Source organism: Salvelinus fontinalis, chromosome 16 (genome assembly GCF_029448725.1).
Source record: "Salvelinus fontinalis isolate EN_2023a chromosome 16, ASM2944872v1, whole genome shotgun sequence".
In the NCBI taxonomy this organism is placed as follows: Eukaryota; Metazoa; Chordata; class Actinopteri; order Salmoniformes; family Salmonidae; genus Salvelinus; species Salvelinus fontinalis.
In genome coordinates, this window is record NC_074680.1 from 48,691,693 (window position 1) to 48,966,579 (window position 274,887).

Sequence of the window (274,887 nt, forward strand, 5' to 3'; positions counted from 1 at the left end):
GAAGAAGTGTCTGCTCTCACTGTAAAGACTGGAGAAGAAGTGTCTGCTCTCACTGTAAAGACTGGAGAAAAAGTGTCTGCTCTCACTGTAAAGACCGGAGAAGAAGTGTCTGCTCTCACTGTAAAGACTGGAGAAGAAGTGTCTGCTCTGCTTCACTGTAAAGACTGGAGAAGAAGTGACTGCTCTCACTGTAAAGACTGGATAGAAGGGCTATGTTATGATTAAAGACCAGCCATCTTGTAATCTCAGGCTGTTTAGGTAAAATCACTGCAGTCCTCTTCAGTGGTGGAAAAAGTACCCAATAGTCAAACTTGAGGAAAAGTAAAGATACTTTAATAGAAAATCACTCAAGTAACAGTCACCCAGTAAAATACTACTTTAGACTAAAGTCTAAAAGTATTTGGTTTTAAATATACTTAAGTATCAAAAGTAAATGTAAAAGTGTTAACCATTTCAAATTCCTTATATTAAGCAAACCAGACAGCACAATTATTATAATATTTTGGGAGGGATAGCCAGGGGCACACTCCAACACTCAAACATCATTTACAAACTAAGCATTTGTGTTTAGTGAGTCCGCCAGATCAGAGGAAGTAAAGATGACCAGCGATGTTCTCTTGATAAGTGTGTGAATTGGACCATTTTCCTGTCAAAATGTAACAAGTACTTTTGGGTTTCAGGGGAAAATGTATGGAGTAAAAAGTACATTCTTTTCATTAGCAATGTAGTAAAGTAAAAGTTGCCAGAAATATAAATAATAAAGTAAAGTATAGATACCACCAAAAAAACTACTTAAGGAGTACTTGAAAGTATGTTTAACTTAAGTACTTTACACCACTGGTTCTCTTGCACAGACAGAAACAGACACTCAGCTGTTGTAACGGCGATAAGAACGTGCCGTAAGCTAAGCTCACTCCACAGCTAGCTTAAAATGTCACCAGTGCTGCTATCGAATCGAATCCTTGGCTATATAGGAGGACTACTGGTTGGCACGTTGTCAAGCCCCACTAGTCCTGTAAAGAGACAGGGACAGTGGAGGAAGCGAAGCTGTTAGCGGACACACTGATGTCAGGTTCACCGAGGAGCAATAAACACTTCTATATACTGTATGTTTACTCTGTTGTAGCGCAGAAATGTTTCATGAATTTAATCTATTGTTAATGATATATATTAATATATATATTATATATTATTATATATAGTACAATCATGTACTGTACGTTTTCTGTATATAATTCTGCTCCGCCACTATGAATGATTATTACTGTGGCTAGGCAATCATTTATTTCTGATGATCTAATCAATTTCAATTTAAAATTAAAAAACGTTTATTTTAAACTCTCCAAGTGTTAATAACTTCTGTTTATGTAACTTTTAGTTTTAGTTAATTTTTCTCATCACTTCAAGTTGCTCTCATCCGGTCAGTCACCAAGTACGACCGTATTTAGCTTATTTGACTAGATTTGTGCAAGTCTTAATCTTGACAACACAGAACCAAAAAATATCCCGCAAACTACATCGACAAGAGATTAGTACAAACCAGGACTGAAATTTTATTTGACCTTTATTTGACTAGGCAAGTCAGTTAATAACAAATTCTTATTTTCAATGACGGCCTCCCGGGGAACAGTGGGTTAACTTCCTTGTTCAGGAGCAGAAAGACAGAGTTGTACCTTGTCAGCTCGTTGATTTGAATTTGCAACTTTTCGGTTACAAGTCCAACGCTCTAAACCACTAGGCTACCCTGCTGCCCCAATGCACCAGAAACAACAGCATTGTGATGAAACAAGGCAGTGACAAGTCCTACGCCCAGGACAGGTGGTTTCACCACAGGACCACGGATGACAGGCCAGGTCCTACTCTGCTCTTCTAGCTATCCAACAGACCCTTTTCTGAGGTGTCATCATACCCAACCTGTGCCAATGTACTGCATCACAACTAACGCTGAAACGTTCCAGTAACTCCCCCCCCCCCCCCCCAGGTTTCCCAGAAATCTTAGTTGGAAGATTTTGAAATCCCAATCTGAAGTAAAACAACATTGGATATACAGTATATGAGTTGTGGTATTCTGTCTGGTATGTTATGTGTTTTAAACAGTATGAAGAGATTAAAAAATAGATTTATCTGAACTTGTAATGTAAAGAAAATGCTACGTTTTTTTGTACTAGTTACAGTACATGGGTACAATCAGAGTAACAGTACATGGGTACAATCAGAGTAACAGTACATGGGTTCAATCAGAGTTATAGTACACGGGTACAATCAGAGTTACAGTACATGGGTACAATCAGAGGTAGCCAACAAATGCTTTTTTGCCTTGGTCACATTATTCCACCCATTCATTTTTTTATTTACCTTGTTGCTTTTAATCTTACCTGGTACCCAGGCTATTGTGGGCAGAGGTGGCTGTGAACCAGATTACCATAGCAGGCATACAGTACAGTAGGGACCAGTTTAAGCTTCCATAGGGCTCTGGTCAAAAGTAGTGCACTATATAAGGCATAGGGAGCCATTTTGGGAAGCACCCTTGACCAAAAACAGCATCAGAAGGATGACCCATTCAACAAATCCCTGTATTGCCTCCCTGTGAAGAGAGCATCTGCTGTTTTCTGCTGACAGAAATAGTCTCCCTGGGAAGGTCAGAGATGACATGACATCATCACAGGAAGTCTTCTACTCATCACTGCCTTGACCATATTAGGACAGTCTATTCTTTTGCTGATTGTAAGAGTATTACAGTACATTGGGAAAGGATTTTGATCCCTTGACTTTTTCCACATTTTGTTGCGTTACAGCCATATTTAAAAATTGATTAAATTGTTTTTTCCCCTCGTCAATCTACACATAATACCCCATAATGACAAAGCAAAAACAGGTTTTTGGATAACATATATTTGGAGAGTTTCTCCCATTCTTCTCTGCAGATCCTCTCAAGCTCTGTCAGGTTGGATGGGGAGCGTTGCTGCACAGCTATTTTCAGATCTCTCCAGAGATGTTTGATCGGGTTCAAGTCCGGGCTCTGGCTGGGACACTCAAGGACATTCAGAGACTTGTCATGAAGCCACTCCTGCGTTGTCTTGGCTGTGTGCTTCGGGTCGTTGTCCTGTTGGAAGGTGAACCTTCACCCCAGTCTGAGGTCCTGAGCGCTCTGGAGCAGGTTTTCATCAAGGATCTCTCTGTACTTTGCTCCGTTCATCTTTCGCTTAATCCTGACTAGTCTCCCAGAACCTGCCGCTGAAAAACATCCCCACAGCATGATGCTGCCACCACCATGCTTCCCCGTTGAGACGGTGCCACCACCATGCTTCACCGTAGTGATGTTGCCACCACCATGCTTCACCGTAGTGATGTTGCCACCACCATGCTTCACCGTAGGGACGGTGCCAGGTTTCCTCCAGACGTGACGTTTGGCATTCAGGCCAAAAAGTTCAATCTTGGTTTCATCAGACTAGAGAATCTTGTTTTTCATGGTCTGAGAGTCCTTTAGGTGCCTTTTGCCAAACTCCAAGTGGGCTTCCATATGCCTTTTACTGAGAAGTGACTTCCGTCTGGTCACTGTACCAATGGAGGCTGGTGACCAGAAAAGGAGGATGGGGGACCCATGAGGAGGAGGATGGGGGACCCATGAGGAGGAGGATGGGGGACCCATGAGGAGGAGGATGGGGGACCCATGAGGAGGAGGATGGGGGACCCATGAGATCGGCATGGCAACGTCAAAGTGTGTTTCAAAAAATCGTCAGAGTAATTATTTTATTTATAGTACAATATTATGGGGAATGGGAATGAGAGGGCTAACTCACACAACGTTGGGAAGGGATCACAGCAGTGATTGACTGAGGGTATGAGGTATGAGTTTGAGGTGTTCAGAGGCTTGACTTCAGTGCAGGACAGGACTTGACTGGGAAGACAAAAAACAATAACACAACACACTACATAGATAGGCCAAAGAGCAAAGAATGAGTTAGTCCAAGCAACGAGTAATTTCATGGATGTGTAATAATGTGGTTGTGTATGTGATTGTGTATGTGACACATGTGTATGTGACCACATACAGTCAATTGATAAGTGTACTCACAGTGCTTGGATAAGGAAACATTCAATGAGCACATGAGACATGGCTTCAGTTCATGTCGGGACAGAGATGACAATGGTAGTGGAGTGGTCATCACCTCTTAAATCAGGGAACAGGAGTTATGGGATATGGAAATTAAGACGCAGCAAGAAATGGAATTGATCGACGTGTTGGAACTGAAATCCCAAATCTGCTCAGATCAATCAAACCCTCCTTCTCATAGCTCTCCGCCTCCACGTGCTTCTGCTGTCTCAGCTGCTTGGCTACGGACTTGGGCAGCATCTGGTGCAGGAGGTCCTCGGCCAGCTGTCTCTGGCGCTTCAGGTCCTCGGTCCTCTCCTGCAGGCTGCATGCATAGTTTTGGATCCACTCTGTCATCTGCTTGAAGGACACCAGCACCAGCGGATAGATCAGGCAGGCCAATGTCAACAGGGAGATCCGCATGCTGAGCCCTGAGAACACGGTTAGCTGGAAATACAAAGAGCAGATACAATCCATTTCAGCTGCGCCATCGTAGGTTTGAACAACAAGTTTCTCCATGAAGTCAAACACTTGACTGCGCATCTCGAACCACTTGACAGATCAAAGTAGGCCCAAGAAACGTTCCTGAATAAAAGTCCTGATCATCCACATACCTGGCGATAACTGACAACTGCAAGCAGACTGGCGGCACCAAAGAATGTCTGCAGTAGTGAAGGTCCCCAAGAACACGGTGGAGCCACCGAGACTCTTCCTAGAGTCACCCAGCCAAACGGAGCAATCGGGGGAGTAGGGCCTTTTTCACCTTTCACCTTTATTTAACCAGGTTGGCCAGTTGAGAACAAGCTCTCATTTACAACTGCGACCTGGCCAAGATAAAGCAAAGCAGTGTGACACATACAGCAACACAGAGTTACACATGGAATAAACAAGAGTACAGTCAATAACACAATAGAACAAAAGAAAACAAAAACTCTATATACAGTGAGTGCAAATGAGGTAGGATAAGGGAGTTAAGGCAATAAATAGGCCATGGTGGCGAAGTAATTACAATATAGCAATTAAACACTGGAATGGTAGATGTGCAGAAGATGAATGTGCAAGTAGAGATACTGGGGTGCAAAGGAGCAAGATAAATAAATAAATATACTATGGGGATGAGGTAGTTGGATGGGCTGTTTATAGATGGGCTATGTACAGGTGCAGTGATCTGTGAGCTGCTCTGACAGCTGGTACTTAAAGCTAGTGAGCTAGATATGAGTCTCCAGCTTCAGTGATTTTTGTAGTTCGTTCCAGTCATTGGCAGCAGAGAACTGGACTGAAAAAAGGCGGCCAAACGAGGAATTGGCTTTGGGGGTGACCAGTGATGCTGCTATGGTGACCAGTGAGCTGAGATAAGGCGGGGCTTTACCTAGCAGGGTCTTGTAGATGACCTGGAGCCAGTGGGTTTGGCGACGAGTATGAAGCGAAGGCCAGTCAACGAGAGCGTACAGGTCGCAGTGGTGGGTAGTTTATGGGGCTTTGGTGACAAAACGGATGGCACCAATTTGTTGAGTAGAGTGTTGGAGGCTATTTTGTAAATTACATCGCCGAAGTCGAGGATCGGTAGGATAGGTCAGTTTTACGAGGGTATGTTTGGCAGCATGAGTGAAGGAGGCTTTGTTGTGAAATAGGAAGCCGATTCTAGATTTAATTTTGGATTGGAGATGTTTAATGTGAGTCTGGAAGGAAAGTTTACAGTCTAACCAGACACCTAGGTATTTGTAGATGTCCACATATTCTAAGTCAGAACCGTCCAGAGTAGTGATGCTGGATGGGCTGGCAGGTGCGGGCAATCGGTTGAAGAGCATGCATTTAGTTTTACTTGCATTTAAGAGCAGTTGGAGGCCACGGAAGGAGAGTTATATGGCATTGAAGCTCGTCTGGAGGTTAGTTAACACAGTGTCCAAAGAAGGGCCAGATGTATACAGAATGGTGTCTGCGTAGAGGAGGATCAAGGAATCACCCGCAGCAAGAGCAACATAATTGATGTATACAGAGAAGAGAGTCAGCCCGAGAATTGAACCCTGTGGCACCCCCATAGAGACTGCCAGAGGTCCGGACAACAGGCCCTCCGATTTGACATACTGAACTCTATCAGAGAAGTAGTTGGTGAACCAGGCGAGGCAATCATTTGAGAAACCAAGGCTGTTGAGTCTGCCGATAAGAATGTGGTGATTGACAGAGTCGAAAGCCTTGGCCAGGTCGATGAATACGGCTGCACAGTATTGTCTCTTATCGATGGCGGTTATGATGTCGTTTAGGACATTGAGCGTGGCTGAGGTGCACCCATGACCAGCTCTGAAATCAGATTGCATAGCAGAGAAGGTACGGTGGGATTCGAAATGGTCGGTAATCTGTTTGTTGACTTGGCTTTCGAAGACCTTAGAAAGGCAGGGTAGGATAGACATAGGTCTGTAGCAGTTTGGGTCTAGGGTGTCTCCCCCTTTGAAGAGGGGGATGACCTGCTTTCCAATCTTTAGGGAATCTCAGACGATACGAAAGAGAGGTTGAACAGGCTAGTAATAGGGGTTGCAACAATTTCGGCAGGTAATTTTAGAAAGAGAGGGTCCAGATTGTCTAACCCGGCTGATTTGTAGGGGTCCAGATTTTGCAGCTCTTTCAGAACATCAGCTATTTGGATTTGGGTGAAGGAGAAGTGGGGAGGCTTGGGCGAGTTGCTGTGGGTGGTACAGGGCTGTTGACCGGGGTAGGGGTAGCCAGGTGGAAAGCATGACTAGCCGTAGAAAAATGCTTATTGAAATTCTCAATTATAGTGGATTTATCGGTGGTGACAGTGTTTCCTATCCTCAGTGCAGTGGGCAGCTGGAAGGAGGTGCTCTTATTCTTCATGGACTTTACAGTGTCCCAGAACCTTTCGAGAATTAGTACTACAGGATGCACATTTCTGTTTGAAAAAGCTAGCCTTAGCTTTCCTAACTGACTGAGTATATTGGTTCCTAACTTCCCTGAAAAGTTGCATATCACGGGGGGTTATTCGATGCTAATGCAGAACGCCACAGGATGAGGTATGACAGTGATTAATCAGTTGTAAAAAGGTTTTTATTAAAGGGCCTTTTCCCTAAATCAGGTCACATGGTTTAAAAAAGAACTGGGGCGAAAACCCTGTCAAACTGCAGCTACAATACCTTATATTGTGTCAGAGCTTCTAGGAGTACTGGGTGGATGAGTCAAGCGCAGAGAGCAGGTTAGTTCAGGACGTGGATTTTTATTCCTGTCAACAGTAACAACGGTCATGCCCAACACAACGGGCGCATGAAAAAATCCTAGTCCAAACACACAGGACTAAACTGTCCGGAAAATAGCTTCCACCTAAATACCAACACCAAATAACAGAAAACAAAAAGACGGGAATCGATGGCAGCTAGTAGGCCGGTGACGACTACCGCCGAGCGCCGCCCGAACAGGAAGAGGCACCATCTCCGGTGGGATTCGTGACATATTGGTTCATATAAATTATATTTAGACTAGATTAGGAGGGGTATTTCTTCTACCCAGACACACAGACAACAACTGATAGACAATATAACTCACAGGGCTGAGCGTTATGCATGTTTGCATCATGCAGGCCTATGCAACTGTTGGACTTATACAACATTATAAACTGGGTGGTTCAAGGCCTGAATGCTGATTGGATGACAGCCGTAGTATATCAGACCTTATACCACGGGTATGACAAAACACATCTTTATAATGCTCTAATTAAGTTGGTAACCAGTTTATAATAGCAATAAGGCACCTCACGTGTTTGTGGTATATGGCCAATATACCACAGGCTAAGGGCTGTACCCAGGCACTCCGCATTGCCTCGTGTCTAAGAACAACCCTTAGCCGTTGTATATTGGCCATATACCACACCCCCTCGGGCCTTATTGCTTAATTAACTCACATCTGTCATCACTATTATGTGGACTGATACATTCCAGTTCATATTTTTGAATTGAAAAGGCATAGGCAGCCGAGCCAGCCCAATTTAGAATATAAACAAAATTTGATCACATTCATATTTTCTCCTGACACACAGATGGGTCGACCTCTACCTGAGATCAAATACATAACGTTTACCAATGAGATACTCAAGACCAAATGGACAGCGCACATCGTCTGTTTCCAGCAGCTCTTATTTGTAGCCTACAGTCGATCAGACTGAAACGTTGTCTCGTGTTTCATTCTGTACAGCATGTCGGAGATCTAAAGTTTAGGTGTGACCTAGGCAGCTACAACATTTATGTAATTCGTTTTTTTTTTGTTGTTGCTTGTGTTTTGTCCGGTAGTGATTATGTGTTACCATCTTTTCTAAATACAAAAAGTGGAAAGCCTACTTGAGCGCGCGTGATTTTTTTTTATATTTTGAAATTTTTAATTTAATTAAAGTAATTTAATGGATGATGCGATGGAAGCTATTGAATTGATTACGAAAAAAGACAGTAGAACGTAGTTCCATATGTCCAGGAAGTAAAGCGCCGTAACGTGCTATTACCGCTACAAGTTCCTTGTAGTTGCCCTTGTTAGAGGAACTTTCCCTCTCCTTGTGTCCTCTAAAAGACAATTATTTCAGCCCCCCCCCCCCCAAAAACGCAGTGGTGTTGATAAACCGCTTGAGACAATCCCCTGTTTCTTTGTACTTTCTCGTTGTGTTGCGCAGTTTGAATAAGCAGATCTTAGTCATGATTGATGAGGCTTTTTACCCCAAGAAGCTTGTATCTGATGTGGGCGTTTATATGTAATGAAACAGCATGGAGCAGGTCTCGAACCTTCGACCTTCGAGCCCGAGGTCCGGCGCGCTATCGACTGTGCCGCAAACGCAAGCTCCTGCGGAAGAGTCGATTTCCGCGCATATAAACCCCAGGGTCGTTACAATATGCTCCCTGCTTTTGTTTTGGCGTTTAGCTGAACAATCGATGTTCTTTAGGTCACTGTACCCCTCTTTAGCCCCAAGCCTGACTTTCCAAAAAACAGGCAAGGCCAGCAATACAAGCGGCTTGATGTAAGACTCCCTGTCAACCAGCTAACGTTATACTTTTGATACCAGTTGGTATTGAAATCCCTCACCTTTTCATCCTTCATCATGAAACTGATCTCAGGTAGAGGTCGACCCTCGGTTTTATTCCCGTGTTCCCCAGAGAATGAAAGGCGGTTTTCAACAAAAAGTCAACAAAATTTTTCAGTAACGTAGGGGGCGAAAACTGCACACTGAAGATGGCTGGTAGCTAGCTACTGCACACTGAAGATGGCTGGTAGCTAGCAACTGCATGCTGAAGATGGCTGGTAGCTAGCTACTGCACACTGAAGATGGCTGGTAGCTAGCAACTGCACACTGAAGATGGCTGGTAGCTAGCTACTGCACACTGAAGATGGCTGGTAGCTAGCAACTGCACACTGAAGATGGCTGGTAGCTAGCTACTGCACACTGAAGATGGCTGGTAGCTAGCTACTGCACACTGAAGATGGCTGGTAGCTAGCTACTGCATGCTGAAGATGGCTGGTAGCTAGCAACTGCACACTGAAGATGGCTGGTAGCTAGCTACTGCTACTTGCTATTGATGTTAGCAAGGCAAAATGAACTGGATGTAAAAAATACAGTTTTAAAACCAAGAAAACATGATGTAAAGGAAATGTCAAAGCTTTTTTGTACTAGTTCCAGTACATGGGTACAATCAGAGTTCCAGTACATGGGTACAATCAAAATTACAGTACATGGGTACAATCAGAGGTACAGTACATGGGTACAATCAGAGTAACAGTACATGGGTACAATCAGAGGTACAGTACATGGTTACAATCAGAGTTACAGTACATGGATACAATCAGAGTTACAGTACATGGGTACAATCAGAGTTACAGTACATGGGTACAATCAGAGGTACAGTACAGAGTTACAGTACATGGATACAATCAGAGTTACAGTACAGAGTTACAGTACATGGGTACAATCAGAGGTACAGTACATGGGTACAATCAGAGTTACAGTACATGGGTACAATCAGAGTTACAGTACATGGGTACAATCAGAGGTACAGTACATGGGTACAATCAGAGGTACAGTACATGGGTACAATCAGAGGTACAGTACAGAGTTACAGTACATGGATACAATCAGAGTTACAGTACAGAGTTACAGTACATGGGTACAATCAGAGGTACAGTACATGGGTACAATCAGAGTTACAGTACATGGGTACAATCAGAGTTACAGTACATGGGTACAATCAGAGGTACAGTACATGGGTACAATCAGAGGTACAGTACATGGTTACAATCAGAGGTACAGTACATGGGTACAATCAGAGGTACAGTACATGGTTACAATCAGAGGTACAGTACATGGGTACAATCAGAGGTACAGTACATGGGTACAATCAGAGGTACAGTACATGGGTACAATCAGAGGTACAGTACATGGTTACAATCAGAGTTACAGTACATGGATACAATCAGAGTTACAGTACATGGGTACAATCAGAGGTACAGTACATGGGTACAATCAGAGGTACAGTACATGGGTACAATCAGAGGTACAGTACATGGGTACAATCAGAGGTACAGTACATGGTTACAATCAGAGTTACAGTACATGGGTACAATCAGAGTTACAGTACATGGGTACAATCAGAGGTACAGTACATGGGTACAATCAGAGGTACAGTACATGGGTACAATCAGAGGTACAGTACATGGGTACAATCAGAGGTACAGTACATGGGTACAATCAGAGGTACAGTACATGGGTACAATCAGAGGTACAGTACATGGATACAATCAGAGTTACAGTACATATTTTCAACAAGCAATTATTTTGTCATTCCTTGTTGCTTATAGTCTTACCTGATACCCAGGCTATTGTGATTACTATAGCAGGCATACGGTACAGTAGTGACCAGTTTAGGTTTTGCCTGGTAATCAGGTTTGCTTGCCATCTCAACATCAAGCCAAATAGAGAGAGTTGGCTGTGTGCCCTACACTCTGCCTTCAGCCATTAGACCAATGGTGCAGTCCCAAACGGCAACCTTATTCTCTATATAGTGCACTTATTTTGACCCGGGCCCATAGGCTTCCATAAGGGTTCTGGTCAAAAACTAGTTGTACTATAGAGGGCATAGGGTGCCATTCTCTGGTCAAAAGTAGCTTGGGAAGCACTACTGCACAAAACAGCAACAGACGGAGGATCCATTTGACAAATCCCTGTATTGCCTCCCTATGAAGAGAGCATCTGCTGTTTTCTGCTTGGCCACAGACTTTGGTATTCATGTCAAAGACAGAAATAGTTTCACTGGGATGGTCAGAGATGACATTACATCACCGTAGGAAGTCTTCTAATCATCACTTCCTTGACCATATTAGGACAGTCTATTGTGGGCAGAGGTGACTGTGAACCAGATTACCATAGCAGGCATACAGTACAGTAGTGACCATCTGCAGTTTTCTGCTGACAGAAAGATTTTCAATGGGATGGTCAGAGATGACATTACATCATCACAGGAAGTCTTCTAATCATCACTGCCTTGACCATATTAGGTATTTTTTTTTTTTGCTGCTTGTATTAAAGAGTATAAATACAATGTATATGCAGTGGTGGGAAAAAGTAACCTGTCGTCATACTTTAGTAAAAGTAAAGATACTTTAATAGAAAATGACTCCAGTTAAAGTGAAAGTCGCCCAGTAAAATACTACTTGAGTAAAAGTCTAAAAGTATTTGGTTTTAAATATATTTAAGTATCAAAAGTAAAAGTACACATCATTTCAAATGTTATTTTTTTAACGTAAAGCCAGGGGCACACTCCAACACTCAGATATAATTTACAAACAAAGCATGTGTGTTTAGTGAGTCCTCCAGATCTGAGGCAGTAGGGATGACCAGGGATGTTCTCTTGATAAGCGTGTGCATTAGACCATTTTCCTGTCCTACTCAGCAGTCAAAACGAGTACTTTTGGATGTCAGGGAATATGAATTGAGTATAAGGTACACTATTTTCTTTAGGAATGTAGTGAAGTAAAAGTTGTAAAAAAAAAATAGAAATAGTAAAGTAAAGTACAGATACCTCCCAAAAAACGATTTAAGTAGTACTTTAAAGTATTTTTACTTAAGTACTTTACACCACTGTGTATATGTATAATTATTGTGTACAAATAATGTTATAATAACAACCTGATATTCTTCCAACTTCAGCACCTTCAATGGTCCATTCATAAAATTCAGGACCCAGGAACTCGTCCTTTATTCAATTCAGGACCCAGGAACTAGTCCTATATTCAATTCAGGACCCAGGAACTAGTCCTATATTCAATTCAGGACCCAGGAACTAGTCCTGTATATCTGACGTCATCATAGAACAGCCCCTTCACTGACAAGTTCAATAAGACAAAAAAAATCTCTGGTTCAATGTCCATCTGAGCCGTTTGAAAAGTAAAGATGTACTTTAAAGACGTGTTAACGAGTGCGTTCACAGAGAATAAGAAAGCCCTGCTGTTGGCTGGAGGTGCTGGTCTTACTGTTGTCGGACTGGGACTTGGCTATAAGTATTTTCTCAAACCGGAGAAAGTTGTCCGTGTGGGAGTTGTGTCACAGCTGCTCATTCACCCACTGAAATCGGGGAAAGCCGTGTCCGTGGCCCTTGCAGAATGTCAACAGATTGGTTTGAAGTACGGTGAACTACAAGATCGGTCAGTAGCATTTATTTTCATAACGATAAATTCATGTTCATGGAGTTTAGGCTAATGTTGGCCGACTCCGCTTGAATTGGCGACACATGTTGACACAAGTGATTATCAATGATTTATAGGCGTCAGTACTACTTTTACCCACTGTTACGACCACATAGATAAGAAACGAGGGAATGGCCACATTGCAGTTCTCGAGTTGACGGTTTATTGACTCCAAACTCACGGGCCACAGTCTGGCCGTAGTTTACGCCAGATAACTCTGATAAAAACAATCCCAGCTACTTACTCACTGTCAGGACATGAAAAGAGAGCGAACAATGCCAGCATGGCAATATAACAGATACGCAGTGTCCAGCGCCCTGTTAAATACATGCCATTTTGTCCTTGAAACATTTAATTGATACTGTACAATTCTATTAATTCTTATGGCGGAGTGCCAATATGGCCGACCATAGAGGCTTCAAAGCCTCTCAAAGTCCAATACATGTAGCATCAGCAATCCAGGGTTTGTATCATGTTGAACTAATTGCATGTTGAACCACAACAACAAGTTTGTCCGTTTTTGAATCAGGAGGCCCCCTACGTGTCGTCATCCAAACGTGTCAGGAAGGTTGTGGTTGGTTGTAACCCCCCCCCCCCCCCCCCCTCAATGTGTTTCTATTGGCTAATAGCAGTAAGGACTGTCTGTTATTCAATGTGTTTCTATTGGTTAATAGCAGTAAGGACTATCTGTTATTCAATGTGTTTCTATTGGCTAATAGCAGTAAGGACTGTTATTCAATGTGTTTCTATTGGCTAATAGCAGTAAGGACTGTCTGTTATTCAATGTGTTTCTATTGGCTAATAGCAGTAAGGACTGTCTGTTATTCAATGTGTTTCTATTGGCTAATAGCAGTAAGGACTGTTATTCAATGTGTTTCTATTGGCTAATAGCAGTAAGGACTATCTGTTATTCAATGTGTTTCTATTGGTTAATAGCAGTAAGGACTATCTGTTATTCAATGTGTTTCTATTGGCTAATAGCAGTAAGGACTGTCTGTTATTCAATGTGTTTCTATTGGTTAATAGCAGTAAGGACTATCTGTTATTCAATGTGTTTCTATTGGCTAATAGCAGTAAGGACTATCTGTTGTTCAATGTGTTTCTATTGGCTAATAGCAGTAAGGACTATCTGTTGTTCAATGTGTTTCTATTGGCTAATAGCAGTAAGGACTGTTATTCAATGTGTTTCTATTGGCTAATAGCAGTAAGGACTGTTATTCAATGTGTTTCTATTGGCTAATAGCAGTAAGGACTGTCTGTTATTCAATGTGTTTCTATTGGCTAATAGCAGTAAGGACTGTCTGTTATTCAATGTGTTTCTATTGGCTAATAGCAGTAAGGACTGTTATTCAATGTGTTTCTATTGGCTAATAGCAGTAAGGACTGTCTGTTATTCAATGTGTTTCTATTGGTTAATAGCAGTAAGGACTATCTGTTATTCAATGTGTTTCTGTTGGCTAATAGCAGTAAGGACTGTTATTCAATGTGTTTCTATTGGCTAATAGCAGTAAGGACTATCTGTTATTCAATATGTTTCTATTGGCTAATAGCAGTAAGGACTGTTATTCAATGTGTTTCTATTGGCTAATAGCAGTAAGGACTGTTATTCAATGTGTTTCTATTGGCTAATAGCAGTAAGGACTGTTATTCAATGTGTTTCTATTGGCTAATAGCAGTAAGGACTGTTATTCAATGTGTTTCTGTTGGCTAATAGCAGTAAGGACTGTTATTCAATGTGTTTCTATTGGCTAATAGCAGTAAGGACTGTTATTCAATGTGTTTCTATTGGCTAATAGCAGTAAGGACTGTTATTCAATGTGTTTCTATTGGCTAATAGCAGTAAGGACTGTTATTCAATGTGTTTCTATTGGCTAATAGCAGTAAGGACTATCTGTTATTCAATGTGTTTCTATTGGCTAATAGCAGTAAGGACTGTCTGTTATTCAATGTGTTTCTATTGGTTAATAGCAGTAAAGACTATCTGTTATTCAATGTGTTTCTATTGGTTAATAGCAGTAAGGACTATCTGTTATTCAATGTGTTGCTATTGGCTAATAGCAGTAAGGACTGTCTGTTATTCAATGTGTTTCTATTGGCTAATAGCAGTAAGGACTGTCTGTTATTCAATGTGTTTCTATTGGCTAATAGCAGTAAGGACTATCTGTTATTCAATGTGTTTCTATTGGCTAATAGCAGTAAGGACTGTCTGTTATTCAATGTGTTTCTATTGGCTCATAGCAGTAATGCCAAATTCAATGTTTCATCTAATAAGGTTATGTATTCATTAACACCTTAAGGGGTCTTAAAATTCAAAGTCAAATAGTCATACCAAGGATCATTATAGCTAACTTAAGACAATTACATATGTTAGCTTAGAACCCCCCCCCCCCCCCTTGCTTAGACTCTAGGGTTAAAGGACTATCCCAAAAATAAAAATTTCTCAGATTCCTCCCCAGACCTCATGGCGTGGTTTATGCGTTGTTGTGGACTTAAAACATCAAATTTGGTTGTTTTTGTTTTTCTAGAAAAGTGTGATTATTTTTTTAGAGAGCCGAAAACCTGAAAAAAGAGAAAATCCAAAACCTTGAAAAATGAAACCTACATTTATTTTTGAAGATAACTATTTCCTTCATTTTTGTTTTTAATAAAATACATAATTTTAAGAACAAACATCATTGTGGCAATTCGTATCTTGTAGTAAAACTGTACATGACACTCATCTCGAGAACAGACTAAATATTAAAGGATAAATCTTCTCTTACTTAGAAAATAGTCTTAGTTATATAGGTCCAGACAATATCCAAAACTAACAATACATATAATTTATACAATTTCAGTCATTTTAAATTGTAACGTTGTGTCTTTCTTTCTACACAACATCACAACAAATGTTTCCAATCTGGCTAGGTGAACTCGATAAAGTTTTCAATCATTTCACTGTGTATTTCAGATAAAATCAAGGCATTAGAATGTTCCAGAATAAAGCTTTACACTGTAAACATATTGGATCTGTATTATGTAACAGACTGCAGCTTTACACTGTAAACATATTGGATCTGTATTAAGTAGCAGTCTGTAGCTTTACACTGTAACATATTGGATCTGTATTTTGTAACAGACTGCTGCTTTACACTGTAAACATATTGGATCTGTATTATGTAACAGACTGCTGCTTTACACTGTAAACACATTGGATCTGTATTAAATAACAGACTGTAGCTTTACACTGTAAACATATTGGATCTGTATTATGTAACAGACTGTAGCTTTACACTGTAAACATATTGGATCTGTATTAAATAACATACTGCTGCTTTACACTGTAAACATATTGGATCTGTATTAAGAGACTGCAGCTTTACACTGTAAACATATTGGATCTGTATTAAGTAACATACTGCAGCTTTACACTGTAAACACACTGGATCTGTATTATGTAACAGACTGCTGCTTTACACTGTAAACATATTGGATCTGTATTATGTAACAGACTGCTGCTTTACACTGTAAACATATTGGATCTGTATTAAGTAACAGACTGCTGCTTTACACTGTAAACATATTGGATCTGTATTATGTAACAGACTGCTGCTTTACACTGTAAACATATTGGATCTGTATTATGTAACAGACTGCTGCTTTACACTGTAAACATATTGGATCTGTATTAAGTAACATACTGCTGCTTTACACTGTAAACATATTGGATCCGTATTAAGTAACAGACTGCAGCTTTACTCTTCAGCGTGGCGTGTTTCTGTGACATCAGCGCTGCGTAGGACTGGGCAATACTCAGAAAGTATTCAGACCCCTTGACTTTTCCCCGATTTTGTTACATTACAGCTTAATTCTAGAATGGATGAAATAGTTTCTTTCCCCCCTCGTCAATCTACACACAATACCCCATAATGACATCACAATATTCCATAATGACATCACAATACTCCATAATGACATCACAATACTCCATAATGACATCACAATACCCCATAATGGGAGGTGAGGGCACTCGGATTCTGGCGTCAGGAGAACAACCTCTCACTCAACGTCAACAAAACAAAGGAGATGATCTTAGACTTCAGGAAACAGCAGAGGGAGCACCCCCCCCCCCCCCCGATCCACATCAAACAGGACAGTAGTGGAGAAGATGGAAAGTTAACTTCCTCGACGTACAGTAGACATCACGAACAAACTGAAATGGTCCACCCACACAGACAGTGTCGGGAAGGTGGCGCAACAGCGCTTCTTCAACCTCAGGAGGCTGAAGACATTTGGCTTGTCACTCAAAACACTCACAAACTTCTACAGAAGCACAATTGAGAGCATCCTTTTACTGAGGAGTGGTTTCCCGTCTGACCACTCTACCATAAAGGCCTGATTGGTGGAGTGCTGCAGAGATGGTTGTCCTTCTGGAAGGTTCTACCATCTCCACAGAGGAACTCTGGAGCTCTTTCAGAGTGACCATCGGGTTCATGGTCACCTCCCTGACCAAGGCCCTTTCCCCCCCGATTGCTCACTTTGGCCTGGCGGCCAGCTCTAGGAAAAGTCTTGGTGGTTACAAACTTCTTCCATTTAAGAATGATGGAGGCCACTGTGTTCTTGGGGACCTTCAGTGCTGCAGAAATGTTTTGGTACCCTTCCCCAGATCTGTGCCTTGACACAATCCTGTCTCTGAGCTCTACGGACAATTCCGTCGACCTCATGGCTTTTTTGCTCTGACATGCACTGTCAACTGTGGGACCTTATATAGACAGGTGTGTGCCTTTCCAAAGCATGTCCAATCAATTGAATTTACCACAGGTGGACTCCAATCAAGTTGTAGAAACATCTCAAGGACGATCAATGGAAACAGGATGCACCTGAGCTCAATTTCTAGTCTCATAGCGAAGGGTCTGAATACTTATGTAAATAAGGTATTATTATTATTTATTTTTTATACATTTGTAAAAATGTATAAAAAACTGTTTTCGCTTTATCATTATGGGGTATTGTGTCCATTTTATTCAATTTTAGAATAAGGCTGTAAAATAACAAAATGTAGAAAAAGTCAAAGGGTCTGAATACTTTCTGAATGCATTGTATATCGGAATTCATTCAAATGTATGTTTTTGTACGATATTACAAATGCCTGTATCGCAAGAATCAAGATTTTGTTCTTTTTAGTTTTTCTGAGTGTTTACGTCCGCTTGTTCTCATGCTGTCTTTTTTGGTCTCGTCTCCTTCACTCCTCAGTGCACCTTCACATTTACACCAGAGATCTGAATATAATGACAAGATGCTCATGTCTCCTTCGCTCCTCAGTGCACCTTCACAGTTACACCATAGATCTGAATATAATGACAAGATGCTCATGTCTCCTTCGCTCCTCAGTGCACCTTCACATTTACACCAGCGATCTGAATATAATGACAAGATGCTCATGTCTCCTTCGCTCCTCAGTGCACCTTCACAGTTACACCATAGATCTGAATATAATGACAAGATGCTCATGTCTCCTTCACTCCTCAGTGCACCTTCACATTTACACCAGAGATCTGAATATAATGACAAGATGCTCATGTCTCCTTCGCTCCTCAGTGCACCTTCACATTTACACCAGAGATCTGAATATAATGACAAGATGGTCTCGTCTCCTTCGCTCCTCAGTGCACCTTCACATTTACACCAGAGATCTGAATATAATGACAAGATGCTCATGTCTCCTTCGCTCCTCAGTGCACCTTCACATTTACACCAGAGATCTGAATATAATGACAATATGGTCTTCTTTATTTTTACTATTTTCTACATTGTAGAATAATAGTGAAGACATCAAAACTATGAAATAACATGTATGGAATCATGTAGTAACCAACAAAGTGTTAAATCAAAATATATTTGAGATTCTTCAAAGTAGCCACGCTCTGCCTTGACGACAGCGTTAACCAATCGGGAGGCCCAGTGGGTAGTTATTCTAACATCTTCAAACTTGCGTGTTTTGATTAATTACCATATTCTGAATGTGATTTCTGTCATTCTGAGCACCGTGGGTGGACGCCCTAACCAGGTTACTCTGAGCACCGTGGGTGGACGCCCTAATCAGGTTACTCTGAGCACCGTGGGTGGACGCCCTAACCAGGTTACTCTGAGCACCGTGGGTGGACGCCCTAACCAGGTTACTCTGAGCACCGTGGGTGGACGCCCTAACCAGGTTACTCTGAGCACCGTGGGTGGACGCCCTAATCAGGTTACTCTGAGCAGCGTGGGTGGACGCCCTAACCAGGCTACTCTGAGCACCGTGGGTGGACGCCCTAATCAGGTTACTCTGAGCACCGTGGGTGGACGCCCTAACCAGGTTACTCTGAGCACCGTGGGTGGACGCCCTAACCAGGTTACCCTGAGCACCGTGGGTGGACGCCCTAACCAGGTTACTCTGAGCACCGTGGGTGGACGCCCTAACCAGGTTACTCTGAGCACCGTGGGTGGACGCCCTAACCAGGTTACTCTGAGCACCGTGGGTGGACGCCCTAACCAGGTTACTCTGAGCACCGTGGGTGGACGCCCTAACCAGGTTACTCTGAGCACCGTGGGTGGACGCCCTAACCAGGTTACTCTGAGCACCGTGGGTGGACGCCCTAACCAGGTTACTCTGAGCACCGTGGGTGGACGCCCTAACCAGGTTACTCTGAGCACCGTGGGTGGACGCCCTAACCAGGTTACTCTGAGCACCGTGGGTGGACGCCCTAACCAGGTTACTCTGAGCACCGTGGGTGGACGCCCTAACCAGGTTACTCTGAGCACCCGTGGGTGGACGCCCTAACCAGGTTACTCTGAGCACCGTGGGTGGACGCCCTAACCAGGTTACTCTGAGCACCGTGGGTGGACGCCCTAACCAGGTTACTCTGAGCACCGTGGGTGGACGCCCTAACCAGGTTACTCTGAGCACCGTGGGTGGACGCCCTAACCAGGTTACTCTGAGCACCGTGGGTGGACGCCCTAACCAGGTTACTCTGAGCACCGTGGGTGGACGCCCTAACCAGGTTACTCTGAGCACCGTGGGTGGACGCCCTAACCAGGTTACTCTGAGCACCGTGGGTGGACGCCCTAACCAGGTTACTCTGAGCACCGTGGGTGGACGCCCTAACCAGGTTACTCTGAGCACCGTGGGTGGATGCCCTAACCAGGTTACTCTGAGCACCGTGGGTGGACGCCCTAACCAGGTTACTCTGAGCACCGTGGGTGGATGCCCTAACCAGGTTACCCTGAGCACCGTGGGTGGACGCGCTAACCAGGTTACTCTGAACACCGTGGGTGGACGCCCTAACCAGGTTACTCTGAACACCGTGGGTGGACGCCCTAACCAGGTTACTCTGAGCACCGTGGGTGGACGCCCTAACCAGGTTACACACCCAGTGGGATATGGGTCCTGTTACACTTCCTCAAATGTAAATTATAATGCTGCCGATCGAGACAGCGTAGTGGAGGACGCTGTGCTGTGCCTGTCCTACACAGCTACTGTGAGATGAATTCACTAACCTGACTGTACGTCACCCTGGATAATGCTGTGTTTTCTGCTGCAGGCACTGGCTGGTGATCACTGAGGATGGTCATTTCGTGACGGGCAGACAGGAGCCTCGTCTCGTTCTGGTATCTCTGACCAGCGAGGGGGGGCAGACGTGTCTGAACGGACCAGACATGGAGGAGCTCAGGTTCCCCTTACTGCAGCCCGACAACCCTGTCATCGACTGCAGGTACGTGTTACTAATGACATGCCACTGACTTTGAGTGAAACCCGAGTGTCTATGTATGCTGATGACTCAACACTATACACGTCAGCTACTACAGAGTGTCTATGTATGTGGGTGACTCAACACTATACACGTCAGCTACTACAGAGTGTCTATGTATGTGGATGACTCAACACTATACACGTCAGCTACTACAGAGTGTCTATGTATGTGGATGACTCAACACTATACACGTCAGCTACTACAGAGTGTCTATGTATGTGGGTGACTCAACACTATACACGTCAGCTACTACAGAGTGTCTATGTATGTGGATGACTCAACACTATACACGTCAGCTACTACAGAGTGTCTATGTATGTGGATGACTCAACACTATACACGTCAGTTACTACAGCGACTGAAAGGATTGCAACACTTAACAAAGAGCTGCAGTTAGTTTCAGAGTGGCTGGCAAGGAATAAGATAGTCCTAAATATTTAAAAAACTAAAAGCATTGTATTTGGGACAAATCATTCACTAAAACCTAAACTTCAACTAAATCTTGTAATTAACAATGTAGAAATTGAGCAAGTTGAGGTGACTAAACTGCTTGGGGGTAACCCTGGATTGTAAACTGTCATGGTCAAAACATATTGATACAACAGTAGCTAAGATGGGGAGAAGTCTGTCCATAATAAAGCGCTGCTCTACCTTCTTAACAGCACTATCAACAAGGCAGGTCCTACAGGCCCTAGTTTCTACCTTCTTAACAGCACTATCAACAAGGCAGGTCCTACAGGCTCTAGTTTCTACCTTCTTAACAGCACTATCAACAAGGCAGGTCCTACAGGCCCTAGTTTCTACCTTCTTAACAGCACTATCAACAAGGCAGGTCCTACAGGCTCTAGTTTCTACCTTCTTAACAGCACTATCAACAAGGCAGGTCCTACAGGCCCTAGTTTCTACCTTCTTAACAGCACTATCAACAAGGCAGGTCCTACAGGCCTTAGTTTTGTTGCACCTTATGGAACAGTGGGGACTGTGAAGCAACACAAACATTGGTACAGACACACACACACACACACACAATAACATACACACACGTACACATGGATTACAAACGTGTACACACACATATATGATATATGATAACATACACACATGGATTTTGTGTTGTAGAGTTAGGGGCCTGTCGGCACACGTAATGTGTTGTGAAGTCGGTTGTGACATGTCTTGTAGTTAGGGTTGTCCGACACTAAAATAACATCTTGGTCCAACAAGAGTCGTCTATTCTATCCGAAATGTTCAAACGTGTATTTTTCTATATAGTGTCTAACTCGTCTGTCTGTACCAGCAGGAAGTGTCTAAACTCTTCTGTCTGTGTCAACAGGAAGTGTCTAAACTCTTCTGTCTGTGTCAACAGGAAGTGTCTAAACTCTTCTGTCTGTGTCAACAGGAAGTGTCTAAACTCTTCTGTCTGTGTCAACAGGAAGTGTCTAAACTCTTCTGTCTGTTTCAGCAGGAAGTGTCTAAACTCTTCTGTCTGTGTCAACAGGAAGTGTCTAAACTCTTCTGTCTGTTTCAGCAGGAAGTGTCTAAACTCTTCTGTCTGTGTTAACAGGAAGTGTCTAAACTCTTCTGTCTGTGTTAACAGGAAGTGTCTAAACTCTTCTGTCTGTGTCAGCAGGAAGTGTCTAAACTCTTCTGTCTGTGTCCCAGAGTGTTTAGCACTGACATCCAGGGCAGGGACTGTGGAGACGAGGCGTCTAGCTGGCTGACCCGCTACCTGGGGGCAGGTAAAACCTATCGCCTGGTGCACTTTGAACCCCACATGACACACAGGAGATCAGCGGATAGCGAGCCTCTCTTTCCTCGCAATGAAAAGGTAACAGCTCAGTTGGTGGATAGATTTGAATATATTTGATAATTCAAAGTAGAAGGCTGCTCCAGCCAGAGAGAAAATTGTATTCTATCCTTGATCACTTTAATGTTTGCAAAGGTTTGTTTCCATTGTGGTCCTCTTATTACCTTATCACCTTATGACTTAGTTGATGGGTTTGATTAACATAGTAAAGTTATGCTTATTCCATACTTGCATTTCCTCACTTTAAAAAAAAGAGGACTTCTGACCTCAGTGGGACTTCAATACAGGACTAAGTTCAATACTACATCGGGTCTGATGCTCGTCGGATGTGACAGGGCTTTGAAACTATCACGGATTACAAATGGAAACCCAGCCGCGAGCTGCCAAGTCACGCGAGCCTATCAGACGAGCTAAATTCCTTTTGTACTCGCTTCGAAGCAAGAAACACTGGAACCATGCATGAGAGCACCAGCTGTTCCGGACGACTGTGTGATCTTGCTCTCTGTAGCCGATGTGAGTGAAACCTTTAAACAGATTAACATTCACAAGACCGCGGGGCCAGATGGATTAGCAGGTGGCATACTCAGAACATACGCTGACCAGATGTCAAGTGTCTTCACTGACATTTTCAACCTCTACCTGTCTGAGTCTGTAATACCAACATGTTTCAAGCAGACCACCATAGTCCCTGTGTCCAAGAACACGAAGGTAACCTGCCTAAATGACTATCGCCCCGTAGCGCTCACGTCTGTAGCCATGAAGTGCTTTGAAAGGCTGGTCACGGATCACATCAACACCATTATCCCAGAAACCCTAGACCCACTCCAATTTTCATACCGCCCCAACAGATCCACAGATGACGGGATCTCAATTGCACTCCACACTGCCCTCCCCCACCTGGACAAAAGGAACACCTATGTGAGAATGCTATTCATTGACTACAGCTCAGCGTTCAACACCATAGTGCCCTCAAAGCTCATCACTAAGCTACGGACCCTGGGACTAAACACCTCCCTCTGCAACTGGATCCTGGACTTCCTGACGGGCCGCCCCCAGGTGGTGAGGGTAGGCAACAACACATCTGCCACGCTGACCCTCAACACGGGAACCTCATGGGTGTGTGCTTAGTCCCCTCCTCTACTCCCTGTTCACTCACGACTGAGTGACCACATCACTAAGGAATTAACATGGTCCACATGTAACAGTATAACTTTAGTACGTCCCCTCGCCCCGACCTCGGGCGCGAACCAGGGACCCTTTGCACACATCAACAACAGTCACTCACGAAGCGTCGTTACCCATCGCTCCACAAAAGCCGCGGCCCTTGCAGAGCAAGGGGAAACCCTACTTCAGGTCTCAGAGCAAGTGACGTAACTGATTGAAACGCTAGTAGCGCGTACCCGCTAACTAGCTAGCCATTTCACATCCGTTACACACACACACCAACACAGCCGTGAAGAAGACACAAAAACACCTTTCCCCCACAGTATTGCGGATGTTACTACTTTACAGGAGAGGCATTTGAACGTAAAAAAATTAACATTTGATCAAAATGTGCCTTAATAACAAACCTGTATGTAATCTGTACATATAAATACAATGTGAAATCACTAAGCTGTTTAGACACAGAGAAAATACAGAATCTTGCCTAGCTGTGATTGGTTGAGATAATAAGGGGGCTGGGACATTCAGGAGAAAGAGTGTCCATTCTGTCACTCAAAGCTTCTCTGTCAAATGGCACTTCCTGGTCTCTGTTACCGTGGATATTTGAAAGATCCATCTGATTTACTGAACCAAAGGTTCTCAAAGCATCTTATGATACAGGCCTAGATCTAGACAGTATTTTTACCTTTGTGTTTGTTTACTTCTTTTTTAAATATAGTTGTAGGCTACTACCTTTTTAGCGCTTGAAGTTAATAAAGTATTTTATTATTGAAATCTTTTTTTTTTTTTTTGCACTACCTCACATCTTTAGCACTTCCCTTTCCCACTTCCCATTCCCACTTCCCTTTCCCACTTCCATTTCCCACTTCCCTTTCCCACTTCCCTTTCCCACTTCCCATTCCCACTTCCCTTTCCCACTTCCCTTTCCCACTTCCCTTTCCCACTTCCCTTTCCCACTTCCATTTCCCACTTCCCTTTCCCACTTCCCTTTCCCACTTCCCTTTCCCACTTCCATTTCCCACTTCCCTTTCCCACTTCCCTTTCCCACTTCCATTTCCCACTTCCCTTTCCCACTTCCCTTTCCCACTTCCCTTTCCCACTTCCCTTTCCCACTTCCATTTCCCACTTCCCATTCCCACTTCCCATTCCCACTTCCCTTTCCCACTTTCCCACCTTGGCCCTGTCATGTTGTTGTCTAGATAGTGTACCCTGACCTTGGCCCTGTTGTTGTCTAGATAGTGTACCCTGACCTTGGCCCTGTTGTTGTCTAGATAGTGTACCCTGACCTTGGTCCTGTCATGTTGTTGTCTAGATAGTGTACCCTGACCTTGGTCCTGTCGTGTTGTTGTCTAGATAGTGTACCCTGACCTTGGTCCTGTCATGTTGTTGTCTAGATAGTGTACCCTGACCTTGGTCCTGTCATGTTGTTGTCTAGATAGTGTACCCTGACCTTGGTCCTGTCGTGTTGTTGTCTAGATAGTGTACCCTGACCTTGGTCCTGTCATGTTGTTGTCTAGATAGTGTACCCTGACCTTGGCCCTGTTGTTGTCTAGATAGTGTACCCTGACCTTGGTCATGTTGTTGTCTAGATAGTGTACCCTGACCTTGGTCCTGTCATGTTGTTGTCTAGATAGTGTACCCTGACCTTGGTCCTGTTGTTGTCTAGATAGTGTACCCTGACCTTGGCCCTGTCGTGTTGTTGTCTAGATAGTGTACCCTGACCTTGGCCCTGTTGTTGTCTAGATAGTGTACCCTGACCTTGGCCCTGTCATGTTGTTGTCTAGATAGTGTACCCTGACCTTGGTCCTGTCGTGTTGTTGTCTAGATAGTGTACCCTGACCTTGGCCCTGTCATGTTGTTGTCTAGATAGTGTACCCTGACCTTGGCCCTGTTGTTGTCTAGATAGTGTACCCTGACCTTGGTCCTGTCGTGTTGTTGTCTAGATAGTGTACCCTGACCTTGGTCCTGTCGTGTTGTTGTCTAGATAGTGTACCCTGACCTTGGCCCTGTTGTTGTCTAGATAGTGTACCCTGACCTTGGTCCTGTCATGTTGTTGTCTAGATAGTGTACCCTGACCTTGGTCCTGTCGTGTTGTTGTCTAGATAGTGTACCCTGACCTTGGTCCTGTCATGTTGTTGTCTAGATAGTGTACCCTGACCTTGGCCCTGTTGTTGTCTAGATAGTGTACCCTGACCTTGGCCCTGTCATGTTGTTGTCTAGATAGTGTACCCTGACCTTGGTCCTGTTGTTGTCTAGATAGTGTACCCTGACCTTGGTCCTGTTGTTGTCTAGATAGTGTACCCTGACCTTGGTCCTGTTGTTGTCTAGATAGTGTACCCTGACCTTGGTCCTGTCATGTTGTTGTCTAGATAGTGTACCCTGACCTTGGTCCTGAATGCACCAATTTGTAAGTCGCTCTGGATAAGAGCGTCTGCTAAATGACTTAAATGTAAATGTAAATGTAGATAGTGTACCCTGACCTTGGTCCTGTCATGTTGTTGTCTAGATAGTGTACCCTGACCTTGGTCCTGTTGTTGTCTAGATAGTGTACCCTGACCTTGGCCCTGTCGTGTTGTTGTCTAGATAGTGTACCCTGACCTTGGTCCTGTCATGTTGTTGTCTAGATAGTGTACCCTGACCTTGGCCCTGTTGTTGTCTAGATAGTGTACCCTGACCTTGGCCCTGTCATGTTGTCTAGATAGTGTACCCTGACCTTGGCCCTGTTGTTGTCTAGATAGTGTACCCTGACCTTGGTCCTGTCATGTTGTCTAGATAGTGTACCCTGACCTTGGCCCTGTCATGTTGTTGTCTAGATAGTGTACCCTGACCTTGGCCCTGTTGTTGTCTAGATAGTGTACCCTGACCTTGGCCCTGTCGTGTTGTTGTCTAGATAGTGTACCCTGACCTTGGCCCTGTCATGTTGTTGTCTAGATAGTGTACCCTGACCTTGGTCCTGTCGTGTTGTTGTCTAGATAGTGTACCCTGACCTTGGCCCTGTCATGTTGTTGTCTAGATAGTGTACCCTGACCTTGGCCCTGTTGTTGTCTAGATAGTGTACCCTGACCTTGTTCATGTTGTTGTCTAGATAGTGTACCCTGACCTTGTTCATGTTGTTGTCTAGATAGTGTACCCTGACCTTGGTCCTGTTGTTGTCTAGATAGTGTACCCTGACCTTGGCCCTGTTGTTGTCTAGATAGTGTACCCTGACCTTGGCCCTGTCATGTTGTTGTCTAGATAGTGTACCCTGACCTTGGCCCTGTTGTTGTCTAGATAGTGTACCCTGACCTTGGCCCTGTTGTTGTCTAGATAGTGTACCCTGACCTTGGCCCTGTTGTTGTCTAGATAGTGTACCCTGACCTTGGCCCTGTTGTTGTCTAGATAGTGTACCCTGACCTTGGCCCTGTTGTTGTCTAGATAGTGTACCCTGACCTTGTTCATGTTGTTGTCTAGATAGTGTACCCTGACCTTGGTCCTGTCATGTTGTTGTCTAGATAGTGTACCCTGACCTTGGCCCTGTTGTTGTCTAGATAGTGTACCCTGACCTTGGTCCTGTCGTGTTGTTGTCTAGATAGTGTACCCTGACCTTGGCCCTGTTGTTGTCTAGATAGTGTACCCTGACCTTGGTCCTGTCGTGTTGTTGTCTAGATAGTGTACCCTGACCTTGGTCCTGTCATGTTGTTGTCTAGATAGTGTACCCTGACCTTGGCCCTGTCGTGTTGTTGTCTAGATAGTGTACCCTGACCGTGGTCCTGTCATGTTGTTGTCTAGATAGTGTACCCTGACCTTGGCCCTGTCGTGTTGTTGTCTAGATAGTGTACCCTGACCTTGGCCCTGTTGTTGTCTAGATAGTGTACCCTGACCTTGGCCCTGTTGTTGTCTAGATAGTGTACCCTGACCTTGGCCCTGTCATGTTGTTGTCTAGATAGTGTACCCTGACCTTGGCCCTGTTGTTGTCTAGATAGTGTACCCTGACCTTGGTCCTGTCATGTTGTTGTCTAGATAGTGTACCCTGACCTTGGTCCTGTCATGTTGTTGTCTAGATAGTGTACCCTGACCTTGGTCCTGTTGTTGTCTAGATAGTGTACCCTGACCTTGGTCCTGTTGTTGTCTAGATAGTGTACCCTGACCTTGGTCCTGTTGTTGTCTAGATAGTGTACCCTGACCTTGGTCCTGTCATGTTGTTGTCTAGATAGTGTACCCTGACCTTGGTCCTGAATGCACCAATTTGTAAGTCGCTCTGGATAAGAGCGTCTGCTAAATGACTTAAATGTAAATGTAAATGTAGATAGTGTACCCTGACCTTGGTCCTGTCATGTTGTTGTCTAGATAGTGTACCCTGACCTTGGTCCTGTTGTTGTCTAGATAGTGTACCCTGACCTTGGCCCTGTCGTGTTGTTGTCTAGATAGTGTACCCTGACCTTGGTCCTGTCATGTTGTTGTCTAGATAGTGTACCCTGACCTTGGCCCTGTTGTTGTCTAGATAGTGTACCCTGACCTTGGCCCTGTCATGTTGTCTAGATAGTGTACCCTGACCTTGGCCCTGTTGTTGTCTAGATAGTGTACCCTGACCTTGGTCCTGTCATGTTGTCTAGATAGTGTACCCTGACCTTGGCCCTGTCATGTTGTTGTCTAGATAGTGTACCCTGACCTTGGCCCTGTTGTTGTCTAGATAGTGTACCCTGACCTTGGCCCTGTCGTGTTGTTGTCTAGATAGTGTACCCTGACCTTGGCCCTGTCATGTTGTTGTCTAGATAGTGTACCCTGACCTTGGCCCTGTTGTTGTCTAGATAGTGTACCCTGACCTTGGCCCTGTCATGTTGTTGTCTAGATAGTGTACCCTGACCTTGGCCCTGTCCTGTTGTTGTCTAGATAGTGTACCCTGACCTTGGTCCTGTTGTTATCTAGATAGTGTACCCTGACCTTGGTCCTGTTGTTATCTAGATAGTGTACCCTGACCTTGTTCATGTTGTTGTCTAGATAGTGTACCCTGACCTTGTTCATGTTGTTGTCTAGATAGTGTACCCTGACCTTGGTCCTGTTGTTGTCTAGATAGTGTACCCTGACCTTGGCCCTGTTGTTGTCTAGATAGTGTACCCTGACCTTGGTCCTGTCATGTTGTTGTCTAGATAGTGTACCCTGACCTTGGCCCTGTTGTTGTCTAGATAGTGTACCCTGACCTTGGTCCTGTCATGTTGTTGTCTAGATAGTGTACCCTGACCTTGGCCCTGTTGTTGTCTAGATAGTGTACCCTGACCTTGGCCCTGTCATGTTGTTGTCTAGATAGTGTACCCTGACCTTGGCCCTGTCGTGTTGTTGTCTAGATAGTGTACCCTGACCTTGGCCCTGTTGTTGTCTAGATAGTGTACCCTGACCTTGGTCCTGTCATGTTGTTGTCTAGATAGTGTACCCTGACCTTGGCCCTGTTGTTGTCTAGATAGTGTACCCTGACCTTGGCCCTGTTGTTGTCTAGATAGTGTACCCTGACCTTGGCCCTGTTGTTGTCTAGATAGTGTACCCTGACCTTGGCCCTGTTGTTGTCTAGATAGTGTACCCTGACCTTGGCCCTGTTGTTGTCTAGATAGTGTACCCTGACCTTGTTCATGTTGTTGTCTAGATAGTGTACCCTGACCTTGGCCCTGTTGTTGTCTAGATAGTGTACCCTGACCTTGGTCCTGTCATGTTGTTGTCTAGATAGTGTACCCTGACCTTGGCCCTGTTGTTGTCTAGATAGTGTACCCTGACCTTGGTCCTGTCGTGTTGTTGTCTAGATAGTGTACCCTGACCTTGGCCCTGTTGTTGTCTAGATAGTGTACCCTGACCTTGGTCCTGTCGTGTTGTTGTCTAGATAGTGTACCCTGACCTTGGCCCTGTCGTGTTGTTGTCTAGATAGTGTACCCTGACCTTGGCCCTGTCGTGTTGTTGTCTAGATAGTGTACCCTGACCTTGGCCCTGTCGTGTTGTTGTCTAGATAGTGTACCCTGACCTTGGTCCTGTCGTGTTGTTGTCTAGATAGTGTACCCTGACCTTGGCCCTGTCATGTTGTCTAGATAGTGTACCCTGACCTTGGTCCTGTCGTGTTGTTGTCTAGATAGTGTACCCTGACCTTGGCCCTGTTGTTGTCTAGATAGTGTACCCTGACCTTGGCCCTGTCGTGTTGTTGTCTAGATAGTGTACCCTGACCTTGGCCCTGTCGTGTTGTTGTCTAGATAGTGTACCCTGACCTTGGCCCTGTCGTGTTGTTGTCTAGATAGTGTACCCTGACCTTGGCCCTGTCGTGTTGTTGTCTAGATAGTGTACCCTGACCTTGGCCCTGTCATGTTGTTGTCTGATAGTGTACCCTGACCTTGGCCCTGTTGTTGTCTAGATAGTGTACCCTGACCTTGGCCCTGTTGTTGTCTAGATAGTGTACCCTGACCTTGGCCCTGTTGTTGTCTAGATAGTGTACCCTGACCTTGGCCCTGTTGTTGTCTAGATAGTGTACCCTGACCTTGGCCCTGTCATGCTGCTGTCTGAAGCCTCTGTGAAGGACCTGAGCAGTAGACTGGAGAAGGAGGTCACCGTGGCACGGTTCCGACCCAGCATCGTTGTCAGTGATTGTGATGCTTTTGACGAGGTACAGTTTTATTGCTTTCAGCTTTATCAACACGCACACAACATCACACAGCATCAAACCACACAACATCAAACAACATCACACAACATCACACAACATCAGCACACCACACAACATCACAAAACATCAGCACACCACACACACATCACACACATCAGCACACCACACAACATCACACAACATCAACACATCACACAACATCATACTACATCACACAACATCCACACCAATCACACAACATCATACATCAACCAACATCCAACAACATCACATATATCGTTTTAGTAAATCATGTTAATTCTATAATTGAGGAAGTTTAATTGGTCTATCCAGAGATCCTATGTTATTCTACATGTCATTTCATGGGGTATATCCTGGTCTTTTGAGGCTTAAAAGTGGACTCCTGTAATTCCACTTCGTCATAACTTTGTTCCAGTGTGTTGGGGTTTTAGGATACTATTTCTATTCTCATAACTTCATCTTCCTCTTGGTTAGGATTCTTGGGAAGATATCCAGATTGGCAATGTGCGCCTGCACCGTGTGATGGCGTGCGGAAGGTAACGTGGTCTTGACCACTGATCATCATTTATCATCACAAACAAACTTCCTCCCGTTGCTACGGGCACTAGCAAGGTTTGCTATTGTCGTGACCCTGTGTTTATGTAGTATAGTGACCCTTTGTTTATGTAGTATAGTGACCCTGTGTTTATGTAGTATAGTGACCCTGTGTTTATATAATATAGTGACCCTGTATTTATGTAGTATAGTGACCCTGTGTTTATGTAGAATAGTGACCCTGTGTTTATATAATATAGTGACCCTGTGTTTATGTAGTATAGTGACCCTGTGTTTATATAATATAGTGACCCTGTATTTATGTAGTATAGTGACCCTGTGTTTATATAATATAGTGACCCTGTATTTATGTAGTATAGTGACCCTGTGTTTGTATAATATAGTGACCCTGTATTTATATAATATCACACACGCAATGATATTTAACCCTTCCTCCTAAGCTGAGTCTCCTCCTACACATCTGTACAAACATTGTATCTTTACTGCCAGGCAGGGCACTAGTGATACGGGCCATAAACTTTTATTTCTCCCTTAAGATGACCTGACCTCCACCCCCCCCCCCCCCCCCCCCTCCATCACTAATTCATGGCTCTCTCCCCTTATCAATGCCTGACCTAACCTCAACCCCCCTCCATCACTAATCCATGGCTCTCTCCCCTTATCAATGCCTGACCTAACCTCAACCCCCCTCCATCACTAATCCATGGCTCTCTCTCCTTATCAATGCCTGACCTGACCTCAACCCCCCCTCCATCACTAATCCATGGCTCTCTCACCTTATCAATGCCTGACCTAACCTCAACCCCCCCCCCCCCCCCACCTCCATCACTAATCCATGGCTCTCTCCCCTTATCAATGCCTGACCTAACCTCAACGCCCCCCCCTCCATCACTAATCCATGGCTCTCTCCCCTTATCAATGCCTGACCTAACCTCAACCCCCCCCCGCCTCCTCCATCACTAATCCATGGCTCTCTCCCCTTATCAATGCCTGACCTCAACCCCCCTCCATCACTAATCCATGGCTCTCTCCCCTTATCAATGCCTGACCTAACCTCAACCCCCCCCCCTCCTCCATCACTAATCCATGGCTCTCTCCCCTTATCAATGCCTGACCTCAACCCTCCTCCATCACTAATCCTTGGCTCTCTCCCCTTATCAATGCCTGCCCTAACCTCAACCCCCCTCCATCTCTAATACATGGCTCTCTCCCCTTATCAATGCCTGCCACATGTAATCGCTTCCCTGCACTCAACACAGTCCAATCTTAGTTGCACACACTATATACCTTCCTCCTATAACCATTCGCTTCTGGTTTAGACCCTCCACTATATACCTTCCTCCTATAACCATTAACTTCTGGTGTAGACCCTCCACTATATACCTTCCTCCTATAACCATTAACTTCTGGTGCAGACCCTCCACTATATACCTTCCTCCTATAACCATTACCTTCTGGTGCAGACCCTCTAAACCTCAGCACTCCCTCAGTGACATGAATAAGTATATTTTCATATTCTCAGAACCTCAGAACCCAACATTATATAACACTACTGTTAAGGTGTTAAGTGAAGGATGTCATCCTCATTTTGTTATCCTCATTTTGTTATCCTCATTTTGTTATCCTCCTTTTGTCATCCTCCTTTTGTCATCCTCATTTTGTCATCCTCATTTTGTCATCCTCATTTTGTCATCCTCATTTTGTCATCCTCATTTTGTTATCCTCTTTTGTCCTCCTCATTTTGTCCTCCTCATTTTGTCCTCCTCATTTTGTCCTCCTCATTTTGTCCTCCTCATTTTGTCCTCCTCATTTTGTCCTCCTCATTTTGTCCTCCTCATTTGTCCTCCTCATTTTGTCCTCCTCATTTTGTCCTCCTCATTTTGTCCTCCTCATCAGATGCATCTCGACCACGGTTGACCCTGAAACAGGAGTCATCAGCAGGAAACAGCCACTGGACACACTCAAAAGGTAACAAGAGTAGCTGGCACTATTTATACACTGAACAACAATATAAAACGCAACATGTAAAGTGTTGGTCCCATGTTTCCCATGAGCTGACATTAAAATATCCCAGAAATTTTCCATAATCACCGAAAGCTTATTAATCTCAACTTTTGTGCACAAATTTCGTTGTATCCCTGTTAGTGAGCATTTCTCCTTCACCAAGATAATCCATCCAGCTGACCAGGTGTGGCATATCAAGAAGCTGATTTAAACATCATGATCATTACACAGGTGCACCTTGTGCTGGGTACAATAAAAGGCCATTATAAAAATGTACCGTTTTGTCACACAACACAATGCCACAGATGTCAAATTCACAAGAGTAGTGCAATTGGCATGCTGGCTGCAGGAATTTCCACCAGAGCTGTTTCCAGATTATTGAATGTTCATTTCTCAACCATAAGCCGCCTCCAACTTCGTTTTTATAGAATTTGGTCGTACGTCCAACCGTTCAGCATCGTAACTGACTTCATTGGGCAAATGCTCACGTTCGATGGCCACTGGCACGCTGGAGAAGTGGGCTCTTCACTGATGAATCCTGGTTTCAACTGTATGGCAGACATGGCGTCGTGTGGGCGACAAATTTGCTGATGTCAACGTTGTGAACAGAGTGCCCCATGGTGGCGGTGGGGTTATGGTATGGGCAGGCATAAGCTATGGACAAGAAACACAATTGCATTTTATCGATGGCAATTTGAATGCACAGAGATACCGTGACGAGATCCTGAGCAGCCCATTGTCGTGCCATTCATCCGCCACCATCACCTCATGTTTCAGCATGATAATACACGGCCCCGTGTTGTAAGGATCTGGACACAATTCCTGGAAGCTGAAAATGTCCCAGTTCTTCCATGGTCTGCATACTCACCAGACATGTCACCCATTGAGCATGTTTGGGATGCTCTGGATCGACAGCGTGTTCCCGCCAATATCCAGCGACTTCACACAGCCATTGAAGAGGAGTGGAACAACATTCCACAGGCCACAATCAACAGCCTGATCAACTCTATGTGAAGGAGATGTGTCCCGCTGCATGAGGCAAATGGTCACACCAGATACTGACTGGTTTTCTGATCTACGCCCCTCCCTTTTTTAAAGGTATCTGTGACCAACGGATGCATATCTGTATTCCTAGTCATGTGAAATCCGATAGATTAGGACCTAATGACTTTTTTGTTGTTTGATATTGTTATATCAGTGCGTTTTATATTTTTGTGTGGGTTCAGTGTGGGATTTGTCTATGATAGAAAGACTATCTGTCATTGGGCTTATTCGATATATTGCAGCTTGATAGTGCAAGTAACTGCCGACTGACTGATCTACAAATCACCTTGCATCATAAATAACTACTCCATTTATTATTTGTAGATCAGTCAGGCACCATTTGCCCACAATGCATTACAAATTTGATTCTCTTGAAAACTGCTATCTGTGATCAAGCACAATGTGACTTCTGTTTATAGAACAACTACAACAAGCAATATACACTGCTCAAAAAAATAAAGGGAACACTTAAACAACACAATGTAACTCCAAGTCAATCACACTTCTGTGAAATCAAACTGTCCACTTAGGAAGCAACACTGATTGACAATAAATGTCACATGCTGTTGTGCAAATGGAATAGACAAAAGGTGGAAATTATAGGCAATTAGCAAGACACCCCCAATAAAGGAGTGGTTCTGCAGGTGGTGACCACAGACCACTTCTCAGTTCCTATGCTTCCTGGCTGATGTTTTGGTCACTTTTGAATGCTGGCGGTGCTTTCACTCTAGTGGTTGCATGAGACGGAGTCTACAACCCACACAAGTGGCTCAGGTAGTGCAGCTCATCCAGCATGGCACATCAATGCGAGCTGTGGCAAGAAGGTTTGCTGTGTCTGTCAGCGTAGTGTCCAGAGCATGGAGGCGCTACCAGGAGACAGGCCAGTACATCAGGAGACGTGGAGGAGGCCGTAGGAGGGCAACAACCCAGCAGCAGGACCGCTACCTCCGCCTTTGTGCAAGAAGGATTAGGAGGAGCACTGCCAGAGCCCTGCAAAATGACCTCCAGCAGGCCACAAATGTGCATGTGTCTGCTCAAACGGTCAGAAACAGACTCCATGAGGGTGGTATGAGGGCCCGACGTCCACAGGTGGGGGTTGTGCTTACAGCCCAACACCGTGCAGGACGTTTGGCATTTGCCAGAGAACACCAAGATTGGCAAATTCGCCACTGGCGCCCTGTGCTCTTCACAGATGAAAGCAGGTTCACACGCACATGTGACAGACGTGACAGAGTCTGGAGACGCCGTGGAGAACGTTCTGCTGCCTGCAACATCCTCCAGCATGACCGGTTTGGCGGTGGGTCAGTCATGGTGTGGGGTGGCATTTCTTTGGGGGGCCGCACAGCCCTCCATGTGCTCGCCAGAGGTAGCCTGACTGGCATTTGGTACCGAGATGAGATCCTCAGACCCCTTGTGAGACCATATGCTGGTGCGGTTGGCCCTGGGTTCTTTCTAATGCAAGACAATGCTAGACCTCATGTGGCTGGAGTGTGTCAGCAGTTCCTGCAAGAGGAAGGCATTGATGCTATGGACTGGCCCACCCGTTCCCCAGACCTGAATCCAATTGAGCACATCTGGGATAACATGTCTCGCTCCATCCACCAACGCCATGTTGCACCACAGACTGTCCAGGAGTTGGCGGATGCTTTAGTCCAGGTCTGGGAGGAGATCCCTCAGGAGACCATCCGCCACCTCATCAGGAGCATGCCCAGGCGTTGTAGGGAGGTCATACAGGCACGTGGAGGCCACACACACTACTGAGCCTCATTTTGACTTGTTTTAAGGACATTACATCAAAGTTGGATCAGCCTGTAGTGTGGTTTTCCACTTTAATTTTGAGTGTGACTCCAAATCCAGAACTCCATGGGTTGATAAATTTGATTTCCATTGATAATTTTTGTGTGATTTTGTAGTCAGCACATTCAACTATGTAAAGAAAAAAATATTTAATAAGAATATTTCATTCATTCAGATCTAGGATGTGTTATTTTAGTGTTCCCTTTATTTTTTTGAGCAGTGTATATAAAATATAATATATAAGTTAAAGTATAAGGTAATATATATAAAATATAATATTATAGAAGGTATTAAACTCCTACGGTTTTATTTGCTTCCCAGCTATCGAATGTGTGACCCATCCCAGAAGAACATCTATAAGTCATCTCCACTGTTTGGACAGATGTATATCGTCAGCAAGACAGGAGTGCTCCAGGTTGGAGATGTGGTGTACAAGACCAGCCGCTGAGATGGATGGAAGACTAGCTACTATAATAATATATGTTTTACATGTAGTAGTGTGATGGCATAGATTTATTAGAAAGTCACAGAATAACAAATAGAACAGAATATGCGCTTTTCATATTTTTGCAGTTAAGACATTCTTTCGAAGTAGGCTGAAGATTATGAGATTTATATGATCAGATTATATGGGGGGGGGGGGGGGAATAGGAATTTGTTAAAAAACACAAATGTCATTTTTATGATTGAGAGCATTTGTAGTTGGTTTTAATGTGTGTTTGTATTTGGTTTTAATGTGCGTTCTGTATGAGCTCGAAAAACTCAACGTTTATCATGCAAAGGAAAGCAACCAATCAAACAGAGCTGAGAGGGCGTGTCTTACCGGGGTGCGTTCAGTTCATTAAACGTTTTGCTACATTCAGTGATTGTTTTTTTCCCCGCGCACCATTTTTCAACAGCCTTAAAGGTATTTTTTCTCCCATTTGGTGTGTGTGTGTGGAGGGGTGTGGCCTGATCAAAACACCCCCCCCTCTAGGGCCACCGTGGCTGCGTTTACACAGGCAGCCCAATTCTCATCTTTTTTACACTAATTGTTCTTTTGATTAATAACAAAATATTTTGGCCAAAATATGAAGAAAAAAAAGAACATAATTGGGCTGCCTGTGTAAACGCTGCCCATGATTACAACATTCTTCAACTGGTTGTTTAGAACAGCACAGTATCTGTTGAATTAAAAGTTGCACGCCATTGAGTCCTGTTGAACGAGACCTTGGCCTTATAGCCTAAGGGGCAACTCCTCCCCTCAAACTCTCTCCGGCACTCCCACGTAAACATCAACCTCCCCTTATGCTGCGTTCGTATCCAAGTGAGAGGTGAGAATTTACCAGTTGTGAAGTCATAAGCCATAAACAAAAATGTTGTGTTCAAAAACCATATTAATAGATTGGTTTTTTTTTTATAAATGTTTTGTTGCGTTTAACTGCCTTAAAATCCTGTGGAGGTAATTTCCTTAGTAGGTGATGTCAGAGGTCACCATGTGGGAGAAGTGGGAGCTGTGGATGACTAGTTTCCCACTGGGAATGCTGCATTCAAAACAACTGGGAAAACAGCTCCTACTGGGATTATTTACATTTTTTTAATGGTCATCCAACTGGGGGAATTACAACAACAAAACATTCATTTATAAAAAAAAAATATATATATAGAATACTATGGTTTTTGAACACTATATAATTTGTTTGCGAGCATAATAGCTGTACTTTTAGTTAAATGGTTGACGCAGCTTGTTTGCCAATCGGAAAGCGATTCAATTTATCCAACTCATATTTACGACTTCACAACAGGTAATTACCACCTTCCCACTTGATTATGAACACAGCATGAGGGCACATAGGTGTCTGTCTGCAGGTTTTCGCTCCTCCCTTGTACTTGACTGATCAATTAAGATAACTGATTAGTAAAGACTTCCCCTCACCTGGTTGTCTAGGTCTTAATTGGACACAGATTGAAAGGAAATAATGCTAGGTTCGTAACCAAGTGGGAATTAACCACAAGACTGGGAAAAATCCACTTCAACTGCTTTTCAACTGGTAATTACTAGTGGGAAACTGGTCTATCATCCTGATGCCGTGTTCAAGATAACTGGGAAATCTCGGACTTCCGACTTTAGTGCGTTTAAGACATCTGGGAACTCTTAAAAAAACTAAACTAGCTCTAACTGGGAATTATTATTTTTGGCCACATCCAAGTCAGAAACTCTGGCATCTTGCTAGGGCTCCGACTTTCCGACCTGGAGGTAACTGACGTCATGATTTTACACATTTTCTTTTCTTGTGAATTCCCAGTTGTCTTGAAAGCACCACGAGCTCCCACTTCTCCCACATGCTGACCTCTGATGTCACCTTCTCATTTTCGTCAGTTAAATGCAACAAAACATTATTTCTAAAAAGCAATGTATTAATGGCTTTTGAACACTATAATTTGTTTACAAGCAGGATAGCTGTACTTTTAGTTAATGGTTTACGAAGTTTGTTGGCCATTAGCCAATCAGCCTTTCTCAACGAGTTCAAATCGTGCCTCCTTGGCCGCAGCAGAGTCTGGGAGAGGAGCCTCCTTGGCCGCAGCAGAGTCTGGGAGAGGAGCCTCCTTGGCCGCAGCAGAGTCTGGGAGAGGAGCCTCCTTGGCCGCAGCAGAGTCTGGGAGAGGAGCCTCCTTGGCCGCAGCAGAGTCTGGGAGAGGAGCCTCCTTGGCCGCAGCAGAGTCTGGTCAGATGGGGTTGAAGTTCTGTGACCTCCGGGACCAGTGAGTGACCGGGCCACACAGACCTAAATCAGTGTTTCCCAATCTTGGTCCCGGGGACCCTAAGGGGGCACATTTTTGCACTAACACTTGATTCAACTCATCATGCTTCAGCAAATGTCCCATTTAAATGTTGTTCATCTTTACCACTCTTCTCTTCTACCACCATTTCAGATAGAAACGCCAGGTCCTCCCGAGTGGCGCAGCGGTCTAAGATCAAATCAAATGTATTCATATAGCCCTTCGTACATCAGCTGATATCTCAAAGTGCTGTACAGAAACCCAGCCTAAAACCCCAAACAGCAAGCAATGCAGGTGTAGAAGCACGGTGGCTAGGAAAAACTCCCTAGAAAGGCCAAAACCTAGGAAGAAACCTAGAGAGGAACCAGGCTATGAGGGGTGACCAGTCCTCTTCTGGCTGTGCCGGGTGCAGATTATAACAGAACATGGCCAAGATGTTCAAATGTTCATAGATGACCAGCAGGGTCAGATAATAATAATCACAGTGGTTGTCGAGGGTGCAACAGGTCAGCACCTCAGGAGGAAATGTCAGTTGGCTTTTTATAGCCGAGCAGTCAGAGGTTGAGACAGCAGGTGTGAGAGAGAGAGAGAGAGAGAGAGAGAGAGAGAGAGAGATAGAGAGAGAGAGAGAGAGAGAGAGAGAGAGAGAGAGAGAGAGAGAGAGAGAGAGAGAGAGAGAGAGAGAGAGAGAGAGAGAGAGAGAGAGAGAGAGAGAGAGAGAGGTAGAGTTGAAAACAGCAGGTCCGGGACAAGGTAGCATGTCTGGTGAATAGGTCAGGGTTCTATAGCCGCAGGCAGAACAGTTGAAACTGGAGCAGCAGCACGACCAGGTGGACTGGGGACAGCAAGGAGTCATCAGGCCAGGAAGTAATGAGGCATGGTCCTAGGAATTGATATAACAGACTTGTAGAGCATAGATACTGGAGGCTGAGACAAAGGGGGTCTCAGCCTCCAGTAACTTTTTCACTTCATTTAAGGGGGAAATTCGCCTTAAAATGTTTTGTGCAACTGAGTTAAGGGAAAAAATGACTTAAGATTATTTTATGCACTGGGCCGTGGTGTACATGATAATCCACTTAGAGGAATGGAAGAAGACTGGCTGGAATGGGAGATTCATTCCTACCTTAAGTGTTTCCTGTCGGTAACCCTTTCCGGCAATCGAATGACCTAATGACCTCATGGAGCGATTTCAGTTCCAACTGAAATTGTATTAGAATTTGATAATTTATCATTTGTGTTTGGATATTGAATTTTAATGCACACATTCTGTACCACCACTGTCACGGGTAAATTCTTATGGTCTGTCATACTTTGATCACTCGCAACGCTAAGTGGAATGCAGGATACAGGGTAATGTTAGCTAGCTAGAATAAGGGGATAAAAAATGTCATGTTAACTGCAATGTAAACTCTTGGTGTAATTAAAAGAGAAACTATAACACATTGATGTTTAATTTCATCAACCAAAACGGGACAAAACAGGCTTCTAATGAAACCAGCTAGCAACAGTTTACCCCAATGCCATGGTGCTGAATAGCCACATCCAGATGTTGAGATGGGTTAACAGCTAGCAACAGTTTAACCCCCCCCCCCCCCCCCCCCCCCCACAGTCTCAAACAGTAACATGTGGACAGTTTGCTGAGTTAACATGCAGCCATGGTTTACCCCCCCCCCCCCCCACAGTCTCAAACAGTAACATGTGGACAGTTTGCAGGGTCAACATGCAGCCATGGTTTACCCCCCCCCCACAGTCTCAAACAGTAACATGTGGACAGTTTGCTGGGTTAACATGCAGCCATGGTTTACCCCCCCCCCCCCCCCCACAGTCTCAAACAGTAACATGTGGACAGTTTGCTGGGTTAACACGCAGCCATGGTTTCCCCCCCCCCCCACAGTCTCAAACAGTAACATGTGGACAGTTTGCAGGGTCAACATGCAGCCATGGTTACCCCCCCCCCACAGTCTCAAACAGTAACATGTGGACAGTTTGCTGGGTTAACATGCAGCCATGGTTTACCCCCCCCCCCCCCCCACAGTCTCAAACAGTAACATGTGGACAGTTTGCAGGGTCAACACGCAGCCATGGTTTACCCCCCCCCCCCCCCACAGTCTCAAACAGTAACATGTGGACAGTTTGCTGGGTTAACATGCAGCCATGGTTTACCCCCCCCCCCCCCCCCCACAGTCTCAAACAGTAACATGTGGACAGTTTGCTGGGTTAACATGCAGCCATGGTTTACCCCCCCCCCCCCCCCACAGTCTCAAACAGTAACATGTGGACAGTTTGCTGGGTTAACACGCAGCCATGGTTTACCCCCCCCCACAGTCTCAAACAGTAACATGTGGACAGTTTGCTGGGTTAACATGCAGCCATGGTTTACCCCCCCCCCCCCCCCCCCCCCCCACCACAGTCTCAAACAGTAACATGTGGACAGTTTGCTGGGTTAACACGCAGCCATGGTTTACCCCCCCCCCCCCCCCCCACAGTCTCAAACAGTAACATGTGGACAGTTTGCTGGGTTAACACGCAGCCATGGTTTACCCCCCCCCCCCCCCACAGTCTCAAACAGTAACATGTGGACAGTTTGCTTGCAACCAGGCTGCCTCCTAGAGTTTGTTTAGCAGACAGAAAGAGGCCAGACACTCCAACTCCAGTTTAAAGTAGTGACATTGTTGGACATCCTCCAACATCTACATCATTTGATGTGAAGACCAAATCAGCTTGAGAACTTGCTGAAGCTTATTAAATAATAACCAGATTCAACCAAGCCAACCCCATATGCATGTTCATTTGGCTGCTGATCCAGCCTCTCCAACTAGTGTGTGTGTGTGTGTGTGTGTGTGTGTGTGTGTGTGTGTGTGTGTGTGTGTGTGTGTGTGTGTGTGTGTGTGTGTGTGTGTGTGTGTGTGTGTGTGTGTGTGTGTATGTAGGTGTGTGTGTGTGTGTGTGTGTGTGTGTGTGTGTGTGTGTGTGTGTGTGTGTGTGCGCATTTCTGTCATGTCTGGATAATATAGTGTTATAAAGATATAGTTGTATTCTTCAACAGCTGCAGATATAAAGGACAAATTCTGGATCATAGGATTAATCTACAGGCAGGTCAAGAAGGTGGAGGTCTGCCGGCGGTCAGGGGCAGAGGCAGGTCAAGAAGGTGGAGGTCTGCTGGAGGTCAGGGTCAGAGGCTTATGGTGCTTACACCCGTAGATGGGTACACTTCACCGGGCTGGATTTCCTGTGTCTCTCAATCCAATCCCCAAAGTCCCAACGCAGTAGTCAACAAATAATCAAACAGCTGAACAGTCAGTCATTCCTTATCCTCTGCGACCACCTTGTGGCGCTTTCATGTATTTACATTGCTTAACAATAAGATTGACAAGCTAAAATGGAGGCTTTGAAATATGTTCATTTAAAGCTAGGATGTGCGAAAGGTGAAACTGCATCACTGTTCACCACAGGCGCATTTGTTAGTTTTGTGTTATTGTTTTGTCAATGTTGTGTTATTGTTTTGTTAATGTTGTGTTATTGTTTTGTTAATGTTGTGTTATTGTTTTGTTAATCAAACAGAGGAGATGAGCTTCCAGCATTGTAGTAATTATTATTCTTTTTTTTAAATTTAACCTTTGTTTAACTTGGCAAATCTGTTAAGAACAAGTGAAGTCACTAAGTGAGAAGAGAAAGGCCCAGAGCAGTGTTCCTTACTGTTGATGAGGACACCAATTACAACATACTTACTGTTGATGAGGACACCAATTACAACATACTTACTGTTGATGAGGACACCAATTATAACATACTTACTGTTGATGAGGACACCAATTATAACATACTTACTGTTGATGAGGACACCAATTATAACATACTTACTGTTGATGAGGACACCAATTATAACATACTTACTGTTGATGAGGACACCAATTACAACATACTTACTGTTGATGAGGACACCAATTATAACATACTTACTGTTGATGAGGACACCAATTATAACATACTTACTGTTGATGAGGACACCAATTATAACATACTTACTGTTGATGAGGACACCAATTACAACATACTTACTGTTGATGAGGACACCAATTACAACATACTTAGTGTTGATGAGGACACCAATTATAACATACTTACTGTTGATGAGGACACCAATTATAACATACTTACTGTTGATGAGGACACCAATTATAACATACGTACTGTTGATGAGGACACCAATTATAACACACTTACTGTTGATGAGGACACCAATTATAACATACTTAGTGTTGATGAGGACACCAATTATAACATACTTACTGTTGATGAGGACACCAATTATAACATACTTACTGTTGATGAGGACACCAATTATAACATACTTACTGTTGATGAGGACACCAATTACAACATACTTACTGTTGATGAGGACACCAATTATAACATACTTACTGTTGATGAGGACACCAATTATAACATACTTACTGTTGATGAGGACACCAATTATAACATACTTACTGTTGATGAGGACACCAATTACAACATACTTACTGTTGATGAGGACACCAATTACAACATACTTAGTGTTGATGAGGACACCAATTATAACATACTTACTGTTGATGAGGACACCAATTATAACATACTTACTGTTGATGAGGACACCAATTATAACATACGTACTGTTGATGAGGACACCAATTATAACACACTTACTGTTGATGAGGACACCAATTATAACATACTTAGTGTTGATGAGGACACCAATTATAACATACTTACTGTTGATGAGGACACCAATTATAACATACTTACTGTTGATGAGGACACCAATTATAACATACTTACTGTTGATGAGGACACCAATTATAACATACTTACTGTTGATGAGGACACCAATTATAACATACGTACTGTTGATGAGGACACCAATTATAACATACTTAGTGTTGATGAGGACACCAATTATAACATACGTACTGTTGATGAGGACACCAATTATAACATACTTACTGTTGATGAGGACACCAATTATAACATACTTAGTGTTGATGAGGACACCAATTATAACATACTTACTGTTGATGAGGACACCAATTATAACATACTTACTGTTGATGAGGACACCAATTATAACATACGTACTGTTGATGAGGACACCAATTATAACACACTTACTGTTGATGAGGACACCAATTATAACATACTTAGTGTTGATGAGGACACCAATTATAACATACTTACTGTTGATGAGGACACCAATTATAACATACTTACTGTTGATGAGGACACCAATTATAACATACTTACTGTTGATGAGGACACCAATTATAACATACTTACTGTTGATGAGGACACCAATTATAACATACTTAGTGTTGATGAGGACACCAATTATAACATACTTAGTGTTGATGAGGACACCAATTATAACATACTTAGTGTTGATGAGGACACCAATTATAACATACTTACTGTTGATGAGGACACCAATTATAACATACTTAGTGTTGATGAGGACACCAATTATAACATACTTAGTGTTGATGAGGACACCAATTATAACATACTTAGTGTTGATGAGGACACCAATTATAACATACTTACTGTTGATGAGGACACCAATTATAACATACTTACTGTTGATGAGGACACCAATTATAACATACTTAGTGTTGATGAGGACACCAATTATAACATACTTAGTGTTGATGAGGACACCAATTATAACATACTTAGTGTTGATGAGGACACCAATTATAACATACTTACTGTTGATGAGGACACCAATTATAACATACTTAGTGTTGATGAGGACACCAATTATAACATACTTAGTGTTGATGAGGACACCAATTATAACATACTTAGTGTTGATGAGGACACCAATTATAACATACTTACTGTTGATGAGGACACCAATTATAACATACTTACTGTTGATGAGGACACCAATTATAACATACTTACTGTTGATGAGGACACCAATTATAACATACTTACTGTTGATGAGGACACCAATTATAACATACTTAGTGTTGATGAGGACACCAACTACAAACATACAGTGAATTCAGAAAGTATTCAGACCCCTTGACTTTTCCCACATTTTGTTACGTTACAGCCGTATTCTAAAATGGATTAAATAAAATGTCCTCATCAATCTACACAAGTTTTTAAAAACAAGTTTTTAGATTTCTTTGCAAAAAAGAAAGAAAAAAATAAATTCCTTATTTACATAAGTATTCAGACCCTTTGCTATGAGACTCGAAATTGAGCTCAGGTGCGTCCTGTTTCCATTGATCATCCTTGATGTCACGTCCTGACCATAGAGTCCTTATTTTCTATGGTAGAGTAGGTCAGGGTGTGACTGGGGGGTTAGTCTAGTTTATTGTTTCTATGTGGGGTTCTAGGTTTGTTTTTCTATGTTGGTGATTGTGTATGATTCCCAATTAGAGGTAGCTGGTAATCGTTGTCTCTAATTGGGGATCATATTTAGGTAGCTTTTTTCCACCTGTGTTTTATAGGATATTGTTTTGAGTTAGTGCATGTAGCATCTCTGTAGTCACGGTTCGTTGTTAGTTTATTGTTTATTTGTTTTTGTCTTTGCTAAGTTTCACTTTATCATTAAATTATGTGGAACTCAACATCCGCTGGGCCTTGGTCTGATCATTATTACAGCGAACGTGACACTTGAAATGTTTCTACAACTTGATTGGAGTCCACCTGTGGTAAATTTAATTGATTGGACAAGATTTGCAAAGGCACACAGCTGTCTATATAAAGGTCCCACAAGTTGACAGTGCATTTCAGAGCAAAAACCAAGCCATGAGGTCGAAGGAATTGTCCGTAGAGCTCAGAGACAGGATTGTGTCGAGCTACAGATCTGGGGAAGGGTACCAAAACCATTTCTGCAGAATTAAAAACACTATGAAGTCTTTAAACTAAATGAGTGTCATAGACAACTGCTTGACAACACCTTTTACCAGAAACTCAGAAGTGACCCCACTTCCCAAATTCAGAACACAATCTTTACTGTCCTAGATGGCTATTTAAGTTCTGGTCAGATAACCAAAAAAAGAACATAACTTTTTGGCGCTAAAATTGCCACTTTCTATACTTTGCCGAAATCACACAAGAATGTTACAAAACCTCCAGGGCGCCCTATTGTAGTGGGCATTGACGCAGTAACGGCCCCTCTATCTACTTCTGTTGACTTTATTATTAGACCACTCACAGAACAGCTCCCCTCCTAAAGGACACCAGCAGTATGATCTCAGAACAGCTCTCCTCCTAAAGGACACCAGCAGTATGGTCTCAGAACAGCTCCCCTCCTAAAGGACACCAGCAGTATGGTCTCAGAACAGCTCTCCTCCTAAAGGACACCAGCAGTATGATCTCAGAACAGCTCCCCTCCTAAAGGACACCAGCAGTATGGTCTCAGAACAGCTCTCCTCCTAAAGGACACCAGCAGTATGATCTCAGAACAGCTCCCCTCCTAAAGGACACCAGCAGTATGGTCTCAGAACAGCTCTCCTCCTAAAGGACACCAGCAGTATGATCTCAGAACAGCTCCCCTCCTAAAGGACACCAGCAGTATGGTCTCAGAACAGCTCCCCTCCTAAAGGACACCAGCAGTATGATCTCAGAACAGCTCCCCTCCTAAAGGACACCAGCAGTATGATCTCAGAACAGCTCCCCTCCTAAAGGACACCAGCAGTATGATCTCAGAACAGCTCCCCTCCTAAAGGACACCAGCAGTATGATCTCAGAACAGCTCCCCTCCTAAAGGACACCAGCAGTATGATCTCAGAACAGCTCCCCTCCTAAAGGACACCAGCAGTATGGTCTCAGAACAGCTCCCCTCCTAAAGGACACCAGCAGTATGATCTCAGAACAGCTCCCCTCCTAAAGGACACCAGCAGTATGATCTCAGAACAGCTCCCCTCCTAAAGGACACCAGCAGTATGATCTCAGAACAGCTCCCCTCCTAAAGGACACCAGCAGTATGGTCTCAGAACAGCTCCCCTCCTAAAGGACACCAGCAGTATGATCTCAGAACAGCTCCCCTCCTAAAGGACACCAGCAGTATGATCTCAGAACAGCTCCCCTCCTAAAGGACACCAGCAGTATGATCTCAGAACAGCTCCCCTCCTTTGTAAAGGACACCAGTAGTATGGTCTCAGAACAGCTCCCCTCGTAAAGGACACCAGCAGTATGATCTCAGAACAGCTCCCCTCCTAAAGGACACCAGCAGTATGATCTCAGAACAGCTCCCCTCCTAAAGGACACCAGCAGTATGATCTCAGAACAGCTCCCCTCCTTTGTAAAGGACACCAGCAGTATGATCTCAGAACAGCTCCCCTCCTTTGTAAAGGACACCAGCAGTATGGTCTCAGAACAGCTCTCCTCCTTTGTAAAGGACACCAGCAGTATGATCTCAGAACAGCTCCCCTCCTAAAGGACACCAGCAGTATGATCTCAGAACAGCTCCCCTCCTAAAGGACACCAGCAGTATGATCTCAGAACAGCTCCCCTCCTTTGTAAAGGACACCAGCAGTATGATCTCAGAACAGCTCCCCTCCTTTGTAAAGGACACCAGCAGTATGATCTCAGAACAGCTCCCCTCCTAAAGGACACCAGCAGTATGATCTCAGAACAGCTCCCCTCCTAAAGGACACCAGCAGTATGGTCTCAGAACAGCTCCCCTCCTAAAGGACACCAGCAGTATGATCACAGAACAGCTCCCCTCCTTTGTAAAGGACACCAGCAGTATGATCTCAGAACAGCTCCCCTCCTAAAGGACACCAGCAGTATGATCTCAAAACAGCTCCCCTCCTAAAGGACACCAGCAGTATGATCTCAGAACAGCTCCCCTCCTAAAGGACACCAGCAGTATGATCTCAGAACAGCTCCCCTCCTAAAGGACACCAGCAGTATGATCTCAGAACAGCTCCCCTCCTAAAGGACACCAGCAGTATGGTCTCAGAACAGCTCCCCTCCTTTGTAAAGGACACCAGCAGTATGATCTCAGAACAGCTCCCCTCCTAAAGGACACCAGCAGTATGATCTCAGAACAGCTCCCCTCCTTTGTAAAGGACACCAGCAGTATGGTCTCAGAACAGCTCCCCTCCTAAAGGACACCAGCAGTATGATCTCAGAACAGCTCTCCTCCTAAAGGACACCAGCAGTATGATCTCAGAACAGCTCCCCTCCTAAAGGACACCAGCAGTATGATCTCAGAACAGCTCCCCTCCTAAAGGACACCAGCAGTATGGTCTCAGAACAGCTCCCCTCCTAAAGGACACCAGCAGTATGGTCTCTATTGTTGAATCTCTTGATCCTCCCTGAGAACACTTTGTTAGTTACTTTTGATGTTGAGTCGTTATACACTAATGTTGAAGCGATGGAACATGTTCTTCTGCAACGTGACCCTGATGAACTACCTTCCAGTGAATGCATTATAACATTGGCTGAAATAATACTCACACACAACTACTTCATGTTTCTACATGATGTCTTTATTCAGACGAAGAGTACTGCTTTCCCCCATGGCTCCTAACTATGCTAATCTGTATGTGGGTTACATGGAGAAACAGTACATTTTCAATCCTCTCAAAAAAAGTTTTCTTGCCTATCATTATTATGTGGAAACGGTATATTGATGATATTTTTGTTCTATGGAGGGGTGATGCAAAACAGCTCCAGGCGTTCCATGCTTTTCTTAACTCCTGTTCTGAGCATCTGAGATTTACTATGCACTCTGATACACGTCAAATCAGCTTCTGATCTTGTGTGAGGATAATGTTCTATACACTGACCTTTACAGGAAACCTACTGATTGTAACAGTTTGTTGGGGGCTGATTGTTGTCACCCGCTTCGGATGAAAAACAGTTTGCCCTACAGCCAATTCTGTCGAATCAAAATAATTTGCAAAAAAAAGCTATCAGATCTCGACAAAATATGGCTGAGACGCAAAGAAAATTCTAGGAGAGAGGGTAATAAAGTTGTCAGATTAATACTGCCATTGAGATCATTCAAAACAACCGAGACATGATCGTTTAAGGACAGTCTCGCAAACAGACGCATTTTTGCGTTGTAACTACCCGCTATTCAAAGCGCTCTGAACAAATGAAGGGAATCGTTCACAAACATTGGCACATTCTAAGATCCGATGATAGTATTGGTCATGTGTTTTCGGACCTTTCCCTTTGTCGTATTCTTGCGGGGCAGAAATCTCAGAGATCAATTGGTAAACTCTGTTTTACCATCCCAAGATATCCCTGAACAACGTCTATTTGCGCATCTGCCGGTTGGAAACTACAAGTGTAATGGCTGCGCTCAATGCAATAGCACTTATAAATGTAGATCCTTCAAACACCCACAAACAGGGAAACGGATCCCAATCAAAGGTGTTATCACGTGCTCCACTAAGGCAGTTATTTATCTTATAACTTGTCCTTGTGGTAAAAAAGTATATGGGTAAAACAAAGCGCGAATTAAAAGTACGAATCTTGGCGCATCGTAGCACCATTAGGTGGAAAAACCTCGATTTACCCAGTTGCAGCCCACTTTTTGGAAGCGAACCACTCGATTTCGTTCCTACGTTATATCAGCATCGAACACGTCACCCTCCCTAGGAGAGGGGGTGACCTTGATCATTTATTGTTAAAACGAGCGGCTGCCTGGATCTTTAACTTAAAGACCCTTGCTCCGTTCGGTCTCAACGTAGACTTTGATCTGAAGCCATTCTTGTGATTATCGTGATTTTGCCTATTGTAAATGTTTGTAGGCTTATGTAGCCAAATTATATCTATGATCGTATGCTATCCATTTATGTTTTTTGTATGCTATTTTAATATATGAGAATTAACCAATGATATCAGGCCACACCCGGCCATTTCCTTTGACAGTATATAAACTAGTCACCACGCAGTGTTTGTCATTATACCCTGATTAAGACAGCTTGTCTGTCGAAACGTTGGTTATCAGGTTATTACATCTGAGCTCCGAGAGTGTGAGGCTCTCCTTTCATTTTTCAAGTGTTCTACTAAAGTAAGCCATCACCTCGCCTAAATAGGTGTGCGTTTCTTTCGCGTCCAGAGCAAAAACCAAGCCATGAGGTTGAAGAAATTGTGTAGAGGTCTGAGACAGGATTGTGTCGGGGCACAGATATGGGGAAGGGTACCAAAAAATGTCTGCAGCATTGAAGGTCCCCAAAAACAAAGTGGCCTCCATTATTCTTAAATGGAAGAAGTTTAGAACCATCTTCCTAGAGCTGGCCGCCCGGCCAAACTGAGCAATCGGGATGAGAACGGCCTTGGTCAGGGAGGTGACCAAGAACCCGATTGTCACTCTGACAGAGGTCCTCTGTGGAGATGGGAGAACTTTCCAGAAGGACAACCATCTCTGCAGCACTCCACCAATCAAGGCTTTATGGTAGTTGCCAGACGGAAGCCACTCCTCAGTGAAAGGCACATGACAGCCCACTTGGAGTTTGCCAAAAAGCAACTAAAGGACTCTGACCATGAGAAACAAGATTCTCTGGTCTGATGAAACCAAGATTGAACTCTTTGGCCTGTATGTCAAGCGTCACGTCTGGAGAAAACCTGGCACCATCCCTACAGTGAAGCATGGTGGTGGCAGCATCATGCTGTGGGGATGTTTATCAGTGGCAGGGACTGGGAGACTAGTCAGGATTGAGGGAAAGATGGATGAAGCAAAGTACAGAGAGATCCTTGAAGAAAACCTGCTCCAGAGCACTGTTCCTGGAGAACCACCCTCCTGTAGGTTTTAACTCCAACCCTGTTCCTGGAGAGATACTCTCCTGTATGTTTTAACTCCAACCCTGTTCCTGGAGAGATACCCTCCTGTAGGTTTTAACTCCAACCCTGTTCCTGGAGAGATACCCTCCTGTAGGTTTTTACTCCAACCCTGTTCCTGGAGAGATACCCTCCTGTAGGTTTTAACTCCAACCCTGTTCCTGGAGAGATACCCTCCTGTAGGTTTTAACTCCAACCGTGTTCCCGGAGAGATACCCTCCTGTAGGTTTTAGCTCCAACCCTGTTCCTGGAGAGATACCCTCCTGTAGGTTTTCACTCCAACCCTGTTCCTGGAGAGCTACCCTCCTGTAGGTTTTAACTCCAACCCTGTTCCTGGAGAGATACTCTCCTGTAGGTTTTAACTCCAACCCTGTTCCTGGAGAGATACCCTCCTGTAGGTTTTAACTCCAACCCTGTTCCTGGAGAACCACCCTCCTGTAGGTTTTAACTCCAACCCTGTTCCTGGAGAGATACTCTCCTGTATGTTTTAACTCCAACCCTGTTCCTGGAGAGATACCCTCCTGTAGGTTTTAACTCCAACCCTGTTCCTGGAGAGATACCCTCCTGTAGGTTTTTACTCCAACCCTGTTCCTGGAGAGATACCCTCCTGTAGGTTTTAACTCCAACCCTGTTCCTGGAGAGCTACCCTCCTGTAGGTTTTAACTCCAACCCTGTTCCCGGAGAGATACCATCCTGTAGGTTTTAGCTCCATCCCTGTTCCTGGAGAGATACCCTCCTGTAGGTTTTCACTCCAACCCTGTTCCTGGAGAGCTACCCTCCTGTAGGTTTTAACTCCAACCCTGTTCCTGGAGAGATACTCTCCTGTAGGTTTTAACTCCAACCCTGTTCCTGGAGAGATACCCTCCTGTAGGTTTTAACTCCAACCCTGTTCCCGGAGAGATACCCTCCTGTAGGTTTTAGCTCCAACCCTGTTCCTGGAGAGATACCCTCCTGTAGGTTTTCACTCCAACCCTGTTCCTGGAGAGATACCCTCCTGTAGGTTTTAACTCCAACCCTGTTCCTGGAGAGATACTCTCCTGTAGGTTTTAACTCCAACCCTGTTCCTGGAGAGATACTCTCCTGTAGGTTTTAACTCCAACCCTGTTCCTGGAGAGAGACCCTCCTGTAGGTTTTAACTCCAACCCTGTTCCTGGAGAGAGACCCTCCTGTAGGTTTTTACTCCAACCCTGTTCCTGGAGAGATACTCTCCTGTAGGTTTTATCTCCAACACTGTTCCTGGAGAGCTACCCTCCTGTAGGTTTGAACTCCAACCCTGTTCCTGGAGAGAGACCCTCCTGTAGGTTTTAACTCCAACCCTGTTCCCGGAGAGATACCCTCCTGTAGGTTTTAACTCCAACCCTGTTCCCGGAGAGAACCCTCCTGTAGGTTTTAACTCCAACCCTGTTCCTGGAGAGAGACCCTCCTGTAGGTTTTAACTCCAACCCTGTTCCTGGAGAGATACCCTCCTGTAGGTTTTAACTCCAACCCTGTTCCTGGAGAGATACCCTCCTGTAGGTTTTAACTCCAACCCAATACCCAGAGGGTGTCTAGGTGGTGCTGGTACAGGATGTAATACCCAGAGGGTGTCTAGGTGGTGCTGGCACAGGATGTAAGACCATGAGGGTGTCTCTAGGTGGTGCTGGTACAGGATGTAATACCCAGAGGGTGTCTAGGTGGTGCTGGTACAGGATGTAATACCCAGAGGGTGTCTCTAGGTGGTGCTGGTACAGGATGTAATACCCAGAGGGTGTCTAGGTGGTGCTGGTACAGGATGTAATACCCAGAGGGTGTCTCTAGGTGGTGCTGGTACAGGATGTAATACCCAGAGGGTGTCTAGGTGGTGCTGGTACAGGATGTAATACCCAGAGGGTGTCTCTAGGTGGTGCTGGTACAGGATGTAATACCCAGAGGGTGTCTAGGTGGTGCTGGTACAGGATGTAATACCCAGAGGGTGTCTCTAGGTGGTGCTGGCACAGGATGTAATACCCAAAGGGTGTCTAGGTGGTGCTGGTACAGGATGTAATACCCAGAGGGTGTCTAGGTGGTGCTGGTACAGGATGTAATACCCAGAGGGTGTCTCTAGGTGGTGCTGGTACAGGATGTAATACCCAGAGTGTCTAGGCGGTGCTGGTACAGGATGTAATACCAGAGGGTGTCTCTAGGTGGTGCTGGTACAGGATGTAATACCCAGAGGGTGTCTAGGTGGTGCTGGTACAGGATGTAATACCCAGAGGGTGTCTCTAGGTGGTGCTGGTACAGGATGTAATACCCAGAGGGTGTCTAGGTGGTGCTGGTACAGGATGTAATACCCAGAGGGTGTCTAGGTGGTGCTGGTACAGGATGTAATACCCAGAGGGTGTCTAGGTGGTGCTGGTACAGGATGTAATACCCAGAGGGTGTCTAGGTGGTGCTGTTACAGGATGTAATACCCAGAGGGTATCTAGGTGGTGCTGGTACAGGATGTAATACCCAGAGGGTGTCTCTAGGTGGTGCTGGTACAGGATGTAATACCCAGAGGGTGTCTAGGTGGTGCTGGTACAGGATGTAATTCCCAGAGGGTGTCTAGGTGGTGCTGGTACAGGATGTAATACCCAGAGGGTGTCTCTAGGTGGTGCTGGTACAGGATGTAATACCCAGAGGGTATCTAGGTGGTGCTGGTACAGGATGTAATACCCAGAGGGTGTCTAGGTGGTGCTGGTACAGGATGTAGTACCCAGAGAGTGTCTCTAGGTGGTGCTGGTACAGGATGTAATACCCAGAGGGTGTCTCTAGGTGGTGCTGGTACAGGATGTAATACCCAGAGGGTGTCTCTAGGTGGTGCTGGTACAGGATGTAATACCCAGAGGGTGTCTAGGTGGTGCTGGTACAGGATGTAATACCCAGAGGGTGTCTCTAGATGGTGCTGGTACAGGATGTAATACCCAGAGGGTGTCTAGGTGGTGCTGGTACAGGATGTAATACCCAGAGGGTGTCTAGGTGGTGCTGGTACAGAATGTAATACCCAGAGGTGGTGCTGGTACAGGATGTAATACCCAGAGTGTGTCTAGGTGGTGCTGGTACAGGATGTAATACCCAGAGGGTGTCTCTAGGTGGTGCTGGTACAGGATGTAATACCCAGAGGGTGTCTCTAGGTGGTGCTGGTACAGGATGTAATACCCAGAGGGTGTCTAGGTGGTGCTGGTACAGGACGTAATACCCAGAGGGTGTCTCTAGGTGGTGCTGGTACAGGATGTTATACCCAGAGGTGGTGCTGGTACAGGATGTAATACCCAGAGTGTGTCTAGGTGGTGCTGGTACAGGATGTAATACCCAGAGGGTGTCTCTAGGTGGTGCTGGTACAGGATGTAATACCCAGAGGGTGTCTCTAGGTGGTGCTGGTACAGGATGTAATACCCAGAGGTGGTGCTGGTACAGGATGTAATACCCAGAGTGTGTCTAGGTGGAGCTGGTACAGGATGTAATACCCAGAGGGTGTCTCTAGTTGGTGCTGGTACAGGATGTAATACCCAGAGGGTGTCTCTAGGTGGTGCTGGTACAGGATGTAATACCCAGAGGTGGTGCTGGTACAGGATGTAATACCCAGAGGTGGTGCTGGTACAGGATGTAATACCCAGAGGTGGTGCTGGTACAGGATGTAATACCCAGAGGTGGTGCTGATACAGGATGTAATACCCAGAGGGTGTCTAGGTGCTGCTGGTACAGGATGTAATACCCAGAGGGTGTCTAGGTGGTGCTGGTACAGGATGTAATACCCAGAGGGTGTCTCTAGGTGGTGCTGGTACAGGATGTAATACCCAGAGGGTGTCTAGGTGGTGCTGGTACAGGATGTAATACCCAGAGGGTGTCTCTAGGTGGTGCTGGTACAGGATGTAATACCCAGAGGGTGTCTCTAGGTGGTGCTGGTACAGGATATAATTTCCAGAGGGTGTCTCTAGGTGGTGCTGGTACAGGATGTAATACCCAGAGGGTGTCTAGGTGGTGCTGGTACAGGATGTAATACCCAGAGGGTGTCTAGGTGGTGCTGGTACAGGATGTAATACCCAGAGGGTGTCTAGGTGGTGCTGGTACAGGATGTAATACCAGAGGGTGTCTCTAGGTGGTGCTGGTACAGGATGTAATACCCAGAGGGTGTGTAGGTGGTGCTGGTACAGGATGTAATACCCAGAGGGTGTCCCTAGGTGGTGCTGGTACAGGATGTAATACCCAGAGGGTGTCTCTAGGTGGTGCTGGTACAGGATGTAATACCCAGAGGGTGTCTAGGTGGTGCTGGTACAGGATGTAATACCCAGAGGGTGTCCCTAGGTGGTGCTGGTACAGAATGTAATACCCAGAGGGTGTCTAGGTGGTGCTGGTACAGGATGTAATACCCAGAGGGTGTCTCTAGGTGGTGCTGGTACAGGATGTAATACCCAGAGGGTGTCTCTAGGTGGTGCTGGTACAGGATATAATTTCCAGAGGGTGTCTCTAGGTGGTGCTGGTACAGGATGTAATACCCAGAGGGTGTCTAGGTGGTGCTGGTACAGGATGTAATACCCAGAGGGTGTCTAGGTGGTGCTGGTACAGGATGTAATACCCAGAGGGTGTCTAGGTGGTGCTGGTACAGGATGTAATACCCAGAGGGTGTCTAGGTGGTGCTGGTACAGGATGTAATACCCAGAGGGTGTCCCTAGGTGGTGCTGGTACAGGATGTAATACCCAGAGGGTGTCTCTAGGTGGTGCTGGTACAGGATGTAATACCCAGAGGGTGTCTAGGTGGTGCTGGTACAGGATGTAATACCCATAGGGTGTCTAGGTGGTGCTGGTACAGGATGTAATACCCAGAGGGTGTCTCTAGGTGGTGCTGGTACAGGATGTAATACCCAGAGCGTGTCTAGGTGGTGCTGGTACAGGATGTAATAGCCAGAGGGTGTCTAGGTGGTGCTGGTACAGGATGTAATACCCAGAGGGTGTCTCTAGGTGGTGCTGGTACAGGATGTAATACCCAGAGTGTCTAGGTGGTGCTGGTACAGGATGTAATACCCAGAGGGTGTCCAGGTGGTGCTGGTACAGGATGTAATACCCAGAGTGTGTCTCTAGGTGGTGCTGGTACAGGATGTAATACCCAGAGGGTGTCTAGGTGGTGCTGGTACAGGATGTAATACCCAGAGGGTGTGTCTAGGTGGTGCTGGTACAGGATGTAATACCCAGAGGGTGTCTAGGTGGTGCTGGTACATGATGTAATACCCAGAGGGTGTCCCTAGGTGGTGCTGGTACAGGATGTAATACCCAGAGGGTGTCTCTAGGTGGTGCTGGTACAGGATATAATACCCAGAGGGTGTCTAGGTGTTGCTGGTACAGGATGTAATACCCAGAGGGTGTCTAGGTGTTGCTGGTACAGGATGTAATACCCAGAGGGTGTCTCTAGGTGGTGCTGGTACAGGATGTAATACCCAGAGGGTGTCTCTAGGTGGTGCTGGTACAGGATATAATACCCAGAGGGTGTCTCTAGGTGGTGCTGGTACAGGATGTAATACCCAGAGGGTGTCTAGGTGGTGCTGGTACAGGATGTAATACCCAGAGGGTGTCTAGGTGGTGCTGGTACAGGATGTAATACCAGAGGGTGTCTCTAGGTGGTGCTGGTACAGGATGTAATACCCAGAGGGTGTCTAGGTGGTGCTGGTACAGGATGTAATACCCAGAGGGTGTCTCTAGGTGGTGCTGGTACAGGATGTAATACCCAGAGGGTGTCTCTAGGTGGTGCTGGTACAGGATATAATTTCCAGAGGGTGTCTCTAGGTGGTGCTGGTACAGGATGTAATACCCAGAGGGTGTCTAGGTGGTGCTGGTACAGGATGTAATACCCAGAGGGTGTCTAGGTGGTGCTGGTACAGGATGTAATACCCAGAGGGTGTCTAGGTGGTGCTGGTACAGGATGTAATACCCAGAGGGTGTCTCTAGGTGGTGCTGGTACAGGATGTAATACCCAGAGGGTGTCTAGGTGTTGCTGGTACAGGATGTAATACCCAGAGGGTGTCTAGGTGTTGCTGGTACAGGATGTAATACCCAGAGGGTGTCTCTAGGTGGTGCTGGTACAGGATGTAATACCCAGAGGGTGTCTCTAGGTGGTGCTGGTACAGGATATAATACCCAGAGGGTGTCTCTAGGTGGTGCTGGTACAGGATGTAATACCCAGAGGGTGTCTAGGTGGTGCTGGTACAGGATGTAATACCCAGAGGGTGTCTAGGTGGTGCTGGTACAGGATGTAATACCAGAGGGTGTCTCTAGGTGGTGCTGGTACAGGATGTAATACCCAGAGGGTGTCTAGGTGGTGCTGGTACAGGATGTAATACCCAGAGGGTGTCTCTAGGTGGTGCTGGTACAGGATGTAATACCCAGAGGGTGTCTCTAGGTGGTGCTGGTACAGGATATAATTTCCAGAGGGTGTCTCTAGGTGGTGCTGGTACAGGATGTAATACCCAGAGGGTGTCTAGGTGGTGCTGGTACAGGATGTAATACCCAGAGGGTGTCTAGGTGGTGCTGGTACAGGATGTAATACCCAGAGGGTGTCTAGGTGGTGCTGGTACAGGATGTAATACCCAGAGGGTGTCTCTAGGTGGTGCTGGTACAGGATGTAATACCCAGAGGGTGTCTCTAGGTGGTGCTGGTACAGGATATAATACCCAGAGGGTGTCTCTAGGTGGTGCTGGTACAGGATGTAATACCCAGAGGGTGTCTAGGTGGTGCTGGTACAGGATGTAATACCCAGAGGGTGTCTAGGTGGTGCTGGTACAGGATGTAATACCAGAGGGTGTCTCTAGGTGGTGCTGGTACAGGATGTAATACCCAGAGGGTGTGTAGGTGGTGCTGGTACAGGATGTAATACCCAGAGGGTGTCCCTAGGTGGTGCTGGTACAGGATGTAATACCCAGAGGGTGTCTCTAGGTGGTGCTGGTACAGGATGTAATACCCAGAGGGTGTCTAGGTGGTGCTGGTACAGGATGTAATACCCAGAGGGTGTCCCTAGGTGGTGCTGGTACAGAATGTAATACCCAGAGGGTGTCTAGGTGGTGCTGGTACAGGATGTAATACCCAGAGGGTGTCTCTAGGTGGTGCTGGTACAGGATGTAATACCCAGAGGGTGTCTCTAGGTGGTGCTGGTACAGGATATAATTTCCAGAGGGTGTCTCTAGGTGGTGCTGGTACAGGATGTAATACCCAGAGGGTGTCTAGGTGGTGCTGGTACAGGATGTAATACCCAGAGGGTGTCTAGGTGGTGCTGGTACAGGATGTAATACCCAGAGGGTGTCTAGGTGGTGCTGGTACAGGATGTAATACCCAGAGGGTGTCTAGGTGGTGCTGGTACAGGATGTAATACCCAGAGGGTGTCCCTAGGTGGTGCTGGTACAGGATGTAATACCCAGAGGGTGTCTCTAGGTGGTGCTGGTACAGGATGTAATACCCAGAGGGTGTCTAGGTGGTGCTGGTACAGGATGTAATACCCATAGGGTGTCTAGGTGGTGCTGGTACAGGATGTAATACCCAGAGGGTGTCTCTAGGTGGTGCTGGTACAGGATATAATACCCAGAGGGTGTCTCTAGGTGGTGCTGGTACAGGATGTAATACCCAGAGGGTGTCTAGGTGGTGCTGGTACAGGATGTAATACCCAGAGGGTGTCTAGGTGGTGCTGGTACAGGATGTAATACCAGAGGGTGTCTCTAGGTGGTGCTGGTACAGGATGTAATACCCAGAGGGTGTGTAGGTGGTGCTGGTACAGGATGTAATACCCAGAGGGTGTCCCTAGGTGGTGCTGGTACAGGATGTAATACCCAGAGGGTGTCTCTAGGTGGTGCTGGTACAGGATGTAATACCCAGAGGGTGTCTAGGTGGTGCTGGTACAGGATGTAATACCCAGAGGGTGTCCCTAGGTGGTGCTGGTACAGAATGTAATACCCAGAGGGTGTCTAGGTGGTGCTGGTACAGGATGTAATACCCAGAGGGTGTCTCTAGGTGGTGCTGGTACAGGATGTAATACCCAGAGGGTGTCTCTAGGTGGTGCTGGTACAGGATATAATTTCCAGAGGGTGTCTCTAGGTGGTGCTGGTACAGGATGTAATACCCAGAGGGTGTCTAGGTGGTGCTGGTACAGGATGTAATACCCAGAGGGTGTCTAGGTGGTGCTGGTACAGGATGTAATACCCAGAGGGTGTCTAGGTGGTGCTGGTACAGGATGTAATACCCAGAGGGTGTCTAGGTGGTGCTGGTACAGGATGTAATACCCAGAGGGTGTCCCTAGGTGGTGCTGGTACAGGATGTAATACCCAGAGGGTGTCTCTAGGTGGTGCTGGTACAGGATGTAATACCCAGAGGGTGTCTAGGTGGTGCTGGTACAGGATGTAATACCCATAGGGTGTCTAGGTGGTGCTGGTACAGGATGTAATACCCAGAGGGTGTCTCTAGGTGGTGCTGGTACAGGATGTAATACCCAGAGCGTGTCTAGGTGGTGCTGGTACAGGATGTAATAGCCAGAGGGTGTCTAGGTGGTGCTGGTACAGGATGTAATACCCAGAGGGTGTCTCTAGGTGGTGCTGGTACAGGATGTAATACCCAGAGTGTCTAGGTGGTGCTGGTACAGGATGTAATACCCAGAGGGTGTCCAGGTGGTGCTGGTACAGGATGTAATACCCAGAGTGTGTCTCTAGGTGGTGCTGGTACAGGATGTAATACCCAGAGGGTGTCTAGGTGGTGCTGGTACAGGATGTAATACCCAGAGGGTGTGTCTAGGTGGTGCTGGTACAGGATGTAATACCCAGAGGGTGTCTAGGTGGTGCTGGTACATGATGTAATACCCAGAGGGTGTCCCTAGGTGGTGCTGGTACAGGATGTAATACCCAGAGGGTGTCTCTAGGTGGTGCTGGTACAGGATATAATACCCAGAGGGTGTCTAGGTGTTGCTGGTACAGGATGTAATACCCAGAGGGTGTCTAGGTGTTGCTGGTACAGGATGTAATACCCAGAGGGTGTCTCTAGGTGGTGCTGGTACAGGATGTAATACCCAGAGGGTGTCTAGGTGGTGCTGGAACAGGATGTAATACCCAGAGGGTGTCTAGGTGGTGCTGGTACAGGATTTAATCCCAGAGGGTCTCTAGGTGGTGCTGTTACAGGATGTAATACCCAGAGGGTGTCTCTAGGTGGTGCTGGTACAGGATGTAATACCCAGAGGGTCTCTAGGTGGTGCTGGTACAGGATGTAATACCCAGAGGGTGTCTAGGTGTTGCTGGTACAGGATGTAATACCCAGAGGGTGTCTAGGTGGTGCTGGTACAGGATTTAATCCCAGAGGGTCTCTAGGTGGTGCTGGTACAGGATGTAATACCCAGAGGGTGTCTAGGTGGTGCTGGTACAGGATGTAATACCCAGAGGGTCTCTAGGTGGTGCTGGTACAGGATGTAATACCCAGAGGGTGTCTAGGTGGTGCTGGTACAGGATGTAATACCCAGAGGGTGTCTAGGTGGTGCTGGTACAGGATGTAATACCCAGAGGGTCTCTAGGTGGTGCTGGTACAGGATGTAATACCCAGAGGGTGTCTCTAGGTGGTGCTGGTAAAGGATGTAATACCCAGTGGGTGTCTCTAGGTGGTGCTGGTACAGGATGTAATACCCAGAGGTGGTGCTGGTACAGGATGTAATACCCAGAGTGTGTCTAGGTGGAGCTGGTACAGGATGTAATACCCAGAGGGTGTCTCTAGTTGGTGCTGGTACAGGATGTAATACCCAGAGGGTGTCTAGGTGGTGCTGGTACAGGATGTAATACCCAGAGGGTGTCTCTAGGTGGTGCTGGTACAGGATGTAATACCCAGAGGTGGTGCTGGTACAGGATGTAATACACAGAGGTGGTGCTGGTACAGGATGTAATACCCAGAGTGTGTCTAGGTGGTGCTGGTACAGGATGTAATACCCAGAGGGTGTCTCTAGGTGGTGCTGGTACAGGATGTAATACCCAGAGGGTGTCTCTAGGTGGTGCTGGTACAGGATGTAATACCCAGAGTTGGTGCTGGTACAGGATGTAATACCCAGAGTGTGTCTAGGTGGAGCTGGTACAGGATGTAATACCCAGAGGGTGTCTCTAGTTGGTGCTGGTACAGGATGTAATACCCAGAGGTGGTGCTGGTACAGGATGTAATACCCAGAGGTGGTGCTGGTACAGGATGTAATACCCAGAGGTGGTGCTGGTACAGGATGTAATACCCAGAGGGTGTCTAGGTGCTGCTGGTACAGGATGTAATACCCAGAGGGTGTCTAGGTGGTGCTGGTACAGGATGTAATACCCAGAGGGTGTCTAGGTGGTGCTGGTACAGGATGCAATACCCAGAGGGTGTCTAGGTGGTGCTGGTACAGAATGTAATACCCAGAGGGTGTCCCTAGGTGGTGCTGGTACAGAATATAATACCCAGAGGGTGTCTAGGTGGTGCTGGTACAAGATGTAATACCCAGAGGGTGTCTCTAGGTGGTGCTGGTACAGGATGTAATACCCAGAGGGTGTCTCTAGGTGGTGCTGGTACAGGATATAATTTCCAGAGGGTGTCTCTAGGTGGTGCTGGTACAGGATGTAATACCCAGAGGGTGTCTAGGTGGTGCTGGTACAGGATGTAATACCCAGAGGGTGTCCAGGTGGTGCTGGTACAGGATGTAATACCCAGAGGGTGTCTAGGTGGTGCTGGTACAGGATGTAATACCCAGAGGGTGTCTCTAGGTGGTGCTGGTACAGGATGTAATACCCAGAGGGTGTCTCTAGGTGGTGCTGGTACAGGATGTAATACCCAGAGGGTCTCTAGGTGGTGCTGGTACAGGATGTAATACCCAGAGGGTGTCTAGGTGGTGCTGGTACAGGATGTAATACCCAGAGGGTGTCTAGGTGGTGCTGGTACAGGATGTAATACCCAGAGGGTGTCTCTAGGTGGTGCTGGTACAGGATGTAATACCCAGAGGGTGTCTCTAGGTGGTGCTGGTACAGGATATAATACCCAGAGGGTGTCTCTAGGTGGTGCTGGTACAGGATGTAATACCCAGAGGGTGTCTAGGTGGTGCTGGTACAGGATGTAATACCCAGAGGGTGTCTAGGTGGTGCTGGTACAGGATGTAATACCAGAGGGTGTCTCTAGGTGGTGCTGGTACAGGATGTAATACCCAGAGGGTGTCTAGGTGGTGCTGGTACAGGATGTAATAGCCAGAGGGTGTCTAGGTGGTGCTGGTACAGGATGTAATACCCAGAGGGTGTCTCTAGGTGGTGCAGGTACAGGATGTAATACCCAGAGGGTGTCTAGGTGGTGCTGGTACAGGATGTAATACCCAGAGGGTGTCCCTAGGTGGTGCTGGTACAGGATGTAATACCCAGAGGGTATCTAGGTGGTGCTGGTACAGGATGTAATAGCCAGAGGGTGTCTAGGTGGTGCTGGTACAGGATGTAATACCCAGAGGGTGTCTCTAGGTGGTGCTGGTACAGGATGTAATACCCAGAGTGTCTAGGTGGTGCTGGTACAGGATGTAATACCCAGAGGGTGTCTAGGTGGTGCTGGTACAGGATGTAATACCCAGAGGGTGTCTCTAGGTGGTGCTGGTACAGGATGTAATACCCAGAGTGTCTAGGTGGTGCTGGTACAGGATGTAATACCCAGAGGGTGTCCAGGTGGTGCTGGTACAGGATGTAATACCCAGAGGGTGTCTAGGTGGTGCTGGTACATGATGTAATACCCAGAGGGTGTCCCTAGGTGGTGCTGGTACAGGATGTAATACCCAGAGTGTGTCTAGGTGGAGCTGGTACAGGATGTAATACCCAGAGGGTGTCTCTAGTTGGTGCTGGTACAGGATGTAATACCCAGAGGGTGTCTAGGTGGTGCTGGTACAGGATGTAATACCCAGAGGGTGTCTCTAGGTGGTGCTGGTACAGGATGTAATACCCAGAGGTGGTGCTGGTACAGGATGTAATACCCAGAGGTGGTGCTGGTACAGGATGTAATACCCAGAGTGTGTCTAGGTGGTGCTGGTACAGGATGTAATACCCAGAGGGTGTCTCTAGGTGGTGCTGGTACAGGATGTAATACCCAGAGGGTGTCTCTAGGTGGTGCTGGTACAGGATGTAATACCCAGAGGTGGTGCTGGTACAGGATGTAATACCCAGAGTGTGTCTAGGTGGAGCTGGTACAGGATGTAATACCCAGAGGGTGTCTCTAGTTGGTGCTGGTACAGGATGTAATACCCAGAGGGTGTCTAGGTGGTCCTGGTACAGGATGTAATACCCAGAGGGTGTCTCTAGGTGGTGCTGGTACAGGATGTAATACCCAGAGGTGGTGCTGGTACAGGATGTAATACCCAGAGGTGGTGCTGGTACAGGATGTAATACCCAGAGGTGGTGCTGGTACAGGATGTAATACCCAGAGGTGGTGCTGGTACAGGATGTAATACCCAGAGGGTGTCTAGGTGCTGCTGGTACAGGATGTAATACCCAGAGGGTGTCTAGGTGGTGCTGGTACAGGATGTAATACCCAGAGGGTGTCTAGGTGGTGCTGGTACAGGATGCAATACCCAGAGGGTGTCTAGGTGGTGCTGGTACAGAATGTAATACCCAGAGGGTGTCCCTAGGTGGTGCTGGTACAGAATGTAATACCCAGAGGGTGTCTCTAGGTGGTGCTGGTACAGGATGTAATACCCAGAGGGTGTCTCTAGGTGGTGCTGGTACAGGATGTAATACCCAGAGGGTGTCTCTAGGTGGTGCTGGTACAGGATATAATTTCCAGAGGGTGTCTCTAGGTGGTGCTGGTACAGGATGTAATACCCAGAGGGTGTCTAGGTGGTGCTGGTACAGGATGTAATACCCAGAGGGTGTCTAGGTGGTGCTGGTACAGGATGTAATACCCAGAGGGTGTCTAGGTGGTGCTGGTACAGGATGTAATACCCAGAGGGTGTCTAGGTGGTGCTGGTACAGGATGTAATACCCAGAGGGTGTCTAGGTGGTGCTGGTACAGGATGTAATACCCAGAGGGTGTCTCTAGGTGGTGCTGGTACAGGATGTAATACCCAGAGGGTGTCTAGGTGGTGCTGGTACAGGATGTAATACCCAGAGGGTGTCTAGGTGGTGCTGGTACAGGATGTAATACCAGAGGGTGTCTCTAGGTGGTGCTGGTACAGGATGTAATACCCAGAGGGTGTCTAGGTGGTGCTGGTACAGGATGTAATACCCAGAGGGTGTCCCTAGGTGGTGCTGGTACAGGAAGTAATACCCAGAGGGTGTCTCTAGGTGGTGCTGGTACAGGATGTAATACCCAGAGGGTGTCTAGGTGGTGCTGGTACAGGATGTAATACCCAGAGGGTGTCTAGGTGGTGCTGGTATAGGATGTAATACCCAGAGGGTGTCTCTAGGTGGTGCTGGTACAGGATGTAATACCCAGAGGGTGTCTAGGTGGTGCTGGTACAGGATGTAATAGCCAGAGGGTGTCTAGGTGGTGCTGGTACAGGATGTAATACCCAGAGGGTGTCTCTAGGTGGTGCTGGTACAGGATGTAATACCCAGAGGGTGTCTAGGTGGTGCTGGTACAGGATGTAATACCCAGAGGGTGTCTCTAGGTGGTGCTGGTACAGGATGTAATACCCAGAGGGTGTCTAGGTGGTGCTGGTACAGGATGTAATACCCAGAGGGTGTCTCTAGGTGGTGCTGGTACAGGATGTAATACCCAGAGTGTCTAGGTGGTGCTGGTACAGGATGTAATACCCAGAGGGTGTCCAGGTGGTGCTGGTACAGGATGTAATACCCAGAGTGTGTCTCTAGGTGGTGCTGGTACAGGATGTAATACCCAGAGGGTGTCTAGGTGGTGCTGGTACAGGATGTAATACCCAGAGGGTGTGTCTAGGTGGTGCTGGTACAGGATGTAATACCCAGAGGGTGTCTAGGTGGTGCTGGTACATGATGTAATACCCAGAGGGTGTCCCTAGGTGGTGCTGGTACAGGATGTAATACCCAGAGGGTGTCTCTAGGTGGTGCTGGTACAGGATGTAATACCCAGAGGGTGTCTAGGTGGTGCTGGTACAGGATGTAATACCCAGAGGGTGTCTCTAGGTGGTGCTGGTACAGGATGTAATACCCAGAGGGTGTCTCTAGGTGGTGCTGGTACAGGATGTAATACCCAGAGGGTGTCTAGGTGTTGCTGGTACAGGATGTAATACCCAGAGGGTGTCTAGGTTGTGCTGGTACAGGATTTAATCCCAGAGGGTCTCTAGGTGGTGCTGGTACAGGATGTAATACCCAGAGGGTGTCTAGGTGGTGCTGGTACAGGATGTAATACCCAGAGGGTGTCTAGGTGGTGCTGGTACAGGATGTAATACCCAGAGGGTCTCTAGGTTGTGCTGGTACAGGATGTAATACCCAGAGGGTGTCTAGGTGGTGCTGGTACATGATGTAATACCCAGAGGGTGTCTCTAGGTGGTGCTGGTACAGGATGTAATACCCAAAGGGTGTCTCTAGGTGGTGCTGGTACAGGATGTAATACCCAGAGGGTCTCTAGGTGGTGCTGGTACAGGATGTAATACCCAGAGGGTGTCTCTAGGTGGTGCTGGTACAGGATGTAATACCCAGAGGGTTTCTAGGTGGTGCTGGTACAGGATGTAATACCCAGAGGGTGTCTAGGTGGTGCTGGTACAGGATGTAATACCCAGAGGGTGTCTAGGTGGTGCTGGTACAGGATGTAATACCCAGAGGGTGTCTAGGTGGTGCTGGTACAGGATGTAATACCCAGAGGGTGTCTCTAGATGGTGCTGGTACAGGATGTAATACCCAGAGGGTGTCTAGGTGGTGCTGGTACAGGATGTAATACCCAGAGGGTGTCTAGGTGGTGCTGGTACAGAATGTAATACCCAGAGGTGGTGCTGGTACAGGGTGTAATACCCAGAGTGTGTCTAGGTGGTGCTGGTACAGGATGTAATACCCAGAGGGTGTCTCTAGGTGGTGCTGGTACAGGATGTAATACCCAGAGGGTGTCTCTAGGTGGTGCTGGTACAGGATGTAATACCCAGAGGTGGTGCTGGTACAGGATGTAATACCCAGAGTGTGTCTAGGTGGTGCTGGTACAGGATGTAATACCCAGAGGGTGTCTCTAGTTGGTGCTGGTACAGGATGTAATACCCAGAGGGTGTCTAGGTGGTGCTGGTACAGGATGTAATACCCAGAGGGTGTCTCTAGGTTGTGCTGGTACAGGATGTAATACCCAGAGGTGGTGCTGGTACAGAATGTAATACCCAGAGGTGGTGCTGGTACAGGATGTAATACCCAGAGGTGGTGCTGGTACAGGATGTAATACCCAGAGGTGGTGCTGGTACAGGATGTAATACCCAGAGGTGGTGCTGGTACAGGATGTAATACCCAGAGGGTGTCTAGGTGGTGCTGGTACAGGATGTAATACCCAGAGGGTGTCTAGGTGGTGCTGGTACAGGATGTAATACCCAGAGGGTGTCTAGGTGGTGCTGGTACAGGATGTAATACCCAGAGGGTGTCTAGGTGGTGCTGGTACAGAATGTAATACCCAGTGGGTGTCCCTAGGTGGTGCTGGTACAGAATGTAATACCCAGAGGGTGTCTAGGTGGTGCTGGTACAGGATGTAATACCCAGAGGGTGTCTAGGTGGTGCTGATACAGGATGTAATACCCAGAGGGTGTCTCTAGGTGGTGCTGGTACAGGATGTAATACCCAGAGGGTGTCTAGGTGGTGCTGGTACAGGATGTAATAGCCAGAGGGTGTCTAGGTGGTGCTGGTACAGGATGTAATACCCAGAGGGTGTCTCTAGGTGGTGCTGGTACAGGATGTAATACCCAGAGGGTGTCTAGGTGGTGCTGGTACAGGATGTAATACCCAGAGGGTGTCTCTAGGTGGTGCTGGTACAGGATGTAATACCCAGAGGGTGTCTAGGTGGTGCTGGTACAGGATGTAATACCCAGAGGGTGTCTCTAGGTGGTGCTGGTACAGGATGTAATACCCAGAGTGTCTAGGTGGTGCTGGTACAGGATGTAATACCCAGAGGGTGTCCAGGTGGTGCTGGTACAGGATGTAATACCCAGAGTGTGTCTCTAGGTGGTGCTGGTACAGGATGTAATACCCAGAGGGTGTCTAGGTGGTGCTGGTACAGGATGTAATACCCAGAGGGTGTCTTTAGGTGGTGCTGGTACAGGATGTAATACCCAGAGGGTGTCTAGGTGGTGCTGGTACAGGATGTAATACCCAGAGGGTGTCTAGGTGGTGCTGGTACAGGATGTAATACCCAGAGGGTGTCTAGGTGGTGCTGGTACAGGATGTAATACCCAGAGGGTCTCTAGGTGGTGCTGGTACAGGATGTAATACCCAGAGGGTATCTAGGTGGTGCTGGTACAGGATGTAATACCCAGAGGGTGTCTCTAGGTGGTGCTGGTACAGGATGTAATACCCAGAGGGTGTCTAGGTGGTGCTGGTACAGGATGTAATACCCAGAGGGTGTCTAGGTGGTGCTGGTACAGGATGTAATACCCAGAGGGTGTCTCTAGGTGGTGCTGGTACAGGATGTAATACCCAGAGGGTGTCTAGGTGGTGCTGGTACAGGATGTAATACCCAGAGGGTGTCTAGGTGGTGCTGGTACAGGATGTAATACCCAGAGGGTGTCTAGGTGGTGCTGGTACAGGATGTAATACCCAGAGGGTGTCTAGGTGGTGCTGGTACAGGATGTAATACCCAGAGGGTGTCTCTAGATGGTGCTGGTACAGGATGTAATACCCAGAGGGTGTCTAGGTGGTGCTGGTACAGGATGTAATACCCAGAGGGTGTCTAGGTGGTGCTGGTACAGAATGTAATACCCAGAGGTGGTGCTGGTACAGGGTGTAATACCCAGAGTGTGTCTAGGTGGTGCTGGTACAGGATGTAATACCCAGAGGGTGTCTCTAGGTGGTGCTGGTACAGGATGTAATACCCAGAGGGTGTCTCTAGGTGGTGCTGGTACAGGATGTAATACCCAGAGGTGGTGCTGGTACAGGATGTAATACCCAGAGTGTGTCTAGGTGGTGCTGGTACAGGATGTAATACCCAGAGGGTGTCTCTAGTTGGTGCTGGTACAGGATGTAATACCCAGAGGGTGTCTAGGTGGTGCTGGTACAGGATGTAATACCCAGAGGGTGTCTCTAGGTTGTGCTGGTACAGGATGTAATACCCAGAGGTGGTGCTGGTACAGAATGTAATACCCAGAGGTGGTGCTGGTACAGGATGTAATACCCAGAGGTGGTGCTGGTACAGGATGTAATACCCAGAGGTGGTCCTGGTACAGGATGTAACACCCAGAGGTGGTGCTGGTACAGGATGTAATACCCAGAGGGTGTCTAGGTGGTGCTGGTACAGGATGTAATACCCAGAGGGTGTCTAGGTGGTGCTGGTACAGGATGTAATACCCAGAGGGTGTCTAGGTGGTGCTGGTACAGGATGTAATACCCAGAGGGTGTCTAGGTGGTGCTGGTACAGAATGTAATACCCAGTGGGTGTCCCTAGGTGGTGCTGGTACAGAATGTAATACCCAGAGGGTGTCTAGGTGGTGCTGGTACAGGATGTAATACCCAGAGGGTGTCTAGGTGGTGCTGATACAGGATGTAATACCCAGAGGGTGTCTCTAGGTGGTGCTGGTACAGGATGTAATACTCAGAGGGTGTCTAGGTGGTGCTGGTACAGGATGTAATAGCCAGAGGGTGTCTAGGTGGTGCTGGTACAGGATGTAATACCCAGAGGGTGTCTCTAGGTGGTGCTGGTACAGGATGTAATACCCAGAGGGTGTCTAGGTGGTGCTGGTACAGGATGTAATACCCAGAGGGTGTCTAGGTGGTGCTGGTACATGATGTAATACCCAGAGGGTGTCCCTAGGTGGTGCTGGTACAGGATGTAATACCCAAAGGGTGTCTCTAGGTGGTGCTGGTACAGGATGTAATACCCAGAGGGTCTCTAGGTGGTGCTGGTACAGGATGTAATACCCAGAGGGTGTCTCTAGGTGGTGCTGGTACAGGATGTAATACCCAGAGGGTTTCTAGGTGGTGCTGGTACAGGATGTAATACCCAGAGGGTGTCTAGGTGGTGCTGGTACAGGATGTAATACCCAGAGGGTGTCTAGGTGGTGCTGGTACAGGATGTAATACCCAGAGGGTGTCTAGGTGGTGCTGGTACAGGATGTAATACCCAGAGGGTGTCTCTAGATGGTGCTGGTACAGGATGTAATACCCAGAGGGTGTCTAGGTGGTGCTGGTACAGGATGTAATACCCAGAGGGTGTCTAGGTGGTGCTGGTACAGAATGTAATACCCAGAGGTGGTGCTGGTACAGGGTGTAATACCCAGAGTGTGTCTAGGTGGTGCTGGTACAGGATGTAATACCCAGAGGGTGTCTCTAGGTGGTGCTGGTACAGGATGTAATACCCAGAGGGTGTCTCTAGGTGGTGCTGGTACAGGATGTAATACCCAGAGGTGGTGCTGGTACAGGATGTAATACCCAGAGTGTGTCTAGGTGGTGCTGGTACAGGATGTAATACCCAGAGGGTGTCTCTAGTTGGTGCTGGTACAGGATGTAATACCCAGAGGGTGTCTAGGTGGTGCTGGTACAGGATGTAATACCCAGAGGGTGTCTCTAGGTTGTGCGGGTACAGGATGTAATACCCAGAGGTGGTGCTGGTACAGAATGTAATACCCAGAGGTGGTGCTGGTACAGGATGTAATACCCAGAGGTGGTGCTGGTACAGGATGTAATACCCAGAGGTGGTGCTGGTACAGGATGTAATACCCAGAGGTGGTGCTGGTACAGGATGTAATACCCAGAGGGTGTCTAGGTGGTGCTGGTACAGGATGTAATACCCAGAGGGTGTCTAGGTGGTGCTGGTACAGGATGTAATACCCAGAGGGTGTCTAGGTGGTGCTGGTACAGGATGTAATACCCAGAGGGTGTCTAGGTGGTGCTGGTACAGAATGTAATACCCAGTGGGTGTCCCTAGGTGGTGCTGGTACAGAATGTAATACCCAGAGGGTGTCTAGGTGGTGCTGGTACAGGATGTAATACCCAGAGGGTGTCTAGGTGGTGCTGATACAGGATGTAATACCCAGAGGGTGTCTCTAGGTGGTGCTGGTACAGGATGTAATACCCAGAGGGTGTCTAGGTGGTGCTGGTACAGGATGTAATAGCCAGAGGGTGTCTAGGTGGTGCTGGTACAGGATGTAATACCCAGAGGGTGTCTCTAGGTGGTGCTGGTACAGGATGTAATACCCAGAGGGTGTCTAGGTGGTGCTGGTACAGGATGTAATACCCAGAGGGTGTCTCTAGGTGGTGCTGGTACAGGATGTAATACCCAGAGGGTGTCTAGGTGGTGCTGGTACAGGATGTAATACCCAGAGGGTGTCTCTAGGTGGTGCTGGTACAGGATGTAATACCCAGAGGTGGTGCTGGTACAGGATGTAATACCCAGAGGTGGTGCTGGTACAGGATGTAATACCCAGAGGGTCTCTAGGTGGTGCTGGTACAGGATGTAATACCCAGAGGGTGTCTAGGTGGTGCTGGTACAGGATGTAATACCCAGAGGGTGTCTCTAGGTGGTGCTGGTACAGGATGTAATACCCAGAGGGTGTCTAGGTGGTGCTGGTACAGGATGTAATACCCAGAGGGTGTCTAGGTGGTGCTGGTACAGGATGTAATACCCAGAGGGTATCTAGGTGGTGCTGGTACAGGATGTAATACCCAGAGGGTGTCTCTAGGTGGTGCTGGTACAGGATGTAATACCCAGAGGGTGTCTAGGTGGTGCTGGTACAGGATGTAATACCCAGAGGGTGTCTAGGTGGTGCTGGTACAGGATGTAATACCCAGAGGGTGTCTCTAGGTGGTGCTGGTACAGGATGTAATACCCAGAGGGTGTCTAGGTGGTGCTGGTACAGGATGTAATACCCAGAGGGTGTCTAGGTGGTGCTGGTACAGGATGTAATACCCAGAGGGTGTCTAGGTGGTGCTGGTACAGGATGTAATACCCAGAGGGTGTCTAGGTGGTGCTGGTACAGGATGTAATACCCAGAGGGTGTCTCTAGATGGTGCTGGTACAGGATGTAACACCCAGAGGGTGTCTAGGTGGTGCTGGTACAGGATGTAATACCCAGAGGGTGTCTAGGTGGTGCTGGTACAGAATGTAATACCCAGAGGTGGTGCTGGTACAGGGTGTAATACCCAGAGTGTGTCTAGGTGGTGCTGGTACAGGATGTAATACCCAGAGGGTGTCTCTAGGTGGTGCTGGTACAGGATGTAATACCCAGAGGGTGTCTCTAGGTGGTGCTGGTACAGGATGTAATACCCAGAGGTGGTGCTGGTACAGGATGTAATACCCAGAGTGTGTCTAGGTGGTGCTGGTACAGGATGTAATACCCAGAGGGTGTCTCTAGTTGGTGCTGGTACAGGATGTAATACCCAGAGGGTGTCTAGGTGGTGCTGGTACAGGATGTAATACCCAGAGGGTGTCTCTAGGTTGTGCTGGTACAGGATGTAATACCCAGAGGTGGTGCTGGTACAGAATGTAATACCCAGAGGTGGTGCTGGTACAGGATGTAATACCCAGAGGTGGTGCTGGTACAGGATGTAATACCCAGAGGTGGTGCTGGTACAGGATGTAATACCCAGAGGTGGTGCTGGTACAGGATGTAATACCCAGAGGGTGTCTAGGTGGTGCTGGTACAGGATGTAATACCCAGAGGGTGTCTAGGTGGTGCTGGTACAGGATGTAATACCCAGAGGGTGTCTAGGTGGTGCTGGTACAGGATGTAATACCCAGAGGGTGTCTAGGTGGTGCTGGTACAGAATGTAATACCCAGTGGGTGTCCCTAGGTGGTGCTGGTACAGAATGTAATACCCAGAGGGTGTCTAGGTGGTGCTGGTACAGGATGTAATACCCAGAGGGTGTCTAGGTGGTGCTGATACAGGATGTAATACCCAGAGGGTGTCTCTAGGTGGTGCTGGTACAGGATGTAATACCCAGAGGGTGTCTAGGTGGTGCTGGTACAGGATGTAATAGCCAGAGGGTGTCTAGGTGGTGCTGGTACAGGATGTAATACCCAGAGGGTGTCTCTAGGTGGTGCTGGTACAGGATGTAATACCCAGAGGGTGTCTAGGTGGTGCTGGTACAGGATGTAATACCCAGAGGGTGTCTCTAGGTGGTGCTGGTACAGGATGTAATACCCAGAGGGTGTCTAGGTGGTGCTGGTACAGGATGTAATACCCAGAGGGTGTCTCTAGGTGGTGCTGGTACAGGATGTAATACCCAGAGTGTCTAGGTGGTGCTGGTACAGGATGTAATACCCAGAGGGTGTCCAGGTGGTGCTGGTACAGGATGTAATACCCAGAGTGTGTCTCTAGGTGGTGCTGGTACAGGATGTAATACCCAGAGGGTGTCTAGGTGGTGCTGGTACAGGATGTAATACCCAGAGGGTGTCTCTAGGTGGTGCTGGTACAGGATGTAATACCCAGAGGGTGTCTAGGTGGTGCTGGTACAGGATGTAATACCCAGAGGGTGTCTAGGTGGTGCTGGTACAGGATGTAATACCCAGAGGGTGTCTAGGTGGTGCTGGTACAGGATGTAATACCCAGAGGGTCTCTAGGTGGTGCTGGTACAGGATGTAATACCCAGAGGGTATCTAGGTGGTGCTGGTACAGGATGTAATACCCAGAGGGTGTCTCTAGGTGGTGCTGGTACAGGATGTAATACCCAGAGGGTGTCTAGGTGGTGCTGGTACAGGATGTAATACCCAGAGGGTGTCTAGGTGGTGCTGGTACATGATGTAATACCCAGAGGGTGTCCCTAGGTGGTGCTGGTACAGGATGTAATACCCAGAGGGTGTCTCTAGGTGGTGCTGGTACAGGATGTAATACCCAGAGGGTGTCTAGGTTGTGCTGGTACAGGATGTAATACCCAGAGGGTGTCCCTAGGTGGTGCTGGTACAGGATGTAATACCCAGAGGGTGTCTAGGTGGTGCTGGTACAGGATGTAATACCCAGAGGGTGTCTCTAGGTGGTGCTGGTACAGGATGTAATACCCAGAGGGTGTCTAGGTGGTGCTGGTACAGGATGTAATACCCAGAGGGTGTCTCTAGGTGGTGCTGGTACAGGATGTAATACCCAGAGGGTCTCTAGGTGGTGCTGGTACAGGATGTAATACCCAGAGGGTGTCTAGGTGGTGCTGGTACATGATGTAATACCCAGAGGGTGTCCCTAGGTGGTGCTGGTACAGGATGTAATACCCAGAGGGTGTCTAGGTGGTGCTGGTACAGGATGTAATACCCAGAGGGTGTCCCTAGGTGGTGCTGGTACAGGATGTAATACCCAGAGGGTGTCTAGGTGGTGCTGGTACAGGATGTAATACCCAGAGGGTGTCTAGGTGGTGCTGGTACAGGATGTAATACCCAGAGGGTGTCTAGGTGGTGCTGGTACAGGATGTAATACCCAGAGGGTGTCTCTAGGTGGTGCTGGTACAGGATGTAATACCCAGAGGGTGTCTAGGTGGTGCTGGTACAGGATGTAATACCCAGAGGGTGTCTAGGTGGTGCTGGTACAGGATGTAATACCCAGAGGGTCTCTAGGTGGTGCTGGTACAGGATGTAATACCCAGAGGGTGTCTAGGTGGTGCTGGTACAGGATGTAATACCCAGAGGGTGTCTCTAGGTGGTGCTGGTACAGGATGTAATACCCAGAGGGTGTCTAGGTGGTGCTGGTACAGGATGTAATACCCAGAGGGTGTCTCTAGGTGGTGCTGGTACAGGATGTAATACCCAGAGGGTGTCTAGGTGGTGCTGGTACAGGATGTAATACCCAGAGGGTGTCTAGGTGGTGCTGGTACAGGATGTAATACCCAGAGGGTGTCTAGGTGGTGCTGGTACAGGATGTAATACCCAGAGGGTGTCTCTAGGTGGTGCTGGCACAGGATGTAATACCCAGAGGGTGTCTAGGTGGTGCTGGTACAGGATGTAATACCCAGAGGGTGTCTAGGTGGTGCTGGTACAGGATGTAATACCCAGAGGGTGTCTAGGTGGTGCTGGTACAGGATGTAATACCCAGAGGGTATCTAGGTGGTGCTGGTACAGGATGTAATACCCAGAGGGTGTCTCTAGGTGGTGCTGGTACAGGATGTAATACCCAGAGTGTGTCTAGGTGGTGCTGGTACAGGATGTAATACCCAGAGGGTGTCTCTAGGTGGTGCTGGTACAGGATGTAATACCCAGTGTGTCTAGGTGGTGCTGGTACAGGATGTAATACCCAGAGGGTGTCTCTAGGTGGTGCTGGTACAGGATGTAATACCCAGAGGGTGTCTCTAGGTGGTGCTGGTACAGGATGTAATACCCAGAGGGTGTCTCTAGGTGGTGCTGGAAGACAAAGCCTCTTTCAGTTTTGATTCTTCTGCTAATGTATTTTAAATCAAATAATTTCCCACTATATATAACAGCATTTGAGTTCAATCACATTCACTCCACATGATCCTATTAGTTAGAATGGTACCTTCTCCTTCAGGGGTATCAGAAGCTTGACATTAATTGAACAATCTGTTTTGTACACAATGTGCTTCTCTAGAGTCCTAAGTCTACCTGCTCTCCTTTTTACCTTTACCTTTTTACCTGTGTGTGTGTGTGTGTGTGTGTGTGTGTGTGTGTGTGTGTGTGTGTGTGTGTGTGTGTGTGTGTGTGTGTGTGTGTGTGTGTGTGTGTGTGTGTGTGTGTGTGTGTGTGTGTGTAAATATACTAACCCTAACCTCAGACTGACAGCAGGACCTACGCAGCAATAGAGGAAACAACACATGTTTTCATCACAGGTCTCGTGGTTCTGAACAAGTACGTACTCGACCCGCACTCTGTCTACTCAAGTTGTCCTTTTAATGAAATAGTCAAAACACACAATGATATACAACTGTAATGAAACAGCATCGCTACACAACGTTATAAAAGTAAACCGTATCAGGCCAGCTGATACTGCCCGTGGCCTCCCCTCGTCATCATTAAAGCTCTCTTCTATATTCTCGATAGTTACTGTAACAACAGCTGTACTAAAGCCCGTACACCAGTGGCGACGGTAAACTGAATTGGATGTTCACAAGTCTGGTCCCAGATCTATTTGTGCCGTCTTGCTGACTCCTATTGTCATTAACCACAGTGTTTTTCTTCAGTAAAGTCATACCGTATACAAAAAATAGGACAAATGGAAACTGTGATGGCAACAAGTAGTTCTAGTATAATTATATAAATGTCGACAGATAATTTGTTTTTCGTTCAACATCTTTTTTTGTGTCGGGAAAATTTAAATTATACGAGAAATGGTGTTTAAAAAAAAAACTTCTTTATGCGCAAATATTGATATAATAGCTATCGAACTGTATCAAAGTAAACTTGGGAGTCACGAGATGATATTGGCTTGTGGTCCTCTCACAATGACTCGGGGAAACCATTTAGTTTATTAGGCTACAGATGAAATCAGTTATGATGAACTTCACAGGGTGGTGATAGTGGACTGTGAGCTGGACGCTCCTTTACAATACATATCCAGGGTCTTATTCTGGTGACATGAAGATCAATGCTTGACTGCCGGGTCGACAACAAAAAATATCTTCGCTCTGATCCATAATAATCTGATCATGGTTTACCTGCACTGTATCTGCGAGCTGTTGGCTAGAGCGCGCGTTTGGGCCAAAACCAAAAGGGGCACATTTTATTTTCAACGCAACAGTTTTTTTTGTGACAAAACTATCGATCCGAGTTGAAAATGCGATGGAAAAAAACATTGAACTTTTGATTTTTATTCGGTAACGTGAAAACTTTAAGTGAAAAAAGTACAATTTGTGCGCACTAAGTCATCACGGACTGACGTTTTATCCGCAAAAAAATCAGTTTGGTGGAAACACCACTGGTGGCAAAATATGCAGATTTGCTTTATGCATATTTTTGTCTGTCGCCAATTGGATGGAAACCTAGCTACTGTTGACCACTGTCCCAACAAGCTAAACAACTAGTTAGAAGGTATGAAATCTTCCTACCAATGTAAAGATACAGCCACATCGACAACATTATCTCTCTACCTTTTCACAAACAACTAACATGTTGACCACTGTCCCAACAAACTAGTGAGATTAAATCTCTCTCTCTACTTCTCTGCTATTCCAATCAAATGTATTTATAAAGCCCTTCGTACATCAGCTGATATCTCGAAGTGCTGTACAGAAACCCAGCCTAAAACCCCAAACAGCAAGCAATGCAGGTGTAGAAGCACGGTGGCTAGGAAAAACTCCCTAGAAAGGCCAGAACCTAGGAAGAAACCTAGAGAGGAAGCAGGCTATGAGGGGTGGCCAGTCCCCCCCCTCATATTCAAATCTGAAATCACAACATTCACTGGGAATACAGACTTGTGTTAAAGCCTCTGTGTCTTGTTTCAGATCGACTACGTCGCAGTCGGATTTACCAAATCACCTTCCTAAAAATGACTTCTCATTGACATTTTGTATTTCAGTCCGTCTGTAGTCGCTGACTACAATGTAGTCCCATCTCAAAACACCCGGTCGTTTCAAAGCCTCAACTTGAGTCCCAAACGGCACCCTATTCCCCCTTTATAGTGCACTTCTTTTGACCAGAGCCATGCGGGGAATAGGGTGTCATTAGAGACGCAGTCTGTCCCCTGTCTCTCAGGCCAGGGGTGTGAGAGGACGTGGTGCCCTAGCGAACCGTGTTCCCCTGGCCTTGCGGCTGTGCTCCCTCCGCTGGTTGATGGCCTTGGTGGAGACTCTTAGTTTCCGGAGCCTCAGTGCTCTCAGCTTCAGTTGCAGATCCTGGGGTAACCTCCCCCCTTTAGCTAGGATCTCGTTCATCCTCTGCCGTGGCGTCTTGATTAAGATGAAGTCACAAATGGTGGGGCGTGCTTCGGTCCCGACGCTGCATCGCCTCATGGAGGGAAAGTATCCCTCCGCCCACACCGTCACTTTGTATTCCCCGGGGTTCAGCAGACGCCAGTAGTCCCCATCAGCCGCTAAGGAGATACACAGGAGAGTCTCACGATCACGCATTCAGAAAACGTATAAAAAATATTTTGTCAATAATACCACAATTAAAGGGGATGGGACCTAGCTGATACAAACTGATGCAATGACAAAGACACTAATGTTTACAGTAGAATAAAATAAAGTTTGAAACTAAAGAGATACATGTAATGGTGTAACAAACAGAGTAAAGTATCCGTTTTAAAGATACTGTTGCATCTTGGGAGTAGAATCAAATAAATGGAAGCCAGGTGTAAATTAAATGAAGATACAAGAAAGAGCACGAACTGGGTTTGGGCGGTATATCGTATATATACCGTATACCGGGGTATTTGATGAAATAACGGCTCCGGAGGAGATGGCTGCCGTTTTACGGGCTCCTAACCAATTGCTATGCCGGTAACAATGTAAATCCCTAGCACGAAGCATTGTCTCTGCTACTACAAGCAGTTAGAAATTGACACGGGTAGGAATTTGACATACAAGCAGTGCGAGGTAAACAGAAAAATGGCAGCTTTTAAAAAAATTCTACGTAGTGTAGTGCATCATGTAAATCGTTGTAGAATCTCTTGTCTACCTGATCGTATGTCATGGTCCAGGTCTTCCACTTTCACAATGGCGTCTGCAATGCCTTTCTTTGTCATCTTGTCTCTCACCACTCCCTTGATGCCTCTATGAACCTGGTAGAGGGAAGGAAAGAAGATCAGAAACAGAGATGATCAGGGAACATCAGAAACAGAGATGATCAGGGAACATCAGAAACAGAGATGATCAGGGAACATCAGAAACAGATATGATCAGGGAACATCAGAAACGGAGATGATCAGGGAACATCAGAAACGGAGATGATCAGGGAACATGAGAAACGGAGATGATCAGAGAACATCAGAAACGGAGATGATCAGGGAACATGAGAAACGGAGATAATCAGAGAACATCAGAAACGGAGATGATCAGGGAACATCAGAAACAGAGATGATCAGGGAACATCAGAAACAGATATGATTAGGGAACATCAGAAACAGAGATGATCAGGGAACATCAGAAACAGAGATGATCAGGGAACATCAGAAACAGAGATGATCAGGGAACATCAAAAACAGAGATGACCAGGGAACATCAGAAACAGAGATGATCAGGGGACATCAGAAACAGAGATGATCAGGGAACATCAGAAACAGAGATGATCAGGGAACATCAGAAACAGAGATGATCAGGGAACATCAGAAACAGAGATAGTGAGGGAACATCAGAAACAGAGATAGTGAGGGAACATCAGAAACAGAGATAGTGAGGGAACATCAAAAACAGAGATAGTGAGGGAACATCAGAAACAGAGATAGTGAGGGAACATCAGAAACAGAGATAGTGAGGGAACATCAGAAACAGAGATAGTGAGGGAACATCAGAAACAGAGATAGTGAGGGAACATCAGAAACAGAGATAGTGAGGGAACATCAGAAACAGAGATAGTGAGGGAACATCAGAAACAGAGATAGTGAGGGAACATCAGAAACAGAGATGATCGGGGAACATCAGAAACAGAGATAGTGAGGGAACATCAGAAACAGAGATAGTGAGGGAACATCAGAAACAGAGATGATCGGGGAACATCAGAAACAGAGATAGTGAGGGAACATCAGAAACAGAGATAGTGAGGGGAACATCAGAAACAGAGATGATCGGGGAACATCAGAAACAGAGATAATCAGGGAAATATCTACAAATTGGAGAGCTGGTAAGAGAGAGCTGGGATATGCAGTAGGACAGTATTCTACAAGTGAAGTCTTTCCAACTGGGGCCATTTTCAGTAGTTTGAATAACTCCAATACAGTATAACTTTAGTAAATAATCCATGTGAAGAACAGTAGACCTGCTCCATGTAGACCAGCAGAGACTCCTTGTTGTTCTCCCACTCGGTAGGAAGCTCGCTGGCGTGAGGAAACTTGTCACACGACAGCTCCACCGTCACCTCGAAGCAGTTCGTGTGCATGTAGCTGAAGTCATTCATACCTGAAGGGGACAAAAATATGGCGATAAAAAACAAATAGTCTTTGATAAGGGCCTTTTGAGGCCAAAACTACCATGTTTGTTTTTTGCTGAAGACTTTAACTGTGTGTCTGACTGAGTCTCATTTATCTTTTCTAACAGAAACATGTACACCTTTGAGTATCTGCTCTTTTTCACCCAGAGACGGTGTTGAATTTTATATATATATATATATAGGAGGACTACTGACTCCCAGGGACGGTGTTGATTATTATATATATATATATATATATATATATATATATATATAGGAGGACTACTGACTCCCAGGGACGGTGTTGATTATTATATATATATATATATATATATATATATATATATATATATATATATATATATAGGAGGACTACTGACTCCCAGGGACGGTGTTGATTATTATATATATATATATATATATATATATATATATATATATATATATATATATATATATATATATATATATATATATATATATATATATATAGGAGGACTACTGACTCCCAGGGACGGTGTTGATTATTATATATATATATATATAGGAGGACTACTGACTCCCAGGGACGGTGTTGATTATTATATATATATATATATATATATATATATATATATATAGGAGGACTACTGACTCCCAGGGACGGTGTTGATTATTATATATATATATATATAGGAGGACTACTGACTCCCAGGGACGGTGTGCCAGGCTCCTCCGTTAATGATGTTGTTGTGCTGTTGGAAGTCTTCAGAGTGGCAGATCCTCCTATCAGGGTTGGCCATGACCAGGTTGGTGGAGGCGTAGACCGTGGCCAGCCAGCGGAAGAAACTATCGTCAGCCGTAGGGGTGTTTTCCTGAGGGGCCCAGTCCCGGGTGCAGTCGAAGGGGTAGGTAACCACCAGTTCTCCCCCGTGGAGGTTGGCACTCAGGACGAAGGGGATGTCCTGCATCCAGCTGATGACCGCACGTGTCTCTGGGGTCACCTGGGACAGAAGAACATGTCAGACAGCCTGGGACAGTACAGACAGCCTGGGACAGTACAGACAGCCTCTACAGCCTAGTGGGCTGTGTAAAGTACAATTATTTTAGATCTAGTTTACCTTATAATCTCTGGAGACAAATGTGAAACCAGTCATATGGCAGCAAACTGAAGCAGGGAAGTTGATGAAATTCTGTGCCATTATGCAGAATTTAAATTGTCCGGCCATTTTAATTAAAACTTCTACGGGATCGGTGTCCCTACACCGGGACGGTTGTTGCTAAATATGCGATAATGTGACTAGAATTATGTTGTATACAACAGCCAACTTTCCGGGACATAGACAAGTCTTATATTGGCAGAAAGCTTACACTCTTGTTAATCTAACTGCAGTGTCCAATTGTCAGTAGATATTACAGTGAAACAATACCATGCTATTGTTTGAGGAGAGTCCACAACAACAAAACACTTTTATCAGGGCAACTGGTTTGATACATTCACCTCTGAAGGTAAAGAATGTACTTACATTCAGTAATCTGGCTCTGATGTGTCATCCTGAGGGTCCCAGAGATAAAATGTAGCATAGTTTTGTTTGATAAAATCTAGTTTTATGTTCAACAGTTTGACCCCACTGCTGTCTCTGGCTCCATACCCACCCCGCTCGGCCATCTTGATGTGTGAATGTTAGTGAATGAGCTAATGATCCATCATGTATGACATTTCTGGGAGTGTGTAAACTTATATTTTTTTATTACCAAAGCATTTATGTATGTTCTCTATAGTTATGTACTTGAAAATGTATAAATTGACCAATAATGGCACATTTGGGTAAACTCCTGGCAGCCTTTATCCAAAATATTGTGCTGTAATGTAATTCTTCACTGGATCAGTCTGACACTTTGTACACTCACTGCTGCCATCTTGTGGACAACATTTAAATTACACCTAGGATCCTATCTTAATGTATGGCATTTCATAAGCTGATGGAGAAAAGAAAATGTGAAAACACGTTTTTTTGGTTTGTATTATTTTTTTTACCAGATCTAAATGTGTTATATTTTCCTACATTAATTTCACAGATCCACAAACTTCAAAGTGTTTCCTTTCAAATGGTGTCAAGAATATGCATATCCTTGCTTCAGGTCCTGAGCTACAGGCAGTTAGATTCAGGTATGTCATTTTAGGTGAAATTTGAGGGAAAAAAGGGTCCGATCTTTAAGAGAGGAATTACACAGTTTTCTTCCAAAACTATTTTTTTTCCCTTTCAGGTTTGATTTAATCATTGACTCAGCACATCCAATGTCATTGTTTCTCTATGAACAATTGGAATTTTGAGATTGGAAAAACAAAACAAAATGTAAAACCAGGAAAAATATAACTGAAAACATAATGTTGAGTCATACTCTGTGGTGGAGTTGATGTGTAGAGGACTTACGAAGGCATCCTCTTTAGTGTAGTACTCTGGTATGGGGATGTAGTGGTTGGCTGTTTTAACCCTCTCTGTGTCATTCTCCTTGGCGTCCCACATGATATTGTTCAGGTCGGGGAAGTTGTGGTTCATATCGACCCACTCGTAGCTGTAACGCCCCAGAGCCCAACCGGCCAGCTCTGACCCCTGGAGAGAAGTTAAGTTCAGATGCAGTTTAGAGTTATTTTCAATATCACACAATTGATCGATCAGTCAGTCGATCTATCAATCAATATGTCCTACATCAAATTCCTCCTTCTAATATGGAGTCATCACGAGGAGGTTCTGAGTCCTCTCTCTAGAGTTCTAATATGAAGTCATCACGAGGAGGTTCTGAGTCCTCTCTCTAGAGTTCTAATATGAAGTCATCACGAGGAGGTTCTGAACCCTCTCTCTAGAGTTCTAATATGAAGTCATCACGAGGAGGTTCTGAGTCCTCTCTCTAGAGTTCTAATATGAAGTCATCACGAGGAGGTTCTGAGTCCTCTCTCTAGAGTTCTAATATGAAGTCATCACGAGGAGGTTCTGAACCCTCTCTCTAGAGTTCTAATATGAAGTCATCACGAGGAGGTTCTGAGTCCTCTCTCTAGAGTTCTAATATGAAGTCATCACGAGGAGGTTCTGAGCCCTCTCTCTAGAGTTCTAATATGAAGTCATCACGAGGAGGTTCTGAGTCCTCTCTCTAGAGTTCTAATATGAAGTCATCACGAGGAGGTTCTGAGTCCTCTCTCTAGAGTTCTAATATGAAGTCATCACGAGGAGGTTCTGAGTCCTCTCTCTAGAGTTCTAATATGAAGTCATCACGAGGAGGTTCTGAGTCCTCTCTCTAGAGTTCTAATATGAAGTCATCACGAGGAGGTTCTGAGTCCTCTCTCTAGAGTTCTAATATGAAGTCATCACGAGGAGGTTCTGAGTCCTCTCTCTAGAGTTCTAATATGAAGTCATCACGAGGAGGTTCTGAGTCCTCTCTCTAGAGTTCTAATATGAAGTCATCACGAGGAGGTTCTGAGCCCTCTCTCTAGAGTTCTAATATGGAGTCATCACGAGGAGGTTCTGAGTCCTCTCTCTAGAGTTCTAATATGAAGTCATCACGAGGAGGTTCTGAGTCCTCTCTCTAGAGTTCTAATATGGAGTCATCACGAGGAGGTTCTGAGTCCTCTCTCTAGAGTTCTAATATGAAGTCATCACGAGGAGGTTCTGAGCCCTCTCTCTAGAGTTCTAATATGAAGTCATCACGAGGAGGTTCTGAGTTCTCTCTCTAGAGTTCTAATATGAAGTCATCACGAGGAGGTTCTGAGTCCTCTCTCTAGAGTTCTAATATGAAGTCATCACGAGGAGGTTCTGAGTCCTCTCTCTAGAGTTCTAATATGAAGTCATCACGAGGAGGTTCTGAGTCCTCTCTCTAGAGTTCTAATATGAAGTCATCACGAGGAGGTTCTGAGTCCTCTCTCTAGAGTTCTAATATGAAGTCATCACGAGGAGGTTCTGAGTCCTCTCTCTAGAGTTCTAATATGAAGTCATCACGAGGAGGTTCTGAGCCCTCTCTCTAGAGTTCTAATATGGAGTCATCACGAGGAGGTTCTGAGTCCTCTCTCTAGAGTTCTAATATGAAGTCATCACGAGGAGGTTCTGAGTCCTCTCTCTAGAGTTCTAATATGGAGTCATCACGAGGAGGTTCTGAGTCCTCTCTCTAGAGTTCTAATATGAAGTCATCACGAGGAGGTTCTGAGCCCTCTCTCTAGAGTTCTAATATGAAGTCATCACGAGGAGGTTCTGAGTTCTCTCTCTAGAGTTCTAATATGAAGTCATCACGAGGAGGTTCTGAGTCCTCTCTCTAGAGTTCTAATATGAAGTCATCACGAGGAGGTTCTGAGTCCTCTCTCTAGAGTTCTAATATGAAGTCATCACGAGGAGGTTCTGAGTCCTCTCTCTAGAGTTCTAATATGAAGTCATCACGAGGAGGTTCTGAGTCCTCTCTCTAGAGTTCCCTGACCACAAGGTGGTGCTCTTTCCATGGTCCTTCGATTTCAACCAGTTAGGAAATGCAGTTTTTAGACATCGCCCTTTACCACACAGTCAGCCAGTCAATAATTCAATCAATCAACCAATCACTCAATAGATCCCTTATCCCCAGGCTCCAGCCCTCCTCCTACCTTTTCAAAGGCTGTTTCATATCCATCAGGGTTCATAGACGGCAGTAGGTGGATACGTGTGGTGGTCACCAGACGTACGATGCGTGGGTTGCCTCGTCTAAACTCCCGACAGATGTACTGCATGAGGTTCAGCACCAGCTCTCTGCCAACCACCTCGTTGCCATGCATACCTGCCACATAGCGGAACTCTGGCTCACCTGCAAGGGGAACAGGGGATGTTTCTACAATAAGAATACGACACAACTTTATTGTCCGTGTTACAGTGAACAACGGACATTGGTCTTCTGCTCCAGGCAGGGTTTTGTAGTCAGGAAGTCAACATCAGCAATGCATTCTTTCTACTTGATAAAGCTTCCAAGCTTTGATTATTGTGTTGGGCAGTGATGTGCAGTACAGTGACTACAGCTCAACAAGATCTCATCGTTTCCCCTTCGAAATTCAACGCATTATAGATTAATGTCTATTTTTGACACATTAATTCTGCAAGGTTACAGGGTTAATTCTGCTTGGTTACAGGGTTAATTCTGCATGGTTACAGGGTTAATTCTGCTTGGTTACGGGGTTAATTCTGCATGGTTAAAGGGTTAATTCTGCTTGGTTACAGGGTTAATTCTGCTTGGTTACATGGTTAATTCTGCATGGTTACAGGGTTAATTCTGCTTGGTTACACAGTTAATTCTGCTTGGTTACAGGGTTAATTCTGCTTGGTTACAGGGTTAATTCTGCTTGGTTACAGGGTTAATTCTGCTTGGCTACAGGGTTAATTCTGCGTGGTTACAGGGTTAATTCTGCTTGGTTACAGGGTTAATTCTGCGTGGTTACAGGGTTAATTCTGCTTGGTTACAGGGTTAATTCTCCATGGTTACAGGGTTAAAACAGAAACAACTCAAAGGGTTAAGTTTCGGGATTAATTTGAGTGGTTAAGATTAGAGCTATAGTTTGGCGTAGGCTTAAAACAAAATAATTAAAAACGACACGCTATTACCATGAAGTATTCTGTGAACTGCGGGTAGCGCGGCGGTCTGAGCAGCACACTCCGTCTGCGAGCGTCACGAGTTGGAACCCAGTGCTGGGAAATAGTTTGAATCGTTTTTCAAAAAAAAAAAAATGGTGCTGAGAAAAGCATATATTGACGTTCTGGGGACCTTTTTCAAAACGTCCCGAAATGACTGTGTGTTTCCTAGTGATCAGTCTGCTACAGCTACGTCTGCCAACGTGTACAAATGGACCACTGTGGCCGAACAACACACATCCTGTACAGATGGGAGAAGAGAGTCCTAACGAAACTAAACCAAGGGGGTTGTATGGATCAAGTGTCTCCGAGTAGAAGGACATTTTAAGGATCAGTTCAGCCTTTTAGAATAATTAATAATATTACATTAACAGGAAGTGACTTGATCCTCGATCAACGCTCCTCATTAAGTATCATCAGCTCTTGTATTCTACCTTCTATCACAAGGTACTTATTGTTAAGCTCCCTGTCATTTTTCTGTCCTTCCTGATTCTAATGAAAAACACATGAGGATCTCTTCTCTGCCATGATTCAAAACAACAGGCTCCAGTGTAAGAGAATCAAAATGACCCTTGAAACCCAAACCGACAAAAAAAACCAATATCAGCTCTTCCAAAATGGTTCTTTGCAGTTGGATAGGGTTCTACCAATGGATAGGGTTCTACCAATAACTATTTTCATTGGAAGAACCCTTTCTGGAAGATGAGGTTTATTTGTAGCGTAAAGGGTTCCACCTAGAACCTTTTTCATCGTAAGATTTTTTTTTTTTTTGGAAGAAATGGTTCTTTGATGATTCTTAGGAAAGGCAAGGTTCTACATAGACCTCTTCTAAATCTGAATAAACTTTTTATAGCTTTTTTTTTCTCTTCTCTTTCTTTTAAATAAAGAGTTACAGTTTTAAAGACTAACAAAGCTGGTGGAACCTAACCTCTAGATGATAAAATGGTTCGTGGTAGAACCATTTATAGAGGGTTCTAGGAAGAGGGTTCTACCCAGAACCATATAGGGATCCCTTATGGGGACAAACTGAAAAACCCTGTATGCTTCTACAGTACTTAGAACCTTTTTTAAATCTAAGAGTGTAGATATTTCCCCAATCTGTTGACATAAAACCCAGATGAAGACAGCTTGCTGTAACGTTGGTGAATAAATGAAAGCATTGGAGCTACTAGAGAGAGCAGCTTTTCCTTTTCTAAAACAATCTGTTTATAAAACTCATCTTTCAAGAATAGCTAAAAAGTTGTTTTTCCACTTGTATATTTTTTTGCAGAAGTAAAAAGAGACTGTGAATATAACTAGAACTGACTAGGGAGGGACATTTCTACCAATACAAACGATGGGGACTGAGGAATCTGTCTTGTGCTGCTTGGTCTTCACTTGAAATCATTATCCATTTGTTGATATAAGAGAGGCCTCTTCTCTCTGAAAACAGCAGTGTGTGTTTTCTCTCTGAAAACAGCTCCAATATCCCACAGAACCCTGTAGAAATACTTGGCAGACTGTCTGGAGATAAACAGCTTTGTCAGGCATACCAGACACACACACACACACACACACACACACACACACACACACACACACACACACACACACACACACACACACACACACACACACACACACACACACACACACACACACACACACACACACACACACACACACACACACACACACACACACACACAGCCAGAGGGGTTGATTTCTACCCTTTATGAAGCCCTGTTCTCAGAGCTGTTTATGAAGCCCTGTTCTCAGAGCTGTTTATGAAGCCCTATTCCCAGAGCTGTTTATGAAGCCCTGTTCTCAGAGCTGTTTATGAAGCCCTGTTCTCAGAGCTGTTTATGAAGCCCTATTCCCAGAGCTGTTTATGAAGCCCTGTTCTCAGAGCTGTTTATGAAGCCCTGTTCTCAGAGCTGTTTATGAAGCCCTGTTCCCAGAGCTGTTTATGAAGCCCTGTTCCCAGAGCTGTTTATGAAGCCCTGTTCCCAGAGCTGTTTATGAAGCCCTGTTCTCAGAGCTGTTTATGAAGCCCTGTTCTCAGAGATGTTTATGAAGCCCTGTTCTCAGAGCTGTTTATGAAGCCCTGTTCTCAGAGCTGTTTATGAAGCCCTGTTCTCAGAGCTGTTCATGAAGCCCTGTTCTCAGAGCTGTTTATGAAGCCCTGTTTTCAGAGCTGTTTATGAAGCCCTGTTCTCAGAGCTGTTTATGAAGCCCTGTTTTCAGAGCTGTTTATGAAGCCCTGTTCTCAGAGCTGTTTATGAAGCCCTGTTCCCAGAGCTGTTCATGAAGCCCTGTTCCCAGAGCTGTATATGAAGCCCTGTTCTCAGAGCTGTTTATGAAGCCCTGTTCTCAGAGATGTTTATGAAGCCCTGTTCTCAGAGCTGTTTATGAAGCCCTTTTCTCAGAGCTGTTTATGAAGCCCTGTTCCCAGAGCTGTTTATGAAGCCCTGTTCTCAGAGCTGTTTATGAAGCCCTGTTTTCAGAGCTGTTTATGAAGCCCTGTTTTCAGAGCTGTTTATGAAGCCCTGTTTTCAGAGCTGTTTATGAAGCCCTGTTCTCAGAGCTGTTTATGAAGCCCTGTTCTCAGAGCTGTTTATGAAGCCCTGTTCTCAGAGCTGTTTATGAAGCCCTGTTTTCAGAGCTGTTTATGAAGCCCTGTTCTCAGAGCTGTTTATGAAGCCCTGTTCTCAGAGCTGTTTATGAAGCCCTGTTCTCAGAGCTGTTTATGAAGCCCTGTTCTCAGAGCTGTTTATGAAGCCCTGTTCTCAGAGCTGTTTATGAAGCCCTGTTTTCAGAGCTGTTTAGTCCCAGTGTAGTATATAGAGACTAGGGGGTAGACCCTATGGGTCCTTGTTAAAAGTAGTGCACTACATAGGGAAAAGGGTGCCATTGAGGACACAGCTCTTTCTGACCTAGTTCATGTTTTCCAGGGTTATCAGAGATCTCCATGACGTACATCTTCAGACCGGTGTAGCTCTTTCCAATGGTGTAGATACGAGTGATACGAGGGCATTCTTCATTCACAGCCTTCATCAGCTGCAGAGAAGACGACAGACACACACATCAGTGGTGGGACCTTATTGGATAGTAAAAATATACGTTTTTATTGGATAAGCACTAAATAAGTGTTTTTAAATAAAGAGATATTGGATAAGTACTTACACATACAGAGGACAGTTACAGGTTGGACAGCTGTGTGTGTGTGTGTGTGTGTGTGTGTGTGTGTGTGTGTGTGTGTGTGTGTGTGTGTGTGTGTGTGTGTGTGTGTGTGTGTGTGTGTGTGTGTGTGTGTGTGTGTGTGTGTATGTGTGTGTGTGTGTGTGAGTTTGTGTGTGTGTGTGTGTGTGTGTGTGTGTGTGTATGTGTGTGTGTGTGTGTGTGTGTGAGTTTGTGTGTGTGTGTGTGTGTGTGTGTGTGTGAGTTTGTGTGTGTGTGTGTGTGTGTGTGTGTGTGTGTGTGTGTGTGTGTGTGTGTGTGAGTGTGTGTATGTGTATGTGTATGTGTATGTGTGTGTGTGTGTGTGTGTGTGTGTGTGTGTGTGTGTGTGTGTGTGTGTGTGTGTGATCTCACCTTCCTCATCTCCTTGTAGTTGTGGTGTCTGAAGTCCAGGTTATCTTTAGAGCCAGACAGTTTATCAGAGAGGTGTTGCCAAACGTTGTCCGGATCTAAGAGAACGAGGGTTAATAAGATCTGTGTGTCCTTGACCAGGGTCAAGATAACATGCCAGGGTCAAGACCAGGGTCAAGATAACATGCCAGGGTGTGGGGTACCAGTCAATTCAGGACGTACACTGACATTCCAACTTCAATCCCAATTATGTTCAATGGTTTACTTTCTGAAGTGACTGGAATTGAAATGGAATTGACCCAATGATCAAACACAATGATCAAGGTCTAAAAACACAGATCTCCATTCATCCTTCTTATTAACCAGAAAATCAATAATTATTTCTGGATGTTTATAAAAAGTTAGCTGGCTAAATCATCGATCCTGCTTTGTAGTATACCCTTCTGCCAAGTGTAGTGTCATTTCTCTAGCGTTACTGCATAGAACGTATACAGGCCTCCATAGCCGTATATTCAGAGTGTCAGGACATTGAAGTTTCTGAATTTTGACTCATTTACATGACACTAAAGTCAGGCCGAACTAATTATATGTCTCTGCATGTGCCAGTGTCCCAGATCAATAGTTCCATTACAACACACCTGGGAGGGGGCATCCCAGGACCTCTGCTCTGAGACAGATTGTCCCGTTCCAGTACCAGGTCTGGGGGTTGATGCGGATCCAACGAGCCACCGCGGGCTGAGGGAAGAGGGCCAGATAGGGTGTCTCAGGTTCATTTCGGGATCCAACAAACACCTACAGAAGAGAACATACGTTTCACCTTTAATCTACAGAACAGAACACACCTTTCACCTTTAATCTACAGAAAAAAAACACCTTTCACCTTTAATCTACAGAACAGAACACACCTTTCACCTTTAATCTACAGAAACAACACACGTTTCACCTTTAATCTACAGAAACAACACACCTTTCACCTTTAATCTACAGAAAAAACACACCTTTCACCTTTAATCTACAGAAAAAACACACGTTTCACCTTTAATCTACAGAACAGAACACTTGTTTTCCTTGTTTTAACATGGAGATGCCAATAAATAAAGGCTTTGGCATTTTTTTATCTATATCCTACCAGTCTACCCTTCAATCGTTTAGTCAATGAACTCCTGTCCAATTCCTCAAATGGATTGACTTCAATTTGGGCTTCTGGACCACATGCTGATTTATCTACGCCAAATCAAGTCCGGACCTCTAAGCCAGTTCCCGGGCTGATTTTCATTCGTCACCCTTTAAATCAAGGACTGATTTAGTCCTGAGACACCATGAGGGTGAACAGAGAGAAAACCAGTGGTACTCTGGCCCTCCAGGCTTGGATTTCAATTCCCCTGATCTACGCCAACACGCTAGAATAAATCTCGTTCCATTCATCGCCGCCTCCTCTTTTACCTACATAACAAAGAAAAATCCCTTTTGGAAAGTGAACACATATTATATTCCTCAAATGGGCTAACTAAGCATCTTCCTCGACTCTACAGTATTTTTAAGGTCGACCCTCCAGAACGGCTCACCGCCTCCTCGGTTCCGTTCATGCAGGTCTTCCAGGTCTCGGAGTCGTTACTCAGCTGCACTTTGTAGGTTTCAACCCAGTCCCAGCTACAAAGACATTAACAACGAGTACACATTAATGTCAAATCTTATTACTATGTAATATATGTAAAGTAAATGTATAGTAAACTATAGTAAACGTATAGTAAACTATAGTAAACGTATAGTAAATGTATAGTTAACATAGAGTAAACATATAGTAAACGAATAGTAAATGTATAGTAAACATATAGTATATGTATAGTAAACATATAGTAAACGTATAGTAAACATATAGTAAACGTATAGTAAACATATAGTAAACGTATAGTAAATGTATAGCAAATGTATAGTAAACATATAGTATATGTATAGTAAATGTATAGCAAACATATAGTAAATGTATAGTAAACGTATAGTAAATGTATAGTAAACATATAGTAAATGTATAGTAAACATATAGTATATGTATAGTAAATGTATAGCAAACATATAGTAAATGTATAGTAAACGTATAGTCAACATATAGTAAATGTATAGTAAACATATAGTAAATGTATAGTAAACGTATAGTAAATATATAGTAAATGTATAGTAAACATATAGTAAACATATAGTAAATGTATAGTAAACATATAGTAAATATATAGTAAATGTATAGTAAATGTATAGTAAACATATAGTAAATATATAGTAAATGTATAGTAAACATATAGTAAATGTATAGTAAACGTATAGTAAAGGCTCTGTATACCATATATATATGTTATGGGCTGGATACCGCCCAACCCTAATATATATATACAGTATATCTCTGGATACAGCCCAACCCTAATATATATATACAGTATATCTCTGTCCCCAGCCCAACCCTAATATATATATACAGTATATCTCTGGATACAGCCCAACCCTAATATATATATACAGTATATCTCTGTCCCCAGCCCAACCCTAATATATATATACAGTATATCTCTGGATACAGCCCAACCCTAATATATATATACAGTATATCTCTGGATACAGCCCAACCCTAATATATATATACAGTATATCTCTGGATACAGCCCAACCCTAATATATATATACAGTATATCTCTGTCCCCTGCCCAACCCTAATATATATATACAGTATATCTCTGGATACAGCCCAACGATAATATATATATACAGTATATCTCTGGATACAGCCCAACCCTAATATATATATACAGTATATCTCTGGATACCGCCCAACCCTAATATATATATACAGTATATCTCTGGATACAGCCCAACCCTAATATATATATACAGTATATCTCTGGATACAGCCCAACCCTAATATATATATACAGTATATCTCTGTCCCCTGCCCAACCCTAATATATATATACAGTATATCTCTGGATACAGCCCAACGATAATATATATATACAGTATATCTCTGGATACAGCCCAACCCTAATATATATATACAGTATATCTCTGTCCCCTGCCCAACCCTAATATATATATACAGTATATCTCTGTCCCCTGCCCAACCCTAATATATATATACAGTATATCTCTGTCCCCAGCCCAACCCTAATATATATATACAGTATATCTCTGGATACCGCCCAACCCTAATATATATATACAGTATATCTCTGGATACAGCCCAACCCTAATATATATATACAGTATATCTCTGGATACCGCCCAACCCTAATATATATATACAGTATATCTCTGGATACAGCCCAACCCTAATATATATATACAGTATATCTCTGGATACAGCCCAACCCTAATATATATATACAGTATATCTCTGGATACAGCCCAACCCTAATATATATATACAGTATATCTCTGGATACAGCCCAACCCTAATATATATATACAGTATATCTCTGTCCCCTGCCCAACCCTAATATATATATACAGTATATCTCTGGATACCGCCCAACCCTAATATATATATACAGTATATCTCTGGATACAGCCCAACCCTAATATATATATACAGTATATCTCTGGATACAGCCCAACCCTAATATATATATACAGTATATCTCTGGATACAGCCCAACCCTAATATATATATACAGTATATCTCTGGATACAGCCCAACCCTAATATATATATACAGTATATCTCTGGATACAGCCCAACCCTAATATATATATACAGTATATCTCTGTCCCCTGCCCAACCCTAATATATATATACAGTATATCTCTGGATACAGCCCAACCCTAATATATATATACAGTATATCTCTGTCCCCTGCCCAACCCTAATATATATATACAGTATATCTCTGGACACCGCCCAACCCTAATATATATATACAGTATATCTCTGTCCCCAGCCCAACCCTAATATATATATACAGTATATCTCTGGATACAGCCCAACCCTAATATATATATACAGTATATCTCTGGATACCGCCCAACCCTAATATTATTCTGACCATTTTAACTAGGTCGTCTCTAAATTCATAGACCCCAGTCACGACTATGTGTCTCTATGTGTAGGCTATGCCCCCTTCTACTCCTGGCCCCCCTGACAGCACCCCTTCTTCTCCTGGTCCCCCTCCCAGCACCCCTTCTTCTCCTGGTCCCCCTACCAGCACCCCTTCTTGTCCTGGTTCCCCTCCCAGCACCCGGCCTGTCTGACCTATCTCCAGATGGAGTTACGTCCCTCCAGGATGACTCCTGTGATGCCCCCTTCTTCTCCTGGTCCCCCTGCCAGCACCCCTTCTACTCCTGGTCCCCCTGCCAGCACCCCTTCTACTCCTGGTCCCCCTGCCAGCACCCCTTATTCTCCTGGTCCCCCTTCCAGCACCCCTTCTACTCCTGGTCCCCCTCCCAGCACCCCTTCTACTCCTGGTCCCCCTGCCAGCACCCCTTCTACTCCTGGTCCCCCTGCCAGCACCCCTTCTACTCCTGGTCCCCCTGCCAGCACCCCTTATTCTCCTGGTCCCCCTGCCAGCACCTCTTCTTCTCCTGGTTCCCCTCCCAGCACCGGGCCTGTCTGACCTACCTCCAGATGGAGTTACGTCCCTGCAGGATGACTCCTGTGAACAGCGTGGGGCGCAGAGCATCCACCTGCAGCCACTGGTACTGGTCCTCATACTTAGCACACCACGCACCATCATACATGTCGCCGTCCTCGATACCTGACTGGACAGACAGACAGACAGACAGACAGACAGGCAGGCAGACAGACAGACAGACAGACAGACAGACAGACAGACAGACAGACAGACAGACAGACAGACAGACAGACAGGCAGGCAGGCAGGCAGGCAGGCAGGCAGGCAGGCAGACAGACAAGCTCAATGAGTTATTCAGGAAGCATTCTGCAATAAAATGACCGGTAAAGTTATCATTGTATTTAGGAAGCAGATCACAAGGGGAATAACAACTAAGTACTTGGTGGCTATAGTATATTCATATCTAGACTATAGAACCCACCTGTATATTAAGTCTTGCCCTGTGAGGGCCAAGTCCCATCCGCAGGTAGGACGAAGCATGGAACTGGCTGTCATCAACCCTCAGTGACTTCAGACCCAGCGGGGGACAGTCTGGAGAGGTTACAACACATTATAGATAGTTACAACACATTATAGATAGTTACAACACATTATAGATAGTTACAACACATGGTGGATCAGGGATAGCCATCATGTCAGTCCTTGTCACATCTTGTCATGTATGGCATTTAAAAAAAACACATATTTAACCAGGTAATTCAGTTAAGAACAAATTCTTATTTACAATGACGGCCCTAGGAACAGTTGGTTAACTGCCTTGTTCAGAACGACAGATTATTACCTTGTCAGCTCGGGGATTTGATCTAGCAACCTTTCGGTTACTGGTCCAACGCTACCTGCCGCATAACATGGAGTTGAAACGATAGCACAACCAGATCTGGGACCGGGCTAGATCAGGGCTGTGTTCCAGACACGCAGACGATAGCACAACCAGATCTGGCACCGGGCTAGATCAGGGCTGTGTTCCAGACACACAGACGATAGCACAACCAGATCTGGGACCAAGCTAGATCAGGGCTGTGTTCCAGACACACAGACGATAGCACAACCAGATCTGGGACCGGGCTAGATCAGGGCTGTGTTCCAGACACACAGACGATAGCACAATCAGATCTGGGACCGGGCTAGATCAGGGCTGTGTTCCAGACACGCAGACGATAGCACAACCAGATCTGGGACCGGGCTAGATCAGGGCTGTGTTCCAGACACGCAGACGATAGCACAACCAGATCTGGGACCAAGCTAGATCAGGGCTGTGTTCCAGACACACAGACGATAGCACAACCAGATCTGGGACCAGGCTAGATCAGGGCTGTGTTCCAGACACAGACACTGGCCCATGCAGATGATCAGATCTTAACCGGAGAAGTGTTTAACATCTCAGGAACCACAAACAATCCTATTACCTGCACAGACCTGCACAGAATATATGGAATGCACCCACTATCTGAAAGCAGGATGTGTGTGCCTCAGTGTGTGTGTGCCTCAGTGTGTGTGTGTGCCTCGGGGGGGGGGCTCGGTGTGTCTGCAGGGTTCGGGATAAGGCAGTTCTGTTCAATGGTAGCAGTAGAGAAAGTCATGTATGTTTTGAGAGACAAACCCCTGGCTGTCAGAGATAATGTAGAAATGTGATCCCTCGGGATCTAAAATATGTCTAATTCTCCTCACGTTCCCCTCGGGATCTGAAATATGTCTAATTCTCCTTACGTTCTCCTCGGGATCTGAAATATGTCTAATTCTCCTTACGTTCCCCTCGGGATCTGAAATATGTCTAATTCTCCTCACGTTCCCCTCGGGATCTAAAATATGTCTTATTCTCCTTACGTTCCCCTCGGGATCTGAAATATGTCTAATTCTCCTCACGTTCCCCTCGGGATCTGAAATATGTCTAATTCTCCTTACGTTCCCCTCGGGATCTGAAATATGTCTAATTCTCCTTACGTTCCCCTCGGGATCTGAAATATGTCTAATTCTCCTTACGTTCCCCTCGGGATCTGAAATATGTCTAATTCTCCTCACGTTCCCCTCGGGATCTAAAATATGTCTAATTCTCCTTACGTTCTCCTCGGGATCTGAAATATGTCTAATTCTCCTCACGTTCCCCTTGGGATCTGAAATATGTCTAATTCTCCTTAGTCAGTTCTCTGGAAGTGTAGAGGAACTCACAGCACCCTTTCCCTTGTAGTGTGTGTGTGTGTGTGTGTGTGTGTGTGTGTGTGTGTGTGTGTGTGTGTGTGTGTGTGTGTGTGTGTGTGTGTGTGTGTGTGTGTGTGTGTGTGTGTGTGTGTGTGTGTGTGTGTGTGTGTGTGTGTGTGTGTGACTAACAACTTCCCTGGAAGTTGAGGAGAACCCGTTCCTTCCTCACACACACACACACCCCACTCCTCGTACGGGGGAGTCAGTGTAGTGGGAGTTCAGAGCATTGGACTGGAGATCAGTGAACCAGTAAGGGACAGAGCAACATGCAGAGCTGTTGCGTAATATGAGACTCATTTAGACAGGGTTATAGTCAGGGCAGAGCTGGGTTGTAATATGAGACTCATTTAGACAGGGTTATAGTCAGGGCAGAGCTGTTACGTAATATCAGACTCATTTAGACAGGGTTATAGTCAGGGCAGAGCTGGGTTGTAATATGAGACTCATTTAGACAGGGTTATAGTCAGGGCAGAGCTGGGTTGTAATATGAGACTCAGTTAGACAGGGTTATAGTCAGGGCAGAGCTGGGTTGTAATATGAGACTCATTTAGACAGGGTTATAGTCAGGGCAGAGCTGGGTTGTAATATGAGACTCAGTTAGACAGGGTTATAGTCAGGGCAGAGCTGGGTTGTAATATGAGACTCATTTAGACAGGGTTATAGTCAGGGCAGAGCTGTTACGTAATATGAGACTCATTTAGACAGGGTTATAGTCAGGGCAAAGCTGGGTTGTAATATGAGACTCATTTAGACAGGGTTATAGTCAGGGCAGAGCTGTTGCGTAATATGAGACTCATTTAGACAGGGTTATAGTCAGGGCAGAGCTGGGTTGTAATATGAGACTCATTTAGACAGGGTTATAGTCAGGGCAGAGCTGGGTTGTAATATGAGACTCATTTAGACAGGGTTATAGTCAGGGCAGAGCTGTTACGTAATATGAGACTCATTTAGACAGGGTTATAGTCAGGGCAGAGCTGGGATGTAATGAGACTCAGTTAGACAGGGTTATAGTCAGGGCAGAGCTGGGTTGTAATATGAGACTCATTTAGACAGGGTTATAATAAGGGCAGAGCTGGGTTGTAATATGAGACTCATTTAGACAGGGTTATAGTCAGGGCAGAGCTGGGTTGTAATATGAGACTCATTTAGACAGGGTTATAGTCAGGGCAGAGCTGGGTTGTAATATGAGACTCATTTAGACAGGGTTATAGTCAGGGCAGAGCTGTTACGTAATATGAGACTCAGTTAGACAGGGTTATAGTCAGGGCAGAGCTGTTACGTAATATGAGACTCATTTAGACAGGGTTATAGTCAGGGCAGAGCTGGGTTGTAATATGAGACTCATTTAGACAGGGTTATAGTCAGGGCAGAGCTGGGTTGTAATATGAGACTCATTTAGACAGGGTTATAGTCAGGGAAGAGCTGTTACGTAATATGAGACTCAGACAGGGTTAGTCAGGAAGTGCATCTCAAATGGCACCCTATTCCCTACATAGTGCACTACTTTTGACCAGAGCCTATAGGAAAGAAGTGCACTATAAAGGGAATAGGGTGCCATTCGGGAAGTAGATCAGCAGGATAGAACAGCAGCCTCTGGTAAGACAAGGGGTGGCAGGTTATACACTGTATCAGCAGGACAGCAGCCTCTGGTAAGACAAGGGGTGGCTGGTTATACACTGTATCAGCAGGATAGAACAGCAGCCTCTGGTAAGACACGGGGTGGCAGGTTATACACTGTATCAGCAGGATAGAACAGCAGCCTCTGGTAAGACAAGGGGTGGCAGGTTATACACTGTATCAGCAGGATAGAACAGCAGCCTCTGGTAAGACACGGGGTGGCAGGTTATACGCTGTATCAGCAGGACAACAGCCTCTGGTAAGACACGGGGTGGCAGGTTATATACTGTATCAGCACGATAGAACAGCGGCCTCTGGTAAGACAAGGGGTGGCAGGTTATACACTGTATCAGCAGGATAGAACAGCAGCCTCTGGTAAGACAAGGGGTGGCAGGTTATACACTGTATCAGCAGGATAGAACAGCAGCCTCTGGTAAGACAAGGGGTGGCAGGTTATACACTGTATCAGCAGGACAGAACAGCGGCCTCTGGTAAGACACGGGGTGGCAGGTTATACACTGTATCAGCAGGATAGAACAGCAGCCTCTGGTAAGACAAGGGGTGGCAGGTTATACACTGTATCAGCAGGACAGAACAGCGGCCTCTGGTAAGACACGGGGTGGCAGGTTATACACTGTATCAGCAGGATAGAACAGCAGCCTCTGGTAAGACAAGGGGTGGCAGGTTATACACTGTATCGGCAGGATAGACCAGCAGCCTCTGGTAAGACAAGGGGTGGCGGGTTATACACTGTATCAGCAGGACAGAACAGCGGCATCTGGTAAGACACGGGGTGGCAGGTTATACGCTGTATCAGCAGGATAGAACAGCGGCGTCTGGTAAGACAAGGGGTGGCAGGTTATACGCTGTATCGGCCGGATAGAACAGCGGCATCTGGTAAGACAAAGGGGGGTGGACAATGTATATTTGTAAACAACAGCTGGTGCATGATATCTAAGGAAGTCTCGAGGTTTTGCTCGCCTGAGGTAGAGTATCTCATGATAAGCTGTAGAGCACACTACCTACCTAGAGAGTTTTCTGCTGTATTCTTTGTAGCTGTTTACATACCACCACAGTCAGAGGCTGGCACTAAGACAGCATTGAATGAGCTGCATTCCGCCATAAGCAAACCGGAAAATGCTCATCCAGAGGCTGCGCTCCTAGTGTGTGGTGACATTAATGCAGGGAAACTTAAATCAGTTTTACCAAATTTCTATCAGCATGTTAAATGTGCAACAAGAGGGAAAACAACTCTAGACCACCTTTACTCCATACACAGAGACGGGTACAAAGCTCTTCCTCGCCCTCCATTTGGCAAATCTGACCATAATTCTATCCTCCTGATTCCTGCTTACATGCAAAAATTAAAGCAGGAAGTACCAGTGACTCGCTCAATAAAAAAGTAGTCAGATGAAGCAGATGCTAAGCTACAGGACTGTTTTGTTTGCACAGACTGGAATATGTTCCGGGATTCTTCCGATGGCATTGAGGAGTACACCACATCAGTCACTGGCTTTATCAATAAGTGCATCGAGGATGTCGTCCCCACAGTGACTGTACATACATACCCCAACCAGAAGCCATGGATTACAGGCAACATCCGCACTAAGCTAAAGGCTAGAGCTGCTGCTTTCAAGGAGCGGGACTCTAACCCGCTATGCCCTCAGACGAACCATCAAACAGGCAAAGCGTCAATACAGGACTAAGATCAAATCGTACTACACCGGCTCTGATGCTCGTCGGATGTGGCAGGGCTTGAAAACCATTACAGAATACAAAGGGAAGCACAGCCGAGAGCTGCCCAGTGACACGAGCCTACGAGATGAGCTAAACTACTTCTATGCTCACTTCGAGGCAAGTAACACTGAAAGATGCATGAGAGCACCAGCTGTTCCGGACGACTGTGTAATCACGCTCTCCTGTGATCACAAGATCCTCTACTTCAACAATTAATCCACACATAAAAAGATCAACCGAATCGTTTCTAGTCATCTCTCCTCCTTCCAGGCTTTTTCATCTTTGAATTTATATGGTGATTGGCATCTAAACTTTCATATTATTACCACGACAACCGGCAACACAGTTCGTCTTTCAATCACCCACGTGGGTATAACCAATGAGGAGATGGCACCTGGGTACCTGCTTCTATAAACCAATGAGGAGAGATGGGAGAGGCGGGACTTGCAGCGCGATCTGCGTCAGAAATAGAAAGGATTTCTATGTTAGCCCTTGGCAACGCGCGCGAGCAGTGTGGGTGCAATAATTGAATAACATGGATTTCTAAATGTATTTTGCAACGCGAGCGGTGTGGTCAGCCTGTAAGGAGGAGTGACAAAGGGGCCGTATTCAAGTGATTATTATACTTTTTTTTGTTGTAATTATATTATACCTTTATTACATTATTAAAGAAACTGCACTGTGAAAATCTTACTTTTAGAAGTTCATATTCTGTTAACTCATATCCAAATAATATTGTTGACTCGTCCTTAAATCGTATTTGTGGCCAAAGCATAAATTGGAGAAGAAAAAAACACTTCAAAAACCCCACCTCAAACTTGTATCTCAAACAGACATTTAAAAAATGCTATTTCCTCATATGGAAATACTCCTCGGGAGGATAAACTGACCAATCAGTGGCCTAGAGGAGGATAAACTGACCAATCAGCGGTCTAGAGGAGGATGAGCTAGACAATCAGCAGTCTATTAACCTTGTTTTTTTTAATGACTGGTTTCCGCCCATACCATTCTGTTGTTGGGGTATGCCCACACTATTCTGTTGTTGGGGTATGCCCACACTATTCTGTTGTTGGGGTATGCCCACACTATTCTGTTGTTGGGGTATGCCCACACTATTCTGTTGTTGGGGTATACACACACCATTCTGTTATTGGGGTATGCCCACACTATTCTGTTGTTGGGGTATGCCCACACTATTCTGTTGTTGGGGTATGCCCACACTATTCTGTTGTTGGGGTATGCCCACACTATTCTGTTGTTGGGGTATGCACACACCATTCTGTTGTTGGGGTATGACCTCACTATTCTGTCGTTGGGGTATGCCCACACTATTCTGTCGTTGGGGTATGCCCACACTATTCTGTTGTTGGGGTATGCACACACTATTCTGTTGTTGGGTTATGCACACACCATTCTGTTGTTGGGGTATGCCCACACTATTCTGTTGTTGGGGTATGCCCACACCATTCTGTTGTTGGGGTATGCCCACACCATTCTGTTGTTGGGGTATGCCCATACTATTCTGTTGTTGGGGTATGCCCACACTATTCTGTTGTTGGGGTATGCCCACACCATTCTGTTGTTGGGGTATGCCCACACCATTCTGTTGTTGGGGTATGCCCACACTATTCTGTTGTTGGGGTATGCCCACACCATTCTGTTGTTGGGGTATGCCCACACCATTCTGTTGTTGGGGTATGCCCACACTATTCTGTTGTTGGGGTATGCCCACACTATTCTGTTGTTGGGGTATGCCCACACTATTCTGTTGTTGGGGCATGCCCACACTATTCTGTTGTTGGGGTATGCCCACACTATTCTGTTGTTGGGGCATGCCCACACTATTCTGTTGTTGGGGTATGCCCACACTATTCTGTTGTTGGGGTATGCCCACACCATTCTGTTGTTGGGGTATGCCCACACCATTCTGTTGTTGGGGTATGCCCACACTATTCTGTTGTTGGGGTATGCCCACACTATTCTGTCGTTGGGGTATGCCTCACTATTCTGTCGTTGGGGTATGCCCACACTATTCTGTCGTTGGGGTATGCCCACACTATTCTGTTGTTGGGGTATGCACACACTATTCTGTTGTTGGGGTATGCACACACCATTCTGTTGTTGGGATATGCCCACACTATTCTGTTGTTGGGGTATGCCCACACTATTCTGTTGTTGGGGTATGCCCACACCATTCTGTTGTTGGGGTATGCCCACACCATTCTGGTGTTGGGGTATGCCCACACTATTCTGTTGTTGGGGTATGCACACACTATTCTGTTGTTGGGGTATGCACTCACTATTCTGTTGTTGGGGTATGCCCACACTATTCTGTTGTTGGGGTATGCCCACACCATTCTGGTGTTGGGGTATGCACACACTATTCTGTTGTTGGGGTATGCCCACACCATTCAAACACAGAATTTTTTACAAACTTATTTTTTTTTAACATTTGGAAGGAAAACTACTTCACTGATATTGTAAGTAATTATAGGTCCTATTTCATAGAAATCTGGAAACACTGGACAGTTACTTTAAATAATTATATTATACAAGTATTATAATTATATTATCAAATTAATTATTATTAAGTTATAAGGACTTAGAAATGTATAAGCTAGAAATGCATGCTTTATATCAATAACAGCTTAATAAACCTAAGTGATACTGGCAAGTCTTTATTTTCTTCAAAGTTTATAAGAAGAACAAGAATGTGTAATATAAATATATATATATATATACAGAAGGAAAGGAAGTAGTGACTGTATCTGGCAGAATGACAGTATTCGACCGATTGTTACATGACTGCTGATGTAGCCTTGTCTGCCCCTTTATTAAATGCATTAATTACAGGCTACTAGGTTACTCCTGCACATACAGAACCAACTACTGAGACAGTCATCCGGCTGAAAACCTTCTGCTACAGACTGCTAATAGCCTACCATGCAACTGTCTAACACCAAAAAAACGTATGAACTAAATAAATCATTATTAAAGTAGAGAACATCTATCCATGCACAAAAAAAGTTGAGAAAATCCCTCCATGGCATGTGCACAATGTCATACAGTTAAATGCTGACTTATGTAAATTTCAGAATAAACTCATTTGCAAAGGACTAGGTAATACATTTACCGGGTTGTTTCTTTGCGTCTGCTGTGCCATTCTTGGTTTCATCTTTTCCATCCTCGTCTTGATCGATGCGCTTGTCATCTACATTTTTCTTTCGCATATTTTTCTTTCCCAAAACTGTTTTATTGGCTGTGGTGTTGGTGGAGAATAATGACAACACGGGCGTCTTAAAAGCTATCGTTCTGTTAACAGTAGAGTTCAATGTAATGTTCACGGCTGTGGTCGTTGCATTAAATTCGCTGACATCGTCAGTTTTCACGACAAAAACTATTGCAGACAAAATGCACAATATCTTGGCCATTCTCTTTCTGTGCGTGAAACATAGAGCTGTCCACCAAAACCCACAAGCGCCCCGTATTTATAAAACCGTAATATATCAATAAGCTGCACATATTACCGTAAAACTTAGAGTACTGTATATGTAAAGTAAAAAAAGAGAGCACACGGGAGAAATAGAGCATTGTTACATTTTATTGTATCCTGATTTCGGAGGCTGTATTATTTGATTATAGCTTTATTTCAATGATTGATTTTTAATTTGAAAGTGAGACATTTAATTTGGTAAAAATGTAAAAACCATTTGCCATAATCTCAATTGCTGCAAACTAAAGCGTCGTCGGCAAATGACGTATATTCCGGAAATGGCCACGCAAGCGACTGGACTGTTTGGAAAACCATAACAACTCTAGCTAGATAACTGTCCATTTTCATTTACAACATGCTGTCAGAAGGATATTAGCTTCATTTACGCTAGCATATGCGTTTCGTTGGATATCGTTCGTGGTTTTACAACCGGTACAATTTTTGAAATGTTGCCACTGTGACAGAAGCGTGATATCAGAATCAAATGTAGCTAGCTAGAATGCTAACGTCTTAGCATGTTCTAATAACATCTGGTTCTAGCTAGCTACAATTAAATGCTGTGGTTTAGCTGTTATCCTCCGACCTAAATAGACCGACAGTTGAGCTGTAGTTTGCTGACAACCTTGTGATTACTAAGGAACGTATAGCTGTTAACTATCAAGGGTCACTTCGGGTTGTGCACCTTCAATGTCAATAGTCCCATTATGTAATGTGGACACTTGTGACAGAAAACAAGGCCCGTCGCCTTCAAAGCCAACTCATAGATTTCACCAGTAGGACGACGGTCATTGGTAGACAGATTGATAGTTTTTTTTTGTTGTCAACTTTGATGTCGATCATGTCAGTAAATGGCAATGGTATTGACTGACGTGTGTGTGTGTGTGTGTGTGTGTGTGTGTGTGTGTGTGTGGCAGGTGAATAACCAACCATGAAGAGGGACCAGTCAGATGGACAGACATCTACCTGCCTCTCTTCCTACTCGTCTATGAGAGCATCCTTGGATCTAACCATGTGACAAAAGCATTCTGCTCACCAACATTTTATCTACCGCGTCAAAAGGGAACTGATTATCTCAAGATGCCTCGTTTGGAAGACGTTGCCAACATTGTTCTGAGGGTACCAAGCATCTTGGTACTGGACTTGCTCTATAAATGTGACATTGATAGCTTCACAGAGCACCTCAGGGCGAAGAACGAAGACATGCTCTTCAAATACAAATATGTTATCTGGAACCTGTATTACCTAGGTAACGTTCATACATGTCATCGATGTTCCAAATGGCACCATAGGGCTCTGTTCAACAGTAGTGCACTATATAGGGAATAGGATGCCAATAGGTCCTTGGTCTAAAGTAGTGTACTATATAGGGAATAGGGCCCTGGTCTAAAGTAGTGTGCTATAAAGGGAATAGGGTACAATTTGAGACAGAACCATCACCATATCATCACATATTTCTCCAACGTGACTTTAACCGTTTGTGTTGTCTTTCCTGAAACATACAATTCCACTGTAGAGGATAATCAGGGCTGTGTTCACTAGCAGCTAAACGGAAGCAAGTGGAACAAAACAGGGAGGGACTTACCTGAATTTGCCCAATAGAAACTCAAGTATTGTTGAGAAACATTTTGTGTTGGTAGTAATATATGCCATTTAGCAGACTCTTTATCCAAAGTGACTTAGTCATGTGTGCATCCATTTTACGTATGCGTGGTCTCGGGAATCAAACCCTCTATCCTGACGTTGCAAGCCAAATGTGGCAAAACGTTTTGCTACGTTGCAAACAGGTTTTTGTTGTGTGTGTGTGTGGGGTGGATATAATTTGTTGGAACGTTCCAAGACGAATCTATTCCAAAAACTTCGTAAATAACAAGGTAGCCAAAAAACAACGCATACGAAGTTGTATAGCGGCAGAATAAGATATCGGGTAGAGAGTGGGTCATTTCATATAGTTTTTCACTCATCACCGTTCATTCCCAAAAAATGTCTTCTCGCTCTGGTAGCCTGTGGATAAACATTAACAATAAGCTACGTGGTGAGTTGAATCCATATTCGGCAGCTAGTTAGCGAGGTGAATTGATCATGCTACTTTGTATGCGTTGTTTTGTTGGCAACCTTGTATTTTACAAAGTTTTTGGAACGTACTACAAATTATACCCACCTGTGTGTGTGTGGTTGTGTCGTGTGTGTGTGTGAATACCACTATCAGTGCTATTGTCTCTGTCCTCCAGGTCATGTGATCAACGTAGTGGTGTTAGTTTTGCCATTGAGACACATCATCAAGCTCTACCTCTACATCCTCACCACTCTGCTCTTTTACGTGGGACACCAGATCTCCAAGTGAGTGTCTACACTTTCAGACAGATTGCCATAAAATCAGACAGATAGATTTCAGCAACACGGAATCAAATCACCTGAGACTGTTATTATGAGAGACTAGTTAGTCACAAAACCCCAAAATGGCTACCATGTACTGAGTACTAACAGCTCACGCTCCTGTTATAACTTCACAGTTCTTCCCAGTCAGCGCCACAATGCAAATAGATTTTCTATAGCTATACGGAGTGTGACATCTTCTATGACAGTCTGTACGTCGTGGGTCAATCTTATGAGAACAACTACACTTCCCACAATGCAAATAGATTTTCTATAGCTATACGGAGTGTGACATCTTCTATGACAGTCTGTACGTCTTGGGTCAATCTTATGAGAACAACTACACTTCCCAGAATGCTAGTGGAGCTTAATACAAGCTTATTTATGACTAGATACACATGTTGATAGAGAGGCTAACCCTCCTGTCCTAAGTTGACTGTTTTTCCTCTTTGGTCCATCCTTTATAAAACCAGATCTGAAAGATGTTTTCCTCTTGCTGTTGTTGACATGGTGAGTGACCGTTGATGTGTTTTTTTCCCACAGGGACTATGTCCATGGAGAGGTGCAGTATGGGTATGATGGAGCCCTGTACCTCGACTCTCAGGCCTTCAACCGCTTTGTCTCTTCACTGACTAGTAAGACACACACACGTGCACAATGCCTCTTTGTTTTCCCATAGTTATGACCGGCTAATTTCCATGACAACTCACTGTACAAACCATAATACATTTAAAAAAATCTGTTTCTGTCTCTCTTTCTGTCTCTCTTTCTCTCTCTCTGTATCTCTCTCTCGGTATCTCTCTCTCGCTCTCTCGCTCTCTGTATCTCTCTCTCTCTGTATCTTTCTCTGTATCTCTCTCTCGCTCTCCGTATCTCTCTCTGTATCTCTCTCTCGGTATCTCTCTCTCGCTCTCTGTATCTCGCTCTCTGTATCTCGCTCTCTGTATATCTCTCTCTCTCTGTATCTCTCTATCTCTCTCTCTCTCGCTCTCCGTATCTCTCTCGCTCTCTGTATCTCTCTCTCTGTATCTCTCTCTCTGTATCTCTCTCTCGCTCTCTGTATCTCTCTCTCGCTCTCTGTATCTCTCGCTCTCCGTATCTCTCTCTCGCTCTCTGTATCTCTCTCTGTATCTCTCTCTCTGTATCTCTCTCTGTATCTCTCTCTCTGTATCTCTCTCTCTCCCTCTCTGGTTTGTGTTTATGTGCCCCTGTGTAGGTCAGGTCATATTGAGTACGTTGTGTGCCTTCCTCATGAAGACCAGGAAGGTGTGGCTGTTCTCTGCCCACCTTCTACCCCTATTGGCCCGTCTCTGTGCCATGCCCCACGACACTTTGCTATTGGTCAACTCCTTCTCCACGGTCCTGACTGGAATAGGTGTGGCCATGTTCCTCCTGTCCAATCTGTTCGTGCCATACCGGCTGGCCAGGGCAGCCTACTCTGAGCTGCTTCAACTGGAGGTACCGTACTGTAACCCACTCACCACAGTGATATCCTCTCCCTCTGTTTCTCTCTAACCCACTCACCACAGTGATATCCTCTCCTGTTTCTCTCTAACCCACTCACCACAGTGATATCCTCTCCTGTTTCTCTCTAACCCACTCACCACAGTGATATCCTCTCCTGTTTCTCTCTAACCCACTCACCACAGTGATATCCTCTCCCTCTGTTTCTCTCTAACCCACTCACCACAGTGATATCCTCTCCTGTTTCTCTCTAACCCACTCACCACAGTGATATCCTCTCCTGTTTCTCTCTAACCCACTCACCACAGTGATATCCTCTCCTGTTTCTCTCTAACCCACTCACCACAGTGATATCCTCTCCTGTTTCTCTCTAACCCACTCACCACAGTGATATCCTCTCCCTCTGTTTCTCTCTAACCCACTCACCACAGTGATATCCTCTCCCTCTGTTTCTCTCTAACCCACTCACCACAGTGATATCCTCTCCCTCTGTTTCTCTCTAACCCACTCACCACAGTGATATCCTCTCCTGTTTCTCTAACCCACTCACCACAGTGATATCCTCTCCTGTTTCTCTCTAACCCACTCACCACAGTGATATCCTCTCCTGTTTCTCTCTAACCCACTCACCACAGTGATATCCTCTCCTGTTTCTCTCTAACCCACTCACCACAGTGATATCCTCTCCTGTTTCTCTCTAACCCACTCACCACAGTGATATCCTCTCCCTCTGTTTCTCTCTAACCCACTCACCACAGTGATATCCTCTCCCTCTGTTTCTCTCTAACCCACTCACCACAGTGATATCCTCTCCCTCTGTTTCTCTCTAACCCACTCACCACAGTGATATCCTCTCCTGTTTCTCTCTAACCCACTCACCACAGTGATATCCTCTCCTGTTTCTCTCTAACCCACTCACCACAGTGATATCCTCTCCCTCTGTTTCTCTCTAACCCACTCACCACAGTGATACCCTCTCCTGTTTCTCTCTAACCCACTCACCACAGTGATATCCTCTCCTGTTTCTCTCTAACCCACTCACCACAGTGATATCCTCTCCCTCTGTTTCTCTCTAACCCACTCACCACAGTGATATCCTCTCCTGTTTCTCTCTAACCCACTCACCACAGTGATATCCTCTCCCTCTGTTTCTCTCTAACCCACTCACCACAGTGATATCCTCTCCTGTTTCTCTCTAACCCACTCACCACAGTGATATCCTCTCCTGTTTCTCTCTAACCCACTCACCACAGTGATATCCTCTCCCTCTGTTTCTCTCTAACCCACTCACCACAGTGATATCCTCTCCTGTTTCTCTCTAACCCACTCACCACAGTGATATCCTCTCCTGTTTCTCTCTAACTCTCTCTACCATCTACCCATCTCTGTTCTCACATTACTAACCCACTCACGTTATTCCGCTCTCTTTTTCTCTCTCTTTCTCTCTGTCTCTCTGTCTCTCTGCCCGACTCTCTCTGACTCTCTCTGTCTCCCCGACTCTCTCTATCGGACTCTTTCTCACTCTCTCTGACTCTCGCTCTCTCTCTTGTTCTCTCTCTCTCCCCGACTCTCTCTGTCTCTCTATCGGACTTTCTCACTCTCTCCGACTCTCTCTTTCTCTCTCTGACTCTCTCTCCGTCTCTCTCTCAATGTACTGTGCCTTCGCAAAGTATTCAGAACCCTTGACTTTTTCCACATTTTGTTATGTTACAGCCTTATTCTAAAATGGATAAAAAAATGTTTTTTTAAATCCTCAGCAATCTACACACAATACCCCATAATGACAAATTGAAAACAGGTTTTTAGATATTTTTGCAAATGTATTAAAAGGAAAAAAAGAAATACTTTATTTACATAAGTATTTAGAGTCTTTGCTATGAGATTCTAAATTGAGCTCAGGTGCATCCTGTTTCCATTGATCATCCTTGAGATGTTTCTACATTTACATTTAAGTCATTTAGCAGACGCTCTTATCCAGAGCGACAACTTGATTGGAGTCAACCTGTGGTAAATGTAATTGATTGGACATGATTTGGAGAGGCACACAGCTGGCTATATAAAGGTCCCACAGTTGACAGTGCATTTCAGAGCAAAAACCAAGCCAGGAGGTTGAAGGAATTGTCCGTAGAGCTCCGAGACAGGATTGTGTCGAGGCACAGATCTGGGGAAGGGTACCAAAACATTTCTGCAGCATTGAAGGTCCCCAAGAACACAGTGGCCTCCATCATTCTTAAATTGAAGAAGTTTGGAACAACCAAGACTCTTCCTAGAGCTGGCCTACCGGCCAAAGTGAGCAGTCGGGAGAGAAAGGCCTTGGTCAGGGAGGGGACCAAGAACCCAATGATCACTCTGACAGAGCTCCAGAGTTCCTCTGTGGAGATGGGAGAACCTTCCAGAAGGACGACCATCTCTGCAGCACTCCACCAATCAGGCCTTTATGGTAGAGTGGTCAGACAGAAGCCACTCCTCAGTAAAAGGCACATGACAGCCAGCTTGGAGTTTGGTAAAAGGCACCTAAAGACTCTCAGACTATGAGAAACAAGATTCTCTGGTCTGATGAAACCAAGAGTGAACTCTTTGGCCTGAATGTCAAGCGAAGGAAACCTGGCACCATCTCAACGGTGAAGCATGGTGGTGGCAGCATCATGCTGTGTGGATGTTTATCAGTGGCAGGGACTGGAAGACTAGTCAGGATCGAGGCAAAGAAGAACGGAGCAAAGTATAGCGAGATCCTTATGAAAACCTGCTCCAGAGCACTCAGGACCTCAGACTGGGGCAAAGGTTCACCTTCCAACAGGACATCTTCCCTAAGCACAAAGCCAAGACAACGCAGGAGTGGCTTTGGGACAAGTCTCTGATTGTCCTTGAGTGGCCCAGCCAGAGCCCGGACTTGAACCCGATCTAACATCTCTGGAGAGACCTGGAAGTAGCAGTGCAGCAACGCTCCCCATCCAACCTGACAGAGCTTGAGAGGATCTGCAGAGAAGAATGGGAGAAACTTCTCAAATACAGGTGTGTCAAGCTTGTAGCGTCATACCCAAGCAGACTTGTTGCTCTAATCGCTGCCAAAGGTGCTTAAACAAAGTACTGAGTAAAGGGTCTGAATACTTATGTAAATGTGATATTTCAGTTTGTAATATTTAATCAATTTGCTTTAAAAAAAAAACTTTTGTAGATTGATGAGAATTTATTTTAATTTAATCCATTTTAGAATAAGGCTGTAACGTAACAAAATGTGGAAATAGTCAAGGGGTCTGAGTACTTTCCGAATTAACTGTATATGAAGTACTGTTTGAGCAACAAACATATAGTACAAAAAAGTATATATACATATATATATATATATATACAGTGCTCAAAAAAATAAAGGGAACACTTAAACAACACAATGTAACTCCAAGTCAATCACACTTCTGTGAAATCAAACTGTCCACTTAGGAAGCAACACTGATTGACAATAAATTTCACATGCTGTTGTGCAAATGGAATAGACAAAAGGTGGAAATTATAGGCAATTAGCAAGACACCCCCAATAAAGGAGTGATTCTGCAGGTGGCGACCACAGACCACTTCTCAGTTCCTATGCTTCCTGGCTGATGTTTTGGTCACTTTTGAAGGCTGGCGGTGCTCTCACTCTAGTGGTAGCATGAGACGGAGTCTACAACCCACACAAGTGGCTCAGGTACCTTGACCACCTTCAGTGGTGAACCTATAGGCCTTCAGTGGTGAACCTATAGGCCTTCAGTGGTGAACCTATAGGCCTTCAGTGGTGAACCTATAGGCCTTCAGTGGTGAACCTATAGGCCTTCAGTGGTGAACCTATAGGCCTTCAGTGGTGAACCTTCAGTGGTGAACCTATAGGCCTTCAGTGGTGAACCTATAGGCCTTCAGTGGTGAACCTATAGGCCTTCAGTGGTGAACCTATAGGCCTTCAGTGGTGAACCTATAGACCTTCAGTGGTGAACCTATAGGCCTTCAGTGGTGAACCTATAGGCCTTCAGTGGTGAACCTATAGACCTTCAGTGGTGAACCTTCAGTGGTGAACCTATAGGCCTTCAGTGGTGAACCTATAGGCCTTCAGTGGTGAACCTATAGGCCTTCAGTGGTGAACCTATAGGCCTTCAGTGGTGAACCTTCAGTGGTGAACCTTCAGTGGTGAACCTATAGACCTTCAGTGGTGAACCTATAGACCTTCAGTGGTGAACCTATAGGCCTTCAGTGGTGAACCTATAGACCTTCAGTGGTGAACCTATAGGCCTTCAGTGGTGAACCTATAGACCTTCAGTGGTGAACTTATAGACCTTCAGTGGTGAACCTATAGGCCTTCAGTGGTGAACCTTCAGTGGTGAACCTATAGGCCTTCAGTGGTGAACCTATAGACCTTCAGTGGTGATCCTATAGACCTTCAGTGGTGAACCTATAGGCCTTCAGTGGTGAACCTATAGGACTTCAGTGGTGAACCTATAGACCTTCAGTGGTGAACCTATAGACCTTCAGTGGTGAACCTATAGGCCTTCAGTGGTGAACCTTCAGTGGTGAACCTATAGACCTTCAGTGGTGAACCTATAGACCTTCAGTGGTGAACCTATAGACCTTCAGTGGTGAACCTATAGGCCTTCAGTGGTGAACCTATAGGCCTTCAGTGGTGAACCTATAGACCTTCAGTGGTGAACCTATAGGCCTTCAGTGGTGAACCTATAGACCTTCAGTGGTGAACCCATAGGCCTTCAGTGGTGAACCTATAGACCTTCAGTGGTGATCCTATAGACCTTCAGTGGTGATCCTATAGGCCTTCAGTGGTGAACCTTCAGTGGTGAACCTATAGGCCTTCAGTGGTGAACCTATAGGCCTTCAGTGGTGAACCTTCAGTGGTGAACCTATAGACCTTCAGGGGTGAACCTATAGGCCTTCAGTGGTGAACCTATAGACCTTCAGTGGTGATCCTATAGGCCTTCAGTGGTGAACCTTCAGTGGTGAACCTATAGGCCTTCAGTGGTGAACCTATAGGCCTTCAGTGGTGAACCTATAGGCCTACAGTGGTGAACCTATAGGCCTACAGTGGTGAACCTATAGGCCTACAGTGGTGAACCTATAGACCTTCAGTGGTGAACCTATAGGCCTTCAGTGGTGAACCTATAGGCCTTCAGTGGTGAACCTATAGGCCTTCAGTGGTGAACCTATAGACCTTCAGTGGTGAACCTATAGGCCTTCAGTGGTGAACCTATAGGCCTTCAGTGGTGAACCTTCAGTGGTGAACCTTCAGTGGTGAACCTATAGACCTTCAGTGGTGAACCTATAGACCTTCAGTGGTGAACCTATAGGCCTTCAGTGGTGAACCTATAGACCTTCAGTGGTGAACCTATAGGCCTTCAGTGGTGAACCTTCAGTGGTGAACCTATAGACCTTCAGTGGTGAACCTATAGACCTTCAGTGGTGAACCTATAGACCTTCAGTGGTGAATCTATAGACCTTCAGTGGTGAACCTTCAGTGGTGAACCTATAGGCCTTCAGTGGTGAACCTATAGGCCTTCAGTGGTGAACCTATAGGCCTTCAGTGGTGAACCTATAGGCCTTCAGTGGTGAACCTTCAGTGGTGAACCTATAGGCCTTCAGTGGTGAACCTATAGGCCTTCAGTGGTGAACCTTCAGTGGTGAACCTATAGGCCTTCAGTAGTGAACCTATAGGCCTTCAGTGGTGAACCTATAGACCTTCAGTGGTGAACCTATAGGCCTTCAGTGGTGAACCTTCAGTGGTGAACCTATAGACCTTCAGTGGTGAACCTATAGGCCTTCAGTGGTGAACCTATAGGCCTTCAGTGGTGAACCTATAGGCCTTCAGTGGTGAACCTTCAGTGGTGAACCTATAGGCCTTCAGTGGTGAACCTATAGGCCTTCAGTGGTGAACCTTCAGTGGTGAACCTATAGGCCTTCAGTGGTGAACCTATAGACCTTCAGTGGTGATCCTATAGGCCTTCAGTGGTGAACCTTCAGTGGTGAACCTATAGGCCTTCAGTGGTGAACCTATAGGCCTTCAGTGGTGAACCTATAGACCTTCAGTGGTGAACCTATAGGCCTTCAGTGGTGAACCTATAGGCCTTCAGTGGTGAACCTATAGGCCTTCAGTGGTGAACCTTCAGTGGTGAACCTATTTACCTTCAGTGGTGAACCTATAGACCTTCAGTGGTGAACCTATAGGTCTTCAGTGGTGAACCTATAGGTCTTCAGTGGTGAACCTTCAGTGGTGAACCTATAGGCCTTCAGTGATGGTGAACCTATAGACCTTCAGTGGTGAACCTATAGGCCTACAGTGGTGAACCTATAGACCTTCAGTGGTGAACCTATAGACCTTCAGTGGTGAACCTATAGGCCTTCAGTGGTGAACCTATAGGCCTTCAGTGGTGAACCTATAGGCCTTCAGTGTTGAACCTTCAGTGGTGAACCTATAGGCCTTCAGTGGTGAACCTTCAGTGGTGAACCTATAGGCCTTCAGTGGTGAACCTATAGGCCTTCAGTGGTGAACCTTCAGTGGTGAACCTATAGGCCTTCAGTGGTGAACCTATAGGCCTTCAGTGGTGAACCTATAGGCCTTCAGTGGTGAACCTATAGGCCTTCAGTGGTGAACCTATAGACCTTCAGTGGTGAACCTATAGGCCTTCAGTGGTGAACCTTCAGCTGTGAACCTATAGACCTTCAGTGGTGAACCTATAGGCCTTCAGTGGTGAACCTATAGGCCTTCAGTGGTGAACCTATAGGCCTTCAGTGGTGAACCTTCAGTGGTGAACCTATAGGCCTTCAGTGGTGAACCTATAGGCCTTCAGTGGTGAACCTTCAGTGGTGAACCTATAGGCCTTCAGTGGTGAACCTATAGACCTTCAGTGGTGATCCTATAGGCCTTCAGTGGTGAACCTTCAGTGGTGAACCTATAGGCCTTCAGTGGTGAACCTTCAGTGGTGAACCTATAGGCCTTCAGTGGTGAACCTATAGGCCTTCAGTGGTGAACCTATAGGCCTTCAGTGGTGAACCTATAGACCTTCAGTGGTGAACCTATAGGCCTTCAGTGGTGAACCTTCAGTTGTGAACCTATAGGCCTTCAGTGGTGAACCTATATACCTTCAGTGGTGAACCTATAGACCTTCAGTGGTGAACCTATAGACCTTCAGTGGTGAACCTATAGGTCTTCAGTGGTGAACCTTCAGTGGTGAACCTATAGGCCTTCAGTGATGGTGAACCTATAGACCTTCAGTGGTGAACCTATAGGCCTACAGTGGTGAACCTATAGACCTTCAGTGGTGAACCTATAGACCTTCAGTGGTGAACCTATAGGCCTTCAGTGGTGAACCTTCAGTGGTGAACCTTCAGTGGTGAACCTATAGACCTTCAGTGGTGAACCTATAGACCTTCAGTGGTGAACCTATAGACCTTCAGTGGTGAACCTATAGACCTTCAGTGGTGAACCTATAGACCTTCAGTGGTGAACCTATAGGCCTTCAGTGGTGAACCTTCAGTGGTGAACCTATAGGCCTTCAGTGGTGAACCTATAGGCCTACAGTGGTGAACCTATAGACCTTCAGTGGTGAACCTATAGGCCTTCAGTGGTGAACCTATAGACCTTCAGTGGTGAACCTATAGACCTTCAGTGGTGAACCTATAGACCTTCAGTGGTGAACCTATAGGCCTTCAGTGGTGAACCTTCAGTGGTGAACCTATAGGCCTACAGTGGTGAACCTATAGACCTTCAGTGGTGAACCTATAGGCCTTCAGTGATGGTGAACCTATAGACCTTCAGTGGTGAACCTATAGGCCTACAGTGGTGAACCTATAGACCTTCAGTGGTGAACCTATAGACCTTCAGTGGTGAACCTATAGGCCTTCAGTGGTGAACCTATAGGCCTTCAGTGGTGAACCTATAGGCCTTCAGTGGTGAACCTTCAGTGGTGAACCTATAGGCCTTCAGTGGTGAACCTATAGGCCTTCAGTGGTGAACCTTCAGTGGTGAACCTATAGGCCTTCAGTGGTGAACCTATAGGCCTTCAGTGGTGAACCTATAGGCCTTCAGTGGTGAACCTATAGACCTTCAGTGGTGAACCTATAGGCCTTCAGTGGTGAACCTTCAGCTGTGAACCTATAGACCTTCAGTGGTGAACCTATAGGCCTTCAGTGGTGAACCTATAGGCCTTCAGTGGTGAACCTATAGGCCTTCAGTGGTGAACCTTCAGTGGTGAACCTATAGGCCTTCAGTGGTGAACCTATAGGCCTTCAGTGGTGAACCTTCAGTGGTGAACCTATAGGCCTTCAGTGGTGAACCTATAGACCTTCAGTGGTGATCCTATAGGCCTTCAGTGGTGAACCTTCAGTGGTGAACCTATAGGCCTTCAGTGGTGAACCTTCAGTGGTGAACCTATAGGCCTTCAGTGGTGAACCTATAGGCCTTCAGTGGTGAACCTATAGGCCTTCAGTGGTGAACCTATAGGCCTTCAGTGGTGAACCTATAGACCTTCAGTGGTGAACCTATAGGCCTTCAGTGGTGAACCTTCAGTTGTGAACCTATAGGCCTTCAGTGGTGAACCTATATACCTTCAGTGGTGAACCTATAGACCTTCAGTGGTGAACCTATAGACCTTCAGTGGTGAACCTATAGGTCTTCAGTGGTGAACCTTCAGTGGTGAACCTATAGGCCTTCAGTGATGGTGAACCTATAGACCTTCAGTGGTGAACCTATAGGCCTACAGTGGTGAACCTATAGACCTTCAGTGGTGAACCTATAGACCTTCAGTGGTGAACCTATAGGCCTTCAGTGGTGAACCTTCAGTGGTGAACCTTCAGTGGTGAACCTTCAGTGGTGAACCTATAGACCTTCAGTGGTGAACCTATAGACCTTCAGTGGTGAACCTATAGACCTTCAGTGGTGAACCTATAGACCTTCAGTGGTGAACCTATAGGCCTTCAGTGGTGAACCTTCAGTGGTGAACCTATAGGCCTTCAGTGGTGAACCTATAGGCCTACAGTGGTGAACCTATAGACCTTCAGTGGTGAACCTATAGGCCTTCAGTGGTGAACCTATAGACCTTCAGTGGTGAACCTATAGACCTTCAGTGGTGAACCTATAGACCTTCAGTGGTGAACCTATAGGCCTTCAGTGGTGAACCTTCAGTGGTGAACCTATAGGCCTACAGTGGTTAACCTATAGACCTTCAGTGGTGAACCTATAGACCTTCAGTGGTGAACCTATAGGCCTTCAGTGGTGAACCTTCAGTGGTGAACCTATAGGCCTTCAGTGGTGAACCTTCAGTGGTGAACCTATAGGCCTTCAGTGGTGAACCTATAGGCCTTCAGTGGTGAACCTATAGGCCTTCAGTGGTGAACCTATAGGCCTTCAGTGGTGAACCTATAGGCCTTCAGTGGTGAACCTATAGGCCTTCAGTGGTGAACCTATATACCTTCAGTGGTGAACCTATAGACCTTCAGTGGTGAACCTATAGACCTTCAGTGGTGAACCTATAGGTCTTCAGTGGTGAACCTTCAGTGGTGAACCTATAGGCCTTCAGTGATGGTGAACCTATAGACCTTCAGTGGTGAACCTATAGGCCTACAGTGGTGAACCTATAGACCTTCAGTGGTGAACCTATAGACCTTCAGTGGTGAAACTATAGGCCTTCAGTGGTGAACCTATAGGCCTTCAGTGGTGAACCTATAGGCCTTCAGTGGTGAACCTTCAGTGGTGAACCTATAGGCCTTCAGTGGTGAACCTTCAGTGGTGAACCTATAGACCTTCAGTGGTGAACCTATAGACCTTCAGTGGTGAACCTATAGGCCTTCAGTGGTGAACCTTCAGTGGTGAACCTATAGACCTTCAGTGGTGAACCTATAGGCCTTCAGTGGTGAACCTATAGGCCTTCAGTGGTGAACCTATAGACCTTCAGTGGTGAACCTATAGACCTTCAGTGGTGAACCTATAGGTCTTCAGTGGTGAACCTTCAGTGGTGAACCTATAGGCCTTCAGTGATGGTGAACCTATAGACCTTCAGTGGTGAACCTATAGGCCTACAGTGGTGAACCTATAGACCTTCAGTGGTGAACCTATAGACCTTCAGTGGTGAACCTATAGGCCTTCAGTGGTGAACCTTCAGTGGTGAACCTATAGACCTTCAGTGGTGAACCTATAGACCTTCAGTGGTGAACCTATAGACCTTCAGTGGTGAACCTATAGACCTTCAGTGGTGAACCTATAGGCCTTCAGTGGTGAACCTATAGGCCTTCAGTGGTGAACCTATAGGCCTTCAGTGGTGAACCTATAGGCCTACAGTGGTGAACCTATAGACCTTCAGTGGTGAACCTATAGGCCTTCAGTGGTGAACCTATAGACCTTCAGTGGTGAACCTATAGACCTTCAGTGGTGAACCTATAGACCTTCAGTGGTGAACCTATAGACCTTCAGTGGTGAACCTATAGGCCTTCAGTGGTGAACCTTCAGTGGTGAACCTATAGGCCTACAGTGGTGAACCTATAGACCTTCAGTGGTGAACCTATAGACCTTCAGTGGTGAACCTATAGGCCTTCAGTGGTGAACCTTCAGTGGTGAACCTATAGACCTTCAGTGGTGAACCTATAGACCTTCAGTGGTGAACCTATAGTTCTTCAGTGGTGAACCTTCAGTGGTGAACCTTCAGTGGTGAACCTTCAGTGGTGAACCTATAGGTCTTCAGTGGTGAACCTATAGACCTTCAGTGGTGAACCTTCAGTGGTGAACCTTCAGTGGTGAACCTATAGGCCTTCAGTGGTGAACCTATAGACCTTCAGTGGTGAACCTATAGACCTTCAGTGGTGAACCTATAGACCTTCAGTGGTGAACCTATAGGCCTTCAGTGGTGAACCTTCAGTGGTGAACCTTCAGTGGTGAACCTTCAGTGGTGAACCTATAGGCCTTCAGTGGTGAACCTATAGACCATCAGTGGTGAACCTATAGGCCTTCAGTGGTGAACCTATAGGCCTTCAGTGGTGAACCTATAGACATTCAGTGGTAAACCTATAGACATTCAGTGGTAAACCTATAGACCTTCAGTGGTGAACCTTCAGTGGTGAACCTATTGGCCTTCAGTGGTGAACCTTCAGTGGTGAACCTATAGGCCTTCAGTGGTGAACCTATAGGCCTTCAGTGGTGAACCTATAGGTCTTCAGTGGTGAACCTATAGGCCTTCAGTGGTGAACCTATAGGCCTTCAGTGGTGAACCTATAGGCCTTCAGTGGTGAACCTATAGACCTTCAGTGGTGAACCTTCAGTGGTGAACCTATAGGCCTTCAGTGGTGAACCTATAGACCTTCAGTGGTGAACCTATAGACCTTCAGTGGTGAACCTATAGGCCTTCAGTGGTGAACCTATAGACCTTCAGTGGTGAACCTATAGACCTTCAGTGGTGAACCTATAGACCTTCAGTGGTGAACCTATAGGCCTTCAGTGGTGAACCTATAGGCCTTCAGTGGTGAACCTTCAGTGGTGAACCTATAGGCCTTCAGTGGTGAACCTATAGGCCTTCAGTGGTGAACCTATAGGCCTTTTCCAAGTGTTCTACTCCGCTAGCCAGCACCTCGCCTAAACAGGTGTGCGTTTCTTTCGCCTCTAATTTATGATATCTACCAGTAAATGCTAACTAAGGCCTAATTGTGCTCTGCATGCATTATTTGGTGTTTTCCGTTGTAATTTGGTGTTTGTCCCATTTAGTGAATTCTCGGTTGGTGAGCGGACCCCAGACCCCACAACCATAAAGGGCAATGGGTTCTGTAACTGATTCAAGTATTTTTAGCCAGATCCTAATTGGTATGTCGAATTTTATGTTCCTTTTGAAGGCATAGAAGGCCCTTCTTGCCTTGTCTCTCAGCTCGTTCACAGCCTTGTGGAAGTTACCTGTGGGGCTTATGTTTAGGCTGAGGTATGTATAGTTTATGTGCTCTAGGGCAACGGTGTCTAGATGGAATTTGTATTTGTTGTCCTGGCAACAGAACCTTTTTTGGAACACCATTATTTTGGTCTTACTGAGATTTACTGTCAGGGCCCAGGTCTGTCGGGGCCCAGGTCTGTCGGGGCCCATGTCTGTCGGGGCCCAGGTCTGTCGGGGCCCAGGTCTGTCGGGGCCCAGGTCTGTCGGGGCGCAGGTCTGTCGGGGCGCAGGTCTGTCGGGGCGCAGGTCTGTCGGGGCCCAGGTCTGTCGGGGCGCAGGTCTGTCGGGGCCCAGGTCTGTCGGGGCCCAGGTCTGGCAGAATCTGTGCAGAAGATCTAGGTGCTGCTGTAGGCCCTTCTTGGTTGGTGACAGAAGCACCAGATCATTAGCAAACAGTAGACATTTGACTTCATATTCTAGTAGGGTGAGGCTGGGTGCTGCAGACTGTTCTAGTGCCCTCGCCAATTCGTTGATGTATACAGTACCAGTCAAAAGTTTGGACACACCTACTCATTCAAGGGTTTTTCTTATTTTTTACTATTTTCTACATTGTAGAATAATAGTGAAGACATCAAAACTATGAAATAACACATATGGAATCATGTAGGAACCAAAAAAGTGTTTCTTCAAAGTAGCCACCCTTTGCCTTGATGACAGCTTTGCACACTCTTGGCATTCTCTCAACCAGCTTCACCTGGAATGCTTTTCCAACAGTCTTGAAGGAGTTCCCACATATGCTAAGCACTTGTTGGCTGCTTTTCCTTCACTCTGCGGTCCAACTCATCCCAAACCATCTCAGTTGGGTTGAGGTTGTGTGATTGTGGAGGCCAGGTCATCTGATGCAGCACTCCATCACTCTCCTTCTTGGTCAAATAGCCCTTACATAGCCTGGAGGTGTGTTGGGTCATTGTCCTGTTGAAAAACAAATAATAGTCCCACTTTTGACTGGTACTGTATGTTGAAGAGTGTGGGGCTTAAGCCACATCCCTGTCTCAACCCACGGCTCTGTGGAAAGAAATGTGTGTTTTTTTTGCCAATTTTAACCGCACACTTGTTGTGTGTGTACATTGATTTTATAATGTCGTATGTTTTACCCCCAACACCACTTTCCATCAATTTGTATAGCAGACCCTCATGCCAAATTGAGTCAATGCTTTTTTGAAATCAACAAAGAATGTGAAGACTTTGCCTTTGTTTTGATTTGCTTGTTTGTCAATTAGGGTGTGCAGGGTGAATACGTGGTCTGTCGTACGGTAATTTGGTAAAAAGCCAATTTGACATTTGCTCAGTACATTGTTTTTATTGAGGAAATGTACGAGTCTGCTCTGTCTCTCTCTATGTCTCTCTCTCTCTGTCTCTCTCTCTCTCTATGTCTCTCTCTCTCTGTCTCTGTCTCTGTCTCTCTCTCTCTCTGTCTCTCTCTCAGGTGATAGAGCTGTATCGACTCCTAGCGGTGACTATCTCCCTCTGGAATCAGTTTGCGGTGCCAGTGTTGTTCAGTGTGTTCTGGTCTGTGCTGTTTGTGGTCCAGCTGTGTTCTTTCTCCATGACCAACAATACAACTGGCAGCCATGAGGGGGTGCTGTTCTTCCTCCTCACAAGGTACACTCCATAGAGATACATGTAGGGTTACATCATTCAGCTAACTTTCCCAAGAATCACGGATTTTACAGAAACCCTGTTGGAAGATTCCATAGAATCAGAAGGCAATAAGCAGGAAATTCAGGAATCCTCCAACGGGGAATTTTGGTGAAAGCTGCAACACCTTGATACATGTACTGTATATCAAAAATGTATCACTAGCCACTTTAAACAATGCCACCTAATATAATGTATATGTATATACTGTACTCTATATCATCTACTGCATCTTGCCATCTTTATGTAATACATGTATCACTAGCCACTTTGAACTATGCCACTTTTATGTTTACATACCCTACATTACTCATCTAATTTGTATATACTGTACTCTATACCATCTACTGCATCTTGCCTATGCCGTTCTGTACTATCACTCATTCATATATCTTTATGTACATATTGTTTATCCCTTTACACTTGTGTGTATAAGGTAGTAGTTGTGGAATTGTTAGGTTGGATTACTCGTTGGTTATTACTGCATTGTTGGAACTAGAAGCACAAGCATTTCGCTACACTCGCATTAACATCTGCTAACCATGTGTATGTGACAAATAGAATTTGATTTGATTTGTACGACGCTAGACCTAAACCGTGGGCTGCTGTGTTTCCACGTCCACCACCATGGTCTCTGTAGACTTCCCCTGACTGGTACAGTCATTAGAGATGCATGTAATTCACCGCCTGGCTCCTAAGACTCTCTGGGCCATGGTCTCTGTAGACTTCCCCTGACTGGTACAATCATTAGAGATGCATGTAATTCACCGCCTGGCTCCTAAGACTCTCTGGGCCATGGTCTCTGTAGACTTCCCCTGACTGGTACAGTCATTAGAGATACATGTAATTCACCGCCTGGCTCCTAAGACTCTCTGGGCCATGGTCTCTGTAGACTTCCCCTGTCTTGGTACAATCATTAGAGATACATGTAATTCTCTGGTACACTTAACTCAACCACTCATATTCTGGGTAGAAATGTGTATTGAGTCTCCTGTAGATCCATGACACCAGTATTTTTATCTACAGTGGCTTTCAGAAAGTATTCACACCCGTTAACTTTTTCTACATTTTGTTGTTGTCACAGCCTGAATTTAAAATGGATTACATTGAGATTTTGTGTCACAATACCCCATAATGTCAAAGTGGAATTATGTTTTTAGACATTTTTGCAAATTAATGCAAAATTAAAAGCTGAAAATCAATAAGTATTCAACCCCTTTGTTATGGCGCTAAATTTACATTTACATTTTAGTCATTTAGCAGACGCTCTTATCCAGAGCGACTTACAGTAGAGTGCATACATTTTATTACATTTTACATACTGAGACAAGGATATCCCTACCGGCCAAACCCTCCCTAACCCGGACGACGCTATGCCAATTGTGCGTCGCCCCACGGACCTCCCGGTTGCGACAGAGCCTGGGCGCGAACCCAGAGACTCTGGTGGCGCAGCTAGCACTGCGATGCAGTGCCCTAGACCACTGTGCCACCCGGGAGGGAGTAAAAATGTGACTGACCGGCACGATTCGGCTTATGTAGCAAGACTTTATATTGTGTTTTTTTACATTGGATAAAAGTAGAGACTCAGAGCTACAAAATGGTATATCATACACTACAGTTGAGGAACAATGGGAAAGTAATTCTGCTTTGAAAGTTGATTAACTTGTAACCTCACCTTTGAGGAAATGGCCCGTGAATATTTTGGTACACCTACTGGAGAGCTCTTCTTTGTCTCCACCCATTCAGCATCGTTCACACCCTCTTAAGCTTTAGCCCCACCCATCTCTTTAAGGATTCACATCGAATGCCATGTACTAAACAACCAAGACTAAAGGCTGGTTTGTAAATTCAATCTGGAGTGCCAGAGTGCACACTGGGCGTTCATAAACCCAGAGCGTTCAGAGTGCACACTGCCAGGCAGTCACTGGACGCTCTGGCCTAGTAGTAAGGGTTGATCCGAGTGTTCTGACCTAACAACGGCAGTCAAACACCCAAGCTAACTGGCTAACGTTGGCTAACTTGCTAGCTACTTCCAGACACAACACCTCACTCTGACCATTTTACTCACCCTAGCAGAGCTGGTTAGTCTGTTTTCATATTATCCAGAGAGTTGGTGACTGCAACTGTGCTGCTGGCAACAATTTAATTATGTTTTTTTTTTTTGCCAACGTTTACCCACACCGGCCGTTTTCAACGGGTGTTCAGCGTTCAAAAAATGTGTCAGTTAGTCTACGCTCTGGCACACTCAGACGAGAGTGCTCTGAAATCGGAGTAGATAGCCAGAGTGAATTTACCAGCTACGTCTGTCAACAGTTGTCGAAGTGACATCATGAACATTCTATTGAAATGGTTACTTGCATAGTGGAGTCTTTTGTTTAGACGTGTAGCTAGCTAAACAATGAACCATAATCCCAACTCATAACGTTACTACCCTGCATGAATCTGTAGGTAGCTAGCCGTCCATGTTCAATGTTAGCTAGCTAGGCTCTGAGATACAAATAATATTACTAGACAGATCATACACGTAACGCTCTTAGAGATTTACCCAGAAACACTCACAGCTCTTAGAGCCTTACCCAGAAACACTCACAGCTGTAATCGCTGCCAAAGGTGCTTCTAACACGTATTGACTCGGGGTGACACGAAATGACAATGAGATCCATTTGAATCCCACTGTGAATTGAATCCGTTTGAATCCCACTATGTATTGAATCCATTTGAATCCCACTATGAATTGAATCCATTTGAATGCCACTGTGTATTGAATCCATTTGAATCCCACTGTGTATTGAATCCATTTGAATCCCACTGTGTATTGAATCCATTTGAATCCCACTGTGTATTGAATCCATTTGAATCCCACTGTGTATTGAATCCATTTGAATCCCACTGTGTATTGAATCCATTTGAATGCCACTGTGTATTGAATCCCACTGTGAATTGAATCCTGTGTATTGTCTCTCTGTGTCTGACTGTCTCTCTGTGTCTGTCTGTCTGCCTGTCTCTCTGTGTCTGTCTGCCTGTCTGACTGTCTCTCTGTGTCTGCCTGCCTGCCTTTCTCTCTGTGTCTGTCTGTCTGCCTGTCTCTCTGTGTCTGTCTGTCTGCCTGTCTCTCTGTGTCTGTCTGCCTGTCTGACTGTCTCTCTGTGTCTGTCTGTCTGCCTGTCTCTCTGTCTGCCTGTCTGCCTGTCTCTCTGTGTCTGTCTGTCTGCCTGTCTCTCTGTGTCTGCCTGCCTTTCTGTCTGTCTCTCTGTGTCTGCCTGCCTTTCTGTCTGTCTGGCTGTCTTTCTGTGTCTGTCTGTCTGTGTGTGTTCTCTCCTCAGTGTCTCTGAGTGCTGTGTGACGCCCTACTCCCTGCTGGGCCTGACGTCTGTGGTGTCTTACCTGGGCCTGGGGCTTCTCAACCTTACCAAGTTCTACCTGGGGGGCTACACTGCAGTACAGAATGACAACGTCATGCACAGGTGGGTTGGGGGGTTGGGTTACACAAGGCAGGTGTCTAGAACTGCATCCCAAATGGTACCTTATATAGTGCACTACTGTTGACCAGAGCCCTAATCCCTATATAGTACACTACTGTTGACCAGAGCCCTATTCCCTATATAGAACACTACTGTTGACCAGAGCCCTATTCCCTATATAGAACACTACTGTTGACCAGAGCCCTATTCCCTATATAGAACACTACTGTTGACCAGAGCCCTATTCCCTATATAGAACACTACTGTTGACCAGAGCCCTATTCCCTATATAGTACACTACTGTTGACCAGGGCCCTATTCCCTATATAGTACACTACTGTTGACCAGGACCCTATTCCCTATATAGTACACTACTGTTGACCAGAGCCCTATTCCCTATATAGTACACTACTGTGGACCAGGACCCTATTCCCTATATAGAACACTACTGTTGACCAGAGCCCTATTCCCTATATAGTACACTACTGTGGACCAGGACCCTATTCCCTATATAGAACACTACTGTTGACCAGGGCCCTATTCCCTATATAGTACACTACTGTTGACCAGGACCCTATATAGAACACTACTGTTGACCAGAGCCCTATTCCCTATATAGTACACTACTGTGGACCAGGACCCTATTCCCTATATAGAACACTACTGTTGACCAGAGCCCTATTCCCTATATAGAACACTACTGTTGACCAGAGCCCTATTCCCTATATAGTACACTACTGTGGACCAGGACCCTATTCCCTATATAGAACACTACTGTTGACCAGAGCCCTATTCCCTATATAGTACTCTACTGTTGACCAGGGCCCTATTCCCTATATAGTACACTACTGTTGACCAGAGCCCTATTCCCTATATAGTACACTACTGTGGACCAGGACCCTATTCCCTATATAGAACACTACTGTTGACCAGAGCCCTATTCCCTATATAGTACTCTACTGTTGACCAGGGCCCTATTCCCTATATAGTACACTACTGTTGACCAGGACCCTATTCCCTATATAGTACACTACTGTTGACCAGGGCCCTATTCCCTATATAGAACACTACTGTTGACCAGGGCCCTATTCCCTATATAGTGCACTACTGTTGACCAGGGCCCTATATAGAACACTACTGTTGACCAGGGCCCTATTCCCTATATAGAACACTACTGTTGACCAGGGCCCTATTCCCTATATAGTACACTACTGTTGACCAGGGCCCTATATAGAACACTACTGTTGACCAGGGCCCTATTCCCTATATATAACACTACTGTTGACCAGGACCCTATTCCCTATATAGTACACTACTGTTGACCAGGGCCCTATTCCCTATATAGTACACTACTGTTGACCAGGGCCCTATATAGTACACTACTGTTGACTAGGGCCCTATATAGTACACTACTGTTGACCAGGGCCCTATTCCCTATATAGTACACTACTGTTGACCAGGGCCCTATTCCCTATATAGAACACTACTGTTGACCAGGGCCCTATTCCCTATATAGAACACTACTGTTGACCAGGACCCTATTCCCTATATAGTACACTACTGTTAACCAGGGTCCTATTCCCTATATAGTATACTACTGTTAACCAGGGTCCTATTCCCTATATAGTGGACTACTGTTGACCAGATCCCTATTCCCTATATAGTGCACTACTGTTGACCAGATCCCTATTCCCTATATAGTGCACTACTGTTGACCAGGGCCCTATTCCCTATATAGTACACTACTGTTGACCAGGGCCCTATGGAACCCTATTCCCTATATAGTCGACCAGGGCCCTATGGAACCCTATTCCCGATATAGTGGACCAGGGCCCTATGGAACCCTATTCCCTATATAGTGGACCAGGGCCCTATAGAACCCTATTCCCTATATAGTGGACCAGGGCCCTATGGACCCCTATTCCCTATATAGTGGGCCCTATGGAACCCTATTCCCTATATAGTGGACCGGGGCCCTATTCCCTATATAGTGGAACGGGGCCCTATTCCCTATATAGTGGACCAGGGCCCTATGGACCCCTATTCCCTATATAGTGGGCCCTATGGAACCCTATTCCCTATATAATGGACCGGGGCCCTATTCCCTATATAGTGGAACGGGGCCCTATTCCCTATATAATGGACCGGGGCCCTATTCCCTATATAGTGGACCGGGGCCCTATTCCCTATATAGTGGAACGGGGCCCTATTCCCTATATAGTGGACCAGGGCCCTATGGACCCCTATTCCCTATATAGTGGGCCCTATGGAACCCTATTCCCTATATAATGGACCGGGGCCCTATTCCCTATATAGTACACTATAGAGTGAATACAGAATCAGCAATATTTCTTTACTCTGTTTCATTATGTGGTTGAATTTCTCTCAGGAGCACCATTACAAGTATTATTGTGTGTGTGTGTGTGTGTGTGTCTCTGTATGTGTGTGTGTCTCTGTATGTGTGTGTGTCTCTGTATGTGTGTGTGTCTCTGTATGTGTGTGTGTCTCTGTGTGTGTGTGTGTGTGTGTGTGTCTCTGTGTGTGTGTGTGTGTGTGTGTGTGTGTCTCTGTGTGTGTGTGTGTGTCTCTGTGTGTGTGTGTGTGTCTCTGTGTGTCTGTGTGTGTGTGTGTGTGTGTGTGTCTGTCTCTGTGTGTGTGTGTGTGTATCTCTGTGTGTGTGTGTGCCTCCCCCCACCAGAGGTGTAACTGAGGGCGTGACGTTGCTGCTGCTGGCGCTTCAGACGGGTCTTTTAGACATGCAGGCTCTGCAACGCACCTTCCTCCTCAGTATCATCCTCTTCATCGTCGTTACCTCCACTCTGCAGTCCATGATAGAGATCACAGACCCCATCATCCTGGCCCTGGGGGCGTCTAGAAACAGGTACGGTCTAACCCCATCATCCTGGCCCTGGGGGCGTCTAGAAACAGGTAGCCTCCACATTGACTCTGTACCGGTACCCCCTGTATATAGCCTCCACATTGACTCTGTACCGGTACCCCCTGTATATAGCCTCCACATTGACTCTGTACCGTAACACCCTGTATATAGTCTCCACATTGACTCTGTACCGGTACCCCCTGTATATAGCCTCCACATTGACTCTGTACCGTAATACCCTGTATATAGCCTCCACATTGACTCTGTACCGGTCCCCCCTGTATATAGCCTCCACATTGACTCTGTACCGTAATACCCTGTATATAGCCTCCACATTGACTCTGTACCGTAACACCCTGTATATAGTCTCCACATTGACTCTGTACCGGTACCCCCTGTATATAGTCTCCACATTGACTCTGTACCGTAATACCCTGTATATAGCCTCCACATTGACTCTGTACCGTAACACCCTGTATATAGTCTCCACAATGACTCTGTACCGTAATACCCTGTATATAGCCTCCACATTGACTCTGTACCGTAATACCGTGTATATAGCCTCCACATTGACTCTGTACCGGTACCCCCTGTATATAGTCTCCACATTGACTCTGTACCGGTACCCCCTGTATATAGCCTCCACATTGACTCTGTACCGGTACCCCCTGTATATAGCCTCCACATTGACTCTGTACCGTAATACCCTGTATATAGCCTCCACATTGACTCTGTACCGGTACCCCCTGTATATAGTCTCCACATTGATTCTGTACCGGTACCCCCTGTATATAGCCTCCACATTGACTCTTTACCGTAACACCCTGTATATAGCCTCCACATTGACTCTGTACCGTAATACCCTGTATATAGCCTCCACATTGACTCTGTACCGTAACACCCTGTATATAGCCTCCACATTGACTCTGAACCGGTACCCCCTGTATATAGCCTCCACATTGACTCTGTACCGGTACTCCCTGTATATAGCCTCCACATTGACTCTGTACCGGTACCCCCTGTATATAGCCTCCACATTGACTCTGAACCGGTACCCCCTGTATATAGCCTCCACATTGACTCTGTACCGGTACCCCCTGTATATAGCCTCCACATTGACTCTGTACCGTAATACCCTGTATATAGCCTCCACATTGACTCTGTACCGGTACCCCCTGTATATAGTCTCCACATTGATTCTGTACCGGTACCCCCTGTATATAGCCTCCACATTGACTCTTTACCGTAACACCCTGTATATAGCCTCCACATTGACTCTGTACCGTAATACCCTGTATATAGCCTCCACATTGACTCTGTACCGTAACACCCTGTATATAGCCTCCACATTGACTCTGAACCGGTACCCCCTGTATATAGCCTCCACATTGACTCTGTACCGGTACTCCCTGTATATAGCCTCCACATTGACTCTGTACCGGTACCCCCTGTATATAGCCTCCACATTGACTCTGAACCGGTACCCCCTGTATATAGCCTCCACATTGACTCTGTACCGGTACCCCCTGTATATAGCCTCCACATTGACTCTGTACTGGTTCCCCCTGTATGTAGCCTCCACATTGACTCTGTACCGGTACCCCCTGTATGTAGCCTCCACATTGACTCTGTACCAGTACCCCCTGTATATAGCCTCCACATTGACTCTGTACCGTAATACCCTGTATATAGCCTCCACATTGACTCTGTACCGTAATACCCTGTATATAGCCTCCACATTGACTCTGTACCGTAATACCCTGTATATAGCCTCCACATTGACTCTGTACCGTAACACCCTGTATATAGTCTCCACATTGACTCTGTACCGGTACCCCCTGTATATAGTCTCCACATTGACTCTGTACCGTAACACCCTGTATATAGTCTCCACATTGACTCTGTACCGGTACCCCCTGTATATAGTCTCCACATTGACTCTGTACCGTAACACCCTGTATATAGTCTCCACATTGACTCTGTACCGGTACCCCCTGTATATAGCCTCCACATTGGCTCTGTACCGGTACCCCCTGTATATAGCCTCCACATTGACTCTGTACCGGTACTCCCTGTATATAGCCTCCACATTGACTCTGTACCGGTACCCCCTGTATATAGCCTCCACATTGACTCTGTACCGATACCCCCTGTATATAGCCTCCACATTGACTCTGTACCGGTACCCCCTGTATATAGCCTCCACATTGACTCTGTACCGGTACCCCCTGTATATAGCCTCCACATTGACTCTGTACCGGTACCCCCTGTATATAGCCTCCACATTGACTCTGTACTGGTTCCCCCTGTATGTAGCCTCCACATTGACTCTGTACCGGTACCCCCTGTATGTAGCCTCCACATTGACTCTGTACCAGTACCCCCTGTATATAGCCTCCACATTGACTCTGTACCGTAATACCCTGTATATAGCCTCCACATTGACTCTGTACCGTAATACCCTGTATATAGCCTCCACATTGACTCTGTACCGTAATACCCTGTATATAGCCTCCACATTGACTCTGTACCGTAACACCCTGTATATAGTCTCCACATTGACTCTGTACCGGTACCCCCTGTATATAGTCTCCACATTGACTCTGTACCGTAACACCCTGTATATAGTCTCCACATTGACTCTGTACCGGTACCCCCTGTATATAGTCTCCACATTGACTCTGTACCGTAACACCCTGTATATAGTCTCCACATTGACTCTGTACCGGTACCCCCTGTATATAGCCTCCACATTGGCTCTGTACCGGTACCCCCTGTATATAGCCTCCACATTGACTCTGTACCGGTACCCCCTGTATATAGCCTCCACATTGACTCTGTACCGTAATACCCTGTATATAGCCTCCACATTGACTCTGTACCGTAATACCCTGTATATAGCCTCCACATTGACTCTGTACCGTAATACCCTGTATATAGCCTCCACATTGACTCTGTACCGTAACACCCTGTATATAGTCTCCACATTGACTCTGTACCGGTACCCCCTGTATATAGTCTCCACATTGACTCTGTACCGTAACACCCTGTATATAGTCTCCACATTGACTCTGTACCGGTACCCCCTGTATATAGTCTCCACATTGACTCTGTACCGTAACACCCTGTATATAGTCTCCACATTGACTCTGTACCGGTACCCCCTGTATATAGCCTCCACATTGGCTCTGTACCGGTACCCCCTGTATATAGCCTCCACATTGACTCTGTACCGGTACTCCCTGTATATAGCCTCCACATTGACTCTGTACCGGTACCCCCTGTATATAGCCTCCACATTGACTCTGTACCGATACCCCCTGTATATAGCCTCCACATTGACTCTGTACCGGTACCCCCTGTATATAGCCTCCACATTGACTCTGTACCGGTACCCCCTGTATATAGCCTCCACATTGACTCTGTACCGGTACCCCCTGTATATAGCCTCCACATTGACTCTGTACTGGTTCCCCCTGTATGTAGCCTCCACATTGACTCTGTACCGGTACCCCCTGTATGTAGCCTCCACATTGACTCTGTACCAGTACCCCCTGTATATAGCCTCCACATTGACTCTGTACCGTAATACCCTGTATATAGCCTCCACATTGACTCTGTACCGTAATACCCTGTATATAGCCTCCACATTGACTCTGTACCGTAATACCCTGTATATAGCCTCCACATTGACTCTGTACCGTAACACCCTGTATATAGTCTCCACATTGACTCTGTACCGGTACCCCCTGTATATAGTCTCCACATTGACTCTGTACCGTAACACCCTGTATATAGTCTCCACATTGACTCTGTACCGGTACCCCCTGTATATAGTCTCCACATTGACTCTGTACCGTAACACCCTGTATATAGTCTCCACATTGACTCTGTACCGGTACCCCCTGTATATAGCCTCCACATTGGCTCTGTACCGGTACCCCCTGTATATAGCCTCCACATTGACTCTGTACCGGTACTCCCTGTATATAGCCTCCACATTGACTCTGTACCGGTACCCCCTGTATATAGCCTCCACATTGACTCTGTACCGGTACACCCTGTATATAGCCTCCACATTGACTCTGTACCGGTACCCCCTGTATATAGCCTCCACATTGACTCTGTACCGTAACACCCTGTATATAGCCTCCACATTGACTCTGTACCGGTACCCCCTGTATATAGCCTCCACATTGACTCTGTACCGGTACCCCCTGTATATAGCCTCCACATTGACTCTGTACCGGTACCCCCTGTATATAGTCTCCACATTGACACTGTACCGGTACCCCCTGTATATAGTCTCCACATTGACTCTGTACCGGTACCCCCTGTATATAGCCTCCACATTGACTCTGTACCGTAACACCCTGTATATAGCCTCCACATTGACTCTGTACCGTAACACCCTGTATATAGCCTCCACATTGACTCTGTACCGGTACCCCCTGTATATAGCCTCCACATTGACTCTGTACCGGTACCCCCTGTATATAGCCTCCACATTGACTCTGTACCGGTACCCCCTGTATATAGTCTCCACATTGACACTGTACCGGTACCCCCTGTATATAGTCTCCACATTGACTCTGTACCGTAACACCCTGTATATAGCCTCCACATTGACTCTGTACCAGTACCCCCTGTATATAGCCTCCACATTTACTCTGTACCGGTACCCCCTGTATATAGCCTCCACATTGACTCTGTACCGTAATACCCTGTATATAGCCTCCACATTGACTCTGTACCGGTACCCCCTGTATATAGCCTCCACATTGACTCTGTACCGGTACCCCCTGTATATAGTCTCCACATTGACTCTGTACCGGTACTCCCTGTATATAGCCTCCACATTGACTCTGTACCGTAACACCCTGTATATAGCCTCCACATTGACTCTGTACCGGTACCCCCTGTATATAGTCTCCACATTGACTCTGTACCGTAACACCCTGTATATAGCCTCCACATTGACTCTGTACCGGTACCCCCTGTATATAGCCTCCACATTGACTCTGTACCGGTACCCCCTGTATATAGCCTCCACATTGACTCTGTACCGGTACCCCCTGCATATAGCCTCCACATTGACTCTGTACCGGTACCCCCTGTATGTAGCCTCCACATTGACTCTGTACCGATACCCCCTGTATATAGTCTCCACATTGACTCTGTACCGGTACCCCCTGTATATAGCCTCCACATTGACTCTGTACCGGTACCCCCTGTATGTAGCCTCCACATTGACTCTGTACCGATACCCCCTGTATATAGCCTCCACATTGACTCTGTACCGGTACCCCCTGCATATAGCCTCCACATTGACTCTGTACCGATACCCCCTGTATATAGCCTCCACATTGACTCTGTACCGGTACCCCCTGTATATAGCCTCCACATTGACTCTGTACCGGTACCCCCTGTATATAGCCTCCACATTGACTCTGTACCGGTACCCCCTGCATATAGCCTCCACATTGACTCTGTACCGGTACCCCCTGTATGTAGCCTCCACATTGACTCTGTACCGGTACCCCCTGCATATAGCCTCCACATTGACTCTGTACCGGTACCCCCTGTATGTAGCCTCCACATTGACTCTGTACCGGTACCCCCTGTATATAACCTCATTATTTTTATGTTACTGTGTTACTTTTTATTATTTTTTACTTTAGTTTATTAGTTAAATATTTTCTTAACTCTTCTTGAACTGCATTGTTGGTTAAGGGCTTGTTAAGTAATCATTTCACTCGCTGCCTCTCTCTCTCTCTCCCCCTCTCTCTCTCTCTCCCTATAGGAGTCTCTGTAAACACTTCCGAGGTCTCAGTATGTGTCTTGTTCTGCTGGTGTTCCCAGGATACATGGCATATAAAATCTCCCAGTTCTTCCACATGGACTTCTGGCTCCTCGTCCTGGTCTCCAGCTGCATGCTCACCTCTCTGCAGGTTAGACTCAGTCACATAACTCTAGGAGTCATCTCTTAGTAGGCTCTGTTTCTCTGAAGTAAGTTTGTTGTCTGGTCTCCAGCTGCATGCTCACCTCTCTGCAGGTTAGACTCAGTCACATAACTCTAGGAGTCATCTCTTAGTAGGCTCTGTTTCTCTGAAGTAAGTTTGTTGTCTGGTCTCCTAGGTGACAGGTACCTTGCTGATCTACTTCCTCTTCATGGTTGAGTTGTTCTGTAGCGACCCTATAGACAGCCTGGATGAGATCATCTATTGGGTCAACGCAGGTAACACAAGATACCTGTCCTGTACCCACCTGTCCTGTACCCTCCTGTCCTGTACCCACCTGTCCTGTAACCTCCTGTCCTGTAACCTCCTGTCCTGTACCCACCTGTCCTGTACCCACCTGTCCTGTACCCACCTGTCCTGTACCCACCTGTCCTGTAGTACCTGTCCTGTATCTACCTGTCCTGTACCCACCTGTCCTGTACCCTCCTGTCCTGTAGTACCTGTCCTGTACCCTCCTGTCCTGTAGTACCTGTCCTGTACTCACCTGTCCTGTACTCACCTGTCCTGTAGTACCTGTCCTGTATCCACCTGTCCTGTACCCCTCCTGTCCTGTATCCATCTGTCCTGTACCCTCCTGTCCTGTACCCTCCTGTCCTGTACCCACCTGTCCTGTACTCACCTGTCATGTACCTACCTGTCCTGTACCCTCCTGTCCTGTACCCTCCTGTCCTGTACCCTCCTGTCCTGTACCCTCCTGTCCTGTACTCTCCTGTCCTGTACCCTCCTGTCCTGTATCTACCTGTCCTGTATCTACCTGTCCTGTACCTACCTGTCCTGTACCCTCCTGTCCTGTATCTACCTGTACTGTACCCTCCTGTCCTGTACCCTCCTGTCCTGTACCTACCTGTCCTGTACCCTCCTGTCCTGTACCCTCCTGTCCTGTACGCTCCTGTCCTGTACCTACCTGTCCTGTACCCTCCTGTCCTGTATCCTCCTGTCCTGTAGTCACCTGTCCTGTACTCACCTGTCCTGTACCCTCCTGTCCTGTACCCTCCTGTCCTGTAGTCACCTGTCCTGTAGTCACCTGTCCTGTACCCTCCTGTCCTGTACCCTCCTGTCCTGTAGTCACCTGTCCTGTAGTTACCTGTCCTGTACCCTCCTGTCCTGTACCCTCCTGTCCTGTTACCCTCCTGTCCTGTATCCTCCTGTCCTGTAGTCACCTGTCCTGTAGTACCTGTCCTGTACTCACTTGTCCTGTACCCACCTGTCCTGTACCCTCCTGTCCTGTAGTACCTGTCCTGTACCCTCCTGTCCTGTAGTACCTGTCCTGTACCCTCCTGTCCTGTAGTACCTGTCCTGTAGTACCTGTCCTGTACCCTCCTGTCCTGTACCCTCCTGTCCTGTACCCTCCTGTCCTGTACCCTCCTGTCCTGTACCCTCCTGTCCTGTACCTACCTGCCCTGTACCCTCCTGTCCTGTACCTACCTGCCCTGTAGTACCTGTCCTGTACCCTCCTGTCTTGTACCTACCTGTCCTGTACCTACCTGCCCTGTACCCTCCTGTCCTGTACCCTCCTGTCCTGTACCCTCCTGTCCTGTACCCTCCTGTCCTGTACCCTCCTGTCCTGTACCCTCCTGTCCTGTACCTACCTGCCCTGTACCCTCCTGTCCTGTACCTACCTGCCCTGTACCCTCCTGTCCTGTACCTACCTGTCCTGTACCCTCCTGTCCTCTACCCTCCTGTCCTGTAGTACCTGTCCTGTACCCTCCTGTCCTGTACCTACCTGTCCTGTACCTACCTGCCCTGTACCCTCCTGTCCTGTACCCTCCTGTCCTGTACCCTCCTGTCCTGTACCCTCCTGTCCTGTACCCTCCTGTCCTGTACCCTCCTGTCCTGTAGTACCTGTCCTGTAGTACCTGTCCTGTACCCACCTGTCCTATACTACCTGTCCTCTAGTACCTGTCCTGTAGTACCTGTCCTGTACCACCTGTCCTATACTACCTGTCCTGTAGTACCTGTCCTAACACTTGTCTTTGTTATACCAGCTCTGCCTTTGCTAATAGCTGCTTTATTGAGTAAAGTTTGTCTTACTGTGACTGAGATGTGGTTGTTGTACCTAGCTCCAGTATGTAAAGATGAAAGGCTTTCTGGGTAAGAGAGTCCGCTAAATGACTTAAATGTAAATGTGGAACCCCAGTCAGCCGTGTGTTGGAGTTCGTTGTGGCTCTCTGCGTGGTGGCCTACGGGACCTGGGAATCTCTGTTTGGGGAGTGGAGCTGGATGGGAGCCTCTATCATTATCATCCACTGCTATTTCAACGTGTGGCTCAGAGCCCAGACCGGCTGGAGGAGCTTCCTGCTTAGACAGGAAGCAGCCAAGAAGATCAACTCCCTCCCCCGGGCCACGGCCAATCAGCTGCAGCAACACAACGACGTTTGTGCCATCTGCTTCCAGGTCAGTCAAGGTCATGGCCATCTGCTTCCAGGTCAGTCAAAAAAAACACTGTATGATGTGTCCTACATGTCAACCCTATTCTCTATATGGGCCCTGGTCAAAAGTAGTGCCCTATTCTCTATATGGGCCCTGGTCTAAAGTAGTGCCCTATTCTCTATATGGGCCCTGGTCAAAAGGAGTGCCCTATTCTCTATATGGGCCCTGGTCAAAAGTAGTGCCCTATTCTCTATATGGGCCCTGGTCAAAAGTAGTGCCCTATTCCCTATGGGCCCTGGTCAAAAGTAGTGCCCTATTCCCTATGGGCCCTGGTCAAAAGTAGTGCCCTATTCCCTATATGGGCCTGGTCAAAAGTAGTGCCCTATTCTCTATATGGGCCCTGGTCAAAAGTAGTGCCCTATTCTCTATATGGGCCCTGGTCAAAAGTAGTGCCCTATTCTCTATATGGGCCCTGGTCAAAAGTAGTGCCCTATTCTCTATATGGGCCCTGGTCAAAAGTAGTGCACTTTAAAAAGGGAATGTGGTGCTATTTAAAACGTCTCTATGCATGTTTGGTCATGGCCAACTGCTTCCAGGTTAGTCAGGGTCATGGCCATCTGCTTCCAGGTCAGTCAAGGTCATGGCCATCTGCTTCCAGGTCAGTCAGGGTCATGGCCATCTGCTTCCAGGTCAGTCAGGGTCATGGCCATCTGCTTCCAGGTCAGTCAGGGTCATGGCCAACTGCTTCCAGGTCAGTCAGGGTCATGGCCATCTGCTTCCAGGTCAGTCAGGGTCATGACCATCTGCTTCCAGGTCAGTCAGGGTCATGGCCAACTGCTTCCAGGTCAGTCAGGGTCATGGCCAACTGCTTCCAGGTCAGTCAGGGTCATGGCCATCTGCTTCCAGGTCAGTCAGGGTCATGACCATCTGCTTCCAAGTCAGTCAGGGTCATGGCCAACTGCTTCCAGGTCAGTCAGGGTCATGACCATCTGCTTCCAGGTCAGTCAGGGTCATGGCCATCTGCTTCCAGGTCAGTCAGGGTCATGGCCAACTGCTTCCAGGTCAGTCAGGGTCATGGCCAACTGCTTCCAGGTCAGTCAGGGTCATGGCCATCTGCTTCCAGTTCAGTCAGGGTCATGGCCATCTGCTTCCAGGTCAGTCAGGGTCATGGCCATCTGCTTCCAGGTCAGTCAGGGTCATGACCATCTGCTTCCAGGTCAGTCAGGGTCATGGCCATCTGCTTCCAGGTCAGTCAGGGTCATGGCCATCTGCTTCCAGGTCAGTCAGGGTCATGGCCATCTGCTACCAGGTCAGTCATGGTCATGGCCATCTGCTTCCAGGTCAGTCAGGGTCATGGCCATCTGCTTCCAGGTCAGTCAGGGTCATGCTCATCTGCTTCCAGGTCAGTCAGGGTCATGCTCATCTGCTTCCAGGTCAGTCAGGGTCATGCTCATCTGCTTCCAGGTCAGTCAAAAAAAACACTGTATGATGTGTCCTACATGTCAACCCTATTCTCTATATGGGCCCTGGTCAAAAGTAGTGCCCTATTCTCTATATGGGCCCTGGTCTAAAGTAGTGCCCTATTCTCTATATGGGCCCTGGTCAAAAGGAGTGCCCTATTCTCTATATGGGCCCTGGTCAAAAGTAGTGCCCTATTCTCTATATGGGCCCTGGTCTAAAGTAGTGCCCCATTCCCTATGGGCCCTGGTCAAAAGTAGTGCCCCATTCCCTATGGGCCCTGGTCAAAAGTAGTGCCCTATTCCCTATGGGCCCTGGTCAAAAGTAGTGCCCTATTCCCTATGGGCCCTGGTCAAAAGTAGTGCCCTATTCCCTATGGGCCCTGGTCAAAAGTAGTGCCCTATTCCCTATGGGCCCTGGTCAAAAGTAGTGCCCTATTCCCTATGGGCCCTGGTCAAACGTAGTGCCCTATTCCCTATGGGCCCTGGTCAAACGTAGTGCCCTATTCCCTATGGGCCCTGGTCAAAAGTAGTGCCCTATTCCCTATGGGCCCTGGTCAAAAGTAGTGCCCTATTCCCTATGGGCCCTGGTCAAAAGTAGTGCCCTATTCTCTATATGGGCCCTGGTCAAAAGTAGTGCCCTATTCTCTATATGGGCCCTGGTCAAAAGTAGTGCCCTATTCTCTATATGGGCCCTGGTCTAAAGTAGTGCCCTATTCTCTATATGGGCCCTGGTCAAAAGGAGTGCCCTATTCTCTATATGGGCCCTGGTCAAAAGTAGTGCCCTATTCTCTATATGGGCCCTGGTCTAAAGTAGTGCCCCATTCCCTATGGGCCCTGGTCAAAAGTAGTGCCCCATTCCCTATGGGCCCTGGTCAAAAGTAGTGCCCTATTCCCTATGGGCCCTGGTCAAAAGTAGTGCCCTATTCCCTATGGGCCCTGGTCAAAAGTAGTGCCCTATTCCCTATGGGCCCTGGTCAAAAGTAGTGCCCTATTCCCTATGGGCCCTGGTCAAACGTAGTGCCCTATTCCCTATAGGCCCTGGTCAAACGTAGTGCCCTATTCCCTATGGGCCCTGGTCAAAAGTAGTGCCCTATTCCCTATGGGCCCTGGTCAAAAGTAGTGCCCTATTCCCTATGGGCCCTGGTCAAAAGTAGTGCCCTATTCTCTATATGGGCCCTGGTCAAAAGTAGTGCCCTATTCTCTATATGGGCCCTGGTCAAAAGTAGTGCCCTATTCCCTATGGGCCCTGGTCAAAAGTAGTGCCCTATTCCCTATGGGCCCTGGTCAAAAGTAGTGCCCTATTCCCTATATGGGCCTGGTCAAAAGTAGTGCCCTATTCTCTATATGGGCCCTGGTCAAAAGTAGTGCCCTATTCTCTATATGGGCCCTGGTCAAAAGTAGTGCCCTATTCTCTATATGGGCCCTGGTCAAAAGTAGTGCCCTATTCTCTATATGGGCCCTGGTCAAAAGTAGTGCACTTTAAAAAGGGAATGTGGTGCTATTTAAAACGTCTCTATGCATGTTTGGTCATGGCCAACTGCTTCCAGGTTAGTCAGGGTCATGGCCATCTGCTTCCAGGTCAGTCAAGGTCATGGCCATCTGCTTCCAGGTCAGTCAGGGTCATGGCCATCTGCTTCCAGGTCAGTCAGGGTCATGGCCATCTGCTTCCAGGTCAGTCAGGGTCATGGCCAACTGCTTCCAGGTCAGTCAGGGTCATGGCCATCTGCTTCCAGGTCAGTCAGGGTCATGACCATCTGCTTCCAGGTCAGTCAGGGTCATGGCCAACTGCTTCCAGGTCAGTCAGGGTCATGGCCAACTGCTTCCAGGTCAGTCAGGGTCATGGCCATCTGCTTCCAGGTCAGTCAGGGTCATGACCATCTGCTTCCAAGTCAGTCAGGGTCATGGCCAACTGCTTCCAGGTCAGTCAGGGTCATGACCATCTGCTTCCAGGTCAGTCAGGGTCATGGCCATCTGCTTCCAGGTCAGTCAGGGTCATGGCCAACTGCTTCCAGGTCAGTCAGGGTCATGGCCAACTGCTTCCAGGTCAGTCAGGGTCATGGCCATCTGCTTCCAGTTCAGTCAGGGTCATGGCCATCTGCTTCCAGGTCAGTCAGGGTCATGGCCATCTGCTTCCAGGTCAGTCAGGGTCATGACCATCTGCTTCCAGGTCAGTCAGGGTCATGGCCATCTGCTTCCAGGTCAGTCAGGGTCATGGCCATCTGCTTCCAGGTCAGTCAGGGTCATGGCCATCTGCTACCAGGTCAGTCATGGTCATGGCCATCTGCTTCCAGGTCAGTCAGGGTCATGGCCATCTGCTTCCAGGTCAGTCAGGGTCATGCTCATCTGCTTCCAGGTCAGTCAGGGTCATGCTCATCTGCTTCCAGGTCAGTCAGGGTCATGCTCATCTGCTTCCAGGTCAGTCAGGGTCATGGCCATCTGCTTTCAGTTCAGTCGGGGTCATGGCCATCTGCTTCCAGGTCAGTCAAGGTCATGGCCAACTGCTTCCAGGTCAGTCAGGGTCATGGCCATCTGCTTCCAGGTCAGTCAGGGTCATGGCCATCTGCTTCCAGGTCAGTCAGGGTCATGGCCATCTGCTTCCAGGTCAGTCAGGGTCATGGCCATCTGCTTCCAGGTCAGTCAGGGTCATAGCCATCTGCTTCCAGGTCAGTCAGGGTCATGGCCATCTGCTTCCAGGTCAGTCAGGGTCATGGCCATCTGCTTCCCGGTCAGTCAGGGTCATGGTGGCTCAGTGGACAGAGGATGGTGTCTATACTGGTCAATGGTTTAACCTGTTCTGTGAATATGTTTAGATTACCGTAATAACCCCAATAAATTCACCATCAACCCAATAATGTTAACATCAATCATGCATGATTTCTCCCCATTTAAAAATAAGAGAATTTATAAGCCAGGTTTATACCAAATAGTTTAACTTTTACTTTTTTCTCTTCAGAGCAGGGGCGGCTCATTAGATTGACGAGGGCGGCATTTTCTGACCAACACGCTCCTCCAACAACACATGAAACCTCACATAATTCTGCTCAAAAAACAATGACAATTTCTCCAAAGCCGTGGAATATGGACTTTTTCGGTGAGCACTGATTGCCACCCTATGATAAGCAGTGCTCAAGCAAAATATTTATCTTGTCCATTCCCAGCGCGTCTCTCCAGGGTGCTGTTGGAGAGAGGCATCGCTGTGGAGCTTCACCAACGTTCAGTCAAAAATAATAATTCAACATAAATCATGAACCGTGCTTCTACACCTGCATTGCTTGCTGTTTGGGGTTTTAGGCTGGGTTTCTGAACAGCACTTTGAGATATCAGCTGATGTAAGAAGGGCTATATAAATACATTTGATTTGATCATGTAGCAGATAAGAAGATTATGGTAGAAACAGGAGGTGGTGTTTGCTGTGGCCTTCAGACCTGGAAATAAAATGGATGACAATGTCATGAGACGGACACTTTTTACACCGTGCAGGTTTCTCCCAACCTAAATGGCGCCCAATCAAATCAGAAATGCGCTGACATGTTAACCAATAACGTGTCCTAAAAACAGGACAGGTCAAAGTGAAATGGACAGTATGGAACGGCCAATCAGGCTGCTCACAACTGCTGTCCAGGAGTTACACCCCGTGGGGCCAAACTGTCATGTGGTTTCAGGTTTGTATCCCGACATGTTTGACAAAGCTGATCATAGTGAAAAAAGGCAATTCTTCTGCATTTCCTGCTTTTGTTTACACATTGATTCTTATTGCAAATAGGCTCAGGATAACTCCTGATAAAGTTAGGTAGCTGATATTCAGAGCTTAAATATCCAAATTGATTAGTCACAGGAAACGGGACTAATGAAGCCAATGTAACGGGCTGTTTTACAAATGGTGGTCCTACCACATGGATGGGCCTACCACATGGATGGGCCTACCACATGGATGGTCCTACCACATGGATGGTCCTACCACATGGATGGTCTACCACATGGACGGGCCTATCTACCTCATGGAAAATGAACCTGATTTCAACGTCCGGAAAATACGTCTGTTCAACTTTCATTCAGAACATAAAATAACGTAACTTCAACGTCTGGGAAAATGTGTATTTTAGACGTCTTTTTTGTTGTTGTCTTATCTGGGGAAGCAGAACAGCCAGAACCAGCTCTGGTTCAGAGAGTTGGTTAAAGATGTTTCTGGGAGAGCTTGGAGAGGCTTTTGAGTTTGGTTAGTTCCTGTTAGTTCATTTGAGTAATAAACACGTCTCTTCCTCTGCAGGAAATGAGCTCAGCCGTGTTGACGTACTGCGGACATTTCTTCCATGGAAACTGCCTGCGTAAGTGGCTCTACGTCCAGGAGACTTGCCCCATGTGCCACCAGGCCATCCGCCCCACCACGCCAGAAGACTTCCAGGCTGCTCCGACGCCCTCTAGAGGTACTGGGCCAGGCCGGGCAGAGGACAGGAGAGGCTCCAGAGATCAGACTCCAGGCAGGGACGCCACACACCAGTCACCAGTTAACCTGCCATCCCCAGGTTCCCTAGATCAGCAGGAGGGGACAGAGAGCCTGAGAGAGGGAACCAGTGGTTTAGATAGAGAGGACAGACCAGGACGTCCACGTAGGGAACCTGTCCAGGATCTCTGCTTCAGCTCCACCGGGGACTTTGTAGGCTTTGTCAGCCCAGGCTCTCCTGCGGGTCGTCCTAGTCCAGGGAAGCAGAACCTGGAGCCTTGGGATGGAACTCAGCCTACCAACAGGTACAGTGGTGGAGGGGTTGACTGCACGATCAAAGAACTATTGGTGCAATCTAATCCCAAAGAGTGGAATGGCAGAGTATTGACTAGAGTGAATGGGGCTACACAGAACTGCAGGACTGAGAACAACCTTGTAGGAGAAACCCAATGTGGACCCATGTCAGGGAAAACAACCAGAAAGACCTCGAGGGCTAAGAGTGTGAACAGGATAGGAGACGTCAACCAACAGAAACACGAACACACGGGACGACCGCGGTCACACACTCTAGATGATGGACATACACAGCAGGATGAAAGCCAATCAGAACTGGACACACCCTGGGATGTTAAATCTACCCGGCGACAGAGATCTAGGTTACGCAGTAGTTCTACCAATAGCAGAACAGAGGAGGAGGGACTCCGTCACAACAGCACTTTGGCGGAGTGGTGAAAGGAAACTCCAACAAGTCCACTGAAAATCCCCTCCCACAATGCCTTCTTTCTGTGAAACAACGTTGGAAAACTAATGTCCTAGCTAGCAGTCTGATAATACATGTTTATTTTGTTATTTAATTAATGGTGTGTGGACTGGATTGGATTTAGGGGCAAACATGTAAAACCCAAGATAAGAAATGAAATCTATGAAATGCAAAATTATAGATTAAGGCTGGGCGGTATACTGTATTATACTGTATGGGTCAATGATGAATAAGATTTTCAAAAGTGGAAAAAATAAAACGGGGAAAAATATGATTTTTGAAACACTTGGTGTGTTCCCTATGCATATTCAGGGTTTGTCGCCCAAAAATGTGCACATTTTAACTGTTCAATTTACCTCCTAAAAAAAATATATATATATAAATAAGGCTATAAATATTTTCAACAAATAATATTCTGACCATTAAGTATTCAACATCAAAGAAGTAAAACAATTACAGTATAATAGATCTTCACTGGACGATCCCTCATTTTGAATGACTGTCAACTACAACTTCGGTAAGACAAATGAAAACCATATCAAATTTAACAAAACATTTATTTTTCTCTTATAGTCTGAGCTTCTCTGCATTTCTGATACAAAAGAATGTTGTTTTTTAACATTAAAAACACTGGTTGAGCCAAATTACTTATTTTACAGTGTCATTACTCTCTTTCTTTCTCTCTCTCTCTCTTCCTCTCTCTCTCTCTCTCTTCCTCTCTCTCTCTTTCCCTCTTACTCAAACACAGTGTTTTTTACTCAACAACAATGATATCATTTTTAATACATAAATAGTAAAGTTATTGAAATCTAGTAAGACGTTCAAACATCACAAATGGAATAAGTTGGCGCCGACAGAGATGGAAGCTCTGCTTCTAGCTCCTAAGACATGACAGACATGGAAGCTTTGCTTCTATCACCTAAGACATGACAGACATGGAAGCTTTGCTTCTATCTCCTAAGACATGACAGACATGGAAGCTTTGCTTCTAGCTCCTAAGACATGACAGAGATGGAAGCTCTGCTTTTAGCTTCTAAGACATGACAGGCATGGAAGCTTTGCTTCTATCTTATAAGACATGACAGATATGGAAGCTCTGCTACTATCTCCAAAGACATGACAGACGTGGAAGCTCTGCTTCTTGGTCCTGGATGGCAGGAAGCTTGGCCCCAGTGATGTACTGGGCCATTCACACTACCCTCTGTAGTGCCTTGCGGTCGGAGGCCGAGCAGTTGCCGTACCAGGCAGTGATGTTGCAGCTGTAGAACCTTTTGAGGATCTGAGGACCCATGTCAAATCTTTTTAGTCTCCTGAGGGGGAATAGGCTTTGTCGTCCCCTCTTCACGACTATCTTGGTGTGTTTGGACCATGATAGATCGTTGGTGATGTGGACACCAAGGAACTTGAAGCTCTCAACCTGCTCCACTAGAGCCCCGTCGATGAGAATGGGGGCGTGCTCGGTCCTCTTTTTCCTGTAGTCCACAATCATCTCCTTTGTCTTGATCATGAAGAGGGATAGGTTGCTGTTTTGCACCACACGGCCATGTCTCTGACCTCCTCCCTATAGGCTGTCTCGTCGTTGTCAGTGATCAGGCCTACCACTGTTGTCGTCTGCAAACGTAATGATGGTGTTAGAGTTGTGCCTGTCCGTGCAGTCATGAGTGAACAGGGAGTACAGGAGGGGACTGAGCACACATGCATGTTTCAGTGTTACTTGCCTCGAAGCGAACATAGAAGTGGTTTAGCTCGTCTGGTAGGCTCGTGTCACTGGGCAGCTCTCGGCTGTGCTTCCCTTCGTGGTCTAATAGTTTGCAAGCCCTGCCACATCCGACGGGTGTCGGAGCCGGTGTAGTACGATTCGATCTTAGTCTTGTAATGACGCTTTGCCTGTTTGATGGTTCGTCGGAGGGCATAGCGGGATTTCTTATAAGCGTCCGGGTTAGAGTCCCGCTCCTTGAAAGCGGCAGCTCTAGCCTTTAGCTCAGTGCGGATGTTGCCTGTAATCCATGGCTTCTGGTTGGGGTATGTATTAGGGATGCACAATATACACTGCTCAAAAAAATAAAGGGAACACTTAAACAACACAATGTAACTCCAAGTCAATCACACTTCTGTGAAATCAAACTGTCCACTTAGGAAGCAACACTGATTGACAATAAATTTCACATGCTGTTGTGCAAATGGAATAGACAAAAGGTGGAAATTATAGGCAATTAGCAAGACACCCCCAATAATGGAGTGGTTCTGCAGGTGGTGACCACAGACCACTTCTCAGGTCCTATGCTTCCTGGCTGATGTTTTGGTCACTTTTGAATGCTGGCGGTGCTTTCACTCTAGTGGTAGCATGAGACGGAGTCTACAACCCACACAAGTGGCTCAGGTAGTGCAGTTCATCCAGGATGGCACATCAATGCGAGCTGTGGCAAGAAGGTTTGCTGTGTCTGTCAGCGTAGTGTCCAGAGCATGGAGGCGCTACCAGGAGACAGGCCAGTACATCAGGAGACGTGGAGGAGGCCGCAGGAGGACAACAACCCAGCAGCAGGACCGCTACCTCCGCCTTTGTGCAAGGAGGAGCACTGCCAGAGCCCTGCAAAATGACCTCCAGCAGGCCAATGGCTAGCATTAGTTGTTGATCTTGTTGATGTGCATCACTGAGGGAGAGAGAGACTGCCTTGTCATGGTTTTTGATCAACAGGACTGTAAAGTTCCCAAATGTAAAAGAGGACTCCTGTGGTGTTTACATATTTGCAGAAATCCATTCAGGTGTATTTTGATGAATGTGTTCTAATGATCTAAAGTCACGTTGTTACTACTTCCTGTAAACACAGACATCGATTGACTCTTAAACTGGGTCAAATCAAGGTTTATCTATTCATCTTTTTGCACCAAATTTTAAACCTAGTTTTAAATGAATCCTAGTTAAATTAAATCATTCTTATCTACATGTACTTTTCACTTTAAACCTAGGTTAATTGTAAATCTGTTGCTCAATTTATAATAAAAAAATATATACACTTAGATTGGATATTTAATTATGAACTGCCACTTGAGGTGGTTTAACTGATAAAATGGCAGCATATCTACTGTGGAGAGACCAAAACGAGTTCCTGAGAGAATAATTATTATGCAACGTGCTGTAACGGGCCTGATAACGGTAACGTTGTTGTGAAGTAACGTTAGTTTTAAACGTGCGTTATAGGCATGGATATTACAGTAGTTATTTGTGCTTACTAAATATTGGTGGGTTAAATTGTCCGTTGTCATCATTGGGGTTACGGAGAGGGGCAAACTGCTGGGGAATAATCTCGCATATCTTCTGAGTGATATGATGAATTCCCTTGGACGAAGTCCCCCCCTCAGGCTCCCGTCTGTAAGAGCCCCCGCCAGCACGCTTTCATCCGATTTGGGTCCCTCTTCTCTTTAATCCGTGTCGATCTATTACATTTGTCGCATAACATGACCCAGGTGTCTTCCTTTTTTGTTGTTGTTGACAGTCGTGTTGTCTGTCTTTTTATCCTCCAGTACGTTACGAAATTCCTCCAACTCCGATAATAGTTTTTTTTTCTCATCAGAAACGGAGACATTTGAACATATTTGACGTGCCACGATCAGATGGCTAGCGGACAATTAATAAATGGCTAAATAACGTTAAGTAATGACAATAATAAATAATATTGTATACTAGCAAGCTTGGTTGATAAACTAGCTAGCTACAGTAGCTAACGGATTCGTTTTCTGTCTGACGTTGGTACCGGCAAATAACGGATTTCATTTCAAATCAGCCAACCCCCTTTCACGATGGAGTTGTAGTAGTTTTAACGTTAAATTGTTATTATTATCAAGAAACAGCAACTTTGTGGCCCCATTTGTCAAGTAGGCTAGCTACTTCGTTTTCAACTCATGAAATACCTCATATATTGGTGTAACGTGTCACCAATCATAGTTTAAAACCGTTAATCATAAATTTACTGATCCAGATTTTAAATTAAGTGGTGCAACACATCTCTGATTTAAATATAAACCTACATTTACAAAACCTAGATTAGCTCTAATCCAATATTAATATTAATTTAATTAAACCATGTTGGTGCAACTGTCCACAGTCCAGTTCAAAGTGGGGTGGCAGGTTAGCCTAGTGGTTAGAGCGTTGGGCCAGTAACCTAAAGGTTACTAGATCGAATCCCCGAGCTGACAAGGTAAAACATCTGTCGTTCTGCCACCTGAACAAGGCAGTTAACCCACCGTTCCTAGGCCTTCATTGTAAATAAGAATTTATTCTTAACTGACTTGCCTAGTTGAATTTAAAAAAGTGAATGACGGCAGGCCTGAGTGGCAAATGTCTTGTTTGTAATAAATCTTTATGGTGCATAAATCTCTCTGTGTAGACTTTGGTCCTGGATGAGACAGATATTAGGTTTTCTTTGCTTTAGGGTGGATTGCACCAATATGGTTTAAATTAATATAGGATTAGAGCTAATCTAGGTTTAAAGTGAAAACTACATTTAGATTAGGGGAAGGATTTAATTTAAATAGGTTTAGAAATTGGTGCAACAAGGTTAATAGATAAACCTTGGATTGAACCCAGATTAATAGATAAACCTTGGATTTAACCCAGATTAATAGATAAACCTTGGATTTAACCCAGATTAATAGATAAACCTTGGATTTAACCCAGATTAATAGATAATCCATGTTGGTGTAACCCACCCATATTCTTTCTGGGGTGTAAATGAACAGATTTGAATAAGATTTCACGCGCTGTCATTTCCACTTTAAAGTTAGAACGTTTTCCTAGGATAGCTGCGAGGGTTATCAAATCAGGAACAAATCCTCTGATTTCATCGAGCTCATTAATGGTAGAATGTTCATATTTGAAGATATGGCCGAAAGGCCAGTGGCAAATGACAGGAGTGGCAAGAAGTGGAGTGGAGTAGCCGAACAGAGACGGCAACCAGGCTAGAGAACGAGGCTGGGCTGGAACGAGAGATACAGGACTTTAAATATCCACAGAGGATTTGAACAAGTCTGACCGTATGGGAATTTTGATCAGACAGGGCCCATGTTCTGAATTCTGTACATTTCAAAAGTGCTGAACAAATAGTTATATTGACTACGTCCGTCCTAGCTTGCTCATTATTGTCTTAATCGAAATTATGAATAGCCTCTTATCCGCTCGTCATCCCCTTATGCCTAGCCTGGGCAATTATTTTCCATGGAGGGCCACATTAGAATATATTTTTACCATTGCGAGCCAGAATCATATTACAGGATTATACATTTACATTTAAGTCATTTAGCAGACGCTCTTATCCAGAGCGACTTACAAATTGGAAAGTTCACACATATTCATCCTGGTCCCCCCGTGGGGAATGAACCCACAACCCTGGCGTTGCAAGCGCCATGCTCTACCAACTGAGCCACACGGGACCACCAATACATCATGTGTGTGACTGACAGATAAATCTACTGTAAATCACGTCCAGATATTCTACTTATTTTACTGTTTTTAACACGCACAGAAATAAACCACGTCCATGTTCTCCTTTGGTAGGTATTTTCATTATTAAACACAATGAACTACAGGAGGGAAAAGTACCCTGCCTTCAGCACCACGGACAGAACTCTTGTTAACGGGTAGTGATGCACACAAACACAAGAGAGAGAGCTCAACATTACGTTTAAACTGACCTCCCGGGTGGCGCAGTGGTCTAGGTCTAGTCTCTGGGTTCGCGCCCAGGCTGGGCTGGGTTTGCGCCCAGGCTCTGTCGCAGCCGGCCGCAACCGGGAGGTCCGTGGGGCGACGCACAATTGGTATAGCGTCGTCCGGGTTAGGGAGGGTTTGGCCGGTAGGGATATCCTGGTCTCAGTATGTAAAATGTAATAAAATGTATGCACTCTACTGTAAGTCGCTCTGGATAAGAGCGTCTGCTAAATGACTAAAATGTAAATGTAAAAATGTACTCAATCGGTGTGAGGAGTGAAGTCTCTGATGGGCATTGACTAGAGCAGTGAAGTCTCTGATGTGCATTGACTAGAGCAGTGAAGTCTCTGATGGGCATTGACTAGAGCAGTGAAGTCTCTGATGGGCATTGACTAGAGCAGTGAAGTCTCTGATGGGCATTGACTAGAGCAGTGAAGTCAGGAATAGTTTCTGACTAGAGCAGTGAAGTCTCTGATGGGCATTGACTAGAGCACTGAAGTCTCTGATGGGCATTGACTAGAGCAGTGAAGTCTCTGATGGGCATTGACTAGAGCAGTGAAGTCAGGAATAGTTTCTGACTAGAGCAGTGAAGTCTCTGATGGGCATTGACTAGAGCAGTGAAGTCTCCGATGGGCATTGACTAGAGCAGTGAAGTCTCTGATGGGCATTGACTAGAGCAGTGAAGTCAGGTATAGTTTCTGACTAGAGCAGTGAAGTCTCTGATCGGCATTGACTAGAGCAGTGAAGTCAGGTATAGTTTCTGACTAGAGCAGTGAAGTCTCTGATGGCATTGACTAGAGCAGTGAAGTCTCGGATGGGCATTGACTAGAGCAGTGAAGTCAGGTATAGTTTCTGACTAGAGCAGTGAAGTCTCTGATGGGCATTGACTAGAGCAGTGAAGTCTCTGATGGGCATTGACTAGAGCAGTGAAGTCTCTGATGGGCATTGACTAGATCAGTGAAGTCTCTGATGGGCATTGACTAGAGCAGTGAAGTCTCTGATGGGCATTGACTAGAGCAGTGAAGTCTCTGATGGGCATTGACTAGAGCAGTGAAGTCTCTGATGGGCATTGACTAGAGCAGTGAAGTCTCTGATGGGCATTGACTAGAGCAGTGAAGTCTCTGATGGACATTGACTAGAGCAGTGAAGTCTGATGGGCATTGACTAGATCAGTGAAGTCTCGGATGGGCATTGACTAGAGCAGTGAAGTCAGGTATAGTTTCTGACTAGAGCAGTGAAGTCTCTGATGGGCATTGACTAGAGCAGTGAAGTCTCTGATGGGCATTGACTAGAGCAGTGAAGTCTCTGATGGGCATTGACTAGATCAGTGAAGTCTCTGATGGGCATTGACTAGAGCAGTGAAGTCTCTGATGGGCATTGACTAGAGCAGTGAAGTCTCTGATGGGCATTGACTAGATCAGTGAAGTCTCTGATGGGCATTGACTAGAGCAGTGAAGTCTCTGATGGGCATTGACTAGAGCAGTGAAGTCTCTGATGGGCATTGACTAGAGCAGTGAAGTCTCTGATGGGCATTGACTAGAGCAGTGAAGTCTCTGATGGGCATTGCCTAGAGCAGTGAAGTCTCTGATGGGCATTGACTAGAGCAGTGAAGTCAGGTATAGTTTCTGATGTCAATATGAGCAGGATTGCTGAGAGGTTGGAGTCAGTAAGAGATGATCTGAGCCTTGACTTGTTATATTTCATCACTGATAATGTCTGTTCACCTACAGTGGGGCAAACAAGTATTTAGTCAGCCACCAATTGTGCAAGTTCTCCCACTTAAAAAGATGAGAGAGGCCTTTAATTTTCATCATAGGTACACTTCAACTATGACAGACAAAAGGAGAAAAAGAAATCCAGAAAATCACATTGTAGGATTTTTAATGAATTTATTTGCAAATTATGGTGGAAAATAAGTTTTTGGTCAATAACAAAAGTTTATCTCAATACTTTGTTATATACCCTTTGTTGGCAATGACAGAGGTCAAACGTTTTCTGTAAGTTGCTTCATTGCTTTGTGACAAATGTAAAGAAAATGTTGAGCAATGTAATAAAGTAATGAATTTTCAAATAAGTTACGTTACACGTTATGTTGGCTGACAATTTGTTAGCTACGCTATCCTTACGAACCGCATAGCATTACAGCACTATGTTCCGGTATATTAGCTAGTTACCTAACGTTAGCTGGTTTCTAATACATCGAACTTGCCAGGCAGTATATTAACTTTAATATAACTAACTACCCAACGTTTATTGTCTTGATTGTTTATGTAATTCTTAGCTAAGTGGTATAGTTGATGTGCGTTCTCAATGGACATGGTTAATTCTGGCTATCTACTCCGATTTCTCATCTCAGTGTGCCAGAGCGCAGAATAACTGATGAATTTGCTAACGCTCAACACCCGATAAATATGGCCGGTGTCAGTAATATGATGGCAAAAAAAAAGTGCATATTATATTGTTGCCAGAAGCACAGTTGAGGTCACCAACTCTCTAGATAACATGAAAACAGCAGCGTATTCCTCATGGTCACCGGGAACAGAACACTGACCTTTGACCCCTGGGGTCTCACTAGGACCCAGCACCTAGCCCAGGCCTTAACCATCTCTACCCTCAGAGATGTATACTGACACTGAGAGACCCTATCCAACAGCTAGCCCCTGTCTGCACCCTGTCTGTAACCTCTCTGTGCCCTGTGGTCTATACCCTGTATAGTGCTCTGCTTTTGACCAGAGGCCCACGGGTCTTGGTTGGAGGCCCACGGGTCTTGGTTGGAGGCCCACGGGTCTTGGTTGGAGGCCCACGGGTCTTGGTTGGAGGCCCATGGGTCTTGGTTGGTTGGAGGCCCACGGGTCTTGGTTGGAGGCCCACGGGTCTTGGTTGGTTGGAGGCCCACGGGTCTTGGTTGGAGGCCCACGGGTCTTGGTTGGTTGGAGCCCCACGGGTCTTGGTTGGAGGCCCACGGGTCTTGGTTGGAGGCCCACGGGTCTTGGTTGGAGGCCCACGGGACTTGGTTGGTTGGAGGCCCACGGGTCTTGGTTGGAGGCCCACGGGTCTTGGTTGGAGCCCCACGGGACTTGGTTGGTTGGAGCCCCACGGGTCTTGGTTGGTTGGAGCCCCACGGGTCTTGGTTGGTTGGAGGCCCACGGGTCTTGGTTGGTTGGAGCCCCACGGGTCTTGGTTGGTTGGAGGCCCACGGGTCTTGGTTGGTTGGAGACCCACGGGACTTGGTTGGTTGGAGCCCCACGGGTCTTGGTTGGAGGCCCACGGGTCTTGGTTGGTTGGAGCCCCACGGGACTTGGTTGGTTGGAGGCCCACGGGTCTTGGTTGGTTGGAGCCCCACGGGACTTGGTTGGTTGGAGCCCCACGGGTCTTGGTTGGAGCCCCACGGGTCTTGGTTGGAGGCCCACGGGTCTTGGTTGGAGGCCCACGGGTCTTGGTTGGAGGCCCACGGGTCTTGGTTGGAGGCCCACGGGTCTTGGTTGGAGGCCCACGGGTCTTGGTTGGAGGCCCACGGGTCTTGGTTGGAGGCCCACGGGTCTTGGTTGGAGACCCACGGGTCTTGGTTGGAGACCCACGGGTCTTGGTTGGTTGGAGGCCCACGGGTCTTGGTTGGAGACCCACGGGTCTTGGTTGGTTGGAGACCCACGGGTCTTGGTTGGTTGGAGGCCCACGGGTCTTGGTTGGTTGGAGACGGGTCTCGGTTGGTTGGAGCCCCACGGGTCTTGGTTGGTTGGAGACCCACGGGTCTTGGTTGGTTGGAAGCCCACGGGTCTTGGTTGGTTGGAGACCCACGGGTCTTGGTTGGTTGGAGGCCCACGGGTCTTGGTTGGTTGGAGGCCCACGGGTCTTGGTTGGTTGGAGCCCCACGGGACTTGGTTGGTTGGAGACCCCCGGGTTTTGGTTGGTTGGAGCCCCACGGGTCTTGGTTGGAGGCCCATGGGTCTTGGTTGGAGACCCACGGGTCTTGGTTGGTTGGAGGCCCACGGGTCTTGGTTGGTTGGAGACCCACGGGTCTTGGTTGGTTGGAGACCCACGGGTCTTGGTTGGTTGGAGGCCCACGGGTCTTGGTTGGTTGGAGACCCACGGGTCTTGGTTGGTTGGAGGCCCACGGGTCTTGGTTGGTTGGAGGCCCACGGGACTTGGTTGGTTGGAGCCCCACGGGTCTTGGTTGGTTGGAGGCCCACGGGTCTTGGTTGGAGGCCCACGGGTCTTGGTTGGTTGGAGGCCCACGGGACTTGGTTGGTTGGAGCCCCACGGGTCTTGGTTGGAGCCCCACGGGTCTTGGTTGGTTGGAGCCCCACGGGTCTTGGTTGGTTGGAGGCCCACGGGTCTTGGTTGTTTGGAGCCCCACGGGTCTTGGTTGGTTGGAGGCCCACGGGTCTTGGTTGGTTGGAGGCCCACGGGACTTGGTTGGTTGGAGGCCCACGGGACTTGGTTGGTTGGAGCCCCACGGGTCTTGGTTGGTTGGAGGCCCACGGGTCTTGGTTGGTTGGAGGCCCACGGGTCTTGGTTGGTTGGAGGCCCACGGGACTTGGTTGGTTGGAGCCCCACGGGTCTTGGTTGGTTGGAGGCCCACGGGTCTTGGTTGGAGACCCACGGGTCTTGGTTGGTTGGAGGCCCACGGGACTTGGTTGGTTGGAGGCCCACGGGACTTGGTTGGTTGGAGCCCCACGGGTCTTGGTTGGTTGGAGGCCCACGGGTCTTGGTTGGTTGGAGGCCCACGGGTCTTGGTTGGTTGGAGGCCCACGGGACTTGGTTGGTTGGAGCCCCACGGGACTTGGTTGGTTGGAGCCCCACGGGTCTTGGTTGGTTGAAGCCCCACGGGTCTTGGTTGGTTGGAGGCCTACGGGTCTTGGTTGGTTGGAGGCCTACGGGTCTTGGTTGGAGACCCACGGGTCTTGGTTGGTTGGAGCCCCACGGGTCTTGGTTGGTTGGAGCCCCACGGGACTTGGTTGGTTGGAGACCCACGGGTCTTGGTTGGTTGGAGACCCACAGGTCTTGGTTGGTTGGAGCCCCACGGGACTTGGTTGGTTGGAGGCCTACGGGTCTTGGTTGGTTGGAGCCCCACGGGACTTGGTTGGTTGGAGGCCCACGGGACTTGGTTGGTTGGAGGCCCATGAGTCCTGGTCAAAAGTTGTGCACTATATAGGGATTGGGTGCCATTTTGAACATTACTGATCCCCTACCCGATACTTACTGATCCCCTACCCGATACCCAACAGCTAAACCCTCTCTATCACGTCTTTGAGAGATGTATACTGATCCCCTACCCAGTACCCAGTACACCCAGAAATTCCTAAACTAAAATAATACTGTGGTAGGCTTTATCTTGGAAAGTGGAACACTCCTACTCAGGTATATGGATGGACAATGTTGTGTGTGAGATTCAATGTAAATAAGGAATTAGCAATAATAAAGTAAATGTAGATACCTTTTTAAAGGCCTATCATTTAGACTTGTGTTTCAGATTAGATTAGTCTATTTTAGATTAGATTAGTCTATTTCAGACTTGATTAGTCTATTTCAGACTAGATTAGTCTATTTCAGACTAGATTAGTCTATTTCAGATTAGATTCGTCTATTTCAGAATTGATTTGTCTATTTCAGATTAGATTAGTCTATTTCAGATTTGATTAGTCTATTTCAGATTTGATTAGTCTATTTCAGACTACAATATAAATCCAATATTCTGGGTGAGTCTTTTACTACCGTTACTGTGTCATTGGGTTTAGCCTACATTAAATATAAATACCGTGAAGTGATATCCACTATCCACAAGGAGGCAGTAAGAAAACATTACCCAAGAAGTACCCTTTATATTTCACAAGGTCTTCAGTGGCCCTGCTCCACAAACTACACATGTTAACACACTGTTATTGAAGCAACAGTCCATTTTACTATTAGGAATTATGCACTCCCTGTTGCATGTGCGTTTTTCTCACGGGGGCTCTCAATTTATCCCCATTTAATCCGCCATTTTAATGTTGTAATTCAGTGAACACGTTGCCAGGCAAGTGAGAAAGTCACAAAGAACCCATTGAAACAGCCCCCTGTGCCACTAAATGTCGTAGAAACAGTCACCTCAATTTTCGCCTTCCCCCGGCTCATGCCGAGGTGATCTTTGAACCGCTGGACCGCTTTCTAATCTCTGCAACTACTGATAGCATAGCCCTACTAGGATTCATTCAGTGAACATCCCAGAACGAACGGAGTCGAATGTACAACAGGACCTCTCTTTATCATTGCAATCCTTATTATAATGGGCATGTAACGGAAAGTTAAAGGAAATAGCTTTGGATCGATGAACTCTTTGCTCCGCTGAAAAGCGTTCCTTCCGTTTTTCTGTAGGATTGTAGCATATTTATTTAAATGAAAACTCCGTGCAGTATTTACACGTTTTCTCTTTAAAGCAAGCGACGCATCAAAACTTTCTCCAGCGCAACTCCAGGTTCAGTCCTCGCCAGATACAATGTATCACTTCACATCTTTAGTTACGTGCGCGCTTCTTTTTATCTCGTTATCGAATTGTGTACAAGTGGACAGTAAGAAAGGACAAGGCTTTCTTGACGACATATTGCGGTTTTACGGTGAAAATGGCTCTATTTCGACAGCACACCTTGAACATTTTCTGCTGCTAATATCAACTAGAAGACCGGCTTTTATTGTGGATGAGGAAAACCCACTTATCAATTCTGAGGTACAGTGCGCCATATATTTAAGGCCGTTTAACAACTTTCCTCCCAAAACAGTGTTTTTTTCCCCCCATGAATATTGTATCGATCTACTTATTCACTACTATTCCGCTAGCAGTCCTAACGATGACGTCACTTTCCTATGGTAATGAGGAAACCTTGAAAATAAAAGCCTGCATTTAAAAAAATGTCAAGGTGGATAAACTCATTCAAAGATATTACATTTGAATCAGTGTCGATTGTTATGGTGTTTATAAGCAAATGCAAGAAGGTATCAATCGAAAAAAAAATTGAAATACGTTTTTAAAAACATTATTTTAAGACCACTGTTGAAAAATACAATGTTCAGTAATTACTTATTCAGCACAATGTAATGCAATTAATTTTTATGGAAGCCTATTGAGATAGTAAGTCATAATAATGAGATAATAAAAACGTACTATGCAATAGTAACCCAGCTAGCTCATTTGATTCCTTGGAAGTTGTTGGAACGTACAATTTTGGTTTCCCATTGGTTCTGGGTTCTAGGTTCTGGGAATGAAGCTATAAGTTTATTGACCGGTAAAACTGAACTTTTTTCCCCAACATTCTGAGAACTGAAGTGAAAATTTGGCCTTTTTTGGAAACATTTATTTGTAGGTTGCAGGGATGTTCTACACCTTCTACACCTGCATTGCTTGCTGTTTGGGGTTTTAGGCTGAATTTCTGTACAGCACTTTGAGATATCAGCTGATGTACGAAGGGCTTTATAAATACATTTGATTTGATTTGATATGATGTTCTGAGAACGTTTTACTCTGGTTCCTTGAAAGTTTTCCAGGGAGAAAACTTAAAATAATGAGAATGAAAAATTGTCTTTAAAACTTTCACCAAATGTTTCAATTAGACTTTTTATTAACACTGCTAGCTTCCAAGATGGAGCTAACATTTTAGTCTATTCAAACCAAGGTTTTTAGAGTAAACTGAAACTAAAACACAAAATGATCATAAAAAAAAACAATTTAGTCAACTAAAATAAAAATAATGAACAGACCAGTTTGAAAAAATAAACTATACAGGGACTATCTTTGACTTAAAATAAAATAAAATAAAATGAAAAAACATCAATAATTATGTTCAATTAGTTTCACTCTAAATATTGGGTGACATTTTAATGGGGTTTTCAAGCTTCAGAATCTGCGGGTCACTTTGAGATTGACTTTAATTTAAAGGTAGACTCAGCGAGATGACGTTGCAAGCAGCAGCGCCACAATTATTGGTTGCGTTCTACTGCTCGGACGTTGCATGCATCAACCAATGGTTGCGTACCACATCATCGACTGTGCAGTCGGGCACCAGATTGCAATAGCATGCTGAAGCATGTCATAGTATGCATTCTGAGAACCATATGGTTCTAAGAGCTTGGTCAGAGCGTGGTTGTCCTCTGGTTGTTTTGCATACAACCTTCCCACAACGTTCTGGGAACGGTGCAGGATAGTAGCTTGGCTTTGGAACATTCTCAGCACATTTTAAGGAACTTGACAAACTTATTTTCTTTGGTATTTCATTACTTTAACAGAACGTTTCCTAAAGTTACATTTAATTTAATGTTTGGTAATGTTATAGGAATGTTCTATAACTGGTTTGACATTGGGAATGTTTTCAAATAGTTCAGAGAACGTTACGAAACAACTGTATTCTGTGGGAATTTAAATACTTCCTACAGGTTTCCTCATTGGTTCTATTTAAAATCATGTTCTCAGAACATTAAGAAAACGTTCCATAAAAAACACAAGAAAACGTTTAGTAACGTTCTAAGAACGTTCTAAGAATGTTATTTAAAAAACGTATACGGTACATTCCTTTCTCAGCTTTAAAAAACCTCTCTCTATCTTCTATCTTGTTAAGTGTGTTCAGGTGTGTTGGCTAATTGGCCACACCTGATCTGAGTGCTTGTTTTCCTTTGAAATGTGGTCTGTTTGAATGGACTCTAAAATAAACAGCTTTTTATGAGTAAAACAAAAAATCTACATGTTTATGTTATCTTTATGAAAAAGAGTCATCCAATCCAGTGGTACCTTACAAATAACTCCACTATTATCAATGTGGGAACGGACACCAGCTCATTTTACAGCCTTGTTACTACGGACATACGTGGGCTAGACCAGAAGATGACTTAAATGTATTTATGGGTAATTACGTGGTAATAAATGATAAATGACCATGGATGTTCATTGATGTTTCTTGGGAATTACTTTGAAACAGCCTGGCATGACTGTATTCACAGCAACAAGCTGGTTCTTACTTGTACTTACCTTTGGGAATACAGTGTGTTACTACATATTCACAAAATGGAACTATATAGTATATGGTACTAGTGGTGTGACTAGGTAGTGGTGTGACTAGGTATTATATGGTACTAGTGGTGTGACTAGGTATTATATGGTACTAGTGGTGTGACTAGGTAGTGGTGTGACTAGGTATTATCTGGTACTAGTGGTGTGACTAGGTAGTGGTGTGACTAGGTAGTGGTGTGACTGGGTATTATCTGGTACTAGTGGTGTGACTAGGTATTATATGGTACTAGTGGTGTGACTAGGTAGTGGTGTGACTAGGTATTATATGGTACTAGTGGTGTGACTAGGTATTATATGGTACTAGTGGTGTGACTAGGTATTATATGGTACTAGTGGTGTGACTAGGTATTATATGGTACTAGAGGTGTGACTAGGTAGTGGTGTGACTAGGTATTATATGGTACTAGTGGTGTGACTAGGTATTATATAGTACTAGTGGTGTGACTAGGTATTATATGGTACTAGTGGTGTGACTAGGTAGTGGTGTGACTAGGTATTATATAGTACTAGCGGTGTGACTAGGTATTATATGGTACTAGTGGTGTGACTAGGTAGTGGTGTGACTAGGTATTATATGGTACTAGTGGTGTGACTAGGTATTATATGGTACTAGTGGTGTGACTAGGTATTATATGGTACTAGTGGTGTGACTAGGTAGTGGTGTGACTAGGTATTATATGGTACTAGTGGTGTGACTAGGTATTATATGGTACTAGTGGTGTGACTAGGTAGTGGTGTGACTAGGTATTATATGGTACTAGCGGTGTGACTAGGTAGTGGTGTGACTAGGTATTATATGGTACTAGTGGTGTGACTAGGTATTATATGGTACTAGTGGTGTGACTAGGTATTATATGGTACTAGTGGTGTGACTAGGTATTATATGGTACTAGTGGTGTGACTAGGTAGTGGTGTGACTAGGTATTATATGGTACTAGAGGTGTGACTAGGTAGTGGTGTGACTAGGTATTATATGGTACTAGAGGTGTGACTAGGTATTATATGGTACTAGTGGTGTGACTAGGTATTACATGGTACTAGTGGTGTGACTAGGTAGTGGTGTGACTAGGTATTATATGGTACTAGTGGTGTGACTAGGTATTATATGGTACTAGTGGTGTGACTAGGTAGTGGTGTGACTAGGTATTATATGGTACTAGCGGTGTGACTAGGTATTATATGGTACTAGTGGTGTGACTAGGTAGTGGTGTGACTAGGTATTATATGGTACTAGAGGTGTGACTAGGTATTATATGGTACTAGTGGTGTGACTAGGTATTACATGGTACTAGTGGTGTGACTAGGTAGTGGTGTGACTAGGTATTATATGGTACTAGCGGTGTGACTAGGTATTATATGGTACTAGTGGTGTGACTAGGTAGTGGTGTGACTAGGTATTATATGGTACTAGAGGTGTGACTAGGTATTATATGGTACTAGTGGTGTGACTAGGTATTATATGGTACTAGTGGTGTGACTAGGTATTATATGGTACTAGTGGTGTGACTAGTTAGTGGTGTGACTAGGTATTATATGGTACTAGTGGTGTGACTAGGTAGTGGTGTGACTAGGTATTATATGGTATTAGTGGTGTGACTAGGTATTATATGGTACTAGTGGTGTGACTAGGTATTATATGGTACTAGTGGTGTGACTAGGTATTATATGGTACTAGTGGTGTGACTAGGTAGTGGTGTGACTAGGTATTATATGGTACTAGTGGTGTGACTAGGTATTATATGGTACTAGTGGTGTGACTAGGTAGTGGTGTGACTAGGTATTATATGGTACTAGTGGTGTGACTAGGTATTATATGGTACTAGTGGTGTGACTAGGTATTATATGGTACTAGCGGTGTGACTAGGTAGTGGTGTGACTAGGTATTATATGGTACTAGTGGTGTGACTAGGTAGTGGTGTGACTAGGTATTATATGGTACTAGTGGTGTGACTAGGTATTATATGGTACTAGTGGTGTGACTAGGTATTATATGGTACTAGTGGTGTGACTAGGTATTATATGGTACTAGTGGTGTGACTAGGTAGTGGTGTGACTAGGTATTATATGGTACTAGTGGTGTGACTGGGTAGTGGTGTGACTAGGTATTATATGGTACTAGTGGTGTGACTAGTTAGTGGTGTGACTAGGTATTATATGGTACTAGTGGTGTGACTAGGTATTATATGGTACTAGTGGTGTGACTAGGTAGTGGTGTGACTAGGTAGTGGTGTGACTAGGTAGTGGTGTGACTAGGTATTATCTGGTACTAGTGGTGTGACTAGGTAGTGGTGTGACTAGGTAGTGGTGTGACTAGGTAGTGGTGTGACTAGGTATTATATGGTTCTAGTGGTGTGACTAGGTATTATATGGTACTAGTGGTGTGACTAGGTATTATATGGTACTAGTGGTGTGACTAGGTATTATATGGTACTAGTGGTGTGACTAGGTATTATATGGTACTAGTGGTGTGACTAGGTAGTGGTGTGACTAGGTATTATATGGTACTAGTGGTGTGACTAGGTAGTGGTGTGACTAGGTATTATATGGTACTAGTGGTGTGACTAGGTATTATATGGTACTAGTGGTGTGACTAGGTAGTGGTGTGACTAGGTATTATATGGTACTAGTGGTGTGACTAGGTAGTGGTGTGACTAGGTATTATATGGTACTAGGGGTGTGACTAGGTAGTGGTGTGACTAGGTATTATATGGTACTAGTGGTGTGACTAGGTATTATATGGTACTAGTGGTGTGACTAGGTATTATATGGTACTAGTGGTGTGACTAGGTATTATATGGTACTAGTGGTGTGACTAGGTATTATATGGTACTAGTGGTGTGACTAGGTATTATATGGTACTAGTGGTGTGACTAGGTATTATATGGTACTAGTGGTGTGACTAGGTATTATATGGTACTAGTGGTGTGACTAGGTAGTGGTGTGACTAGGTATTATATGGTACTAGTGGTGTGACTAGGTATTATATGGTACTAGTGGTGTGACTAGGTATTATATGGTACTAGTGGTGTGACTAGGTATTATATGGTACTAGTGGTGTGACTAGGTATTATATGGTACTAGTGGTGTGACTAGGTAGTGGTGTGACTAGGTATTATATGGTACTAGTGGTGTGACTAGGTATTATATGGTATTAGTGGTGTGACTAGGTAGTGGTGTGACTAGGTATTATATGCTACTAGTGGTGTGACTAGGTATTATATGGTACTAGCGGTGTGACTAGGTATTATATGGTACTAGTGGTGTGACTAGGTAGTGGTGTGACTAGGTATTATATGGTACTAGCGGTGTGACTAGGTATTATATGGTACTAGCGGTGTGACTAGGTATTATATGGTACTAGCGGTGTGACTAGGTATTATCTGGTACTAGTGGTGTGACTAGGTATTATATGGTACTAGTGGTGTGACTAGGTATTATATGGTACTAGTGGTGTGACTAGGTATTATCTGGTACTAGTGGTGTGACTAGGTATTATATGGTACTAGTGGTGTGACTAGGTATTATATGGTACTAGCGGTGTGACTAGGTAGTGGTGTGACTAGGTATTATATGGTACTAGTGGTGTGACTAGGTAGTGGTGTGACTAGGTATTATATGGTACTAGTGGTGTGACTAGGTATTATATGGTACTAGCGGTGTGACTAGGTAGTGGTGTGACTAGGTATTATATGGTACTAGCGGTGTGACTAGGTAGTGGTGTGACTAGGTATTATATGGTACTAGTGGTGTGACTAGGTAGTGGTGTGACTAGGTATTATATGGTACTAGTGGTGTGACTAGGTATTATATGGTACTAGTGGTGTGACTAGGTATTATATGGTACTAGTGGTGTGACTAGGTAGTGGTGTGACTAGGTATTATATGGTACTAGTGGTGTGACTAGGTAGTGGTGTGACTAGGTATTATATGGTACTAATGGTGTGACTAGGTATTATATGGTACTAGTGGGGTGACTAGGTAGTGGTGTGACTAGGTATTATATGGTACTAGTGATGTGACTAGGTATTATATGGTACTAGTGGTGTGACTAGGTATTATATGGTACTAGTGGTGTGACTAGGTATTATCTGGTACTAGTGGTGTGACTAGGTAGTGGTGTGACTAGGTATTATATGGTACTAGTGGTGTGACTAGGTATTATATGGTACTAGTGGTGTGACTAGGTATTATATGGTACTAGTGGTGTGACTAGGTAGTGGTGTGACTAGGTATTATATGGTACTAGTGGTGTGACTAGGTATTATATGGTATTAGTGGTGTGACTAGGTAGTGGTGTGACTAGGTATTATATGCTACTAGTGGTGTGACTAGGTATTATATGGTACTAGCGGTGTGACTAGGTATTATATGGTACTAGTGGTGTGACTAGGTAGTGGTGTGACTAGGTATTATATTGTACTAGCGGTGTGACTAGGTATTATATGGTACTAGCGGTGTGACTAGGTATTATATGGTACTAGCGGTGTGACTAGGTATTATCTGGTACTAGTGGTGTGACTAGGTATTATATGGTACTAGTGGTGTGACTAGGTATTATATGGTACTAGTGGTGTGACTAGGTATTATCTGGTACTAGTGGTGTGACTAGGTATTATATGGTACTAGTGGTGTGACTAGGTATTATATGGTACTAGCGGTGTGACTAGGTAGTGGTGTGACTAGGTATTATATGGTACTAGTGGTGTGACTAGGTAGTGGTGTGACTAGGTATTATATGGTACTAGTGGTGTGACTAGGTATTATATGGTACTAGCGGTGTGACTAGGTATTATATGGTACTAGCGGTGTGACTAGGTAGTGGTGTGACTAGGTATTATATGGTACTAGTGGTGTGACTAGGTAGTGGTGTGACTAGGTATTATATGCTACTAGTGATGTGACTAGGTATTATATGGTACTAGCGGTGTGACTAGGTATTATATGGTACTAGTGGTGTGACTAGGTAGTGGTGTGACTAGGTATTATATTGTACTAGCGGTGTGACTAGGTATTATATGGTACTAGCGGTGTGACTAGGTATTATATGGTACTAGCGGTGTGACTAGGTATTATCTGGTACTAGTGGTGTGACTAGGTATTATATGGTACTAGTGGTGTGACTAGGTATTATATGGTACTAGTGGTGTGACTAGGTATTATCTGGTACTAGTGGTGTGACTAGGTATTATATGGTACTAGTGGTGTGACTAGGTATTATATGGTACTAGCGGTGTGACTAGGTAGTGGTGTGACTAGGTATTATATGGTACTAGTGGTGTGACTAGGTAGTGGTGTGACTAGGTATTATATGGTACTAGTGGTGTGACTAGGTATTATATGGTACTAGCGGTGTGACTAGGTATTATATGGTACTAGCGGTGTGACTAGGTAGTGGTGTGACTAGGTATTATATGGTACTAGTGGTGTGACTAGGTAGTGGTGTGACTAGGTATTATATGGTACTAGTGGTGTGACTAGGTATTATATGGTACTAGCGGTGTGACTAGGTATTATATGGTACTAGCGGTGTGACTAGGTAGTGGTGTGACTAGGTATTATATGGTACTAGTGGTGTGACTAGGTAGTGGTGTGACTAGGTATTATATGGTACTAGTGGTGTGACTAGGTAGTGGTGTGACTAGGTATTATATGGTACTAGTGGGGTGACTAGGTAGTGGTGTGACTAGGTATTATATGGTACTAGTGATGTGACTAGGTATTATATGGTACTAGTGGTGTGACTAGGTATTATATGGTACTAGTGGTGTGACTAGGTATTATATGGTACTAGTGGTGTGACTAGGTAGTGGTGTGACTAGGTATTATATGGTACTAGTGGTGTGACTAGGTATTATATGGTACTAGTGGTGTGACTAGGTATTATATGGTACTAGTGGTGTGACTAGGTAGTGGTGTGACTAGGTATTATATGGTACTAGTGGTGTGACTAGGTATTATATGGTACTAGTGATGTGACTAGGTATTATATGGTACTAGTGGTGTGACTAGGTATTATATGGTACTAGTGGTGTGACTAGGTATTATATGGTACTAGTGGTGTGACTAGGTAGTGGTGTGACTAGGTATTATATGGTACTAGTGGTGTGACTAGGTAGTGGTGTGACTAGGTATTATATGGTACTAGGGGTGTGACTAGGTAGTGGTGTGACTAGGTATTATATGGTACTAGTGGTGTGACTAGGTATTATATGGTACTAGTGGTGTGACTAGGTATTATATGGTACTAGTGGTGTGACTAGGTATTATATGGTACTAGTGGTGTGACTAGGTATTATATGGTACTAGTGGTGTGACTAGGTATTATATGGTACTAGTGGTGTGACTAGGTATTATATGGTACTAGTGGTGTGACTAGGTATTATATGGTACTAGTGGTGTGACTAGGTAGTGGTGTGACTAGGTATTATATGGTACTAGTGGTGTGACTAGGTATTATATGGTACTAGTGGTGTGACTAGGTATTATATGGTACTAGTGGTGTGACTAGGTATTATATGGTACTAGTGGTGTGACTAGGTATTATATGGTACTAGTGGTGTGACTAGGTAGTGGTGTGACTAGGTATTATATGGTACTAGTGGTGTGACTAGGTATTATATGGTATTAGTGGTGTGACTAGGTAGTGGTGTGACTAGGTATTATATGCTACTAGTGGTGTGACTAGGTATTATATGGTACTAGCGGTGTGACTAGGTATTATATGGTACTAGTGGTGTGACTAGGTAGTGGTGTGACTAGGTATTATATGGTACTAGCGGTGTGACTAGGTATTATATGGTATTAGCGGTGTGACTAGGTATTATATGGTACTAGCAGTGTGACTAGGTATTATCTGGTACTAGTGGTGTGACTAGGTATTATATGGTACTAGTGGTGTGACTAGGTATTATATGGTACTAGTGGTGTGACTAGGTATTATCTGGTACTAGTGGTGTGACTAGGTATTATATGGTACTAGTGGTGTGACTAGGTATTATATGGTACTAGCGGTGTGACTAGGTAGTGGTGTGACTAGGTATTATATGGTACTAGTGGTGTGACTAGGTAGTGGTGTGACTAGGTATTATATGGTACTAGTGGTGTGACTAGGTATTATATGGTACTAGCGGTGTGACTAGGTAGTGGTGTGACTAGGTATTATATGGTACTAGCGGTGTGACTAGGTAGTGGTGTGACTAGGTATTATATGGTACTAGTGGTGTGACTAGGTAGTGGTGTGACTAGGTATTATATGGTACTAGTGGTGTGACTAGGTATTATATGGTACTAGTGGTGTGACTAGGTATTATATGGTACTAGTGGTGTGACTAGGTAGTGGTGTGACTAGGTATTATATGGTACTAGTGGTGTGACTAGGTAGTGGTGTGACTAGGTATTATATGGTACTAGTGGTGTGACTAGGTATTATATGGTACTAGTGGGGTGACTAGGTAGTGGTGTGACTAGGTATTATATGGTACTAGTGATGTGACTAGGTATTATATGGTACTAGTGGTGTGACTAGGTATTATATGGTACTAGTGGTGTGACTAGGTATTATCTGGTACTAGTGGTGTGACTAGGTAGTGGTGTGACTAGGTATTATATGGTACTAGTGGTGTGACTAGGTATTATATGGTACTAGTGGTGTGACTAGGTATTATATGGTACTAGTGGTGTGACTAGGTAGTGGTGTGACTAGGTATTATATGGTACTAGTGGTGTGACTAGGTATTATATGGTATTAGTGGTGTGACTAGGTAGTGGTGTGACTAGGTATTATATGCTACTAGTGGTGTGACTAGGTATTATATGGTACTAGCGGTGTGACTAGGTATTATATGGTACTAGTGGTGTGACTAGGTAGTGGTGTGACTAGGTATTATATTGTACTAGCGGTGTGACTAGGTATTATATGGTACTAGCGGTGTGACTAGGTATTATATGGTACTAGCGGTGTGACTAGGTATTATCTGGTACTAGTGGTGTGACTAGGTATTATATGGTACTAGTGGTGTGACTAGGTATTATATGGTACTAGTGGTGTGACTAGGTATTTTCTGGTACTAGTGGTGTGACTAGGTATTATATGGTACTAGTGGTGTGACTAGGTATTATATGGTACTAGCGGTGTGACTAGGTAGTGGTGTGACTAGGTATTATATGGTACTAGTGGTGTGACTAGGTAGTGGTGTGACTAGGTATTATATGGTACTAGTGGTGTGACTAGGTATTATATGGTACTAGCGGTGTGACTAGGTATTATATGGTACTAGCGGTGTGACTAGGTAGTGGTGTGACTAGGTATTATATGGTACTAGTGGTGTGACTAGGTATTATATGGTACTAGTGATGTGACTAGGTATTATCTGGTACTAGTGGTGTGACTAGGTATTATATGGTACTAGTGGTGTGACTAGGTAGTGGTGTGACTAGGTATTATATGGTACTAGTGGGGTGACTAGGTAGTGGTGTGACTCTGTATTTAAATAGTTACTAGCCGGTACTTAGTTATATCTACCTTCTTACTTACTTTACAGATACAATATCATTTTCTGACTTTGTATTTAATAATTAAATATGTTGTACTAACATTACGTATGTGTAGCGGCAGGTAGCCTCGTGATTAGAGCGTTGGGCCAGTAACCGAAAGGTTTCTAGATCGAATACCCGAGCTGACAAGGTAAACGTCTGTCGTTCTGCCCCTGAACCCACCGTTCCTCGGCCGTCATTGTAAATAATAATGTGTTCTTAACTGACTTGTCTAGTTAAATAAAGGTTAAATACATTTAAAATTTGTCTCATATGACTTATGTCATATTTCATAACTATGACTTAAGTCATTATTATTAGATAGTAAGTCATTATTATTAGATAGTAAGTCATTATTATTAGATAGTAAGTCATTATTATTAGATAGTAAGTCATTATTATTAGATAGTAAGTCATTATTATTAGATAGTAAGTCATTATTATTAGATAGTAAGTCATTATTATTAGATAGTATGTCATTATTATTAGATAGTAAGTCATTATTACGAATCACATGATTAGTTTTTTAACCTTTATTAAACTAGACAAGTCTGTTAAGAACAAATTCTTATTTCCAATGACGGCCTAGGAACGGTGGGTTCAGGGGCAGAACGACAGATGTTTACCTTGTCAGCTCGGGTATTCGATCTAGAAACCTTTCGGTTTCATGTCTCATACTTACTATCTGATATCTCATAATTATAACTTACTACCTCAAAGTAATAGTGGTGTTAACTACTTAAGTAAAAATACTTAAGTAAAATAATACTTAAGTAGTTTTGGGGGGTATCTGTACTTTACTATTTACTACTTACTATTTTTACTTCACTACATTCCTAAAGATAATAATGTACTTTTTACTCCATACATTTTCTCTGAAACCCAAAAGTACTAATTACATTTGGAATGCTTAGCAGGACAGGACAATGTTCCAATTCACACTCTTATCAAGAGAACATCCCTGGTCGTCCCTACTGCCTCTGATCTGGAGGACTCACTAAACAGAGAACATCCCTACTGCCTCTGATCTGGAGGACTCACTAAACAGAGAACATCCCTACTGCCTCTGATCTGGAGGACTCACTAAACAGAGAACATCCCTACTGCCTCTGATCTGGAGGACTCACTAAACAGAGAACATCCCTACTGCCTCTGATCTGGAGGACTCACTAAACAGAGAACATCCCTACTGCCTCTGATCTGGAGGACTCACTAAACAGAGAACATCCCTCGTCATCCCTACTGCCTCTGATCTGGAGGACTCACTAAACAGAGAACATCCCTGGTCATCCCTACTGCCTCTGATCTGGAGGACTCACTAAACAGAGAACATCCCTGGTCGTCTTTACTGCCTCTGATCTGGACGACTCACTAAACAGAGAACATCCCTGGTCCTCCCTACTGCCTCTGATCTGGACGACTCACTAAACAGAGAACATCCCTGGTCGTCCCTACTGCCTCTGATCTGGTGGACTCATTAAACAGAGAACATCCCTGGTCATCCCTACTGCCTCTGATCTGGACGACTCACTAAACAGAGAACATCCCTGGTCCTCCCTACTGCCTCTGATCTGGTGGACTCATTAAACAGAGAACATCCCTGGTCATCCCTTCTAGCCTCTTATCTGGAGGACTCACTAAACAGAGAACATCCCTGGTCGTCCCTACTGCCTCTGATCTGGTGGACTCATTAAACAGAGAACATCCCTGGTCCTCCCTTCTAGCCTCTGATCTGGAGGACTCACTAAACAAAGAACATCCCTGGACATCCCTACTGCCTCTGATCTGGTGGACTCACTAAACAGAGAACATTCCTGGTAATCCCTACTGCCTCTGATCTGGAGGACTCACTAAACAGAGAACATCCCTGGTCCTCCCTTCTAGCCTCTGATCTGGAGGACTCACTAAACAAAGAACATCCCTGGACATCCCTACTGCCTCTGATCTGGAGGACTCACTAAACAGAGAACATCCCTGGTCATCCCTACTGCCTCTGATCTGGACGACTCACTAAACAGAGAACATCCCTGGTCATCCCTACTGCCTCTGATCTGGAGGACTCACTAAACAGAGAACATCCCTGGTCATCCCTACTGCCTCTGATCTGGACGACTCACTAAACAGAGAACATCCCTGGTCGTCCCTACTGCCTCTGATCTGGACGACTCACTAAACAGAGAACATCCCTGGTCGTCCCTACTGCCTCTGATCTGGACGACTCACTAAACAGAGAACATCCCTGGTCGTCTACTGCCTCTGATCTGGACGACTCACTAAACAGAGAACATCCCTGATCATCCCTACTGCCTCTGATCTGGAGGACTCACTAAACAGAGAACATCCCTGGTCATCCCTACTGCCTCTGATCTGGAGGACTCACTAAACAGAGAACATCCCTGGTCGTCCCTACTGCCTCTGATCTGGTGGACTCATTAAACAGAGAACATCCCTGGTCATCCCTACTGCCTCTGATCTGGACGACTCACTAAACAGAGAACATCCCTGGTCATCCCTACTGCCTCTGATCTGGACGACTCACTAAACAGAGAACATCCCTGGTCGCCCCTACTGCCTCTGATCTGGAGGACTCATTAAACAGAGAACATCCCTGGTCATCCCTACTGTCACGTTCCTGACCTGTTTTCTGTTGTTTTGTATGTGTTTAGTTGGTCAGGGCGTGAGTTGGGGTGGGTATTCTATGTTGTGTGTCTAGTTCGTCTGTTTCTGTGTTCAGCCTAATATGGTTCTCAAACAGAGACAGCTGTCAATCGTTGTCCCTGATTGAGAATCATATATAGGTGGCTTGTTTTGTGTTGGGGATTGTGGGTGGTTGTTTCCTGTCTCTGTGTTTGTGTTCTGCACCAGCTAGGACTGTGACGGTATGTTCTTTTGTTATTTTGTATAGTGTTTTTGTTTTGTCTAATTAAATTCATTATGTCAAATTACCACGCTGCACATTGGTCCTCTGATCCTTCTCGCCTCTCCTCGTCTGAGGAGGAGGACGAAGTAGACTGCCGTTACACCTACTGCCTCTGATCTGGACGACTCACTAAACAGAGAACATCCCTGGTCATCCCTACTGCCTCTGATCTGGCGGACTCACTAAACAGAGAACATCCCTGGTCGTCCCTACTGCCTCTGATCTGGACGACTCACTAAACAGAGAACATCCCTGGTCGTCCCTACTGCCTCTGATCTGGACGACTCACTAAACAGAGAACATCCCTGGTCGTCCCTACTGCCTCTGATCTGGAGGACTCACTAAACAGAGAACATCCCTGGTCGTCCCTACTGCCTCTTATCTGGCGGACTCACTAAACAGAGAACATCCCTGGTCGTCCCTACTGCCTCTGATCTGGACGACTCACTAAACAGAGAACATCCCTGGTCGTCCCTACTGCCTCTGATCTGGACGACTCACTAAACAGAGAACATCCCTGGTCGTCCCTACTGCCTCTGATCTGGACGACTCACTAAACAGAGAACATCCCTGGTCGTCCCTACTGCCTCTGATCTGGAGGACTCACTAAACAGAGAACATCCCTGGTCCTCCCTACTGCCTCTGATCTGGAGGACTCACTAAACAGAGAACATCCCTGGTCGTCCCTACTGCCTCTGATCTGGACGACTCACTAAACACACATGCTTTGTTTGTAAATGATGTCTGAATGTTGTACTGTGCCCCTGGCTATCCATAAAAAAAAATGTAAAACAAGAAAATGGTGGCATCTGGTTTGCTTAACAAAAATAATTTTAAATGATTTATGCTTTTGGTTTTACTTTTGATAGTTAAGTATATTTAAAACCAAATGCTTTTAGACTTTTACTCAAGTAGTATTTTACTGGGTGACTTTCATTTTTGCTTGAGTCATTTTATATTAAGGTATCTTTACTTTTACTCAAGTATGACAATAGGATTTTTTTCCCACAACTGCAAAATAATGACTTACCATCTCATAATTATGACTCACAATCTCGTAATTATAACTTACTATCTCATATCTCATAATTATTACTTACTATCTCATTACTTGTAGTCAGATCTTGGTTTTTTTTTGGTGGTAGGAATGGGGCTTCCATATATTTTGATCAGTCAGGAAAATAAATACATTACATGAATATGTTGGATTGTATAAATGTCTTATTAACGCAATCACGATCACTGCTGTGTCTTAAATAATCCCTTATTGTTCCATTACATCACAGTTATAAAACATAAAACATGGCTAATCGGGCACCAGGCTGTGTTATATCCTCATGTTGACAGTAATGTGAGTCCTTCTCTGTCTGTCCCCTGCAGTGTCCCTCTGTGGGACAGATCTTGTCCCACTATGGGTTGACTAACGCCAGTCAGCTGACAGTGGAGCATCTGGAGAGGATCTGTCCTGCTGTGTTGACTCAGGTGCTGCTGCCTTCCTGCCCATATAAAAAAAAAATGGCCCTGCAGCCTGTTACCTACCATGGTGAGTACAATTTAAAAAACCCACGGTACTGAAACCTGTTACCTACCACGGTGAGTACCATACTAACCCACGGTACTGAAACCTGTTACCTACCACGGTGAGTACCATACTAACCCACGGTACTGAAACCTGTTACCTACCATGGTGAGTACAATTTAAAAAACCCACGGTACTGAAACCTGTTACCTACCACGGTGAGTACCATACTAACCCACGGTACTGAAACCTGTTACCTACCATGGTGAGTACAATTTAAAAAACCCACGGTACTGAAACCTGTTACCTACCACGGTGAGTACCATACTAACCCACGGTACTGAAACCTGTTACCTACCATGGTGAGTACAATTTAAAAACCCCACGGTACTGAAACCTGTTACCTACCACGGTGAGTACCATACTAACCCACGGTACTGAAACCTGTTACCTACCATGGTGAGTACCATACTAACCCACGGTACTGAAACCTGTTACCTACCACGGTGAGTACCATACTAACCCCACGGTACTGAAACCTGTTACCTACCACGGTGAGTACCATACTAACCCACGGTACTGAAACCTGTTACCTACCATGGTGAGTACAATTTAAAAAACCCACGGTACTGAAACCTGTTACCTACCATGGTGAGTACAATTTAAAAAACCCACGGTACTGAAACCTGTTACCTACCATGGTGAGTACAATTTAAAAAACCCACGGTACTGAAACCTGTTACCTACCACGGTGAGTACCATACTAACCCACGGTACTGAAACCTGTTACCTACCATGGTGAGTACAATTTAAAAAACCCACGGTACTGAAACCTGCTACCTACCACGGTGAGTACCATACTAACCCACGGTACTGAAACCTGTTACCTACCATGGTGAGTACAATTTAAAAAACCCACGGTACTGAAACCTGTTACCTACCACGGTGAGTACCATACTAACCCACGGTACTGAAACCTGTTACCTACCATGGTGAGTACAATTTAAAAAACCCACGGTACTGAAACCTGTTACCTACCACGGTGAGTACCATACTAACCCACGGTACTGAAACCTGTTACCTACCATGGTGAGTACAATTTAAAAAACCCACGGTACTGAAACCTGTTACCTACCACGGTGAGTACCATACTAACCCACGGTACTGAAACCTGTTACCTACCATGGTGAGTACCATACTAACCCACGGTACTGAAACCTGTTACCTACCACGGTGAGTACCATACTAACCCACGGTACTGAAACCTGTTACCTACCACGGTGAGTACCATACTAACCCACGGTACTGAAACCTGTTACCTACCATGGTGAGTACCATACTAACCCACGGTACTGAAACCTGTTACCTACCACGGTGAGTACCATACTAACCCACGGTACTGAAACCTGTTACCTACCATGGTGAGTACAATTTAAAAAACCCACGGTACTGAAACCTGTTACCTACCACGGTGAGTACCATACTAACCCACGGTACTGAAACCTGTTACCTACCATGGTGAGTACAATTTAAAAAACCCACGGTACTGAAACCTGTTACCTACCACGGTGAGTACCATACTAACCCACGGTACTGAAACCTGTTACCTACCATGGTGAGTACAATTTAAAAAACCCACGGTACTGAAACCTGTTACCTACCACGGTGAGTACCATACTAACCCACGGTACTGAAACCTGTTACCTACCACGGTGAGTACCATACTAACCCACGGTACTGAAACCTGTTACCTACCATGGTAAGTAGCATACTAACCCACGGTACTGAAACCTGTTACCTACCATGGTGAGTACCATACTAACCCACGGTACTGAAACCTGCTACCTACCATGGTGAGTACCATACTAACCCACGGTACAGAAACCTGTTACCTACCATGGTAAGTACCATACTAACCCACGGTACTGAAACCTGTTACCTACCATGGTGAGTACCATACTAACCCACGGTACTGAAACCTATTACCTACCACGGTGAGTACCATACTAACCCACGGTACTGAAACCTGTTACCTACCATGGTGAGTACCATACTAACCCACGGTACTGAAACCTGTTACCTACCATGGTGAGTACCATACTAACCCCACGGTACTGAAACCTGTTACCTACCATGGTGAGTACCATACTAACCCACGGTACTGAAACCTATTACCTACCATGGTGAGTACCATACTAACCCACGGTACTGAAACCTGTTACCTACCATGGTGAGTACCATACTAACCCACGGTACTGAAACCTGTTACCTACCATGGTGAGTACCATACTAACCCACGGTACTGAAACCTGTTACATACCATGGTGAGTACCATACTAACCCACGGTACTGAAACCTGTTACCTACCATGGTGAGTACCATACTAACCCACGGTACTGAAACCTGTTACCTACCATGGTAAGTAGCATACTAACCCACGGTACTGAAACATGTTACCTACCACGGTGAGTACCATACTAACCCACGGTACTGAAACCTGTTACCTACCACGGTGAGTACCATACTAACCCACGGTACTGAAACCTGTTACCTACCATGGTGAGTACCATACTAACCCACGGTACTGAAACCTGTTACCTACCACGGTGAGTACCATACTAACCCACGGTACTGAAACCTGTTACCTACCATGGCGAGTACCATACTAACCCACGGTACTGAAACCTGTTACCTACCATGGTGAGTACCATACTAACCCACGGTACTGAAACCTGTTACCTACCATGGTGAGTACCATACTAACCCACGGTACTGAAACCTATTACCTACCACGGTGAGTACCATACTAACCCACGGTACTGAAACCTGTTACCTACCATGGTGAGTACCATACTAACCCACGGTACTGAAACCTGTTACCTACCATGGTGAGTACCATACTAACCCCACGGTACTGAAACCTGTTACCTACCATGGTGAGTACCATACTAACCCACGGTACTGAAACCTGTTACCTACCATGGTGAGTACCATACTAACCCACGGTACTGAAACCTGTTACCTACCATGGTGAGTACCATACTAACCCACGGTACTGAAACCTGTTACCTACCATGGTGAGTACCATACTAACCCACGGTACTGAAACCTGTTACATACCATGGTGAGTACCATACTAACCCACGGTACTGAAACCTGTTACCTACCATGGTGAGTACCATACTAACCCACGGTACTGAAACCTGTTACCTACCATGGTAAGTAGCATACTAACCCACGGTACTGAAACATGTTACCTACCACGGTGAGTACCATACTAACCCACGGTACTGAAACCTGTTACCTACCACGGTGAGTACCATACTAACCCACGGTACTGAAACCTGTTACCTACCATGGTGAGTACCATACTAACCCACGGTACTGAAACCTGTTACCTACCACGGTGAGTACCATACTAACCCACGGTACTGAAACCTGTTACCTACCATGGCGAGTACCATACTAACCCACGGTACTGAAACCTGTTACCTACCATGGTGAGTACCATACTAACCCACGGTACTGAAACCTGTTACCTACCATGGTGAGTACCATACTAACCCCACGGTACTGAAACCTGTTACCTACCACGGTGAGTACCATACTAACCCACGGTACTGAAACCTGTTACCTACCATGGTGAGTACCATACTAACCCACGGTACTGAAACCTGTTACCTACCATGGTGAGTACCATACTAACCCCACGGTACTGAAACCTGTTACCTACCACGGTGAGTACCATACTAACCCACGGTACTGAAACCTGTTACCTACCATGGTGAGTACCATACTAACCCACGGTACTGAAACCTGTTACCTACCACGGTGAGTACCATACTAACCCACGGTACTGAAACCTGTTACCTACCATGGTGAGTACCATACTAACCCACGGTACTGAAACCTGTTACCTACCATGGTGAGTACAATTTAAAAACCCCACGGTACTGAAACCTGTTACCTACCATGGTGAGTACAATTTAAAAACCCCACGGTACTGAAACCTGTTACCTACCACGGTGAGTACCATACTAACCCACGGTACTGAAACCTGTTACCTACCATGGTAAGTAGCATACTAACCCACGGTACTGAAACCTGTTACCTACCATGGTAAGTAGCATACTAACCCACGGTACTGAAACCTGTTACCTACCATGGTGAGTACCATACTAACCCACGGTACTGAAACCTGTTACCTACCATGGTGAGTACCATACTAACCCACGGTACTGAAACCTGTTACCTACCATGGTGAGTACCATACTAACCCACGGTACTGAAACCTGTTACCTACCATGGTGAGTACCATACTAACCCACGGTACTGAAACCTGTTACCTACCATGGTGAGTACCATACTAACCCACGGTACTGAAACCTGTTACCTACCATGGTAAGTACCATACTAACCCATGGTACTGAAACCTGTTACCTACCATGGTAAGTACCATACTAACCCATGGTACTGAAACCTGTTACCTACCACGGTGAGTACCATACTAACCCACGGTACTGAAACCTGTTACCTACCATGGTGAGTACCATACTAACCCACGGTACTGAAACCTGTTACCTACCACGGTGAGTACCATACTAACCCATGGTACTGAAACCTGTTACCTACCATGGTAAGTACCATACTAACCCACGGTACTGAAACCTGTTACCTACCATAGTGAATACCATACTAACCCATGGTACTGAAACCTGTTACCTACCACGGTGAGTACCATACTAACCCATGGTACTGAAACCTGTTTCCTACCATGGTGAGCACCATACTAACCCACGGTACTGAGGCCTGTTACCTACCATGGTGAGTACCATACTAACCCATGGTACTGAGGCCTGTTACCTACCATGGTGAGTACCATTCTAACCCACGGTACTGAAACCTGTTACCTACCATGGTAAGTACCATACTAACCCACGGTACTGAAACCTGTTACCTACCATGGTAAGTACCATACTAACCCACGGTACTGAAACCTGTTACCTACCATGGTGAGTACCATACTAACCCACGGTACTGAAACCTGTTACCTACCACGGTGAGTACCATACTAACCCACGGTACTGAGGCCTGTTACCTACCATGGTAAGTACCATACTAACCCACGGTACTGAAACCTGTTACCTACCATGGTGAGTAGCATATACAACCCCCACGGCCCTGAAGCCTGTTACCTACCACGGTGAGTACCATACTAACCCACGGTACTGAAACCTGTTACCTACCATGGTGAGTACCATACTAACCCACGGTACTGAAACCTGTTACCTACCACGGTGAGTACCATACTAACCCACGGTACTGAAACCTGTTACCTACCACGGTGAGTACCATACTAACCCACGGTACTGAAACCTGTTACCTACCATGGTAAGTACCATACTAACCCACGGTACTGAAACATGTTACCTACCATGGTGAGTAGCATATACAACCCCCACGGCCCTGAAGCCTGTTACCTACCATTTCCTACCATGTTACCTACCCTTACCTACCATGTTACCTACATTACCTACCACGACCTACCATGATACCTACCATGTTGTCTACCATGTTACTTACTATTACCCACCATGTTACCTACATTACCTACCATGATACCTACCGTGTTGTCTACCATGTTACCTACCATGTTACCTACCATTACCTACAATATGCTGAATTTGAGCTGGATCTTCCCAGAACAGGACCTCACACCTCTCAGTTTTGGACTGTTTCGTTCTGGAACACATTTACCAGGATCCAGTACCTCTCTTGGCATGAAAAATAATTGTCACTATTTGCAACGTAAAAATTATAATAAACACAATCAGAGTTAATTCAAGTTAATTCAAATTATCCTGCCCCCTAAAAAACAATGTGAAAATGGGTCTGATGTTTGAAGAATTGACTCATGTTGGACTGGCCCAGGTTTGATATTTGAAGAATTGACTCATGTTGGACTGGCACGGGTCAGATATTTGAAGAATTGACTCATGTTGGACTGGCCCAGGTTTGATATTTGAAGAATTGATTCATGTTGGACTGGCCCAGGTTTGATATTCTAAGAATTGATTCATGTTGGACTGGCCCGGGTCAGATGTTTGAAGAATTGATTCATGTTGGACTGGCCCAGGTCAGATGTTTGAAGAATTGATTCATGTTGGACTGGCCCAGGTCAGATGTTTGAAGAATTGATTCATGTTGGACTGGCCCAGGTCTGATGTTTGAAGAATTGATTCATGTTGGACTGGCCCAGGTCAGATGTTTGAAGAATTGATTCATGTTGGACTGGCCCAGGTCTGATGTTTGAAGAATTGATTCATGTTGGACTGGCCCAGGTCAGATGTTTGAAGAATTGATTAATGTTGGACTGGCCCGGGTCAGATGTTTGAAGAATTGATTCATGTTGGACTGGCCCAGGTCAGATGTTTGAAGAATTGATTCATGTTGGACTGGCCCAGGTCAGATGTTTGAAGAATTGATTCATGTTGGACTGGCCCAGGTCTGATGTTTGAAGAATTGATTCATGTTGGACTGGCCCAGGTCAGATGTTTGAAGAATTGATTCATGTTGGACTGGCCCAGGTCTGATGTTTGAAGAATTGATTCATGTTGGACTGGCCCAGGTCAGATGTTTGAAGAATTGATTCATGTTGGACTGGCCCGGGTCTGATGTTTGAAGAATTGATTCATGTTGGACTGGGCCGGGTTTATGGTTTGCGCAATATTGTAGCCTATGTAGACCAACCCGTGGCCATTGCTGTGGTGAAAAAGAGAAGCGCACCTGTATCTCTCTGTCACGCCCTGGCCTTAGTATTCTTTGTTTTCTTGATTATTTTAGTTAGGTCAGGGTGTGACATGGGGAATGTTTATGTTTTGTTAGTTTTGGGTGTTTATATGGTAAAGGGGTTATGGGGTGTAGTATATGGGTTTGTGTTGAGTGTAGATGTCTAGCGTTGTCTATGTATGTTTAGTTGTCTAGGAGAGTCTATGGTTGCCTGAATGAGTTCCCAATTAGAGACAGCTGATTTCGGTTGTCTCTGATTGGGAGCCTTATTTAGGGTAGCCATAGGCTCTCATTGGTTGTGAGTAATTGTCTATGTAGAACGTTTGTAGCCTGTATGTATGTGCACAACGTTTGTAGCTTCACGGTCGTTTTGTTGTTTTGTTAGTTTGTATAGAGTTTTGTGTCGTGTTCATCTTCGTGTTGTTAAATAAAAGAAGATGGCTTATTTTCCAACTGCTGCATTTTGGTCCGTCAATCCGCCACACGATCGTGACAGAATTACTCACCATAGGACCAAGCGGCATGGAAGGCGGCAACAGGACCTACCTACACAGGATTTCTGGAGATGGGAGGACGAATTGGAAGGAAAGGGACCTTGGGCTCAACCTGGAGAATATCGCCTCCCTCGTGAAGAGCTGGAGGCAGCGAAAGCCGAGAGGAGGCGATATGAGGAGGCAGCAAGGAAGCAAGGCTGGAGACCCGTGAGTAATACCCAAAAATTTCTTGGGGAGGGGCTCATGAGGAATGTGGCGAGTCCTGATGGGAGAACTGCGTCAACTTCCCGTGCTTCCTCTAAGAGGGAACCTGAGCCAGTCGGGCTGAGATTGGAGGGGAGCAATGGGAATGATGCAGAGACGGTTAAGGATTTATTGGGGAGGTTGGAAGAGAGTGAAATGAGGGAGCTGCTGTGTTGGTGCGTGAGGCACAAGATCCACCCGACAGAGCGTGTGCGGGATGTGAGGTTACCTGAGTCAGCTCTACATGCTCGTCCTGATGTGCGTGCTAACCGTCTGGAAAGGACAGTCCCACGAACCAGGCCTCCTGTACGCCTCCCTAGTCCTGCACCTCCTATATTAGCCCTATGTACTAACTCTCCTGTGACGGTCCCCAGCCCAGTACAACCAGTGCCTCCTCCACGCACTAGCCTTATGGTGCGTGTCTCCAGCCTTTTACCACCAGTGCCTAAATTACGCACCAAGCCTCCTGTGTGTACCCAGAGTCCTGTGCGTCCTGTTGCTGCTCCCCGCATTAGCCCTGAGATGCGTGTCCCCAGTCCAGTACCACCAGTTCCGGCCCCACGCATTAGGCCTAATGTGCGTCCCCAGGGTCCAGTATGCCCTGTTCCTGCTCCCCGCACTAGCCCTGAGATGCGTGTCCCCAGCCCGGTACCACCAGTTCCGGCACCACGCACTAGGCCTAATGTGCGCTCCCAGGGTCCAGTATGCCCTGTTCCTTCTCCCCGCACTAGCCCTGAGATGCGTGTCCCCAGCCCGGTGCCACCAGTCCCGGCACCACGCACCAGGCCTACAGTGCGCCTCAGCCGGCAGGAGTCTGCCGTCTGCACAGCGATGACTGAACTGCCCGTCTCCCCAGCGCCATCTGAGCCATCCGTCTCCCCAGCGCCATCTGAGCCATCCGTCTCCCCAGCGCCATCTGAGCCATCCGTCTCCCCAGCGCCATCTGAGCCATCCGTCTGCCATGAGCCTGCAAAGCCGCCCGTCTGCCATGAGCCTGCAAAGCCACCCGTCTGCCATGAGCCTACTGAGCCGTCCGCCAGACAGGAGCCGCTAGAGCCGCCAGCCAGACAGGAGCCGCTAGAGCCGTCCGTCAGACAGGATCTGCCAGAGCCGCCAACCAGACAGGATCTGCCAGAGCCGCCAACCAGACAGGATCTGCCAGAGCCGCCAACCAGACAGGATCTGTCAGAGCCGCCAACCAGACAGGAGCAGCCAGATCAGTCAGCCAGCCATGAGCAGCCAGATCCGTCAGCCAGCCATGAGCAGCCAGATCCGTCAGCTAGCCATGAGCAGCCAGATCCGTCAGCTAGCCATGAGCAGCCAGATCCGTCAGCTAGCCATGAGCAGCCAGATCCGTCAGCTAGCCATGAGCAGCCAGATCCGTCAGCTAGCCATGAGCAGCCAGATCCGTCAGCCAGCCATGAGCAGCCAGATCCGTCAGCTAGCCATGAGCAGCCAGATCCGTCAGCCAGCCATGAGCAGCCAGATCCGTCAGCTAGCCATGAGCAGCCAGATCCGTCAGCTAGCCATGAGCAGCCAGATCCGTCAGCTAGCCATGAGCAGCCAGATCCGTCAGCTAGCCATGAGCAGCCAGATCCGTCAGCTAGCCATGAGCAGCCAGATCCGTCAGCCAGCCATGGGCCATCCCTCAGTCCGGAGCTGCAGTCCCTCAGTCCGGAGCTGCAGTCCCTCAGTCCGGAGCTGCCATTCTTCAGTCCGGAGCTGCCCCTTATCCTGGTGCTGCCCCTTATCCTGGTGCTGCCCCTTACCCTGGTGCTGCCCCTTACCCTGGTACTGCCCCTTACCCTGGTACTGCCCCTGACCCTGGTACTGCCCCTTACCCTGGTACTGCCCCTTACCCTGGTACTGCCCCTTAGTCCAGAACTGCCCCTTAATGCAATGGGGTTAATGTGGAGAGGGGTCATTTTGAAGAAGCTAAGGAGGTGGTTAGGGACTGTGGTGAAGTGGGGACCACGACCAGAGCCGGAGCCGCCACCGTGGAGGGAAGCCCACCCAGACCCTCCCCTAGACTGTGTATGGTGCGCCCGGAGTTCGCGCCTCAAGGGGGGGGTTATGTCACGCCCTGGCCTTAGTATTCTTTGTTTTCTTGATTATTTTAGTTAGGTCAGGGTGTGACATGGGGAATGTTTATGTTTTGTTAGTTTTGGGTGTTTATATGGTAAAGGGGTTATGGGGTGTAGTATATGGGTTTGTGTTGAGTGTAGATGTCTAGCGTTGTCTATGTATGTTTAGTTGTCTAGGAGAGTCTATGGTTGCCTGAATGAGTTCCCAATTAGAGACAGCTGATTTCGGTTGTCTCTGATTGGGAGCCTTATTTAGGGTAGCCATAGGCTCTCATTGGTTGTGAGTAATTGTCTATGTAGAACGTTTGTAGCCTGTATGTATGTGCACAACGTTTGTAGCTTCACGGTCGTTTTGTTGTTTTGTTAGTTTGTATAGAGTTTTGTGTCGTGTTCATCTTCGTGTTGTTAAATAAAAGAAGATGGCTTATTTTCCAACTGCTGCATTTTGGTCCGTCAATCCGCCACACGATCGTGACACTCTCACAGTAGTAGAATGAGATTCACTTTCTATTATTTCTCTTTGCTCTGATAGACATGAGCCTTGCAACTCTTTTATTTATTTATTTAATTTAACTAGGCAAGTCAGTGAAGAACAAATTCTTATTTACAATGACAGCCTACCAAAAGGCAAAAGGCTTCCTGCTGGGACCTCTCATCTCTCCAGCGTTGCACAACATAATTTATTCAGGATCGTAGCCGCGGGAAGGGTCCTGGAGGAACCCCAGATGAATTGAAATTCTGTACATTTGCCGAAGTTTATAGAATTACCGGTGGCTGTTCTGAAAGAAATTCAATAACTCTGAATACTATACTATAACTCTGAATACTATACTATAACTCTGAATACTATACTATAACTCTGAATACTTACTATACTATAACTCTGAATACTATACTATACCTCTGAGTACTATACTATAACTCTGAATACTTACTATACTATAACCCCGAGTACTATAACTCTGAATACTATACTATAACTCTGAATACTATACTATAACTCTGAATACTATAACTCTGGATACTATACTATAACTCTGAATACTATACTATAACTCTGAATACTATACTATAACTCTGAATACTTACTATACTATAACCCCGAGTACTATAACTCTGAATACTATACTATAACTCTGAATACTATACTATACCTCTGAATACTTACTATACTATAACTCTGAATACTATACTATACCTCTGAGTACTATACTATAACTCTGAATACTATACTATAACTCTGAGTACTATACTATAACTCTGAATACTATACTATAACTCTGAATACTATACTATAACTCTGAATACTATACCTCTGAATACTTACTATACTATAACTCTGAATACTATATCTCTGAATACTATACTATAACTCTGAATACTATACTATACCTCTGAATACTTACTATACTATAACTCTGAGTACTATACTATAACTCTGAATACTATACTATAACTCTGAATACTATACTATAACTCTGAATACTATACTATACCTCTGAATACTTACTATACTATAACTCTGAGCACTATACTATAACTCTGAATACTATACTATAACTCTGAATACTATACTATAACTCTGAATACTATACCTCTGAATACTTACTATACTATAACTCTGAATACTATATCTCTGAATACTATACTATAACTCTGAATACTATACTATACCTCTGAATACTTACTATACTATAACTCTGAGTACTATACTATAACTCTGAATACTATACTATAACTCTGAATACTATACTATAACTCTGAATACTATACTATAACTCTGAATACTATACTATACCTCTGAATACTTACTATACTATAACTCTGAATATTATACTATAACTCTGAATACTATACTATAACTCTGAGTACTATACTATAACTCTGAATACTATACTATAACTCTGAATACTATACTATAAGTCTGAATACTATACTATAACTCTGAATACTACACTATAACTCTGAATACTATACTATAACTCTGGATACTATACTATAACTCTGAATACTATACTATACCTCTGAATACTATACTATAACTCTGAATATTATACTATAACTCTGAATACTATACCAGCAGTAAGTCTATAATTTAGCAACAGATGCCTAGCTGTGGTTAGTGTGTGTCAAACAATCACATGGTACGCCTACAGTCAGGAACGCACAACAAATCAATCAGTTAAGAACCTCATGCAGCCAAAAACAGGCCTTTCGACCAATATTTCAAATACCATTGAAGGAAAACACAAGTTGGAAAGCAAATGGCTCCTGATAAAAAGAAAAGATTGTCTGTAGTCTACCATGTTATCAACTTCCAAATAGGCCTATTGAGCGAACAGCATTGTTTTACAAAGTCAAAACATTTTTTAAATTCCCATTTTGTGCAAATTCCGTAAGTGCCTTTTCTCGACTAGTCTATTCCAGTATGCAAAAGCACTGATAATGCTATACTTAAACGGGGATGTTTATTTCATGCCTTCTGGTACCTCAGATCCCCCTCTCGGGCCAAAATGTTTGTTCCGGCACCTTCCAATTTTATAAATTAAGCACTGGCTACCAAGCATAAAGCCTCTCTGTATCCAAAAAGCAAATGTACCTGAATTAATGCTTGATGCCCCTGTGCTATACGAACCATAAGCTAATGCTTGATACACCTGTTCTGTTCCATATGGACCTGAGACTCAGCTCCATAATCAACCTCATTGTTCTTGGGGACAGAGGGAGCATGAAGGAAGGAGATTATTATCTGGGCTATTGAGAACACACACACACACAGACACACACACACACACACACACACACACACACACACACACACACACACACACACACACACACACACACACACACACACACACACACACACACACACACACACACACACACACAGACACACACACACACACTAACACACGCTCACTGATAGCTAGCTGATGATAGCAGCAAGGTTTCAGATACACATTCCTGCAGGGAGCCTGTGTGTGATCAAAGAAAACCCAATGTACCCTAATACTGTCATAAGATACCCTTATTACCCCAAAGTACACTACCTATAACCTATTACTGTCACAAGATACCCTTATTACCCCAAAGTACCCTATAACCTAATACTGTCATATACGAGCTTTGATCTGCTGCTGTCTAAACTTAGGTAGATGTTGGACATCTTGATGCTGTGATCAGTGATGCTGTGATCAGTAGTGATGCTGTGATCAGTAGTGATGCTGTGATCAGTAGTGATGCTGTGATCAGTAGTGATGCTGTGATCAGTAGTGATGCTGTGATCAGTAGTGATGCTGTGATCAGTATTGATGCTGTGATCAGTATTGATGATGTGATCAGTATTGATGCTGTGATCAGTATTGATGCTGTGATCAGTAGTGATGCTGTGATCCGTATTGATGCTGTGATCCGTAGTGATGCTGTGATCAGTATTGATGCTGTGATCAGTAGTGATGCTGTGATCAGTAGTGTTGATGCTGTGATCAGTGATGCTGTGATCAGTATTGATGCTGTGATCAGTAGTGATGCTGTGATCAGTAGTGATGCTGTGATCAGTAGGGATGCTGTGATCCGTATTGATGCTGTGATCAGTATTGATGCTGTGATCCGTAGTGATGCTGTGATCAGTATTGATGCTGTGATCAGTAGTGATGCTGTGATCAGTAGTGTTGATGCTGTGATCAGTGATGCTGTGATCAGTATTGATGCTGTGATCAGTAGTGATGCTGTGATCAGTAGTGATGCTGTGATCAGTAGGGATGCTGTGATCCGTATTGATGCTGTGATCAGTATTGATGCTGTGATCCGTAGTGATGCTGTGATCAGTATTGATGCTGTGATCAGTATTGATGCTGTGATCAGTTGTGATGCTGTGATCAGTAGTGATGCTGTGATCAGTAGTGATGCTGTGATCAGTGTGATGCCGTGATCAGTATTGATGCTGTGATCAGTAGTGATGCTGTGATCAGTAGTGATGCTGTGATCAGTTGTGATGCTGTGATCAGTAGTGATGCTGTGATCAGTAGTGATGATGTGATCAGTAGTGATGCTGTGATCAGTAGTGATGCTGTGATTAGTATTGATGCTGTGATCAGTAGTGATGCTGTGATCAGTTGTGATGCTGTGATCAGTAGTGATGATGTGATCAGTAGTGATGCTGTGATCAGTAGTGATGCTGTGATCAGTAGTGATGCTGTGATCAGTAGTGATGCTGTGATCAGTAGTGATGCTGTGATCAGTGTTGATGCTGTGATCAGTGTTGATGCTGTGATCAGTGTTGATGCTGTGATCAGTATTGATGCTGTGATCAGTAGGGATGCTGTGATCAGTGTTGATGCTGTGATCAGTATTGATGATGTGATCAGTAGTGATGCTGTGATCAGTATTGACGCTGTGATCAGTAGTGATGCTGTGATCAGTAGTGATGCTGTGATCAGTAGTGATGCTGTGATCAGTATTACTCTGCTCCCCTCCGTCACTATTGGTGGATAATGGTTGGTGTGTTGGATCAGTAACACTGGTTACAGGTTGGGTCAGTAACACTGGTTATAGGTTGGGTCAGTAACACTGGTTACAGGTTGGGTCAGTAACACTGTGGTTACAGGATGGGTCAGTAACACTGGTTACAGGTTGGGTCAGTAACACTGGTTACAGGTTGGGTCAGTAACACTGGTTACAGGATGGGTCAGTAACACTGGTTACAGGTTGGGTCAGTAACACTGTGGTTACAGGATGGGTCAGTAACACTGGTTACAGGTTGGGTCAGTAACACTGGTTACAGGTTGGGTCAGTAACACTGGTTACAGGTTGGGTCAGTAACACCGGTTACAGGTTGGGTCAGTAACACTGGTTACAGGTTGGGTCAGTAACACTGGTTACAGGTTGGGTCAGTAACACTGGTTACAGGATGGGTCAGTAACACTGGTTACAGGATGGGTCAGTAACACTGGTTACAGGATGGGCCAGTAACACTGATTACAGGTTGGGTCAGTGACACTGGTTACAGGTTGGGTCAGTAACACTGTGGTTACAGGTTGGGTCAGTAACACTGGTTACAGGTTGGGTCAGTAACACTGGTTACAGGTTGGGTCCGTAACACTGGTTACAGGATGGGTCAGTAACACTGGTTACAGGTTGGGTTAGTAACACAGTGGTTACAGGTTGGGTCAGTAACACTGGTTACAGGTTGGGTCAGCAACACTGTGGTTACAGGATGGGTCAGTAACACTGGTTACAGGATGGGTCAGTAACACTGGTTACAGGATGGGTCAGTAACACTGTGGTTACAGGATGGGTCAGTAACACTGGTTACAGGATGGGTCAGTAACACTGGTTACAGGTTGGGTCAGTAACACTGGTTACAGGATGGGTCAGTAACACTGTGGTTACAGGATGGGTCAGTAACACTGGTTACAGGATGGGTCAGTAACACTGGTTACAGGTTGGGTCAGTTACACTGGTTACAGGATGGGTCAGTAACACTGTGGTTAAAGGTTGGGTCAGTAACACTGGTTACAGGATGGGTCAGTAACACTGGTTACAGGTTGGTTCAGTAACACGGGTTACAGGTTGGGTCAGTAACACTGAGGTTACAGGTTGGGTCAGTAACACTGGTTACAGGATGGGTCAGTAACACTGTGGTTACAGGTTGGGTCAGTAACACTGGTTACAGGATGGGTCACTAACACTGTGGTTACAGGTTGGGTCAGTAACACTGGTTACAGGATGGGTCAGTAACACTGTGGTTACAGGATGGGTCAGTAACACTGGTTACAGGATGGGTCAGTAACACTGGTTACAGGATGGGTCAGTAACACTGGTTACAGGTTGGGTCAGTAACACTGTGGTTACAGGATGGGTCAGTAACACTGGTTACAGGTTGGGTCAGTAACACTGTGGTTACAGGATGGGTCAGTAACACTGTGGTTACAGGATGGGTCAGTAACACTGGTTACAGGTTGGGTCAGTAACACTGGTTACAGGATGGGTCAGTAACACTGGTTACAGGATGGGTCAGTAACACTGTGGTTACAGGATGGGTCAGTAACACTGGTTACAGGTTGCGTCAGTAACACTGGTTACAGGTTGGGTCAGTAACACTGGTTACAGGTTGGGTGAGTAACACTGTGGTTACAGGTTGGGACAGTGACACTGGTTACAGGATGGGTCAGTAACACTGGTTACAGGTTGGGTCAGTAACACTGTGGTTACAGGTTGGGTCAGTAACACTGTGATTACAGGTTGGGTCAGTAACACTGTGATTACAGGTTGGGTCAGTAACACTGGTTACAGGATGGGTCAGTAACACTGGTTATAGGATGGTTCAGTAATTCTGGTTACAGGTTGGGTCAGTAACACTGTGGTTACAGGTTGGGTCAGTAACACTGGTTACAGGTTGGGTCAGTAACACTGGTTACAGGATGGGTCAGTAACACTGGTTACAGGATGAGTCAGTAACACTGGTTACAGGTTGGGTCAGTAACACTGGTTACAGGATGGGTCAGTAACACTGGTTACAGGTTGGGTCAGTAACACTGGTTACAGGATGGGTCAGTAACACTGGTTACAGGATGGGTCAGTAACACTGGTTACAGGTTGGGTCAGTAACACTGGTTACAGGATGGGTCAGTAACACTGGTTACAGGATGGGTCAGTAACACTGGTTACAGGTTGGGTCAGTAACACTGGTTACAGTTTGGTCGGTCAGTAACACTGTGGTTACAGGATGGGTCAGTAACACTGGTTACAGGTTGGGTCAGTAACACTGTGGTTACAGGTTGGGTCAGTAACACTGGTTACAGGTTGGGTCAGTAACACTGTGGTTACAGGTTGGGTCAGTAACACTTTGGTTACAGGTTGGGTCAGTAACACTGTGGTTACAGGTTGGGTCAGTGTTACGTTCCCCAGTTTCTGTGTTCTGTTTTGTATTTTAGTGTGTGTGTTTCAGGAGATGGCTTCCTGAAGTACTCCCCAACCAGGTGATTGGTCAACCCCAGGCTAATTGGTGATTGGAGCTGACCCCGCCCCCTCGTCAAGAAGCAGCTGACACTAATCACCATTGCCACCTCAAGATAAAAGCCAGTGTTCTGCCCAAGAGAGTGAAGATTGAGAGGAGAGAGATGAGATTTGGAGTAGAGATTTGGAGATTGAGATTTGGAGATTTGGAGATTTGGAGATTGAGATTGAGATTGAGATTGAGATTGAGATTGAGAGAGAAGAGGTTAGATAGGAGAGGGGGAACTTTGATATTTACTTTCTTTGCTTTGGTTCCGTCCAGCCCCTTTTCCCCATATTACCGTGTAAGAAAATAAATTCTAGTAAACGGTAAATTCTGCTTTTGTGTCATCCTTACTCGCACCTACGGTCCATACCTCTTGCACTTCAGAGAGTTGAGTTGTAGCAGGGAGTTGCGTTCCCTCTTCTCAGAGGCGTGCGTAACAGTCAGTAACACTGGTTACAGGTTGGGTCAGTAACACTGGTTACAGGATGGGTCAGTAACACTGGTTACAGGTTGGGTCAGTAACACTGTGGTTACAGGTTGGGTCAATAACACTGGTTACAGGTTGGGTCAGTAACACTGGTTACAGGATGGGTCAGTAACAATGGTTACAGGTTGGGTCAGAAACACTGTGGTTACAGGTTGGGTCAGTAACACTGGTTACAGGTCGGGTCAGTAACACTGGTTACAGGTTGGGTCAGTAACACTGGTTACAGGTTGGGTCAGTAACACTGGTTACAGGATGGGTCAGTAACACTGGTTACAGGTTGCGTCAGTAACACTGGTTACAGGTTGGGTCGGGTAACACTGGTTACAGGTTGGGTCAGTAACACTGTGGTTACAGGTTGGGACAGTGACACTGTGGTTACAGGATGGGTCAGTAACACTGGTTACAGGTTGGGTCAGTAACACTGGTTACAGGTTGGGTCAGTAACACTGGTTACAGGTTGGGTCAGTACTACTGGTTACAGGTTGGATCAGTAACACTGGTTACAGGTTGGATCAGTAACACTGGTTACAGGTTGGGTCAGTAACACTGGTTACAGGTTGGGTCAGTAACACTGGTTACAGGATGGGTCAGTAACACTGGTTACAGGTTGGGTCAGTAACACTGGTTACAGGTTGGGTCAGTAACACTGGTTACAGGATGGGTCTGTAACACTGGTTACAGGATGGGTCAGTAACACTGGTTACAGGATGGGTCAGTAACACTGTGGTTACAGGTTGGGTCAGTAACACTGTGGTTACAGGATGGGTCAGTAACACTGTGGTTACAGGATGGGTCAGTAACACTGTGGTTACAGGTTGGGTCAGTAACACTGGTTACAGGATGGGTCAGTAACACTGGTTACAGGATGGGTCAGTAACACTGGTTACAGGATGGGTCAGTAACACTGTGGTTACAGGTTGGGTCAGTAACACTGGTTACAGGATGGGTCAGTAACACTGTGGTTACAGGATGGGTCAGTAACACTGGTTACAGGATGGGTCAGTAACACTGGTTACAGGTTGGGTCAGTAACACTGGTTACAGGTTGGGTCAGTAACACTGTGTTTACAGGTTGGGTCAGTAACACTGTGGTTACAGGTTGGGTCAGTAACACTGGTTACAGGATGGGTCAGTAACACTGTGGTTACAGGTTGGGTCAGTAACACTGTGGTTACAGGATGGGTCAGTAACACTGGTTACAGGTTGGGTCAGTAACACTGGTTACAGGTTGGGTCAGTAACACTGTGGTTACAGGTTGGGTCAGTAACACTGTGGTTACAGGATGGGTCAGTAACACTGGTTACAGGTTGGGTCAGTAACACTGGTTACAGGTTGGGTCAGTAACACTGGTTACAGGTTTGGTCAGTAACACTGGTTACAGGATGGGTCAGTAACACTGGTTACAGGATGGGCCAGTAACACTGTGGTTACAGGATGGGTCAGTAACACTGTGGTTACAGGATGGGTCAGTAACACTGGTTACAGGTTGCGTCAGTAACACTGGTTACAGGTTGGGTCAGTAACACTGTGGTTACAGGTTGGGTCAGTAACACTGGTTACAGGTTGGGTCAGTAACACTGTGGTTACAGGATGGGTCAGTGACACTGTGGTTACAGGTTGGGTCAGTAACACGTGTTACAGGTTGGGTCAGTAACACTGGTTACAGGATGGGTCAGTAACACTGGTTACAGGATGGGTCAGTAACACTGAGGTTACAGGATGGGTTAGTAACACTGGTTACAGGTTGGTTCATTAACACTGGTTACAGGTTGGGTCAGTAACACTGGTTACAGGTTGGGTCAGTAACACTGGTTATAGGATGGGTCAGTAACACTGTGGTTACAGGATGGGTCAGTAACACTGGTTATATGATGGGTCAGTAACACTGGTTACAGGATGTGTCAGTAACACTGGTTACAGGTTGCGTCAGTAACACTGGTTACAGGTTGGGTCAGTAACACTGGTTACAGGTTGGGTCAGTAACACTGGTTACAAGTTGGGTCAGTAACACTGTGGTTACAGGTTGGGTCAGTGACACTGTGGTTACAGGATAGGTCAGTAACACTGGTTACAGGATGGGTCAGTAACACTGGTTACAGGGTGGGTCAGTAACACTGGTTACAGGTTGGGTCAGAAACACTGTGGTTACAGGTTGGGTCAGTAACACTGTGGTTACAGGTCGGGTCAGTAACACTGGTTACAGGTTGGGTCAGTAACACTGGTTACAGGATGGGTCAGTAACACTGTGGTTACAGGATGGGTCAGTAACACTGGTTACAGGTTGGGTCAGTAACACTGTTTACAGGTTGGGTCAGTAACACTGGTTACAGGTTGGGTCAGTAACACTGGTTACAGGTTGGGTCAGTAACACTGTGGTTACAGGTTGGGTCAGTAACACTGCTTACAGGTTGGGTCAGTAACACTGTGGTTACAGGTTGGGTCAGTAACACTGTGGTTACAGGTTGGGTCAGTAACACTGTGGTTACAGGATGGGTCAGTAACACTGGTTACAGGTTGGGTCAGTAACACTGGTTACAGTTTGGGGCAGTAACACTGGTTACAGGTTTGGTCAGTAACACTGGTTACAGGATGGGTCAGTAACACTGGTTACAGGATGGGTCAGTAACACTGTGGTTACAGGATGGGTCAGTAACACTGTGGGTACAGGATGGGTCAGTAACACTGGTTATATAATGGGTCAGTAACACTGGTTACAGGATGGGTCAGTAACACTGGTTACAGGATGGGTCAGTAACACTGGTTACAGGTTGCATCAGTAACACTGGTTACAGGTTGGGTCAGTAACACTGTGGTTACAGGTTGGGTCAGTAACACTGGTTACAGGTTGGGTCAGTAACACTGTGGTTACAGGATGGGTCAGTAACACTGTGGTTACAGGTTGGGTCAGTAACACTGGTTACAGGATGGGTCAGTAACACTGTGGTTACAGGATGGGTCATTAATACTGTGGTTACAGGTTGAGTCAGTAACACTGGTTACAGAATGGGTCAGTAACACTGGTTACAGGTTGGGTCAGTAACACTGGTTACAGGTTGGGTCAGTAACACTGTGGTTACAGGATGGGTCAGTAACACTGGTTACAGATTGGGTCAGTAACACTGGTTACAGGTTGGGTCAGTAACACTGGTTACAGGTTGGGTCAGTAACACTGGTTACAGGTTGGGTCAGTAACACTGTGGTTACAGGTTGGGTCAGTGACACTGTGGTTACAGGATGGGTCAGTAACACTGGTTACACGTTGGGTCAGTAACACTGTGGTTACAGGATGGGTCAGTAACACTGTGGTTACAGGTTGGGTCAGTGACACTGTGGTTACAGGTTGGGTCAGTAACACGTGTTACAGGTTGGGTCAGTAACACTGGTTACGGGATGGGTCAGTAACACTGGTTATGGGATGGGTCAGTAACACTGAGGTTACGGGATGGGTTAGTAACACTGGTTACAGGTTGGGTCAGTAACACTGGTTACAGGTTGGGTCAGTAACACTGGTTACAGGTTGGGTCAGTAACACTGGTTACAGGTTGGGTCAGTAACACTGGTTACAGGTTGGGTCAGTAACACTGGTTACAGGTTGGGTCAGTAACACTGGTTACAGGTTGGGTCAGTAACACTGGTTACAGGTTGGGTCAGTAACACTGTGGTTACAGGTTGGGTCAGTAACACTGGTTACAGGTTGGGTCAGTAACACTGGTTACAGGTTGGGTCAGTAACACTGGTTACAGGTTGGGTCAGTAACACTGGTTACAGGTTGGGTCAGTAACACTGTGGTTACAGGTTGGGTCAGTGACACTGTGGTTACAGGATAGGTCAGTAACACTGGTTACAGGATGGGTCAGTAACACTGGTTACAGGTTTGGTCAGAAACACTGTGGTTACAGGTTGGTTCAGTAACACTGTGGTTACAGGTCGGGTCAGTAACACTGGTTACAGTTTGGGTCAGTAACACTGGTTACAGGATGGGTCAATAACACTGTGGTTACAGGCTGGGTCAGTAACACTGGTTACAGGTTGGGTCAGTAACACTGTGGTTACACGATGGGTCAGTAACACTGGTTACAGATTGGGTCAGTAACACTGGTTACAGGTTGGGTCAGTAACACTGGTTACAGGTTGGGTCAGTAACACTGGTTACAGATTGGGTCAGTAACACTGGTTACAGGTTGGGTCAGTAACACTGGTTACAGGTTGGGTCAGTAACACTGGTTACAGGTTGGGTCAGTGACACTGTGGTTACAGGATGGGCCAGTAACACTGTGGTTACAGGATGGGTCAGTGACACTGTGGTTACAGGATGGGTCAGTAACACTGGTTACACGTTGGGTCAGTAACACTGTGGTTACAGGATGGGTCAGTAACACTGTGGTTACAGGTTGGGTCAGTGACACTGTGGTTACAGGTTGGGTCAGTCACACGTGTTACGGGTTGGGTCAGTAACACTGGTTACGGGATGGGTCAGTAACACTGGTTACGGGATGGGTCAGTAACACTGAGGTTACAGGATGGGTTAGTAACACTGGTTACAGGTTGGTTCAGTAACACTGGTTACAGGTTGGGTCAGTAACACTGGTTACAGGTTGGTTCAGTAACACTGGTTACAGGTTGGGTCAGTAACACTGGTTACAGGTTGGGTCAGTAACACTGGTTACAGGTTGGGTCAGTAACACTGGTTACAGGTTGGGTCAGTAACACTGGTTACAGGTTGGGTCAGTAACACTGTGGTTACAGGTTGGGTCAGTAACACTGGTTACAGGTTGGGTCAGTAACACTGGTTACAGGTTGGGTCAGTAACACTGGTTACAGGTTGGGTCAGTAACACTGTGGTTACAGGTTGGGTCAGTGACACTGTGGTTACAGGATAGGTCAGTACCACTGGTTACAGGATGGGTCAGTAACACTGGTTACAGGTTTGGTCAGAAACACTGTGGTTACAGGTTGGTTCAGTAACACTGTGGTTACAGGTCGGGTCAGTAACACTGGTTACAGGTTGGGTCAGTAACACTGGTTACAGGATGGGTCAGTAACACTGTGGTTACAGGTTGGGTCAGTAACACTGGTTACAGGTTGGGTCAGTAACACTGTGGTTACAGGATGGGTCAGTAACACTGGTTACAGGATGGGTCAGTAACACTGGTTACAGGATGGGTCAGTAACACTGTGGTTACAGTATGGGTCAGTAACACTGGTTACAGATTGGGTCAATAACACTGGTTACAGGTTGGGTCAGTAACACTGGTTACAGGTTGGGTCAGTAACACTGGTTACAGGTTGGGTCAGTAACACTGTGGTTACAGGTTGGGTCAGTGACACTGTGGTTACAGGATGGGCCAGTAACACTGTGGTTACAGGATGGGTCAGTGACACTGTGGTTACAGGATGGGTCAGTAACACTGGTTACAGGTTGGGTCAGTAACACTGTGGTTACAGGATGGGTCAGTAACACTGTGGTTACAGGTTGGGTCAGTGACACTGTGGTTACAGGTTGGGTCAGTAACACGTGTTACAGGTTGGGTCAGTAACACTGGTTACAGGATGGGTCAGTAACACTGAGGTTACAGGATGGGTTAGTAACACTGGTTACAGGTTGGTTCAGTAACACTGGTTACAGGTTGGGTCAGTAACACTGGTTACAGGTTGGGTCAGTAACACTGGTTATAGGATGGGTCAGTAACACTGTGGTTACAGGATGGGTCAGTAACACTGTGGTTACAGGATGGGTCAGTAACACTGATTACAGGATGGGTCAGTAACACTGGTTACAGGTTGCGTCAGTAACACTGGTTACAGGTTGGGTCAGTAACACTGGTTACAGGTTGGGTCAGTAACACTGGTTACAGGTTGGGTCAGTAACACTGTGGTTACAGGTTGGGTCAGTGACACTGTGGTTACAGGATAGGTCAGTAACACTGGTTACAGGATGGGTCAGTAACACTGGTTACAGGTTGGGTCAGAAACACTGGTTACAGGTTGGGTCAGTAACACTGTGGTTACAGGTCGGGTCAGTAACACTGGTTACAGGTTGGGTCAGTAACACTGGTTACAGGATGGGTCAGTAACACTGTGGTTACAGGTTGGGTCAGTAACACTGGTTACAGGATGGGTCAGTAACACTGGTTACAGGTTGGGTCAGTAACACTGGTTACAGGTTGGGTCAGTAACACTGGTTACAGGATGGGTCAGTAACACTGTGGTTACAGGTTGGGTCAGTAACACTGTGGTTACAGGTTGGGTCAGTAACACTGGTTACAGGATGGGTCAGTAACACTGGTTACAGGTTGGGTCAGTAACACTGTGGTTACAGGTTGGGTCAGTAACACTGTGATTACAGGTTGGGTCAGTAACACTGTGATTACAGGTTGGGTCAGTAACACTGGTTACAGGTTGGGTCAGTAACACTGGTTACAGGATGGGTCAGTAACACTGGTTATAGGATGGTTCAGTAATTCTGGTTACAGGTTGGGTCAGTAACACTGTGGTTACAGGTTGGGTCAGTAACACTGGTTACAGGTTGGGTCAGTAACACTGGTTACAGGATGGATCAGTAACACTGGTTACAGGTTGGGTCAGTAACACTGGTTACAGGTTGGGTCAGTAACACTGGTTACAGGTTGGGTCAGTAACACTGGTTACAGGTTGGGTCAGTGACACTGTGGTTACAGGATGGGTCAGTAACACTGTGGTTACAGGTTGGGTCAGTAACACTGTGGTTACAGGATGGGTCAGTAACACTGGTTACAGGTTGGGTCAGTAACACTGTGGTTACAGGTTGGGTCAGTAACACTGTGGTTACAGGTTGGGTCAGTAACACTGGTTACAGGTTGGGTCAGTAACACTGGTTACAGGATGGGTCAGTAACACTGGTTACAGGTTGGGTCAGTAACACTGTGGTTACAGGTTGGGTCAGTAACACTGGTTATAGGATGGGTCAGTAACACTGTGGTTACAGGTTGGGTCAGTAACACTGGTTACAGGATGGGTCAGTAACACTGGTTACAGGATGGGTCAGTAACACTGTGGTTACAGGATGGGTCAGTAACACTGTGGTTACAGGATGGGTCAGTAACACTGTGGTTACAGGTTGGGTCAGTAACACTGGTTACAGGATGGGTCAATAACACTGTGGTTACAGGTTGGGTCAGTAACACTGGTTACAGGATGGGTCAGTAACACTGGTTACAGGATGGGTCAGTAACACTGTGGTTACAGGATGGGTCAGTAACACTGGTTACAGGTTGGGTCAGTAACACTGAGTATGTTTACATGGTCACTAATAATTCAACATTTAACTGATTATGGTAGAAGGCCGATTTATAGCATTAGTCATGTAATCACCTTACTCACTTTTCTTAATCGGCGTACGGTCAACATCGAAGTAAGCATAAGCTGATTAAAAACACCTGGTTCTCTGAGCGATTTTTAAAAATGTTTAGGACATGTGAACAGTTTTAAATTATTAGGACATGTGAACAGTTTGTAACAATTCCAGTGGTGGAAACAAGAGTCAGGTGCAGAGAGCAGGAATCTCTTTCAAAAAGTGGAATTTTATTTCCTTAACGTAATCACCTACAAACCGGTGACGCCACACTAAACACTGGGCGCGTAAAGAGAAATGTCCAAAGTCAATTGAATAACAAAAATACACAAAATACACACCACAAACACGAAACAGAAAAACAAGCCCGCACAAAAGGGAGCGGGCAAACTGGGTTTAAATAACCTCTAATCTAAACACACAACAGGTGAAACAAATTAGACCAACTAAACGGAAAACAGAAAAGGGGATCGGTGGCAGCTAGTAGACCGGAGACGACGACCGCTGAGCGCCGCCCGAACGGGAAGAGGCACCATCCTCGGCGGGACTCGTAACACAGTTTTAAATTAGTAGGACGTGTGAACAGTTTTAAATGATTCGGACATGTGAAGTTATAAATCAGAGTTCCAGCGGTGGATCTGATCTGGGCCAGAACCAGAATCCTCTTATTCACCACTGAAGTGAATTTGGAAAAACTGAAAGTATGCTGAAAGTTTTTCACATACAAATCAATTAGGCTTTACAAAAAGAATCACCTGGTCATTGTGGTAGAATGTTTATTTTGATTGGTGATTTATCTGACATTTATCAAAAGTCCCATCGGGCATCCTGATTTCAGATGTGTCCATGGAAACAGGATTATTAGGGGAAATCATTCTTCTTGCAAAGCGTTAAAGTTTTAAACAAATCAATATATTAATCTGACTATCCACAATAATCGTATTATTGTGTGCATGTAACCATGCTCAATGTGTACCTCTGTCTCCTGTCCTGTCCAGTGTGGGTCTATTGGTTAATAAAATGTGTACCTCTGTCTCCTGTCCTGTCCAGTGTGGGTCTATTGGTTAATAAAATGTGTATCTCTCTCTCCTGTCCTGTCCAGTGTGGGTCTATTGGCTAATAAAATGTGTATCTCTCTCTCCTGTCCTGTCCAGTGTGGGTCTATTGGCTAATAAAATGTGTACCTCTGTCTCCTGTCCTGTCCAGTGTGGGTCTATTGGTTAATAAAATGTGTACCTCTGTCTCCTGTCCTGTCCAGTGTGGGGTTATGGCTTCCTGTCTGTCACCATTATTAACCTGGCCTCTCTCCTGGGCCTGGCACTCATCCCCTTCACCAAGAAGCCGTACTTTCCCAAGGTGCTCACCTACTTCATCGGCCTGGCCATCGGCACGCTCTTCTCCAACGCTGTGCTGCAGTTAATACCAGAGGTAGGATCTCTCTAATGCTGTGCTGTAGTTAATACCAGAGGTAGGATCTCTCTAATGCTGTGCTGTAGTTAATACCAGAGGTAGAATCTCTCTAAAAAAGTAAATGACAAAATAATTGCAAAATAGTTGAGAAGAGATTTTCGATGTACCGATTCCATAGCACATGGTTTATGAACTGACACGCAAAACGACGCTGGATTCAAAAACATAATTTTTCCATTTAAATGATTTTACAAAATTCTTTCAACCTAGATAATGTTATATATACATTTGAAGTCGGAAGTTTACATACACCTTAGCCAAATACATTTAAACTCAGTTTTTCCACAATTCCTGACGTTTAATCCTAGTAAAAATTCCCTGTCTTAGGTCAGTTAGGATCACCACTTTATTTTAAGAATGTGAAATGTCAGAATAATAGTAGAGATAATGATTTATTTCAGCTTTTATTTCTTTCATCACATTCCCAGTGGGTTTGAAGTTTACATTTTCTATAGGATTGAGGTCAGGGCTTTGTGATGGCCACTCCAATACCTTAACTTTGTTGTCCTTAAGCCATTTTGCCACAACTTTGGAAGTATGCTTGGGGTCATTGTCCATTTGGAATACCCATTTGCGACCAAGCTTTAACTTCCTGACTGATGTCTTGAGATGTTGCTTCAATAAATCCACATGATTTTCCATCCTCATGATGCCATCTATTTTGTTAAGTGTTAGTGTTAAATTTTGTTTGTTAAGTCCCTCTTGCAGCAAAGCACCCCCACAAAATGATGCTGCCACCCCCGTGCTTCACGGTTGGGATGGTGTTCTTCGGCTTGCAAGCCTCCCCCTTTTTCCTCCAAACATAACGATGGTCGTTATGGCCGAACAGTTCTATTTTTGTTTCATCAGACCAGAAGACATTTCTGCAAAAAGTACGATCTTTGTCCCCATGTGCATTTGCAAACCGTAGTCTGGCTTTTTTATGGCGGTAGTGGCTTCTTCCTTGCTGAGCGACCTTTCAGGTTATGTCGATATAGGACTCGTTTTACTGTGGATATAGAAACCTTTGTACCCGTTTCCTCCCCCATCTTCACAAGGTCCTTTGCTGTTGTTCTGGGATTGATTTTCACTTTTGCATCAAAGTACGTTCATCTCTAGGAGACAGAACGCGTCTCCTTTCTGAGTGGTATGTCGGCTGCGTAGTCCCATGGTGTTTATACCTGTGTACTATTGTTTGTACAGATGAACGTGGTACCTTCAGGTGTTTGGAAATTGCTCCCAAGGATGAACCAGACTTGTGGAGGTCTACAATCTTTTTTCTGAGGTCTTGGCTTATTTCTTTTGATTTCCCCATGATGTCAAGCAAAGATGCAGGTAGGCCTTGAAATACATCCACAGGTACACCTCCAATTGACTCAAATTATGTCAATTAGCCTATCAGAAGATTCTAAAGCCATGACATAATTTTCTGGAATTTTCCAAGCTGTTTAAAGGCACAGTCAATTTAGTGTATGTTAACTTCTGACCCACTGGAATTGTGATACAGTCAATTATAAGTGAAAAAATCTATCTGAAAACAATTGTTGGAAAAATTACTTGTGTCATGCACAAAGTAGATGTCCTAACCGACTGGCCAAAACTATAGTTTTGTGGAGTAGTTGAAAAATGAGTTTTAATGACTCCAACCTAAGTGTATGTAAACTTCCGACTTCAACTGTGTATATATATATATATATAAATTGGGAATACAAACGTCCAAGCTCTTCAGATTTTGGTGCCAAGAGACAGGATAATTTGTTTTGGTACTGTCCATACGTAGTTTGTTTTTGGTCAAATCCAGGAATGGCTGAAGAATTGAAACATTTACCTGGAGCTAACCCTGTAGATATCACTACTGGGAGACATTAACCTGGAGCTACTGGGAGACATTAACCTGGAGCTAACCCTGTAGATATCACTACTGGGAGACATTAACCTGGAGCTAACCCTGTAGATATCACTACTGGGAGACATTAACCTGGAGCTACTGGGAGACATTAACCTGGAGCTAACCCTGTAGATATCACTACTGGGAGACATTAACCTGGAGCTACTGGGAGACATTAACCTGGAGCTAACCCTGTAGACATCACTACTGGGAGACATTAACCTGGAGCTAACCCTGTAGATATCACTACTGGGAGACATTAACCTGGAGCTACTGGGAGACATTAACCTGGAGCTAACCCTGTAGATATCACTACTGGGAGACATTAACCTGGAGCTAACCCTGTAGATATCACTACTGGGAGACATTAACCTGGAGCTACTGGGAGACATTAACCTGGAGCTAACCCTGTAGATATCACTACTGGGAGACATTAACCTGGAGCTAACCCTGTAGATATCACTACTGGGAGACATTAACCTGGAGCTAACCCTGTAGATATCACTACTGGGAGACATTAACCTGGAGCTAACCCTGTAGATATCACTACTGGGAGACATTAACCTGGAGCTAACCCTGTAGATATCACTACTGGGAGACATTAACCTGGAGCTAACCCTGCAGATATCACTACTGGGAGACATTAACCTGGAGCTAACCCTGCAGATATCACTACTGGGAGACATTAACCTGGAGCTACTGGGAGACATTAACCTGGAGCTACTGGGAGACATTAACCTGGAGCTAACCCTGTAGATATCACTACTGGGAGACATTAACCTGGAGCTAACCCTGTAGATATCACTACTGGGAGACATTAACCTGGAGCTAACCCTGTAGATATCACTACTGGGAGACATTAACCTGGAGCTACTGGGAGACATTAACCTGGAGCTAACCCTGTAGATATCACTACTGGGAGACATTAACCTGGAGCTACTGGGAGACATTAACCTGGAGCTAACCCTGTAGATATCACTACTGGGAGACATTAACCTGGAGCTAACCCTGTAGATATCACTACTGGGAGACATTAACCTGGAGCTAACCCTGTAGACATCACTACTGGGAGACATTAACCTGGAGCTACTGGGAGACATTAACCTGGAGCTACTGGGAGACATTAACCTGGAGCTACTGGGAGACATTAACCTGGAGCTAACCCTGTAGATATCACTACTGGGAGACATTAACCTGGAGCTACTGGGAGACATTAACCTGGAGCTACTGGGAGACATTAACCTGGAGCTAACCCTGCAGATATCACTACTGGGAGACATTAACCTGGAGCTAACCCTGCAGATATCACTACTGGGAGACATTAACCTGGAGCTAACCCTGTAGATATCACTACTGGGAGACATTAACCTGGAGCTAACCTTGTAGATATCACTACTGGGAGACATTAACCTGGAGCTAACCCTGCAGATATCACTACTGGGAGACATTAACCTGGAGCTAACCCTGTAGATATCACTACTGGGAGACATTAACCTGGAGCTACTGGGAGACATTTACCTGGAGCTAACCCTGTAGATATCACTACTGGGAGACATTAACCTGGAGCTAACCCTGTAGATATCACTACTGGGAGACATTAACCTGGAGCTACTGGGAGACATTAACCTGGAGCTAACCCTGTAGATATCACTACTGGGAGACATTAACCTGGAGCTAACCCTGCAGATATCACTACTGGGAGACATTAACCTGGAGCTAACCCTGTAGATATCACTACTGGGAGACATTAACCTGGAGCTACTGGGAGACATTAACCTGGAGCTAACCCTGTAGATATCACTACTGGGAGACACTAACCTGGAGCTAACCCTGTAGATATCACTACTGGGAGACATTAACCTGGAGCTAACCCTGTAGATATCACTACTGGGAGACATTAACCTGGAGCTAACCCTGTAGATATCACTACTGGGAGACATTAACCTGGAGCTAACCCTGTAGATATCACTACTGGGAGACATTAACCTGGAGCTACTGGGAGACATTAACCTGGAGCTACTGGGAGACATTAACCTGGAGCTAACCCTGTAGATATCACTACTGGGAGACATTAACCTGGAGCTAACCCTGTAGATGTCACTACTGGGAGACATTAACCTGGAGCTAACCCTGTAGATATCACTACTGGGAGACATTAACCTGGAGCTAACTCTGCAGATAGCACTACTGGGAGACATTAACCTGGAGCTAACCCTGTAGATATCACTACTGGGAGACATTAACCTGGAGCTAACCCTGTAGATATCACTACTGGGAGACATTAACCTGGAGCTACTGGGAGACATTAACCTGGAGCTAACCCTGCAGATATCACTACTGGGAGACATTAACCTGGAGCTAACCCTGCAGATATCACTACTGGGAGACATTAACCTGGAGTTACTGGGAGACATTAACCTGGAGCTAACTCTGTAGATATCACTACTGGGAGACATTAACCTGGAGCTAACTCTGCAGATATCACTACTGGGAGACATTAACCTGGAGCTACTAGGAGACATTAACCTGGAGCTAACCCTGCAGATATCACTACTGGGAGACATTAACCTGGAGCTACTGGGAGACATTAACCTGGAGCTAACTCTGTAGATATCACTACTGGGAGACATTAACCTGGAGCTAACCCTGTAGATATCACTACTGGGAGACATTAACCTGGAGCTAACCCTGCAGATATCACTACTGGGAGACATTAACCTGGAGCTAACCCTGCAGATATCACTACTGGGAGACATTAACCTGGAGCTACTGGGAGACATTAACCTGGAGCTAACCCTATAGATATCACTACTGGGAGACATTAACCTGGAGCTAACCCTGCAGATATCACTACTGGGAGACATTAACCTGGAGCTACTAGGAGACATTAACCTGGAGCTAACCCTGTAGATATCACTACTGGGAGACATTAACCTGGAGCTACTGGGAGACATTAACCTGGAGCTACTGGGAGACATTAACCTGGAGCTAACCCTGTAGATATCACTACTGGGAGACATTAACCTGGAGCTACTGGGAGACATTAACCTGGAGCTAACCCTGTAGATATCACTACTGGGAGACATTAACCTGGAGCTAACCCTGTAGATATCACTACTGGGAGACATTAACCTGGAGCTACTAGGAGACATTAACCTGGAGCTAACCCTGTAGATATCACTACTGGGAGACATTAACCTGGAGCTACTGGGAGACATTAACCTGGAGCTAACCCTGTAGATATCACTACTGGGAGACATTAACCTGGAGCTAACCCTGTAGATATCACTACTGGGAGACATTAACCTGGAGCTAACCCTGTAGATATCACTACTGGGAGACATTAACCTGGAGCTAACCCTGTAGATATCACTACTGGGAGACATTAACCTGGAGCTAACCCTGTAGATATCACTACTGGGAGACATTAACCTGGAGCTACTGGGAGACATTAACCTGGAGCTAACCCTGCAGATATCACTACTGGGAGACATTAACCTGGAGCTAACCCTGTAGATATCACTACTGGGAGATATTAACCTGGAGCTACTGGGAGACATTAACCTGGAGCTAACCCTGCAGATATCACTACTGGGAGACATTAACCTGGAGCTACTGGGAGACATTAACCTGGAGCTACTGGGAGACATTAACCTGGAGCTAACCCTGTAGATATCACTACTGGGAGACATTAACCTGGAGCTACTGGGAGACATTAACCTGGAGCTACTGGGAGACATTAACCTGGAGCTAACCCTGTAGATATCACTACTGGGAGACATTAACCTGGAGCTAACCCTGTAGATATCACTACTGGGAGACATTAACCTGGAGCTAACCCTGTAGATATCACTACTGGGAGACATTAACCTGGAGCTAACCCTGTAGATATCACTACTGGGAGACATTAACCTGGAGCTAACCCTGTAGATATCACTACTGGGAGACATTAACCTGGAGCTAACCCTGTAGATATCACTACTGGGAGACATTAACCTGGAGCTAACCCTGTAGATATCACTACTGGGAGACATTAACCTGGAGCTAACCCTGTAGATATCACTACTGGGAGACATTAACCTGGAGCTAACTCTGTAGATATCACTACTGGGAGACATTAACCTGGAGCTAACTCTGTAGATATCACTACTGGGAGACATTAACCTGGAGCTAACCCTGTAGATATCACTACTGGGAGACATTAACCTGGAGCTAACTCTGTAGATATCACTACTGGGAGACATTAACCTGGAGCTACTGGGAGACATTAACCTGGAGCTACTGGGAGACATTAACCTGGAGCTAACCCTGTAGATATCACTACTGGGAGACATTAACCTGGAGCTAACCCTGTAGATATCACTACTGGGAGACATTAACCTGGAGCTAACCCTGTAGATATCACTACTGGGAGACATTAACCTGGAGCTACTGGGAGACATTAACCTGGAGCTAACCCTGTAGATATCACTACTGGGAGACATTAAACTGGAGCTAACCCTGTAGATATCACTACTGGGAGACATTAACCTGGAGCTACTGGGAGACATTAACCTGGAGCTAACCCTGTAGATATCACTACTGGGAGACATTAACCTGGAGCTACTGGGAGACATTAACCTGGAGCTAACCCTGTAGATATCACTACTGGGAGACATTAACCTGGAGCTAACCCTGCAGATATCACTACTGGGAGACATTAACCTGGAGCTACTGGGAGACATTAACCTGGAGCTAACCCTGTAGATATCACTACTGGGAGACATTAACCTGGAGCTAACCCTGTAGATATCACTACTGGGAGACATTAACCTGGAGCTACTGGGAGACATTAACCTGGAGCTAACCCTGTAGATATCACTACTGGGAGACATTAACCTGGAGCTACTGGGAGACATTAACCTGGAGCTAACCCTGTAGACATCACTACTGGGAGACATTAACCTGGAGCTACTGGGAGACATTAACCTGGAGCTAACCCTGTAGATATCACTACTGGGAGACATTAACCTGGAGCTAACCCTGTAGATATCACTACTGGGAGACATTAACCTGGAGCTACTGGGAGACATTAACCTGGAGCTAACCCTGTAGATATCACTACTGGGAGACATTAACCTGGACCTACTGGGAGACATTAACCTGGAGCTAACCCTGTAGATATCACTACTGGGAGACATTAACCTGGAGCTAACCCTGCAGATATCACTACTGGGAGACATTAACCTGGAGCTACTGGGAGACATTAACCTGGAGCTACTGGGAGACATTAACCTGGAGCTAACCCTGTAGATATCACTACTGGGAGACATTAACCTGGAGCTAACCCTGTAGATATCACTACTGGGAGACATTAACCTGGAGCTAACCCTGTAGATATCACTACTGGGAGACATTAACCTGGAGCTAACCCTGTAGATATCACTACTGGGAGACATTAACCTGGAGCTAACCCTGTAGATAGCACTACTGGGAGACATTAACCTGGAGCTAACCCTGTAGATATCACTACTGGGAGACATTAACCTGGAGCTAACCCTGTAGATATCACTACTGGGAGACATTAACCTGGAGCTACTGGGAGACATTAACCTGGAGCTACTGGGAGACATTAACCTGGAGCTAACCCTGTAGATATCACTACTGGGAGACATTAACCTGGAGCTAACCCTGTAGATATCACTACTGGGAGACATTAACCTGGAGCTACTGGGAGACATTAACCTGGAGCTACTGGGAGACATTAACCTGGAGCTAACCCTGCAGATATCACTACTGGGAGACATTAACCTGGAGCTAACCCTGCAGATATCACTACTGGGAGACATTAACCTGGAGCTAACCCTGCAGATATCACTACTGGGAGACATTAACCTGGAGCTAACCCTGCAGATATCACTACTGGGAGACATTAACCTGGAGCTAACCCTGTAGATATCACTACTGGGAGACATTAACCTGGAGCTAACCCAGCAGATATCACTACTGGGAGACATTAACCTGGAGCTACTGGGAGACATTAACCTGGAGCTAACCCTGTAGATATCACTACTGGGAGACATTAACCTGGAGCTACTGGGAGACATTAACCTGGAGCTAACCCTGTAGATATCACTAATGGGAGACATTAACCTGGAGCTAACCCTGTAGATATCACTACTGGGAGACATTAACCTGGAGCTACTGGGAGACATTAACCTGGAGCTACTGGGAGACATTAACCTGGAGCTAACCCTGTAGATATCACTACTGGGAGACATTAACCTGGAGCTAACCCTGTAGATATCACTACTGGGAGACATTAACCTGGAGCTACTGGGAGACATTAACCTGGAGCTACTGGGAGACATTAACCTGGAGCTAACCCTGTAGATATCACTACTGGGAGACATTAACCTGGAGCTAACCCTTTAGATATCACTACTGGGAGACATTAACCTGGAGCTAACCCTGTAGATATCACTACTGGGAGACATTAACCTGGAGCTAACCCTGTAGATATCACTACTGGGTGACATTAACCTGGAGCTAACCCTGTAGATATCACTACTGGGAGACATTAACCTGGAGCTACTGGGAGACATTAACCTGGAGCTAACCCTGTAGATATCACTACTGGGAGACATTAACCTGGAGCTAACCCTGTAGATATCACTACTGGGAGATATTAACCTGGAGCTACTGGGAGACATTAACCTGGAGCTAACCCTGCAGACATCACTACTGGGAGACATTAACCTGGAGCTACTGGGAGACATTAACCTGGAGCTAACCCTGCAGACATCACTACTGGGAGACATTAACCTGGAGCTAACCCTGTAGACATCACTACTGGGAGACATTAACCTGGAGCTAACCCTGTAGATAGCACTACTGGGAGACATGTACCTGGAGCTAACCCTGTAGACAGCACTACTGGGCGATCTGAAAAGTCAATCTATCAATAATATAATAATACTTTTAGCAACAAAAAAACGTATCTCTAATTTACAATCTGTAGAATCTGTAACAAAATGTGGAAGAATGGAAGGGGTCTGAATACTTTCCAATGCACTGTACACATGTACATACATTACCAGTCAAAAGTTTGGACACACCTTCTCATTCAAGGGTTTTTCTTTATTTTTACTATTTTCTACATTGTAGACACGGCAGTTGGAACCAAAAAGCTCTTGGTCTTCCTTTCCTGTGGCGGTCCTCATGAGAGCCAGTTTCATCATAGACCTTGATGGTTTTTGCAACTGCACTTGAAAAAACTTTAAAAGTTCTTGAAATGTTCTGGATTGACTGACCTTCATGTCTTGAAGTAATGATGGACTGTTGCTTGTTTCTCTTTGCTTATTTGAGCTGTTCTTGCCATAATATGGACTTGGTCTTTTACCAAATAGGGATATGTTCTGTTTACCAGCCCTACCTTGTCACAACACAAATGATTGACTCAAACGCATTAAGAAGGAAAGAAAATCCACAATTAACACATGTTAATTTAAATGCATTCCAGGTGACTACCTCAGGAAGCTGGTTGAGAGAATGCCAAGAGTGTGCCAAGCAGCCACCAAGGCAAAAGGGTGGCTACTTTGAAGAATCTCAAATATAAAAATATTTTTTTATTTGTTTAACACTTTTTTTGGTTACTACATGATTCCATATGTGTTATTTGATAGTTTTGATGTCTTCACTGTTATTCCACAATGTAGAAAATAGTAAAAAAATAAAGATAATCCCTGGAATGAGTAAGTGTGTCCAAACTTTTGACTGGTACTGTACATACATACATATACACATATATGAACACATACCTATACAAACACACATATAAAAGACATATACATTTAACACCATCCATATTGCATTTCTATTTGCCATATATATTTATCAACTCTGCTGTGTTGCTTCACTAGTACTGAAACTTTTTATTCTCTGAAAACATAGATAACTAAGGTCAGGGCGTGACACTTGGAGACTAGTCAGGATCGAGGGAAAGATGAACAGAGCAAAGTACAGAGAGATCCTTGATGAAAACCTGATAATATTAAGGGACCAAAATACCCCCAAAAATCTCACAATTGATAAGTACAGTAGGTGCCAAAATTTCCTTTCAGCCGGTGCTGCCTCGCCCTAAAAAATAATACATTATAAATGTTTCATAATAGTTGATCAATGCTTATTCATGGAAGTTGTTATTCAGTGATAACAGCGTTGATTGGATATGGAGACGGAGTCTTTGTGGTCGAATGGAGGGAAAAGAGATGGTTTAAAAAGGTGTTAAATAATGGATCTATTTTACTGCTTTAATCTTTAAACTCTATTCATGCAATATTACTGTATTACTGGTACCTAGGGTTGCAATATTACTGTATTACTGCTACCTAGGGTTGCAATATTACTGTATTACTGGTACCTAGGGTTGCAAGATTACTGTATTACTGGTACCTAGGGTTGCAATATTACTGTATTACTGCTACCTAGGGTTGCAATATTACTGTATTACTGGTACCTAGGGTTGCAATATTACTGTATTACTGGTACCTAGGGTTGCAATATTACTGTATTACTGGTAAGGTGAATGCACCAATTTGTAAGTCGCTCTGGATAAGAGCGTCTGCTAAATGACTTAAATGTAAAATGTAAATGTACCTAGGGATGCAATATTACTGTATTACTGGTACCTAGGGATGCAATATTACTGTATTACTGGTACCTAGGGTTGCAATATTACTGTATTACTGGTACCTAGGGATGCAATATTACTGTAACTTTCACCAAATTAGCTGGATTTCCTGCTTTTCCTCTCATAATTCCAGGAATCTTCCAACCAGGAAATGTTGGTAAAGTTTTGCACCCCCTACTGTTACCCCATGAATGTTTTTCCAACACCAACAGGCCCTGGGATTTGATCCCAGAGCGGACGACTACATTCTCAAGGCCATCGGAATATTTGGTGGATTTTACCTGCTGTTCTTCACAGAGAAAGTACTGAAGATGGCACTAAGAACAGAGCATGAGGTATTGTCTGCTTTAAAAACAGTTGAACCAGCCTATATATATATATACATACACTGTACCTGTAACTTTGCAATAATCAGAGACGTAGCAGAGTTACAGGTTGCTTTCTCTAAGGTGTGTATTTTCTGTCTTTTTTTTTTGAGACCATTATGATTGATTAATTAATTGATTGATTGTGACAAGGTTCTGTGCCTACACTGTAATCGATTTGGCCCGGGTTCATTTCCTGTCTGTACATCTCTGGTCATCTAGCCAGCGTCTGTGTGTTCTGTCTCTGTATGTTTACCATAGGGCCCTGGTCAAAGCACTTATAGAGAGTACTGTAGGGTACCATTTGAGACATACCCATGCTCTCCTTTTAACCACAAAACTATATTAAAAAAAATATGTCTTTGCAGCATGGCCACAGCTGTTCTGTGTCGATTTGACCAGGCTTCGTTTATTGTCTCTCTGTGCATCTATCATCTATTTTATCACGTGCGCTGTCTCTGTATGTTTAACATCTTTGTCCTGTCTCTGTATGTTTAACATCTTTGTCCTGTCTCTGTATGTTTAACTTCTTTGTCCTGTCTCTGTATGTTTAACTTCTTTGTCCTGTCTCTGTATGTTTAACATCTTTGTCCTGTCTCTGTATGTTTAACATCTTTGTCCTGTCTCTGTATGTTTAGCATCTTTGTCCTGTCTCTGTATGTTTAACATCTTTGTCCTGTCTCTGTATGTTTAACTTCTTTGTCCTGTCTCTGTATGTTTAACATCTTTGTCCTGTCTCTGTATGTTTAACATCTTTGTCCTGTCTCTGTATGTTTAACATCTTTGTCCTGTCTCTGTATGTTTAACATCTTTGTCCTGTCTCTGTATGTTTAACATCTTTGTCCTGTCTCTGTATGTTTATCATCTTTGTCCTGTCTCTGTATGTTTATCATCTTTGTCCTGTCTCTGTATGTTTAACATCTTTGTCCTGTCTCTGTATGTTTAACTTCTTTGTCCTGTCTCTGTATGTTTAACATCTTTGTCCTATCTCTGTATGTTTAACATCTTTGTCCTGTCTCTCCAGCAGTAACCTTAAGGCTGCATCCCAAATATAGGGCGCTTCTTTTGACCGCAGCCAATAGGGACGTACTGTATCAGGGTGCCATCTGGAGCACACTCTCTTTTTAACCGTCTTCTTTGTCCTGCCTTCTCTGCAGCATGGCCACAGTCACTTCTCTCCTCCAGGTCAGCGGAGGCAGAACTCTCTCCAGAACGGAGATGTGTCTGAGAAGAAAGAGTCTATCACCATGACTACGTGTACCATCAGCAGCATCAGTACAGACAACACCAGCCCAGACCCTCCATTATCATCCACAGAACCACCTGCTCAGGTACCAGCTCTGGGGTGACGTTTCCTATAGGTACTGACATCAGGTCAGCTTCCCCTCTCCTAATCCTAACCTAAACTACAAAGAATACAAAACTGACCCCAGATCAGTGTCTAGGGGCAACTTCGTCCTACACCGTCTACCAAGCAGTGTCCTGTTCACTAGACATAAAACAGGAGAAAACATTTTGAAAGGGAGGAAGTACTTCTGTAAATTTGTCGTACAAGAACTAACTTATTTAGTGTCTGTAGAAAATGTTTTCTACGTTGGGCTCTGAACACGACCCAGGTGTGAGTCACAAAGTGCTCAACTGACCTTGAACAGTCATAGCTGTCTGTAGCCTGTCTGTGGCCTGTCTGTGGCCTGTCTGTGGCCTGTCTGTGGCCTGTCTGTAGCCTGTCTGTAGCCTGTCTGTGGCTATATGTAGCCTGTTTCTGGCTGTCTGTAGCCTGTCTGTAGCATATCTGTGGCTGTCTGTAGCCTATCCGTGGCTGTCTGTGGTCTGTCTGTGGCCTGTCTGTAGCTTGTCTGTAGCATATATGTGGCCTGTCGGTGGCTGTCTGTAGCCTGTCTGTGGCTGTCTGTAGCCTATCCGTGTCTGTCTGTAGCCTGTCTGTGGCTGTCTGTTGCATATCCGTGGCTGTCTGTTGCATATCCGTGGCTGTCTGTGGTCTGTCTGTGGCCTGTCTGTAGCTTGTCTGTCGCATATATGTGGCCTGTCGGTGGCTGTCTGTAGCCTGTCTGTGGCTGTCTGTAGCCTGTCTGTGGCTGTCTGTAGCCTACCCGTGGCTGTCTGTAGCATGTCTGTGGCTGTCTGTAGCCTGTCTGTGGCCTTTCTCACCATAGACAGAGGGGTTAGACGAGGTTAAATGAGAGAGAGGTCAATACTCACAGTAATAACACGGTAATAACACGGTAGTATTATAACAAAAATATGACATTATAATGACAAACACATAGATGGCCTGCAACGGGGATCACCAGTGCATTTATATCAAACCACCCACGGGACAAATTGGGCCTGTGGGACACCAGCTGGGTCACCCTGACCTGGAACGACATTTAGAGCAGCAAAGCCTAGTTATTTATTGATCTGTTATCTGTGACGCTAGTGATTAGGGAAATCAGGTTAATGTATAACCATTAGCTCTCTGGCTCTAGTGGAGGAGTCTGGCCTTGTTACACATCACAGAGAGTGAGCAAATGGACGAGACCGACGCTGTCACACAGGGCTAAGGGAACGGGACCTCTGTTCATAGTCTCCTGTGTGACAGAGTCTGCATGCCAAATGGAAACCTATTCCCCTTAGGAGTATGGACTCTGGTCAAATGTAGTTCACTCAAGGGAATTAGGGTGCCATTTGGCATGCAGCCTGTCACACAGGAGACTAAAGAATGGGAACTGAACACAGGCCTGCGTATCCTAGACTCTTGATAAAAGCAAGAATTGTCTCACTTGTACACAAAGACTGCCTGTTCTGGCCTGGGCCAATAAGGAGTTGGTTTGTCACAGCAGCAGAGAAGCTACCGACCAACCACCGTTGACCAACCATCGTGTTATTTACATACCGCATCATCTTGTTGTGATTCTTTTCTTTTCAGATTCAAGTAAAAAAAAATACCTAATTCTGTTACATAGTAAACGTGTTATATAGTAAATATGTTGTATTAATTAGGATATGACATATTAAATAGTAAATATGTTATATTAATTAGGATATGACATATTATATAGTAAATGTGTAATATTAATTAGGATATGACATATTAAATAGTAAATATGTTATATTAATTAGGACATGACATATTATATAGTAAATATGTTATATTAATTAGGACATGACATATTATATAGTAAATATGTTATATTAATTAGGACATGACATATTATATAGTAAATATGTTATATTAATTAGGACATGACATATTATATAGTAAATATGTTATATTAATTAGGATATGACATATTATATAGTAAATGTGTAATATTAATTAGGATATGACATATTAAATAGTAAATATGTTATATTAATTAGGATATGACATATTATATAGTAAATGTGTAATATTAATTAGGATATGACATATTATATAGTAAATATGTTATATTAATTAGGACATGACATATTATATAGTAAATGTGTAATATTAATTAGGATATGACATATTAAATATGTTATATTAATTAGGATATGACATATTAAATATGTTATATTAATTAGGATATGACATATTAAATATGTTATATTAATTAGGATATGACATATTAAATAGTAAATATGTTATATTAATTAGGATATATTATATAGTAAATATGTTATATTAATTAGGATATATTATATAGTAAATATGTTATATTAATTAGGATATGACATATTAAATAGTAAATATGTTATATTAATTAGGATATATTATATAGTAAATATGTTATATTAATTAGGATATATTATATAGTAAATATGTTATATTAATTAGGATATGACATATTAAATATGTTATATTAATTAGGACATGACATATTAAATATATTATATTAATTAGGATATGACATATTAAATATTAAATATGTTATATTAATTAGGATATGACATATTAAATATGTTATATTAATTAGGACATGACATATTATATAGTAAATATGTTATATTAATTAGGACATGACATATTATATAGTAAATATGTTATATTAATTAGGACATGACATATTACATAGTAAATATGTTATATTAATTAGGACATGACATATTATATAGTAAATATGTTATATTAATTAGGACATGACATATTATATAGTAAATATGTTATATTAATTAGGATATGACATGTTATATAGTAAATATGTTATATTAATTAGGATATGACATAGTAAATATGTTATATTAATTAGGATATGACATATTATATATGTTATATTAATTAGGACATGACATAGTAAATATGTTATATTAATTAGGACATGACATATTATATATGTTATATTAATTAGGATGTGACATATTATATAGTTAATATGTTATATTAATTAGGATATGACATATTATATAGTAAATATGTTATATTAATTAGGACATGACATATTAAATATGTTATATTAATTAGGACATGACATATTATATAGTAAATATGTTATATTAATTAGGACATGACATAGTAAATATGTTATATTAATTAGGACATGACATATTAAATATGTAATATTAATTAGGACATGACATATTAAATATGTTATATTAATTAGGACATGACATATTAAATATGTTATATTAATTAGGACATGACATATTATATAGTAAATATGTTATATTAATTAGGACATGACATATTACATAGTAAATATGTTATATTAATTAGGACATGACATATTATATAGTAAATATGTTATATTAATTAGGACATGACATATTATATAGTAAATATGTTATATTAATTAGGATATGACATGTTATATAGTAAATATGTTATATTAATTAGGATATGACATATTATATATGTTATATTAATTAGGACATGACATAGTAAATATGTTATATTAATTAGGACATGACATATTATATATGTTATATTAATTAGGATGTGACATATTATATAGTAAATATGTTATATTAATTAGGATATGACATATTATATAGTAAATATGTTATATTAATTAGGACATGACATATTAAATATGTTATATTAATTAGGACATGACATATTATATAGTAAATATGTTATATTAATTAGGACATGACATAGTAAATATGTTATATTAATTAGGACATGACATATTAAATATGTAATATTAATTAGGACATGACATATTAAATATGTTATATTAATTAGGACATGACATATTAAATATGTTATATTAATTAGGACATGACATATTATATAGTAAATATGTTATATTAATTAGGACATGACATATTAAATATGTAATATTAATTAGGACATGACATATTAAATATGTTATATTAATTAGGACATGACATATTACATAGTAAATATGTTATATTAATTAGGACATGACATAGTAAATATGTTATATTAATTAGGACATGACATAGTAAATATGTTATATTAATTAGGACATGACATATTATATAGTAAATATGTTATATTAATTAGGATATGACATATTACATAGTAAATATGTTATATTATTTAGGATATGACATATTATATAGTAAATATGTTATATTAATTAGGACATGACATATTATATAGTAAATATGTTATATTAATTAGGACATGACATATTATATAGTAAATATGTTATATTAATTAGGACATGACATATTATATAGTAAATATGTTATATTAATTAGGACATGACATATTATATAGTAAATATGTTATATTAATTAGGACATGACATATTAAATATGTTATATTAATTAGGATATGACATATTAAATAGTAAATATGTTATATTAATTAGGACATGACATATTATATAGTAAATATGTTATATTAATTAGGACATGACATATTACATAGTAAATATGTTATATTAATTAGGACATGACATATTATATAGTAAATATGTTGTATTAATTAGGACATGACATATTATATAGTAAATATGTTATATTAATTAGGACATGACATATTATATAGTAAATATGTTATATTAATTAGGATATGACATATTATATAGTAAATATGTTATATTAATTAGGACATGACATATTATATAGTAAATATGTTATATTAATTAGGACATGACATATTATATAGTAAATATGTTATATTAATTAGGACATGACATATTACATAGTAAATATGTTATATTAATTAGGACATGACATATTATATAGTAAACATATGTTATATTAATTAGGACATGACATATTATATAGTAAATATGTTATATTAATTAGGACATGACATATTATATAGTAAATATGTTATATTAATTAGGACATGACATATTACATAGTAAATATGTTATATTAATTAGGACATGACATATTATATAGTAAATATGTTATATTAATTAGGACATGACATATTACATAGTAAATATGTTATATTAATTAGGACATGACATATTACATAGTAAATATGTTATATTAATTAGGACATGACATAGTAAATATGTTATATTAATTAGGACATGACATATTACATAGTAAATATGTTATATTAATTAGGACATGACATATTATATAGTAAATATGTTGTATTAATTAGGACATGACATATTATATAGTAAATATGTTATATTAATTAGGACATGACATATTATATAGTAAATATGTTATATTAATTAGGATATGACATATTATATAGTAAATATGTTATATTAATTAGGACATGACATATTATATAGTAAATATGTTATATTAATTAGGACATGACATATTATATAGTAAATATGTTATATTAATTAGGACATGACATATTACATAGTAAATATGTTATATTAATTAGGACATGACATTATATAGTAAATATGTTGTATTAATTAGGATATGACATATTATATAGTAAATATGTTATATTAATTAGGATGTGACATATTATATAGTAAATATGTTATATTAATTAGGACATGACATATTATATAGTAAATATGTTATATTAATTAGGACATGACATATTAAATATGTTATATTAATTAGGACATGACATATTACATAGTAAATATGTTATATTAATTAGGACATGACATATTATATAGTAAATATGTTATATTAATTAGGACATGACATATTATATAGTAAATATGTTATATTAATTAGGACATGACATATTATATAGTAAATATGTTATATTATTTAGGATATGACATATTATATAGTAAATATGTTATATTAATTAGGACATGACATATTACATAGTAAATATGTTATATTAATTAGGACATGACATATTATATAGTAAACATATGTTATATTAATTAGGACATGACATATTATATAGTAAATATGTTATATTAATTAGGACATGACATATTACATAGTAAATGTGTAATATTAATTAGGACATGACATATTATATAGTAAATATGTTATATTAATTAGGACATGACATATTATATAGTAAATATGTTATATTAATTAGGATATGACATATTATATAGTAAATATGTTATATTAATTAGGACATGACATATTATATAGTAAATATGTTATATTATTTAGGATATGACATATTATATAGTAAATATGTTATATTAATTAGGACATGACATATTACATAGTAAATATGTTATATTAATTAGGACATGACATATTATATAGTAAACATATGTTATATTAATTAGGACATGACATATTATATAGTAAATATGTTATATTAATTAGGACATGACATATTACATAGTAAATATGTTATATTAATTAGGACATGACATATTATATAGTAAACATATGTTATATTAATTAGGACATGACATATTATATAGTAAACATATGTTATATTAATTAGGACATGACATATTATATAGTAAATATGTTATATTAATTAGGACATGACATATTACATAGTAAATATGTTATATTAATTAGGACATGACATATTATATAGTAAACATATGTTATATTAATTAGGACATGAGATATTATATAGTAAATATGTTATATTAATTAGGACATGACATATTATATAGTAAATATGTTATATTAATTAGGACATGACATATTACATAGTAAATATGTTATATTAATTAGGACATGACATATTATATAGTAAATATGTTATATTAATTAGGACATGACATATTACATAGTAAATATGTTATATTAATTAGGACATGACATATTATATAGTAAATATGTTATATTAATTAGGACATGACATATTATATAGTAAATGTGTTATATTAATTAGGATATGACATATTATATAGTAAACATATGTTATATTAATTAGGATATGACATATTATATAGTAAATATGTTATATTAATTAGGACATGACATATTATATAGTAAACATATGTTATATTAATTAGGAATTTTTTTATTTTTTTTATTTCACCTTTATTTAACCAGGTAGGCAAATTGAGAACACGTTCTCATTTACAATTGCGACCTGGCCAAGATAAAGCAAAGCAGTTCGATACATACAACAACACAGTTACACATGGAGTAAAACAAACATACAGTCAATAATACAGTGAAAAATAAGTCTATATAGAATATGAGCAAGTGAGGTGAGATAAGGGAGGTGAAGGCAAACAAAATATATATAAAAATAAATAAAAATATAAAAAGGCCATGGTGGCGAAGTAAATACAATATAGCAAGTAAAAAAAACACTGGAATGGTTGGTTTGCAGTGGAAGAAGGTGCAAAGTAGAGATAGAAATAATGGGGTGCAAAGGAGCAAAATAAATAAATACAGTAGGTAAAGAGGTAGTTGTTTGGGCTAAATTATAGATGGGCTATGTACAGGTGCAGTAATCTATGAGCTGCTCTGACAGCTGGTGCTTAAAGCTAGTGAGGGAGATAAGTGTTTCCAGTTTCAGAGATTTTTGTAGTTCGTTCCAGTCATTGGCAGCAGAGAACTGGAATGAGAGGCGGCCAAAGGAAGAATTGGTTTTGGGGGTGACCAGAGAGATATACCTGCTGGAGCGCGTGCTACAGGTAGGTGCTGCTATGGTGACCAGCGAGCTGAGATAAGGGGGGACTTTACCTAGCAGGGTCTTGTAGATGACCTGGAGCCAGTGGGTTTGGCGACGAGTATGAAGCGAGGGCCAGCCAACGAGAGTGTACAGGTCGCAGTGGTGGGTAGTGTAAGGGGCTTTGGTGACAAAACGGATGGCACTATGATAGACTGCATCCAATTTATTGAGTAGGGTATTGGAGGCTATTTTGTAAATGACATCACCGAAGTCGAGGATTGGTAGGATGGTCAGTTTTACAAGGGTATGTTTGGCAGCATGAGTGAAGGATGCTTTGTTGCGGAATAGGAAGCCAATTCTAGATTTAACTTTGGATTGGAGATGTTTGATGTGAGTCTGGAAGGAGAGTTTACAGTCTAACCAGACACCTAGGTATTTGTAGTTGTCCACATATTCTAAGTCAAAGCCGTCTAGAGTAGTGATGTTGGACAGGCGGGCAGGTGCAGGCAGCGATCGGTTGAAGAGCATGCATTTAGTTTTACTTGTATTTAAGAGCAATTGGAGGCCACGGAAGGAGCGTTGTATGGCATTGAAGCTCGCCTGGAGGGTTGTTAACACAGTGTCAAAAGAAGGGCCAGAAGTATACAGAATAGTGTCGTCTGCGTAGAGGTGGATCAGAGACTCACCAGCAGCAAGAGCGACATCATTGATGTATACAGAGAAGAGAGTCGGTCCAAGAATTGAACCCTGTGGCACCCCCATAGAGACTGCCAGAGGCCCGGACAACAGACCCTCCGATTTGACACACTGAACTCGATCAGAGAAGTAGTTGGTGAACCAGGCGAGGCAATCATTAGAGAAACCAAGGCTGTCGAGTCACCAAAGCTGGTGATTGACAGAGTCAAAAGCCTTGGCCAGGTCAATGAATACGGCTGCACAGTATTGTTTCCTATCGATGGCGGTTAAGATATCGTTTATGACCTTGAGCGTGGCTGAGGTGCACCCATGACCAGCTCTGAAACCAGATTGCATAGCGGAGAAGGTATGGTGGGATTCGAAATGGTCGGTAATCTGTTTGTTGACTTGGCTTTCGAAGACCTTAGAAAGGCAGGGTAGGATAGATATAGGTCTGTAGCAGTTTGGGTCTAGAGTGTCTCCCCCTTTGAAGAGGGGGATAACCGCAGCTGCTTTCCAATCTTTGGGAATCTCAGACGACACGAAAGAAAGGTTGAGAAGGCTGGTAATAGGGGTGGCAACAATTTCAGCAGATAGTTTTAGAAAGAAAGGGTCCAGATTATCTAGCCCGGCTGATTTGTAAGGGTCCAGATTTTGCAGCTCTTTCAGAACATCAGCTGACTGTATTTGGGAGAAAGAGAAATGGGGAAGGCTTGGGCGAGTTGCTGTGGGGGGTGCAGTGCTGTTGACCGGGGTAGGGGTAGCCAGGTGGAAAGCATGACCAGCCGTAGAAAAATGCTTATTGAAATTCTCAATTATAGTGGATTTGTAGGATATGACATATTAAATAGTAAATTTGTTATATTAACTAGTGTAAGGGCTGTCTCTCTCCTCATCCTCGGACGAGGAGAGGAGAGAAGGATCATCAGACCAAAATGCAGCACTCGGGAAATAAGCCATCTTTTTATTTGAAAAAACTATGATGGCAACACGAAAAAACAAAACACTTTCAAAAATACAAAACAAGAAAACGAAGTAGACGAAACCTGAACATAAACTTACATAACTAAACGTAAACTCACGGACAGGAAACAGACGACATCAAAATAAACGAACAGCCAAACAGTCCCGTATGGTACATACATTCGACGACACAGGAGACAATCACCCACAAACAAACAGTGAGAACACCCTACCTAAATATGACTCTTAATTAGAGGAGAACGCAAAACACCTGCCTCTAATTAAGAGCCATACCAGGCAACCAAAACCAACATAGAAACAGATAACATAGACTGCCCACCCAAAACACATGCCCTGACCTAAACACATACAAAAAACAACATAAAACAGGTCAGGACCGTTACAGAACCCCCCCCTCAAGGTGCGAACGCCGGGCGCACCAGCACAAAGTCCAGGGGAGGGTCTGGGTGGGCAGTTGACCACGGTGGTGGCTCCGGCTCTGGACGCTGTCCCCACACCACCAGTCACTCCCCGCTTCTGTCTTCCCCTCCCAATGACCACCCTAAAACTAACATCCCCTAAATGAATGGCCAGCACCGGGAGAAGGGGCAGCACCGGGACAAGGGGCAGCACCGGGACAAGGGGCAGCACCGGGACAAGGGGCAGCACCGGGACAAGGGGCAGCACCGGGACAAGGGGCAGCACCGGGATAAAGACCAGCACCGGGATAAGGGGCAGCACCGGGACAAGGGGCAGCACCGGGACAAGGGGCAGCACCGGGACAAGGGGCAGCACCGGGACAAGGGGCAGCACCGGGACAAGGGGCAGCACCGGGACAAGGGGCAGCACCGGGACAAGGGGCAGCACCGGGACAAGGGGCAGCACCGGGACAAGGGGCAGCATCGGGACAAGGGGCAGCATCGGGACAAGGGGCAGCACCGGGACAAGGGGCAGCACCGGGACAAGGGGCAGCACCGGGATAAGGGGCAGCACCGGGATAAGGGGCAGCACCGGGACAAGGGGCAACACCGGGACAAGGGGCAGGTCCCGGCTGATATACTCTGGCAGGTCCCGGCTGATATACTCTGGCAGGTCCCGGCTGAGGGACTCTGGTAGATCCCGGCTGAGGGGCTCTGGCAGATCCCGGCTGAGGGGCTCTGGCAGATCCCGGCTGAGGGGCTCTGGCAGATCCCGGCTGAGGGGCTCTGGCAGATCCCGGCTGAGGGGCTCTGGCAGATCCCGGCTGAGGGGCTCTGGCAGATCCCGGCTGAGGGGCTCTGGCAGATCCCGGCTGAGGGGCTCTGGCAGATCCCGGCTGAGGGGCTCTGGCAGATCCCGGCTGAGGGGCTCTGGCAGGCCCCGGCTGGACGGCTCTGGCAGGCCCCGGCTGGACGGCTCTGGCAGGTCCTGAATGGACGGCTCTGGCAGGTCCTGAATGGACGGCTCTGGCAGGTCCTGAATGGACGGCTCTGGCAGGTCCCGGCTGGACGGCTCTGGCAGGTCCCGAATGGACGGCTCTGGCAGGTCCCGAATGGACGGCTCTGGCAGGTCCCGAATGGACGGCTCTGGCTGGTCATAGCAGGACGGCTCTGGCTGGTCATGGCAGGACGGCTCTGGCTGGTCATGGCAGGACGGCTCTGGCTGGTCATGGCAGGACGGCTCTGTAGGGAGGAGAAGGAGAGACAGCCTGGTGCGTGGTCTAGGCACTGGCTGCGCTGGAGAGGAGGAAACAGCAGGAGAGAGAACCCGGAGAGACAGCCTGGTACGGGGGGCTGCCACCGGAGGACTGGTACATGGAGGTGGCACCGGGTCTACCGGACCGTGAAGGAGGACACGTGCTCTTGAGCACCGAGCCTCCCCAACCCCACCAGGTTGAATGGTCCCCGTAGTCCTGCCAGTGCGGCGAGGTGGAATAGCCCGCACTGGGCTATGCAGGCGAACCGGGGACACCACCTGTAAGGCTGGTGCCATGTACGCCGGCCCGAGGAGACGTACTGGAGGCCAGATACGTTGGGCCGGCTTCATGACATCCGGCTCGATGCCCAACTTAGCCCTCCCAGTGCGGCAAGGTGGAATAGCCCGCACTGGGCTAAGCACGCGTACTGGGGACACCGTGCGCTTTACCACATAACCTACTACCTCCACGGTAAGCACGGGGAGTTGGCTCAGGTATCCTACCCGGCTTTGCCACACTCCTCGTGTGCCCCCCCCCCCCCAAGAAATTTTTGGGTCTGACTCACGGGCTCCCAACCGCGTCGCCGCGCTGCCTCCTCATACCAGCGCCTCTCAGCCTTCGCTGCTTCCAACTCCTCCTTGGGACGGCGATATTCCCTTGGCTGAGCCCAAGGTCCTCTACCATCCAGGATCTCCTCCCAAGTCCAGGAGTCCTTATTGCTCTGTTGAGCACTCCCTTGCCGCTTGGTCCTAGTTTGGTGGGTGATTCTGTAAGGGCTGTCTCTCTCCTCATCCTCGGACGAGGAGAGGAGAGAAGGATCATCAGACCAAAATGCAGCAGTCGGGGAATAAGCCATCTTTTTATTTGAAAAACTATGATGGCAACACGAAAAAACAAAACACTTTCAAAAATACAAAACAAGAAAACGAAGTAGACGAAACCTGAACATAAACTTACATAACTAAACGTAAACTCACGGACAGGAAACAGACGACATCAAAATAAACGAACAGCCAAACAGTCCCGTATGGTACATACATTCGACGACACAGGAGACAATCACCCACAAACAAACAGTGAGAACACCCTACCTAAATATGACTCTTAATTAGAGGAGAACGCAAAACACCTGCCTCTAATTAAGAGCCATACCAGGCAACCAAAACCAACATAGAAACAGATAACATAGACTGCCCACCCAAAACACATGCCCTGACCTAAACACATACAAAAACAACATAAAACAGGTCAGGACCGTTACAACTAGACTATGACATTATATTGTAAAAATATGTTGTATTAAATAGACTGACATATTATATAGTAAATATGTTATATTAACTAAACTATGACATATTATATAGTAAATATGTTATATTAACTAGACTATGACATATTATATAGTAAATATGTTATATTAACTAAACTATGACATATTATATAGTAAATATGTTATATTAACTAAACTATGACATATTATATAGTAAATATGTTATATTAACTAGACTATGACATATTATATAGTAAATATGTTATATTAACTAGACTATGACATATTATATAGTAAATATGTTATATTAACTAGACTATGACATATTATATAGTAAATATGTTATATTAACTAAACTATGACATATTATATAGTAAATATGTTATATTAACTAAACTATGACATATTATATAGTAAATATGTTATATTAACTAGAATGTGACATATTATATAGTAAATATGTTATATTAACTAGACTATGACATATTATATAGTAAATATGTTATATTAACTAGACTATGACATATTATATAGTAAATATGTTATATTAACTAAACTATGACATATTATATAGTAAATATGTTATATTAACTAAACTATGACATATTATATAGTAAATATGTTATATTAACTAGAATGTGACATATTATATAGTAAATATATGTTATATTAACTAGACTATAGCATATTATATAGTAAATATGTTATATTAACTAGACTATGACATATTATATAGTAAATATGTTATACTTTTCCTGGTTAAATAAAACATTTTATTAACTAGACCAAGACATATTATATAGTAAATATGTTATATTAACTAGACTATGACATTATATTGTAAATATATGTTATATTAAATAGACTGACATGTTACTCTCATGTACAATCCAGTTCTATTCCCTTTCACTCTGCCTCCTTCCTCTGTGACGTTGTCCCAGCAGGAAGTCCATGTCAATAATGTGATGTGCCACTGGCTGCGGGGTCAGCGCATCGCCAACATAAAGACGGTGGCCTGGATGGTCACACTGAGTGACGCTCTGCACAACTTCATCGACGGCCTGGCGATCGGAGCTTCTTTTACCGTGTCTGTCGTCGCTGGCTTCAGTACCTCCATCGCCATCGTCTGTGAGGAGTTCCCCCACGAGCTAGGTGAGGGATCAATCAATCACATGTATCTATAATTTACTTCATTTTTTTTATAAGCAGTTGTCATAACGTGATTTTACAGTAACAGCAGTAAGCAACTTGGCTGAACTAAACCAACCTTCATTTGAAAATGAAAAATTCATTATTAAATCACTTGGCTATTCTTTTTGTTAATAAAAATAACTAAAAGTCATACTGGTTCCTCAATGTGTCTACTGTGTTACTGAACCTGTTGCTGTCTCTGTGGCCCTTCCTGCAGGGGACTTTGTGATTCTGCTGAATGCTGGGATGAGTATCCCCCAGGCCGTCTTCTTCAACCTGCTGTCAGCCATGTCCTGCTACATCGGCCTGGCCTTCGGCATCCTGCTGGGCAGCAACTTCGCCCCCAACGCCATCTTCGCCATCGCTGGGGGAATGTTCCTCTACATAGCACTGGCAGATATGGTGAGGAGAATGTTCCTCTACATAGCACTGGCAGATATGGTGAGGAGAATGTACCTCTACATAGCACTGGCAGATATGGTGAGGAGAATGTACCTCTACATAGCACTGGCAGATATGGTGAAGGAGAATGTACCTCTACATAGCACTGGCAGATATGGTGAGGAGAATGTACCTCAACATAGCACTGGCAGATATGGTGAAGGAGAATGTACCTCTACATAGCACTGGCAGATATGGTGAAGGAGAATGTACCTCTACATAGCACTGGCAGATATGGTGAAGGAGAATGTACCTCTACATAGCACTGGCAGATATGGTGAAGGAGAATGTACCTCTACATAGCACTGGCAGATATGGTGAGGAGAATGTACCTCTACATAGCACTGGCAGATATGGTGAGGAGAATGTACCTCTACATAGCACTGGCAGATATGGTGAAGGAGAATGTACCTCTACATAGCACTGGCAGATATGGTGAAGGAGAATGTACCTCTACATAGCACTGGCAGATATGGTGAGGAGAATGTACCTCTACATAGCACTGGCAGATATGGTGAGGAGAATGTACCTCTACATAGCACTGGCAGATATGGTGACGAGAATGTACCTCTACATAGCACTGGCAGATATGGTGAAGGAGAATGTACCTCTACATAGCACTGGCAGATATGGTGAAGGGGAATGTACCTCTACTGGTAGACATGGTGAAGGAGAATGTTCCTCTACTGGAAGACATGGTGAGGAGAATGTTCCTCTACTGGTAGACATGGTGAAGGAGAATGTTCCTCTACTGGTAGACATGGTGAAGGAGAATGTTCCTCTACTGGTAGACATGGTGAAGGAGAATGTTCCGCTACTGGTAGACATGGTGAAGGAGAATGTTCCGCTACTGGTAGACATGGTGAGGAGAATGTTCCTCTACTGGTAGATATGGTGAAGGAGAATGTTCCGCTACTGGTAGACATGATGAAGGAGAATGTTCCGCTACTGGTAGACATGATGAAGGAGAATGTTCCGCTACTGGTAGACATGGTGAAGGAGAATGTTCCGCTACTGGTAGACATGGTGAAGGAGAATGTTCCGCTACTGGTAGACATGGTGAAGGAGAATGTTCCGCTACTGGTAGACATGGTGAAGGAGAATGTTCCGCTACTGGTAGACATGGTGAAGGAGAATGTTCCGCTACTGGTAGACATGGTGAAGGAGAATGTTCCGCTACTGGTAGACATGGTGAAGGAGAATGTTCCGCTACTGGTAGACATGGTGAGGAGAATGTTCCTCTACTGGTAGATATGGTGAGGGGAATGTTCCTCTACTGGTAGATATGGTGAGGAGAATGTTCCTCTACTGGTAGACATGGTGAAGGAGAATGTACCTCTACTGGTAGATATGGTGAGGAGAATGTTCCTCTACTGGTAGACATGGTGAAGGAGAATGTACCTCTACTGGTAGACATGGTGAAGGAGAATGTTCCTCTACTGGTAGATATGGTGAGGAGAATGTACCTCTACTGGCAGACATGGTGAGGAGAATGTTCCTCTACTGGTAGACATGGTGAAGGAGAATGTTCCTCTATTGGTAGACATGGTGAAGGAGAATGTTCCTCTACTGGTAGACATGGTGAAGGAGAATGTTCCTCTACTGGTAGACATGGTGAAGGAGAATGTTCCTCTACTGGTAGACATGGTGAAGGAGAATGTACCTATACTGGCAGACATGGTGAAGGAGAATGTACCTCTACTGGTAGACATGGTGAAGGAGAATGTACCTATACTGGCAGACATGGTGAAGGAGAATGTTCCTCTACTGGTAGACATGGTGAAGGAGAATGTTCCTCTACTGGTAGACATGGTGAGGAGAATGTTCCTCTACTGGTAGACATGGTGAAGGAGAATGTTCCTCTACTGGTAGACATGGTGAAGGAGAATGTTCCTCTACTGGTAGACATGGTGAAGGAGAATGTTCCTCTACTGGTAGATATGGTGAGGAGAATGTACCTATACGGGCAGACATGATGAGGAGAATGTTCCTCTACTGGTAGACATGGTGAAGGAGAATGTACCTCTACTTGTAGACATGGTGAGGAGAATGTTCCTCTACTGGTAGACATGGTGAAGGAGAATGTTCCTCTACTGGTAGACATGGTGAAGGAGAATGTTCCTCTACTGGTAGACATGGTGAAGGAGAATGTTCCTCTACTGGTAGATATGGTGAAGGAGAATGTTCCTCTACTGGTAGACATGATGAAGGAGAATGTTCCTCTACTGGTCGACATGGTGAAGGAGAATGTTCCTCTACTGGTCGACATGGTGAAGGAGAATGTTCCTCTACTGGTAGACATGGTGAAGGAGAATGTTCCTCTACTGGTAGACATGGTGAAGGAGAATGTTCCTCTACTGGTAGACATGGTGAGGAGAATGTTCCTCTACTGGTAGACATGGTGAAGGACAATGTTCCTCTACTGGTAGATATGGTGAAGGAGAATGTTCCTCTACTGGTAGACATGGTGAAGGAGAATGTTCCTCTACATAGCACTGGTAGTCATGGTGATGAGAATGTTCCTCTACATAGCACTGGTAGTCATGGTGATGAGAATGTTCCTCTACATAGCACTGGTAGATATGGTGAGTGACATGGGACATGTCAATTGCATTTCCTTGATTCCTTGCATTTCTCGTAAAGGGGGAGGGACCTTGAGGTGAGGAGAGAGGATGCTAGGAATCAAGGTAATGCAATTGAGATTCTCCCATCATGCTTCCTCCACCCTCAATGGCATCTGATCTGCTTCAACTCCCATATTACAATGCTTATCCTTTAGATCCCCCCCCAACTGACTGATTTACTGAATTTACTTTAGTTTTTAACTTGTATGTGCCGTTCATCAACCTTCAGCTGCCAAGCAGGGCGTACATGTAACGGCACTAGAGAACCAGGGACCTAACTTTCCAATAGCTCAGTAGTAGTCTATATTGAGTTTAATATGAAGGTTCTCTGGTCTTGCAGGGCGAGCAGACGGGTCATTATTTTATTTTTTTAAGGACACAACCACTGAATGACCCAGTGGACAGTCAGTTTCTCATCATACCATACTGTACGTGTTATCAATTGATGTGTTATCACAGCTGCAGAGCTGCTTCTACCCCCTCAAGGAGAGAGAGAGGGAACACAGCTTTATTGACTGTAAAACAGTGTGACCTGATGATAGATGCAATGGGAGAGAGATGGAGGGAGGGAGGACGGTAGAACGAGGGAGAGAGAGGGAGTGAAAGAGAGAGAGGGAAGAAACGGAATGTGATATTTAACTGTTGGTTTAAAACCCGAGTTGGTTCTGATTTCAGTTCCCAGAGATGAACGCCGTGATGAATGAACAGGACGGGTCGACGGCGACCAATGTTATCTTCTTCCTGATCCAGAACGCCGGGCTGCTCACCGGGTTCGCTATCATCCTGCTCATCACCATGTTCGTTGGTGAGATCAACCTGGGTTAGAGCCAATGCCGTAGCTATAGTAACACTAGATGACTGACAGGGGGGGGGGGGGGCTGTTTTGAAGCCACTGCGCCACCATTTTTTTTAAATTGAAATACCGTAGAATTAATTTCATTCCTACGGAGGACTGCTCCTTCTGAGGAGTACCAATATGGTGGACGGTGGCTTCAAAGCCTGTCATTGGCCAATATATAGCAATCGGCAATCTAGTGTTCATACACATCATTGGGTAGAGCTGGGTGAGAGGGAACAAAAGAACAAGGGAAGGAGAGAAAAACGAGAATGAGAGGAACAATGAGAGAAATAAATCATTTCAAAGAACAAAACGTGAATGAACAGAGCTGCTTTTCATTCCGCTCCGACATCACATCGGACTGGGAAGTGCCCACGTCTTGTTTTACACTAATTGTTTACTGGGAAATGGAATACTTGTTTTTTTTTTCCTGACTATCATTATATTTAAATATAGGGAACAATCACGTAACTAGTGTAAATGAAATAAAGAAACAATGTATTTAAAACAAATGTTTTCAATAAATTATTTTTTCAGTCTTTACAATGTTCTTGTGAACTTGTCTTGCTTTTCGTTGAACTGCGGATGATCTGTTGTCTCCACCAATGATTTATATATACACTAGATGACTGATAGGGGGCGCTGTTGAATCACCGTGCCTCCATCTTGGAACTCCTCCACCGTTGCATCAAGTATTTAGGAAGTTATAGACATGCATGTATTAATGTTACATTCGTCTTTGCCCATTTCTTCTATTATATAGACCCCTTAATGCATACTTTTAAATTATATTATGTGAGCTAAACATACAAATAAAAATACAGCATATAAAAACATTTTCTTTCAAGTATTATCTAACAATTTCACAACAACTACCTAATACACATAAATCTAAGTAAAGGAATGGAATTAAGAATATATAAATATATGGACAAACAATGTCAGAGCGGCATAGACTAAGATGCAATAGATAGTATAGAATACAGTATGTATATATGAGATGAGCAATGCAAGATATGTAAACATTATTAAAGTGACCAATGATTTCAAGTCTGTATGTAGGCAGCAGCCTCTCTGTGCTAGTGATGGCTGTTTAACAGTCTGATGGCTCTCGAGAACCTGTTTATCAGTCTCTCGGTCCCGGCTTTGATGCGCCTGTACTGACCTCGCCTTCTGGATGATAGCAGGGTGAACAGGCAGTGGCTTGGGTGGTTGTTGTCCTTGATGATCTTTATGTCCTTCCTGTGACATCGGGTGGTGTAGGTGTCCTGGAGGGCAGGTAGTTTGCCCCCGGTGATGCGTTGTGCAGACCGCACCACTCTCTGGAGAGTCTTACTGTTGTGGGCGGTGCATCTGCCATACCAGGCGGTGATACAGCCCGACAGGATGCTCTCAATTGTGCATCTGTAAAAGTTTGTAAGGGTTTTAGGTGACAAGCCAAATTTCTTCAGCCTCCTAAGGTTGAGGAGGCACTGTCTGTGTGGGTGGACCATTTCAGTTTGTCAGTGTTATGTACACCGAGGCTAAATTTAGTAATTAATAAATTGCCTTTTTTTTTTTTTTTTTAAATGGACAATTCTGTATACTGTCTTGTGTAACAATACCTGTTAGCAAAGGTGTCAGCTAGAGATGATGTGCAGGAGCTTGAAGGGATTTGTAGTCTTCAATGATGTCTACTTTGATGCTAATTAGCATTTTCGAATCTGAGAGTAAAATAGAGCCGAATATATTGATAAGTGTTACCTTGTCCTAGAGAGAGCTTTACATAGTTAACAAAATGTAGCGCCAGAAGCACAGCCCTTATTTAAAATGTTTCTGAAATTCCCAATGGGAAAAATGGTGGAAAATGGATTGGAACCATTTCCCTGTTTGACTGCTAGGTTTTATGGGTATTATGACTCATACTGTGGGGCTCTATGGCCAATACATACTGTAGCATCAGCAGTTCAGGGTTTCATATACAATAAGGGTACTAAACTCATTCCACGGACGGCCTAGTGTTTGCAGGTTTTGCCTTTCGAATCAAATTGTATTGGTCAATTAAGTCCTAGACAACCAGGTGAGGGGAGGTCTTTACTAATTAGTTACTTTAATTCATCAATCAAGTACAAAAAAAACCTGCAGACACTCGGCCCTCCGTGGAAAGGGTTTGACAGGTGATATATAGAAAAAAAATATAAACGCTACATGCAACACTTTCAACAATTTTACTGAGTTACAGTTCATATAAGGAAATCAGTCAACTGAAATAAATAAATTAGGCCCTAATCTATGGATTTCCTATGACTGGGCAGAAGTGCAGCATGGGAGGGCAGGCCCAGCCAATCAGACTGAGTTTTCCCCCACAAAAGGGCTTTATTACAGACAGAAATACTCCTCAGTTTTATCAGCTGTCCGGGTGGCTGGTCTCAGACGATTTCTGCAGGTGAAGAAGCCAGATGTGGAGGTCCTGGGTTGGCGTGGTTACACGTGGTCTGTGGATGTGAGGCCGGTTGGACGTACTGCCAAATTCTCTAAAACGACGTGGGAGGTGGCTTATGGTAGAGAAATGAACATTAAATTCTCTGTCACCAGCTCTTGTGGATATTCCTGCAGTCAGCATGCCAATTGCACACTCCCTGGAAACTTGAGACATCTGTGACATTGTGTTGTTTGACAAAACTGCACCTTTTTAGTAGCCTTTTATTATCCCCAGCACAAGGTGCACCTGTGTAATGATCATGCTGTTTAATCAGCTTCTTGACATGCCACACCTGTCAGGTGGATGGATTATCTTGGCAAAATAGAAATGCTCATTAACAGGGATGTAAATAAATGTGTGTACAACATTTGAGAAATAAGCTTTTTGTGGAAATTTTTCTGTGATATTTTATTTCAGCTCATGAAACATGGGACCAACACTTTACATGTTGCGTTTTATATTTATGTTCAGTAATAAATAAATCGGTCTCCACCGGACTCAATCTCTTTGCTGTAGAAAAATGATTCAATAATGTGTGATCTAGGCCATTTAACATACGCTCTTATCCAGAGCGATTTAGAATAGTGAGTAACTACAAATCAAATCAAAGTTTATTTATCACGTATGCCGAATACAACACCTTACAGTGAAATGCTTACTTACAGGCTCTAACCAATAGTGCAAAAAAAGGTATTAGATGAACAATAGGTAAGTAAAGAAATAAAAACAACAGTAAAAAGACAGTGAAAAATAACAGTAGAGAGGCTATATACAGTAGAGAGGCTACATACAGTAGAGAGGCTATATACAGTAGAGAGGCTACATACAGTAGAGAGGCTATATACAGTAGCGAGGCTATATACAGTAGCGAGGCTGTATACAGTAGAGAGGCTATATACAGTAGAGAGGCTATATACAGTAGCAACTATATACAGTAGAGAGGCTATACACAGTAGAGAGGCTATACACAGTAGAGAGGCTATACACAGTAGAGAGGCTACATACAGTAGAGAGGCTACATACAGTAGAGAGGCTACATACAGTAGAGAGGCTACATACAGTAGAGAGGCTACATACAGTAGAGAGGCTATATACAGTAGAGAGGCTATATACAGTAGAGAGGCTATATACAGTAGAGAGGCTATATACAGTAGAGAGGCTATATACAGTAGAAGCTATATACAGTAGAGAGGCTATATACAGTAGAAGCTATATACAGCAGAGAGGCTAAATACAGTAGAGAGGCTACATACAGTAGAGAGGCTACACACAGTAGTGAGGCTATATACAGTAGAGAGGCTACATACAGTAGAGAGGCTACATACAGTAGAGAGGCTACATACAGTAGAGAGGCTATAACAGTAGAGAGGCTATATACAGTAGAGAGGCTATATACACAGTAGAGAGGCTATATATACAGTAGAGAGGCTATATACAGTAGAGAGGCTATATACAGTAGAGAGGCTACATACAGTAGAGAGGCTACATACAGTAGAGAGGTTATATACAGTAGAGAGGCTATATACAGTAGAGAGGCTATATACAGTAGAGAGGCTTTATACAATAGAGAGGCTACATACAGTAGAGAGGCTATATACAGTAGAGAGGCTACATACAGTAGAGAGGCTATATACAGTAGAGAGGCTATACACAGTAGAGAGGCTATATACAGTAGAGAGGCTATATACAGTAGAGAGGCTATATACAGTAGAGAGGTTATATACAGTAGAGAGGCTATATACAGTAGAGAGGCTACATACAGTAGAGAGGCTCTATACAGTAGAGAGGCTCTATACAGTAGAGAGGCTATAACAGTAGAGAGGCTATATACAGTAGAGAGGCTATATATACACAGTAGAGAGGCTATATACAGTAGAGAGGCTACATACAGTAGAGAGGCTACATACAGTAGAGAGGCTACATACAGTAGAGAGGCTACATACAGTAGAGAGGCTACATACAGTAGAGAGGCTATATACAGTAGAGAGGCTTTATACAATAGAGAGGCTACATACAGTAGAGAGGCTACATACAGTAGAGAGGCTACATACAGTAGAGAGGTTATATACAGCAGAGAGGCTAAATACAGTAGAGAGGCTAAATACAGTATAGAGGCTATACACAGTAGAGAGGCTATATACAGTAGAAGCTATATACAGTAGAAGCTATATACAGTAGAGAGGCTATACACAGTAGTGAGGCTATACACAGTAGAGAGGCTATATACAGTAGAGAGGCTAAATACAGCAGAGAGGCTAAATACAGTAGAGAGGCTAAATACAGTAGAGAGGCTATACACAGTAGAGAGGCTATATACAGTAGAAGCTATATACAGTAGAAGCTATATACAGTAGAGAGGCTATACACAGTAGTGAGGATATATACAGTAGAGAGGCTATATACAGTAGAGAGGCTACATACAGTAGAGAGGCTATATACAGTAGAGAGGCTATACACAGTAGTGAGGCTATATACAGCAGAGAGGCTAAATACAGTAGAGAGGCTACATACAGTAGAGAGGCTATACACAGTAGAGAGGTTATATACAGTAGAGAGGCTATACACAGTGGAGAGGCTATACACAGTAGTGAGGCTATATACAGTAGAGAGGCTACATACAGTAGAGAGGCTATATACAGTAGAGAGGCTATATACAGTAGAGAGGCTATATACAGTAGAGAGGCTATATACAGTGGAGAGGTTATACACAGTAGTGAGGCTATATACAGTAGAGAGGCTACATACAGTAGAGAGGCTATATACAGTAGAGAGGCTATACACAGTAGAGAGGCTATATACAGTAGAGAGGCTATATACAGTGGAGAGGTTATATACAGTAGAGAGGCTACATACAGTAGAGAGGCTATATACAGTAGAGAGGCTATATACAGTAGAGAGGCTATATAGAGTAGAGAGGCTAGATACAGTAGAGAGGCTACATACAGTAGAGAGGCTATACCAGTAGAGAGGCTATATAGAGTAGAGAGGCTAGATACAGTAGAGAGGCTATAGACAGTAGAGAGGCTCTATAGACAGTAGAGAGGCTATATACAGTAGAGAGGCTATATAGACAGTAGAGAGGCTCTATAGACAGTAGAGAGGCTATATACAGTAGAGATGCTATATACAGTAGAGCGGTTATATACAGTGGAGAGGCTATATACAGTAGAGAGGCTACATACAGTAGAGAGGCTACATACAGTAGAGAGGCTATATACAGTAGAGAGGCTATATACAGTAGAGAGGCTATATACAGTAGAGAGGCTACATACAGTAGAGAGGCTACATACAGTAGAGAGGCTATATACAGTAGAGAGGCTATATACAGTAGAGAGGCTACATACAGTAGAGAGGCTATATACAGTAGAGAGGCTATATACAGTAGAGAGGCTACATACAGTAGAGAGGTTATATACAGCAGAGAGGCTAAATACAGCAGAGAGGCTAAATACAGTAGAGAGGCTAAATACAGTATAGAGGCTATACACAGTAGAGAGGCTATATACAGTAGAAGCTATATACAGTAGAAGCTATATACAGTAGAGAGGCTATACACAGTAGTGAGGCTATATACAGTAAAGAGGCTATATACAGTAGAGAGGCTAAATACAGCAGAGAGGCTAAATACAGTAGAGAGGCTATATACAGTAGAGAGGCTATACACAGTAGTGAGGCTACATACAGTAGAGAGGCTACATACAGTAGAGAGGCTACATACAGTAGAGAGGCTATACACAGTAGAGAGGCTATATACAGTAGAGAGGCTATATACAGTGGAGAGGCTATATACAGTAGAGAGGCTATATACAGTAGAGAGGCTACATACAGTAGAGAGGCTATATACAGTAGAGAGGCTCTATACAGTAGAGAGGCTCTATACAGTAGAGAGGCTATATAGAGTAGAGAGGCTAGATACAGTAGAGAGGCTATACCAGTAGAGAGGCTACATACAGTAGAGAGGCTATACCAGTAGAGAGGCTACATACAGTAGAGAGGCTATACACAGTAGAGAGGCTATATACAGTAGAGAGGCTATATACAGTGGAGAGGCTATATACAGTAGAGAGGCTACATACAGTAGAGAGGCTCTATACAGTAGAGAGGCTCTATACAGTAGAGAGGCTCTATACAGTAGAGAGGCTAGATACAGTAGAGAGGCTATAGACAGTAGAGAGGCTATATAGACAGTAGAGAGGCTATATAGACAGTAGAGGGGCTATATAGACAGTAGAGAGGCTATATAGACAGTAGAGAGGCTCTATAGACAGTAGAGAGGCTCTATAGACAGTAGAGAGGCTATATACAGTAGAGATGCTATATACAGTAGAGAGGCTATATACAGTAGAGAGGCTACATACAGTAGAGAGGTTATATACAGTAGAGAGGCTACATACAGTAGAGAGGCTAGATACAGTAGAGAGGCTATATACAGTAGAGAGGCTATATACAGTAGAGAGGCTATATACAGTAGAGAGGCTATATACAGTAGAGAGGCTATATACAGTAGAGAGGCTATACCAGTAGAGAGGCTATATACAGTAGAGAGGCTATATACAGTAGAGAGGCTATATACAGTAGAGAGGCTACATACAGTAGAGAGGCTATATACAGTAGAGAGGCTATATACAGTAGAGAGGCTATATACAGTAGAGAGGCTAGATACAGTAGAGAGGCTATATACAGTAGAGAGGCTATATACAGTAGAGAGGCTAGATACAGTAGAGAGGCTATACCAGTAGAGAGGCTACATACAGACACCAGTTAGTCAGGCTGATTGAGGTAGTATGTACATGTAGACATGGTTAAAGTGACTATGTATATATGATGAACAGAGAGTAGCAGTAGCGTAAAAGAGGGGTTGGCGAGTGGTGGGACACAATTTAGTCATTGAGGTGCTGGTCCCGAAACAGCAACCATGGCGTTGGAAGCCTCATGCTATTCCCTCTGAGCCACACGGAATCCTACGAAGATAACATAGCAAGATAAAAATGTCACGTGTTTACTTGCCCCCTTGTTTTATCTTTCTACATTAACTGGCCATGTGTTTATATAACCATCATTTTTATAACGGTGCCAATAAACTGCAGAATGAAGAGTAGGAGTGACTGAATGTTCCTTTCAGCCAATCGGAAAACAAGACGTACCCTAAACCCCTCCTATCTCAGTGAATGCGGACGTCAGAACCACAATCAACTAAACTCCTAATTGTTTCTCTCCAACAGGATTTTATATTTCTCAGGGACATATCAAAATCAGGTGGGTTTTTTTTATCTCTTACAAATCGTTTCCATTGACAGCTGAAAGATTAATCATACACGTTGTGATGGAAATGTAAATATATATGATCTGATTATCGGCCTAGTTTAATAAAGGTTCAATAAAAAGATTACTCGCTATCTAGCTAGGTAACAATTCAGAGCTGATAGCTAGCTTTAGTTTGCCAGGAGAGTTACGTGCTATTTGCTAATCGATAGAAACTAATAACTAATGTAGCTTGGTATCAAATAGCTAGGGAAGATCAGGTTTGATGTCGCATTCATTGGATTACTGAAATATAGGGTATTGACACTGCGGTCAGTTGTCTCGGATCCGACATTGAATTGCACTGAACTCTGTCAGGCAGAAATGAGCGTTTGAATAAGGACAGTTTACTCTATAAGCCAACATGTTGTTGAATACAATTATACATTTTAACGTACTTTACCAGTTTTCCGTGTGGTTGGTCCTTTTTGTCGGTAGGAATGTGAGACAATATATCCACAGGATATAAGTCTAATTGCATCAACTTTTCAAAGCGCTGGTGGAGCGTTCAGATGTATATCACCTGACGCTTGTGCACAACATAAAACACAGGAGTAAGTAACGTAATGCAGGCACGTGTTTACACGGTTGTGTACATGCTTCAGGTAGAAATCTGAACGCTTTACCAGCGCTTTGAAAATGTGACATAATTATATATTCCTGTGGAAATATTGTCCCACATTCCTACTGCCAAAAGGACCAACCACATGGACAACCGGTAAAGAACGTTAAAATATAATTTGATTAAATATTCTGGCGGCCTGTAGAGGTCGTGAGAGGAAACTTTCCTGATTGAGTATTTCTACTTGTACATCTATCACTCCAGGGTTTAATTGCTAAATTGTAATTATTTCGCCACTATGGCCTAATTATTGCCTTACCGCCCTTATCCTACCTCATTTGCATACACTGTATATATACTTTGTCTATTGTGTTATTGATTGTATGTTTGTTTATTCCATGTGTAACTCTGTGTTGTTGTTTTTGTCTCACTGCTATGCTTTATCTTGGCCAGGTCGCAGTTGTAAATGAGAAATTGTTCTCAACTAGCCTACCTGGTTAAATAAAGGTAAAATAAAAAAAGTAAAAATTAAAATCCTAATTTCAGCCTGAGTTGGGTTTCCAGGCAATGCAGTCAGGTGACATTCAGGTGAGGCGAGAGGGCTGTGGGGGTCACGACATTTCGTCAGCCGGTGATTGTCAAGCAAACAACTGTCGGTCTCACGGCAATGGACCTTTAATATAAACACACGTAGAATCTCCTGGCCTCAACACGAGCCACCGATGCAGACCTTTAATATAAACACACGTAGAATCTGGACCTTTAATATAAACACACATAGAATCTCCTGGCCTCAACACGAGCCACCGATGCAGACCTTTAATATAAACACACGTAGAATCTCCTGGCCTCAACACGAGCCCCTGATGCAGACCTTTAACTAATATAAACACACGTAGAATCCGGACCTTTAATATAAACACACTTAGAATCTCCTGGCCTCAACACGAGCCACCGATGCAGACCTTTAATATAAACACACGTAGAATCTCCTGGCCTCAACACGAGCCACCGATGCAGACCTTTAATATAAACACACGTAGAATCTCCTGGCCTCAACACGAGCCACCGATGCAGACCTTTAATATAAACACACGTAGAATCTCCTGGCCTCAACACGAGCCCCTGATGCAGACCTTTAACTAATATAAACACACATAGAATCTGAACCTTTAATATAAACACACATAGAATCTCCTGGCCTCAACACGAGCCACCGATGCAGACCTTTAATATAAACACACGTAGAATCTCCTGGCCTCAACACGAGCCACCGATGCAGACCTTTAATATAAACACACGTAGAATCTCCTGGCCTCAACACGAGCCACCGATGCAGACCTTTAATATAAACACACGTAGAATCTCCTGGCCTCAACACGAGCCACCGATGCAGACCTTTAATATAAACACACGTAGAATCTCCTGGCCTCAACACGAGCCACCGATGCAGACCTTTAATATAAACACACGTAGAATCTCCTGGCCTCAACACGAGCCACCGATGCAGACCTTTAATATAAACACACGTAGAATCTCCTGGCCTCAACACGAGCCACCGATGCAGACCTTTAATATAAACACACGTAGAATCTCCTGGCCTCAACACGAGCCACCGATGCAGACCTTTAATATAAACACACGTAGAATCTCCTGGCCTCAACACGAGCCACCGATGCAGACCTTTAATATAAACACACGTAGAATCTGGACCTTTAATATAAACACACGTAGAATCTGGACCTTTAATATAAACACACGTAGAATCTGGACCTTTAATATAAACACACGTAGAATCTGGACCTTTAATATAAACACACGTAGAATCTGGACCTTTAATATAAACACACGTAGAATCTGGACCTTTAATATAAACACACGTAGAATCTGGACCTTTAATATAAACACACGTAGAATCTGGACCTTTAATATAAACACACGTAGAATCTGGACCTTTAATATAAACACACATAGAATCTCCTGGCTTCCTACGAGCCACTGATGCAGAACTTTGGAACATGTACATTTTTTAAAAGTCCATGTAATATAGCCTTCACCTTCACAATAAATCCATTATTTATTTTAGGTCTAAAGAAACATGATATGAAGAAAATGTAGACTATTTCAAAAGAACAGAATATCATACTCTGAGTTGTCCTTATGTAACAGTATAACTTTAAACCGTCCCCTCGCCCCGACACGGGCGCAAACCAGAGACCCTCTGCACACATCAACGACGGTCGCCCACGAAGCATCGTTACCCATCGCTCCACAAAGGCCACGGCTCTTGCAGAGCAAGGGGCAACACTACTTAAAGTCTCAGAGCAAGTGACGTAACTGATTGAAATGCTACTAGCGCGTACCCGCTAACTAGCTAGCCATTTCACATCCGTTACACTCACCCCCCTTTCAACCTCCTCCTTTTCCGCAGCAACCAGTGATCCGGGTCAACAGCCTCAATGCATCAGTATAACTTTACGTCGTCCCCTCGCCCCGACACGGGCGCGAACCAGGGACCCTCTGCACACATCAACAACGGTCGCCCACGAAGCACGGTCGTTACCCATCGCTCCACAAAGGCCGCGGCCCTTGCAGAGCAAGGGGCAACCCTACTTAAAGTCTCAGAGCAAGTGACGTAACTGATTGAAATGCTACTAGCGCGTACCCGCTAACTAGCTAGCCATTTCACATCCGTTACACTTATGTTAGGTCCAGATCTGGCTGTTGGCTACAGTTCATTTAGCAGACAAGATTTGCTTAAAATTCCGTGGCTATATTTTATAGTATGAAGAATACAATTGAACAAAGCTGAATAAAATATAAATAATATTTTATCAACGATTTGAGGGAGTGAGCATGTAACCAATGTGAAATGGTTAGCGGGGTGCGCGCTAGTAGCGTTTCAACCGGTGATGTCACTCGCTCTGAGACCTTGAAGTAGTTGTTGCCCTTGCTCTGCCCACAAGGGCTGTGGCTTTTGTGTAGCGATGGGTAACGACGCTTCGTGGTAGGCAGTTGTTGATGTGTGCAGAGGGTCCCTGGTTCGAGCCCAGGTAGGAGCGAGGAGAGGGACGGAAGCTATACTGCTATTCTGTGTTGAGCGGTTAACAAATAAATATGTCCTCCTCATATGCTTAATTTAGAGTTATTAATGTAACTTAAGTTCCACAAATGTTGGTCTGATATGTTTAGATTTATAATACATTGTAAGGCTCCACGATGAGACTAATGATGATTTGAAAAAAAGTCGCTTGAAATGGATGAGCTCTGCTTTGTTTTTTTGAGAAGCACTTGATAACGCCACAAATTTCCCAGCGGGATCTCCTTTGTGTGGACATAATGCACCCTAAAATATCTATGCCCTTTGCAGCCCTTCTCCCTGCTCCGAAGAACCTCTCATCTCACTCACACGGCTCTCCGTCACGTGACCCGGGTCTTTCTCACAGGCTACAAGTGAAGACGGACACGTCGGGGACCCAACTGTGCCCACCCTCATCCAATTCCAAGGTACATATTGAAATTGGAAGAACTGTCCACATTTTACTTTTTGTCAGCCAATAAGATGAGTAAGCCTAACGAACAGCGAAAGCATTAGCCAATCTCCTTTCCCCATAGTACATAGACTGGCTCTGGCAGCATAAACAGCCAAATACTCCAGGTAGACTGACTCTGGCAGCATAAACAGCCAAATACTCCAGGTAGACTGACTCTGGCAGCATAAACAGCCAAATACTCCAGGTAGACTGACTCTGGCAGCATAAACAGCCAAATACTCCAGGTAGACTGACTCTGGCAGCATAAACAGCCAAATACTCCAGGTAGACTGACTCTGGCAGCATAAACAGCCAAATACTCCAGGTAGACTGACTCTGGCAGCATAAACAACCAAACACTCCATATAAACTTGAACCGATTCTCAATTGCGATATGGTTCCAGAAATATAAAGCCCTTTACTTTCATATCACATAAAAAAATGAACTCACAATTGCAAAATACACACTGTATACTGTGTGCACCCGGCTGTTTCGCAGTTGCAGCCGAGAGTATTTTTCGTTGACAAGATGATTTTGGCGGTATTTTTTCCATTACACACAGGTGTTTGGAGCATGCGAGATAGAGGAACCGCCTGTTCAACACTCATTATAACATGGAGATATGGCCTTATGGGAACACTAACCCTACAGAGGGCGCGTTAATGCAGGATTTGTTAATGCAGGATTTGTTAATGCAGGATTTGTTAATGCAGGATTTATTAATGCAGGATTTGTTAATGCAGCATTTTTTTAGATAAAACACAGAAAAAGACCTTGCTGCAGATCTAAATAGCTTGTTATTGTAAATTCTGCCCGGCTTCAGTCAGTGTTCGCTCCAAATCATGAATGGAAAATAAGTCATTTCGTGCCTTAGTTGCACTTCATCAGCTCCTGTTGCACTTTTCCACTGGGCTGAATATACACTGCTCAAAAAAATAAAGGGAACACTTAAACAACACAATGTAACTCCAAGTCAATCACACTTCTGTGAAATCAAACTGTCCACTTAGGAAGCAACACTGATTGACAATAAATTTCACATGCTGTTGTGCAAATGGAATAGACAAAAGGTGGAAATTATAGGCAATTAGCAAGACACCCCCAATAAAGGAGTGATTCTGCAGGTGGTGACCACAGACCACTTCTCAGTTCCTATGCTTCCTGGCTGTCAGGGTTGTGTGTAGCGAAGTACCAGAGTCAAGTGCAGGACACAGGTGTTTGAGCGAAACATAAAACGTTTACTCAAAATACATCAAAAAATCCACAAAGGGAAAAAACAGAACTAACAACAACCACTAACGTAATAAACAATCACGGACAAAACAGAAATGAAAGCAAGAGGGTTAAATAGGGAACATGATGGGGGAATTGAAAACAGGTGTGGATAATACAGACAAAACAAAACGAAACTGAAAAGTGGATCGATGGCGACTAGAAAGCCGGCGACGTCGACCGCCGAACACCACCGGAACAAGGAGAAGGGCCGACTTCGGCGGAAGTCGTGACAGTACCCGAGCCACGCGACGACACCGGCCTCGGGGACGACCCGGAGGGCGAGGCGCAGGGCGATCCGGGTGGAGACGGTGAAACTCTTGTAACATTGATGGATCTAGGATGTCCTCCACCGGTACCCAGCATCTCTCCTCCGGACCGTACCCCTCCCACTCCACGAGGTACTGAAGGCCCCTCGCCCGACGTCTAGAATCCATGATGGCCCTTACGGTATACGCCGGGACCCCCTCGATGTCAAGAGGGGGCGGAGGGACCTCCCGCACCTCAGACTGCTGGAGCGGACCAGCCACCACCGGCCTGAGGAGAGACACATGGAACGAGGGATTAATACGATAATCAGGGGGGAGTTGTAACCTATAACAAACCTCGTTCAGTCTCCTCAGGACTTTAAATGGCCCCACAAACCGCGGACCCAGCTTCCGGCAGGGCAGGTGAAGGGGTAGGTTTCGGGTCGAGAGCCAGACCCGATCCCCCGGTGCATACCTGGGGGCCTCACTGCGGTGGCGGTCGGCACTCGCCTTTTGTCTCCTGATGGCCCGTTGTAGCCGTACGTGAGCAGCGTTCCAAGTCTCCTCTGAGTGCCGAAACCATTCATCCACCGCAGGAGCGTCAATCTGGCTCTGATGCCATGGTGCCAGGACCGGCTGGTAACCTAGCACACACTGAAAAGGTGATAGGTTGGTAGAGGAGTGGCGGAGGGAATTTTGGGCCATCTCGGCCCAGGGGATGTAAGCTGCCCACTCCCCCGGCCGGTCCTGGCAATAGGACCTCAGAAACCTACCCACATCCTGGTTTACTCTTTCCACCTGCCCGTTGCTCTCGGGGTGGAAACCTGAGGTAAGGCTGACCGAGATCCCCAGGCGTTCCATAAACGCCCTCCAGACTCTAGACGTAAATTGGGGACCCCGATCAGAAACTATATCCTCAGGCACCCCGTAGTGCCGGAATACATGGGTGAACAGAGCCTCCGCAGTTTGTAGAGCCGTAGGGAGACCGGGCAAAGGAAGGAGACGGCAGGACTTAGAAAACCGATCCACAACAACCAGGATCGTGGTGTTACCCCGCGACGGGGGAAGATCCGTCACAAAATCCACCGATAGGTGTGACCATGGTCGCTGTGGAACGGGAAGGGGTTGTAATTTCCCTCTGGGCAGATGTCTAGGTGCCTTACACTGTGCACATACCGAACAGGAGGAAACATAAACCCTCACGTCCTTAGCTAACGTGGGCCACCAGTACTTCCCAGAAAGGCAGCGCACCGTCCGACCGATCCCAGGATGACCAGAGGAGGGTGACGTATGAGCCCAACAGATCAAACGATCGCGGACATCAAACGGAACGTACATACGCCCAGCTGGACAGTCAGGTGGAATGGGCTCTGAACGTGACGCCCGTTCGATGTCCGCGTCCACCTCCCATACCACCGGTGCCACCAGGCGAGAGGCTGGAATGATGGGAGTGGGATCTGAGGACCTCTCCTCTGTATCATACAGCCGGGACAGTGCGTCTGCCTTAACGTTCTGGGAACCTGGTTTGTAGGAAAGGGTGAAATCAAAACGGGTGAAAAACATGGCCCACCTTGCCTGGCGAGGGTTCATTCTCCTCGCTGCCCGTATGTACTCCAGATTGCGGTGGTCAGTCCAAATGAGAAAAGGGTGTCTAGCCCCCTCAAGCCAGTGTCTCCACGCTTTCAGAGCCATGACAACAGCCAGCAACTCCCGGTCCCCCACATCATAGTTTCGCTCCGCCGGGCTGAGCTTCTTCGAAAAGAATGCACAGGGGCGAAGCTTTAGTGGCGTACCCGAACGCTGAGACAGCACAGCCCCTATCCCCGCCTCGGACGCGTCCACCTCAACTATGAATGCTAAGGAAGGATCAGGATGAGCCAGCACGGGAGCTGAAGTAAACAGAGCCTTCAGGTGACCAAACGCCCTGTCCGCTCCAGCTGTCCACTGCAGTCTCACAGGTCCTCCCCTCAGCAGTGAGGTAATGGGAGCCGCTACCTGACCAAAACCCCGGATAAATCTCCGGTAGTAGTTGGCAAACCCTAAAAACCGCTGCACTTCCTTTACCGTGGTTGGAGTCGGCCAATTACGCACGGCTGAAATGCGGTCATTCTCCATCTCTACCCCTGACGCTGAAAAGCGGTACCCTAGGAAGGAGATGGACTGTTGGAAGAACAGACATTTCTCAGCCTTGACGTACAGGTCATGCTCCAACAGTCGACCAAGCACCTTACGCACCAGGGACACATGCTCGGCGCGTGCAGCGGAGTATATTAGAATGTCATCTATATACACCACTACACCCTGCCCGTGCAGGTCCCTGAAGATCTCATCCACAAATGATTGGAAGACTGATGGAGCATTCATTAACCCGTACGGCATGACGAGGTACTCATAATGCCCAGAAGTGGTGCTAAATGCTGTCTTCCACTCATCTCCCCCCTTAATACGCACCAGGCTGTAAGCGCTCCTGAGGTCCAATTTTGTGAAGAAGCGCGCCCCGTGTAATGACTCGGTCATACTGGCTATGAGTGGTAGCGGGTAACTGTATTTTTTCGTGATCTTATTTAATCCTCGATAATCAATACACGGGCGCAAACCTCCATCCTTCTTCTTCACAAAAAAGAAACTCGAGGAGACAGGTGAGATGGAAGGCCGAATGTATCCCTGTCCCAGAGATTCGGTGACATATGTCTCCATAGCCACCGTCTCCTCCTGTGACAGAGGATACACATGACTCCTGGGAAGTTTAGCGTCTACCAAGAGATCTATCGCACAATCCCCCGGTCGATGGGGTGGTAATTGAGTCGCCTTCTTCTTACAGAAGGCGAGTGCCAAATCGGCATATTCGGGAGGAATGTGCATGTTGGAAACCTGGTTTGGACTCTCCACCGTAGTGGCACCTAAGGAAACACCTACACATCTACCTGAACACTGACAGGACCATCCCTTGAGAGTCCTCTGTTGCCACGAAATAATCGGATCATGAGAGGCCAACCAGGGAAGACCCAACACAACAGGAAACGCAGGAGAATCGATCAAAAAGAGACTAATTCTCTCCTCGTGATCCCCCTGCGTTCTCATAGCGATGGGCGCTGTGACCTCCCCAATCAGGCCCGACCCCAAAGGACGACTATCTAAGGCATGTACAGGGAAGGGAACATCAACAGGAATAATAGGGATCCCTAATCTATGTGCTAAAGAGCGATCAATAAAGTTCCCAGCTGCGCCTGAATCTACTAGCGCCTTATGCTGAGGATGCGAGGAAAACTCAGGAAATTCTATTTGTAACCACATGTGCGCAACAGAAGACTCTGGGTGAATTATGTGCCTACTCACCGGAGATGACCCATCAGTGCTCCGCCTGCTACCTCGACTTCCAGGAGAAACACCCCAGCACCGGACAGCAGTGTGTCCTCTGCGTCCACAGTTGGTGCATGGAGTGGTCCTCCCTCCTGTCCCCCTACTAGCAGCCCCTCCTAACTCCATCGGTGTAGGATCCAAGGGGCTGGGTAATGGAACGGGCGGACCCCGATCTAGACGTCCGCGGGAGGCCAACAGGTTATCCAGCCGGATAGATAAGTCCACCAGCTGGTCCAGGTTAAGAGTGGTGTCCCTGCAGGCTAACTCCCTACGAACGTCCTCTCGTAGACTACACCTGTAGTGATCGATCAGGGCCCGCTCATTCCATCCCGCACCGGCGGCCAGAGTACGAAAGTCCAAGGCGAAATCTTGAGCGCTCCTCATCCCCTGTCTGAGATGGAACAAACGCTCTCCCGCCGCTCTCCCTTCAGGTGGATGATCAAAGACCGCCCGGAAGCGGCGAGAGAAGTCATCATAGTTGTCCAGTGTTTGTCCCTCTCTTCCCCAGATGGCGTTGGCCCACTCCAGGGCCTTACCAGTCAGACAGGAGATGAGGGCGCCCACCTTCTCTCGTCCTGAAGGGGTCGGATGAACAGTTCCCAGGTATAATTCCAACTGTAGGAGGAACCCCTGACACCCGGCTGCTGTACCGTCATACGCTCCTGGGAGCGAGAGCCGAATCCCACTGGGTCCTGAAGATGGAGGGATGACCGGTGGAATAAGGATAGGCGCGGGTGGTGTTGATGGGGTCTGATTTACCGGGAGACCTCCTCTCTCCCATCGGTCCATTGTCTGCAGCACGCGATCCATGGCAGTCCCTAAACTGTGTAACATGGTCGCGTGCTGTTGCACTTGCTCCTCGACTTGGATAGAGGGGCTGGCTGTGCCTGCTGACTCCATTTGAAGTCCGGTCCGTGATTCTGTCAAGGTTGTGTGTAGCGAAGTACCAGAGTCAAGTGCAGGACACAGGTGTTTGAGCGAAACATAAAACGTTTACTCAAAATACATCAAAAAATCCACAAAGGGAAAAAACAGAACTAACAACAACCACTAACGTAATAAACAATCACGGACAAAACAGAAATGAAAGCAAGAGGGTTAAATAGGGAACATGATGGGGGAATTGAAAACAGGTGTGGATAATACAGACAAAACAAAACGAAACTGAAAAGTGGATCGATGGCGACTAGAAAGCCGGCGACGTCGACCGCCGAACACCACCGGAACAAGGAGAAGGGCCGACTTCGGCGGAAGTCGTGACACTGGCTGATGTTTTGGTCACTTTTGAATGCTGGCGGTGCTCTCACTCTAGTGGTAGCATGAGACGGAGTCTACAACCCACACAAGTGGCTCAGGTAGTGCAGCTCATCCAGGATGGCACATCAATGCGAGCTGTGGCAAGAAGGTTTGCTGTGTCTGTCAGCGTAGTGTCCAGAGCATGGAGGCGCTACCAGGAGACAGGCCAGTACATCAGGAGACGTGGAGGAGGCCGTAGGAGGGCAACAACCCAGCAGCAGGACCGCTACCTCTGCCTTTGTGCAAGGAGGAGCACTACCAGAGCCCTGCAAAATGACCTCCAGCAGGCCACAAATGTGCATGTGTCTGCTCAAACGGTCAGAAACAGACTCCATGAGGGTGGTATCCACAGGTGGGGGTTGTGCTTATAGCCCAACGCCGTGCAGGACGTTTGGCATTTGCCAGAGAACACCAATATTGGCAAATTCACCTTTGGCGCCCTGTGCTCTTCACAGATGAGAGCAGGTTCACACTGAGCACATGAGCACATGTGACAGACGTGACAGAGTCTGGAGACGCCGTGGAGAACGTTCTGCTGCCTGCAACATCCTCCAGCATGACCGGTTTGGCGATGGGTCAGTCATGATGTGGGGTGGCATTTCTTTGTGGGGCCGCACAGGCCTCCATGTGCTCGCCAGAGGTAGCCTGACTGCCATTAGGTACTGAGATGAGATCCTCAGAGCCCTTGTGAGACCATATGCTGACACATGCACATTTGTGGCCTGCTGGAGGTCATTTTGCAGGGCTCTGGTAGTGCTCCTCCTTGCACAAAGGCGGAGGTAGCGGTCCTGCTGCTGGGTTGTTGCCCTCCTACGGCCTCCTCCACGTCTCCTGATGTACTGGCCTGTCTCCTGGTAGCGCCTCCATGCTCTGGACACTACGCTGACAGACACAGCAAACCTTCTTGCCACAGCTCGTATTGATGTGCCATCCTGGATGAGCTGCACTACCTGAGCCACTTGTGTGGGTTGTAGACTCCGTCTCATGCTACCACTAGAGTGAGAGCACCGCCAGCATTCAAACGTGACCAAAGCATCAGCCAGGAAGCATAGGAACTGAGAAGTGGTCTGTGGTCACCACCTGCAGAATCACTCCTTTATTGGGGGTGTCTTGCTAATTGCCTATAATTTCCACCTTTTGTCTATTCCATTTGCACAACAGCATGTGAAATGTATTGTCAATCAGTGTTGCTTCCTAAGTGGACAGTTTGATTTCACAGAAGTGTGATTGACTTGGAGTTACATTGTGTTGTTTAAGTGTTCCCTTTATTTTTTTGAGCAGTGTATATCTGATCTCTTCATTGGGTCTCCAGACAGCGGTCTGTCTCATGCGTAGGCTACTTCTCTCCTTTTTTTCCCCAGTAGAAAGTTAAAATGCAAGATTAACTTTTAAGCAAAACATTAGGAAATGTAGTTGGCTACATTCTTTCAATGATAAACATTAGAAATATGATGGCCATCGTCAGAGTGCATCGTTACGTTACCTCACTACTGCTCTGTCACTCAGTACATCGTTACGTTCCGTCACTCATTCAGGATGTTCGAAGGTAAACAACCTGGCAGATGAAAATGCACACGATATACTTACTTTGTCCTATTCAATGATCAATGAAATGGGTTAATAAATAGCCTAATGCATGGCTAGCTACTACTGCCTGCGTTTACTCCAGACACATTGAGATGAAGGTAGGAGAACTCACTATTCACCATATATTGGTTCAATTTGGAGAGGACCAAAACTTCTCTCCAGACACTGGTCACAACATTTGTACAATCGAAATAAACTATCTACATGGCATTTCATTTTTCTAACGATCTGTTGCTTGGTAAACATGCCTGGGGAGAGAATGAATAATATCATGGAAGCATGGGCTTGGATCACGACATATGCCTCGTTCATGTGCTAGTCAGAACTAGGAAACTCTGAAATGTTCGACTTGGTAACTGGTTGAACGTGGCAAGTGTATAACTACAACCAGTTAGCAAGTGGGAAATTACAGAGTTTCCTAGTTCCGACTAGCACGTGAACCCAGCAATAACGACAGACGTCATCAGCAATGGAATAATGACAGACAAAGTAGCCCTACTTAACAACGCCAAGTAGGCCGACTAAAACGACCCAATGGCCTCAGCCAAGTAGACAGACTAAAACGACCCAATGGCCTCAGCCGAGTAGGCAGACTAAAACGACCCTTTGGCCTCAGCCAAGTAGGCAGACTAAAACGACCCTTTGGCCTCAGCCAAGTAGGCAGACTAAAACGACCCTTTGGCCTCAGCCAAGTAGGCAGACTAAAACGACCCTTTGGCCTCAGCCAAGTAGGCAGACTAAAACGACCCTTTGGCCTCAGCCAAGTAGGCAGACTAAAACGACCCTTTGGCCTCAGCCAAGTAGGCAGACTAAAACGACCCTTTGGCCTCAGCCAAGTAGGCAGACTAAAACGACCCTTTGGCCTCAGCCAAGTAGGCAGACTAAAACGACCCTTTGGCCTCAACCAAGTAGGCAGACTAAAACGACCCTATGGCCTCAGCCATGTAGGCAGACTAAAACGACTCTTTGGCCTCAGCCAAGTAGGCAGACTAAAACGACCCTTTGGCCTCAGCCGAGTAGGCAGACTAAAACGACCCTTTGGCCTCAGCCGAGTAGGCAGACTAAAACGACCCAATGGCCTCAGCCGAGTAGGCAGACTAAAACGACCCAATGGCCTCAGCCGAGTAGACAGACTAAAACGACCCTTTGGCCTCAGCCGAGTAGACAGACTAAAACGACCCTTTGGCCTCAGCCGAGTAGGCAGACTAAAACGACCCTATGGCCTCAGCCGAGTAGGCAGACTAAAACGACCCTATGGCCTCAGCCGAGTAGGCAGACTAAAACGACCCTTTGGCCTCAGCCGAGTAGGCAGACTAAAACGACCCTTTGGCCTCAGCCGAGTAGACAGGAAATTAATAAATTGAATAATGATGACTAGTTACGGGATTCTGATTCAATACAAGATGTTTTGAGAAGGGGAGACTTGTGCCCTGAGACGAGTGACCGAGTAAAACATTCATTAAACCCGAAACCCTAAACCTCAACTAAATATTGTAATGAATAATGTAGAAATTGAGCAAGTTGAGGTGACTAAACTGCTTGGGGGTAACCCGGGATTGTGAACCGTCATGGTCAAAACATATTGATACAACAGTAGCTAAGATGGGGAGAAGTCTGTCCATAATAAAGCGCTGCTTTAGGTTCTAGGTTGTACTGAGTAGACTGTCAGCGTTGGACTGAACGGTAGGTTGTACTGAGTAGACTGCCAGCTCTCACTGTGTCGTCTCTATTAAAGGGCCGAGCAGTGCCAACCACCAGTGCCATGGCTGGCATCACTATCCGGAGATTTGAGGAAGACGACAAGGAGACCGTGAAGGAGATCTTCACCATGGGGATGAGCGAGCACGTCCCTTCCTCCTTCATGCACCTCCTCAAACAGCCCCTGACCCAGATGATCTTGATGGTCACGTTCTGCGCCCTGCTGGCCAGCTCCAGGTCCGTCCTGCTGCCTGTAGTAGGGGTCACTCTCCTCCTGGCCGGGGCCAAGCAGCTGGTGGGCTACCTCTTCAACAGCTACATCGACACCTCCCTGAGGAAGGACCTCGACCACATCCAGGAGACCTACCTGGAGAACAAGGACTCGTGTTTCTGGGTGGCTGAGAGCGACGGCCGGGTGGTGGGTTCGGTGGCCTGCCTGCCCGCGGAGAGAGAACCGGGCTGCATGGAGCTGAAGAGGTTGTCTGTACGTCGGACACACCGGGGGATGGGTATCGCTAAGGCCCTCAGTAGGACAGTGGCAGACTTCAGCAGGGAGAGAGGCTTCCCTGCGGTCGTTCTCTACACGTCTGTTGTGCAGACTGATGCGCAGAGGCTGTATGAGAACGTAGGCTACACACGGGTTAGAGAGTTCGTCATCCCTGAGCCCATCGCCAAAATCACCAACTTTACTCTGATAGAGTATAAACTGGACTTACTGCAGGCGGGAATAGGAGGAGGACTGGACTTACTGCAGGCGGGGAAATAGGAGGAGGACTGGACTTACTGCAGGGGGGATAGGAGGAGGACTGGACTTACTGCAGGGGGAATAGGAGGAGGACTGGACTTACTGCAGGGGGAATAGGAGGAGGACTGGACTTACTGCAGGGGGAATAGGAGGAGGACTGGACTTACTGCAGGGGGAATAGGAGGAGGACTGGACTTACTGCAGGGGGGAAATAGGAGGAGGACTGGACTTACTGCAGGGGGGAGTTGGAGGAGGACTGGACTTACTGCAGGGGGAATAGGAAGAGGACTGGACTTACTGCAGGGGGAATAGGAGGAGGACTGGACTTACTGCAGGGGGAATAGGAGGAGGACTGGACTTACTGCAGGGGGAATAGGAAGAGGACTGGACTTACAGCAGGGGGAATAGGAGGAGGACTGGACTTACTGCAGGGGGAATAGGAGGAGGACTGGACTTACTGCAGGGGGAATAGGAGGAGGACTGGACTTACTGCAGGGGGAATAGGAGGAGGACTGGACTTACTGCAGGGGGAATAGGAGGAGGACTGGACTTACTGCAGGGGGGATAGGAGGAGGACTGGACTTACTGCAGGGGGAATAGGAGGAGGACTGGACTTACTGCAGGGGGAATAGGAGGAGGACTGGACTTACTGCAGGGGGAATAGGAGGAGGACTGGACTTACTGCAGGGGGAATAGGAGGAGGACTGGACTTACTGCAGGGGGAATAGGAGGAGGACTGGACTTACTGCAGGGGGAATAGGAGGAGGACTGGACTTACTGCAGGGGGAATAGGAGGAGGACTGGACTTACTGCAGGGGGGGAATAGGAGGAGGACTGGACTTACTGCAGGGGGGAAATAGGAGGAGGACTGGACTTACTGCAGGGGGAATAGGAAGAGGACTGGACTTACTGCAGGGGGAATAGGAGGAGGACTGGACTTACTGCAGGGGGGATAGGAGGAGGACTGGACTTACTGCAGGGGGGGAATAGGAGGAGGACTGGACTTACTGCAGGGGGGGAATAGGAGGAGGACTGGACTTACTGCAGGGGGGGAAATAGAAGGAGGACTGGACTTACTGCAGGGGGAATAGGAGGAGGACTGGACTTACTGCAGGGGGAATAGGAGGAGGACTGGACTTACTGCAGGGGGAATAGGAGGAGGACTGGACTTACAGCAGGGGGGAAATAGGAGGAAGACTGGACTTACTGCAGGGGGGAAATAGGAGGAGGACTGGACTTACTGCAGGGGGGAATACGAGGAGGACTGGACTTACTGCAGGGGGGAAATAGGAGGAGGACTGGACTTACTGCAGGGGGGAAATAGGAGGAAGACTGGACTTACTGCAGGGGGGAAATAGGAGGAGGACTGGACTTACTGCAGGGGGGAATAGGAGGAGGACTGGACTTACTGCAGGGGGGGAATAGGAGGAGGACTGGACTTACTGCAGGGGGGAAATAGGAGGAGGACTGGACTTACTGCAGGGGGGAAATAGGAGGAGGACTGGACTTACTGCAGGGGGGGAATAGGAGGAGGACTGGACTTACTGCAGGGGGGAATAGGAGGAGGACTGGGCTTACTGCAGGGGGGAAATAGGAGGAGGACTGGACTTACTGCAGGGGGGATAGGAGGAGGACTGGACTTACTGCAGGGGTGGAATAGGAGGAGGACTGGACTTACTGCAGGGGGGAAATAGGAGGAGGACTGGGCTTACTGCAGGCGGGGAAATAGGAGGAGGACTGGACTTACTGCAGGGGGGATAGGAGGAGGACTGGACTTACTGCAGGGGGGATAGGAGGAGGACTGGACTTACTGCAGGGGGGGAATAGGAGGAGGACTGGACTTACTGCAGGGGGGAAATAGGAGGAGGACTGGACTTACTGCAGGGGGAATAGGAGGAGGACTGGGCTTACTGCAGGGGGGGAATAGGAGGAGGACTGGACTTACTGCAGGGGGGGAATAGGAGGAGGACTGGACTTACTGCAGGGGGGGAATAGGAGGAGGACTGGACTTACTGCAGGGGGAATAGGAGGAGGACTGGACTTACTGCAGGGGGAATAGGAGGAGGACTGGACTTACTGCAGGGGGGATAGGAGGAGGACTGGACTTACTGCAGGGGTGGAATAGGAGGAGGACTGGACTTACTGCAGGGGGGATAGGAGGAGGACTGGACTTACTGCAGGGGGGGAATAGGAGGAGGACTGGACTTACTGCAGGGGGGATAGGAGGAGGACTGGACTTACTGCAGGGGGGATAGGAGGAGGACTGGACTTACTGCAGGGGGAATAGGAGGAGGACTGGACTTACTGGAGGGGGAATAGGAATGTTATAATATCTGTACATTATAGGAACACCTGTATTTACAAAAGTACAATAATTAATGTTTTACTTTGGCTTGAGATTAAGAATCAGTGGTAGAGACTTAATAAGTGCATGAAGAGGTACAAAAGTAAGATGCCTGTTTTTTTAAAACTATACTTTCAGTTCCTGTTGATACTATGCCCAGTCTGTCTTCTACTAGCACATGATCGCAATAGGAGGAAGAAGGATTGTGAGACTAACTGCCCATAACACAAAAAGCTGAACTCTACCTAGCAGAGACATCTTTGTAATAAAGTTAAAGGACATCACCCTGGACGAGGTGAACCTCAGTTGGGGATAAAAAGGGAAAACACCATCCTGAGGACTGAGTGTGTTACATGCAAATGACTGTAAGTGTAAACTCCTGCTTGCAATCTTTATTAAACAAACAAACCTCTGATCAAGGAAGTTTCCTGACGTCTCTTGTATGAACTGAGGGCAGAAATCCCTTACAGGGGGAACTAGGGTGAGGACTGGACTTACAGCAGGGGGAATAGGAGGAGGACTGGACTTACTGCAGGGGGAATAGGAGGAGGACTGGACTTACTGCAGGGGGGATAGGAGGAGGACTGGACTTACTGCAGGGGGAATAGGAGGATGACTGGACTTACTGCAGGGGGGGAAATAGGGGGAGGACTGGATTTACTGCAGGGGGAATAGAAGGAGGACAGGACTTACTGCAGGGGGAATAGGAGGAGGACTGGACTTACTGCAGGGGGAATAGGAGGAGGACTGGACTTACTGCAGGGGGGGAATAGGACTGGACTTACTGCAGGGGGGGAATAGGAGGAGGACTGGACTTACTGCAGGGGGGAGTTGGAGGAGGACTGAAGTGACAGTAGGACACAGACAGACAAGCTCTCAAGCACACACACACCAAAGACATGGGGGGAACAGAGGAATAGATACAGTGTGGCAAACAAGTATTTAGTCAGCCACCAATTGTGCAAGTTCTCCCACTTAAAAAGATGAGAGAGGCCTGTAATTTTCATCATAGGTACACTTCAACTATGACAGACAAAATGAGAAAAAAATTCAGAAAATCACATTGTAGGATTTTTAATGAATTTATTTGCAAATTATGGTGGAAAATAAGTATTTGGTCACCTACAAACAAGCAAGATTTCTGGCTCTCACAGACCTGTAACTTCTTCTTTAAGAGGCTCCTCTGTCCTCCACTCGTTACCTGTATTAATGGCACCTGTTTGTTATTAGTTTATCTCCAGCCCAGTCTATTTCTCTAGTGAGCGGTCTTCTCTTCACAGGGCTGCTAGAGGGATCAGATGAGATGGACGGCTATGGGATCTGTATACACCAAGATGAAGACTACTCCGTGGTCAGGGAGGTGTACTCCACAGGGTTCGTTGAGAAAATGGATGCTGTGTGTGTGTGTTCAGGCTCTCAGACAGACCTGGGTACAGCTCACCCTGCTCTGTGCCGTCCTGGCCCTGTCTGTTTCTGTCATGGTAGCAGACCTGGGTACAGCTCACCCTGCTCTGTGCCGTCCTAGCCCTGTCTGTATCTGTCATGGTAGCAGACCTGGGTACAGCTCACCCTGCTCTGTGCCGTCCTGGCCCTGTCTGTATCTGTCATGGTAGCAGACCTGGGTACAGCTCACCCTGCTCTGTGCCGACCGGGCCACGGGCGTGACGGTACCTGTTCAACCACGGGATCCAGCTAGGCCTTAGGGAGGACTTCCTGGATATTAACACCTCCTACATGCTGGAGGGACAGGTGGCACATTCCTAATTGGCATACAGTGCCATCGGAAAGTATTCAGACCCCTTGACTTGTTCAACATTTTGTTACATTACAGCCTTATTCTAAAAAATATATATTTTAATTCATCAATCTACAAACAATACCCCATAATGACATCACAACACCCCATAATGACATCACAACACCGCATAATGACATCACAACACCCCATAATGACATCACAATACCCCATAATGACAAAGCAAAAACAGGTTTTTATACATTTCAGCAAATGTATTAGAAATAAAAAAACGAAATATTACATTTACATCAGTATTCAGACACTTTTTTCAGTACTTTGTTGAACCACCTTTGGCAGCGATTATAGCCTCGAGTCTTCTTGGGTATTACGCTACACCTGTATTTTGGGAGTTTCTCCCATTCTTCTCTGCAGATCCTCTCAAGCTCTGTCAGGGTGGATAGGGAGTGTCGCTGCACAGCTATTTTCAGGTCTCTCCAGAGATGTTCGATCTGGTTTAAGTCTGGGCTCTGGCTGGGCCACTCAAGGACATTCAGAGACTTGTCCCGAAGCCACTCCTGCGTTGTCTTGGCTGTGTGCTTAGGGTTGTTGTCCTGTTGGAAGGTGAACCTTCGCCCCAGTCTGAAGTCCTGAGCAGGTTTTCATCAAGGATCTCTCTGTACTTTGTTCCGTTCATCTTTCCCTCGATCCTGACTAGTCTCCCAGTCCCTGCCGCTGAAAAACATCCCCACAGCATGATGCTGCCACCACCAAGATTCCTCCAGACGTGTCAGTTGGCATTCAGGCCAAAGAGTTCAATCTTGGTTTCATCAGACCAGAGAATCTTCTTTCTCATGGCATGACAGTCTTTTTATTTATTTTTATCCCAGCCTCTGTCCCCGCAGGAGGCCTTTTTGTAGTTTGTCATTATAAATAAGAATTTGTTCTTAACTGACTTGTCTAGTTAAATAAAGGTTACATGAATAAAATTAAAATACATCGGTGCCTTTTGACAAACTCCAGGCGGGCTGTCATGTGCCTTTTACTGAGGAGTGGCTTGTGTCTGGCCTCTCTACCATAAAGGCCTGATTGGTGGAGTGCTGCAGAGATGGTTGTCCTTCTGGGAGGTTCTTTCATCTCCACAGAGGAACTCTGGAGCTCTGTCAGAGTGACCATTGGGTTGTTGGTCACCTCCCTGACCAAGGCCCTTTCCCCCCCGATGGCTCACTTTGGCCTGGCGGCCAGCTCTAGGAAGAGTCTTGGTGGTTCCAAACTTCTTTCATTTAAGAACGATGGAGGCCACTGTGTTCTTGGGGACCTTCAATGTTGCAGAAATGTTTTGGTACCCTTCCCCAGATCTGTGCCTCGACACAATCCTGTCTCTGAGCTCTTTGGACAATTCCTTTGACCTCATGGCTTTTTTTGCTCAGACATGCACTGTCAACTGTAGGACCTTATATAGACAGGTGTGTGCCTTTCCAAATCATGTCCAATCAATTGAATTTACCACAGGTGAACTCCAATCAAGTTGTAGAAACATCTCAAGGGATGATCAATGGAAACAGGATGTACCTCTAGTCTCATAGCAAAGAGTCTGAACACTTATGTAAATAAGGTATTTATATTTTTTCTTTTTAATACATTTGCACACAAAAAATCTAAACCTGTTTTCGTTTTGTCATTATGGTATGGAATGCGGTTTGGCTCTTTGTGTGTCAAAAAAGAAAAGTCAAATAACACTATTTGACGTGTCAAATAAGCTTGTTGACCAATCAGGACCTAAATGACTGCACGTCAGATAATAATTTAAAGCGTTCATACATTTTTTTTAACGTAGTTATTACACATTGATTACACTATCACCCGTATTTCATACGTCACAACGATTCATCGATATGTATGCTATGACGCTGGTAAAGTTGATGTCTTTATGCCCTGCCCCGATCTCTGTTAGGACAAGTGCTGGTCATAAAATCAGCTAGCTGGTGGATGCAATGTTCTTCTCCAAAAACATAGCTAACGACAGGCTGTTTCAGTAGCTATAGCTATCTAGCTAGGTGTCATTATCTAAAATACCCCTAATTTATAAGACGGTTCTCATTTGATTAATGGTGGCGGGATGCATCTATGTGAGGCTAGCTACAATAAGGATAAACCACAAATGGTGGAATTTGCGGTTAGCCTTCAAAATAAAAGTATTTAATTGACAGCGATGCAAATGATTACAAATATTGGAATTATGCCATAATTTAATAGATCGTGCTAAACGAGGTCGGAATGTTGTTATATAAAATCAACAAAATACAATAATTATTTAATTTCACAAATTCTGTTGAAATCACACTGGATGTATAATACTGTAACACTAGTGTAATTTAACAGCAAGGAGCAGGTCTCGAACCCTCGACCTTCGAGCCCGAAGTCCGGCGCGCTATCGACTGTGCCGCAAAAGCATGCTCGTGCGGAAGAGTCGATTTCCGCGCTTATAAACCCCAGGGTCGTTACAATACTTTAGAATTGCATTGGGGGCATCCCAATCTTGGCTCTCTCTAATTTTCTCCTTCTCTCTTTCTTTCTCTCGGAGGACCTGGGCCCTGGACCATGCGTCGGGACTGCCGCCCGTGGTGACTCCTTGCTGTCCCCAGTCCGCCTGGCCTTGCTGCTATTCCAGTTTCAGCTGTTCTGCCTGCGGTTATGGAACCGCCACCTGTCCCAGACCTGTTGTTTTTCAACTCTTAATGATCAGCTATGAAAGGCCAACTGAAAATTATTCATGATTATTATTTGACCATGCTTGTCACTTATGAACATTTTTGAACATCTTGGCATAGTTCTGTTATAATCTCCACCCGGCACAGCCAGAAGAGGACTGGCCACCCCTCATAGCCTGGTTCCTCTCTAGGTTTCCTCTCTAGGTTTCTCTAGGCCACCGTGCTTCTACACCTGCATTCTAGCTGTTTGGGGTTTTAGGCTGGGTTTCTGTACAGCACTTCGAGATATTATCTGATGTACGAAGGGCTATATAAAATAAAATTGATTGAAAAAATTGATTGATCCTTATGTAACAGTATAACTTTAAACCGTCCCCTCGCCCCGACACGGGCGCGAACCAGGGACCCTCTGCACACATCAACAACGGTTGCTCACGAAGCACGGTCGTTACCCATCGCTCCACAAAGGCCACGGCCCTTGCAAAGCAAGGGGCAACACTACTTAAGTCTCAGAGCAAGTGACGTAACTGATTGAAATGCTACTAGCGCGTACCCGCTAACTAGCTAGCCATTTCACATCCGTTACACTCACCCCCCTTTCAACCTCCTCCTTTTTCCGCAGCAACCAGTGATCCGGGTCAACAGCATCAATGTAACAGTATAACTTTAAACCGTCCCCTCGCCCCGACACGGGCGCGAACCAGGGACCCTCTGCACACATCAACAACGGTCGCCCACAAAGCACGGTCGTTACCCATCGCTCCACAAAGGCCACGGCCCTTGCAAAGCAAGGGGCAACACTACTTAAGTCTCAGAGCAAGTGACGTAACTGATTGAAATGCTACTAGCGCGTACCCGCTAACTAGCTAGCCATTTCACATCCGTTACACTTATGCCACTGTACAGCCTTACCTATGGATTGTAGATCAATGACACGGGGTTTCAGTCTACTCCGTGACACCCAGAGAACATTAGCGTGCGTCGTAGCTCTTATCGCGGGACTCTGAAACCACTGTGATTTGAGCCTCATGTAATTGTACCAGCCAACCTACTGTGTGTATTGAACACTGTTCCAGAGGAAATACGATACTGCGTGGATGTTTTGGAGTCTGAGAACTCTGAGGAGGACGTTGGGGGGAAAAAAGTGCCTGGGTACTGAGTAGACTGATACCCCATTTCATTGATCCCCAATCCTTAGGTAAAGCTGTACAGTGCAATATGAATGTCAACACACCCAATAGGCTGACTGGGCAGGTGATTTCAGTCACAGTCCCGCGATAAGAGCCACAACGCTAGTATTTGAATAAACTCTTCACAGTTGTGTGCTGTGGGTGTCACTGAGTAGACTGATAAACCCTTTTTCACTGCTCTACATTCCAACCTTGTTTAACATTATCTAGTCTAAATATGGCATGATTCCACCAATTGTAACCTTCTGAGTCACTTTCAAAGAGGGACTTTTATTTTGAAAGGGAACCGAAAATTCCACTATTGCTGCTAACCGGGTCCGGTCCAGTCTCACTAGCCAGATAAGGCTAGCTGGTTGCTTATAACGTTAGCTTTGGGTAACAGGGTTAAGTAGCTGGCTAGCTAGTTATTTTAATGAACTTAAGTTCAATTTCAATAGACGAACAACAAGTGGCTACCTAGCTAATACTTACTCACAAGGATTCCTAAATCATTGTTAAGAATAATGAAAATGACTGCAGTTTCAACTGATCATTGTTTTCAGGCAGGTTGTATTGGTGCTAGCTAGGTACCAAGCTAAAGCTAGCTACCCCAGAAGTTGATAAAAACATCTGTATCAAAGGCATTTGCCATTTGTTTTGGGGGGGGGGGGGGGGGTCTCCTGTTCGTTTGATCCTGAACTTATTTCAAATGCTCACAGGAACGTTTTCCCATTCGGTCGAACAAATAATGCCTTTATTACCGACGCAGTATTATAAACACATCGTTGTGGTCGTTGTATGCTCACTTCACCCTCAACTAACCTGTACCACCCCGCACACCAATAGCCTCGTTATTGTTATTTTATTGCGTTACTTTTTATAATTTTTTACTCTAGTTGGTAAATCTAACTTATCTTGAACTGCACTGTTGGTTAAGGTCTTGTAAGTAAGCATTTCACGGTAAGGGCGTCTACAGCTGTTATATTCGGCGCATGTAATAAAGTGTGATTTGATGTTTGAATGCAGACGTTTTGTACAGCTTTGACAGTGTTACTGATCGTAGTGGTGACGCTTGGTTTGCACATGCCAATTCAGCACACACGACATTCTATAATAGAATTGTGTTATTTGACGTGTCAAATTAAAATGTTATTTATCGCGTCAAATCGTGTTATTTGATGTGTATCTTTTTTTGACACGTGTAACAGATGTATAGGGTACTCTCCATGCGTTATGTTTTCTCAAAATAAATCACTTCGGCCAGTGGTCCCAGTTGAGCATCATTTATTTCCGTTGTTAAATGGGAAACAGCACGTTAGTTGTGCAGGGCTTAACAGTATTGATGGCTGTCGATGACAAAATCTGTAGCATGAAGACAACTGTGTTAGCCGTGGCTTATGTGACCATGACATCGGTGTATGCTAGCTAACACACTTATTTACAGCAATCATATGCCAAAGCACATCCCAGAAAGCCCCTCAATCCCTAACAGGTACCATACACCCGCACATGTATTAAATCAGTAACGTACAGCAAACTTGTACACATTGTAAAATAGTAAACAGTATTCCGAACGTGACCTACCCCTTGCATCACATTTTCCTACTGGGAAGACCTGACGTTCGCGATCTCCCCCTATCTGCAAGTGGGGCCAATCACAACACACCTTATTGTCATCAGAGTTGAACTAACCAATAAGAATGCTTGAACATTAAATACACATTTCTTTAGAGGCAAGTGGAAACATAATCAACCCTGTTACACACGCAAAGACCCAAACGCGTTCCATATTATGGGGTATTGTGTGTGTGGTTTGAATATTTTTATTTATTTAAACCAGTTTAGAATAACACCAACGGAACAAAATGTGGTAAAAGTAAAGGGGAGTTGAATACTTTCCGAATGCAGTGTATGTACATACCATGAAAACATACTATTTTTAATAGTGTGCTAACATCTCTCATCTGCCACACAGCGCAAGCTCACCATAGAAGCAGTAACCACATTAAAACAGATGAGTAGTCTGTTACTGTTATGGCACTATACACGGTTCAATACATGGCAAAATGGATAGTGGTATATATTACACATACAGGCTAGTGGATTGCCCATACTGGTGTCTGTCCCCTCCTGTCACAGAAGCAGTGATCACTTCCTAAGACACTTATCTATGCAGTAGCGGAGCCCGGGGACACACCAGGTTGGAGGTAGAGATACTACGTCAATTAGACACAGGAGGTTACAGAGGTAGAGGATCCTACATCAACTAGACAGGAAGTTACAGAGGTAGAGGATCCTACATCAACTAGACACAGGAGGTTACAGAGATAGAGGATCCTACATCAACTAGACACAGGAGGTTACAGAGGTAGAGGATACTACATAAACTAGACACAGGAGGTTACAGAGGTAGAGGATACTACATCAACTAGACACAGGAGGTTACAGAGGTAGAGGCTCCTACATCAACTAGACACAGGAGGTTACAGAGGTAGAGGATCCTACATCAACTAGATAGGAGGTTACAGAGGTAGAGGATACTACATAAACTAGACACAGGAGGTTACAGAGGTAGAGGATACTACATCAACTAGACACAGGAGGTTACAGAGGTAGAGGCTCCTACATCAACTAGACACAGGAGGTTACAGAGGTAGAGGATCCTACATCAACTAGATAGGAGGTTACAGAGGTAGAGGATACTAGATCAACTAGACACAGGAGGTTACAGAGGTAGAGGATCCTACATCAGCTAGACACAGGAGGTTACAGAGGTAGAGGATCCTACATCTACTAGACACAGGAGGTTACAGAGGTAGAGGATCCTACATCTACTAGACACAGGAGGTTACAGAGGTAGAGGATCCTACATCTACTAGACAGGAGGTTACAGAGGTAGAGGATCCTACATCAACTAGATAGGAGGTTACAGAGGTAGAGGATCCTACATCAACTAGACACAGGAGGTTACAGAGATAGAGGATCCTACATCAACTAGACACAGGAGGTTACAGAGGTAGAGGATCCTACATCAACTAGACACAGGAGGTTACAGAGGTAGAGGATCCTACATCAATTAGACAGGAGATTACAGAGGTAGAGGATCCTAAATCAACTAGACACAGGAGGTTACAGAGGTAGAGGATCCTACGTCTACTAGACATAGGAGGTTACAGAGGTAGAGGATCCTACATCAACTAGACACAGGAGGTTACAGAGGTAGAGGATCCTACGTCTACTAGACATAGGAGGTTACAGAGGTAGAGGATCCTACATCAACTAGATAGGAGGTTACAGAGGTAGAGGATACTACATCAACTAGACACAGGAGGTTACAGAGGTAGAGGATCCTACATCAACTAGACAGGAAGTTACAGAGGTAGAGGATCCTACATCAACTAGACAGGAGGTTACAGAGGTAGAGGATACTACATCAACTAGACACAGGAGGTTACAGAGGTAGAGGCTCCTACATCAACTAGACACAGGAGGTTACAGAGGTAGAGGATCCTACATCAACTAGATAGGAGGTTACAGAGGTAGAGGATACTAGATCAACTAGACACAGGAGGTTACAGAGGTAGAGGATCCTACATCCACTAGACAGGAGGTTACAGAGGTAGAGGATCCTACATCAACTAGATAGGAGGTTACAGAGGTAGAGGATACTAGATCAACTAGACATAGGAGGTTACAGAGGTAGAGGATCCTACATCAACTAGACACAGGAGGTTACAGAGGTAGAGGCTCCTACATCAACTAGACACAGGAGGTTACAGAGATAGAGGATCCTACATCAACTAGATACAGGAGGTTACAGAGGTAGAGGCTCCTACATCAACTAGACACAGGAGGTTACAGAGGTAGAGGATCCTACATCTACTAGACACAGGAGGTTACAGAGGTAGAGGATCCTACATCTACTAGACACAGGAGGTTACAGAGGTAGAGGATCCTACATCAACTAGGATCCTACGTCAGCCTTCGTCTCTACTGCAAGCTGCTCCTGCAAGCTGCTCCCGCTCTAGTGCTCTCTGATTGGTAGCAGTGTAAGGGTTAGTTGTTGGATAATGCCTGTTACATCTGGTGTGTTTGCTGCCCCCTACCTTGTCCAACTGTCCTCGGTACATTTTTTGTTCCCTCTAATCAGGACAATAAAGTTGTAATGTATATTCATGGCTGGCTGTGAGGTGGCAGCTTACTACTGGTCTGGCCACTTGTCTGTCTGCATTGTTTTTGTACAGAGGAAATGAGAGTACACCCCCCCCCCCCCCCCCCCCCCCACACACACACACACCTCCATAGAATAGAGGTGCAGAAACACTGCAGTGATTCATTCTGCTTGCATCCCAAATGGCAACCTATTTCCCAATAGTGTGCACTTCTTTTGACCAGGACTCTGGTCTAAAGTAGTGCACTATACAGGAAATAGGATGTCATTTGTGGACGTAGGCCCTATGTTCTTAAATATTCCTCTTCTCGGTCCTGTCCTAGTTCTGCTGCTCTCAACCCCCCCCCCCCCCCCCCTCGGCAGGCTGTATCAGGCTAACTAACTAGCTAACTTAGAAAAACAGTATCACTAGCTCTTTATGTTGATCCCTGTGTTATGTGCTAGGGAGCGGCGGTGTTTACACAGACAGAGGCCCTCGCTTCAGCATTTGCTTCCTTTACAAAAACCAATGAATAGAGATTGAATGTAGAATTTTTAAAAAAGCCTGCATCCTGCAGTTATCTGACAAAGAACACTAATCCATCTAGCAGGAGTACAGTGGGTCTGTTAGCTGTATCCATCTAGCAGGAGTACGGTGGGTCTGTTAGCTGTGTCCATCTAGCAGGAGTACAGGGGATCTGTTAGCTGTGTCCATCTAGCAGGCGTACAGTGGATCTGTTAGCTGTGTCCATCTAGCAGGAGTACGGTGGGGTCTGTTAGCTGTGTCCATCTAGCAGGAGTACGGTGGGGTCTGTTAGCTGTGTCCATCTAGCAGGAGTACAGTGGGTCTGTTAGCTGTGTCCATCTAGCAGGAGTACAGGGGGTCTGTTAGCTGTGTCCATCTAGCAGGAGTACAGTGGGTCTGTTAACTGTGTCCATCTAGCAGGAGTACAGTGGGTCTGTTAGCTGTGTCCATCTAGCAGGAGTACAGGGGGTCTGTTAGCTGTGTCCATCTAGCAGGAGTACAGTGGGTCTGTTAGCTGTGTCCATCTAGCAGGAGTACAGTGGGTCTGTTAGCTGTGTCCATCTAGCAGGAGTACAGTGGGTCTGTTAACTGTGTCCATCTAGCAGGAGTACAGTGGGTCTGTTAGCTGTGTCCATCTAGCAGGAGTACAGGGGGTCTGTTAGCTGTGTCCATCTAGCAGGCGTACAGTGGGTCTGTTAGCTGTGTCCATCTAGCAGGCGTACGGTGGGGTCTGTTAGCTGTGTCCATCTAGCAGGAGTACAGGGGGTCTGTTAGCTGTGTCCATCTAGCAGGAGTACAGGGGATCTGTTAGCTGTGTCCATCTAGCAGGAGTACGGTGGGGTCTGTTAACTGTGTCCATCTAGCAGGAGTACAGGGGATCTGTTAGCTGTGTCCATCTAGCAGGAAAACGGTGGGGTCTGTTAGCTGTGTCCATCTAGCAGGAGTACAGGGGGTCTGTTAGCTGTGTCCATCTAGCAGGAGTACGGTGGGTCTGTTAGCTGTGTCCATCTAGCAGGAGTACAGGGGGTCTGTTAGCTGTGTCCATCTAGCAGGAGTACAGGGGGTCTGTTAGCTGTGTCCATCTAGCAGGAGTACGGTGGGTCTGTTAGCTGTGTCCATCTAGCAGGAGTACAGGGGATCTGTTAGCTGTGTCCATCTAGCAGGAGTACAGGGGATCTGTTAGCTGTGTCCATCTAGTAGGAGTACAGGGGATCTGTTAGCTGTGTCCATCTAGCAGGAGTACAGGGGGTCTGTTAGCTGTGTCCATCTAGTAGGAGTACAGGGGATCTGTTAGCTGTGTCCATCTAGCAGGAGTACAGTGGGTTCTGTTAGCTGTGTCCATCTAGTAGGAGTACAGTGGTTCTGTTAGCTGTGTCCATCTAGCAGGAGTACGGTGGGGTCTGTTAGCTGTGTCCATCTAGTAGGAGTACAGTGGTTCTGTTAGCTGTGTCCATCTAGCAGGAGTACAGTGGGTCTGTTAGCTGTGTCCATCTAGTAGGAGTACAGGGGTTCTGTTAACTGTGTCCATCTAGCAGGCGTACGGTGGGGTCTGTTAGCTGTGTCCATCTAGCAGGAGTACAGTGGATCTGTTAGCTGTGTCCATCTAGCAGGAGTACGGTGGGGTCTGTTAGCTGTGTCCATCTAGCAGGAGTACGGTGGATCTGTTAGCTGTGTCCATCTAGCAGGAGTACAGTGGATCTGTTAGCTGTGTCCATCTAGCAGGAGTACGGTGGGGTCTGTTTGCTGTGTCCATCTAGCAGGCGTACAGTGGGTCTGTTAACTGTGTCCATCTAGCAGGCGTACAGTGGGTCTGTTAACTGTGTCCATCTAGCAGGCGTACAGTGGGTCTGTTAACTGTGTCCATCTAGCAGGCGTACAGTGGGTCTGTTAACTGTGTCCATCTAGCAGGCGTACAGTGGGTCTGTTAACTGTGTCCATCTAGCAGGAGTACGGTGGGTCTGTTAGCTGTGTCCATCTAGCAGGAGTACAGTGGATCTGTTAGCTGTGTCCATCTAGCAGGAGTACGGTGGGTCTGTTAGCTGTGTCCATCTAGTAGGAGTACAGGGGTTCTGTTAACTGTGTCCATCTAGCAGGAGTACAGTGGGTCTGTTAACTGTGTCCATCTAGCAGGAGTACGGTGGGTCTGTTAACTGTGTCCATCTAGCAGGAGTACAGTGGGTCTGTTAACTGTGTCCATCTAGCAGGAGTACGGTGGGTCTGTTAGCTGTGTCCATCTAGCAGGAGTACAGTGGATCTGTTAGCTGTGTCCATCTAGCAGGAGTACAGGGGGTCTGTTAGCTGTGTCCATCTAGCAGGAGTACAGTGGATCTGTTAGCTGTGTCCATCTAGCAGGAGTACAGTGGGTCTGTTAGCTGTGTCCATCTAGCAGGAGTACAGTGGATCTGTTAGCTGTGTCCATCTAGCAGGAGTACGGTGGGTCTGTTAGCTGTGTCCATCTAGTAGGAGTACAGGGGTTCTGTTAACTGTGTCCATCTAGCAGGAGTACAGTGGGTCTGTTAACTGTGTCCATCTAGCAGGAGTACGGTGGGTCTGTTAACTGTGTCCATCTAGCAGGAGTACAGTGGGTCTGTTAACTGTGTCCATCTAGCAGGAGTACGGTGGGTCTGTTAGCTGTGTCCATCTAGCAGGAGTACAGTGGATCTGTTAGCTGTGTCCATCTAGCAGGAGTACAGGGGGTCTGTTAGCTGTGTCCATCTAGCAGGAGTACAGTGGATCTGTTAGCTGTGTCCATCTAGCAGGAGTACAGGGGATCTGTTAGCTGTGTCCATCTAGCAGGAGTACAGGGGGTCTGTTAGCTGTGTCCATCTAGCAGGAGTACAGGGGGTCTGTTAGCTGTGTCCATCTAGCAGGAGTACGGTGGATCTGTTAGCTGTGTCCATCTAGCAGGAGTACAGTGGATCTGTTAGCTGTGTCCATCTAGCAGGAGTACAGGGGTTCTGTTAGCTGTGTCCATCTAGCAGGAGTACAGGGGGTCTGTTAGCTGTGTCCATCTAGCAGGAGTACAGTGGATCTGTTAGCTGTGTCCATCTAGCAGGAGTACAGGGGGTCTGTTAGCTGTGTCCATCTAGCAGGAGTACAGGGGGTCTGTTAGCTGTGTCCATCTAGCAGGAGTACAGGGGATCTGTTAGCTGTGTCCATCTAGCAGGAGTACAGTGGATCTGTTAGCTGTGTCCATCTAGCAGGCGTACAGGGGGTCTGTTAGCTGTGTCCATCTAGCAGGCGTACGGTGGGGTCTGTTAGCTGTGTCCATCTAGCAGGCGTACGGTGGGGTCTGTTAGCTGTGTCCATCTAGCAGGAGTACGGTGGGGTCTGTTAGCTGTGTCCATCTAGCAGGCGTACGGTGGGGTCTGTTAGCTGTGTCCATCTAGCAGGAGTACGGTGGGTCTGTTAGCTGTGTCCATCTAGCAGGAGTACAGGGGGTCTGTTAGCTGTGTCCATCTAGCAGGAGTACGGTGGGTCTGTTAGCTGTGTCCATCTAGCAGGAGTACAGGGGGTCTGTTAGCTGTGTCCATCTAGCAGGAGTACAGGGGGTCTGTTAGCTGTGTCCATCTAGCAGGCGTACGGTGGGGTCTGTTAGCTGTGTCCATCTAGCAGGCGTACGGTGGGGTCTGTTAGCTGTGTCCATCTAGCAGGAGTACGGTGGGGTCTGTTAGCTGTGTCCATCTAGCAGGCGTACGGTGGGGTCTGTTAGCTGTGTCCATCTAGCAGGCGTACGGTGGGGTCTGTTAGCTGTGTCCATCTAGCAGGCGTACAGGGGTTCTGTTAGCTGTGTCCATCTAGCAGGAGTACAGTGGATCTGTTAGCTGTGTCCATCTAGCAGGAGTACAGGGGGTCTGTTAGCTGTGTCGATCTAGCAGGAGTACAGGGGATCTGTTAGCTGTGTCCATCTAGCAGGCGTACAGGGGGTCTGTTAACTGTGTCCATCTAGCAGGAGTACAGTGGATCTGTTAGCTGTGTCCATCTAGCAGGAGTACGGTGGGTCTGTTAGCTGTGTCCATCTAGCAGGAGTACAGGGGGTCTGTTAACTGTGTCCATCTAGCAGGAGTACAGTGGGTCTGTTAGCTGTGTCCATCTAGCAGGAGTACAGTGGGTCTGTTAACTGTGTCCATCTAGCAGGAGTACAGTGGGTCTGTTAGCTGTGTCCATCTAGCAGGAGTACAGGGGGTCTGTTAGCTGTGTCCATCTAGCAGGAGTACAGTGGGTCTGTTAACTGTGTCCATCTAGCAGGCGTACGGTGGGTCTGTTAACTGTGTCCATCTAGCAGGCGTACAGTGGGTCTGTTAACTGTGTCCATCTAGCAGGAGTACGGTGGGGTCTGTTAACTGTGTCCATCTAGCAGGCGTACAGGGGATCTGTTAGCTGTGTCCATCTAGCAGGCATACAGTGGGTCTGTTAGCTGTGTCCATCTAGCAGGAGTACAGTGGGTCTGTTAACTGTGTCCATCTAGCAGGAGTACAGTGGGTCTGTTAGCTGTGTCCATCTAGCAGGAGTACAGGGGGTCTGTTAGCTGTGTCCATCTAGCAGGAGTACAGTGGGTCTGTTAGCTGTGTCCATCTAGCAGGAGTACAGTGGGTCTGTTAGCTGTGTCCATCTAGCAGGAGTACAGTGGGTCTGTTAGCTGTGTCCATCTAGCAGGAGTACGGTGGGGTCTGTTAGCTGTGTCCATCTAGCAGGAGTACAGTGGGTCTGTTAGCTGTGTCCATCTAGCAGGAGTACAGGGGTTCTGTTAGCTGTGTCCATCTAGCAGGAGTACAGGGGACCTGTTAGCTGTGTCCATCTAGCAGGAGTACAGTGGGTCTGTTAGCCGTGTCCATCTAGCAGGAGTACAGGGGGTCTGTTAGCTGTGTCCATCTAGCAGGCGTACAGGGGGTCTGTTAGCTGTGTCCATCTAGCAGGAGTACAGGGGGTCTGTTAGCTGTGTCGATCTAGCAGGAGTACAGGGGATCTGTTAGCTGTGTCCATCTAGCAGGCGTACAGGGGGTCTGTTAACTGTGTCCATCTAGCAGGAGTACAGTGGATCTGTTAGCTGTGTCCATCTAGCAGGAGTACGGTGGGTCTGTTAGCTGTGTCCATCTAGCAGGAGTACAGGGGGTCTGTTAACTGTGTCCATCTAGCAGGAGTACAGTGGATCTGTTAGCTGTGTCCATCTAGCAGGAGTACAGTGGATCTGTTAGCTGTGTCCATCTAGCAGGAGTACAGGGGGTCTGTTAACTGTGTCCATCTAGCAGGCGTACAGGGGATCTGTTAGCTGTGTCCATCTAGCAGGAGTACAGGGGTTCTGTTAGCTGTGTCCATCTAGCAGGAGTACAGGGGGTCTGTTAGCTGTGTCCATCTAGCAGGAGTACAGTGGGTCTGTTAGCTGTGTCCATCTAGCAGGAGTACAGTGGGTCTGTTAACTGTGTCCATCTAGCAGGAGTACAGTGGGTCTGTTAGCTGTGTCCATCTAGCAGGAGTACAGGGGGTCTGTTAGCTGTGTCCATCTAGCAGGAGTACAGTGGGTCTGTTAACTGTGTCCATCTAGCAGGCGTACGGTGGGTCTGTTAACTGTGTCCATCTAGCAGGCGTACAGTGGGTCTGTTAACTGTGTCCATCTAGCAGGAGTACGGTGGGGTCTGTTAACTGTGTCCATCTAGCAGGCGTACAGGGGATCTGTTAGCTGTGTCCATCTAGCAGGCATACAGTGGGTCTGTTAGCTGTGTCCATCTAGCAGGAGTACAGTGGGTCTGTTAACTGTGTCCATCTAGCAGGAGTACAGTGGGTCTGTTAGCTGTGTCCATCTAGCAGGAGTACAGGGGGTCTGTTAGCTGTGTCCATCTAGCAGGAGTACAGTGGGTCTGTTAGCTGTGTCCATCTAGCAGGAGTACAGTGGGTCTGTTAGCTGTGTCCATCTAGCAGGAGTACAGTGGGTCTGTTAGCTGTGTCCATCTAGCAGGAGTACGGTGGGGTCTGTTAGCTGTGTCCATCTAGCAGGAGTACAGTGGGTCTGTTAGCTGTGTCCATCTAGCAGGAGTACAGGGGTTCTGTTAGCTGTGTCCATCTAGCAGGAGTACAGGGGACCTGTTAGCTGTGTCCATCTAGCAGGAGTACAGTGGGTCTGTTAGCCGTGTCCATCTAGCAGGAGTACAGGGGGTCTGTTAGCTGTGTCCATCTAGCAGGCGTACAGTGGGTCTGTTAGCTGTGTCCATCTAGCAGGAGTACAGGGGGTCTGTTAGCTGTGTCCATCTAGCAGGAGTACAGGGGTTCTGTTAGCTGTGTCCATCTAGCAGGAGTACAGGGGTTCTGTTAGCCGTGTCCATCTAGCAGGAGTACAGGGGTTCTGTTAGCCGTGTCCATCTAGCAGGAGTACGGTGGGGTCTGTTAACTGTGTCCATCTAGCAGGAGTACAGTGGGTCTGTTAGCTGTGTCCATCTAGCAGGAGTACAGTGGGTCTGTTAGCTGTGTCCATCTAGCAGGAGTACAGTGGGTCTGTTAGCTGTGTCCATCTAGCAGGAGTACGGTGGGTCTGTTAACTGTGTCCATCTAGCAGGAGTACAGGGGTTCTGTTAGCTGTGTCCATCTAGCAGGAGTACAGGGGGTCTGTTAGCTGTGTCCATCTAGCAGGAGTACAGTGGGTCTGTTAGCTGTGTCCATCTAGCAGGAGTACGGTGGGGTCTGTTAACTGTGTCCATCTAGCAGGAGTACAGTGGGTCTGTTAGCTGTGTCCATCTAGCAGGAGTACAGGGGGTCTGTTAGCTGTATCCATCTAGCAGGAGTACAGTGGGTCTGTTAGCTGTGTCCATCTAGCAGGAGTACAGGGGGTCTGTTAGCTGTGTCCATCTAGCAGGAGTACAGGGGGTCTGTTAGCCGTGTCCATCTAGCAGGAGTACGGTGGGGTCTGTTAACTGTGTCCATCTAGCAGGAGTACAGTGGGTCTGTTAGCTGTGTCCATCTAGCAGGAGTACAGGGGTTCTGTTAGCTGTGTCCATCTAGCAGGAGTAGAGGGGGTCTGTTAACTGTGTCCATCTAGCAGGAGTACGGTGGGTCTGTCAGCTGTGTCCATCTAGCAGGAGTACGGTGGGGTCTGTTAACTGTGTCCATCTAGCAGGAGTACAGTGGGTCTGTTAGCTGTGTCCATCTAGCAGGAGTACAGTGGGTCTGTTAGCTGTGTCCATCTAGCAGGAGTACGGGGGGTCTGTTAACTGTGTCCATCTAGCAGGAGTACAGGGGGTCTGTTAGCTGTGTCCATCTAGCAGGCGTACAGTGGGTCTGTTAGCTGTGTCCATCTAGCAGGAGTACGGGGGGTCTGTTAACTGTGTCCATCTAGCAGGCGTACAGTGGGTCTGTTAGCTGTGTCCATCTAGCAGGAGTACAGGGGGTCTGTTAGCTGTGTCCATCTAGCAGGAGTACAGGGGTTCTGTTAGCTGTGTCCATCTAGCAGGAGTACAGTAGGTCTGTTAGCTGTGTCCATCTAGCAGGAGTACAGTAGGTCTGTTAAACAGTGGAAGCATCCCAAACAGCACCCTAATCCCTCTGGGGTCTGGTCCAAAGTAGTGCACCCTATTCTCTATGGGGTCTGGTCCAAAGTAGTGCACCCTATTCTCTATGGGGTCTGGTCCAAAGTAGTGCACCCTATTCTCTATGGGGTCTGGTCCAAAGTAGTGCACCCTATTCTCTATGGGGTCTGGTCCAAAGTAGTGCACCCTATTCTCTATGGGGTCTGGTCCAAAGTAGTGCACCCTATTCTCTATGGGGTCTGGTCCAAAGTAGTGCACCCTATTCCCTCTGGGCCCAGGTCCAAAGTAGTGCACCCTATTCTCTATGGGGTCTGGTCCAAAGTAGTGCACCCTATTCTCTATGGGGTCTGGTCCAAAGTAGTGCACCCTATTCTTTATGGGGTCTGGTCCAAAGTAGTGCACCCTATTCTCTATGGGCCCTGGTCTAAAGTAGTCCACCCTATTCTCTATGGGGTCTGGTCCAAAGTAGTGCACCCTATTATCTATGGGGTCTGGTCCAAAGTAGTGCACCCTATTCTCTATGGGGTCTGGTCCAAAGTAGTGCACCCTATTCTCTATGGGGTCTGGTCCAAAGTAGTCCCCCCTATTCTTTATGGGGTCTGGTCCAAAGTAGTGCACCCTATTCTCTATGGGGTCTGGTCCAAACTTGTGCACCCTATTCTCTATGGGGTCTGGTCCAAAGTAGTGCACCCTATTCTCTATGGGGTCTGGTCCAAAGTAGTGCACCCTATTCTCTATGGGGTCTGGTCCAAAGTAGTCCCCCCTATTCCCTCTGGGCCCTGGTCAAAAGTAGTGCACCCTAAAAGGGTGATAGGGTGCCGTTTGGAACGTATCTGAGATCATATTTGATCATATTACTCCAGTGCTAGCCTCCCATACACTGGCTTCCTGTTAAGGCAAGAGCTGATTTTAAGGTTTTACTGTTAACCTACAAAGCGTTACATGGGCTTGATCCTACCTATCTTTCCGAGTTGGTCCTGCCGTACATACCAATACGTACGCTACGGTCACAAGACGCAGGCCTCCTAATTGTCCCTGGAATTTCTAAGCAAACAGCTGGAGGCAGGGCTTTCTCCTATAGATCTCCATTTTTATGGAATGGTCTGCCTAACCATGTGAGAGACGCAGACTCGGTCTCAACCTTTAAGTCTTTATTGAAGACTCATCTCTTCAGTAGGTCCTATGATTGAGTGTAGTCTGGCCCAGGAGTGTGAAGGTGAACGGAAAGGCTCTGGAGCAACGAACCGCCCTTGCTGTCTCTGCCTGGCCGGTTCCCCTCTCTCCACTGGGATTCTCTGCCTCTAACCCTATTACAGGGGCTGAGTCACTGGCTTACTGGCGCTCTTTCATGCCGTCCCTAGGAGGGGTGCGTCACTTGAGTGGGTTGAGTTACTGACGTGAACTTCCTGTCTGGGTTGGCGCCCCCCCTTGGTTTGTGCCGTGGTGGAGATCTTTGTGGGCTGTACTCGGCCTTGTCTCAGGATTGTAAGTTGGTGGTTGAAGATATCCCTCTAGTGGTGCGGTGGCTGTGCTTTGGCAAGGTGGGTGGGGTTATATCCTTCCTGTTTGGCCCTGTCTGGGGGTATCATCGGATGGGGCCACAGTGTCTCCTGACCCCTCCTGTCTCAGCCTCCAGTATTTATGCTGCAGTAGTTTATGTGTCGAGGGGCTAGGGTCAGTTGGTTATATCTGGAGTACTTCTCCTGTCTTATCCGGTGTCCTGTGTGAATTTAAGTATGCTCTCTCTAATTCTCTCTTTCTTTCTCTCTCTCGGAGGACCTGAGCCCTAGGACCATGCCTCAGGATGACCTGACATGATGACTCCTTGCTGTCCCCAGTCCACCTGGCCGTGCTGCTGCTCCAGTTTCAACTGTTCTGCCTGCGGCTATGGAACCCTGACCTGTTCACCGGACGTGCTACCTGTCCCAGACCTGCTGTTTTCAACTCTCTAGAGACCGCAGGAGCGGTAGAGATACTCTTAATGATCGGCTATGAAAAGCCAACTGACATTTACTCCTGAGGTGCTGCACCCTCGACAACTACTGTGATTATTATTATTTGACCATGCTGGTCATTTATGAACATTTGAACATTTTGGCCATGTTCTGTTATAATCTCCACCCGGCACAGCCAGAAGAGGACTGGCCACCCCTCATAGCCTGGTTCCTCTCTAGGTTTCGTCCTAGGTTCTGGCCTTTCTAGGGAGTTTTTCCTAGCCACCGTGCTTCTACACCTGCATTGCTTGCTGTTTGGGGTTTTAGGCTGGGTTTCTGTACAGCACTTTGAGATATCAGCTGATGTACGAAGGGCTATATAAATACATTTGATTTGGTCTGCTGCTGTGTGTACAGGGTGTGGCTTGCTGGGGCAACTTCACCTGGGTCTTTGTGTTGACTCCTACGATGACAGGGAGAAGCAGGGGTTAATATGTCATAGACCCTCATCGTTCCAGAATGTGCTGATAATGGCAGCCATTTTGGGAAATTAGTTCTATGTAATTCTATGGAACTGAAGTGAATGGAGTAATCCTCCTGGATTACAGAGAGAGGCCCGGGCTGGGGTTGAGGCCTTTTCCTTGAGAGCAGTGTTTCTAGGTGTAGTAAGTTACAGAGAGAGGCCCAGGCTGGGGTTGAGGCCTTTCCTTTAGAGCAGAGTTTCTAGGTGTAGTAAGTTACTGAGATGTGACTATTATGACACACGATATGCATGTTTTCATTCAGTGTACGAGTGAAGGATCTACAGTGCTTGTTGTTCACGTGCTAACTGTTTCATTTTGGGGATTGTGAAACGGGTGTTCGGTCTCTCCGTCTCGCGAACAGCCCCAAAAAACGGGGCCGTTGCTACAGGAAACTCACAGGAAGGTGAGGACAGACTGAGATTATCTAATTTTATAAAGTCATGTTTGCATCAAATACTTTACTCCTTGAAAGTTGTGTATTCATTGTACACTATATATACACACAAGTATGTGGACACCCCTTCAAATTAGTGGATTCGGCTATTTCAGCCACACCGGTTGCTGACAGGTGTATAAATTCGAGCACACAGCCATGCAATCTCCATTGACAAACATTCTCAGTAGAATGGCTTTACTGAAGAGCTCACTGACTTTCAACGTGGCGCCGTCATGGAATGCCACCTTTCCAAAAAGTCAGTTCGTCAAATTTCCACCCTTCTAGAGCTTCTCCGATCAACTGTAAGTGCTGTTATTGTGGAGTGGAAACGTCTAGGGACAACAACGACTCAGCCGCAAAGTGGTAAGCCACACAAGCTCACAGAACAGGACCGCTGAGTGCTGAAGCGCGAAGCGTGTAAAAATCACCTGTCTTCGGTTGCAACACTCACTACAGACTTCCAAACTGCCTCTGGAAGCAACTTTAGCACAATAACTGTTCGTCGGGAGCTTCATGAAATGGGTTTCCATGGCTGAGCAGCTGCACACAAGCCTAAAATCACCATGCGCAATGCCAAGAGTCGATCGGAGTGGTGTAAACCTCACCGCCATTGGGCTCTGGAGCAGTGGAAAGGTGTTTTCTGGAGTGATGAATCACGCTTCACCATCTGGTAGTCCGACAGACGAATCTGGGTTTGGCAGATGCCAGGAGAACGCTACCTGCCCCAATGCATAGTGCTAACTGTAAAGTTTGGTGGAGGCGGAATAATGGTCTGGGGCTGTTTCTCATGGTTTGGGCCCGTTAGTTCCAGTGAAGGGAAACCTTAAAGCTACAGTATACAATGACATTTTAGATGATTCTGTGCTTCCAACTTTGTGGCACCAGTTTAGGGAAGGCCCTTTCCTGTTTCAGCATGACAATGCCCCCATGCACAAAGTGAGGTGATCACAGAAATTGTAGCCGCGATCAATGTGGAAGAACTTGACTGGCCTGCACAGAGCCCTGACCTCAACCCTATCAAACACCTTTGGGATGAATTGGAACGCCGACTGCGAGCCAGGCCTAAACGCCCAACATCAGTACCCGACCTCACTAATGCTCTTGTGGCTGAATGGAAGCAAGTCAATGGAACAATGTTCCAACATCTAGTGGAAAGCCTTCCCAGAAGAGTGAAGGCTGTTATAGCGGCAAAGGGGGGGGACCAACTCCATATTAATCCCCTTGATTTTGGAATTAGATGTTGGACAAGCAAGTGTCCACATACTTTTGATCATGTGAGTGTATATAGCATACGTGTTGAATGATGACTGTCAATAATCCACAGCTGCAGTGTTGCTCGATTCTACCCCGTATCATTCTATTATATCTACGTAAAAGAATATAAAGACACATGGAATTATTTTAATTTGATGATTGACATGTGTAAAAGAATATAGAGACACATGGAATTATTTTAATTTGATGATTGACATGTGTAAAAGAATATAGAGACACATGGAATTATTTTAATTTGATGATTGACATGTGTAAAAGAATATAAAGACACATGGAATTATTTTAATTTGATGATTGACATGTGTAAAAGAATATAAAGACACATGGAATTATTTTAATTTGATGATTGACATGTGTAAAAGAATATAAAGACACATGGAATTATTTTAATTTGATGATTGACATGTGTAAAAGAATATAAAGACACATGGAATTATTTTAATTTGATGATTGACATGACTGAAAAGTAGGCGGATATTTTCTTATCTAAAATGGTAGGTAAAATGTTGCTTCAGTAGACTTTTCTCGAGTTGTGAATTGTGTCGCACGTCGGATACATGGATGGACATGCGCCTGGTGAAAACCGTAGAGCCTATTGTGCAATATATTCCACAATGCTAACCAAATACACCAGCGACACCATTTGGGAGATAAAGGTTGTGATTGTTTCTGATCGACAATTATCTTCCCTACAATACCGTCTTCAGAGCATAGCAGTCCCTGCTTGGTTTCTTTACGAAATGCCCTGAAAGAGAGACGAGCAGATAATGGTCAATTATCATGGTCAAATCAATGACAGAGTTGTTGTGATGTTGCGCGTTTGACACAAAGATCAACTGTACTAGTTGTTTCATGCTCTTGGTCTTGTCCCCGTCTTGATTACTGTCCGGTAATATGGTCAAGTGCAGCAAAGAAAGACCTAGAAAAGAAGCAGCTGGCTCAGAAGAGAGCAGCACGCCTTGCCCTTTAACTGCACGTACAGAACTAACATCGACAATATGTATACCGGTCCTTCCTGATTGAGGGTTGTTGAGAGATTAACTGCTTCTCTTCTAGTTTTTATGATAAATATTACTGTGATGAAAATTCCAGATTGTCTGTACAATCAATTAACATTCAGCTCAGACACCCCCATACATACCCCACAAAACATGCCACCAGGGGTCTCTTCAGACACCCCATACATACCCCACAAGACGTGCCACCAGGGGTCTCTTCAGACACCCCATACATACCCCACAAGACGTGCCACCAGGGGTCTCTTCAGACACCCCATACATACCCCACAAGACGTGCCACCAGGGGTCTCTTCAGACACCCCATACATACCCCACAAGACATGCCACCAGGCGTCTCTTCAGACACCCATACATACCTCACAAGACATGTCATCAGGGGTCTCTTCAGACACCCATACATGCCACCAGGGGTCTCTTCAGACACCCCATACATAACCTACAAGACATGTCATCAGGGGTCTCTTCAGACACCCATACATACCCCACAAGACATGCCACCAGGGGTATCTTCAGACACCCCATACATACCCCACAAGACATGTCACCAGGGGTCTCGTCAGACACCCCATACATACCCCACTAGACATGTCATCAGGAGTCTCTTCAGACACCCATACATACCCCACAAGACATGTCATCATCACAAATCAAAATCAAATCAAATGTATTTATATAGCCCTTCTTACATCAGCTGATATCTCGAAGTGCTGTACAGAAACCCAGCCTAAAACCCCAAACAGCAAGCAATGCAGGTGTAGAAGCACGGATAAACTCCATAGAAAGGCCAAGACCTAGGAAGAAACCTAGAGAGGAACCAGGCTATGAGGGGTAGCCAGTTCTCTTCTGTCTGTGCCGGGTGGATATTATAACAGAACATGGCCAAGATGTTCAAATGTTCATAAATGACCAGCATGTGTCAAATAATAATAATCACAGTAGTTGTCGAGGGTGCAAGGGTTGGCTTTTCATAGCCGATCATTAAGAGTATCTCTACCGCTCCTGCGGTCTCTAGAGAGTTGAAAACAGCAGTTCTGGGACAGGTAGCACGTCCGGTGAACAGGTCACCCCACCAGGGGTCTCTTCAGACACCAATGCATACCCCATAATATATGCCACCAGGGGTCTCTTCAGACACCAATACATACCCCACAATATATGCCACCAGGGGTCTCTTCACAGTTCCCAAGTCCAAAACAAATTCACGGCAACATACAGTATTATACAGATCATGGAACTCTCTTCCATCTCCTAATACTCAAGCAAACAGTAAAATTAAAGAAATAAATTAAAGAAATAAATTAAACTTCCCATGTCTTGTGGACCTGTCCTTGTCTATCAGTGTTTTGTTACTTGCCATGTCTTGTGGACCTGTCCTTGTCTATCAGTGTTTTGTTACTTGTCATGTCTTGTGGACCTGTCCTTGTCTATCAGTGTTTTGTTACTTGTCATGTCTTGTGGACCTGTCCTTGTCTATCAGTCTACCAGTGTTTTGTTACTTGTCATGTCTTTTAGACCCCAGGAACAGTAGCTGCTGCTAATGGGGGTCCAAATAAATAATGCACAAAGTTCATTCTGATTCTGCGCTTTAAAATTAGCATGGGACAGGACTGGAGTGATTTTTATCAGGACAGTACAGGGAAGTTGTCAGGGTTATAGAACTGTTGTGTGATCAGGACAGTACGAGGAAGTTTTTTTAGGACAAGACAAGACAGATATTCATTTTCACTCCCGTGTCGTGTGAACCTCTATTCCTCAGTGCTGATTGTCTCACATTCTGACCTGAGTTCCTTTTTTATGTCTTTATTTTAGTTTGGTCAGGGCGTGAGTTGGGGTGGGCATTCTATGTTGTTTTTCTATGTTTTGTTCTGTTGTTAGATTTCTATGTGTTTGGCCTAGTATGGTTCTCAATCAGAGGCAAGTGTCAGCCGTTGTCTCTGATTGGGAGCCATATTTCGGTAGCCTGTTTTTCATTGTGTGTTGTGGGTGATTGTTTCCTGTGTCTGTGTTTGTACCATACGGGACTGTTTTCATTTTCGTTTGTTCATTCACGTTGTTATTTTGTATTTTTGTAGTGTTCAGTTTTATATATTAAAATGGACACTTACCACGCTGCACATTGGTCCGATATCTCTTACTCCTCGTCAGAAGAAGAGGAAAGTCGTTACAGATTGGCTGGTGATCAAAATAGTGTTCTGAGTTATAGTCATGTGAAACACAAACGGAGAAGAACTACATCTGAAACACAAACGGAGAAGAACTACCTCTGAAACACAAACGGAGAAGAACCACCTCTGAAACACAAACGGAAAATAACCACTGCTGAAACACAAATGGAAAAGAACCTGAATCACAAACGGAACGGAACCACCGCTGAAACACAAACGGAACGGAACCACCGCTGAAACACAAACGGAACAGAACCACCGCTGAAACACAAACGGAACAGAACCACCGCTGAATCACAAACGGAACAGAACCACCGCTGAAACACAAACGGAACAGAACCACCGCTGAATCACAAACGGAACAGAACCACCGCTGAATCACAAACGGAACGGAACCACCGCTGAAACACAAACGGAACAGAACCACCGCTGAATCACAAACGGAACAGAACCACCGCTGAATCACAAACGGAACAGAACCACCGCTGAATCACCAACGGAACGGAACCACCGCTGAAACACAAACGGAACAGAACCACAGTTAACTGTTAGGTGGTCCTTTGCATGGAGGGGATGTCAGTTTCCTTTAACAATCAATCATCCAGGTAAATGACACAGGAACCTTGGTATAAAACTCTTTATTAATAAAATGCATTTGCAAACAGAGATTCACATACAGAATTACCTCAGTAGTCTATAGTAAAGATCTGTGTGGCGAAACAGGAGACAACGCTCCTTATAGTAGCTGGTGTGGACAACCTACCGTCAATCATACCTTAACATTGTTTGCATTGGATTAGATACAAAGTATCTAAGATGAGAAAAACATGTCTAGACTGGTTTCTCAATCTACTATCTCGACCTTGAGGCTGTGTGACTTATCAGCAGTTGCAGACAATTCTCAGCCTGAGAACTAAAGCAGTACATCTCCATTTACCCAGTACTTTTCCATCATTGCGCATTGCAAGCATACAAAGGTTATCACATATATACACAGTAATCATGGCATTGGTGTAGCCCCACACCTGATCCCCCCCCCAGGTCAATGCAACACAGTAAACATAGAAGAGGATTCATTCAGTTGTCTGCTGTGCTCTGTGTGTTAGTCAGTTCTGTCTGCAGCCAGATCAGTCCTGTCTCCGCCCAGATCAGTTCTGTCTGCAGCCAGATCAGTCCTGTCTCCGCCCAGATCAGTTCTGTCTCCACCCAGATCAGTTCTGTCTGCAGCCAGATCAGTTCTGTCTCCACCCAGATCAGTTCTGTCTGCAGCCAGATCAGTCCTGTCTCCGCCCAGATCAGTTCTGTCTCCACCCAGATCAGTTCTGTCTGCAGCCAGATCAGTTCTGTCTCCGCCCAGATCAGTTCTGTCTCCACCCAGATCAGTTCTGTCTGCAGCCAGATCAGTTCTGTCTCCACCCAGATCAGTTCTGTCTGCAGCCAGATCAGTTCTGTCTCCACCCAGATCAGTTCTGTCTCCACCCAGATCAGTCCTGTCTCCGCCCAGATCAGTTCTGTCTGCAGCCAGATCAGTTCTGTCTCCACCCAGATCAGTTCTGTCTCCGCCCAGATCAGTTCTGTCTCCACCCAGATCAGTTCTGTCTCCACCCAGATCAGTTCTGTCTCCACCCAGATCAGTTCTGTCTGCAGCCAGATCAGTTCTGTCTCCACCCAGATCAGTTCTGTCTCCACCCAGATCAGTCCTGTCTCCGCCCAGATCAGTTCTGTCTCCACCCAGATCAGTTCTGTCTCCGCCCAGATCAGTTCTGTCTCCACCCAGATCAGTTCTGTCTCCGCCCAGATCAGTTCTGTCTCCGCCCAGATCAGTTCTGTCTCCGCCCAGATCAGTTCTGTCTCCGCCCAGATCATGCCAGTTCCTCCCGTGATCCCGTCTCTACAAAACATCTCAGAGGAAGAGTGCCTGTCTAGGATCAGCTCACGGACCTGTCCGTTATGATCTAAAAGGCTGAACTGATCCTAAATCAGCTCTCCTACTCCGAGACACTACGAATACGGGCCCAGAGCTGCATACTCTTTAAGAGTTAATGAATGTGGCAGTATGGTTTATTCATTAGCAAGATAGTGAGATGCTGCTATGATTAATTGATTAAAGTCCTCTATTTATGTTTTGTCCTGGCCAAGTATCGTTATCTGCTGCGTGTCTACTGATATAACAGTTCTGCTAGTGTAATCTGTAGGTGGCTCTGAGAGGGGCCTCAATAGACTCTACCGTTGTTACAGAAAAACACTGCTACTGGGAACCTCTGAGAGGGCCTCAATAGACTATAGACCGTTGTTGAAGAAAAACACTGCTACTGGGAACCTCTGAGAGGGCCTCAATAGACTATAGACCGTTGTTGAAGAAAAACACTGCTACTGGGAACCTCTGAGAGGGCCTCAATAGACTATAGACCGTTGTT

At 45.3% G+C, this 274,887-nt stretch overlaps 4 protein-coding genes, 3 long non-coding RNA genes and 1 pseudogene across 19 annotated transcripts; 4 read left to right on the plus strand and 4 right to left on the minus strand.

The window, feature by feature from the left end:
* Positions 1-12,426: 12,426 nt before the first annotated feature.
* marc1 (mitochondrial amidoxime reducing component 1) lies at positions 12,427-36,447 on the plus strand. Its single transcript, XM_055865639.1, has 7 exons — positions 12,427-12,772; positions 20,374-20,544; positions 22,243-22,408; positions 30,024-30,164; positions 30,660-30,721; positions 32,637-32,708; positions 35,907-36,447. The coding sequence occupies exons 1-7, from the start codon at positions 12,522-12,524 to the stop codon at positions 36,031-36,033; spliced, it is 990 nt and encodes a 329-aa protein (XP_055721614.1). The 5' UTR covers positions 12,427-12,521; the 3' UTR covers positions 36,034-36,447.
* On the minus strand, positions 26,009-28,294 carry LOC129813302 (uncharacterized). Of its 6 annotated transcripts, XR_008753144.1 has the most exons (5): positions 28,236-28,294; positions 27,929-28,010; positions 26,416-27,488; positions 26,150-26,190; positions 26,009-26,072 (listed from the first exon to the last, which is right to left on the minus strand). It is a non-coding gene; the product is annotated as an uncharacterized LOC129813302 (long non-coding RNA). The 6 variants fall into 6 exon arrangements; XR_008753141.1 differs by lacking the exons at positions 26,009-26,072; positions 26,150-26,190 and adding an exon at positions 26,247-26,300 and having other exon boundaries at positions 26,339-27,488; XR_008753145.1 differs by lacking the exons at positions 26,009-26,072; positions 26,150-26,190 and having other exon boundaries at positions 26,290-26,456; positions 26,724-27,488.
* Positions 28,430-29,744, minus strand: LOC129813303 (uncharacterized). Of its 3 annotated transcripts, none has more exons than XR_008753147.1 (3): positions 29,691-29,744; positions 29,217-29,654; positions 28,430-28,964 (listed from the first exon to the last, which is right to left on the minus strand). It is a non-coding gene; the product is annotated as an uncharacterized LOC129813303 (long non-coding RNA). The 3 variants fall into 3 exon arrangements; XR_008753149.1 differs by having other exon boundaries at positions 29,217-29,370; positions 29,576-29,727; XR_008753148.1 differs by having other exon boundaries at positions 28,430-28,692; positions 28,729-28,964; positions 29,217-29,727.
* Positions 36,448-74,014: 37,567 nt separating the features above from the next.
* On the minus strand, positions 74,015-101,030 carry cpxm1a (carboxypeptidase X (M14 family), member 1a). Its single transcript, XM_055865641.1, has 13 exons — positions 100,684-101,030; positions 92,422-92,531; positions 91,989-92,128; positions 88,955-89,039; positions 88,028-88,181; positions 87,393-87,487; positions 86,735-86,858; positions 82,808-83,004; positions 80,622-80,801; positions 78,896-79,190; positions 78,058-78,197; positions 76,762-76,864; positions 74,015-76,174 (listed from the first exon to the last, which is right to left on the minus strand). The coding sequence occupies exons 1-13, from the start codon at positions 100,979-100,981 to the stop codon at positions 75,834-75,836; spliced, it is 2,262 nt and encodes a 753-aa protein (XP_055721616.1). The 5' UTR covers positions 100,982-101,030; the 3' UTR covers positions 74,015-75,833.
* Positions 101,031-101,971: 941 nt separating this feature from the next.
* On the plus strand, positions 101,972-140,488 carry LOC129813305 (RING finger protein 145-like; annotated as a pseudogene).
* Positions 140,380-143,622, minus strand: LOC129813306 (uncharacterized). The gene is made up of 2 exons (XR_008753150.1): positions 143,073-143,622; positions 140,380-142,492 (listed from the first exon to the last, which is right to left on the minus strand). It is a non-coding gene; the product is annotated as an uncharacterized LOC129813306 (long non-coding RNA).
* Positions 143,623-151,615: 7,993 nt separating this feature from the next.
* On the plus strand, positions 151,616-223,450 carry slc39a8 (solute carrier family 39 member 8). Of its 4 annotated transcripts, none has more exons than XM_055865642.1 (8): positions 151,616-152,242; positions 167,406-167,568; positions 193,235-193,404; positions 204,197-204,319; positions 205,507-205,680; positions 218,752-218,962; positions 219,219-219,442; positions 222,742-223,450. In XM_055865642.1, the coding sequence occupies exons 1-8, from the start codon at positions 152,015-152,017 to the stop codon at positions 222,889-222,891; spliced, it is 1,443 nt and encodes a 480-aa protein (XP_055721617.1). In that variant the 5' UTR covers positions 151,616-152,014; the 3' UTR covers positions 222,892-223,450. The 4 variants fall into 4 exon arrangements, with proteins under 4 accessions (XP_055721617.1, XP_055721619.1, XP_055721618.1 ...); XM_055865644.1 differs by having other exon boundaries at positions 151,618-152,242; positions 219,219-219,403; XM_055865643.1 differs by having other exon boundaries at positions 151,618-152,242; positions 218,755-218,962.
* A 7,061-nt stretch (positions 223,451-230,511) lies between these two features.
* LOC129813308 (N-acetyltransferase 8-like) lies at positions 230,512-247,731 on the plus strand. Of its 3 annotated transcripts, none has more exons than XM_055865648.1 (4): positions 230,512-230,621; positions 234,599-234,735; positions 244,261-244,944; positions 244,978-247,731. In XM_055865648.1, exons 1-4 carry the CDS (start codon positions 230,534-230,536, stop codon positions 244,987-244,989), a joined length of 921 nt encoding a protein of 306 aa, XP_055721623.1. In that variant the 5' UTR covers positions 230,512-230,533; the 3' UTR covers positions 244,990-247,731. The 3 variants fall into 3 exon arrangements, with proteins under 3 accessions (XP_055721623.1, XP_055721624.1, XP_055721622.1); XM_055865649.1 differs by having other exon boundaries at positions 245,141-247,731; XM_055865647.1 differs by having other exon boundaries at positions 244,261-247,731.
* Positions 247,732-274,887: the final 27,156 nt, after the last annotated feature.

Bases quoted from the DNA above. Each gene is read 5' to 3' on its own strand.
- marc1 (XM_055865639.1), top strand. From the start codon at position 12,522: ATGTACTTTAAAGACGTGTTAACGAGTGCGTTCACAGAGAATAAGAAA. The intron at 20,545-22,242 runs GTACGTGTTACT...TCTGTGTCCCAG, and splicing joins AACCCTGTCATCGACTGCAG to AGTGTTTAGCACTGACATCC. The intron at 30,165-30,659 runs GTACAGTTTTAT...CCTCTTGGTTAG, and splicing joins ATTGTGATGCTTTTGACGAG to GATTCTTGGGAAGATATCCA.
- cpxm1a (XM_055865641.1), bottom strand. From the start codon at position 100,981: ATGGCCAAGATATTGTGCATTTTGTCTGCAATAGTTTTTGTCGTGAAA. The intron at 92,129-92,421 runs GTGGGTTCTATA...CTGTCTGTCCAG, and splicing joins GGGCAAGACTTAATATACAG to TCAGGTATCGAGGACGGCGA. The intron at 80,802-82,807 runs GTAGGAGGAGGG...ACTTCTCTCCAG, and splicing joins ATGAAACAGCCTTTGAAAAG to GGGTCAGAGCTGGCCGGTTG.
- slc39a8 (XM_055865642.1), top strand. From the start codon at position 152,015: ATGTATCACTTCACATCTTTAGTTACGTGCGCGCTTCTTTTTATCTCG. The intron at 152,243-167,405 runs GTACAGTGCGCC...TGTCCCCTGCAG, and splicing joins ACCCACTTATCAATTCTGAG to TGTCCCTCTGTGGGACAGAT. The intron at 167,569-193,234 runs GTGAGTACAATT...TGTCCTGTCCAG, and splicing joins GCAGCCTGTTACCTACCATG to TGTGGGGTTATGGCTTCCTG.
- LOC129813308 (XM_055865647.1), top strand. From the start codon at position 230,534: ATGCGGACGTCAGAACCACAATCAACTAAACTCCTAATTGTTTCTCTC. The intron at 230,622-234,598 runs GTGGGTTTTTTT...TGCCCTTTGCAG, and splicing joins CAGGGACATATCAAAATCAG to CCCTTCTCCCTGCTCCGAAG. The intron at 234,736-244,260 runs GTACATATTGAA...TCTCTATTAAAG, and splicing joins CACCCTCATCCAATTCCAAG to GGCCGAGCAGTGCCAACCAC.